The sequence below is a fragment of the Lepidochelys kempii genome, chromosome 6, assembly GCF_965140265.1.
Source record: "Lepidochelys kempii isolate rLepKem1 chromosome 6, rLepKem1.hap2, whole genome shotgun sequence".
NCBI lineage: Eukaryota > Metazoa > Chordata > Testudines > Cheloniidae > Lepidochelys > Lepidochelys kempii.
In genome coordinates this window covers 71572575-71832811 of record NC_133261.1, presented here as the reverse complement: position 1 = coordinate 71832811, position 260237 = coordinate 71572575, and the positions used below count along the sequence as shown (strand labels likewise).

The window sequence follows — 260237 nt, the reverse complement described above, 5'->3', positions numbered from 1 at the left end:
ATGAATTTTAAGGACAGAGAGTTTTAATACTTGTGCCTGGATTTATGTAAAAACGTTTAGAATTATGCAAATTTACAATCTTGCTTTTTAATGTTGTTGTCATAAGGTGTTTGCAGGTGGGAGACTGGAAACACTAGAGGAGAAAAGGTGTCTATAGCAACAGGAGTGTAACTGACTATTTGTAGAACTCCATTGCTTTTTGCAGGAGTGTTGTAGCTGTGTTGATCCTAGGATATTAGAGAAGGTAAGTGAGGTAATATCTTTTGTTTGACCGATTTCTGTTGATGAGAGAGTAACTAAATAAATAAAAATGGAAAAGCTGTTGTTACTTACAGAAAAGGAGTAACTGCCATTAGAGCTGAGGCTTATTCAGCTGTCATCTTTTTCCACTTCGTAGATGTATTGTGTGGGGGTGGGATTATAAATGCCAAAGGATTTAGATCAGGGATGCCCATACTGTGGCATCCTAATTTGCTCCTCATAGCTCCCCTGTCCCTCCAGGGTCTGAACCAAATTGATTGTTAAAATCCTGCAAACATTCTTTTCTTCATCTCGTAAAGGAGGATAAAAAGTAAAAGCAAATGTTGGATGTGTGTGTTTATCAATTACTAAAACATGTAAATCTATATGCAAGTTAGGACCAACATTGCAGATTTGGGATGCTTCCTGGCTTAAAACCTAGGTCATGATTAATTTAAAATGTCAAAAAGGGAGAAATTCAGTTGTACACCAAAAACACTTCACAGAGAACTTCCCTCTTTTCAGCTATTGAAGTCCTCCAACAGGCCATGCTGCTTCTAGGAATGGCAAAGTTAAGAACCCCTCCATTGTAGTTCTTTTAGGGTTTTTTTGGTGGTTGTTGTTTAAGTGAGTGTGGCCAGCACAGAAAATATCCTATAGTTACACAGTTCAACCCACCAGCTAGGCAGAGAGATCAGAGGCACAATTCTGATCCAGACCCAATGATCTGATGCCCTTCTACTCCCTGCTTCTGGAACTAATGTTATCTGATTCAGGCCATCATGGCTGTTGGCCTTTGCATGTTGAGCAGCTAATACTACATCTAGTGTACTTAGGAGCTGCTATATTTTATCCCTCATGTTAGGCATTCCTAACTACCTGTGTGGGTTCCCAGGAAAGGAAACCCCAGAGACTTTGAAGCTCCTCTGATGCTGCCCTATCGGAGTGCAGCTCTTCTGCTGGCAGAGCAGTGCTTTGCCTTTGCTAAGGGAACAGAGAGTGAAAGATGATCCTAGTTCACAGAACTATGTTGCTTCTAGTATGGACATTGCAGCAGAGGCTAGCCACATGAGTACAGACCGAGAGGGTTGGACTGTTGCTCGTGCCATGGTGTTCACACTGCTAGTTTTAGTGTGCTAGCTTGAGCTCAGCTCATGTATGTCCATATACCCAAGCTGGGAGGCATGCTCCCAGTTACAACCTGGGAAACTTAGGCCTGATTCTGCACTGCATTGAAGCCTTTCCAGTTGCACTAGCATAAAACTAAATGGACAATCAGGCTCTTCCCTTTAGTTTGTAGTTCCCAGTTTCTGCTGTTCTGGGGATGTGGGAGCAGATAAGAAAGCAGCTATATTTTGGGAGTGTGGGACATACAGATGGAGTTTGAAATAGTTATTTACGTTACTTGGTATTGGACTTCTAGGGCCAAAATCTGTACCCATTGACTTCAATGGGTTTTGGATTATGCCCTAGTTTATTTGAAATAAGGAGGCTGCATTTTAGTTTGTTCTAAGGCTTTAATCTCTAGAATAGACTGGTCAAAGCATGACTAACAAATAATCTGCAGAGAGCAATACTACGCTGTAAGAGAGATGGACAAGGTGACATAACAGGAATAAGTATTTCTCATCTCTGATTTATCTCAAATCTTCTGTACAAGTTCTGAGGTCTGCATAGTGTGACAGATACTGTAGGCATGAAATAGGAAAGTGTCCATAATATTTTTTGTCAGATAGGTGTAAAAAAAAAAATAAAATACTCAGTATTCAGTTATAAATTTTTTTCACAGACAAGACCACTTCCCCTCAGAGCTGCCAGAGTTGTATGCATCTCCCCCCCCCTCATTTTTTATGATCAGTTTTAATAATACAGTCAAAGATACTATATAGTGCATGCTCTATCAATAAATCATGCCCATGTATCTTCATATTGGTCTTATAATTTATAAGTACCAACTTACTTGTGTGCATCTGTTCAATTATTCTGGCTAACAAAATGTCCCTAGTCCAGTTCCAGGAGTCATAAGAGGTGAACTGCAATGCTTTACTTAGAATTAAAGACATTGTTTTAGACTTTATGGACTCCTTCCCCTCAGTCACAAACCTGGATAATCTTCATTCCTAGTTCTAGCCCACTAGAAGCCCCCAGTTTAACACCTTGTAGTAGAAGCTATTCATCTTCTGATCAAGGGATGGCCATGACAGTCTCTTCCTAAGAGCCATATGCTTCCCCTCCATTGCGTGGCATGGAAGAAAGCAGAATGACAAAGATCTCTTGGAAATGGGCTTGGAGGATTGTATGAAGGGGAAGGCAGTGGGGATATACAATATGTCCACCAATAGTCTGTCGCAGAGTTGCAACATGGTAAAAAGATGACAGGCTCCCTGAAAGGGTGCTGGCTAGGAGATACAGCCACAGTTAGGATGTTCTTCCTCCAAAAAGATGTAATGTATGCAGCACTAGTCAACCCTCTCCACTGTGGGGTCAATCCTGCAAGGGGCTAAGTGCCATCAGTTCCCATTGAAGTCAGTAAGAATGAAGGCACTCAAGACTGCAGAGGAGTGCTCAGCACTTCACAGGAAAAGTGATAGATGAACCCCTTGGGAAGGCTCATAGCCCAGTCCAGCAAAGCACACAAGTACGTGTGTAACTTAAAGAATGAGTAGTCCCCCATGAAGTCAAAAGGGACTACTCTGTAGGATTCATACAAGGTTCATGTGCTTGGCAACATTCAGGGCACACCCGGAGTGTTGTATAGGAGCTGTGCACACACAGCTCCTTTCAAGGGCATCAACCTTGGAATCTCACCCAGATGACATGAACCGTGGGAAGCCTCCTAGGACTGGGCTCAAGGCCCGAGAGCAAGGAATGCGGTAGATAGAAACTGGTAAATAATGTTAAACAAAGCCAGTGTATTCCTTTTATCTGTTGGAGAATGTAATGCGCAGGGGGAGAGAAAGAATAAAGGGGAAGGTGGAAAGCTGACAGGCAGAAGCCTGTTAGCAGACCAGCCGTTTGCTTGCTAAAAGCTCTGTGCTGTCTTGTCATTGAACCGCCACACTACTCATATGCTTAAAGTTATGCACATTGTCTCACCACACTGGTACCTCCTGCTGGCTGTTTCATGAATTAATTCTGGTCAGTAGGTATGTCCTCCAGTGGTAGTGGCTCTCCCATCCTCATCTCACTGCAGTTCCAGTCTCACTGCTTCTGGCTGTGTCACAATCCAGGTTCCTCCTTCCACAACAGTCTAGCTGCTCCTCACAGCAACTTGGCAGTCTATAGCCTGGCCACTTCTTCAGCAGCAAGTGGGGGAAGAGAACCCAAGCCCACCCACTATTCTGGGTCCCAGCCTAGGGTCCCTGTAAACAACAGCTTCCCACTGCCCCACCTTTCTTTTTCCACCAGTGTCAATTCCCTAGGCTACTTCCCCACAGCCCCAGCACCTTCGGCTCCTGCCTCTGGCTCCTTCACCCTTTTCCCAGGGCTTCAGGCCTGCAAGTCCTAGCAACCCTGTTCAGTCCAGTCCTCTCCTTTGGGCTTTCTGCAGCATAATCACTTGGTCTGGCCTGCAGCTACCTTTGATATAGGCCAGCTGGGCCCTGATTGGCTGCAGCCACTGCCCTAATTGGCTGTTTCCTTGTAGCCCTCAAGGGCCAGTGCAGGGCAGACGCCCCGTTACACGCATCCATATGAGCACAGCTGGAGTCAGTGACAGCTTTGTTGCAAGTAGGACAAACTGAGAGGCAAGCAAAGCCAGTGTGCATGTCCATATATACCCAGAGATCCACCTGCAGCGTTCTAGATGGCTTTTCTTTTAGATCTCTAGCCTTCATTTGGATTTGAACCCAGCCCTACTGTACTAATCCCAACAGGTACACCTCACTGAACAGACTGTTGTGGATTTATAGGCCCATGTAAGCCAGGGATGTTTTCAGTTAAACCTCTACTTACTCACTTTAAAAAAAATTCATGGCCAAAGTGAATTCATGTAAACATATGAATGGGGATGTGTGGATTTTTTTTAAAACAATATTTGCTCATATCTAGCAATACATCTGCCTAGCAGTATGTTGGCTTCTGAGAATTAGTGTGGGATTTCCTCTTAGTTGTTTGTTTTATTGGATTCCTGTATATAATGTTATCAGGCTATGAGGACAGACTCTGAAATAATACAAGTCTTCAAAAACTACAGATACTATTTCTGGCAAAGTAGATATAATTTACTCTTAACAAACTAAGGTGTCTTCATTGTCTCATCACCATTCCCATCACAATCCCAAAATAACTCCCAGTTAGGAAAGAGTTTTCCTCCAAATATCAGCCTACAGCTGACACTCCTGAGGGCTGACTCCCTTTCAAAAAGGAAGGTGTAGTCAAAGTGGATTTACTTCTCTTATACTGTACATCATAAGTCAAACACTTGATTTGGAGAGAACTGTAGGTGAAATTCTACATTTGTACAGATAGCAAACACATCCTCATCAATACACAGAATGACTAAAGGAAAAATCTGTGAACTGACAGTTGAGTCACTTTTTTTACTGGCAACACACCCCAAAATACCATAATGAAATAGATGCTTCTAAATTTCATCCTCTTCTGCACAGGAGGTTTTCCCTCATTGCTACTGCCGTTGGACCTGACTGCCAAAGTCTGAGTAATGTAACGGATGTATTTAAGTCTACTGTGGCAGATTTTAAAGAAATCCTGTCAAAGTGCCTAAGCCTGACATTTCACACAACTTAAAATAGTTTAATGCAGTGGGCTTGCTCCCTGTATCAAATTATTCTTGGGATCTCCTGAAGAACTTTTTATTTTGGAGGTACCCCAGGATTCTTCCCATTCTCCTTTTATTACTTTGTCTCCCACATCATAGCAATCCATTCTCCAGCTGATTAGGGTGATAGAGGTCTAAATGCTGCTCCCACCATAACCCATCATTGCTATTCAGAGTGTAAAACAGAGGGAGCGGCTTAAGAAGAGGTGAACACACACACATACAGTAAAATTGTATTGCCTTTGCAACACTCTTAGTGCAGAAAGCTCAGTAATGAATGTAGATCCCCTGTGTGACAGCTATATTGTATTGTGACTAGGATCAAGCCATCAGAAAGTATTTAATACTGTACAACTACACTAATGCTGTTAGATCTGGCAAGAGCCACTGACACTGCTGATCATGAAGGGCTGACTTAAGCGACCTCACAAAACTGACTGTGGAATCACACAAAATGGGCTTTGCTCAGTCATCTTTGAGAACTCAGAGGGTTGTGATGGGCAACTGTGTCTCCTCGTGTCTGCTCACCCATGTTGTCCCACAAGGCTCAAGCTGGTCTCCCCTCCTGTTTACATATATGTTAGTCCCCTTGGGGAAACCATGAGATGCTGTAGCCTCCTCCAGCAATACGCATGGTGATACGCATCTGTACTTCTTTTCTTCTTCATGTCAGCTGCACACAGTGCCATCACCCAGACCTCTAGGCCTAGAAGAGATAAGCAGTTGCATGAAAAAATAGCTGGCTAAAATGAAACCCAGGCAAGATGGAAGTGATGGTTGGAAGAGGGAGATTCCTTGAAATTGCCATTACCTTAAAGAGTGTCTACTCTCCTATCTGTTACACAGTCTTAGGATACTACTGTGTTCTTGGTTGCCTCTGGGATACCCAAACAGCAAGTGTAAATGCCCTTCTCCATCTTGCACTGGGTAGGAGGTGAAACCCTTTTTGGTAGATGCAAACCTAATCATGGTGATCTATATATTCATCACATCCAGACTGCACTATTGCCATGCACTATGCCTGGGGAGGAAAATGAAAGTCATAGGGAAGCTCCAGCTAGTCCAAAACACAGTAACTCATCTACCAGGCCACACAGGTTGATGGGAGCACATTTTTCCAGTGCTCTGCTTGCTACATTAGCCTCCTGTCCAATACCAGAGCCACTTCAAAGCTCAGTTCTTTATTTTCAAAGCCATCAGTGGGTTGGCGACGATTAGCTTAGTGACTCATCATGACAGCTGCATCCATCAGGAACTATGGAGCTGATAATGTCCAGAGGGAAACTCACAGGCACTGGGACCAGGTGTTCTTACCTACAGATGTACAATGCCCTTCCTCCAGAAATCAGATTGACACCAACTCTTGACACCTTCAGAGTGCAAGGTACGTCTCCTCCTTTTGCTATTAGCTTCACACAGCAATAACACTGGAGAATAGCTGATCAATGCTTCCCTCAAGTTAATCAGCAAAGATAACCCAGTACACAAACAAAATTAAAATTAGAAGGCTCTTTCCCCCATAGCAGTGTAACGAGAAGCAGCAGAGACCTTCTGACCACATGTTGCTCTCCATAATTCTGTTAAGAGACTTGATTGCTGTGTGTGTTAACGGTTAAATTAAGAGTACCTTTTAGTCTCATCTTATTACTAAGGAAGATTCTATTTTAAAACCAAAGTCTGTTTGGCAGTGGATACTCTGAGTGCTGGCATGTTGCCTTTGAGAGAAATAAAAGCAGCAGCAACTGCCCTGCTGTCTTCCCCCGGGGGGCCATCTTGGGAACACTCCAAGCTATCAGCTTGGCTACAGGATGGCATTGTCCAGATTGCTCTTTCTGGATCAGAAACCTTGGGCCCGGGTCACATCACTGGTGTAACTCTGCTGAGGTCTAAAGGTAGATTTGGCCTTTTGAGTTTAGTCTGGGATGATGTTTGGCCAAACAATACCTGGTATGAACCACAATCCCTCTCCAGGGATGCAAAACAGGATGAATATTCACCTTTAATTGGTGAAGTCCACTGTTTTTTAGTGTCTGGAGCCACTGGCAGTTTATCTATCCCTTTGGCTGCTCTTCTGGTGAGACTTTTGCCTCAGACTTTTTGACTGCTCTATTTGTTATTTAGTTGTGCTTTTGACTCTTCCCAGCTCCCTTGTCACAGTCCCTGAGTTAACTATACCTCTGACCCACACCCCCTCTTTGTCTCCATATGGGCCCCCAACTCTAGTCTCAGGCCTCCAGCCATCCCTTTTCTCAGGACAGAATCCCACAGTTCTCTCCCCACTAGACCAAGGCCTTACACTGCAGACTCCTGCAGTTCACTGTGATTGCCTCAGCAACTCTGATTGCAGTTGAGCACCTGCAGTCCTGTTTTCTCAGAGGCAATGACAAGGTTATCCAGTGACCAGCCAGCTTTCTGTTTATTCAGAACAAAACAATTTCAGCTAAAACACATCTTCAAAACAATAATCAGCTTATATGCATACCTAGCTTATCAGGTGGTCAGTCATCTTCCACATCGCATCCTGAAAGGTCCAAAATACTTCAGGTTCTTCTGCAGGCCCTGAGTCTGCTAGAGAATCTCATGCTTGCCAGCTTTTAGATGGAGTGAGAGCGACCCTCCCCTCAGGTCAGGGCTGTTTTTTATTCAGTTTCAAGTCTTTTGTCTGACAAGGCCTTTGAACAAGGTCAAATCAGTCTGTGTACAATTCCCCAAGAGAGTCAAAACTTTTTTTTTTAAAAAAAAAAAAGCTTATTACCTGCATTGTTTCAGTATGGGGAATTTGCATTAATTACCAGCCCCCCATTATCTTTCGTTCCAGCAAAAAACATTCTTTATCTTATCCATTTAGCCAGGAATACAATCAATAGCCAGCTCATAAAGATACATATAATATTTATACAATTAACACAACAGTCTTTGAATATTCCGTGATTCCATAGCATCATGTTTGTCACACTCCTATGTCCCTAAGTTTCAACTTGATTTCACTGCATGTGAGTCTAGTGCTCATGGAATGTGATGTGTTGGCATCTGTGGAGAACAAAGTCATCTTTGCAGAGAGCAGGTATCACATGGGCAGTGACTGTTTAAGATTCCTCATGCTGGCTCACCTATGCAACTCTATCCTGCCTGGAGCTGAGAGGATAGTTCACTTTCCATCTCTGTGTAGGTATGTTCTCCCTCCCCAGCCATGTGAGCAGCACACTTTGAAAGAGGGGAGAGGACCTATAGTCTGAAGGAATAGGAGCAGGGAGGGATTGGAAGCAGCAGGATTAGGAGTAGCCCTTCCCCTCTACTATGTGCCTCTGGAGATGACTCACAGCAGGGAGTATGTGAGGAGAGGCTGCTCTTAGTGAGAGCAGCGCAGAGCCAGTGTCAGAAGGGGCAATCAAGATTTCTGTGAGTGCAAGATGGAGGGAGCAAGAGAGGAAGAGGTCATGGCTGGTGGGGATCTTTTTAGCGATGTAGTGGGGGTGGGCATTCCAGAGAGAGCAAGAGAAGGGGAGGAAGGAAGTGGAAGAGTGTGGATGAGTTTTGGAAAGGATGGGCCAGAGGAGAGAAGATGAAGGAAGGACCAGAGTTGGAGTAGTTGTCACCAGAACCAAGGAAGAAGTGGCAGAAAAAAACAAGGTGAGAGAGAAATTTGTAGAGGTGGGAAGGGAGGCACAAGGATGGAAGGGAGAAAGGAGAAGGTAGAGTTGATATGAACCGCAAAGAGGGGAAGGTTGAAGAGGTGGGAGATGCAGTTGCCAGGAGATGAGAGAGGAGCATTCCATACCCCTCCAGAATGGACTGGGAAAATACAATTGTGTGCTTTAGTTCTACCTGGGCAGCCCCAGCGCAGCCACTCAGGGCCTCATGGGACCCACACAGAGAATATGTCCTGTCACACCTGCTATTAAATCCCAGGCCTCTCTACTGAGACTTCCAACAGGATTGATAAGGACACTTATCCACTGGAAACTGGACTGAGACTCTTCTCCCGCCCCTGGGCCAAGTGCATTTTACATAGTTCATTGAAAAGTCCTCATATGACAACAACCAACCCAATGATCATATTCCATTACCAATCCCTTCAACTATACAGCTCCTCAACATTCAGAATGGTTAATATTGGGGTCAGAAAATCCTCAGTAATGGATGCATCCTTTCACAGTGCCAGCCCATTAGAAAATAGGAAGTCCTTACAAACTAAGAGGGAATATTGCACTTGTCCTTTTTTGCTCCAAAGAGGCAAGAAAGTAAAAGCAATAGAGGATGCAATCCAAGTGCTGATAAATTATTGATACCCCCCTTCTGCTCTTTACTTACAAAAGGAATATCAAAGCTCATTTTGTAAATGGTCGAGACAGACTTTCTGTGAACATATCCACAATTTGATTAACAGAGATTGCATTAAGTTATGCAGGTGCCTAACTCACACTGATTTCAATAGGAGTCAGGTGCCAAAATGCCTTTGAGGGTTTGGGCATAAGTGTTAGCACTGTAGCAATTTTACAGTCTTTGCAAATAGTAAGACATGTTTTGGGTTATGCTCTGATAAAGAGACATAGGTTAAAGGCAGCTCCACTGTCATGCAAAGTAATTGCTTTAACGTGTAATTAAGACCAGGTCCTCATCCCTATACTAGGGCCCTGATCCAAAGCCTGCTGAAGTTAATGGAAAGACTCTCACTGACTTTAACAGGCTGCAGATCAGGCCCCACAGTTCCTATGACTGCTAATGCAACACTTGTAGGACAATGTGACGTAATCTACTTGTAATAATAGCACCTCTCATCCAGGATGATCCCAATATGCCTGTGTACATATGTCAAATTACAAACCACATATATAGGAATCACTCTGCCCCCTACTGAAATGCAGCTACCTCTGGGGCAGAATGTGGTAGCTGTTTAACAGTACACAAAAAGTTCTCACCAGTGTTCAGAGGAGGGAAAAAATTAAGAGTCATAATGTAATTACCCAAATTGGAACTGGATCAGGACAGAAGGTTTAACACCTCTCTTTTGATGAAGTTCTAGAGGATCTCTAATAATCATAAGTGCTCAGGACCTCTGTTTTCTGTGTCATCTGAAAGGCAGACAACAAACACCCATGCTCAAAGTGACTTAAGACAGTGATATAGCTCTGCAAATTTAGCCCCAATATTCACTCACTAAAATATAGAACAACATGCTGCCTGCTAAATTGTGAAATGGCCCCTGTGTAATCTTGGAGGAAGGGTCATCAAAACTTTAATTAACACGTGCTCTGTGTTCCCGCTCTGAGTGGTTGATTCTGACCTTACAGTAGCTACAGATATTGACTGCACCCACCTCTTATTGCTCTGCAGAATGGAGGTGTCACTGAGGATGCATTTTGTTTCTTGTTTTACTAGCCATATAAAGAGAAAGAGACTAGGCATCAAGCCCAGATAGAGGGGGCAAACGTTAGGGTAGGGCATGTGAGTTTTGTGTGTCTGCCTGTAAAGCGCTTATCATACTTTGGCACTATATACATAATTATGCATATTTAATGTGTGTTAGAATAGAGAGAAAGGCTTATAAAGGGAAAAAATATCCCCTTCAGGCAGATAGAGCAAGTGACACTGATCCGCTGATTTATGGAATTGCAGAATGAGCTTCTTTGCATGGATTTTGCTGTCCTCTCTAGAATTTAAGCTTTTGGGGTTTTTTTCTGTCCCTTCTGGTTGTGAAGACAACCTTCATAACAAGCGGATGCACTGAGTCTGCAGCTAGCGAGACTGAAGTGATAGCAAGTGAGATGTGACCACTTTCTGAAGCTTAATTATCAGGGACAGTAACAGCCATTCCTCCCCCCCCCAACCCCCCCACCCCACCGCGTTCTCAGTTCTCCTCATGTCTTTAGGCTTTTCCCATGCTTTGGTTCAACTGCAGCCAGAGCACTGACAGTACCTAGTGTACCAGGATGCCCACGTCTGTGCCTCAGACCAAGAACCCCAGCTGGGCTCAGGAGTAGAATCTCTACCTCTTCCGCACCTGATCCCTTCAGTTACCAGCCCTTGGGGTCAGCTGGCAGCAATAATCCTAGAAACCGCCAAGTTAATTTAAGCAAATCAAAGTTTATTCAACATACAAAACTATATGAAAGAATCTATGGAAATGAAAGCAAATCACTACATTTCATACCACTGTCCAAGGCTGCCCCAACCCTCATTGGGTAGGTTCTTGCTTAGTACAGGTGAATGAATATTCAATAAGTTGGGGGGAAATATATCTTACATTCAGAATTCAGCCAGGTCCTTGTTTTTCCTTCCAGTCTGACTCAGCTTTCAACTCAGAGGTAGCTCTCCCCTATGCCACTTGGCCCACCTGGGCTGATGCCTTTCAGTATGTCAGGGGTGTGTGCACTGCAGCTCTGATCCAAAGTCCATAGAACTCAAGAAAAGTCCTTCCCCTGACTTCCATGAGCTTTCATCAGACCTGAAACCAGGTGGACCTCCCCATCTTGGTGGGATAATACGCATGACTGGAATATTGGTATAGAAGGGTACAGCTTGCTCAGAAAGGACAGGCAAGGAAAAAAGGGAGGAGATGTTGCCTTATATATTAAAAATGTCTAGTTGGACTGGGCTGAGGTTGAGATGGAAATAGGAGACAGACTTGTTGCAAGGGTAAGGATAAAAGGGGTAAAAAACAAGGGTGATGTCATGGTAGGGGTCTACTACAGACCACCTAACCAGAAAGAAGAGGTGGATGAGGCTTTTTTTAAACAACTAACAAAATCATCCAAAGCACAGGACTTGGTGGTGATTGGAGACTTCAACTATCCAAACATCTGTTGGGAAAATAACTCAGCAGGGCACCGATTATCCAACAAGTTCTTGGAATGTATTGGAGACAATTTTTTATTTCAGAAGGTGGAGAAAGCTACTAGGGGGGAGGCTGTTCTAGATTTGATTTTGACAAATAGAGAGGAACTGGTTGAGAATTTGAAAGTGGAAGGCAACTTGGGTGAAAGTGATCATGAAATGGTAGAGTTCATAATTCTAGGGAATGGTAGGAGGGAAAACAGCACAATAAAGACAATGGTTTTCAAGAAGGCAGACTTTAGCAAACTCAGGGAGTTGGTAGGTAAAATCCCATGGGAAGCAAGTCTAAGGGGAAAAACAATTGAAGACAGTTGGCTGTTTTTCAAAGAGACATTATTAAGGGCACAAGAGCAAACTATCCCACTGCATAGAAAAGATAGGAAGTGTGGCAAGAGACCACCCTGGCTTAACCAGGAGATCTTCAATGATCTAAAACTCAAAAAAGAGTCCTACAAAAAGTGAAAACTTGGTCAAATTACAAAGGATGAATATAAACAAATAACACAAGTATATAGGGACAAAATTAGAAAGGCCAAGGCACAAAACGAGATCAAACTAGCTAGGGACATAAAGGGTAACAAGAAAACATTCTAAAATACATTAGAAGCAAGAGGAAGACCAAGGACAGAGTAGGCTGGTTACTCCATGATGGGGGAAAGACAATAACAGAAAATGTGGAAATAGCAGAGGTGCTTAATGACTTCTTTGTTTTGGTTTGCGTCAAGAAAGTTGGTGGCGATTGGATGTCCAACATAGTGAATGCCAGTGAAAATGAGGTAGGATCAGAGTCTAAAATATGGAAAGAACAAGTCAAAAATTACTTAGACAAATTAGATGTCTTCAGATCACCAGGGCCTGATGAAATGCATCCTAGAATACTCAAGGAGCTGACTGAGGAGATATCTGAGACATTAGAAATTATCTTTGAAAAGTCATGGAAGACATCCCAGAAGACTGGAAAAGGACAAATAAAGTGCCCATCTATAAAAAGGGAAATAAGGACATCCCGGGGAATTACAGACCAGTCAGCTTAACTTCTGTATCTGGAAAGATAATGGAGCAAATAATTAAGAAATCAATTTGCAAACATCTAGACGATAATGAGGTGATAAGTAACAGTCAGCATGGATTTGTCAAGAACAAATTGTGTCAAACCAACCTGATAGCTTTCTTTGATAGGGTAGCAAGCCTTGTGGATAGGGGAGAAGTGGTAGATGTGGTATATCTTGACTTTAGTAAGGCTTTTGATACTGTCTCACATGACCTTCTCATAAACAAACTAGGAAATTCAACTTATATGGAGCTACTATAAGGTGGGTGCATAACTGTTTGGAAAATCATTCCGAGAGTATTTATCAGTGGTTCACAGTCATGCTGGAAGGGCATAACGAGTGGGGTACCGCAGGAATCGGTTCTGGGTCTGGTTCTGTTCAATATCTTCATCAATGATTTAGATAATAGTATAGAGAGTACATTTATAAAGTTTGCGGATGATACCAAGCTGATACCAAGCTCAGAGGTTGCAAGTGCTTTGGAGGATAGGATTAAAATTCAAAATGATCTGGACGAACTGGAGAAATGGTCTGAAGTAAATGGGATGGACTTCAATAAGGACAAATGCAAAGTACTCCACTTTGGAAGGAACAATCAGTTGTACACATACAAAATGGGAAGTGACCGCCTAGGAAAGAGTACTGCAGAAAGGAATCTGGGGGTCATAGTGGATCAAAAGCTAAATATGAGACAACAGTGTAACGCTATTGCAAAAAAAGCAAACATCATTCTGGGATGTATTAGCAGGAGTATTGAAAGCAAGACTCGAGAAGTAATTCTTCCACTCTACTCCACGCTGATTAGGCCTCAGCTGGAGTATTGTGTCCAGTTCTGGGCACCACATTTCAGGAAAGATGTGGACAAATTGGAGAAAGTCCAGAGAAGAGCAGCAAAAATGATTAAAGGTCTAGAAAACATGACCTATGAGGGAAGATTGAAAAAAATTGGTTTGTTTAGTCTGGAGAAGAGAAAAGTGAGAGGGGACATAATAACACTTTTCAAGTACATAATAGGTTGTTACAAGGAGGGAGAAAAATTGTTGTTCTTAACCTCTGAGGATAGGACAAGAAGCAAGGACGGTTTAGGTTGGACATTAGGAAAAACTTCCTAACTGTCAGAGCGGTTAAGCACTGGAATAGATTGCCTAGGGAGGTTGTGGAATCTCCATCAGTGGGGATTTTTAGGAGCAGGTTGGACAAACACCTGTCAGGGATGGTCTAGATAATGCTTAGTCCTGCCTTGAGTGCAGGGGACTGGACTAGATGACCTCTCGAGGTCCCTTCCAGTTCTGTGATTCTATAATCTTGGAACAACCCTTCATAGCCAGGTCTCCAGAGTTAGCTGGAGCAGTTCTCTGCCTCACAGTTGCCCTTCTAGCAGCCTCATGTTAGATATGCAAGGAGTGTGCAGCTGGTACTTGACCCACATTGAAGGAACAAGTACCCTTAACCCACTTAGTTCATTCAGACCAACTCTTCTAGGAAATCCCAGCACTGCTCACTGCTTTTGATTGTGCAAGTGAACTCATGCACCAAGCATCCCTCTTTGCTCCAGAACCCTCCTGGCCCTGGACTACCACCCCATGGACCTGCCAGCTTCTTTAAACTGGGCTGGAGTTTATCAGAAAGGGGGCCAGCTTTAAAAAAGTAACATTATATGGCGGGACTGGGCGTGGCGGGAATACTAAAGCCAAAAGAGATGCTTTGTGTTTGCTCACTTGCCTGCTGGTGAGACTTTAAAAAGCATTTAAAAATATATATACACCTCCATGGCACAAAGGGAGAAAGGGATCCCAGGACAGGAGTCTCACAGGCGTGGAGCGTAATGAAACATGCAGCAAACATGGGGGATGCAGCATGACACCCCTGGTCAGATTGAGGGAAGTACGGAGTGAAGGCCCAGAGCCATGGACAGGGCAGCCTGTTTGCAGGAGGCTGCAGTTGTGTGGAGGGGGATAAGGGACCGGGGATCTGTTGGAAACGAATGCGAACAAAAGAGAGGCTAAGGAAGCAGTGAGGTGTGTGGTGGGGGAAGGGAGGAGGCAGAAGCGAGCCTAGGGGCCTCTCCTTGCAGACTCGCATGTCAGGTGACAGGAGGCATCGGTGATGGGCGCTGGAATAGGTGTGATGCAGCTGAATGAACGCGCTCGTGCCGCAGAACCATCAAGGCCACGGCAATGGGGAGAAGGCAGGGAGCAAACCCCGGGTTGGGCTGGTTTTTGCAGGGGGCGCAGGTTTGTGATCCCAGAGATATGCATGGGGATCGTTCAGTGGGGAGTGTTAATACCGCTTCAAACAGCAAATCCCTCGTGCACCGCCGCGAGCCCCGGGCCTCGGGGCAAGGAGGGAAGGACTGCCACAGACAGGCTGGAGCTGTGCTGTGCTCGGACCAAGGCGGCCCAGACGACTCTCTGGTCACTCGCGGCTGGCGGGCCCCGTGCACAGAAAGACGCTGGCAGGACCTGGGATTTCTGGGCGTGGGGAAGATCCCCGCGCCCTGGACTCCCGGCAAACGGGAGCTGGGGCTTGTTTACCCAGGTGGCGACACATGCAGAAGATTGTTTTTAAAACCCGGGGAGTCTGCCCAAGAGAGACACCCCGAGCCCGCCCGCTTGCCCGCCAGCGGCCCGAGGAGGAACGCGACGGGCCGGCTCAGGGAAGCCCAGGGTGGGCTTTGGAAAGGGCGCTCCGAAGTTGGCAGGGACTAGCGCCGCTGCAGACTCCGGGGCTGCCTGCACACGCTGAGGCGATGCACTGACAGGGAGCGCAGGCGGGGAGGCTGCACCCTCCGAAGGGAAAGGGGACCCCGGCTGCCTGCAAAGCAGCCTCCCCAGCTCCGAGAACGGCCTGTGTTGTCCTGGCTCAGGTGAACGATCCGCGGCTGCATTGGGTTGCCAGGCGGACGTCTCCCGCCGGTTGGTGGGAGAGGCACTTTCCCTAAATGCAGCTTCTGGCTTTGGCTGACAAAGTGACCATGCTTGCAACGCCACGGGACTGCGAGGGATTTACACTCCCTCCCTCCCCTCTTCATTCGGATTGTGGCGTGTGTGGGGAACGGCTCTGAATCGCGTAGATTCTGCAGGAGCAGGACCCTGCCTTGGCGATGGGGAGAAAGCTGCAGTCTCGGGGCTTTCTGACGGGTAAAGCCCGACTGTCCTGCTGGGAGGAGGCGCTTGGAAACCCTGCGGCCCCCGGGTTTATTTGAGGTGAGGGGGGCTGGGAGACAGGAATGGCAAAGAATGTCTTCGGAAACAGAACCAGCTGCTGAAACAACTTCGAGCAGCCCAGAGGGAAGAACAACGGCACCTGCAGATGTTCGAGAGGAGGTGAGCAACCCAGGGCGTATCTGTGCTGGGGGGGGGGGGTCACTGGTGTACCTGTGTGCAGTGTGTGGCTATATATGCGTGTGTCTGACAGCCCCAGCTGTGCGGAGGGAGACACACGCATGCATTGTCTACAAACCCAGGAGAAGAGTGATCGGTAATGGGTCTTGGTTCCTGAACTCGGCGGGAAAACCCGGACTGCGGGCAGGGCTCGATCACTTGCGGGGTTTGGTGTTTCTGCGTCCGAACTGGATTAAACAAATGAAACGGCGAGAGGAAATGGGGGGGGGGGATTTCAGTGCAAGAGAAACAGTCTCAGGGAGCGAATGTAAGGAGCTGTCGCTGCTGAAGTCTAGCCAGCTAGACGGGCGTTTGGGGACCTGTATGTGGTTTGTAATGCAAAGGAGAGAAAAAAATAAGTGATTGTAATGCAGCTGGGCTTCTTGCAACCTCTTTACTGAGGCAGTAACCAGTCAGCCGGTATCCATGATCCAGCCGGTGCAGGGCGATTTAATCCCACCCTACACAGTAGAGACTATCCCCCTCCATGCCCCTAGCAGGCTCCGGGAGCTCTCCACGGTGCTGGGGTTCTCCCCATGACAGCGTCGGATTTACCCTGCAGGGTGAGAGCTGAGTAAGGGGCTGTGCTTTCCCCACCACCCGCCCCAAAAGTCAAGGCAGAATCACCCAGTGCTCCTTTGCGGAGCCAAGCACCGGGTCCCAAGAAGGGATGGGAGTCTCGCCCCGCTTCTCCTGTAAGGGAGTCACAAGAAGGGCTCTGCGGCTGTCTGGCTATTACAGTTTCTTTCTTAACCATTGGCTGCTGCAGATTTATAGACTGTCCTGAACAAATCAGTGTTTCCAGACAGAATCATGGAACTGTCTCCAGACCTTTCAGTGCCTCTTGCTGTGATCTCTCTGAAACATGGATACCCCGCAGAACAAGCACTGGTTAACTTTAATGCCTGCTGACCCTAATCACGGACATTTGCATTTTTAATGGGCCTCTACACAATTACAATAAATGGCACCTTTAGGCAAGTACTAAAAATATGAGTGTGCTAAAAAATTCCTGAAGATCAAACAATATCAAAAGCCATACTCACACTACACTCTTACATGATTGTTGTTATAACATTACAGCGATGTAATATAATGTGCTGGGTATGTGGAATGCAAACCAGAAAGTTTCAAATGTAAACATTTAAGCCTTGTGTTTAAATATCTAACAATGTAGTACAGAACCAAATCCTGAAGTCCTTATTATGGCAAAACTAACTGAGTTCAATGGCAATTTTGCCTAAGTAAGGATTTCAGGATTTGGCCTCCAAAAACATACTCCCCCCCCCCACACACACACATTTTTCAACTTTCAAGCAAAAATCCAATTGGCTGAGGCCCTCAAGTGACTTAAAATAGCTTTGTACTATTGCCCTCCAAGACCATCACCTCTAATCAACTTGTGTTGTCTATTTGAAGGTTGACATAAAACATATTGACCCATAACCCTTTGGCTGAGACAGAATCACATGACTCAATGATTGTAAATATAAGCACCAGAGCATCATCCTATGTTAGAATACATTTAGAGCAAAGAGATATTTAAGCTTTTTGTCACACTTAGTGCAGGATTTGGTGTTCACTTTTCTGCTCTTTTGCAGTTTCATAGGCTTGTTATCCCCATTATGAGACATAAATCATTGGACAGAGAGGAAGTTTTAAAGTAGTATGAAGTTATCAACAAATTTAAATACTATCCCCTCCCCAAAGGAAATGAATACAAGAGGCATAAACTATCAACCAAGGAACATTTCCACTTTTATTCAGGATAGCTCCTGCTATTACTGCTGGGGCTCTGTCACTGATTCAGAGTGCCAAATGATCTTGTAAGTTTAAATAGGGCAGCCTCAGCAAACCCTATATTAAGTTCAAGTATATTTAGAGTAAACCACCTACAACAAAAAAAAAACATTTTTTAAAGACTATAAAACTGACTTTTCAGCTTAGGTTGAAAAAGTTACTACAGAAGAACAATAATGTCCTCAGTCAGTGACTTAAAGTATTTTACCCCAAAGTCAGTCACTTTTCAACTTGTGAGGCATAGTTCACAACTGTAAACTTCAACTAGTATCATTCTACAATTGCTGATATCACTGGAACTCTCCAATGTAATTACAGCCTAATAGGAGATCAATAATTGGGTAGAGCTGGGAAGGAATTCTTGATTTAGCCAGTCTGTGCTCCTGAACCACAGAGGGTTTTCACTGTATTAATCCCATCACAAAAATGTCTAGACTCTTACTGGACATTTCTGAAGATGAGAGTACTTGATCTCCACACTTATATCATGCTTAAATGATCCCCACTCTTAAATTTTTCCTCTGGTCCAATACAAACATTTCCATGCTTCATTTTACACTAACTCCTTGTCTCATTATTTTAGCCTTATGTAATGAGTCCTTTCCTCCCCATCTGCCTGCACACACAGTTTCTGTGTAATGTTCTTAGGTCCCTCACAGCCCCTTAAGTGTCTGGTATAACATGGGTGCTTATCTATTATTCACACAATTTGTGTGTTCCGGTTTCTTTATAAATCATGGAAGAAAATCTTAACAGTGACTAGAAAAGCTTTTAATTGAAAAGAGAAAACAAAACTGGTAAGTTCCCAAGCCAGTAATAGATGTTTGAAACAGCTGAGTCTAAACAAATACAATTTAAAACAGACCTTTTGAAGACCAATTTGTTTTCAGTTACCTACTATGACCCTAATCCTGCATTATTTAAGTCAGTGGATCTTCACCATTGACTTCAATGAGTGTAGAAACAAGCCCTTGGACTTAAGACCAATGTTCTATGATTTGCCCGCCCACTTCCTGGATCCCATTACGACTGACAATTAAAGCAAGACCTAGAGCTGGTGCTCTGCATTGTTTAGTAACGCCACCAGCTGTTGCACAAGAAACACAGACGCATTAACAAAGCTTTTGGTAGGGAAGGGAAGGAGAAATGATTTTCCAGGTATTTCAGAAGGTGTTTCCATATCTACATGGATTCTCCAGAAATATTTTCCCTCTTGTTTACCTTTTTTCTTGACTTCCTTTCCTGCTCTAACCCACCCTCCTCCATTGTTATGCTTTAACTGCTGGCTGGCCAAGTTTCCCAGACTGGAAATTACTGTGAGATCCAGACCCATACCCGGTGCAAATCAATGTATTTCCATTGATTTCAATGGGGTAATGCCAATTTACACCAGCTCAGGATTTGGCCTTAAATATCTTAATTTTAAAACCTTAATTGGAAGTTTTATTTTAGCCAATTAAACTTCATGAATAAAAAGTCATTTATAACCTTCCATAGCTAAATAATTGCCAAGGAATCAGCAACCAGGATACCAGCAGGTTACTGTCATTTTGAAATATTTCTCTCATCCATTCCTGTAGATTTAAATAGTGCTTATCCTTTGCTGCTTTTAACTTGTCCTTTGTATTAAAAAACTTTAATTGAGTGTGATACAATGTAATCAGTTAAGCTCTCCAGATGAAAGAGAAAACTACAAGAAGCCATGGGCAGACGTTACTGAAATCCGCAGACTCGAGGCTGTGTGACATGATCATAACATTACAGATAACAGACCTCTTAAGTCATCTCATCCATCTCCTGTTGCAAATGCAGGCACATGGAGAGCTTATTTCTTATAGCATCAAAGAGTGCAAATTATGGTCATGATGACACCATTTAGTATTGCAACTTTAAAAAATATTGCTTATTTGTGAGCTTCTGGCTCTCTCTAGAGCAGCCAGCATGTTGTGTGACTCTTTTCTCTCACACACACAAAAGGCCATACAATACAATGCATTTTCCATTTTGGGGTTTATTTTAATCACAGCTTCATGATTTTTCACCAGACCCCTCTCTCTGACATAAGTCTAGGCATCTCAAATGCACTTGTATTATTCATTTGCTCATTCTCTACCTGTCATATCATAGTCCCTTGTGTATCACTGTTTGCATGAAGTTCTGAATTCCTAATTAATGCCGTTCACTAAATTTTAGGTTGAATGCCCTAAATTTTCAGGCATGTTTAATGTTAATGTTAACAATCCCATTTCACAGCCTTGGAAATGCTAAGAACTGGATCAACTACCCTTGCCTTTCTTCATGACTTAGATTTAGGCCTAACATTCTCATGTTCTAAATTTTACCCTGTTCATGGACTGAATCATAATCAATGGAAGGTGACAAGAGGCCCAGGTAATTCATGGCATTTTCATCAAATCTTCATCTTCATCTGAGAAAGGTTTATGAGCCCTGTAAACAGGGAGTGCAGCCTCCCAACACTGTAGATCTCCAGAATATGCAGGGATGGGAACCCCCTTAGTCCCATAGAGGGACATTTCCTCCATGCTCCCCTCTTGTCCTCCTCCTTCTGAAGGAAGGAGCTGTGCTACATTCTCTTCTTTCTCTGCTCAATAGAAACAACGCTGAGGGAGGGGGGAAGACTCATGCTGCTCCCAGTCAGGTATCATGAGAGTCAGTCGGTGACAATCTTGCAGAGAGCAGTTGGTGTCTTTCTCATCCTTGCCCTCTCCAAAATTCCATGAAGCACCATCCCCACAGAGTTCTGGCAGAGGAGCTTTTGGGGACTCCCAGATCAAGAGCCGGGGGTGATGAAGCCAGAGAAGCACCATTTCCTCCTTGGCCCCTTCTGAATCCCATTGGCAAGAAGTACCAAAGCAACATCCAAGATACCAGCAGGGGCCTCACCAGAGCATGATACAGCAACAGCATCACCCTTTGTTTCATATTCTATCCCTTTGCTAATGTGTTCTAGTAACTGGTTCATTTTTTTTTATTCATATAAATACAGCTGCTATGTACTAGGCTGATGTTTCCACCTCTCCAATTCCCTTACCTGATTGCTTTGCCAGAAGACTGTCCCATTTTAGCACATAATCCTTAGACTGCTGCTTTGATCATATACTAATTCTACATTTTCTGACACTGAAGTGTATTTGCCTCCTGCTGGCCCAATCGCCTCATTCATCCAAATGCTTTTGAATCAGGACGGAAGAGGAAAGATCCCTTCCCCTCCCCACCTCTTCCCCAACAAACATAATGCAAGGAATAAACTTGCTTTATTGATATGGATAACTTCACTGTAAATGCAGTTCAAAGTGCCAACCATAGCAGCAATGCAGGAAAATGGAATACCCTTCTTTACAGTTATTGTAGTTCCAGGGAATAGTTGCACTGCATATCCTGTCAACGGCTAGTCCTAGCTTGCCATTGAGTCTTTTCACATCCTCACTCAGAGTTTCTGTTCTCTTCTTATGTCCTGTATTTTTATCCTGCTTTGTTTTCTAATCATGTGTCTATGGTCTGTGTTCTGGGGTTGGCTCTGTACTCTGTCTTCCGCACCAAAAACTTATGATAGTGAAAAAAATAACCAAGAAACTGCACTTTCCTGTGTTTGAGCTTCAAATGGCAGCTATAACTCCAGCAGCACATGCATTTTAACAGTAGTGTCCTTCCATAGGACTCTAACAGTGTGTGCTTCCTCCTAGCAGTGGGTTTTTAGTACCTATGAAATTCCATCAGTTTGGATTTCCTTTCAATAATGCTCTGCTATGGATATCACTGAGAAGAAAAAAACATGGGAAACCACCTGATGGAACTACATGATCAAAATTGCACTAGCCCCTGAAAACCTCATTAATGTAATAAACAATATTCATTACTTCATCCGTCTGGTTTATTTAGGACTACAGTTCTTTGAATTGACTCTCAACATTCTTCCAAGCATTAAAATATAAATAAGTACAAAATAAGGGCTGGTCTACGCTGAAAAGTTACATCGGCATAGCAACATCTCTCAGGAGTGTGAAAAATCCACACCCCAGAGTGGTATAGTGTAGCCAACCTAATCCCTGGTATAGACAGCACTAGGTTGATGGAAGAATTAGGTACCACACATCAGGAAGATGAATTACCTACAGTGATGGAGAACCCCTCCTGTCACTGTAGTAATTGTCTACACTGAGCATTACAGTGCTGCAGCTGTATAGCTGTTGCATTTTAATTGTAGACATAGCCTAAGACTCAAAGAAATATTTAAGGTAGGTCCTTAAATACATTTGGTCAAATCTTCAGCTGGGGTAAATGGAGTACCTACATTGACTTCAATGGAACTAGGCCAGTTTAAACCAGCTGCAGATCAGGCTCATGAATTTAAATGGAATAGGACTGAATCAAATTGATTGTAACCACTGTGTGACAATGAATAGGAATAACTGTTACTTACTGGATACTCAGAGGAGCAGTAAATTCTCTTACTGGGCCATATCCAACAATGCAGCATAATAGAATCATAGAATATCAGGGTTGGAAGGGACCTCAGGAGGTCATCTAGTCCAACCCCCTGCTCAAAGCAGAACCAATCCCCAATTAAATCATCCCAGCCAGGGCTTTGTCAAGCCTGACCTTAAAAACTTCTAAGGAAGGAGATTCTACCACCTCCCTAGGTAACGTATTCCAGTGTTTCACCACCCTCCTAGTGAAAAAGTTTTTCCTAGTATCCAACCTAAACCTCCCCCACTGCAACTTGAGATGATTACTTCTTGTCCTGTCCTCTTCTACCACTGAGAATAGTCTAGAACCATCCTCTCTGGAACCACCTCTCAGGTAGTTGAAAGCAGCTATCAAATCCCCCCTCATTCTTCTCTTCTGCAGACTAAACAATCCCAGTTCCCGCAGCCTCTCCTCATAAGTCATGTGTTCCAGACCCCTCATCATTTTTGTTGCCCTTCGCTGGACTCTCTCCAATTTATCCACATCCTTCTTGTAGTGTGGGGCCCAAAACTGGACACAGTACTCCAGATGAGGCCTCACCAATGTCGAATAGAGGGGGACGATCACGTCCCTCGATCTGCTCGCTATGCCCCTACTTATACATCTCAAAATGCCATTGGCCTTCTTGGCAACAAGGGCACACTGTTGACTCATATCCAGCTTCTCGTCCACTGTCACCCCTAGGTCCTTTTCCGCAGAACTGCTGCCTAGCCATTCGGTCCCTAGTCTGTAGCTGTGCATTGGGTTCTTCCGTCCTAAGTGCAGGACCCTGCACTTATCCTTATTGAACCTCATCAGATTTCTTTTGGCCCAATCCTCCAATTTGTCTAGGTCCCTCTGTATCCTATCCCTGCCCTCCAGCGTATCTACCACTCCTCCCAGTTTAGTATCATCCACAAATTTGCTGAGAGTGCAATCCACACCATCCTCCAGATCATCTATGAAGATATTGAACAAAACCGGCCCCAGGACTGATCCTTGGGGCGCTCCACTTGACACCGGCTGCCAACTAGACATGGATCACTACCCGTTGAGCCCGACAATCTAGCCAACTTTCTACCCACCTTATAGTGCATTCATCCAGCCCATACTTCTTTAACTTGCTGACAAGAATACTGTGGGAGACCGTGTCAAAAGCTTTGCTAAAGTCAAGAAACAATACATCCACTGCTTTCCCTTCATCCACAGAACCAGTAATCTCATCATAGAAGGCGATTAGATTTGTCAGGCATGACCTTCCCTTGGTGAATCCATGCTTACTGTTCCTGATCACTTTCCTCTCATGTAAGTGCTTCAGGATTGATTCTTTGAGGACCTGCTCCATGATTTTTCCGGGGACTGAGGTGAGGCTCTCTGGCCTGTAGTTCCCAGGATCCTCCTTCTTCCCTTTTTTAAAGATTGGCACTACATTAGCCTTTTTCCAGTCATCCGGGACTTCCCCCGTTCGCCATGAGTTTTCAAAGATAATGGCCAATGGCTCTGCAATCACAGCCGCCAATTCCTTTAGCACTCTCGGATGCAAATCGTCCGGCCCCATGGACTTGTGCACGTCCAGCATGCCCTGCTAACCTCTCTTCTCCCACCACTTCAGATGGAGAAAACTCTCCATGCCTGGAACCCCAAGAATGTTCCTTGTTTTTCTCTTTACTTTCCCCTGCTTCATCAGGGGCCTCATGCTATGGCTAACCTCTCTCTGGCAGAGAACAGTTGGACCAGTCTCCCTCTGATGCTCACAAAGGCTATTTCTCTAGCCAGTCGAAGCTTTTGCTAGAAAGTGGTGTAAAGTACATCTTTTTCCTGGGAGCAGAGTATGCTGCCTCTGCTGGGATCCCAGCCTTTGCTTACCTCAGTGCAAGGGACCCACGTTGGGTCCCCTGAATAAGAGTGTATCGATCATTTATTTATTTTAATCCTTCCAGCCTGTACAATTTGAGAATCGGTATCTGTGCCTGATATTGCTTTTCTTGCCATCTCCTTCTGCCTCTTTGCAAAAGATGGTAGCTAAGTTTTTTCATCTCATCAAGAGATGTTGCAAAAAATGGAGGCAAAAAGACTGAGAAGCTCTGAAGTAGCACCCAGTGAGTAGCACGAGTCTTTAGGTGAGTTTGTAGTACATTGTAGCACATTAACACTGACAAATGTTAGATGACAAACAGTAACCATTGAAAGGTTTGTTGAGTCATTATCACAACATGGTTGCAACGTCATAGCTAAGATTGTATTCATTTAAATAAGGAATTCAAGCACTTTGCTTTTGATGAACAAGCAAGTGCATCTGCCCCAAATTTTATGAACATAACCTCTGAGGAAAACTTGAAGTTTCTGAGGAGTTTCAAGAAAATCAGTTAATTAGTTTTCAAGTTGTAATAAATGAAAAATTGGTCCACAAAAGAGTATGCTGAGTCTTGTGGTCTTTTAGGCCCTTCTAGCTTAAAAATTACAACCTGTAGAAAGTAAATTTAAAAAATGTACATAGAGTTCAGTGAGGTCTCTGGGTTATGTAATTATTTTATTAATTTAAAAAGAAAAATGGGGATTTATATAAAAACTGTTGGTTTACATGGCCATGAGCTGAGTGAGCCCATAGTTTATGATGACCAGGACCTTCTATCAAGCACTAGCTGTTGGTTCATCTTGGACCAGGAGCTCTGTCACAGTGGTCATCCAATTCTGGAGTGGCACCACCAAGTTGTCTGGGCACTATGTAATTGAGCTACTTTCAATCTGAATATCCCTGGGAAATTAATACACACTGTTGTGCATCAGTCAAGGTTGTTCTGTACATAACATACCTAACATAAAACCACATAAGCATGGAAAAGAAAAGTGAAGGTACCTAATAGTAAACACCTTTTACTCCTCCTCCTCAACCCAGAGACACAACACCCCACCATTGGAACAATCACCATACACCACGGACAACACACATCACAACCTTCACTCCACCCCAGTAGGGATCCCAGCCCTCCATTCCCCAAACATGAGAGAGTGTGATGTTCCAGAAACGTGCAGAACGTAGTAAGGGGTGAGGGCTGGGAGAAGGCTGGTGATGAGTTTGGGGAAGGGAGTGCTGGAAGGCTGGCATCCCTGCCAGCAGAGTTAGGGTTGTGATGTGTTGTCTGTGGTATATGGTGGTGGTTCTGGTGGTGGATGGGTGTCTGGGAGAAGGAGTAGAGTGGATGTACTATTAGGCTCCTTAACTTTTTATTTCTTTGCTTTTGTGATTTTTGGATTAGGTATGTTATGTACAGAGTAACCTAACTCACACACAATGTTGTGGTTCTGGGTACTAATATAATACCTGCTGGCTCATTACAGGGCACTGTGTTAATTCCCAGTTCAACACCCAGCCCTCTGAGGGCTCCATAATCTCCAAAACACAGGAAAGGGAAGCGACATCTTTGTTCAGAGATGAGGGAGCAGAGGCTGCATGGGAGCTAGAGCAGTGGGCTGGAAGCAGAACATGGGAACTGGGACTGAAGAGCTGAGAACCAAGCTGGGAAGCAACCAGTTGTGGGCAAAGGGACTAGTGGTATCTACAGCTGGTGGCCAGCCAGGAGGAGCCTGCAGACTGGGGCAGCTATGTGGAGTGGCCTGAATGAAACCATAGGTGCTGAACAAGGGAACTGGACTCTGGCTGGAGGATGTGCAGGCCAGTGTGTGCTTGTCTCCAGGAAAGGGGAGGGCTGGAGTGATTATTCCTGGCATGAGAAGCCCCACTTTGACACGACTCGACTGCACCTAGGGGCTGCATTAGGACCTGTGGAGTACCATCTCTTTTGTGCTGTAACTTAAAGCAATGGTGCCTAGGTAATCTGCATCCTATTTCCAGCAGCTCTAGTAAAGAAATCCTCTGTTACCAAAGACATCAGTGTTTTCAGGGGTTAGAGCTGGAAAAGCCTAAGGCTTGGAGCACCTTCAGCACTTGCACTGACCATGTGGAACCTGCCACCAGCCACCTAGGAGCTGGTATACCCCCAACAAACTGGTGGAAGCAGTGGGATCCCACCAATAGCCCAAAATAGAGAAGAAACCCTTCCAATTGACAAGAGGTTGAATGGCTGGCTGTCACGGAGTCACCGGGCGATGCTTTGGAATTACTCCATACGAAGCCAGTCAGGACTCTGGGGGAGCTTCCTCTCTCTGAGCAGACTGTCTCCAGGGCAAGAAGCTTACACAGCTTCGACCTTCCTGGGTCTGACCTCGGAGCATTCAGCATCCTCTTCTCACACCGTGCACTTCCCACAGCGAGTCCTCACAGGCGGGGCTCCTGGGGAAGCCAGAGGGCCCTGCACCCCAGTTCCACAGTCAGACGTGGCTCTCAGCCAGCCAGTAAAACACAAGGTTTATTAGACGACAGGAACACGGTCTAAAACAGAGCTTGTAGGTACAGGAAACAGGACCCCTCAGTCAGGTCCATCTTGGGGGCCAGGGAGTTCAGAGCCCCATCTGGGCCTCCCTCCATTTCCCCAGCCAGCTCCAAACAGAAACTCTCCCACCCCTCCTCTGGCCTTTGTCTCTTTCCCGGGCCAGGAGGCCACCTGATCTCTTTGTTCTCCAACACCTTCAGTTGGCACCTTTGCAGAGGAGGGGCCCAGGCCATCAGTTGCCAGGAGACAGGGTGTCAGCCATTCTCAGTGCAGACACCATCACACTGGCCCTCTAGGGCTCTGCAACAATCACACACCCTTATCCCACCACCTAGATACTTAAGAAATGCCATGGGGAAACTGAGGCACACACACAGTATTCAGAGAAAACATTAAGAACATTCCTACTTCGTCACACTGGCCAGAAGTGCAAGTACCAGGTGCAAGAAACAAACCTCTGGAGGACTGTTCTTTGGATGGAAATGAGACAGCAGGGTAAGAGTAGGTGTGTCCGAGGAGGGGGAGAATGACACCCTACCTCCATGCTCAAGATATACAATAGAGTGGACCCTACTACCCTACTGGGATTTCAACACCAAAGAAAGATGGTTTATAACAGTCTGCTGGCCCCACCGTGAGGTCCTGTGGCTTTGGGGGTGTGGGTTGGAATCCCATAGCTACCACAAGTTTGTAATTGACCCATTGCTGGATATGACTGCTCCCAAGCTGCCTGGCCTTCTCTTCATAGCCAGCTCCCAGGCTGCTGCTTTGCGTTTTCAGGGTGTCCTTAATAAGGTGATTTTAAATCACTTCACAAACATGAATTCTCAATGTCCCTTTGAGGCAGGTGTGTGTTTTCTATTTTATGGATGGGTACACTCAGTCACAGCAAGATTAACTGAGGACAGAATGAGTCAGCAGCAACAAAACCCAAGACTCCTGGCTCCCGGCCCACTGGACGCACTGGATAAAATTAAACTGATATGTGAGTATGCCTCAGCTGAAGTCCTCTAAGTGCTATGCTTTCAGAATCTTTGGCAGAACTTGTCTGTGTGACCTTCCTTTGGGAGGCAATATTTACCTTCAATTCTCTTTTCTCCCAGAGAAGTGTTCACTGCACAGATTCTAGCTGGTATTAACAGGGGCACTGTTATAATTACCACACTGCCAGGGTCCTTGCTACATTTGACAAGGTGTGGATGCAAGGAAACATACTCCTTAAACCCAACCTTTCTGTGGCAGCATTGCTGATGCTGTAACAATGGCTGGACACTACTGTGAGGATCACCCACTGCTAGCACTGTGAGGAAGCTACCACAGCTGATGCCTGACCCTTGTAGACGCTTCAGTGATAGAAGTTCCTTTACAGTAGCTTTAGCTGCCACAAACAGGTTATTACTGTGAGGAAGCGGTTACATGGATTCACAAGGCAGGTGCGTGTGGAGTCTAACCAGAGAGTCATCACATAGGATAAAAATTGAAAACTTTCTAGTTAAAAAGTAGAAAGGAGGAAATAACTGCAGAGGTGTGAATAAAAACTATATGAAAACAGAACAATTATTCTTAAAGGGCCTGAGCCAAAGCTCACTGAAGGCAATGCACATACTAACATTGACTTCAGTGGGGTGTGGCTCAGTCCCACAGAATACTTCTTTTGAGGATTTCACAGAACTTTATATTCACAGATTAAGTCCTACAGGATCCCTATGACGTGGAAAGGGATTATGATGATGATCATTATTTATTTATTCTAAGTGTCTAGGTAAATTGAGGCACCAGAGGTCAAATGACTGGTCTAAGGATAGTGAATTGATGGTAAGGTCAGGCACAGAGCCTTGCAGTTGTATTTTCCACACCCCGTTAAACCCACTAGACAGTTTCACTTCCTTTGAAAGCTATAATGACGGTCTTGGACAGCTATGTAGGACACTGACAGGTGAAGAGACCATGCATCCCAGTTTTATTGGTACAGTCCTCATTTTTCATATAACATCCTGGTGTCTCAGGAATTTCTTTCAGGACATCTTACATTTCCTTTTTCTTTTCTTTTCTTTTCTTATTTCATCAATCAAACCTTTTTTAATGCAAAATCTTTGTTCAGGACACACTGCTATAGGAAGTAAAACTTGCTCTGTGCTTGCCAGAGATAACAAACAGTCCTGTGGAATGAGAGTTCAGTCTGCTGAGCAGAATTTGGACTGAAAACTTTAATGCGTGCAGTCACGATCAGCATCTACTCTGAGTAAACGAGTAGCTCTAACACTTGTTCAGCACTGGATGACGAAGTCATTCAGAACACAGAATTACTGGGAAGAGTCCTCCTCTGCTGGAAATATACACGTTGTGTTGCTGCTGAGTCAGAATGCAGCAGCAGCAGCACACGTTTTAAAAGGTGGCACTTCTCTGGGCATTAATGTTTTGTGACCATGTAAAATGTTGCCACAAAAGTAGGCCTTTTATAAAATTCTGAAAATCACGGTCACCTTATTGATCAGGATCCTTTGCTTAGAGAGCGACCTAATTTTTTGGCCCTCACCACTGTAGAATCTGAATGCCTTAAACTCATTAATGGATTTTGGACCAAATTTTTCTCTTCATGCCATTGGTGTTGAAGTAGGGGGCATTCCCACCCGACCTGTTCTTAGTATATTACAGACACTGGCTAAGATCCAAATTTACTTCTCTCCTGGGGTTTTCTTTCCTTCTAACTTGAAGAATAAACAAGCATTGCGCAAGAGTTTGCCCATGAACTTGACTGCTTTCAGGGTTGGAGGCTCCTTCTGTCCCTGCCTCTGGTTCCCTCCTCTTCAGAGGGAGGCTCAAATGTTTTTATAAACTAGGTTGAAGCCAATAGGACCCATCTGGGACGGTGGCCAGTGTGAGTCAGTAGAGCAGCTTTATGTGTTTATGCAAGGTCCTAGAGCTCGCCACTCAGACCAATCAGCAGAAGAGCTCTGCCTCTCTCTTCTGGGTACTATAACCTGCCATCCTGATACAGGCAATTACTAAGGAGAGAATTTGCCCCCCTCCATTTTGCCTTCTCTCTCTAAACAATCAGTCTGATAACTTGATTTAATGAGAGGAAAACAGAAGCTGCAGAGATTTAAAGCCAAAAGAGATTCAGGTGCACAAGAAGCAGATGGGAGTGATAAGGACTAAATCTTCTGCAGAAATAAATACCTCTAGGTTTGTGACACTACAAAGGCACGGATTGTGTGAAAATTCTTTTTTTTAGACCATAGGAAAGAACATTTCTGAGCAGCACTTGACACCACAGCTTTTAAAAGGAGAGTTATTGAACAAAAGATTTCACTTTGATTGGAATTCCATCCCAGAAGAGCAAACAGTGCATTTGTAACATATATCCAATAACAAACAGGTGCTGTGGGGAAATCCTCCTGGATGCTACATGACTCTTTCCATTAAATTATCCCCTTATATTTTCCTCTCTATACACTTTGGCAGCCATGCTTTTAGCACTTCCTGTTGGCCGAAGGCCATGACATATGGGTCCACATCTTGAAATTTAGGGGTGGTCAGCTTCCTAATTCAGGGATGTTGGCAGCTAGAATTTTGGTTCAGGACCTTCTCTCGTTATATGGATGTCAAATTAAACCTGATATAGGGGTTCAGCTGGAACTAGATTGAAAAAGGAGCATGTGCATTGATTTTGAATGGTTCCCAGTCAGTTAACTTTCTTCTCTAGACATCCCCACCTCCACAGCATTAGACAATGGTTATGCTAACTCCCAAACGGTCAGAAGAAAAGTGGGTTGTAATGCAATTCTCCCTGGCAGCTTCACAGGGAGTTTTCTGTCTCTCTTTTCCAATGCCCAGCTGAAGCAAGCTGAGAATATTTCTCTAAAGTGTGGGACACTTTGGAATACTGCAGCACCTTGCTGCATGTACAGTGCCACTGTGCTGGACAATAGCATTTTATTAACACCCTAGTCAACCAACAGGTAGCTTTGCACAACATTTCTCTTCTTAGGTGATCCATTTCCACAGCCCTCTCTAGATCAAGGTGAAAAGATTCACAGAATTATAGCAAAAATCCATCTCCACCCAGGCATGGCACCATCCTGATGTAGAGCGTAATGTTTGGTAATCCAGTGTTCTTTCCTCATTTCACTGCCCTCATTCTCTGGGCCACATTCATCCCAGGTGTACACCACTAAAGTCAGTAGAATTACACCTGGGATTAATTTGGCCCATCATATTTTTCTTTATTTGCTTGTTCCCTGTCTAGCTATGTTTCTTCTTCTCTGATTTCCTTCATCTGAGTTCTCAATCTTTTACTTATTTGCCCCTTATCCAGTATATAAAAATAAAGGCTCACCCATGTAAACAAATAACATTGAATCATTGCCCACGTGAGTAATCCTTAGCCTTGCTGAGTTACTGAGTTGTTTTATCATTGAATGGCGTCATAAAGGCACTGTAGAGTGATGTCCTGACTTTGCATTAGGCTCGGAAGGGAGGTGGCCACACAATCCATATTGCTGCTACGCCGTGATGTAAACATCACAGTGGAATGCAGAGACATCCCAGCATGACAGATTGTTACGAGGCTCTCTGACTCCATTTGCTACAATCCCTCCCCACCGCTCAAGTCTGCTAAGATGGAATTTGGAGGAAAGAGTTTCTTTTTTCTCTTTCTCTCAAAGCTCTTATCCAGCGAATTCCACAGGAACCATATGTGGTACCTGGAAGGGCCACATGCAACATTACAGCTACACATTGAGGATTACTGGATATATCATGCTTTAGTGGTGTAATCTTCATTGCCATCCAATTAATTCTTACCTGGGACCCATCTCTGTGCTATATTCCAGTCTTTTCCTGTGTAGGTTAGTTGCTCTCTCTCTCCCCTGTCTGTCTTCGCTATTTCCCCGCCTTTGTTCCATTTACATTCTACCCACGTCTGGGTTATCCTTTCTCCCTCCTCTCGCTGACTTCCCTCTCTCTCCTTTCTTCTCCAATTCCCTGTCATTTTTGCTATTTCCATTCAGGCCACGTCTGGGTTACCCTCTGTTTTTTCCCTCAATCTTTCATTTGAGACATGATAGCAGTTTGCTTCAGCAAAATTACAACTCTTGAGGTCAGCCATCAAGGGCAAGCATGGTTTTTAAAAGGAACAGAGGTCTATTTTAGAAATGCTTTTGCAATGATTTTTTTTATTAATTGTGAATTTTAATGCTTTTGAAAGTGGGGAACCAGCAGATCTGGTTTGGAGTCAGGTACAGCACAGTCAGCACTGGGCCCCAAACTATTCACAAAAGAAATGCAATGGATCATTGTATTTACCTGCAACACATTTTCTGCAAATAGATCCACTGCAAGAGTTTTCAAGATTTAAGATGTGGAAAATCTGAATGGGTAGTAACAAGGCATTTTTTAACTAGAGAGAGAAAAAGAAATAAACATAGGTCACCATTTCACGTTAGGGTAACATATTTAATGATCTATAACTCAAAAACAGTTTGTTCAGTTTCCTTTGAATTTTGCAGAAAATGTTTCCCCAGCCTTCAGAGTAAGTATGGTAATTTCAGGTCAAATTTATTTTGCCAGCCAGAGTTACAACTGGACTAAATATAAGGCTTATAACGGAAGCTGCTTGCAACTTTAGCTATCCTCTCTCTATCAGCTGCACTTAGCTAGAAAAAGATATACAGAGAGGGATTGCTTCATGCATTACCAAAATGCAATTGCTTCTGGAGTAGAACACTACTACTGTCTAACAGCATTCAGCAACATTAAATAACAGTTTGGAACAGAAAGTAAATAATAAATTGTTAATTAAACATAGGTTCCGTTTTTATGAATTGCTGGGGGTGCTCGACCCCCGCTCCTCCCCAGGCTCTGCCCCCACTCCACTCCTTCCCCCCAGCCCCACCTCTTCCCACCCTTGCCCTGCCTCTTCCTGCCCCTGCTCCACCTGGTTCAGTCCCCACCCCTGAGTACACCCCCCTTCGCTCCTCCCTGCCCCCCCCAACAGAGTCTCCTACTTGTTGCTAAATAGCTGATCCACAATGGGTGGGAGGCCCTGGGAGGGAGGAGCTGATCAGAGGGCCTGCTGGCAGGTGGGAGGCACTGGGGGGGGGGGAGGTGCTGATCCACAGGGCTGTTGGTGGGCACTTAGCACCCACTGTTTTTTTTCCATGGGTGCTCCAGCCCTGGAGCACCCACAGAGTCAGCACTATGCAATTAAAGTTACAAGGAGGATTTACGTAAAACTGTTACTATGCTGAAATGAATACTGTCATTACACCAAAGTGTTGGTGCTGAAACTGACATGGGCTCTTTAATGACTACATGGGGGCTCATGGTTTTGGTTTTACAACCTAGACGTTTAGTTTTATGAAGGCATAAACTTCTATAAGAATTGGTGCTAGGCCCAACACTGTTCAACATTCTCATCAATGTTATGGCAGTAAATGTAAAATCACTGCTGATAAAATTTGTGGATGTCACAAAGATTGGCAGAGTGGTAAATAATGAGGATAGGGCAGTCATGAAAAGTGATCTGGATTGCTTGGTTAGCTGGGCCCAAACACATAAGAGGTGTTTTAATGCAGCCAAATGCAATGTCATACATTTAGGAACAATGAGTGAAGGCCATATCTACAGAGTGGGGGACTGTATCCTGGAAATTGGTGATTCTGAAAAAGTCTAGTGTCCTCGTTTTAAGAATGATGTTGAGGTATTGGAGAGGGGGCAGAAGAGACCCACAAGAATTATTCAAGAGCTGGAGAAAATGCCTTACCGTGAGAGACTTAAAGACCTCCATCTGGGTAGCTTGTCAAAAAGAAGATGGAAAAGGCATTTGATTACCATGGATATGAACCTTCATTGAGACACAATACTAAAGGGCTCTTTAATCTAGAGGAAAAAGGTGTAACAAGAACCAATGGCTGGAAGATGAAGCCAGACACATTCCAGTTAGAAATTATGCACAATTATTAACAGTGAGAGTGATTAACTGTTGGAACAAATTACGAAGAAGAGGTGGATTTGCCATCACTTGATGTCTTTGAATCAAGGCTGGATGCCTTTTTGGAAGTTATGCTTTAGTCAAACACAATTGGGCTCAGTACAGAGGTAACTGGTTGAAATGTAATGGCCTGTGATATATAGGAGGTTAGTCTAGGTGATCTAATGATACCTTCTGGCCTTAAACTCTATGAATCTGCATTTAGTTTTAATGGAAGCTGAAGCTCCCTGGTCCAGAATATCCTTACAAAGCCAGGAATATTCATAAATATTTTAGATGCCTCAGAATATCCTTAAATATCCAAGAATAACTGAGACTATCCTTGATTGTTATTTACATGACAAAAATCCCAGCTCATTGTTAGCTGGGACCTGTCATGTGGTCATTTGGTCAACATTTTCACATGAGCCAGCATATTCAGTTGTCTGCTAATTTTGGATGACCAACTTGACACACAGTGGACCTTCTTTTCAGAGGTGATGCGTGGTCCTACCTCCAAAGTGAAGTCAATGGCAGCTGTGGATCCTCAGCACCTCTGAAAATCAGGCCCAGAATGTTTCTAGTTGGGCACCCAAAAAGTGAGGCTCTCATAGTCAGTGAAAGCTTTTGAAAATATTGTCCTACATTTTTACTTTTTTCGTCAGAAGTCAGTGATTCTGACCACTCAACTAGCATATGAAAATGAGTGCATGCTTTTGGGCTATCACTCAGCTCCATTAAAACTCTTTACCTCTCACAAGACTCTCAGGAAGCAGAGTTACAAAGACACTTCCTAACTGGAATAAATATTTTTCCTGAACCTCTAACTTCTATCTCATCTTTGGACTGTAATTTTTAAAGAGACAACAGCAATACTTTTGGAATCCATGGCCATGCTAGAGACATTTCTGCTGAAGACATTCAGAATGAGTGTAACAATGCACATCTTAACGGGCTCCTAACTACTTGCTCAAGGGCAGTAGATATCAGGAAAAGAATCCAGGCGCCCTGGTACCCAGTTCCTTGCTCTAGCCAACAGAGTACAATCCATCCCTGATAGGCAAGTGGAAAAATATGCCAGCTTGTCTATTCAGACTCTCCTCTTCCTTCACCCAGCATTGGTATCTAGGAGTAAAAGCCAAAGTCTGACCCCAAGCTTGTTACAACACAAAATATTGTTTAAAAGGGGGTGGGGCTGGGGGAGGTACTGAGTTACTGCTGAAGAAGCAAAAGGACTAACATGCTGTAGCTGCAGTTCAGCAAGGAACATGAAACACTGGGCGTGCCTGGGAAACCAAAACCATTCCATAGCTGCTCTTTATTTTGGGCACCTGCCACCCCACAGTGTCTTTGAAGGCAACTGCCCAGGAAGTCGGGCTTTGATACTTCATGATTTACAAATGAAACTGCACACAGGATTCTCTACGTGTGTCCTGAAGGGGAAAATTAACCTAATTGTAGACTCACACACCTGCCTCACCTCTGGTAATCTCTTCAAGTGCCAACCTAGAAACACCTGTTTGGTACATGTACCAGAAATTCCAGTTCTTAATCTGCAGGTTGTGACTTTCCAGACTATTTTCTAATGACCACAGGAACAAATTAAATAACATCTATCACATAAAGCAATGGTCCAAAGGCTTCACACCAACAGATAGTAAACAAGTCATGACAGCGTATGAAACTCATAGACTGTAGTTTAATATATAATGAATTTGTATGAAAGAGGGGTGTGTTTCTTCATTAGATTTTGAGAGTGGGCGATACTTTACTACTATTATTGTTGTTTTTATTCTTTATTATATCTGACATCTTTCATACAAACTGAGCCAAAATGCTCATATGCCAATAGAATTACAACATTACATAATTATAATGCCAAAGGAAGGGAGAAATGAAGGTGTATAGGCAAGGGGAAATATATTTGGGATTTGAGATAAAATGAACAGCGGAGGAGATAGAAAGATATAAGGCAGCTGCAGAGAGAATTGGTGCAGGGGCAAAAAGAAGAAATAAGACAGTGAACAAAGGGAGAGAAATAATGACAAGGTTTCCTGAGCAGTTCCATGGAGGGTTTTGAACCCAAAGACCATTTTGAACTGGATTCTGAAGTGAATGAGGAGTCAGGGGAGCGATATTTGAGAATGGGAGTGATATAGTTGCACTTCTTTGTGCCTGTGAGATTGCGGGGGCGGGGCAGCAGCATTCTGTACCTGCTGGTGTGTGGAGAGTGGACCCTAGAGAACAGAATTGTAGATAATCAAGGAAAGAGATGGAGGCATGATTGGGGATTACAGCTGAGCTGCAGTGGAGGCATTGGCATGTAAGGGCAATGGTACAGAGATGGTGACAGGCTGTAGGGATGGGCAAAATGAGTTTGCAAAACAGCATGAATATCTGCCATTTTTTGGTGATTCTGGTATTTCCAGTGTCACTGGGTACACATGAGGCTGTCAGGTATCACAGCCAGCTTTAAACAATCCTTGTCCACCCTTGCATTGTGCTCAGGCCCAGCCTGGGGATTTGGAGAGGTGTTGGGCCTACTGAGGAGGGCTGAGATTTGCAAAGCTGTGCAGGGGATTTAGCTACACATCTTCCATTATAATAGATGGCTGGAGCCCCTGCACTGTTTTGCAAATCTCCTCCAGAATTCACATGTAACTGGCTCATTTTACACAAAAAGTGCCTCTGTGTGCAGGTGAGTGTGGATCTGAAATTCCATCATGGCCTTCTGCTGTAGAAGAAAAGCCCAGCTGCTGCTTCAATCCAAGCCTAGAGACTGGTTTATAGAAGTTTACAGTCCCCTCGCAAAGAAGAGGGCTAGAAACTTACTTTAAAATATAGAAAAGATGTCTTAGAGTCTTCATGAGGTTCCCACCATAGTTCCCACATATCAGGGGAGTCTGGGGCTGTGGGCTTTGCTGGGCCCAAAAGTTGGGCTGTTCAGAAATGCACAGTAGAGTGATAATGGGATTAGGGTTTAAAAGTAGGTGCTAGAAGGAATTTCACAAGACTCAGGGTACATCTGCACTGCCATGTAAGTTAGTGGGACTCAAGTCAGCGGACTCTGGGTTTGAGAACTCAGGGCTTGAGCATATACAGTGATTGCCAAACAGGGCCGGCCCACAACATTTTGGCACCTGAGGCAGGGAGCTCAAATGACAGCCCCATGCCCCCTTGCTTGGGCCAAAACTTTGAAAGGTCTCAATTCTGCCTTCTTCTTTTTCTACTCCTCTCATGGTACTGCTCTGCTACCTACCCCAATAAAGGAGAACTAACAACTTAAAAGGCTTTGTTCAAAAATTTTAGGTAACACTTAACTTTCAAATGCCTGAACAGCAAATGTAACTTTTCTTGTCTGCATAGTAAACACTGGCATTTTTATCTGTTTGAATAATCAAAGTGGTGGTTTCTTGACTGAAAAGATTTGAACTGCCTCCCGAAGGTCCACAGTCTGGGCCAGCTCATGCTTTATTGAGATGGTTGCAAGGCCGACCAGCCTCTCCTGTGTCATTGTGGAGCATAGATGTGTTTTTATTAACTTCAGCTTGGAGAAGCTGCGTTCTCCACTGGCAACTGTTACAGGAAGTGTTAGAAGTATGCGCAGAGCAACAAAAGCATTTGGAAAGAGAGTGGTCATCTTATTTGTGCACATATATTCCAGTACGGCCTTTGGAGTTGATCTTGCTGAATTGTATCTTGAAAGGGCTTTCAGTTCATCACATAAGTCACTCGCATCAATATCGCGCATGTCATCATGTGTCAACACTGTCTCTAGGGCCCTGCATTGCTGGTGTAGGTCTTCTTCAGGTATAGTGAGGAGTTTTGGAATATCATACAACATCCCAAATACACCGCTGTGTTCCTTGAGCTGCAAGTTCTTCAACTGACTGTATTGCACAATCTAGCACCTGGTTAAAGAATTCAACTTTGAATTGTTGTTTGGGGTCTCTTATGGGATTATCCCATGCCTCGTAATCAAAATGTCTTCTTTTTTGGTGACTCTTGTATCCTCGAATGGGTGGGAAAATAGTTTCAGTGTGAAGTTCCTCTGCCAACTTCTGTGCACTCTTCAGAACATTTTGAAATCCCTCATCTGACCAGTAAGACTGTAGGTGTGACTTTGCTTTGTCCAGTTGTTCCATTTCTCCAGATATATCAAGGTCAACACCTTGGAGTTTCTTGCTTACAACATTTATTTCAAACAGTATGTCATACCACAACACAAAGCCACACAGAAATTTGAAGTTATGTACGTTTCTGGTGATTCCAATTCCCTCTGCCACTGTTCTCCCACGAACAGTTCCTGTCATAGCATTATCCTCCATAATGGCAACTATGGCATCATCCATCTTCCCAATTTGGTGTTTGATAGGCTTTTTCACCTCCACTCGACTTTCCCATCGTGTGGCACTCACTGGTTTCAGTGTCAGAGAGGATGTTCCCAGATGTTGCTTCAAAATCTGCCATTGATGAGTTGATGCAGAGAAAAATACATAGATGCTTTGAATTACATTAAAAAATTCAGCAGCCTCACTCGAAGCTGATGCTGCATCACTGACCACCAAGTTCAATGAATGAGAACTGCATGGGACCAAAAAAGCTCGAGGGTTTAACTCTTGGATCCGTGTCTGTACTCCTCTGTTCTTTCCTCTCATGTTGGCACCATTATCGTAGCCCTGCCCTCTCATGTCAGCTATCGCAATTCCCGTATCTTCCAGCTTTTTAAGAAGCACATTTGTCATACCAGCTCCTGTAGTATCATCAATGTCAATAAATTCTAGAAAATGCTCTCTGACAGTCACCATTGCAGGGACATTTTCACTAGGTTCTGTTGTTGTTACAAAACTCACCATTAAAGCCATTTGTTCCGTATGGCTGATGTCAGGTGTGCAGTCCAGAATAACAGAGTAATAACTTGCTGACTTCAGATCTGCCACAATCTTCTGTTTGACTTTTGTTGCCAGTAACTGTATGATCTCATTTTGAATTGTTTTTCCAAGGTAATGGTGTGTGTACATTTCTTGGGTGGTGACTCTTCTTACATGCTCCTGGAGTACAGCATCAAACTCAGCCATCAGCTCCACAATTTTAAGGAAGTTTCCATTATTTGGCACATACCGCTGATGTGAAGTGCCATGCAGTGCTAGGTTTTGGGTAGCAAGCATTCTCACAATGGCAATGAGTCTTTTCAGAACATTTTGCCAGTGAAGAGACTCTGATGCAATCTTCTCTTGATGCTAATCATCTCTGGTGGCCTTTAACCTTAGTCTCATCTCAAGCTCTTTCCACCTATGGAATGCTCTCTGGTGATTTGCTGCCTTCTCATGGCATGCCAGATTTCTAGCCAGATTTTTCCAGCCCTTTATTCTTGTAGCACCCATTGTGGCTGGAACATTAGACTGGAAGAGTTTGCAACAAAAACAGTATGCAGCATTCTGGGTATTTCAGTACATTAAAACTTCCCCAAGGCACAAAGTCTTTGCCCTTGGATTAGGTAAAACGCTGCCACCACCAAGTGATTTAAACAAAGAACAGGGAAAGGACCACTTGGAGTTCCTATTTCCCCAAAATATCCCCCCAAGCCTTTACACGTGCTTTCCTGGGGAGGTTTGAGAATAAACAAGATGAGCACAAACCCCTTCAATTTTTAAGACCCAAAAACCCAATCAGATTCTTAAAAATCAGAACTTTATTAGAAGAACAAAAAAAGATAAGAGAACAACTTCGTAAGATCAGAATGGAAGATAATCTTACAGGCAGTCAGATTCAAAACATAGAGAATCCCTCTAGGCAAAACCTAAAATTACAAAAAGACACAAAAACAGGAATACACATTTCCTCCAGCACAACAAATTTACAAGCCAAAATAAAGAAAACCTAATGCATTTTCTAGCTAGGTTAATTACTAACTTTACAGGAGTTGGAGGGCTTGCATCCTTGATCTGTTCCTGGCAAAGGTATCACACAGCCAGACAAAAGCCTTCCCCCCCCTCCAGATTTGAAAGTATCTTGTCCCCTCATTGGTCATTTTGGGTCAGGTGCCAGCTAAATTACCTTAGTTTCTTAACCCTTTACAGGTGAAAGGATTTTGCCTCTGGCCAGGAGAGATTTTATAGCACTGTATACAGAAAGGTGGTTACCCTTCCCTTTATATTTATGACACCTGCACTCTGACTAACTAGCTTCCTGTGCTTTCTTTCTTTTTCTGAATGCTGCCCCAGAGGAGTGTTTTCTTCTTTCATTCATGACTGCTGTTCTGTGCCAGCTATAGTGGCTCTCAACACTCAGTTGAAGGGGACACATAAGCAGGCTGGTAGCAGGGCCTGAGTGAGGGAAGATATCAGCTTCTTAAGGTCCTAACTGGCTCCTACTACTTCAGTTGACTGCCTGTTCTCCTCAAGTGGGTTCAGGGAAGCAGCGGGAAACAGGAAGCTCCCTGAGAAGCTGGTGTTAATCAGTCCAGGCTCCTGGGGGTGCTAGAGAGGTACATTAGAGGCTCCTCCTCCTCTCTCTTCCTGCAGCTCCTGCTGCTTTCTGTTATTCCCTCTCACCTTTTCTCCTGCCTGCCTGTTACGTCTCTTGTGCCCTCCTTCCTCCAGCACAGTGCTCCACCATCTCTGTGCACCTAGAGCAGAGAGAATACATATGCACCAGCAGCAGACACAATTTTCCACACTCTGGGTCCTAGTGGCACCCCTCCCGCCTAGTCTGGCACCTGCGGCGGCCGCCTCAGTTCACCTCATGGGAAGGCCAGCCCTGTTGCCAAATTTAGGTTAAGAATTTTTTAACCTGCGCCCAAACCTTAAGCTCTGGAATCCACATTGGAGTATGCAGACATGAATCCAACCAACTGTATCTCAGGCTTCCTAGCACCTTCCCAAAATGTGAGGCGCTGGCGGGCAGCTCGGCAGTGTTTTCTGACCCACCAAAGGTACCTGACAGAGATAATGACAGAGCAGGAGGAGGAGGAGGACACAGACATGGAAGACTTGAACTGGCTGATGCTGCTCATGACACTCGGTATAGCCACTGATATCCCCTCCATAGACCAGCACTTCTAAAGCAAGGCAACAAGAACAAACTGTTAGGGTCACATCATCATGGAGACCTGGGATGACCAGCAGTGGGTCCAGAACTTTCACACAAAGAAAACTGTATTTCTGGAGCTTTCTGAGCAGCTTGCCCTGACCCAACAGTGTAAAGATACATGCGTGAGGCTGGCCATGCCTGTCCACAAGCAGCTTGCTATAATCATCTGGAAGATGGCTACCCCATCCCGCTACAAGTCAGTGGCCAATCAGTTTGGTATTGGAAAGTCGACTATGGGTAAGTGGCAGTGGAGATTTCTGAGGCAATCGGGTGTGTGGTTTACCACAAGTTGGTAGGTATAAAAGATATTCCTGAGGTAATTGCTGGCTTTGAGAGAATGGGGTTTCCAAACTGTGCCAGGCACACTGATGGGACCCGTGTACCCATAGTTCGCCCTCATCATGGAGCACATGAGTACATAAACCACAAAGGGTACTACTCCATTGTTATGTGGGCCCTCATGGTCCACAGAGGTTGATTTGTCAATGTCAGTATTGGCTACACTGGAAAAGTTTATGATGTCAGGGTTTTTTGCTGATTGAGAGAGTCTATATTCATGGACAAGCTGGGACATTACTCCCACCACAACATTATTGTATATGAAGTTCCATCCCCACTGTTATTCTGGGAAATGCCATGTACCCACTTTTGCCTTGGCTGATGAAACCATACCCTGATCTCAGATGCCCTGGCAAAAGAAGGTTTAATTACATTCTTAGCAGGTGTAGAATGGTGGCTGAATGTGTATATGGCAGACTGAAATCCCGCTGGCGATATCTACAGACCCATTTGGACGCCAGTGTCGTCAATGCTGTCTGCATTTCTGTGGCTTGCTGCGCTCTTCACGATCGTTGTGAAGCCAGCGGTGAGCCATTTGCCCCTGAATGAACCTATGACTGCAAGGCCCCCTGAACTGGTACACTCAGCCAGAGAGTGCATCAAACACAGCTAGAGCTGGATGCACCCCGGCAACAAAAGTCAGGGACGCTTTGTGCTTCCACATTCCATGGGCCAGCTGAAGAGGGAGAATAGTACCTCTACGTGCTTGTTGGGGAGGGGGCATTGATTGCCCTGCATTGTACTTTTGAATGACATAACTGTTTATGTAATGGGGTGGTGTGGAGAAACCACTATGGATTGATGTAAATAGATGCTGTATGTATATAGCTGTAGTGAGACATGGGTTTTGCATACAACGTCCCACTTGTCCCTGCTCCTCTGTTTATCTTTATTATTTGAAATACGCATTATCTCATGTGTTGCAATGATGGCAATAAATATTCTTTATGAAAAAAAAAAACCTTTATTTTTACACAGTTAGTGGAAAAGTCCAATATTAAACCACTGCCTGGCAGGCTAGCTGCCATTAGCCCGCTATAACACCAGCAACACCAAAAGCTTTAAAAGTATCCAAGAGCATCAACTTGTGCAAACAGTGAAATGATGTACAAGACACCCTATACACACACTGTTGTGTTTCCCGCCCACCGTTCTCCTTTCACGTTTGCCATTCACTTGGTGCCGGGGCAGGGACGTGGAGGTGTCCATGGGGGAGGGGTTCAGCACTGAAGACTGCATGGGGCACATTTGTCCATCCCAGCCACTGATAGGGCCCAAATGCATGGCCTACCCAGCCATGGAATTGTCCAGGCTGTTCCTGAATGCAGGCCAGGGTACCACGGAGGGCACGCAAGCCCTTGGAGCCTTTACGTTTGCAGCCATTCGAGACAGCTGCTGCTCAAACAATTCTCTCTGTTGTGCTCCATTGTCCTCCCTTCACCGCCTTTCCTGTTCCAGGAACTGTGAAGCATATGCCTGCTCCTGCACCACTACCCTGTCCTCAAGCTGCGCAGCCAGAGTGAGCCTTCCCGCTTGCCTTTCAGCTTGTCTTTCCTCTTGGAATAGGATGAGACTCAGAAGGTTACTGTCTCAAATAGCTGAGTGCAGGAGCCCAGAAAAAATCATCTTGGAATTTCAAAGACAGAAAATGTTCCTTATTGAACTTCAGTGTATTGGCAGAGGGCTGCTTCACACCACTGACGCTCCATAGACACGGCTGGGCAAGCCCCCACACTCCGTCCTTGCTCTATAGCGGGAGTGCTGGGCGGGCAGGTGAAGGGGGGCAAGTCCCTGTGCCCTGACCCTGCTTCCTGGCAGGAGTGCCAGGCAGAGGGGCAGAGCAGGGAAGCTGCGGCCCCCTAACCCTACTCCGTGGCAGGAGCACCAAGGAGCGAGGGGACTGCAGGTGGAAGGGGTGGGGAGGGTCCCCCACTTGTCCTGGCCCAGGGCCCCACTAAACTGTAATCTGCCTCTGCTTCCCAGTAAAAACTCACTTTTACATGCTTGTTTTACTGTTTGTATTTCCTGGTCTCCATTTGAAATTCCACAGGGTCGGGGAGGGGGGATGCAAGGCACTGACGTGCAATCCACCATTAGCAGATATACGCTGCTTCCCAGGGTTTGCATTGGTTCATAGAGCCGAAATCCCTCTCGTTCCTATATTAATAAATCCACATATAGACTCAGAAACTTACCAGGCTTCAGGGCAGCTTCTCCTTCTTCCATTTCTGCTGCTGGATCCACGGTGGGCTGTTCCTCTGGGCCGGGGGGGCATCAAAAAGCTCCTCTAAGTATGGCCCCAGGATGTGCTCAGTTGCTTCTGCAGCAAAGCCTCCTCTGGGGCTCATTTCATCAGCAGAGTTACTTCATTTGCCTCATTTGGTGCCTGCTGCTGGCTCCAATCAATTCCCATGCTGGCTACAGGGACCAGCAGGGCATCATCCCAGCTGACCAGGTCATTGTGCACCGCTCATTGCCCAGTGCTCAGTGCAATCCCTACACAGGGTCAAACTCATCATAAAATAGGTACAATGCTGGTGAGTTGCCAGAGGCGCATTTGTGATGCCTGGTTTTCCGGTATTTGGTCTTAATCCACTTAATCCATTCCCTGCACTGATCACCGCTTTGGTAAATTTCCAGCGCCGCCAGCTTCTTTGCTGTTTGCTGGTATGCATGGTCACTTCTGATACTCTTACTAATAAAATTAATTGTTTGGTTAAACTCTCGTGGCCTCACACAATAGATTAACCAAAATTGATCTGTGCTCCGGTAACCACAATGCAGCATGCTTTGTAAAGGACTTCTTCTGGTCAGTATCCATGGCAAACACTGCAGGTTCTCCAAAGGTTTGTTTGCAGATTGGCTGTCAGAATAAAATGCTGAGCTGTTGTATTAGAACAAGGTGGGGTGCTTCCTTTTCCCTGGAGTCGACTGATGATTCTTGGGAGAGAGAGGACAAATGAAGTCTGCGCATAGTGTTGTGGATACTTTTGGTGGACTCCAAGAACCTGAGTCCAGGGCAGTTGCATCTACACTGCAAAATGATAGGGCTCGAACCCTGGGTCCTGCTTTGACTTGGGCTTAGACCCTCTACTCTCACAGGCTCCTAGGACCCTGGATCCAAGCCTGAGAGATTTGAGTGTCAATGGAAGAGGGCTTAAGGCTTGAACCTGAGTCAGAACCTGGGCTTACATTGCAACATAGACATACCCTCAGTAGCTGGATCTGGACTCAATCATATACCTACATGGCTCCTGCTGTTTTGCAGTTATTGTTCAGAGTTCTGGGTGCTGGTTGTAACCACTTTGTTCCTCTCCTCAGAGTTCCCTAAAGGAGATGAGGAAAAATGAGCCTGATTTACATTTGTAATAAGGTCCCTTTACACCACTATGGAAGCCTAATGGGGCCTTAAAGTGGATGTAAATTACATTTTTATCAATTTGGTCCCTTTACACTGCCAGTGGTTGTCATAATTTCCTCCTGGAAGCATTCTGATCTCAGTTACTCTAGATTTACACTGATGTAATTCCATTGAAATCACTGGAGTTACTCTGAGTTTACACCAGAGTGAGATGAGAATCTATGAAATTAGAATCTAGCCCCATGAGTCTAACTGTATGGGGCTCAGCCTCAAAGGAAACCACAAAGACCTCTAAAAATGACCTAAAATAGCTCTTCTGTGCCTAAAAATGAACGACTTTAAAGTCAAACCTCAGCCTTGCAAAGTTAAAAGCAAATGCTGCTGTCCCACCGGGAAAAGGGCAAACTCTACTTGCAAATGGCATAAAGCTCCCATTTCTAGCTCTGCAGGGTCATGAAGTATTGGACCTTAAACTCATCACTGGTCCAGAATTGAATCTTGCCTGTTGTGGGCCTCACACAATCAATATTAGGGGGAAACATCACATTTAGGGGGAGAAGGAGGCAATTTTTCTCTGATAGGCTGCTTTAAAACTGTTGGAAGCTGTGAAGAAGTTTGGAATGTTAGAGGTGGCCCCTTGGGAGATGGATTAGTTCCATTTTGCATCAGTGGGGGAAAAGCAGAGAGATGGTATATGTATCTTGGTGTGTTTCACTGTTTTTATTGCTACAACACTCTTACTACAAAGTGGGGCCAAAGGGCATCAGTAGCAAGAGGGAGGCCAGTACAGAGATATTCCTCAACCGTACACATCAGGTGTAAGGCTCTTGCTGAGTGTGCTCCTCCCAGCCCATACACTGGAGCCAGCCGGTGCTGGAACTCTCGCTGCTGCTGCTCTTTATAAAGAGACCGCTCAGTTGCTACAGTTTCTGGCTACTTGGCTTGATTTGTTTCTTATTACAGCCCAGCACAGCATGACATGCAACAGCTTCATTGCAACATCATCAGGGTGAGGATGCTAATCCTGTCCTCTCAGGGAACACAGGTGGGAGTGTACAAGAGTAAATTCTTTTATTTGTGATCTGTGTCCTGCCTTTTGAGCCCTCAAAGCAGGGGGATCTGCTGGATTTTAACTATTCACATATACACCATTAGCTACATAGCTTAAACCCTTTTTTTGGCTTCTTGCCAATATTGTTTTCAGCTTGTTACCATGCCACCTGGAACTGTGATTCTGTCAGAACTGAAAGTAAACATGGTATAATCTAGGCAGTTTCTGGATGGGAGACCTCCAAGACAATGCTACAGCACACATGGTGTTGATAATTTGGTAGGTGTCGCTCTTAAGAACATAAGAATGGCCATACTGGGTCAGACCAAAGGTCCATCCAGCCCAGTATCCTGTCTACCGACAGTGGCCAATGCCAGGTGCCCCAGAGGGAGTGAACCTAACAGGTAATGGTCAAGTGGTCTCTCTCCTGCCATCCATCTTCATCCTCTGATAAACAGAGGCTAGGGACACCATTCCTTGCCCATCCTGGTTAATAGCCATTAATGGACTTAACCTCCATGAATTTATCCAGTTCTCTTTTAAACCCTGTTATAATCTGAGCCTTCACAATCTCCTCAGGCAAGGAGTTCCACAGGTTGACTGTGTGCTGAGTGAAGAAGAATTCCTTTTATTTGTTTTAAACCTGCTGCCCATCAATTTCATTTGGTGGCCCCTAGTTCTTATATTATGGGAACATGTAAATAACTTTTCCTTATTCACTTTCTCCACACCATTCATGATTTTATATACCTCTATCATATCCCCCCTTAGTCTCCTCTTTTCCAAGCTGAAAAGTCCTAGCCTCTTTAATCTCTCCTCATATGGGACCTGTTCCAAACTCATTTTAGTTGCCCTTTTCTGAACCTTTCTAATACCAGTATATCTTTTTTGAGATGAGGGGACCACATCTGTACGCAGTATTCAAGATGTGGGCGTACCACGGATTTATATAAGGGCAATAAGATATTCTCCGTTTTATTCTCTATCCCTTTTTTAATGGCAGGTTTCAGAATAACAGCCGTGTTAATCTGTATTCGCAAAAAGAAGAGGAGTACTTGTGGCACTTTAGAGACTAACCAATTTATTTGAGCATAAGCTTTCGTGAGCTACAACTCACTTAGGGCCTAATAACATCAGCCACACTATCAGAGGCTCGTTCACCTGCACATCCACCAATGTGATATATGCCATCATGTGCCAGCAATGCCCCTCTGCCATGTACATTGGTCAAACTGGACAGTCTCTACGTAAAAGAATAAATGGACACAAATCAGATGTCAAGAATTATAACATTCATAAACCAGTCAGAGAACACTTCAATCTCTCTGGTCATGCGATTACAGACATGAAAGTTGCGATATTACAACAAAATAACTTCAAAACCAGACTCCAGCGAGAGACTGTTGAATTGGAATTCATTTGCAAATTGGATACAATTAACTTAGGCTTGGATAGAGACTGGGAGTGGCTAAGTCATTATGCAAGGTAACCTATTTCCCCTTGTTTTTTCTTACCTCCCCCCCCCCCGACGTTCTTGTTAAACCCTGGATTTGTGCTGGAAATGGCCCACCTTGATTATCATACACATTGTAAGGAGAGTGATCACTTTAGATAAGCTATTAGCAGGAGAGTGGGGTGGAGGGAGGTATTTTTTCATGCTTTGGGTGTATAAAAAGATCTTCTACACTTTCCACAGTATGCATCCGATGAAGTGAGCTGTAGCTCACGAAAGCTTATGCTCAAATAAATTGGTTAGTCTCTAAGGTGCCACAAGTACTCCCTTTTTTAATGATTTCTAACATCCCGTTTGATTTTTTGACTGCCACTGCACACTGTGTGGACGTCTTCAGAGAACTATCCACGATGACTCCAAGATCTTTCTCCTGATTAGTTGTAGCTAAATTAGCCCCCATCATATTGTACGTATAGTTGGGGTTATTTTTTTCCAGTGTGCATTACTCTACATTTATCCACATTAAATTTCATTTGCCATTTTGTTGCCCGATCACTTAGTTTTGTGAGATCTTTTTGAAGTTCTTCACAGTCTGCTTTGGTCTTAACTATCTTGAACAGTTTAGTATCATCTGCAAACTTTGCCACCTCACTGTTTACCCCTTTCTCCAGATCATTTATGATATTACCTGTGAGTCAGCTCCGGGCTGCTGGAGGCACAGGACCTGGTTCTGGTTTACATTCCTCTGGCTTCATGCTGCTCTGGCAGTCCTCTGCCAACTCTGGGGCATGGCCAGAATGAGTGGGTGGAAAACCACTAAAGAAGAGTGCTCCCAAGGCTTCTCAGCAACGGAGCGCGGATTCAGAAATTCAGCAGTTGCAGAATGCAAGGGCCAAGACAGCAGCCAAATTGTCTTCTCATTCATACACTGTGCAACCCTATCAATTTCAGTGGGATTGCACAGAATGTACATGAAGGCAGAGGTTGGACTATGTGTCCTTATGGGGTGTAACAGAGAGTAAGTGCCTTGTGTGGGCTATCGGATCTGGGGCCCAAGCACAGAGGAGTGAGCAGGTATTGTGCCTCTGCTTATCCTCACCCCTGAGCACATGGGCGAGGTGAGAATGGGTGAAGCATTGACTCTGCCCCTCAATACATGAGGATAGTACAAGGACACAATGAGACAATATTGGTCGGCATGATCGACACTGGCCTCAGCACACTGGCAGCCTAACCATTGTCATGTTTTTTGTAGGTATCGCAGCACAGTAAAGTTTCAAGGAAGAGTTTGAAGGAGGATAATGAGGTCGCTTTGCAGGTGGTTACAGAGAGCACCTCCCAGGCATGAGGGTCAACAGGGGAGGAAGCACAAAAGGTGCTTGTTTGAAATTTAACAAATGGCAGATAGAGGCTGGCTCTTGGGCTGGTCAGAGGCAGGAGATGACTTTTCCATACTGAATAAGAGATGATAGGTAGGGTGGGAACAGTGCTTAATATGTGCCAGGGCTGAGCACCGGCACCTCTAGGCTTGGCAATTCATAGCCCCGGTGCCTCTGGGCTTGGCAGTTCATAGCCCCGGTGTCTCTGGGCTTGCTGCATCAGTTGTGAATGTAAAAAAATTGCTTGAGCCCTGGCACCTCTTTCATTACAAATTAAACACTACGTGGGATGTTGTCATGAAGGGCCTGAAAGCGAAGACAAGCAGCTTACATTTGATACAAAAGAGAAGAGGGAGTCCATGAAGGGATACAAAGAGAGGGGTGACATGGTCAAAGAGACAGGATAGGAAATTATCTTTGCCTTCTGAATGGATATGAAGAGGGCACAATTGCCTTTGTCAGAGAAAAGGATGTGGCAGTAATTGGGATGCGAGATGATGAGAAGACTGGATGAGAGTTTTAGCTGTGTGTATGGATAGGAATGGCCATATCTTAGAGATGTTAAGCAGAAAGAATCTACAAACCTGGATATGAGGACCTAGACAGAAGTCTGAATCAAAGATGACATCTGGGTTATGGGCATGAGTGACAGGAAGAATGGTGGTGTGAAAGGAGGTAGCAGAGAGAATTTTGGAAGAAAGATCTGTTTTAGCCATATTGGGCCTGAGCTGACGGCTAGACATCCACAAGGAGATGTCAGAGAGACAGGCTGCAATTTTAGTTTGACCAGAAGGAGAGAGGTCTGGAGTAGATTTGCTGTTGGTACAGGCCAGCACCATGTTACTCCCATTGTGGAGCAAGGAGAGAAAAGGGAAGGTGTTGTGCCTTGGAGAGACATTTCTGAGGCATAATGCCTTATGGGGCTACTCCTGTGACTGCAGTTTACACAGACCACACCTTACTGAGGGCTCTGCCTACAGGCCCAAGCTAGCCCTAAGGCATTCAGTGGCTAAGACAAACACAATCTTGAAGGTAAGAGTCATGTATTATGTAAAATGATGCCACTGACATAAATTACTCTTTCTCTCGCTTCTCAGCAACGCCCTGTCAAGCAGTCCTTGAGTGCCTCCATGTGCAGAGAATCCCACTGGAAATGCCTCCTCCTTTCCGTCCTTATGTATGGCTGCCTGGGTGCTGTGGCCTGGTGTCAGCTAGCCCGAGTCACCAAGCTCAGCTTTGATAGCTCCTTCAAAGGCAAGTCTATGATCTACCATGATAGCCCGTGCTCTGATGGCTATGTCTACATCCCCCTAGCCTTCCTCACCATACTGTATGTGGCCTACCTGGTGGAATGTTGGCACTGCCATGCCAAAAGTGAACTCCAGTACAAGGCGGATGTGGACAGCATCTATGACCGTATCAACCGCATGCAGCAGGCCACTCCCTGTATTTGGTGGAAGGCCATCAGCTACCACTTTGTGCGACGCACCCGGCAGGTGACCCGGTACCGCAATGGTGATGCCTATACCACCACACAGGTCTACCATGAGCGGGTCAACACACATGTGGCTGAAGCTGAGTTCGACTACTCTCACTGTGGATTCAAGGACATTTCCAAGGAGCTGCTAGGCCTGGAATGCTACACAGCCACAAAACTGAAGTTCACCAAGTGCTTCAGCTTTGCCAACACAGAGTCAGAGAACGCCTACCTGACCCAGAGGACTCACTTTTTCACAGAAATTGAGGGGCTGGATGACTACATGGAGGTCAGGGAAGGCATGCAGCTCAAAAACATAGACTTCAAAGAGCTTATGATGGCCTATGGGGACCCAGAGCATCTCCCATGGTATGTGTCCCACTACACTTTCTGGGTGGCAGCTGTCTTGATGATCTCCTGGCCACTGCGGGTGCTCATAGAGTATCGGACTGCGTATGTGCACTACCGCATTGAGAAGCTCCTAGGCCTAGAGTACACAGTGCCCGGCATAGCAGAGGAGCCCCTTTATAGGTATTGCATGCCCCGGGATAACACTCAGGACAGCACTGAGCTGGAATGGCACATCTGTACCAACCGACAGCTGATCCCCAGCTACTCGGAGGCCATGCTCCTGGACCTGACAGACTCCCCTGTGTACAACGGCTACTCCATGCGTGGGTACAGTGAAATAGCTCATGGCTGTGAGCGCTGCAATCAGGCCTCCAGCACCTCCTCCATCTTCTCCCGCTACGCCTTCCACAGTGGCAGCGGAAACTCACACCTCTCCCTCAACACCAGCCGCTTCTCTTTGTGCCGGGTTCATGGTTCTCACAGGACAGGCCTCTGGAGGAGTTGCAGCAGCAGCATTGCAGACCGTGGCTGCCAGGATGAACAGTGTTGCTCTTACTCTAGCCAGCTCGCCATCAATGAAAACCCACCCACCTACCAGGATGCCCGCTTTTTCCCAGTGTTAATTGTGCACAGATCTGAAGGGCACGAGGGAAGGCGCTTCTACATCCGGCGCTCATCCTGCCTGGAGACATCTCTGTGATCAGGCCTTATGGCTCTAGGCTCCTCCCTCCCCAGGACAGCTCCACTGCACTAGTGCTGTTTGACAGAGATGGTATCAGCAGGGAAACCGTTAACTTCAAGACTGTGCCACCACACACTGGCTCCACAGGGCAAACTCTCCAATTCTAATTCCCCTCCCTGCCAATGCAAGAAAATATGTCCACTCCGACAAGCAGCTACTCATTTCTCTTCCTGCCACTTTCCATTACTTCCCCATCATTAGGTGCCCCTCTATTTTTTCCTCTTTCCTACCCTTCTTCCACTCATCAGTCACCCTTTTCTTTCTTCCCGTTTCTGTCTCCCCTCTCATTCCCATCTCCAGCCTCCCCTCACATTTCAGTCATTATACTTTGCACCACAACAGCAATTTCCACCTGAGGATCTCAAAGCGCTTTGCGAACATTGATGCATTTAGCCTCCCAACTCTCTTGTAAGGCAGGAAACTGAGGCCCAGGGAGGTTAAGCGATTCACCCAAGATCACACAGCAGGTCAGCGGCAGAGCCAGAAGCAGAATTCAAATCTGCAGATTCCCAGTCACCTGCTGTTACCACCAGACCAGGTTTATCTTTCCCTCCTCCTTCTCTCATTTACTCCCTCCCTCTTTCACTTCCTCCTGTTCTTCTCTGTTCATGCCTGTCTTCCTTTATGGCTGTCTCAGTTCTGCTCCCTAAGTTCTCATCATTCCTTCCCAGGGTTTTAAAGAGTGCTGGATCTTGCCTAATCAAAGTTTCTTCCTTGCTTTCCGGGTACAGCCAGTTAGTACTAGTAAAAAATGGTATCTACAAGGCACAAATTTAATGGATTAAAGTTTAACACATTTGTATAAACTAAGGGCCTGATACTGAAAGGTGCTGCACACCCAGAACTTTCACTGAAGGGTCAAGCCCCAAAATACTGAAGTTTACCAGTAAAAGGAAAGAACATGCTCCATCCCACCTTTCCTCCTACCCCATCACACTCCCGGGCCTTGTCAATAAACATTTCCTCCTGTTGCTAGCCCCAGTTCTACTCTTCACAGTTAGCAATGTTGGGGGCACTACTGTAGACTGAGTGCTGGTGGGCACCACCATTTTTAGCATTGTGACCCTGATTCCCAGTTACTCCATTCCCACACCTGGCACAGGAATGAGGTGGCCAAGGTGGCCTTTTGTCACCTTTGTCCTCCCCATATTCTGGGGCTGTTTGGGGGTTGCCACAGGCCGCAGTGTAAGTTAGAGCAACCTCAGAGCTGCTCTAACTTAAACTCTGTTTCCCATGCCTTCTATGGGCCCTGGGAAACAAAGAATAGCTGTAGCACTGTGTATTAAGCTACATCCCCTGCCCCATTCTCAGCCTCCCACTCCATGGCCCCAATATTAGGGGCTGGGAGCACAGCGCCTGTATCATAGAATCATAGAATATCAGGGTTTGAAAGGACTTCAGGAGGTCATCTAGTCCAACCCCCTGCTCAAAGCAGGACCAATCCCCAATTTTTGCCCCAGATTCCTAAATGGCCCCGTCGGCCCCCTAAAGGATTGAACTCACAACCCTGGGTTTAGCAGGCCAATGCTCAAACCACTGAGCTATCCCTCCCCCCTAGTTCTATGCTAGTTCTATGCTGGCCAGGAGGCCCTTTATATAGAGATATCCTTGGGGTGCTGTTTCTTCTCCCCATAAGGCCCCTTTATGCTGCCAGACCATGGTAGAGCTGCCTTAGTGTAATGCCAGATTGGCCCCTGTGTCATCTAATCCTGCTCAGAGCAGGTCTAAATGACACACTGGTTAAAACAGCGGCGGCAGCCCATGACACATCTACAACAGAGTGCTCTGCTACTGGTGGAGCTGAACTGCCGTTAGCAATAGTAGACAAGGCTCTAGGCTCTGTCAGTGGCACTCCGGCTTTCCCGTCTTGGGAGTCAGCATTTTTTAAACATTTCCTAGCTCCAAGATCTGAACAAATCAAAGGCGGCTGACCATTCTCAGGAACTGCTAAGGGACCATCTCAGAATGCAAACCTGCATGCAATGAGTGATTGTCTCACACTGAACAAGACCTAGAAATGGTGTTGGGTAGATCACGGACATTATGATTATCAGTGGCTTACAGTGGATATCAGAATGCACTACAGTATTTTTCAGAAACAATGTGTTTTAATACCACAGGGCAAATAAATAAAAAGCATTGTCCACTAAGAGATTGTTAACAAATGCTTACTCCCAGATCAGTTTCTTATATATCTACTTGTAATCTGAAATTTGAACTGCCTGTTTGGTATGTGTAGATCATATCTGTATCTATACATATACAGTGATTTCTTATGGCATTGACTGTTGCATCATGTAAAAATCCTTTCAGTTTAATTATTCTGTTTTTGTAATACTGCATTTATTTCAACACAAGAGAGATAGGGATTGCTTTCACATATACAACACAAAGTTAATCTGTAAATGATGGTGATTGCAATCAAAAGGTTGTCTCAGTCTACAGGAATTTATTTATTTCTATAAATGTTTTATGTAAGTGACTACCACTTTGAAAGCTAGGCACTAATTACAAAAGTTAGGAAACATGCGTGATGCTTTTAGTTTATTACCTTTAGAAAAAGTGCTTAGAGTTACTTGCTCCAGTGCTTAGAAGAGCCAGTTCTAGGTTTGGGGAGTTTTCAGAGATGTACTCACCTCAAAATCTCAATTGTGGTAAAATTCAAATCTAGGAAGAATTCAGACCTAGATTCACACTATAATGAGCCACCGAAACCTCAGATCTGAACAACGGTGCACCCCACCACCACTCAGAATAGGGGGAGATTTTAAATCCAGATCAAGAATCAGATCTGAGCCCTATAGCTTGAGCTCATCTCTAATTATTTTTTAGATGGAGCAGTTAGAATCATAGAATATCAGGGTTGGAAGGGACCTCAGGGGGTCATCTAGTCCAACCCCCTGCTCAAAGCAGGACCGATCCCCAATTAAATCATCCCAGCCAGGGCTTTGTCAAGCCTGACCTTAAAAACTTCTAAGGAAGGAGATTCCACCACCTCCCTAGGTAACGCATTCCAGTGTTTCACCACCCTCCTAGTGAAAAAGTTTTTCCTAATATCCAACCTAAATCTCCCCCACTGCAACTTGAGACCATTACTCCTTGTTCTATCCTCAGCTACCACTGAGAACAGTCTAGATCCATCCTCTTTGGAACCCCCTTTCAGGTAGTTGAAAGCAGCTATCAAATCCCCCCTCATTCTTCTCTTCCGTAGACTAAACATCCCCAGTTCCCTCAGCCTCTCCTCATAAGTCATGTGCTCCAGCCCCCTAATCATTTTTGTTGCCCTTCGCTGGACTCTTTCCAATTTTTCCACATCCTTCTTGTAGTGTGGGGCCCAAAACTGGACACAGTACTCCAGATGAGACTGTTTAAAATATGATTCCTTTTCTCCTTTACATACACACGCACAGAGTTAAATTGAGAGCATATGAAAGACTTAAGAACTGGAGGAGGCTGCAGCTTCCAGAAATACAGGAACTGGACACTTTTCAGCATTATTTCCTACTAGAGGAGGCAAGGCCGGCTCTAGGCACCAGCAAAACAAGGAGGTGCTTGGGGCGGCACATTTTTAGGGGCGGCATTCCGGCGCCGGCCATGCAGCCCCTAGAAATGTGCCCCAGCTCGCCTCCGCCTGCTCCTCTGAGCTCGCCACCGCCGCTTGGCTTCTCCCCCCTCCCTCCCAGGCTTGCCGCGCGGCAAGCGAGGAGAAGCCGAGCGGCGGTGCACTCGGGGGAGGCAGCGGTGGTGGAGCAGAGGTGAGCTGGGGCAGGGAGCGGTTCCTCTACCCCCCACCCCATTACTTCCTGCGCTCCCCCGCCCCACCCTCACTCACCTCCGCTCCGCCCGCTCCCCTGAATGCGCTGCCCCTCCCTCGCCTGAGAGGGAGGCGGGAGAAGTGGAGTGGCGGCATGTTCAGGGGAGCAGGCAGAGTGGAGGTGAGCTAGGGTGGGGGGTTGGGGGGGGAGCTGCAGGAAGCAATGGGGGGGGGGAATGCAGCACGCCCGGGGGAGGAGGCGGGGCCGGGGCGGAGTTGTGGGGGCACGAAAAAGAAGAGGGGCGGCCAAAATTTTTTTTTGCTTGGGGCGACAAAAATCCTAGAGCTGGCCCTGAGAGGAGGTGATGGAGAGGTAGAGGAGAGGGGGAAGGGAACACAAAAGGAGACAGAAAAGGGATGATAGAGACATACACACTGAGTGAAAGGAAGGGGCTCAGATGTGTCTAAAGAGCTCTCAGCCGGTTACAGTGCGAGTTCCCCCAACACAATTAAAATGTGATTCAGTCTTGGAGTGTAGCTGGAGCCTATGTCTCTGAACTCTGCGAAAACCCCAGTCACATCCAAGGCTCTAGCACAGTCAGTCTGGGGACGGGGTTAAAAGGATATTTAGGTGCAAGACTGAGACTGACCCGTGTTTCAACTATGTCAAGGGACAGCCATATGTTAAGTGGGTCCCTAGACATGGTTATTACTGTGCAAAGTTATTATATGATGTAAACAAGTTGTAACAAATCCATTATTATGATGGGCTGGGCAGAACGTGGGAAACAACTGTTGCCAAACCAATTAATTTAATCTTTTCAGGGAAGTGTTCACTAGATATATGTACTACCTCCATCAGAATATCCCCCATCTCCTTGGATATATCTTTGGCAGGGCTTGAAAAGCCCTAAAGATTCCCACCAAGTTTCCCTCCCCACCCCTTTGAACATGCCTTGGGGCATAATTGAGGAAGCTACACCTTAGCTTAGCAGGCCCACACAGCTGGGCTAGCTTCAGAGTCATTCATGCTATTTGACAAAACAAAAAGCCCAATGCAGCTCCCATTCTCATTCTGACCTGGGGCTGAACATGCTGGTTCAGCCATCCCCCAGCCAGCTCAGGAAGTATCTGAACAGTCATTCTGGATCTCCTTCGCCGCAGAGCAGAGCTACTCCTGCAACTTGAATGTCACTTCACTGTCACTCTTGCCAGCACTTCAATTTACTAATGCAGGATGACAGGCCTATCTTTTAACAACTATGAGAACAACTTGTGCCCTTTGAAGCTAAAGTCAGAGAATGGAAAGGACTGGACATTCACATCTGAGTGTGAACTAAGTCAGCTGTTTGGAGACCACCTCATTTAAAACATGGGGAATGTGTGTAAAACTGCAGGGGAATAGCAGCAGCAACGACAAAGATGGATGTAATCTAGTAGCCTTTGCAGAATTTGGGACACTAGAGTGAGGCCTTTATTTTTCAGCCATCGGAGAGAGGCTGCGATGGTAATGAAGACAAAGCTGTTTTCTCTTTTGATGGACAGTTCTTCTTTTGTAGGCTCATTTTTCAGCAACCCTCATAATTAGAGCTGGTTGAAAAACAGAGCAAAAAAAATCTGGCCAATATTTGAAAGAAAAAATTTCCTCTTGCCTTTAGAAATTTGTCAACACTTTGACCAGCTCTGTAGTTGCTCAAAAAAACAAAAAAACAAAAAAAGGGGGGGGGAATCATGAAAATTTCATCATTAAATTTTTCACCAACATTTTGAAATTTAAAAAAAATTCAACATGCTCGACTGGCACTTGACTCTCTGTAGGGCTGAGCTCTTTCTGCCTTTGCCAAAATGCATATAAAGCATCCAATGGGTCAGGTGAAACATAACACCACAATATCAAAATAGAGGAAGGAAGGAGATAGATTAATTATGAGTCGTTGTGGTGTGTCCTTTATAAATTGATGTGTAATGAACATTGTCATTGGTAGTCTAGGGCCAATAGTACAAGGGCACTGATACACAAAATCATTGATGCTGAAAAGCAAGGAATGTTTGTTCATGATCCTCTGAATCTTAAAAGCATTCAAAAGTCACAAGTTCTTTTTGATTTCTTCATGGTAATATAGCACTCTCCCGTAAGTTTTCCCACAGCAGTCTGCAGTCCAACAGGCAAAGTATCCAGGATTTCAGTCCAATTTTCACACAGTTCTTCGTCCTTATCAGTGAGGATATAACCAACTTCTGAGAAGATATGAGGCCAGATCCCCAACTGGTGTAAATCAGATGAATTCTATTGAATTCAATAGAACTAGGCTGAGTTATTCCAGCTGAGAGTCAGGCCTATGGCCCTTAACAAAAAGTTCATATCACACAGTCACGTTTGCAGATAAAGCTGCCTCTATAGGCTCGTTTTTCGGGACACTGGTAACTAGAGCTAGTTGAGAAACAGGAAAAAAAAATCTGGTGAATGTTTAGACAAATTTTTTCTATACTTGGTCAAAAACTTTTTAAATAATAACCATACAAGAGTAAATGCCTATTTCAGATCTCCCAGCATTTCTTAGGTGCATTCTCTATAGGTTCCTGGCCTTTACCTGAACTCATTGCCAAGATGAGGAGACAGGGCTGTGTGTAAAATAGCACATCAGATAAAAATCTTTATGTACAATTGTTTATATCTCATATAAATCTCTTGGGGGTCAGATCTCTTTTTCTGTGTGTCATTTTTCTATTATTCCATCTTGTTCTCTGTTCATCTGCAGTTTGTTTCAATTATCTTGGCCCTGAGCACACTTGTATGTGAAACATTGTCTAATAATTACAGCATGGGCCTGGGAATCAGGAAATATGGGTCAGTCCTCAGTTATGCCACTGACTCTCTGTGTGACTTTGATCAACTCACTTCATTTATCTATACCTGAATTTCCCATTTATCACTGCTTCAATTCCCCCTTCTCTAAATTGGGAATATTGATACCCACACCAGAGGGATATTGTGACATTTGTAAACCTCAACAGTTGAAATCCTTAGATGAAAGATGCTGTAAAAATGCAAAGAGTTCATATAACGCCCATTACTCTTCACACAAGGCTGCTAAACCTTGAGAACATAGTTACGTTCTATAAGCAATGGCCCACATAAATGTGTGCATCAATATACAGCATATATAGCTAGATCTGGATTTGGACATATGGATTTAAGGGAGAGATAGAGATTAGCTACAGTGATTATACTGGAAATGCTTTATGCTTTTAGCAATCATATACACTGAGCATCATAGCCCAAGAACTGACAAGAGCATCATAGTCCCCACAAAGGATCTGCCATGGATTCCTTACCCCGAGAGCACCATGGTTCCCTGCTAGCTGTTTGATATACCTGATTTGTCAGTGTCTCCTTCTTGCCTTTTCATTTCAGATTGTAGAAACAGAGGAGGGAGAGAAAACACATTTTCATTACAGTCATGCACCCCTACTTGGCATTGTTCCAACACCTTAGGGATTCCTAACAGAAATGCAAACAGATGAGGATTAGTATGAGTGCAGAAACCAGAGCCTGGGGCTTGGGAAACACTGGCATAAGTTATGGAACCCTGTTGTGCCTCAGTTTCCTCATCTGTCGAATGAGGATAGCAATACCTTCCTTCCTCACAGGGGACTTAATTCACAAATGCTTGCCGGGGGAGCCTGAGGTGGAAGGCACCATATAAGTGCCACACATCTTAACTATGATTACAAATTGAAAATTGCACTGTGCTATAATGATACTTATGGCGCCTTTCTGCTATGGTTCGCAGGGTGACTATGATGAAAGGACAGAGTCAGGGCAGGGGGGCTGGAACAATTTGTATAGTGGGGGTGCTGAGAGCCATTGAACCAAAGTGTAAACCCTGGATAGGATGGAAACCACTTCAAGCCACAGGGTGAGGCAGCACCCTCAGCATCCCTAGTTCCAGCACCTATGTGTCAGGCTATTTGTTATAACCTTCACAGGGTTCTTTTCCCCCTCACAAAAATAGCTCCATGGAAACTCGAAGCTAAAATCTGTTCCCTTTTCATAGGCTACATCGTCCCTTACATTTTGACAAGTGGAGGGGGCCCAAATCAAGCCGACTAGGTCTGGGGGACACAGAATATCTCCCACCTGCAGATGAGCTGCAGGGACTAGGGTTCACATACTGGGAGCAGGCTGGCCTTGGTATCATTTCCCCACCATAAGCCTTGTGGGGAAATACCTCTCTACCATAATGCCTCATCAGTCAGCATTACCTTCTGTGCCTCACTGCTGCAGGATCTCCCAGTGGGGAGGGTTGAGGGCTTTGCTATGAGTGCAGAAGCAGTGCAGAAGCACAAGGGCATGGTGCAGATAACCTAGGCCTCTTCAGTGCTTGGGAGATCGGGGCTTGGGTCTGAAATGCCCAGTTGTGCTTGCGTCAGCACAATCCATTCCCTTGCTCCCAGATAGTTCAAGTCAACTCAGAGGCACTTCTGCTGGAGGAAACTGAGGCCAAAACTTTCAGACAAAGTTACCTAGTAAAATTAGGTTTCAGAGTAGCAGCCTTGTTAGTCTGTATTCGCAAAAAGAAAAGGAGGACTTGTGGCTGAATGCATCCGTGAAGTGAGCTGTAGCTCATGAAAGCTCACGCTCAAATAAATTTGTTAGTCTCTAAGGTGCCACAAGTCCTCCTTTTCTTTCTAGTAAAATTGATCTCTTAAAGCCATAGTTAGACACCAATACAAGTGGCCTGATTTTCACATGCAGTGACCAAGCCCCCAGTGACTCTCACTGATTTCATTAAGAGGTATGAGTGCTCAGCATCTCTGAAAATCAGGCCACTTATTTAGGAGCCTGTATATGGGTTTAGGACCCTAATGAGCACCCACATTTGAATTTTTTTTGCTCTCAATCTCCTTCTCCTAAATGGATTTTTCCCTCCTGTGTAGTGGACAAGCTAACGGCAAAATGGTTTTCCTCCACCCCACAAGCATGCCCCCTTGTTTGTTGTAGGGTTGCTCACCAGACAGCTGGTCTGCTTGCATTTATTTAAAATAATAAATAGCACCAAAGCATTTCCTTGGGGGGTAAAGGCCATATAAAGAATTACCTGGACCTTGCAAATAAACTCTTGCCAGGAAGGTAGGTTACATTTTGACTGATGCAACCTCGAATATCCCTTTCCATCAGGAAATTCCTGGGGGGAGACACTGACTCTGCAGATCTGTTATTTTCCACTTTATTAAAAGTTCAGGAAGCTTGGATAATAAATAGATTATATAAATATTCATGAGGAGTGATGTCATAGGTAGGTGTGTGTGCGGGGGTGGGGGGTGCAAACCAGCTCTGTGACTGCCTGACAGCGCCATTTCCTGGAGGAAGAACGGGAATAAGAAGAGCCGAAGGAATTAGCAGCAGCAGCAGCAGAAGGTGGCCAGAGCGAGAGAAGCAGCCGCGGCTGCGGGGACTCCATGCAGCCCGAGGCCAGCAGAGGGAGACCGCCCTGCTTTGCATTCCCTCTCGTGTAGAGTGACCCGCTCTGGGAGGAGGGAGGAAAAAGCGATCGGGAGTTTGGGGGCTTCCTGAAACTTCCCCTACACACTCCTCCTCCCCGGGCTGGCGCGGGGCAGCAGCAGGGCCCGCTCCCGCTGAGCGAGCCCGGGGGAAGCGGCGTGAGAAGTTTGCACTGCAGCCTCCCCTGGGAGCTTCTTGGGAAAGGGCACCGCTTTGGGGAGGGGGGTTCCTGCCTCCTCCTCTCGGAGCAAGAAGCAGCCGCCAGCGTGGAGCTGGGGGGGATGCGGCTGCTGACGATGAAGATGCGGGAGAGATGGAGATGAAGCAGAGCATGGGGATCCCGGGGCTCCTGTTGCTGCTGCTGGGACTATGGGCTCTGGCGCTCCGGGACGCGGCTGCTGAAGCAGGTAAGGCTGCAGGGGCACAGGAGGGAGAATTGCCGCTCGCCCGGGCTGGAGGCTGAGCGCCGACCCTGGCAGGCTCTGTAAGGGGCTGATCTTCCGAGGGGTAACGGGGAAACGTTCGGCCCAGCGCTTCTCGGCTGCTGCCTTGTTATTGAACCTGGCGCCCAGCCAGCGGCTGTTGGCTTTTGCCCTGATCGTCAACGTCGTACCGAGCCGGAGCGCTGGGTCCGCCCCACCCCAGCGCACGGAAAGCTCCCGCTGACACGGCACGAGCTCCGCTCCCGGGGCTGGACTGCGCGCGGGAGAGGGGTCCCCCCCGGGGGGGAGGGCTCCCTTTCAAGACCGGCGCGCTGCACTTGACGGAGTCCTTCTAGTCTTGAGTGTATTGCTCAGATCCTCACCTACTGCCTAGGCAGCTGGAGCTGAGACAAGTGCCACGCCGCTGGAGAACACTATATTTTATGGGGGAGGAGAGGGAAGGTGACTGTTAGCATTTTGGAGGGCTGTGGGCTACCTGCGCGATCTATGATTGTGAGTTACTCTGCATGAACTGTTTGCAGCAAACTAATTTTTTTAAAAAAAAAACAAAAAACGTAGCTTCTGTTTTATTGTTGCCCAATTGCCCGTAAACAGGTCTTGATTTTGACAAACTTAGTTGCTGTTTTCAACGGCATGACCGTTTCTGTGAACAATTTTTAGCGTATACCTTCTGGAAATGGTTGGGATGCACTATTTGCTCTTTGCACCATGTGATTGGTCACCCAACTGGCATGGTAATACTTCTGTCCCCGATGGGATGCCTTGGCCATAAAGAGTGCTTAAAGTGAGGCTCCTCCATCCATATTTAGGCACCTAAAGAAGTGGCCTAATTTTCAAAAGTGATGCTTGACGCCTCTGACGATGAGACAGTGCATTTATGGATCAGGCCATCTGTGCCTAAATGTGGGTTGAGGAGCCACAGTAGGCACCTACATTTGAAAATGTTGCCCCCAAGTTTTCTATCTCCCACACATGATTTCCTTTGTAGCAGAGGTTGACTTCAGTGGGACCTGCTGATCGCTCAGCTCTTTTGAAATTCAGATTGCTTATTTATGTGCCTATATTTGGGGAGGGTCTAAGTATACATAATCCTGCCTCAGTGTGTTTGGAGGTGGACTAGATAACCTCTTGAGATCCCTTCCAACCCCACGTTTCTATGGATTAAGGAGCCTAACTTTAGGCATCCATATTTGAAAGTCTTGTCCATAAGCTTTAAAAACATAAAGACGTCCCCTTTCTGTTTGTGAATTATCCACCAATGTTTGCCTATGTGTGACTAATAACAAAAGCTTTCCAAAATGGTGAAGAGAGCACTTCTAGTGCAAATGCTCATGGGAATACTGATTCAACACTCATATTTATGAACCTTATGCTTGCTGTGAATATTCTTGTGAATAAAACCTGGATGGTGGCAAATAAAGAGAGTCCTGAATACCAGTTAATTGAGTCAGTGGGAATGTTTGCAAATGTATTGTTCCTGTATTTGCAGAGCTCAGATTGCTATATAGGAAGGCCAGGTGATAATCCATTTCTATATGGCTTTTGTTTGTTTGCCTTCTAGCCTACATTTTCCTAGTTTCACCTACAAGAAGACATACAAAGATTTGATTTTATAGCCTAATCCTTCCACAGACATGTTTCTTCACTGGGAATTTAGGTCTCAATTCTACATTTAGATCCACATGGGTGGAGCACTGTTGGTTTCAAGGGTTTGCCTTGTAGATTTTGATTGCTAGATTGGGGACCTCAGGTATCAAAGGAATGGAAGGTCTTTTTGCCTTAGTAGGTAGAGGTCTGCAGTAATCTGTTTCTTCCTTCACTCCAAAAACAACTTCAAAAAACTTCTGTCAGTAGTAATCAAAAGGTACAGAGATGATAAACTAACAAGTAAAATATACTGTGCACAGGGACAACTGGTGCACTCATTTGTTGCCCATTCTGTCTGATAGGCAGTACGAAGTTAATATGATTTCATTTCCTAATTAGTTATGAATCTTTACTTCTACAGTGTTCACATTTTGTGGGGGGAGGGGGGGAGAGGAATAGCTAGTTTTTATTTCCTGCACTTCGTAAAAATGTAATGAGGTAAAAACGGGGAGTGGGAGAGTAGGCGGAGGACTACTGGAAAGTAAACATTAATCTTAACTTCTCAAATGTACAAAAACCCCAGGCACCCAACCTGGGTGCACCGTTTCCTTCTCTTCAGAAAAAGGGGCTGCAGCTGAACTGCATCTTACGGGTGACAGAAATGTGTGTCTGTTAAAAATCCCCATGTTATTGTTTTCCCTTTCCTTGCAGCTCACCTCCACCTGTGGATTACACAGAAGTGCTGTTGAAAATAGCCAAATAGAATATAGTTAGCACTGTGCTTTAATTTCTTGCATAATCAGTTTGGCTGGGAACTGAAACTTTTAAAGGCCTTCCAGATATCTTGTTGTGTACATTGTGATTAACCCTTTTCGGCAAAGCAGACTGTAGCAAGCGAAGTCATTTGCTGTTTCAGTAAGACACCTATTATGAAAGAGTGTCTGCCAATTTGTGTGTGCATTTGGATACCTGGCTACATTAGATTTATATAAAACAGATGGATGTACTGTGAAATTTTAATGCTCTGTTTCAATATTATGCATGGTGAGAAGGAGGATGCTTTCTGGGACACACTGGGACATGTAATTTATGCCACTTTCACGTTAAGTAATCTGAGGTTAGATCATCCTCCCTCAGTTAGGTGATTAATTCCTTTGCCCAACCAAAGCATTGCTGTACCTAAAATTAAATGATCACTTTACTAGTTTCAGTGCTCTTAGTAAATTTGCTAAATTAACAGCTCTTCATGTTTATTTACAGTTGCTAAAACACAGCTGAAAATACACAAAATATTTTTCTGATATGACTGTGCCATGGAAGCATTTACTGCTGTTACCAGGGGGATGCCATGTAATGGCAAACGGGAAATGGGGTACCAGACTATTTCTGTATTCAAATGCAATTCATGCTGTGAAAAAGTTTGAGAACAGCCTGGCTACATGCTTAATTAAGGGCAATCTTGGCTTCACAGTGTTTTTCTGTCAGGGTGTGGTGGGCTGGAATGTCATCTGGTGATAGAACTGACTGCATGTGAGCAGAGCTAGGGTCATAATTCTGCACGGCTGGTCAAGGGCAACATAGTGATGGTCGGGTTAACCTTTCTCTGAAGGATCCAGTATAGGCCACTAACAGAGGTAGGATACCAGACTAGACTGAACCATTGGTCTGTTTTAGTCTGCCAGTCCCTGTGCTAATGGAAAGGAAAAGGCTACTTTCCCCAGCAGGACTGGATACTTTACCTTTGTCTTCCACCTTTCTGCTTTATCCAAGGTCTCCTTTTCTCCCCTCATTCCTCATATACATGCCCATCTTTAAAAAATACACTTATCTAGTTGGTTTCTGTGTTTTTACAAGATGACATATTCCACACATTCACTTCTCATTGAGGGGAGTGCTTCCCACCCACACGCAACTGTGCTTTGGGCCAAATGCTGATCACTTTTACACCAATGTCAGTCACAGCAACTCCTCTGATTTCAGTAGAGTTATGCTAGATTTACACTGATGTAACAGATCCAAATTAGGCCATTTGTCTGTTCTGGAGATACACAGTGGCTGGCTGAAGTATTCTCCCACCACATACTATGGAAAAATGTGTTCTGGAAACAGTTTTTTCCCTCTGATAGGAATCCTTTAAAGTATGCTTTACTTTCACTGGGTTTATAAATTGCATTGGAGCTTTTGTAATGCAGTGGAACAGTGTACACTGAGTAACCTGCTGTGACTGAGTCTAAAATCCCAGTTATTTACAAATGCGTACAGTGGAACAGAAGTGATGCCTTAGTAGTAGTATAGGAACATACCATAGCAGCTGAAAAGTGAGAGGGGGCTTGGGGGCGGCATGATACCATTCTGAGGGAACACACACATCACCACTGTCAAGCACTGCTGTGAAGAAGCCTACAGCATTCCTATCTAGCTGTAACTGGGTGCTGCTGTGTGGAAGCTCATCCTGCTGCTATCCAAATTGGCACTGGCTTTGAAGAAGCCCTGTATAGATTAAGCCTCTGCCATTTTCAAGTAATTTGGAATGTCAGTGTTTTCATCTTCTCATCATGAAACAAACATAATAACATTCTGGCGAGGCAGTTAGAAAACTGTGCAGTGTGTTCTTGTACTGTATGTCCTTACAGACCACCAACCTAGATTAATTTGCTGTACTCCAACCCCCTCTTCTTTTGGGGCTGGGGAGGAGGAGTATATTTTTTTTTTTAGGTATGAAATTGACAGGATCTCCAATCAAATTAAAGGTGTCCCAGGGTCAGCCGGTGAAACTAAATTGCAGCCTCGAGGGAATGGAGGACCCAGAGATGTTGTGGATCAAGGATGGAGCGGTGGTGCAGAGTGTAGACCAGGTGTACATTCCAGTAGATGAAGAACACTGGATCAGTTTCCTCAGGTACAACAGCTGTGGAGGAGATAGACTATTATGGAAGCTACTGGGCCAAATTCTGCTGTCAGTTACTTCAGTGGAACCCCACTGACCACCATGTGATTGTACCTTTATACCTTGCCTGGGCATGACTGAGAGTGGAACTTGATCCACTGTGTTTAAGTCACTAAGGACGGGTTGGATTGTAGCTGGGGGAATCTGACAAGGCTCCTAGATACTGTGGTGATGGGTGCTTTGGAAATGCCTGTGATAGATAGACAGGTGGCCAAGAGGTGAAAGGTATTGCTTATCCTATTAACAGTTCTTTACGACATCCAGTCCTCTGGAATCTATGCTGAAATTGTGAAGAGATATTTAGCCTTATTTCTGTCCACTCCCTTTAAAAAGAAATTTAACACTTTTCTCCCATTCTGTGTTGTATGCACACCTGAGTGATATCGTGGGTACAGAATGGCTCAAAGGATTATTAAATGGGAGCAAAGCCTCTCACTTTAAATCTCCAGTTCAAATCCAACCTCAGTCAGTTGTGTCTAAGGGTCATTGCCATCTGAAGTCTCTTCAGTGGTCACAGCCCAGTTACCAGTAAATAGTTCTTCACCACCACAGTTGGTAGCCTTGCTGCAAGTCTCGGCAGAGGACTGAATAGACCTGGAGACTGAATTACCCCATCAAATTCTTCCCGGGGGTCCCCCTAGGCCAAAACTAAGGATCATTGCCAGGGTGGTCAGGGGAAGCTTTTGCTGGTTCTGTCCATGCTGTATCTAGATAATCAATAGGGAGCTTTCAGTCCAACTCCTTTACCAGCACTGGAAAATGAACAAAACACAAAGCAGCATGGTAGGATGCTTTCACCTTGTTTGTTCTAATAAGCTCTGCAGTGCAGCTGGAAGCTTACATTCTGACCTGGATAAATAAGTTCTCTCTCTTACAATCATTAATTCTTTTCCTCTCCCTCTCTCTGACTAAAAGGGTTAGGTGTCCTAATTAAAATTAGACTCTTGGGACCACATTTCAAACCTGTTTGGAGAGGAGGATTTGTCACGCACACCATCCCTTAGTCATTCCAGCATATTTACTCCAGCATTTATATCAGGCCTGCTGTTGTCAGAGGTCCAAAAAGCTGCCTGTAGGGCCAGCCTTTTATACCTTTTCTTCAGCAGGAGGTGGCCTCTTGTGCGTCCCGGGGGTAGTAGTGGGTTAAGCAAGGGCCCACGCTCCATCTCAGACTCCTTTCTCCCTGCATAAAGGGAGCCTGGTACCAACAGCACGCTCTGAGAGAGAATGTACTTGGAACTGCCAGGCTCAGTCTAGGATCACCCATTCGCAAACACAGGCCTCCTTGCCTCCTTTGGATTAGCATATCTTGGGGTTTAATACCTGTCACTAATAGGGTTGCCAACTGTCTAATCACACAAACCCAAACACCCTTGCCCTGCCCCTACCCCTGCCCCAAGGCCCCGCCCCTTCTCTGAGGCCCTGTCCCACTCACTCCATCCCCCCTCTCTCCGTCGCTTGTTCTTCCCCACCCTCACTCACTCTCACCGGTCTGGGACAGGGGGGTGGGGTGCAGGAGGGGATGTGGGCTATGGGCTGGGGCTGAGGGGTTCCAAGTGTGGGAGGGGGCTCCAGGCTGAGCCTGGGGCAGGGGGTTGTGATGCGGGAGGGTGTGCGAGGTGCAGGCTCTAGGAGGGAGTTTGGGTGCAGGAGAGGCCTGGGGCAGGGGATTGGGGTGCAGGAGGGGGTGTGGGTTCTGGGAGGGAGATTGAGGAGGGGGCTCAGGGCTGGGTAGGGGGTTGAGGTGTGGGAGAGGTTATGGGGTGCAGGCTGGAAATTTGGGTGTTGGAGGGGGCTCAGGGCTGGGGCAGGGGGTTGGGGTGCAGGAGGGGGTGAGGGGTGCAGGCTCCAGGTGAGTGGGGCTTACCTCAGGCAGCTCCCAGTTGGCAGCACCGTGGGACTAAGGCAGATTCCCTACCTGCCCTGGTCCCACACCACTCCCAGAAGCAGCCGGCACGTCCCTGCGGCCTCTGGGGCAGGGGGCTCCACTTGCTGACCCTACCTGCAGGCATTTCCCCCGCAGCTCCCACTGGCCACAGTTGTCGGCCAATGGGAGCTGTGGAGTCAGCGCTTGGGGACGGACTTTTAGTGGCCTAATATCTCCCAGTTTGGCTTCAGTAGCCTCTGGGAGATAGAGCCCGATTCCGGGAGACTCACAGTGAAACCAGGAGGGTTGGCAACCCTAGACGAGTTCCTGGGATTTCATGGATTAATACAAAAGAGACCAGTAGATCACCTAGTCTGACTTCTTGCATAACACAGGCCATCACATTTCACTCAGTTGCCCCTATACTGAGTGAGCCCAATAGGCTAAAGCATTTCAGTTCTCAGGAGACTAAGCTGCTGTGTGCCACAAGCAGAGAACAGGAGAGACCAAGGTGCCACCAATGCCCTGTAATGGCAGGGGAGTGATTAGGTAGGATATGCCCAGATGATCCCAGCAAGTGAACCATGCATCGTGCTGCAGAGGACAGCAAAACAAAAACCCCAAAGTCCCAATTAATCTGATCTAGGGGAAAATTCCTTCCTGACCCAAACCTGGCAATCAGTCTGACCCTGAGCATCTGAGCAAGACCCCTCCAGCCAGGCATCTAGACACAGGATTCTCTGTACCACTTCACGGCAGTCTTCCATCCCGTTCAGTGTCCCATCTTCAGCTACGGTCAATCTCTGACGCTAAAAATCCCCAAACAGAATACATCTAGCCAGTTGTACATGGGGGGAGGGGAACTTTTCCGGACCCCTGCAGTGAACTGTCTGAAACTTCAAAGCATGAGACTTGATTATAGATGAACAGGCTGCAATAAACCTTCCTCTGATAGGAAAAATCTGTGTGCAGTAATCCACCCTGCAGCACTGCATCATATACCATCTCCATTATAGTCCCCGCCCCCAGATTAAGGACTTTTTTGTCTCCCCACACTCCCTCCTTCTCCTGGTCTGATCTCCATAGCCCTTTCTCACCCCTCATACTACTCCACTGACAATAGCTCCACAGCATCAGAGCTGAGTCTGGGTGCTGGATCTACATATGGCCATTTTCTTTTTCTGTTTCCTTCTTCCTCCTAAAGTGATCATTTCAACCACCCACTGTTTTATGACTTTCTCCTACAGTCACTGTATTTCAGAACATGCGGCTGGACGGGCAGGACAGCTGGTTTCATCTAAAGGTACAGCTCTGAAAATCAGGCTGTAGTGGGAGCATTTTCTTCCCTTCCCTCTTCCACCCTGCACATTCACCCCATCACCAAGACCAACTGTTGGCATAAAAAAAGGGAGCATCAGATCTGCTCGGGGTCCCTGCATGGCAGCAGATGCATGGCTGCAACATCACAAGGGTGCATTTTGCATTTGTATAATCAAAGGGCACTCTCACGTTCTCTGCGGTCTTTGATACCTGAGACCCTGAAGCCTCAACTCCTGGAGCAAATCCTGCCTTATAACTGAGGGCAGAATTTCCCCCTCGAGGTCTAAAACTCTGATACCACTTAGGCCACAGTTCTGCCTTCACTTGCATGGATCACCTCTCTTGGAAGTCAATGGGAGCTGCACCGCAGTGAGTCAAACCAGACTTGGGCTCTCAGGGTCAGATCCTCAGCTGGAGTAAATCAGCATGGCTTCACTGAAAACACTAGTCAAGGATCTAGGTGGTTTGTAGTATGAACAGATCAGTTAGCTAGAAGCGTTCCTCGGATAAGAACAATGCTGAGTAGGGGCAGAGTGAAGGAGTGTCAATTCTGACCCATCAGTCCTTGTGTGAGGGTTTGTGCAATCAATCCTGTCCCTAACGAAAGCACAGCATTTGCATTCTCAGCAGGTATGTGAATTGGAGCTGCTGGCTAGGGATGATTTAGTAGTTCAAGTAGACTCTTTGGAATCACAAGTTCAGAATCCAATCTAGTTAGCCCCTTAATTTACCTATCTTGAAAATATAAAGTGCCACGTTATTTCCTGTTTGTAGATATTTCAGATGAGGGCCTCTCTGCTCTGTGTGGCTATTAAAAATCCCCCAACACCTCTCACAGAAGTAGGACTTGACCCAAAGTATCTCTGTTCTCTATCCACTGTTGTGCCGCATGTTTTGTGCTGGTTAGCTACTGCCCTCCTCCCCAGAGGTGGCTACATAGCAGTGGTGGTGTGTGTATCTAGTTTTCCTAGTGCTTTAGGATTCTCTGGGATGAAAGTTGCTTCATACATGTAAAATATCAATATGTTTGTTCACTCTTTTCAGTTTGAAATCTGTTGAGCGGACAGATTCCGGGAAGTACTGGTGCCAGACTGAGAACAAAGGGAAGAAGGAAGAAACGCAACAAGTGTGGCTCATAGTGGAAGGTAAGGAGGAGGAGGGCTAGCTTCCCTGTAGGGCTTTCTCATGTTGGGATCACACTAGTAGAAGTGGTCAGAGGAGATTTCGCCAGGCTCTCCAGTCTTTGCACAGCTGGGGACAGTAGCAGGAACTGTAAAGTACCACAGCGAACTAATTAAGACACAGGAGTAGGAAGTGATAGTGGCGGCAGCTGCACTGGAAGAGTGTGTATTAGTTCACGGGTTCTCAGTTTTTAATTCTGCAGACCAGGAAATAAGTGAAGAATCGTCTCATGGACAAATGTCCCCTCCAACCTCCTAATCCCGCGTTGCTTGGGTCTTCAAATGGCTCATTCTGCAGGTCGCCAGGAAGAGCTCCACAGACCACTGCTTATTCACAGACCATAGTTTTAGTACCATTCTCTTAGTTTCATGAGAAGCACTTTCCTTTAGAATTTCCATGATCAGTGTTGCTTCGAATGGAAGTGTTTTGAACTATAGCAGAGTTTACTCAAGTTAAGTATATAATCTTTGATGCATTTTGCACAGCAGTCTGGCCTGGTAAATGTAAAGCTTTACACGTTTGTCCAATAGTTACCCAAGCCAGAGTGGATAGGTGGTGCCATATAGTCTGTAGCCATACCTCCTGAGGCTATGATCATATTAGGTCTCAAGCATTAAGGCTGCTTAGTATTTGAACAGGAGATCTGCAAGAACAACCAGTTTCCACCAAGAAGTTGTACTTTTGCTTTAGTAGGTGGTACTCGTGTCTCTAGGCCAGAGCTGAATGAGTGTCCCTGCATCGTCCTAGGGGGCATTGTGCTGCTGGGGGGTGCTGTGTTTTGGATGGCAATTTGAAGCCAGGGTCCTAGTCATTCATAGTCATTCAAGCTTTCATAGCAGTCTTCACAAGAATAGGGTGTTCATCCTGCTATCCCTCCTGACTCAACCTCCTGACTCAATTCCAGTGTTTTGTCAATGTAACATTTCTTCTACAGCTTCAACTGGAGAAAAAATGTTATAGATAAAAATATACCCAATTGTATAGTGTTGCTGCTTCACAAAGGCTACCATGTTTCACTCCAGAGGTGGTTGCAGTAGAGTGGTGAGTGTGTGTTCCCCATATATACAGTTTCGGTGAGGTTTGGCATCCTTCAGGAGAAAACGCTACACAAATATAGGTTATTAGAATTATCTAGCCCAGGTGAACTTGAATGACTTCATATGCATTGATTTATCTAAAATCTAAGACCAAATCGCATAGGCTATATTCAGGCAGAAATCTTATTGCCCGTAGTTGCCCTGAACTGTGACAATTTAATCTTTGGCTAATTCTTTTCTGGTTTATGGTTGAGTGCAGCTGTTGTTTCAACATTCTTATAGAACTGAATTTTTAATGTATGGCAAAGGAACCTAGGCTAGGCACCTTTTATATGTATAAAATATTTCAATGGATGCATCCAGATATGTTGGCCATAGGATCTCTGGGCCTCAGTTTCTCTATCTGTAAAATGGGGCTAACATTGTCATTAAAAGCCACCTCAGAAGTTTGTGTTGAGGCTTAATCATTTTGGGTGGGTGTGACATTCCAGGGTGCAATCCAGACCAGTGGAGGGCCTGTGTCAGCCTTGCCCTGCAACCAAGGGTGCCTCACAATGCTTTGCTGCTCTAGCTTCCAACCTGGGCTTCTCACAAACATCGTGCAGGTCACACCCTGCGTGTCTGTATATAGCCACAGCCCTGGTCCAGCAGCCTGTCAGCAAACACCAGCCACACTCTGGCTTTCAGCAGCCTTGGTTACTACTTGCAGGGTGATGCCAACACACTCTTCGTCCCAGATCGTCCCCCAGTGTGTTCTGCACTGTCCAGCCCACTCCTGGGCAGTCCAGATATTTTAGGTCCGTTGCCCTGTAAGGGGATTAACATACAACAATCTGCTGCCTTAAATGGAGTTACCCAAACAATCCACAACACTGGATTAGTTTAATTAAAGAATAAAACAAGTTTAGTTAATTATAAAGAGAGAGGTTTTAAGTGAATACAAGTAATGAGGCATTAAAGTCAGCCATGGCTGCAAGAAAAATAAAGATAAAATGCTTTCTAAATGTCACAAACTTGACTTGGTTCAAGGTGAAGCTTTTCCCCATGTTTTCGGTACGTTGCTGACCAAACTCTCAGGCCAGGATCTGCTCTCAAAGTCCAACAACTGCTTCTCTTGTCTTAGGTGAACAGACAGAGGTGGGTAGGGAGAAAGAATTTGGGGTGGTTTTGCACCTTATTTTTATAGCTCAATCATCCTTTGAAAACATTTTCCTGAGCGTGACCTCTACTTAAAGTTCTTCCCAGCTGAGAGCAAGGAGACATGGAACCTGAGGGAGGAAGGGGGCTTCATGCTGTTTCTTTTCACCGATGTATGCTGAAATGCAGATTTTCTTTGTCGTCTTCCCCTTCTCACTGTCTGAGGACTCTGTTTACAGCTTATATGCAAATTGAGGCAAAGGCACATCCCTTTGTTTAAGACAGGCCTGTCTGACCAGTTCTGCCAGAGCTACAGGAGTTTGAACATGTGCCTTTATCATCATACAGGGGAGATTTCTTAGCTTTGCACATAATATTGCTACATACATTTCACCATGAAATTATTTACCAGTGAGTAATTAGTTTTCAAACAATACCTCACAAGGCACATTTTGGCCAGAGAGATTATGGTGTGTAGGGTGTGAATTCAGTCACAAGGTGACTTTCAAAAACCTCTCAGGGAACAGGTGCTCAGGTCCTACTGACTTTCAGTGAGAGATGGAGGCCTTAATACCCTGAGCTGCTGTTGAAGATGTAACCCTGGCTGTTTGTGGAGGACTCTGAGTTCTCCAGGGGGTGGCTCGCTGCTCTATAAGCGCTAGGTATTAGTGTTAATGGAAGAAAGTGGGAATGTCCTGATGGAGGCAGAGGGAAACTCTCCTCCTCCTACACCTTTGTGTTTGCCTTTCTAGGTGTGCCCTACTTTACTGTGGAGCCGGAAGATTTGTCTGTATCCCCTAACGTCCCATTCCACATGGCCTGTGCTGCCATTGGCCCTCCTGAGCCAGTGACAATTGTCTGGTGGATGGGAGACTCCAGAGTGGGGCTTCCGGACATCTCCCCCTCCATCCTAAATGTGTCAGGTAAGTCTGCCTCCAAGATTAATGTCACGTAAGAAGGGCGGGGGGAAGAGGAGAAGAGAGCTCTTTTGCTGCCATGTGACAAGGCCTGCAGCGATACCAGAGACCCGTGTAATAGGAGACTGGGTCTTGGGCACACTGTGATGCTAAAAGCTGGAGATTAGGACAAACACATATCCAGTATATGGCACAGGTCCCAAAGGGGTAATTGTTCCCCAGGACATCTTCTATAGGAATACAAGGCACGGGTCCTGCAGCGCTTGGAGTGGTGTGGATGGCCACATGCTGCTGGAAAATGACATATTGGAGGCCTCTACTATAGCTTCATCTCTTGGGGGTGTGCTTGGTTTAATTAGATTAATCTGCTTGTAATATTTGTCTTATGAATCCAGCTGCCTCCAGCCAGTGCCCGCCCCGCTACAGCCCTGCTGGACATTTCATATCACCCTCTTCCCCCACAGCCATGCCAGACGTTGCTCTTCCCCCCACTCCCATGTAGCCATGCTGGACACTGGCCCACCCCTTCTCATGCCTGCAACCAAGCTGCATGCTCCCCTCTACTCCAGCCATGCTGGACACCTGCCCAATTAACCTTTGTCACCCAGTTGAATTGTTGGGAAAATGTGGAGTGAATTGATTGCTGCTGAAGATGGCAGGCTGACAGCCTTGGAGACCAGAGTCCTCTGTCGGCCCCAGAACATGTCCAGTGGGGACCACCATACAGCAGGCCTCCTCATTGGTGTGCATGAGCTCTGAGCTGGAGGGAAAAACTCTAGGGTGAAAGGGAGGTTTGGCCTCTCTGCTGAGATGGCCCATAAGGGGGTCCAACAGAGAAAAGAACATCTGTCACTAGGAATCAGAGTAACAGCCGTGTTAGTCTGTATTCGCAAAAAGAAAAGGAGTACTTGTGGCACCTTAGAGACTAACCAATTTATTTGAGCATAAGCTTTCATGAGCTACAGCTCACTTCATCGGATGCATACTGTGGAAAATACAGAAGATGTTTTTATACGCACAAACCATGAAAAAATGGGTGTTTATCACTACAAAAGGTTTTCTCTCTCCCCACCCCACTCTCCTGCTGCTAATAGCTTATGTAAAGTGATCGCTCTCCTCACAATGTGTATGATAATCAAGGTGGGCCATTTCCAGCACAAATCCAGGGTTTAACAAGAACGTCTGAGGAACGGGGCGGGGGGGAGATAGGAAAAAACAAGGGGAAATAGGTTACCTTGCATAATGACTTAGTCACTCCCAGTCTCTATTCAAGCCTAAATTAATTGTATCCAATTTAATCAAGGTGGGCCTTTTCCCACCTGGATTTGTGCTGGAAATGGCCCACCTTGATTATCATACACATTGTAAGGAGAGTGATCACTTTAGATAAGCTATTAGCAGCAGGAGAGTGGGGTCGGGGGAGAGAAAACCTTTTGTAGTGATAAACACCCATTTTTTCATGGTTTGTGTGTATAAAAACATCTTCTGTATTTTCCACAGTATGCATCCGATGAAGTGAGCTGTAGCTCACGAAAGCTTATGCTCAAATAAATTGGTTAGTCTCTAAGGTGCCACAAGTACTCCTTTTCTCTCTACATCCACTATCCCAATCTCATGGCACCTCACAGAGCTTTAATCTCGTAGGAAAAGCGACTTGGGGCCGCAGCAGAGGGCTGTCTAGCCCTCAGAACACCAAGGGTGGAGCCGACTCCAGCTGCATTCTTAGTGCATTCATTCATCACAGGTGGCCTCGTTCACCCCTCCTCCCCCCAGACACGCACACACCAAGAGGCCAGCTTTTCCTGGTTTAGGGCAGCTGAGTTAAGCTGGAACGAGGTTGTTAAGACTGGAGATCCCGCATCTTCTGTCCTTGTGGAGAGTCTCAGTGGAGGTAGCTAGCGTCTGCTCTCACCCTTGGGACACAGCTCCCCCTGCCAGGCAGAGCAGTGCTCCACTCCAAAGTACTGAGCAGGCTGGGAATTATTCAATATCTTTTTTTTTTTTTTAACCATGAGGAGGCTTAAAAAAATAATCCTCTTGACTTGAAACCCAACTCGCGGTTACTTACAAAATTTAACTCCCCAGAGTCCTCTGGCCTTTGCCTGTTGGCTCTTGCCTTTGAAACAGAAGCTGTGTATGCTGACACCAGTGGTCAGAGTTCCCAGGCATGTCAAAACAGCAGGTCTGTCAGGGCAGGAGGACATACTTTCTTCTGCCAATACAAGCATCAAATCACTAAGGAAAATAATAATAAAGCCATAACTAAAAAGCAAATGTCTTGAGATCAAAGTCAACAATCGGCCCCCGATTGAACAGGGAAAGGACTGTTGGACAGAGTGTGATGGGAGCTTGGTTCACAATCTTCTGGGCAGGGACTGTGTTTCCGTCTGTGTTGGGAAATTGCCTGCCATGTTTTGGGTGCTGCTGCTGCGATCCAAATAATAACAACAATAGTGCCTGCTTTGTTGCCAGCTGGAATGTCTTTCGCTGTGGTTTGGTGGGATCAGTGGAAGGTATTAAAATGTGTCATTCTTTCTATCACTCATTGTAGTCTCTCCTTTCCTGCTCCGCCTCCTTTGCCACCCCTCCTCCTTTTCAATACCTGTCAGTTTCAGTCCCTGTGAAGATGAGTCAAGCACAGCAAGGGCAGGCACCATGCAAGCTACTCCACACAGCTTTGAGATGGCATCTCCATCCTAACTTGCACACAGAGCTGCTGCAGTAGTCGTTGACCTCGCTTGAACAGAACCTGGAAAGCATACTAGGGCCATGTGTAGCAAGGGCAAGTGCTGGATGCACTTTTCCAGGCAGCTTTACCAATGCCTCTCAATCCTGATTAATCTGTAAGCATCAATCCTGGGCTTCCCCTGAGAAGCTTGCCAATAGTACTGCATTATATTTTGGCTTTGAGATGTGGACAAATAGTCACTGGAGACAAAGGGCCTAATCCTCCCTTGCCCTGCGACTGGTTTAGTCATTTACCCCAGTGCAAAGGGGTGTAAAATGACTCCATTCTGATTTAGTAGCATTTTACGTGCACTTTGTCTGCATTTTGCACTGGGGTTAATGGCTACCTACGGTGCAAGACAAGGGACAATTAGGCCCTAAACTGACAGTACAAAACTCTGTTTACTCATGGCCCAAACTGGATTCCTACCCTATCCTACCCTAGCCTGAAAGCTGATTATTATTTGGATTGTGATAGTGCCCCAGGGTCCTGATGAAGATCAGGGCCACATTGTTCCAGGCATGGTCCTTGCCCCAAAGAGCTCCCAACCAGTGAGTGCCACAAACAGTAGGAGGGACAGGGTGGGGAAGAAGGCCGAGGTTAACAATAATGAGATGGCAACCATGACGAGAGAGCTGCCAGCCTAGTGTTTTGATCTCCTTCTTCCCAAGGTCCCTCTCTCTCCTTTGTTGTGCTGCAAAGTGCTGATATGGGCTTGTCTACAGTGCCACATTCCTCTCCCTTTTATAATGAGCAATTGACACATTAATTACACTAAAATCCACCTGCTTTTGGTTGGCCCCCAGCTTTGCCCCCAGTTGCACGTACAGTCTGAGCTGGATGTCAGACGTAACCATGATTTAGTGGTTGAAGCTGGACTCTACAGCGGTTTGTGTTGCTTTCTTTGTCTTGCCTTGGCTGATATCCAGGTATTAACCAGAGCACGGTGTTCTCCTGCGAAGCCCACAACGTAAAGGGACTGTCTTCTTCTCGGACAGCCACTGTTCGGCTTAAAGGTGAGAGAGCCCCAGCGGAGAAGAATTGGGGGTGGGGGAGAAGGGGGGGAAGCTGTTGCTGAGTTGCCTGAAAACCAAGCTGAGAGGAGCTCTCAGCAGATGGAACAACACACTGTGCTGTAATGGCTGCTCGCTGCTTGATATGCAGGCCCGTTCCCCGGCAGTGAAATCGGCAATTGAACACAAACCACAACTGGAAACATGGTGTCAGAGAACAGATTTGCCTCGTAAAGTGGAGACTCAGGGCAGCAGAGCTGTTCGCACGAGGTGGGCTAGATGTAATCTAAAGTGTAAATGAGGATATAGTCCCTTTCCGGAGATAGAGGGGTCTCTTTGGAGCTGAAGATGCCTTTTCCTCTTGTGCCAATGCACTGGCCTTGCATTAGATGCTGAAAAGAGAGAGGCCAAAGTCAGAGATCACCAGGGACCATTAAAATCAACAGATTGACACTGATTTTATGGATTTCTGTGTTCTCTACCCTTTAAAATCTCATTTAAAATAAATAATTTCTAGCCCTTCTGTGAACATCTGTCATTCTGTGAGTCCCTGAGCCCTTGTCAAGTTTTCTTTTCAGACAGACTGAAACAATAGAGACCCAGGAGCGGCCAGCTTTACCCCTTCATCTTAGGTCCTATCTGCCCTTGAGTTTTTGGTTGTGTTTGAACATTTGTTAACTGCATGATTGTAAATTCTAGTATAGACAAGTCACAAACATTTGTTCCAGGCTGCAGCCTAGAGTTGAATGTGACTAAGAGCAACTGTTTGTGTCTATACTGCAATTTATGATCGTCTTAGTTAATGTGTTAAAATACCCCTTTAAATCCAACTATAGACCATACCCTTCGTGGGGTGTGTTTTTCTTTATGTTGACACTTGTATCTGCAAGATACAGCCCAAGAATGCAACACTTTGTTCTGTTGTGATTTATGACTGACTTAGAAAGCGTTTAGTGTTGTCAGCCTAAGGACTTGTCTACTTGGAGAAATTAACTGGAATAGCTAGTGCAGAATAGGTATTCCACAATAGCTCTTCTGGAACAACTCCCTCTTGGACACTCGGATTCCAGAATAATAGTGCCTTTTCCCTGTGTAGCTCACTCCGCAAAGCTATTGTGCTATAAATTCACCTCCTATTTTTCGTCAAAAACATTGACATACATCTTTAACAGTAAATTACCATGTAAATAATTAGGCTGGGTGAAGATTGGCACATATCCTTAATGGAGCTAGAGTTCTCATATATTTCATAATAATTATACTTTGTCACAACATAGCACCTCCTAGCCAAGGTTCTCAGAATGCTTCACAATCAGAAATCAATGAATAGAAGGTATTGTTCCCATTTTATAGATGGGGAAATTGAGGCACCAAGACATTAAATTGTTCACCAAATGTCATACAAATTGGTGAGAGACCCTGAAAAGAATCTACATTTTAAAATTTCCGGTCCTGTGCTTTAGCCATATGTGTCCTAGCTGGTATTCTTCACAAATATGCCTAAGAAAGTTGCAGTAAAGTGAAGTAAGTGGGGAGGCTTTAAAAAACCCAGTGTCTACAGATCTGATTCTGCTCCCATTGAGACACTGGCAAAACTCCAATGGCTTCAGTGGGAGGAAGAGCAGACTTGAAGGGTGCTCGTTTAGGCCATGATCCAGCAAACACAGATGTGCTTTACTCTGAAAATGTGAGTAGTCCCATTGGCTTCCATGGGGTTACTCAAATAAGTAAAGGAAAGCACATGTATAGGGGCAGGATTGGGGCCTTACAGTTTCACAGATGTAGAGGCTGGTGGGGACTCTGGCATCTGTCCCCAGTTTATTACTGACTCTTTTCATCTGTGTCTCCAGCGACAAACAGTTTTTATGGAACATTTACAAACAGTTTCCTCCTATTATTGTCATCATGTGTTTGCCGTAGAGCCCCCAATGTGCTAGGTACATTCTAAACAGAAAACTGTGGTTACGATAGCATTTACAGGCCCCACTCAAGTTCAAGGACCCATTGTTCTAGGCAATCTACAAACACACAGTAAGAAGCTACGTCTTCACTGCAGAATTAACTTCAGTTATCTACATTCCAAGTAATGCCCCTCTAGTTAGCTTAACTCACAAGAAAGCAGCCGAACTGCCAAGTAACACTCCAGCTGCTGTGTCCATACTGGTGCTACGTGCATTCGGGTATGGACTTCTTGCGACATAGCCCATGGTTCTTAGCACTGCAGTATACTGAGCCTCTCTATTAATTCTATCCCAGTAATTGCGGGAGAACTTGTTTGTCCTTTCTGGACGCACAGGGGAATTGTGGGAAGGCACTGGAGGACTAGCGCCACTCGAGTGGTGCTACCGACATCCACGCTACAGAGTGGTCATGTGAGCAGTTGATGACCACTAGAGTTTCAGTCTGTACCCCCTGAAATAACAACCAACTTGAGTTAAAAGCATCACCACGCTGGAGTTAAGGATTTGTGTGTGTGTGTGGACAGGACTCAAGTTAGGGGCAACACTTGATTTATAATTCAATTTCAGTTTGCAGCGAAGACGAGCCCAGAGACAGTTCTTGCCCCAAAGAGGTTACAACCTAAATAGCCAAGACACAGGGCTGGGAGATACTAAAAATTATCATCACCTTTATCACAGGGAAACCAAAACCCGAAGATGTGAGCGATTTATTCTGGCTCACATAGGAAACCTATAGAAAGGCTGAGAACTGAACGGAGATCTCCTGATTCCCCGTCCCGTGCCTTAACCACCAGAGAGTCCCTTCTTTCCAGGAGGCCCAGTCTCAGTCCTGGAACCTGTAGCTAGTTATAGAATGATGAAGGCCTGCTCACTCTTGGAATGAAGCAGACATTCAGCTCCAGTGTATGCCACCCTCTCTCACAGTCCTCAGTGTCAGAGGCATGTGGGAGAGGGCTGGGCAGGACTAGGGTGTTCTGCACTTCAGCTGCAGGTTGGCCTCTTGGGGACTGTTGCAGCCACGCATAAATGAGAGTAGACCTGAAGCTCCTTCAACTGATGGAAGTGGTAGAGTGGGACTCTGGCAGGGCCGAGAATGGGGCAGGTATAAAGGTGATTTAAAATCACCTTTCCTCCTCCTGTTGCCACTGGCCGCAGCCAGGGAGAAATGGGGATTTCTCTGGCTGATAGACTGAGACATGCCCCTGCCCTAAGGATTTTAAAGTCTTTGAAACAGGACACATGAAATCACCCCTAGTAGAGGGTGATATGGAGATGATTGTGTCGGAGAACAAGAGAGATGTAGATTTTAAGGAAGGATCTGTAGGTGGGAGAGGCACTTGCCAGGCATGAAGTTAGTGATTGGTTCAAGCGTAAGATGCAGCACGAATGGAGAGACAAAGCCAGTAGTGGGAGAAGAGGACAATGGGAATGCTAAAAGGCAAGGCTTGGGAAAGACAAATGGAATGAGAGGGAGATTAGGATTAAATGGGTGGAGAGAAAGTGCAGGGGACTGAAAGTGAGGACAAGGAACTTGCATTAATGCATTAAAAGACTGGAAGCCAATGAAAAGATTTAGGTGAATGGGCAGAGTGACATTGTAAGAACTAGGTAGTGAAGCTCCATTCATGCCTTGTTAGGGGAGGAAGGATACTCATGTTAAATTACTAGTCTGGGGAGCGTGGTTCTGTTCCCAGCTTTGCCACTAATTTGGAGTCTGACCTTGGGCAAATCATTTAACCTCTCCATGCCTCAGTTTCCCTATCATAAAAAAGGGTGCTTTGTGGGCTAGTAACCATAACCCTGGGACTACCAACTCAAGTTCCATTTGAAAATGTTTGAGAGAAAAGTCTGGAACAACCGCCATGTGTTTGCATATATCTTCAATAACCAAACAGTGAATAAGTTCCCTGTTAAGCAGGAATTAGAATAGCGTGAGCAATTCCATCTGGCAGCTCTCAGGGGCCATCTCCAAAGGCCTGACTTCAGTGGGCTCAAGATCAGGGGCAGTGGATGGCTAGGACTAGAGGGGGCTCAGCTGTCCCAAATCTATTATCTGAGCCATCGTGCACACCTGCCCAGACCGGCAGGCAAAGCCCCATGGCTGGTGGTGCCACAGCCAGGAAGAAAGCGGAGTGGGGCATCGCAGGGGGAGGGCATCATAGCGGGAGGGCCCCAGTTGTGCACAGATGGGTGCATCAAGTGACGCTGTGGTGGGCTCCTCTGGATCTGTGAGCAGTGAGAGCCAATGGGCCAGACCAGGGAGCTGGGCTCAGCCCCATGGGAAAGCAGCTGCTGCTGCAGGGTGAGTGTGGGGCAGGCTCAGCAACCCCAAAGAATATTTTCAACCACTGCCTGTGCTCAAGTCCCAAATCCCCAGACTGTACCCTCTGCCTATTTCCATGTGACCTTCGGTTCAGTTCTGTGTATACCTAAAGAGTTTCCTTGTTTTTTTCCGTAGCCATGCCTCTCCCCCCTTTCAATGTGACCGTAACCCGAGTCACCAGCAGCAATGCCAGCGTGATGTGGGTCCCAGGATTTGATGGCCGCTCTCCCCTTCATTCTTGCACTGTTCAGGTATGGCCCTCGGGACTCTTCCCTGGCCTACATGCACAATGGGATCCCTCTGATTGGTCCGGATCTTGGCACCGAAACAGATGGCCTGATTTTCAGAGGGTGCTGAGCTCCTGTCGCTCCAGCTGAAGACCGTGGAAATTGTGGGCGCTCAGCACCTCTGACAATCAGCCCACTTACATATGTGCCTAGCTTTAGGCATCCACGTTTGCAACATTTGGCCCTGGTGTTACTTGGAAGCTGAGCCACACGTTTGGTGCCAGAGTGCCAAGCGGAGAGAGATAATCAATCCTACAACAACCCAGGCCAGTCAAACCAGGCTCATTCCCTCCGCTTGTGCATCTCTCAGGTATGAATATTGGGCAGTGTTCACACAGCCCCCTTTGACTCCCCTCCCCGTCACAGCTCAATGTGAGCTTCCCTGGAATCCCTTTGTGATGCTGAGACACTTTCATTGGAAGGAGGGGATTAGAAGCACAGATGTAAACCTGGAGCACAAATGCAGCATATGCTAACCTGCTTTCTCTCCTGTCCCCTTTGGGGAGGAGCAAGGAAATAGGAGAGTCCATGCTCTGATGCTTATTCCCTTTCATAAATAAAATAAACCATCATTGCAGAGACATTTCTTTTTACCCCGCAGCAGAAATGATGCCTGGATGTAAGTAGCTTTCTGTGTCTCTGGTAGTATTTTGTTGTTGCTGCTGCTACTGTTGTTTGCAGCTCAAAATGAATTTCTTCCTATGCTTTAAGAAAAGGAGTACTTGTGGCACCTTAGAGACTAACCAATTTACTTGAGCATGAGCTTTCGTGAGCTACAGCTCACTTCATCAGATGATGAAGTGAGCTGTAGCTCACGAAAGCTCATGCTCAAGTAAATTGGTTAGTCTCTAAGGTGCCACAAGTACTCCTTTTCTTTTTGCGAATACAGACTAACACGGCTGTTCCTCTGAAACCTGTTCCTATGCTTTGCAAGGCTGAGTTAGCCCCAGTTGGTACAGTCCATTCTTCCTGGTATGCATGCTCATCAGCCTCGCCAATGCTAATCTTTCTGGGGTTTGAGCTCCTCCTCTCCGCTTTGAAGCGGGGAGAGAAGCAGAAAGGGAGCAGAATCAAAACAGCTCAGATTCCATCCACTCACCAGGCTTTAGCATTTCTTAAGCCTCCCAGCCCTTTCTGTGCCCCTGTTTGTATCTCCGATCCGGTGGGCAATAATATTCCCTTTACAGGAAATCGTTAGACCAAGGGAGCTGGGATTCCCGCAGTGCCGCAGTGGTTTTGGCACTGGCAATCTCATGTTTCATTTTCCCTCCCTCCTCACTCCGCAGCTCTGATTCTGTGAGAGCCGTTGACCCACATTTTCCATGTGAAAATGCATGCCTCTGGCTCCCCGTGAATGAATGATTGTCCTCCTGCTAGGAGGGTGCAGAAAGGGGGACGCATCGGCTCTGGTTCTTGGGCACCTTGGATACACTATGGGTCAGTGCACCCTTGGAGCTTCTCAGAGAAAAGGCTAAAATAGTGCCACTTTTCCTCACTTCAATGCAAGAGGTATTTCAGAGGGCGGGGGTGGGAAACGAATGCAGCCTCTCTGACTCTCCAGAAGCATAAGCAGAATGACAGAATTTAAACGTGAAAGTCTGATAGCTCCCACCCAGCTCCGGATGACATTGACTGGCAACAGGAACAACAAGTCAGCCTATTATGTACTGTACACAGCCTAAGCGTCAATATTATTAGCAAAATAAATTAATGGATCAAAATGGGGCAGGGGACTGTTACATTCGTAGTGGAGATAAAGTTAGCAAAGATGTTTCCCCTTTGTCAAGACTCCTGGGCTCGATCCCCAGCTTCGCTGCTGACTCATGGCACGTGCGTTTCAGTAAGATGTGCTGAGTTGGAGCTGCCCGGTGGAGTCCGACTATTCTCAGGCCATCAGGGAGTGCTAGGGTTGAACCTGTCTGCCTATAAAAGGGACACAGTGAGAGCAAATGGGACCCAAAATTCAGGTCTGGTAAAACTTCAGTTTTAGAGAAACTAAGCCCTGTAGAAATAATGCCAAGATTCTTTTTCTTTTTAATTCCCGTCGAAAGCTTTTTGGTTTTGAAAGAAAAATGCTTTTTCTGCAGCATTTGCAACCCAAAGGCTGTAGCATTGTGCTAATGCAAGAGACCCCGAAAGTGACATTGATTAGAAACTGACAATGAACAAGAGGGGAGCTGACTGGTCTGTTTTTCTTTGTCTAAGCTTAGAGAAATGCAAAAAGTCAACAAGCAGCGTCAGTAGCATAAAGTAAATTTTGATTTTAAAAATGCCTTTCACTTTTAATAATCCAATTGTGATTTGTAATGCAGGTGAGGAAACATTTTTAAATGTGGGGCCAGAGCATCAGGTACTTGCATTGAAGTCAATGGAGGGGATGGCCCATGATTTTTAATTTGACAGCATCCCTTTAAATATGGTATTATACTGCTCATTCAGCATTTGTTGGTACTTGGTCCTGAACTGGTTCAGAAATTAGCCATTTGCATGAAACAAATGCCCCATTGTACAGCATGGTCTTGTCGGTCACTCTGCTTATCCTAATATATCTGCTTGCTTTTCCTCGTGAAACAGGTTGCTGAGTTACCCGAAAATCACGAAGGCTCTACAGAAATTGTCCCCGTCCCTCCTTTTACCTGTGGTTTACCAGGATTAAAGCACTCCAGCAATTACAGTGTGCGGGTTCAGTGCACTAATGAGATGGGCACCTCCCCTTTCACAGACTGGGTTTATTTTCAGACCCTGGAGATAGGTAAGTAGATGTCAGACAGAGGCTGGAAAAGTTAAAAGAAGTGTTACTATATAACGAGTCTGTTCTGTTGGGGGGGGGGAAGCTTGGGACAAACCATTTATAAATTTCATTGAACTCCTCATGGAGTCAGAAAGACAAGGAACCTATAGGTCATCAGTTTGAGAATCCACTCTGAAGTCTCCTAAAGTTCTGCTCCAATTATTTGTCTTACTGTGTGTGATGCTATTGTCAAAAACTGATAGCAAACAGGATTTTTTTGGGAGGTGGTTCCATATTTATTCTCACCCACTAGTTTCCAGATCATATTTGCAAGTTTATAAGTCAAATGTGAAAGCTACAAACCCCACTTAGGATCTTAAAATAAAATCAGTAAACCGGGCCAAAGGTGTGTCTGGTGACTCATCAATGGTGTAACTTCATGGAGTCACACCAGGGATGAACTTGGCCCATTCATTCCGCTTCTTACATCATCCCCAGTAATAAAAATTCTGCAGTTGGAAGATGGCTGGCAACACTGATGGGCGAGACAGAATGGAAACTAACTCACCCCCTCTCCCCATAGCTGTATTAGCTGGGCAGGCCTAGCAGGCTTAACGGCTTTCTTGTGGAGCTCCCTTTGTGCTGGTGGACGATACGTTGAGAACCTGAAGCCAGGGTGCAGGCACAGGGCTAGTGTTTGCACGTCCCTGTGCCCGGGTGGATCTCTGAGAGCCATGTGGCCCTTGAGAGTAGGGGGGTGGTAGAGATCTGCAGGGGATGGGGGCTAACCCCGTGCTTCTTCTGTAGGAGTGAGGAGGTGGGGGCAAACCCCAGACTGCCCAAGGGAAGAATTGAAAGCAAATGTAGGGAAAGGAACCTTGCAGAGATTTTTATTTTTCTCCCCGTACTCTCTCCTTTGAGTTTTCCCCTGAGAGCGGGTGATCTGAGCCTTTTGGTGACTCTCGCGCCTTGGGGGACAGGAGTTCTTGTTCTGCAGTGCAATTGACTGGGTACGACCCTTTGTCTCCAGCTCCAGGCAGCACTCCACAAAACATCCACGTCATCCAGATAGACACTAGCCTGGTTCTGGAGTGGGAAGGAGTGGCTCCGGACACGCTGAAAGAAAATCTACTGGGATACAGGCTAGAGTGGAGTCAGGATAACGTCACGCAGGTAACATATCCAGAAATCAATCCTGGGGAGGTTGACGGTGACTCCTTCAGGACAGAGTTATGGAAAGTTCAAATTGAGTCTTCTAGACCACACTGCGTCTCCTATGCGCTGTTGACTTTGGACTGGATCCTCAGCTGGTGTAAATCAGCATTGCTCCCTTGGTTTCAGTGGAGCTACTCTGATTTACACCAGCTGAGAATTCTGCATTCTCCTGTTCATATCAATTAAATACCATCAGTAAATCTGTGAACATAGTCACTTGAAATTAGTGGGAGTTCTGGGTGTTCAAAATCTGCAACATCGGGGCGGGGTGTGTGTTTGTGTGTAAACCACACACAGTGGCTGCATTGCAAGGCAAGCAGTCCCTTGGATTGATCACTTATATGTAAGATTAACTGTGCTCAGCTATCACAGTGATTGATGGGTGCAGGGCGTTGGAGAATCAGGTCCTGAAGCATTTGAAAATGGAAAGTGGTGTATAAGTGCAAAGTGTTATTACAGTGTGCATATTTCCACATTTCCTTGGGCCCCCACTATGTCCACTTTGCACCCCAGAGCTTTTCTACCGGGACAGCTGGGGATTCGTATCACCCTCTACAAACCCCCCGTTTTCCCGCACCCCCAAACAGCATGTGTCAATGCATGGCTGAATGCACTGTGCACTAGTGATCCCCAGCGGCATAACTACCTCTAGATGGCCAGAGTAAGTTAGCGCAGACCTGAGCTCTGATGCGCATTAAGGCCCAAACCAGTTCCCAGCTGCTCCCTGCATCAGAGACGGGTGAAGGAAAACCACCCCCCTTGCCCTCTTAAGGTCCTGCACCAAGCAGTTTGGCCAGTGTGTTGGATCTGGGCCTTCTGTCTCCTGTGGCTTGTTTGTTTTTCAAATGCCAGTGATACAGTAGTATTAACAACTGCAAATTATGTGAAAGGGGGTTAAAATCCTTTATTTCATTCAGTGATTAAGGGAGTTTAAAAGGGCACTGCCAAGGGTCTGGCCCCTAAGTTTGAACATCAATACTTACTTTTCCCTGATACCTGCTTTTGACATTTATGTGATTCTTTATGGTGGTTTCCCACTTCCATACAAATGCTTTGCCAGTGACCCCGTAACGATGAGCAAGCCTGCAATAACAGACTGGGGGGGGGGGGGGAATTACACATGCACCAATTTCACACCAGTACAGGCCCACTGACTTTGGTGGAATTCCTCCTGAATTATATTGGTGGGAGAGGAAAATCAGGCCCATATTGGTAGCCAAAAAGTTTCAAGGCTCTATTGTAAGTGATGCACGTAAAAAGGATCTTAAAAATTATAGCAAATACCTTGGCCATGTTTTCTTCAGTGAAACTTGGCTACGAATGCTGGATGGTGATTGGAATTTGGCAACACGTTAAAACAAACAGAATTTATTTTTCTGATTAAACTGGCAGTGGCTTTGCAGCGTGTTACAGCAGCTTTATGTCTTTGAAGCAGGAGGAACTGTGTATTCGAAAAGGACAAAAGAATATATTTCTGTAGCTATTTTCAGCCAAAGACCTCAAAGCATTCATTAATTAAGCCTCACAATGATCTTATGAGCTAGAAAGATATTAGTGTTAGCCATTTTAGAGATGGGGAAGCTAAAACACAGAGGAGATGAAGCCTAAGGTAACACAGCCAGTCAGTGACAGAAACAGGAGGCAAATCCAGAAGTCCTGACTCCAGGCCTTGCTCTAGCCTCTGGACACAATGATCTATTTTAATAATAATAAAAAAAGCACAGTTTCCCCCGATTCCTTTGTTCTTGTCTGCTTTCAGGGGGAAATGACAGTACAAGAGACTAAAGCCAATCTTACGACATGGAATCCCCACAAAGACCTTATAATCAGAGTGTGCTTGCTGAACTCAGCTGGCTGTGGACCCTGGAGTGACACCTTATTGGTTGCAGCCCAGGAGGTCGTAGGTGAGTAGCAGGATGATTTTAGTTTATTTTTGCTATGGCAATGCTCTCTCATAAGTTGGGAAACAGTGATTGCTGCTGGTCCCACTGTATCTTGCTGGCCTGGTGCCTTTCAGTGCACACAACTGACCAAGCAGCATGGCTACATACGCAGTACATTTCATTGAACAAAACAGAATTTAAATAACCTTTAAAGTTCTGGCATGCGCAAAACAAGTCCCACGTGCTGCTGTCTTCTTTAGCTGATGCCGCAGTGGGTAGCGCATGGAAGAGGGAGGGAGATATAATTCAAGAGATAAAGGCCAGGGCCTGATTCTTTTCTTGCTTAGGCAGTGTCCACACACATTTGCCTTGATTTAGTGAAACCAGTGCAGTCCCCCATGTGGAGTCTCTTCTCTTGGTTTAGTTTAAAGCAAAATCATTCAGGTTTAATCCAAGTCCCCACACAGCTTTTTGCACTGGCATAACTAAATCAGTTTAAAATCACATCTTATATTAAACTGGAGCAACCATGCATGTAGACACATCCTTATACAGGAGTAAATCTGGGGTTATTTCACTGGAGTCAGTGGGTCAGGTCTACAGCTAGTATACATCAGCATGTCAATGGAATGGAGTGATGCCAATTTATACCAGCTGAGGACATGGCACTGTGGAGTTACAATGGTGCAAGTGAGAGGAGGCTCGGGCACAGTGAGCCTGACATAGGAATGATCGTGCTGGGTCAGACCAACAGTCCATCTCGCCCAGTCTCCTGTCGTCCAACAGTTTCCAATGCCAGGTGCGTCAAAGGGAATGAACAAAACAAGGCAATTTCGAGAGATCCATCCCCTGTTGCCCAGTTCCAGGTTCTGGCAGCCAGAGGTTTAGGGACATTCAGAGTATGAGGTCGTGTCTCTGACCATATTGGCTAATAATAATTGATGGACCTGTCCTCTCCATTTCCTTTCATCATGTGTGATCCTCTACTCCTAGGCAAAGGCCCTCAATCTGAATGCAGGGGAGAATCTAGCCCAGTGAGTGCAAAAGGGCTGCAAAACCCTGAAGCTGTGATATGGAAGCACTTTTCCCCTGTGTTGCACTTGGCATAAATGATTTTGGATGTGCAGGACAGTAGGCAATCAAGCCCTATCTCATCTTTGTGAATTTTTTTTTTACCGCGTTTGCTTTGAATGTGGTAGTTTTTACTGACCGTTAGCCCCCATATGCTGTTTCAGTGTCACTTTTTATAGTTCATTTCCTGCATTAAAAATCAACTCTTGGATGGGTCTCATTTAAAAATATATAATGAATTGTGTGGCTCTGGCGGTCATGAAAGTGACAGACTAATAACTTTGGGGCAAATCCTGAATTCCAGGAGAAATCCTACCTCTCCCATCCCTTGTTCCATACTGATTCGGATGACAGATGGACCTCCATACCCGATGATATTATTATTATTATTATTATTATTATTTTATTTGCAAATCAGAATTGGGGCCCCATTGATTTTCAATGAGATTTAGGCTCCTAAATGTCTTCACTTTTGAAAGTGGGACTTAGCCATCTAAATCACTTAGGCCTTGCAATGTGACTGAGCAAAGCCCCAAAAATACCTTTCAATATCTGGACCTTACAGTCTAAATAGACCAGACAGACAAAGGTCAGGAGGAAAGGATGTGGCATGTATACAGGTGATCGGGATTTCTATTCTATTTTATATAAGTTCTTAGATTGCGCTCCTGACCATAGCATCTGAGCTCCTTCTAGTCATGCATTAAGTAACATGACTAACATCTGTCATGAGTTGTTTGCCCTCTCATTCTCTCCACTGGGGGAGAAATGTGTTCAGTGGAGCATCTTATCTTGGTAGGATTTGGGGGAGGGAGTGTTTTGTTTTTTAAATATCCATGTTGCAATGTATTTATAATAGAGAAGACAAGGTCAAAGAAATGCAACTTGCACTTAGTTCTTGGGGGAGTTCATTCCACAGCCCTGAGGTGGCCCCCAAGAAAGTTCTGTCTCCTACATAGAGGAGCTTTACCCTTGTTATTGAGAGTTCTGTTGGGTCAGAGAAGTGAAATTGTCAACCACAGTCTTCATCCCAGAACTTCAGGTGGTCTTTCAGATATATGGGCCCAAACCATGGAGCTCCTTGAAAATAAGGATCAAGACCTTGAACTGGATTCGAAATTCTGTGGGAAGCCAGTATGGAGAATGGAGGACAAGTCTGATGTGCTTGCAGAAGCCTGTGTTGCTGAGGAGACGCGCTGCAACCTTCTGTGCTAGTTGGAGTTTCCTAAATGCTGAAGGCTTGTGCCCAAGTATATCAGATAGCTGTAGTTCAGCTGAGAGGTGATGAAGGTGTGAATAATTGAGGCCAGGTCATGGTTCACCAGGATGTCATAGAGTCTCCGAGCCAACTGGAGAACACAGAAAGTGTTATGCACAGATGCTGCTATGTGAGAGCTTAGCATCTGTGAGGAATCCAAGATGACTCCTAAACTACAGACTAAACTGGCCAATTTTGTGTAGCCTCCACTGTGGATGCAAACTTTTCAAAGCACTTTCCTCTTCTGACCAGCATCACCTGTTTCTTGCTCAGGTTCTGCTTCAACCAGCTGTTCTTCATCCATGAGCTGATCTCATCCAAGCACTGGTCCACTTTGGCAGTAGCAGTGTGGTTGTATGTGGTAAAGGATAGGTAGAGATGTGGTAAAGGATAGGTAGAGCTGTGTGTCATCTGCATATTGCTGCCATTTGAGTCTGTATCATCTGAACGGTTCACCTAATGGCTGCATGCAGATGGTGAAAAGAAGCAGAGAAGAGAATTGATCGTTGTGAGATTCCAAGGATTCCACAAGTGATGGAAGTGCAGTTTTCCATCACTACTCTTTGGATATCAGAGTAACAGCCGTGTTAGTCTGTGTTTGCAAAAAGAAAAGGAGTACTTGTGGCACCTTAGAGACACCTTAGACAAATAAACAACAAATAAATAAATAAATAGACAAATAAGTTGGTTAGTCTCTAAGGTGCCACAAGTACTCTTTTTACTCTTTAGGTATGTCCCTCCATTTTGTACATTACTTTGGATCCCTGCCAACTCTCTCATGCAAGACAGCACAATCTTATTGTTAAAATCATTGAATGCTGCAGAGGGATCCAGGAGAATGAGAATGGATATCTGCTTCTATCCACTGACAGGAGGAAATCATCCATTAGTGCCACTAAAGTGGTTTCAGTTCCATGTCTTCGCATGAATCCAGATTTTGCCAGGTCTGTGACATTAGCTCCAGATAGAGGAGCTTGTAGTTGGCTTTTGGACGAAGGATGAAAGCAGTGCTGCCAGGGATGATGGGTGGCACGTGTCCTGTTAGCACTGTGTTTATTTTTTCCATTTGGTTTACGGTTTGTTTTGTTTTGTTTTAATGACATACCCTGGTGTGAGCTGGGGAACGGGTAAGGGAGGGGTTAATAAGGGCCTGGGTGTGGGAAAAGGAAGGGCAATACGTAGGGCAGAGACTGTCACTGTGGTGGAGGGGGGAGATGAAGAAAACAGCCAATCAGAAGGGAAGAAAAATGTCCAGCATCAGGATGTGAGGCGGTGGGGAGAGCCTTTCTGAAGGTTCCAAAAGCTTCAGAATTGCTGTTGCTGCTCCCAGCTCCTGCTGGGGAGAGGAGGCTCTTTGCTCCCGAGGGGCTAACTTCACTTGGGGTTTCTTTCTCCCCCAGCCCATGTGACTAAGATTTGAGGGAGAAGCATGAGCCCTGGCGCCCTGGGTGAGAGGGGGGACCGGGGGAGGGGGGGAGTGGTGGGGAGAGCCCAGCTAGGTTTTACCAACCACTACCCTCTCTGTTGCTGCTAATGATGCGTTCGATGATTAAGCCAGCCACATAGCCCTCTAAAGCCCCATGCTTGCAGTGAGATCAGCAATGGCGGTCATCTGTGCCACGCAGCGTTCGTGACGGGATTGGCGCCTATGCCTTCAACAGAGGGCTTAGGTGGGACTGAAGGGCTGGCTCCCTGCACAGGGTGAGCGGTACCTTCAGCCAGGCAGCGTTCCCTGCGTGTCTTTCCCAGGGCAGCCACAATGAGAAAATCACCTTCAAGAACTGGAAAATGTGACTGGAAAATCACTGAAACTGGCAGGGGCCTCCGGGGCAAGTGTTGTGCTTGAAGCTGCGTTTAGCTCATTCTCGTTATCTGACTAGATTTCCAGGGGATGGTGTCCCTTTAAATCGGAATAAGATCACCGTGAAAATTTGTTTTTGTCTCAAAAATTGCTTTTTTAAAAAAAAAAAAAAAATCTCTGGACTGATGCTTGTTGTGGCCAAGAGTTGGCCCATGACCAAGGGCCCAAAAGCAGGGAAATAGGGTTATTTATAGAAATGCTGACAGGCCCTAAACTATAGAACTGCAGAACTGATGTCATTTTGTTCCAGGACTGTGCCTGAGAGAAAAGAAAAGTGGCTGACTTTCCAAAAATAGCTAGCTGGCACTGGATACACTTTGCGGGGGTGCTCTGTGTGCAAAATGCCAAGAGTGGGTCATTAACATCTCCCTGGGCTGTAGTAGGGGTGGCTAAGCTTATAAAAACTTTAAATCATGTCATACTGCAGAGTGCCAGTTGGAGCTCTGCTTTCTACCCATAGGAATTTCTTACTCAGATAGAAAAGGAGGACTTGGGGCACCTTAGAGACTAACCAATTTATTTGAGCATGAGCTTTCATGAGCTACAGCTCACTTCATTGGATGCATACTGTGGAAAGTGTAGAAGATCTTTTATACACACAAAGCATAAAAAAATACCTCCCCCCACCCCACTCTCCTGCTGGTAATAGCTTATCTAAAGTGATTACTCTCCTTACAATGTGTATGATAATCAAGTTGGGCCATTTCCAGCACAAATCCAGGTTTTCTCACCCCCTCCCCACCCCCCCGCCCCACACACAAACCCACTCTCCTGCTGGTAATAGCTTGTCTAAAGTGACCACTCTCCTTACAATGTGTATGATAATCACTGCATTTAGCCGTATGGAATGGAAATCTATCAACTGCATGAAAAAACTTGTACAGATACAGACAGACATCATCTTCCTTTCCAAATGCAAACAGATGGCCATCGTACCAAAAGGACTGAAGGTAAAAAATCCATTACAATCTACATACCACACAGACTATGCTGACAGCTTGTGCCACACGCTCTCAAAGAAACTGCGGAATCACCTGATCAACATCCTCTACAGCAAACAGGGAAAGATTAAGAATGAGCTCTCAAAAATGGATACTCTCATAAAAAACCAACCTTCCACACAAACTTCCTCGTGGCTGGACTTTACTAAAACTAGACAAGCCATTTACAACACACACTTTGCTTCTCTACAAAAGAAAAAGGACACTAAACTTTCTAAACTACTACATGCCACAAGGGGCCACAGCAATGGTTCCCTCAACCCACCCAGCAATATTGTTAACCTATCCAACTATACTCTCAGGACAGCTGCTTCTGCTGGGCTATCTCGGGGCCTCTCCTTCTGCCCCTCCACCCCCACGAACATGATACAGTTCTGTGGTGACCTAGAATCCTATTTTCGACGTCTCCAACTCAAGGAATATTTCCAACATACCTCTGAACAACATACTAATCCACAGAGACCTCCCTACCAACACTACAAAAAGAAGGATTCTAGGTGGACTCCTCCTGAAGGTCGAAACAGCAGACTGGACTTCTACATAGAGTGCTTCCGCCGACGTGCGCAGGCTGAAATTGTGGAAAAGCAGCATCACTTGCCCCATAACCTCAGCCGTGCGGAACACAATGCCATCCACAGCCTCAGAAACAACTCTGACATCATAATCAAAAAGGCTGACAAAGGAGGTGCTGTTGTTATCATGAATAGGTTGGAATATGAACAAGAGGCTGCTAGGCAGCTCTCCAACACCACTTTCTACAAGCCATTACCCTCTGATCTCACTGAGAGTTACCAAAAGAAACAAGCATTTGCTCAAGAAACTACCTGAAAAAACACAAGATCAAATCCGCACAGACACACCCCTGGAACCCCGACCTGGGATATTCTGTCTACTACCCAAGATCCATAAACCTGGAAATCCTGGACGCCCCATCATCTCAGGCATTGGCACCCTGACAGCAGGATTGTCTGGCTATGTAGACTCCCTCCTCAGGCCCTACGCTACCAGCACTCCCAGCTACCTTCGAGACACCACTGACTTTCTGAGGAAACTACAATCCATCGGTGATCTTCCTGGTAACACCATCCTGGCCACTATGGATGTAGAAGCCCTCTACACCAACATTCCACACAAAGATGGACTACAAGCCGTCAAGAACACTATCCCCGATAATGTCACGGCTAACCTGGTGGCTGAACTTTGTGACTTTGTCCTCACCCATAACTATTTTACATTTGGGGACAATGTATACCTTCAGATCAGCGGCACTGCTATGGGTACCCACATGGCCCCACAGTATGCCAACATTTTTATGGCTGACTTAGAACAACGCTTCCTCAGCTCTTGTCCCCTAATGCCCCTACTCTACTTGCACTATATTGATAACATCTTCATCATCTGGACCCATGGAAAAGAAGCCCTTGAGGAATTCCACCATGATTTCAACAATTTCCATCCCACATCAACCTCAGCCTGGTCCAGTCCACACAAGAGATCCACTTCCTGGACACTACAGTGCTAATAAATGATGGTCACATAATCACCACCCTATACCGGAAACCTACTGACCGCTATTCCTACCTACATGCCTCCAGCTTTCACCCTGACCACACTACACGATCCATCGTCTACAGCCAAGCTCTGCGATACAACCGCATTTGCTCCAACCCCTCAGACAGAGACAAACACCTACAAGATCTCTATCAAGCATTCTTACAACTACAATACCCACCTGCGGAAGTGAAGAAATAGATTGATAGAGCCAGAAGAGTTCCCAGAAGTCACCTACTACAGGACAGGCCTAACAAAGAAAATAACAGAACGCCACTAGCCATCACCTTCAGCCCCCAACTAAGACCCCTCCAACGCATTATTAAGGATCTACAACCTATCCTGAAGGATGACCCAACACTCTCACAAATCCTGGGAGACAGGCCAGTCCTTGCCTACAGACAGCCCCCCAACCTGAAGCAAATACTCACCAGCAACCACATACCACACAACAGAACCACTAACCCAGGAACCTATCCTTGCAACAAAGCCCGTTGCCAACTGTGCCCACATATCTATTCAGGGGACACCATCACAGGGCCTAATAACATCAGCCACACTATCAGAGGCTCGTTCACCTGCACATCCACCAATGTGATATATGCCATCATGTGCCAGCAATGCCCCTCTGCCATGTACATTGGTCAAACTGGACAGTCTCTATGTAAAAGAATAAATGGACACAAATCAGATGTCAAGAATTATAACATTCATAAATCAGTCGGAGAACACTTCAATCTCTCTGGTCACGCGATTACAGACATGAAAGTTGCAATTCTTCAACAAAAAAACTTCAAATCCCGACTCCAGCGAGAAACTGTTGAATTGGAATTAGTTCGGAAACTGGATACAATTAACTTAGGTTACCTTGCATAATGACTTAGCCACTCCCAGTCTCTATTCAAGCCTATTTCCTCTTGTTTTTTCCTAACCCCCCCCCCCCCAGACGTTCTTGTTAAACCCTGGATTTGTGTTGGAAATGGCCCACCTTGATTATCATACACATTGTAAGGAGAGTGGGCACTTTAGATAAGCTATTGCCAGCAGGAGAGTGGGGTGGGGGGAGGTATTTTTTCATGCTTTGTGTGTATAAAAGATCTTCTACACTTTCCACAGTATGCATCCGATGAAGTGAGCTGTAGCTCAAGAAAGCTTATGCTCAAATAAATTGGTTAGTCTCTAAGGTGCCACAAGTACTCCTTTTCTTTTTGCGAATACAGACTAACACGGCTGTTACTCTGAAACCTGCAATTACTCAGATAGAACCACCTGGCACAAATATTACAGGGACATGGGCAGAATGGTCTAATCGGTTTTCTATCTCTAATGTTTATGACCATGTACTCAGGGGGACCCTTAGTTCTTGGGGTGAAAGAACTGCAAAGCTAATAAAAAACAGTGCTCTCATAACACCAGAATGCTCCTCGGTGCTCATGTAAGCAAATATATGATTCTGCCTCATGCAGCACTGTCAATAAGATACCTTCCACAGACAGAGACATGGGGTGGAGTGTGAGGAGCAGACACAATCCGTGCCAGCCAATATTAGGGAGGAGGAATCAGGGCAGCCAGCTTCAGCAGTGTTACTGAGCATGCTCAGTCCGTGTGCACATGCTCAGTCCAAGCCAAGCAACAAATCTGGGGGGACATGACACCTCTGGTGAGGAGGCAACTCTTGCTGTCTTTACTCGGGCTGCAATGCTTCCCTCTAGTTTAACAGGAAGAAGGGATGTAACTGGGAACATCTGGAGTGGGATCCTATAGCTCTAGGACACGCGCTTCCCTTTCCTCCAACCTTATGGATAAATTGTGCAATTGACACTCCTTGGTTCAGGAGGGGTCAGAGCTAAGGGGATGGTCACTCTGCAGCACTGACCCCTTCTGTCGTGCACAGAGGTCAGACAGGGGTGGTACATGGTGATTCGCCATTCTAATATGTCTCTGCTGGTCCTAGAAGTTTCTTTAGAATTTAGATTCCCCCCCTCCAAAAAAAAAGGAAGTTTCTAGCCTTTCTGGTTTTGAAGGAGACTTTCTGCATGTGACCCAAAGTGATATCTTCAAACAGACTGAAACAATAGCTTTGAGAGAGGTGTGAACTGTCCTCCTTTGTCTCAATGTGGCGTTATCATTAGATTCCAGAATGGGCTAAAGGTGACTAAGAAGATGTGAGTGCTGATAAATGGACACCAAATCTCATTTACACCGGTGCAACTAAAGCTCTGATAGCTTTTACACAAGCATAGGGGTATTAGCCTCCATTTCCTGGATTTATTCCAGCTCAGGAGTTTACACTGTCTCCTTACATTTCCCCAACTTGTTACATTAATTATTCTTTGCTCCATAAAAAATTCCACACCAGGGTTATACAATTCAACTGATACAGAAGGCCCAGAAATGCCTTCATCAGACAAGGCTCCACCAGCTATAAGAATGCCGGACTCCCTTCCGCCGGCACCCATCAGAGCAGATAGGACCCATGGAGAGAGGTTCCTCCTGTTCTCAGCCCATTGGACTGCTACTTTTTCCAACCAGTGGTGACTGGAGTAGTCAGCAAGAATTCCATAGAATTCCAGAGACCCCTCACAGATCATTCCCCTCAGCCTCCCTCTCCCAGAACCTCATAAAGCAACAGTCAGATGATGGAGTTTATCAAGCCAGTGCCAAGGCTGGAGAGATGCCCAGAGACCTGTTCCACATTCTTCTCCCATCCCCAAATAGTTGGGAAGCATTAAGGTTACTCTGGATTTGAAGAACTGGAATAAATTAGTAAAAATATCACAATTCCAGTTGAGACAGCAATGGGTATTTAGAGACCATATATCAGCACTCATATCTTGTTGCTGAAGTCGCTCCATACATTTCCTGATCAGGCAGGTTCTAAGGTTCTCCTGTGCCTAGGGACATTTGCAATGTAGGGCCTATCCTTTGGCCTCACCCCTTCCCCAAGTATATTCACAAAGATATTTGCTCTGGAGGCAGCTCTCAATCAGAAAGGGGTTCATATCCATCCTTTTCTGGACAGCACACAGCAAAGAGCACTGTCAAAACAGAAGCTAGAACCAATGTTATGATTAGTTTCCTCCAAGAATGGACTCATGGTGGACTTTCAAAAAGTCATCTTACTGAGTTTCACTTACAAAGAACATCAGAGTCACAATTAATGCCAAGCTCCTCTACTGTCTTTCAGAAGGCCATCAAGCCTGTGAGGTATGCTTGGCATCATGTATAGATAACTTGGCCTGTACAAGACTACTCACTTCAGAGAGAAAACAGAATGAAACCAGTACACGAGCCCACCCTTGTTAAGTAACCTCTTGTCTTAAGAATCCACCCCAATACATACTGAATGAAATTATGATCTCATTTACAATAAGGTAATCTGGAACAACTCCATTTACTTAATTGCCACGGGTGTAACTAAGAATAGAGTCCACCCACATGATACAGGTCTGCTCCACCTTTGATAGAAGTTCATCTCAGTTAAGCAACCAGGTTTTAGATGATCAGTTGAGTAGTTGCTTAAGCCAAGTCTCAGTGTTGATAAGATTCCCCAAGGCACACAGAGTACAGCAAGATTGTTCTATTAACTTGTAGGGGAAAAATATCTTGGTGAGGTGGATTAATTCAGCTTTTGTTTGTCAAGCATAGATGGTCTCCTACTTTCTAACCAGTGTCTTATCTTCCACCTAGATGGCCAGAGACAACCGCCCTATGGGACATCCTGGGTCCCTGTGGCTTTGGGCATTCTCACTGCCCTGGTTACAGCTGTTGCCCTGGCACTCATTCTCCTTCGAAAAAGAAGAAAAGAAACTCGGTTTGGGTAAGATAGATTCTTTTCATGGTTATGGGTGCTGGAGACGGTGGTCTTCAGCTCCCTCTCCGCTGGGTTTTTCATTCACTGTTTTTTATAATGAAGACTTGTGGCAGATTGAACATTTCTGCTCCATGTTTGGAGCCATTGCATTGTCTGATAGATTTGGATGGAGATATCCCTATAGCAAGGAATGGCCTGTTCATTGTAATTTTGTGCTTCTTTTTGCCTCCTAGACATGTCTTTGGCACTGTGATCGGCAGGGGAGAGCCAGTGGTCCATTTCAGAGCAGCCAGGTCTTTCAACAGGGAAGGCCCAGAGCAGATTGAGGCAACATGTAGGTAAAATGGTCTGAGTGACTCTTTCCAACAAGTCCCATTCACATGTATATCTTGGTCTCGCTCACCTTTCCCTGAAACTCACTCTTTAGGATGAAAAACTGGGATTAACGCAAATGAGGTTCCAGACGTAGTGTGAGCAGGTGCTGAGCATGTTTCCCTATACAGTTCTCATAGCTATTTAAATGCTAAACCTTTGTCTAATCCAGCTCTGGGAAAAGGCTGTCAATAGGGATGGACTGTCTTGTGGACAAATGTCCACAAGAGTCTGGGTTGAGGCCACTGTGTTGTATTTGAAACAAAGTCTACAGAGGTGAAAGGCTAGTGTGTTAGCCTACTTAGTTACCTAGCTTCTAGCATTTGATTTTACACTAAGAGAACATCTTTTGGTCGCTATCATTCCATACAACAGTGCAAAGCTCAATGGGTCTGATTCGCCACTCCATTGCACCAGTGTTACACTGGTGTGACTCCATTGAATTCAATGTCAGTGGTGTAATGGAGATCAGTCAGTCCTAATAATAATAATAGAACAGTCTGTAGCATTAAAAATATGGTACAAACATGAACTAATTAATCAGTATGTGGCAAGGAAGAAATATTAGGCTGCTGTTTACAGATGAGGAGCTGAGTCACAGTTAAGTGGTTTGTGCAAGAGTGAGATCCAGGATTAGAAATTCCATTTTCCAGTTCTGTGTTCCACCCTCTAGACTAGATTCTGCAAAGGGGTGATTCCTTGGACTAGTGCTGCATTGCTGGACTGGGATGGTTGCAACACATTCCTTTGAGTCTGTTCCTCTGGGGTCAGAAATTGCTCTATTGCCCTAGTGCCCATCATGTATTGTGTATTATCTTATCCATCCTCATCAGGCATAGGGAGACTTGTACTGTGTGTAATAACAGCTAAGGGCCAGATCCTCAACCATTGTAAACTGGTGCAGCTCCACAGACTCAGTGGAGATATGCTGATTTACACCAGCTGAGGTCCCAAACACCCTCTGGGAAACTAATGCAAGTCTGTAGCTCACGAAAGCTTATGCTCAAATAAATTGGTTAGTCTCTAAGGTGCCACAAGTACTCCTTTTCTTTTTGCGAATACAGACTAACACGGCTCCTACTCTGAAACCTGTCATAATGCAAGTCTGGCTCCTCAGTGTTATTTACTGTACTCTTGTATCCCACTTGCTTTTGGGGTTACCAAGAGCAGTGTTCTCATAGGATTTCCATCACTGCCTCTTTGGCACTGAAAGAGCAATTTTCACATGCCTGAAAGTTATTGGCTTCTTCTCTTGCATGAAGCTCAAGGATGTGGGAGGAGCTCTCCCTTTTCCCAGGTCACCAACATATAATGTGGGAGTAGGACTGAAGGGCTGGATTATGGGAGCGTGCTGGAGGGCTGGACTCACTGGATGTTCTCATAGAACCTTTTGTCATGCATCCCTCTTTTGATCCCTCCTCCTTTCATTTTTCCAGTGGACAGCATAGGGATCAGTGATGAGCTGAAGACCAAACTCAAGGATGTTCTAATCCAGGAGCAGCAGTTCACTCTGGGAAGGATGCTAGGCAAGGGTGAGTCTGTACCAAAACTTGAACAAGACCTAATACACTCTGATTAATGCCCCATCTATTTCAACCATCACCAAGTCAGGGGAAGTGGTTACAACCCATTTGTCCCTTGATCCTGCTGAACATGGTTAAATGTTGTCGTTTTAGATGGGCACTAACCATCTCCTGGGTTAAAACAATTCAAGGCTTTGGCTTGATTATGGGGATGTGATTAGGCCACATCTGCACTACAGCTGTTAAGTGTTTTTTAATCAGGTCACGAGACTAAGTTTATAGCTATCGTACACATAAGGTTTTACACAGTACTCGTGGTCCACTGGTATGCAAACTTCCCGGGTGTTTTAAGCTAAGGCAGATTTGCTCAACTTTCAGCCATCCCTTCAACTTACAAATGTATACAATGCACCTAAATGGTATGGAAGGAGTTCTATAAAAATTGTATCCCAATAGGCTTTAGAAACTTAAATGAAATAAGGCAGCACAGAGACTATGAGGCACTTTACAAAAAAACAAAACAAAACCCAAGACCAAAAAAAATATATGGATCCAGATTGAAATGTTCTCTGTCTGGGGCGATTTGGGTTTAAAGCATTATAGGGGTAAGTCTGCAGCTGGATCTGAATTTGACCAGAATTTGAGAGTGTTCAGCTCTAGCATTTGAGTTCAGGTTAATCAGTAGAAAAACGTAAAGCATTTAATCAAAAGGCCAGCAATAATCCAAAGGGAAACTGAAGTCAGGCGGCATAGGCAATGTAAAAGGGAGTTGGTTTTCGTTTTGACATAAACAACAGGTTTCTAAGATTAGCTTTAATGCAATTCCCTTCAATCCTGCTCCAGTGAGACTGTTCTGCCCCCCCCCACCCACCCACCTCCCCAGCCTCCAAAAAATGTGCTTCTGAAAGTCAGTTTCATGGTAGGAGGATGATCTTCCTGCAGAAAAAAAGGGCTCAGATCTTGATGCTGCTAGGCAATAGAACTTGGGTGTGGAGGCAACATGTGCCTGCCCCTTGTGTCTGGATTTCATTGACAGGTACAGAGGATCATTCCACTGTTGACCCATCTGGCCAGATCCTCAGCTCACACTCTGGTGCTCCTGGGCTGCTTCCATGGTACAAATGAGCAGGAAAGTTGCCCTAACAAGGCACTTGGGCATTCCCTTAGTCTGAGAAAATTCCTAGATGGCATAGGCCTGGTGCCTCCAGTTCTGCACTATCTTCTCCAGGCCCCCAACCCCAATTCTCAGCACAGGGGTGTTGTGGGAGTAGGAGAAGGCATGGGTGCAGTGGGTGGAGTGCCTTGTGCTCTGATGATCCCTGGCTGTGTAACAGCCATTGGTTGCCCTTAGGGACAGCATAAAGGTGGCTTTCAACTGTCTTTTACCCCCCAACTTCTCCCACTTTGGGTCCTGTGACCTGATCTTTTGTGCATTGTGATTGTGGAATGACCACATATAGCACTGAGCATGGCACTGGAGAAAAGCTAGCAGAAAGAAGCTAACTTCTATCAGGTCCTTTCACTTGTGGCGTAGATGCCAGAACCACCTTGCTCCACTTTCTCACTCTTGCTCTAGTGCTGCTTACTTGGCAGCATTCTGATCTGAAACAATATACTTCAAACTAAGTGCATTCGTCTACAAGATAAGCGATTATGAAATCGTGTGGATTTAGCAGCTGGAACTTATCCCATCAGGCAAATCAAAGCTACACTGAAACTAATGCAAACTGATACATTATATTTGTTTTAAATCTGTGTTATGGTTTAAAACCACTTCAGGCCAAAACAACTTTAACATGGTATAGCCAGCCATGCTTTGTCTACACCGGGGCCTTGTTTTCACTGGAGAAATTTACTGGGGCAAACACCCCCTTAATTGATTGAGGAGTGTTTCCTGTCCACACACAAGTGCTTGAATAGATTGTCAGGCCAGCTATAGTCAGTGGATGTTAATCCCTGAATTTGCAGAGATAAGGCCCGATTGTGTCTTGGCTGATTGATGAATCCCACTGGCACCGTCATTTGGCTGTCATCTCTGACAGCTGTCACCTTGGAGAGCTTCCTCAGATGAAAACTTCCTTAGTTCTCCAGCTGAGAGACCCCAGCCAAGCCTGATTCAGCCATGCCCCTCGCAATATCCCCTTTCCAGACATACGCCTCAGCTGTGATCCATGGCCCTCCCTCCAGCTCTGCACGTCCTCAGTCAGCAAAGGATTGCCAGTTGAAACTGTCCCCTACCTAGCATACCTCCATCACGGTATTTCCTGTCCCTTGGTCATGCTGCCCCGGCCTCCCACGCACGCATATGCTCATGGGCTGCTGAATGGGGCTGCTGTAGGAGAAATGGAGCTGGTAACCATACTCCTTATAGCTCTTCAGCTCCCAGCTTCTGCCTCCGTGATCCCTGGAGTAAACGTGATGTGAATCATCTGCGCTAGCGTTGTCTCCTTACTGCCTGCTCTGGTTATTCCACAGGCGAATTTGGGTCGGTTAGAGAGGCGCTACTGAAGCTGGAGGATGGCTCTTTCCAGAAGGTTGCAGTAAAGATGTTGAAAGGTGGGTGAAAGCAGGGCTACTTGAAACACTTCCAATAAAATCACTTGGAAAGATTACATTTAGGCTTGGAAGGGTTCGATTTTGCTCAGTAAATGTCTATCAACATAGATTTCCCCGTACATGCTCCCGCTGAGCCACCTCGCTTGTTTGCTGATCCCTTTCCCCTTCATCTCTGTCCATTTCTTCTTTAAAAAAATATACACTCTTCAGGGCAGGGACGATGCCTCCTTATGGTTTATACAGCACCTAGCACATCCTGGGCACCACAAGAAGCAAATAGTAAATATTATTACTATTAAGTTCAGAGAATGCCACTCAATTCCTTGATTCTGCACCATACTAAGTCCTATGGCATGAACAATTCTGTCAAGTCTACTTGGCCCTACACAGGTAGCAATGAAGGGCCAAATCCATCCAAATATATCCTGAAGTAAATGGATGAAAGTCTCTGGGCCAAATTCAGTGGTGAAGTAAATAGTAACGTAAGTTATGTGTTGGGTGTAAGTGACAATATAGCAGAACGCCCATTGATTTGGCATTCAGTGGATGTACAAAACAAGCCTAACTTCCATGTTGACTGGGAAGTGGGGTTGTAGCTGGAAAAGCAACTACCAGATAAAGCAGATAAAATAAAGCAGGACATTTTCTCACATACACACACTCACACACTAACCTGCGCCACTCCATCCCTGTCACTCCTGGAGCCAAAGTCAGACGTGGTGTAAATGGGTGCAGCTGCCATTGGCTGAAACAGAAGTTATGCTTGCTTATTCTTGGAGCTGAGTTTGGTCCCCACTGAGCACAAGACTGTAAACTACACTCCCTTTTCATTTATTTAATACCAGATTAGTGCAAGTTACACTGTTTTGCCATTTACAAGCATTTTTCTGACCAGTTTGTAAACCTCTGGCTCTGAATCTGATTTCCCAGCAGGTCTTAAGAACTCCCACCAAATTCAGCAGTGACATAAAGGAAGGGAAAATGACATGCTGCACTGAACCCTTAGCTCACTTCACAATCTGGAATAACAGCAGAAAAATCTAGGAAGCTGCTCCAGATTTATACTGTTGTTATCAGATCAGAAACTGGTCAATGAGTAACTTTCATGCCCTTTAATGTCACTGCTGAATTTGGTCCAAGATCTCCAAGGCTGCTGGTGCCAAAGAAATCATCACTCCTGCAAAATAAAAGAAGCAATACTGCTAAGAGATATAAAAGCATTGATCTTTTGTGCCACCAAGGTCATGTATTAAATAGTCTCCCCCATTTTGGACTGGGATTCCAGACTATCTAGTTGGTTGGCAACATCTTTAATCTCTTCTGCCAGGCTATCACCTCCCCCCACACATTATAATTCAGTTCCTTTTAGCTAATTAATTCCCATGTCTTTAAGCCCCACTCATGATTTCTGTGACTTCCAATGAAAGCTGTTGCTGAGAAAAGAGCTGCTAATCGACAGGTTTTTGCTCTGCCAAGAATGAAGTCACCAGATGTCCCTGATGTATGCTTGAGGCTCTCTCCCTGTTCCAACTTCTGTTCTCCCCCTACGTCCCAGGAGAATGTGGCAGGCTAGGCTTTGTTGTGAAATGTTATCTAATTGTGCGTCTGAGACAATGTGTTATGCCTCACAAAGCAAGCTTCTGATAATCATGTCTCTTAATGCTCCTCTGAGTCACTGAGGAAAAATCTCGTGCTTCTGTCTTTCAGCGGATATCTTCACCTCAAGCGACATTGAAGAATTCTTGCGAGAGGCTGCCTGCATGAAGGAGTTTGACCACCCACATGTTACTAAATTGATCGGTGAGCCAGAAGCAGAGTTCTATAGCACAATGTAGTTCCTCCTGCCTTGTCGGATCCCAAACTGCTTCATAAACTATACACATAAATGTATACAGACTGTGCAACAGCACTGAGCTGCAGCCACCTTCTGGAGTGGTGGGCAGCCGTGTTCCACTGGCCCTCCCCATTGTGTGGGATGTGGGTGTTGCTCCTTTCCAGGCCTATCGGGAATTGAAGTGTGTGTAATTATAGATGTGTGTGCATGCACGCATATATTTTTAATGCAGCTGTAATTGATTTCTCTTAAACCATTTCTCCGTTCTTCCTTGGCTTTTGGAAATGCATTCGGCAACGTTAGCCACAGATGGCCTGGCTGAGAAATGGCTGGTGAAAGGGATATGTTGGATGGGTCAGTGGAAAAAATAGGGGAAAAAATAAACCTTTGTTATCCATCAGATTAGAAACTCCTAAACAGTGAGAAAGAAGACAGCAGGACATTTCCTGCCTTGCTCTAAGGCATTGTGGGGCAATGCAAGCAAAACTCCGAGTGCTCTGTGGTGCAGGTCACCACCCCCTTTGGAGGGATCCTAGGAACTATAGGGCCCAGGCCTGAAGGAGCTGAGTGCCTCCTGAGTTGTGTTGAGCACCTGCAATTCCCCCTGAGGTAGGTGTCTCTGCACCTCATAGGGTCAGGCCCTGAGAGGGAGGGTGGCACATGGAATTCAACCCTCCAGAAATGTGAGTGACCGTGTTGCCCCCAGACTGTTAAGAAGAGGGAGAGGCAAGTGGAACGCCCTGCTCAGGATGGATCTGTTTGCAAACTGCTCTTTGCTGTGTGCTCTCTCACCCCAGGAGTCAGTTTGCGGAGTCGCCCTAAGGGTCGGCTCCCAATTCCCATGGTCATCCTACCCTTTATGAAGCACGGAGACCTCCATGCTTTTCTGCTGATGTCCCGGATTGGAGAAAACCCCTTTGTAAGTCTTTCTCTTTGTACAGTTCCTCTCAGGGAGGGGGAGGGGGCGTGCTGGGAAGATCACATTCACACTGGTGCAGGTTTTTATCTCTCAAAGGTACTTGCAAGGGGCTAGAAGGTTTTGATCTCACTGGAGACTCCAGGCTCACAAGGTTCTGAAATGACTTTACTTTGTCGTGCTTGCATTGAGGACAAGCTGCCTCTCCACTGCCCCCAGTGCGGACCAGGGGGTAAATGCCTCAGTTTGGCCCTGAGTGACTGGAATGTTCAAGGGACCAATCTAGAACTGTGCTTTCTTGCAGAATTTGCCTCTTCAGACATTACTCAAGTTCATGATTGATATTGCCAGTGGGATGGAATACCTGAGCTCGAAAAACTTCATACACAGGGACCTTGCTACTCGGAACTGCATGTAAGTGGGCCAGGCGCTTTCATACCAAACAAAGGCTAGGGAGGGAAGGAGGCAAAGCCTTCATAAGAGAGAGATAAGAGAGAAAGGAGTGAGAAGCCCCATGAAGTCACAGGAGGGGGCGGTAGCCTGCCTTTTCCTGAAGGGTTAGCAGGATACAGTCCTTCCTTCCAAGAAAGTGGCAACAGATATGGGGAAGCTAAGACCTATTAGCTGTGTAGGGATTCATAGATTTGAAGGCCAGTGGGGACCGTTGTGATCATCTAGTCTGACCTCTTGCATAACACAGGCCAGAGAACTTCCCTAAAAGTGGAGCTTTTGGAAAAACATCCAATCTTGATTTACAAATGGAAACTCTACCAAACCCCTTGGTAAATTATTGCGATGATTAATCACTCTCACCGTTATTTCCCATCGGAGGAGTGGCATATCTTCACAGGTGACTCCTAGGGATCAGTTTGGGTGCTTCACTGAATCTTATCTCCAGCACTCCTGTCATTGGGTTCTGTGTGTATTTCGCAGGGTTGATGTTTGGTGCGGTGCATGTTATGTTTTTGCAGCATTGTGTCATTCTGATGAGACATCATCAGGTATTGTTGCAAGGTCACGATACAACATACAGAGCAGAGAGTGGATTTGCGCTGTGATAAGAGAAAGGAGCTTTTAGAACTGCCAAAAAACTGTGTCAGCTCTGAGGGCTTGATAATGAAGATGTTAAAACTAATCTAGGATTACCCAGGGTGCACATGGAACCCGCTGGTGACACGTGGACCTTGGCCCACCGCGTGGATTTTCTCTTGAAATAATTAAATTGTTGACAACTGTGCATGATGCAGCATTGTGGCTTCTCTCTCCCAACCACCTGCCTGGTGTGAGGAAAGAGAGGGCTTAGAGGGCTTAGTTTCTCATCCCTCCTCCTCCCCTGTCTACTTGGGATGGAGCAAGGGAAGGAACCAAACTCTTCTTTAATTAGTCAGACTGGTGTACATCTAAATAAAACCACTTCCAACCCACTAGGCACCTCTCTGCATCTCAAATAGCTTTGCAAATTTGGCCCAGGCAGCGGAAGTTTAAGTGCACCATTTTGCACAAACACTGTGGGTAGGGGAGGCGATTCTCTCTGGACCGCTTTCGGTGGAAGTCACTCTGCTCCTGCACTGCCAGGGTCGTAGTGACTCCCCTGTTAGTCCCTAGGAACTGTACTGAGACCTCCAACCTATTTCACATCCCCACCAAACGGGGATGACTTGGGGACACTACCAACCCTGGGCCCCATTTGATTTGGTGAGCTAAGGCTGAAAGGCTCTCTACCTTATTACCACTGCCCTGAGCTGGCCAGTCTTGGACATATTTCTAGCTACCTGAATGTAGCCCGTAGTTGCCTTCTTACTCTTTCACATTTTCCCTTAGGTTGGATGAGAATATGAACGTGTGTGTTGCAGACTTTGGGCTTTCTAAGAAAATCTACAGTGGAGACTATTACCGTCAGGGCTGCGCCTCCAAGCTGCCAGTGAAGTGGCTTGCTCTAGAAAGCCTTGCAGACAATCTTTACACAACACACAGTGATGTGGTAAGTTTTGCTCTAGTGTTTGGAGCCAGGTCCAACTCCCCTAGAAGCCAGTGGAGATTTTTCCGTTGACTTCACCAGACAGTGAATCAGGCCCTTGGCGACGGAAGAGGATCATGTGAATGGCTGATGCCTTGTGTGAAGGGATGGGCGCATCTCTGTCTCCTGGCTTGGATCATGATGTCAGAACTGGGGAATCTGGGAAATGTTTTGAAGCTGAAAAGAGCAGTTTGTGGTACAAATGTGACAGTGATGACTCCCTCTCACCTGGCCCTCTTCTTTTACCCCTCGCCATTTCTCATCCCTGGCCTCCTTCCCTCACCTCTCTGCCTCTCTTGTTCCCCCACCCCGTCCTTTCTATTCCTCCAGTTTCATCTTTCCTTTCTCACCCTTGTTCTTCTCCCTTTTTCTCTGCCATCGTTCTCACACGCACACACTGGAGTAGCTCTGGCAATGCTATTTCATCCAGCAGGGGGCTGTGTTGAGGATGACATCACACATACCTGCCATATTGTTATGTGGACTAAAAGGCCACTCACTCCTTAGATACTCCTCCTTATTACATTTCACTAAGGAAGTGAGCACAAGCACATACACCTGGAGCTCCTCTTCCTTTCCTCTAGGTCTGCCTTTTGGTTCCCTCCTCTCTCCCTTGCTGCCTTCTGATCTGGCTTCCCATTGGCTCCTTCCTTTGCCTGTGGGCCTGCACTGCCAATTACCAGTTGTTGATGCTGCCTCTGAGGAGGCAGCTGGTGATACCATACAGCAGTGGTTCTCAAACTGTGGGTCAGGACCCCAAAGTGGGTCGCGACCCCATTTTAATGGGGTCACCAGGGCTGGCATTAGACTTGCTGGGGCCCGGGACCAAAGCTAGAGGGCTTCAGCCCTGGGTGGTGGGGCTCAGGTTACAGGTCCCTTGCCTGGGCCTGAAGCCCTTTGGCTGTGGCCCCCTCTCTGAGTGGTGGTGCTTGAGCAGGCTCAGGTTTGGGTCCCCCCTCCTGGGGTTGTGTAGTAATTTTTGTTGTCAGAAGGGGGTCGCAGAGCAGTTAAGTGTGAGAACCCCTGCCATACGGCCTGGCTGCAATATTGCATGAGGTACTGTCCTCGACCTTGATACTGAGTGCGCCCAACAAGTGACTGATGACACAACTGCATGTATCGCTGATTATGAGAAACAGTCCTCTTTGCACACAGCAAATCCTGCTGCTTAGACTTCCCCTGGCATTTTCCAAAGATACATGTCAGAACATACTAAGTCAAAAGTGGCTCATTCCCTGCACTGCCCTAGGCATCGTGGCCAAACTGTGCACATCCTCTAGTAGTCCAAAATCTGGCACAGCGCAATAAGTTAATTAGCTCACAGCAACCAGTTGGAAAAAATAATGCCTGCTGCCCTGGCAAACAGGGAACCTGTGATTTTCCAGCTCTGTTTGCTGTTCTGTTTCAGTGGGCATTTGGTGTGACGATGTGGGAGATTGTGACCCGAGGACAAACCCCTTACGCAGGCATTGAAAATGCAGAAATCTACAACTACCTCATCAGGGGCAACAGGTTGAAGCAGCCCCCAGAGTGCCTGGAAGACATGTGAGTAACTTGTCCCTTGGTTTGTTTTGACCCCCATGGAGAATCCTCTCTTAATGGAGACAGAGAGAGACAGAGACAGCTGGCATGGCTTCTGTTCACCGTCTATTTCTTTTCAATATTTGAAGACACCTGCTAGAGACAGTCATTGGGGTTGCTACAAACTATAAAAACAAGGGGCCAGTTTCTCTGCTGGCGTCACACCACCGAAGTCAGGGTAGTTACACATACAGCTAACTATGCCTGAGACTTTGCCCCCCTTGCTAAACTATACCCGTGTTGAAACTCCTTGAAACTCACTGCTTCCCACCTCCTCCAGGCCAAAGCCTAAGCAAAGAGATGGACCTTGTGCCATGCCCTGAAGGTCAGAAGATTAATAATTTGGCAGAACTATGGGGGAAGCATATCTCAGAGCAGAGGACTCTCTATTGCATTTTTCCCTTCAAAGCTAGGCACTGTCATCGAAAGCATCTCTGCTGACCTCAACTGCAGTTGGCAGAATATATAGGCAGACTGAGGGGCCTCTCAGGTAGCCAGAACCTGAGCCATGTAAGGCTTTATAGATCAGTGTCCACATCTTACACTGCGGCTGGAAATGGCAAGGAAGCCAAGCCAGTGCTTGGAATATTGGTGTAATATATCCTCAGACCCTGCAGCTAATGCCACTAGGCAGCCACATTCTGCACCAGCTGTAGCTTCCAAATGATCATCTCCACACTGCATTGCTGGGTGATGAAGTGTTCCCTCTTTGTAAAATTACATGGAATGTGTGTATCCAGATCTTTCACTCTATAGATGCTGGCATAAGCCCCCCAGTGCTGGAACAGACTTCTGCCTAGATTGAGCTATCAAGCTGGAGTGAATCCCTTGAGGCTGAAGCAGTCTTTATAGTTCCTTAGCTCCACCCCTAATACATGCTGATCAATCAGTGCCCTCTACCTGACTCAAAAAGGAGTCTCAAAGCTGGTAGCAAATACTGCCATCTTTCTCAGCTCCAAGAGGATTACTCCAATGCATTTCCTAAGGTAAAAGCCTTTTCATTCTGGACAAAGGCATCTGAGAAAAGGAAATGAGAAGCCATCCATATTGAGCACTCCCAGCCATTGGATTCTACTTTCCCATTTTTCCTTGAGCATCTTAGTACAAATAATATATTCTCCATTTAACCCTTTCACTAGCCGCCCTATAAGGTCTCCATGTCCTCTGTGGCAGACCACTCCATCACACAGCCCAGCACAGGGGACGCATCTGAAAATGTTGGCTTTCCCTCTCTGTCTCGCTTTCCCCATCTGTAAAGTGGTGCTTATAGAATGATCTGGAGGAATCCCTATTTCACGGAGTTGCCTGTCCCCCATGTTGGCTGTTCCACATAAGGGAATGATCTGGGCTCTTGTTAGTAAGTCATTCATCTTAGTCTTCATGGCAGATCACTTTTTGACTGTTTCCTAGCATTTGTATACCTTTTTGTCAACCCATTGTTTGACTCTGGCAATGAAGCCAAAATATACAGTGAATGTGGCGCTGCAGAGTAGCGAGCAAGTCAGAGTAACCAGGCTTTGGTCAATTCTTTTGTACGGCGTGTTTGTGTAGTATGTGGGCCTGCTTCTGACTGGTGTAAATCAGGAGTAATGCCATGGGAGCCAACTGCTCCACTGCAAAATTAGTAACGGGCTCAATAAAGTGCTGTCTAGCTACAGTGAGAAGAGTAAAAAATGCCATCATGCAATTCTGTATTCTTTGTTTCTCAGTAAACCTCATATCAGATTGCTCAGCTTACAAGTTTACAGGTCTATTTGTTTTGGGGTGCTTTTCACTGCCAGAACTGTCAGATCTCGCTCTCCCGGAAGAATCAGCAACAATAAAGATTCTGGAATAGGAATTTAGTTGCCAGCTTGGTGGGTGATGCACAAAGAAGAATACAAGAGATCTGGCTTTTTTCTAGCTGAATGAGTTCTGCTGTGCTGGTGACACTAAGAACTTGTTTTGTTCCCAGGCTGAGCAGAGCTGAGTTACGTATAAAACACATAGGACCTGATTCTTCCCTCCTTACCTGAGTAAAACTCGCACTGAGGTCAGGGAGAGTTTGGCCTGATTGAGAACTGTGGGTTCTGATCCACATGAAGCAGATATGTGACACAGATCCCACTTTTCAGACTATACCGTCACCCTGGTCACCCCACCGGATCTAACCATTGGAGTATCTGGGGTAAGCTAAAGGTGCCTTCCCCAGTAAAATCCCCACAAGAAGGAGCAATACCACCGTTGCCTGCCCTCTGGAGGGTGAATCCTGCCTGGCATAAAAGGGCCAGCCTAGCTCTGGGAAGTTTGATGTATGCCTGTCTGCACTAATTTCTGTGAGTTTGGCCCTCGTTCTCTTGTGCTGCATTGTAAGAGGGAAGAGCTCCTTCCTGGCCATCTCCCTTTGTCAGTTTTGCAGTTGGTCCCATGCTTAATTTGTGCCAGGGCTGAGCCCTCAGCCCCTCTAGGCTTGGCAGTTCATAGCCCCGGCACCTCTGGGCTTGCTGTGACGGTTATGAAAGTACAAAAATTGTTTGAGCCCCAGCACCACTTTCATTACAAATTAAGTACTGAGTAGGTCTCACTGGAGAGCTCTGTCTCTGACCACTGCAGCAGATGTTTCCCAGGCATGTCTTGCGCTAAGTGAGAAGATGCTCTCTGGAGAGTAGGGAAGCATGTGTGTGCCATCTCTTCAGCATGTACCAGTTGTAGGAAGTTATTTGCCAGCCCTGAGGTGGATGGTCAGTGTTGGGATCTATTTGATCGCCTGGTCAGTTTGAGTAGGACCAGGTTTTTCTAAAAGTTCACAAACTCAGGATAGTAGGTCACGGTTTTCTTTAAATAAAGAGGAGCAACCATGTGATCCCCATCCTCCAACTCTGTTGGCTCCCAATCTGTTTCAGGACCCAGTTCAAAAGCCATGCTTGTATTTAAGAACCTCCATGGACTTTCTTTATCCCATTTAATGGATCTCATCTTCCCTCCTCACTTTCTCTGCTCTTCTAACATGACCTAGCACTCCTGGTGCAACATCTACAGTGCCTTCATGGAGGCGTGACTGGATGGAGGGGGACAGAGTGGGGATTGGGGGGTTGTCAGCCGGTGGAGCGTAAGAGGTTCTCCTGCTGAGCCACAGTCAGGAGCGGAGCTAATAGCTCCACTCCTGACTCTGACCTTCATCCACTCTGGCACTCCTATAACTTTGCCTGTAATGACTGAAGCTCAATTGCTACTTGACCTCAGAAAAAGCAGTCTACGTAGCATGACTGGTACCATGGCTGATAAATGACTGATAGAGTTGTGCGTGTGGAGGTGGAGTGTGTTACAGCCAATCTAGGGGGAACACACAGTAATCTTGGTAAATTTTTCCAGAGCAGACAAGGCCATTTTAAGTTCAGTTATTTGAGCAATGGAGACTTTGTCTGTTTCTTTACAGCCCTCTGAACCAGAATAATAGTGCCCATGGTACATGAGGATGGTGCCCTTTACCAGTCAAGTTGTCATTCTGTCATAGTAATAGTAATAGTATGGGTGGCGGGTGAACCCCGGGCTTGGGGAGACTAGACCCCAGCCCGGACCACACCTTCTTCCTGAGGCCCCACCCACCCTGCCGGAGCCCAGAGTCCCCCCACCTCCCAGTGCAGCAGCCAGCCGCACCCCTAGGCTGCCCGAGTGCCCCCAGTCCCAGAACGCCAGGTGGGTGAGCGGGCGGCGCAGCTCCTCCCTCCCCACCCCGCAAAGCCCCGGAACGCCAGGCGGGTGAGCAGGCGGCACGGCCCCCCGACCAAAGCCCCAGAACGCCGGGCGGGTGAGCGGGCAGCGCAGGCCCTCCACCAAAGCCCCAGAACGCTGGGTAGGTGAGCAGGCGGCTCGGCCTCCACCCCCCAAAGCCCCGGAACGCCGGGCGGGTGAGCAGGCAGCGCAGGCCCTCCACCAAAGCCCCAGAACGCCGGACGGGTGAGTGGGCGGCGCAGCCCCAGCCCTGGAGCACCGAGCAGGTGAGCGGGTGGCATGGCCTCCCTCCCCAACCCCGGAGTGCAGGCCGGCTCCCATTAGCTCCCCAGCCTGGGGTCCCATCTACGGGGGGGGGGAAGAGCCCCCCACAACACAGCCAAGGAAGCAGGAAGGGGCCTGGGGGTGAAGCGTTGGCAGTGCCATGCAAGGCGGTTTGGGGAGGCACAGCCTCCCTCTGCCTTTGATACCCGCTGCCCATGAATTGTGGATGGGTTCCATTATGCCCGAGGAACTGAGATAACAAAGTTTAGATAGAACCTTTTAGAACTCTGACCAGAAATTTTTGCTCCTAAAGATCTGGCTGCTGGTTTGTTTTTTTATTTTTCCTCCTCACGGTTTTATCGATCATTTGATTAGGATCTGGAACAATAAAAATCTCTGATCCACCGTTGAGAGTAAAATACACATACTATTGAACAAAGAGCAGGGGTCTGCGGCCCCCTGGGGGTTCGCGAGCCCTTTCAGGAGGACTGCGGGGCCCCACGGCTGAAACCCGGTGCCCTGAGCCCCGGTGCTGAAGCCCCCTCCCCCCGGGCAAAGCTGGGAGCAGCTCCTGAGTGAGTCAGGGGCTGGAGGTGGCACTCCCTCCATGGACCCCACTCTGTGGAGCTGGCTCAAGCCCTGCCAGCCCTTGTCCCCCAAAATAGAAGTAAAACTATGCCTATGCTCAAGGGTCCCCTGGCCTGGAGCCGTGAGTTCCCCAACCCCACCGGGCCCTGGAGTTTTTATAGCATGTCGAGGGGGGCCTCAGCAAGGAAAAGGTTGAGAACTCCTGCAAAGAGAATAAAAATCTATTACTACCCATTGCATTTATTCGGGGTTCTATTCATGCCAAGCAGCATCAGTGGACTGATGCTCTCCCAAATCAGCTTTGTCTGACTGGCCTTTTGATTTTGATCTTTTGTGTGTGCACCTCCTGAAAAACCTGCTTCTTGGCAACCGTCATTCCGACCAAAGTGAAAATACTCTGGAAAATGTGAGGAGACTAGGAATTTGATCCTATTGAACATACTGAAGGCAAATCCTCTCACCCTGTGCCAAGCCTGAGCAAACGGCTTTTGTGTCAGTGAGCTCTGGAGACGGATGTGTGCTTTTTATTTTTTTTGTATTGTAGCTATGTCAATTTACTGCCCAAAAAAGCATGTACCTGCTTCTAAAAGGCTCTAGTGGCACCCCTAGCTCAACCAAAAAATAAGCATTCAGAATTCAGATTTGACAAATGTCCTTGTTAATTCTACAACACACCAAAACTAGAACTCTCCCCTCCCCATCACCCTACTTTTTCCTGCTCAACCCACCCCGGACAAATCCTAGGAATATTCACTTAGGGCTGTGGGTGACTCCTCTGCAGATCTGGCTGCTTGACTTGCCTCTGTACACAGAGATTTTTGGGGTGGTAGAGCAGAATTACTCCCAGAACTTCCGCTGGGATCGGGTGGAATTGCATGCTCCCCCACCCTCCATTATGGCTTGTCGGCACAATTGACCCCTAAAGTGGTGGCTGTACCATGTCGCTGAGTGAAGAATTGGGTCCTGTTTTGTTAGTGGCTTTGCCACATGACTAATGGCCAGGGTTACTTTGCACACAGACCCTCTATATTTTTCAGCTTTCTTTACTCTGTTTGCATTGCAGCTATGATCTCATGTGCAGATGCTGGCATTCTGAGCCCAAGCTACGCCCTAGCTTTGGAATGCTGAAATTACAGCTGAAAATGATTCAGGGGAGAATGTCCATGCTCTCGTCCAGTCAGGATCCTTTATATGTCAACATTGGGGAGGCCAAAGAGACTTCTGGGAGCAACCCTGCCCTGTATGCTTCGTTTAGAAATCTGGACAGCGGAGAGAACATTGCTGGAGCAGCTGCTGCTGTCACTAGTGACTATCGCTACATCATGAGCCCCTTGTGCCTTGGAAATGATGTTGGAAGTGAAAGGCGTCCCAGTGCAGCTGAAGGGGAGGCCAGGAGCCTTCTGCAGGAGCTGGAGTCAGAAGGAGAGAGAAGTTGTTAGCCTGTAAGAAAGAGACGCTTCCGTTCTCTACGATGGGGTGTGTGCAGCTGTACGGCCATGTCGCACTGCTTTCTAAAGCCAGTTGGAGGATGTTTTTAAGCTGCATGGGTAGCTATAATTAGGGCTGCTTCTGTAGCTAGCACCATCTGTGTGGGCTGCTGTTGCGGGCAGCTCAGAAAGATCACAAATCATAATAACCCCTTGGACTTTTGCGGGGTAGGATTAAAGGTCGATCGCATCCAATGGGAGTGGGGTTCAAAGCTACAGCAACCAATGAGTGTTTGTTTGCTCGGCTAATTCTCATTGGCTGCCACCATAGAGTTGAATGCACATACTAGTCCATCAGTGCTTGCTATTTTGTGGATGCTTTTTCAATTCTGGCTGTGTGAGTTTTGGACCAGTAGATCTGGAAACACTGGCGAATATTTACGCTGTCGTTCAGGACATAGGGGAAGAAAAGCCCCCTTGTGTTCACTCAGCAGTACTGCCTAGACCTGTTGCCTACCTCAGTGGTTCTCAATCTGTGATCTACGGAGCTGCTTACACACAGTGATAAAACAGCCAGTGTTTTTCAAGCAATGACACTTGTTGCTAGAAGTAGACCAGCCCGGGGCACTCTTAGAACTTCCAGATGCTTTTGTTGAACAACTAAACTGAAACCAACAAAAATCCAACACCTTTCTCCACCCCGTGCACCTGTTTTGTGTCTTTTGTTTTCTTCTGTTTGATATGAATGCAGCCCTGATTAAATGTGCAGCTTTTGTAAAATGAGATGGCGGGGGCAACCATGCAAGAGGATAGAACCATACTTCACAGAGAACTAAATTGAGCACTGCAGTGGGGGCTCGCAGCAGTGCAGGGAACCCCTCCTCAGTAACACAAAGTGGAGAGGAAAGAAAAAGCACAGACACAAAATGAAGGTCGGTAACCATACATTGGCTTCAGCAGAAGCAGGATCCAGCATTTGCTTTGGAACAATTTTATTTTAATCTTCTTCCTTAACTGTCCTTTTCTTACCTTTTTCATGTAACCAGGCACTGTAGGTGCCACGGAAAAGATGTGGAATCGTTGGGAGCAAAGGGATCAACAAGCAGAAGGTGCTGGAACTATTTGGATAGTGGAGGTCTTGAGAGCCATTGAACCAAACTGTAAACCCTGTATAGGATGGAAACCACTTCAAGCCAGGGGCTGCTGCTGCACCCCCAGGACCCCTAGTTCCAGCACCTGTGTCAATAAGGGGATATCTATCTAAAAAAAGCAGTCCTCACTATGAAAAAATATGAGAACCAGGGGCCTTGCTGATTAGGAGGTCTTCAGGCATCTGCAAAAGATCAACCACATTGGAACATATTCTGCTTATCACTGCAGCCTTCCAGCGAGGGAGAGATTCATATTTCAGCTCTCTCCTCCACCCCGAAATCAGCATGTCAGATACATTATAACTGCAAACAGTCATGTGTCTTGTTTTTTTAAATAATTTAATATTTTAATGTAAATGGGCAAGTGTTTTGTATACCGGTTCCCAGCACTTGCAGAGACGTGCAGTACACCTTACCCCGGTTGTCTGAATGTTTACAAGACCAGGATCTAGCTCATTTGATTTCCTGTGCCCTGAAGAACTTTGCAGTATTGTGTGGCTTGGGCTTCCACATTGCACTCCCCTCACAGCGAATGCTGTAAAATTCAATGTTTATACTTTGAAATGAAGTGGTAAAGATGGGACCAAGCTGAAAAGTTCAAATCCAGATCTGGAATATGAATATCCAAACTTTGCTGACTATGATTTTCATTTTACCCATTGTAAAGAGAGGTGCTGACTGCAAAATTCACAGCCACATTCGAGTCTTAATTTAGAACAAAGTCTGGTGTAGTTGGAGCTGGGGTTTTGAAACTCAAAACAACAATGTCCTAAAGCTGCCTTCCAGAAGTCCCACACAATAGACTGCACCATCTTATAGACCAGGAAATGTAGGATTTTTCTTCTCAATTTAACTGGTATACAGAAAACACAGGTTATAAGTGAGCAAATAACACATGACAAAGGGTATTGTTTTACCCCAGTACCTGTGCAGGTACATACGTGTGTTTACTGTGAGAGGTGAAGGCCACGTTCCCTGCAGCCAGCTGGGAAGTGGAGATGTACCTATAGAATCTAACTTCTGGAAGCATCTCATTAGTTTTTATTCTTTTTTTAATAATAAAACGTGTACTGTGTCTGAGCCCCAGCCTTGTGTCCACTCCATCTCACAACTGGTGATGTTGGTCTTTAAGGGCCTTCTCATTCAAATGAGGCACTGATGAAATTGGTTGGCCTCATACATGATTCCTGCTCTGCCCGCCCCCCCCCCCTTCACATGAAAACACAGTGAGCCAAATCTTTCTGCCTGAGGAGCTGAGCTCAGGGCAGGGGGATGAAGGAAACTTCCAGCCTTCCTAGACTGCAGAAGCCCTCTGTGTCACTACTGCAGGCTTGAGACTGCCACTAGCCCTGCTGCTGTGTCCCAGTCTGTGATGGCAAGGGCTGGTGGAGTAGCGGATGTTCCAGCCCAGTCGCCTGAGCCTTCCAAATCCACTGGGAAGGAGCTCAGAGGGAGCCCCTCTGGGGGATGATCTATAAAGAATGTCAGTGACTGGGATGTGGGCGATTGTTCCTACTGGTCAGAGCAGGAGTCAGTATCCAGGAATCCGAGCCAAGGGTCAGAGGTCAGCTGCCAGAGCTGAGGGTCAGACCGGAAGTCAGAGCTTAGAAATCGGAGCCAAGGGGCAGACTGGGTTACCTAGAGTGAGGCATGGCAGGAGCAGGGCTAGTAACAAGCAGGTGCAGGAGCCATTGGCAAATGCTTTGAGTAGCCACTGAACTGCTGTTGCTGGGCTTACAATCCCACCGGCGGAATCTTCCAACCAATCAGCTAGTTAGGCAGCCTACTACTGGCCAGCTGTAGAGACTGGCTCTAACTCTGGCTATGGCTCTGCTGCAGGACCTGATTCCTGATGAGGAAGAGCCAGTGCCAAAAGAGGAAGGAGGGTAAAAAGAGTCACAAGTGCATTGATACCTTAAGACAAGCCTTGCCCCATGATCTGAAAATAGCAGCTGAGTGATTCAGAAGGACAGACTCAGGGAGGACCTTCCATATACAGAGTCCCTGATCAGAGAAGATTGTGCCCCAAATGGCTGCAGGGGATCTTTGGGACGGACAGCAGAGAGATCCCAGCCAATCTCAATTGCCTTGCGGGTTGCTCAAATATTTTGGTGTTAGATTGTTAGGGGCTTCATATACTTGGCTTGTTCCTGCTCCCATTAAAGTCAGTGGGAGCTTTGCCATTGATTTCCGTGGCAGGGAGATCCGGGCCACCCTCAGCAAGACTCTGAGTAATGTCTCAGCCTAATACTTCTGATTTTGCCATTTCAGCCATCGTTTTGGAAGGCTGACACTTCAAAACGGAACCAACTGTTCCCCCTCCTTGCATGCAGCCAGTAGAGTAGCGCAGACTCCCCCATAACAGTGTTTTTGCTTGGGCTGCAGCTTCACCCTAGCATTCCCTCTGGTGGCAGAGCAGAGCAGTCAGAAGGTTAGGCTGCCTGTTCTTACAGAAATGGGAGCTCCACAGGAATCCAGCCTGCAGATTTAAACCTGCTCACACTCCCTCCTACCCCCAAACGCCTCAGCAATGGGACCATGACTCTTCTCTCCCCTTCTAAGTTCTGCTCAGGCCACTCAGTGTCTGTGGCACTTACAATGCCTTTTGCAAAGTAAATTCTGCTGCCTAGGGGCAGGGAGCATACCCTGCTGCATGGTTCTCCCCTGTCTGTAGAGCTATAGCATACTGGCTATGAAGAGGAGAGAGGCAGCTATGTGGTGAGGATGCTGCTGCAGAAATTGTTCTCCTCTGTGTATGCCCCTGTCTCTTAGTGAAGGCCTCTGTATGTGGCACAGAGGGGAAGCATATGCCCCTTTAAGGAGGAAAGAGAAAATGTACTAGGGGGTGGTCAGATTTGGAACCTGTCTACCTGGACACTTTCCCCTTTGGAAAATAATTAAAACCCAGTTATTTAAAATGTTGATTTATTTCTAAATCTCAACAGAAATTTCTTAGCCCTGGGTCATCTCACGAAGGGGGGGAATAACCTCAGCCTGTCACTTACCATGCATGATCAGGGTGGTGTTTTTTTTTATGTCAGCACCTACAGTTTTGGGCAAGCTGGGATGATTCTTTCACCTTCTTCCTACAGTACCTTCTTGTAACACTTGGAGGAGAATAGGTCCCCTTTTTGAAACATTACTGTGCTATTGTGCCTAGTAAGGGCGCCTATGTTGTCTTGTAGCACAGCCATGGTCTCATGTGCAGCTTGTTTATACATAGGGGCCGATCCTGCAGTCATTGCAACCCCATTGACGTCCGTCCTATTGACTTGGATAGAACTGCACTAGTGTAACTAAGGTTAGAATTTGGACCATATGTTTGATGGGACAGAATAGACTGGTTTATTGATGTGGCTGGACACATCTGCAATGTGACAATAAACCACTAACCAACGCAAATGAACCATTCTCTCCACCACCACCGCCACCCCTTTTTTTCTTGGCATACACTTAGCCAAGTCTCGCAGGCCTTACTCCATAAAAGCTCCTACTGAAATCAGCCACGGTTTTGCCTGGTTCAAATCTTGAGATGGTCAAATAATGGAAAAAAAAGCATGTTTGCAAATCTATTCCTGAATAAATTACTTGAACTCCATTTGGCTGTTGTTCACACTATTCATTTTGTGTCAATTTTCAGCCAACTGCCAGCATTTGCCAATTGCCAGCATTTCAAGAATCCATAGCTGACGTTTGTTTATAAGCTTTTCTATGACATTCCTTGTCGGTATCTGAGACCTGCAGTCACGGATTGATCATTATTTGTTCGTCAACATTCATTATGCTCCTGTTAAAAAAAATCAGTTATCCAGTCAAAGATCAGAAAAGACAAGTGGCTCTGCTTCTCATTTACTTGTTCTCTCAGTGTAAAGGGACTTTAGCGTCGATGAGCATTAAGACCGTAATGACTGTAGGTTTTGAGCCTTACAGTGGTGAAATGTGAAAAATGGCTGTGATTCTGCTTTGGCCCAGTCTCCAATTCCATATAGCCTCCATCTTGAGAGACTATAAGCTGTTCCATTCCTAAATCTGTGTGGGCTGGGGAAAGAGGGTATTCTCCGCCCAGCCCACAGTCCCATTGACATTGCAGAGGGGCTATGTATTTAAACACCATTGCTGCTCCCCTGGGTCTAGCAGAGCTTCTCCGACTACTATTCTGAGAACTTTCCAAACACGGCTACAACTAGCATGTTTCCAACTGTAACATAAAAACCATGTCAACGTTTTGGGGGTTTGTTTTTGCAAGCTGCTGTTTTCTAACTGAGAAGCTACTACAAGAAATATTTGACCTTAGGAAATTTGTTGCACCTGCTAATTGAAGCGCTCACAGCTAGGATAGGGATTTAAAGGGGTTGGTCTAGTTTTTTAAAACCTTTTTAGGGACTGACTGTTGCCAATCTGCTATATGAATGAATGGGAATTAGGAGCAGGGAGGGGGTTGGTCTGTATGTGGAAAATCCTGCTGGAAATATACAACATGAGGCTAAGTAATGCTCAGAGCATTTCACCAAAGAAACAAAACTGACAGCTCTGAAAGCCTTGAGACAACTTGAAGGGCACTTAAGAAAACAACATTCTGTAACTGTAACATAACTAATACACTGGATTCAGCATGTTACTGCACACTTAGCTGACATGTAAGACATGGTTTCTGATTGCTACCTTGTTATTAACTGGACGGTAGACTGTGGTGTTTCTCTTGTGTTCAGACTATTATTACGTTTGTAACAGTGGTTTTGCCTTGTGGAGAGTGGTGGTTCATGGAGCACTTGCTGGTGGTTTGCAGAGAGCTGGTTGGTCACATGAGGGTGGTTCTCCTTGTCTCTAACTATTAAAAGAAGTTTAAAATAGTTTGGGCTAAATTCTGGGCTGGTGTAAATAGGCAGAGTTCCATTGACATCAGCTGAGGAGCTGGCCTATTAAATAAGTATTTTCCTAATACTATTTCTCCATGTAAGCAATTGCTGTCGTTTCCACAAGGATATTACATGAACATGAATGGGAGGGGAGGTAGTCTGTACATTTGTGTATGGGAGGGAGATGTACATGGAATTGCTTTATTAAGATCTAGCCTACACTGTGGAAACATTTGAGAACTTCTGATTTTAGAGAATTGAGATAAAAATATAGGGTTCAATATGCCTTTCCAAATATATTTCTTCACTGTGGATACATGTTTTTTATTCTTCTTCACATTCTAGTAAAATAAAGTGACAATGAGGAGCACATTTCACAACTGGACCCAATTCTACTAAGTTATACTAGTGTAACTCTAGAGTAAAACAACAGTGAAATTCACCAATTTCATCTGAGTTACTCTGGATCTACAGCAGTGCAAATGAAAGCAGAATTTGGCCAGCTATTTGCAATATGTCCAGAACAATAAAAAGCATTAATTAGGAGTTTAAATCCACCATTAATGCTCTGATTACTTACCAATTTGAGCTCTGAAGGTTCTGTAACAGCTCTTCTGTGATCATGGAGTGTATGCCTAAGGTGTAATATGTTACTGGGATTAAAAGTGCAAATTTGCATAAGGGGGACACAATAAATATATGAAGGATCTGAACTAAACTCCCTGAAAAACATTTTTTCCTCTGTGTCATTTAAATATCTTCAGATATAATGGGTCAGATGCTGGCTTCAGCTGTTCTCAGAAGGCCGCTGTATGGTTTTAAAGATATTGTGCCAAATTCTGATCTTAGTTATGCCAGTGCAGCTCCATTGAAGTTAATACATTGGGTTGCACAAGTGTACCTGAGAGAAGAATTTGATCCATTACCTGAAATATTTTCCAGCTTCAAATACATCTATTGATGAAGTCTATTTGGGACATCACTAAAGTTTCCTGGGACTGTTGCACTGCCAGTGGGCCACATTTTCTGTTGGCACAAGTGGACAAAGCCCCATTTCCACAAGCAGAGAATTTGGCTCAAAGTTTTCTCTTTTTTCTAACTAAATATACGTGGGCAAATATTCCTAGTCTGCTGAATTCTGCAATTTTGAAGTCAGTGAAGCTGCACTACTGTAATTGAGGAAAATAATTTGACCAACAGAGACTTCTTCTTGGGGCATATGCTACTTGCACCAGAGAATCATTATGTTACTGAAGCGTGACTTATATAACAGGATCTTTTACAGCCTGCTGATTCTCCTGTCACACTGCTGTAAATAAGGAGTAGCTCCACTGATGTCACAGACAATGCAATGGTGTAAAACCAACATACGTGAGAGGGGAAATCAAGCCCATAATCTACCATTCAAATAGCCTTCCCTGAAATCACATTCTGACTTCTCTTGTATGAAGATGACCTGTAAGGATCGAATCAGCCTTATGCTTTTTCACCTAATCAAACATCATTTAGTATCACTGAGGCCTGATTTTGATATCACATCAGTGTCAATCAGTAGTAATTCCATTCTGTCTCACGTGCGTGTATAGTGTCTGCAGAGCAACATTCTTTAGACGCAGTTGCAGGTCCATAAGCCATTTCAAGGCTGCCTCTGTGACACTGATAATATCCTCCATTTCACCTTTGAATCCATATTTGGGGCACTACGTTATGATGTGTTTGATGGTTTGGAAGTTCTCACCACAGTTGCATGCAGGGGAGTCTTTGATTTTCCACTTGTGCACAAAGTAGCCACAGGTTCCATGGTTTGTTTGGATGTGGTTCAGTGTGGTCCAAAGTCTACATGGCAGGTTGAAACTGGGAGGGTGGCTTGTTGGGCCTGTGATAATGTGCTTGCTTGGAATGGTGGATGAGGTTCTGATACTTTGCCATTCCCTGGCCAGATTCAGAGACATGAGGTGGTCGCATGGAGTCCATAGTGGTTTTCGTGATTTCAGGCATTGTTGGGGTATGTTGTCCATAACCTGCTGGATGGGAAGTTCCAGGTAGTCTTTGTTGGCCCCAGGGGCTACTACCCCTAAATGTATCTTTAATGGCTCCCAGTGGAGCAGATTACTGAAAAAGGTCCACAGTAATTAATTTGCATACACTGAGAAGGAATTACACAAGCGGTAAAGGGTTACATTAATGTCTAACATAGGAGTTATGTGCTTAAAGAACTATACATTAAGAGCTATACATTCCTCTTAGTGAGCCACTCTTTCACAAACATACACAAACAGGCCCTGTACCAGCCTCACACAGTTCCTGCTTGGCAAACAGAGAAGGTGGTTACCATATCTATGGATGACTTCTTCCCTCCAGGTCTGGTCTCCTTGGCACTCTGGCCTGTCTCGAATTCCCTCAAGGCCAGGCCTTGGCTGCCAGGAAACCCCTCTGGCTTACAGTCCTACTCGAGGCCACGGAACAGAGTTTTGGCTACTCTGTCTAGCAGCTTCTTCAAGCGTCAATTAAGGAATCCCCTCTCCCTTTTCTCTCTCTGACAGTAATTTACTTTGCTGTGGCTATAGCTTGACAGATAGCTGGAGACAGCAGAGGTGTTGATTTTAAAGTTCCCATGATGATTCGCATGGTCTGATTCAGCTGTATTGCAGCTTCTTGTCCACACTGGTGCACTGTACTCTGCAACTGAGAACACCAGGTCCACAGCCAATGTTCGTAGCACCAGGGCAGTTGATCCCTAGCTTGTTATCGCTAACTTTTGGACCCTGTTAATGCGAGTCTTCACTTTGGAGGCTGCTTTCTTGAGGTGGTCGTGAAAGGTGAGTGTGTGGTCAAGAATGACACCAAGATTATGACACAATGTCATAATGCACAGTTTCAACAGTTGGAGTGTTTTATGTGATTCTATTGTCAATTTGCTCTGATTTTCTTGGATTTGGTCTCAGCTGCCACTTTTGAAAATACTCCTCCATGATCTTAAGGTCAGATGTCAGGGTTGTGTCAAGTTCTTTAAAGCTATGGGTCTGAATTGCAAATGCCAAATCATCAGCATATGCAAACTTCTGCACTATCCTTTCAGGCATATCACTCATGTAAACACTGAACAGTGTACAAGTGACTACAGAGCCTTGTGGTAACCCATTATTCAAAGAGAGTGGCTTGCTGGTTTGACCTCTGAGGTATACACACATTGCTCTGCTGCTAAGCATGGTGCTCAGCATCCAGAGAATGCACAGGCAGGGGATCACTTTGGCCAGTTTTAGTAGCAATCCATCCATGCAGACTGTGATGTAAGCTGCTGGCAGATTGAAAGTGGTTTAATTCCAGTGAAGTAAATGGAATTACATCACCGTAAAACTGGTGTGAGTTCAAAATCAGACCTTGAATGGGATCCATGAAAGGACTTAAGGTTGCAATAGTGAGCGTCACAGTGCCTAGCTTTCATGTACCTAGGAAACCACAGGAGCAACACTGTGATCCACAAAGTCTGAGTTAGACACCTAGGTTCCTTATTCCATGAACAGGGAGAAGTAGGCACCTAAGAATAGGTTTCAGAGTAGCAGCCGTGTTAGTCTGTATCTGCATAAAGAACAGGAGGACTTGGGGCACCTTAGAGACTATCAAATTTATTTGAGCATAAGCTTTCCTGAGCTACAGCTCACTTCATCGGATGCATGCAGTGGAAAATACAGTGGGGAGATTTATATACACAGAGAACATGAAACACTGTTAGTCTCTAAGGTGCCACAAGTACTCCTTTTCTTTTTGCACCTAAGAATGTGATTCACAAAGCCAGCACATTAGGCAAAGAGCAGCCTAAGCTAGCCAGTGGGAGATACTGACCAGAGATCTGTGTGCTAAGCCTCACCCCTCTCTTAAAGGTAGCCTAAGCCTGGGCTGCACAGAGGCACCTAGCTCTGCTAGTGACCCATGACCGGGGGAAGGATGGGCGCTTGACTGCCGAAGCTGCATGCAGGCCCTGAAACAAAAGAGGCAGCAGCAGCACTCCTTTATAATGTGTAGCTTAGTGGCTAACTAGGCTACGAGTCATTCTAACTCTTTTTTTCTGGCTCAGGTAATATTTAAGTATTCCACTGTTTAATTAAAGTGGAACAACATCAATAGGTGAGATTGAGGGGGCTCTCACATCAGACTATTCCATAGCCTAGTGATGAGGACGCTCACCTTAGAGGTGGTAGGGCCCTGTTCAAATCCCTTCTCCCCCTCAGAAGGAGGGGAGACTTGAAGCACATCCTCAATGAGTACCTGATCCACTTGGCTAAAGGTTCTAAGGGGGCTCTCCCCTCCCACAGCTGGTTTGTGTGAACTTGCCTGAGGGGCCTGATTTGGTAGGCATACGCAGAGACTGCCTACTAGATTGGGCAGCCAAACACCTATCTTTCCCTGTTTGTGACTTGCTTAGGCAAGAGAGGTGTCCGGGAGCCCAGAGCAAGGCTGCGGTGTGCATGCATAGAGGAAAAAACTAAGGGTATGTCTATGCTACAGTGACACAGCTAGAGCACTGCAGCTCTGCCACTGTAGCACCATAGTGTAAATACTTCCTGCATTGATGGAAAGGTTTTTTCTGTTGAGGTAGATAATTCAATTCTCTGAGAGAAGCTAGGTTGATGGAAGAATCCTTCTGTCGACGTAGCTGGGTCTACACTGCATCTACAGTGTGGGTTCGTCAACCTAACTACATCCCTGGTCTACACCTAAAACTTAAGTCTATCTAGCTGCATTGCTCAGGGCTATGAAAAATTTCAAACCCTGTGAAATGTAGTTAGATTGACCTAACCCCCATTGTAGACACAGCTAGGTCAGTGGAAGAATTTGCCCGTCAACCCAGCTACCATCTCTCAGTGAGGCAGATTACCCGCAGCAATGGAAATATCCCGTCCATCAATTTAGGAGGTATCTACACTGAAGCAGCATAGCTGTGCCGCTGTAGCCATGGGTGCCAGGTTTGTATAATTTTTGGTGTTGCCCAGAACTGGTCCAAGCAGAGCCGTCCCGTCCCTATGGACGGGTCAGAAAATATAAGCCCAAACATTGGTGGAGCCAGGGCCATGTTCCCAATATTGGTGTAGCCTGGGCACCATGGGCCCATATAACTCGCCACCTCTGGCTGTAGCCCTTAGACGTCTACAGAATTTGGCAGCAGTCAAGCAGGAATTTTGTGGATCACAGTGGTGCCTAAAAAATGGGACTGAGAAGCCTAAATCCCTTCATGAAACCCACCCCTTATGCCTAGCATGTTGCTAGATTAATTTTTATTGACATCAGAAAATCTGCACATTGGAGTGTCCCCACTGACTCTGAGCTTTCATTTAAAAAAATACAGTGATGGTTTTTACTCAGTAAACCTCTTGTAAATGATCACAGCAACAAAGCATCACCAGACGTGTGACTTCACTATGAAAAAAGGTGTGTTCTTACCTTGTGGTCGCTAACATGTGGTAACTAACATGAGACATAATCTTGATGAAGACAATGCAGTTTGTGGCTTTCACATGAGTTAACAGGTAAAGGTAAATCCTTCGCTCCCCCCAGAGTCTTTACCTTAACCTGCTAATGTATGAAAGCTATAAAGTGCCTTGTCTTCACTGGTTTACATCCGGTGAGCTAACATGAGGTAAAAACACATCATTTTTATAGTGTAGATGCACCCATAGAGTAAACAGTATGATACCAGTTTTCTTCCTGAGATGGTTAAGGGAAGAGTCAATCCTGCTGGGATTTTGAACCCATGGTTACAGAGATCATAGGGGGTTCAAAACTGAGACTTAAACCTGCTCTGCCATAAACTCTGGCATAACTTTAAAATATTTCTCCACAAAGAATACATACTTACAGCTGCTGAAATTTAATTTTAAAACATTCTGGGCCAAATTCTGTCCTTGGTTAGGAACATAGGAAATGTCATACCAGATACTTCAGAGGAGGGTGCAAGAAACCTTGTAATGGACAATTATGGCATAATATGCCGAGAGGGGAAATTTCCTCCTCACTCCAGGCTGTCAGTAGTTGGCTTATGCCCTGAAGAAAAAGGGTTTATTTAAATGTTTATCCTCACTCATATAACAGAGAGCAGAATTTGGCCTCCGGTTTTCAAATCTTTCACATTTCATTATTTACATTCTTCAGAAGTATGCCTGTAAAAACATTTAAATTTGGGCCTTTTAAAAAATAGAAGATGTTAATTTAATGGTCCAACGATATAGAGGCAAAAGTCTTCACAATATTTGCCAGAGGTTGTTTTCTTTTGAACCTGCCTTCAGGCTTGTTTTTGTCCTTCCAAGCTTTCTATCCCTAAACTCCCAGTTAACAATTTCTGAGTAATCTGAACACCTTCCCGTGGGCTATGCTGTCCTCTGTTACGTGACTACAACCCTGTTACTTCGGTGAGGAAGCACCAGTATAAGTGAGGGAAAAAATGGCTTTCACTGGGCCTGATCCAGTGCCTATTAAAGTCAATGGAAAGATTTCCATTGACTTCAGTGGGCTTTCAACTCAGGCCCTTTAAGCTGTTCTGGTAGGAGGCTGTGCAAGATCAGATGGAGTGTTGATCATTGTGACTGATCAAATAACTTTCCCATACTAATCTAACTGTACTGTTTTGTCTATACGGATCGCCCACATCTTGGTTCAACATAGTAGAGTGCATGCTGTCCAAGCCAGTTTTACCATCTGAATGCTTTAATCTGTACAATAAGTTTGTTTGAGACTAGTAGTAATAATAACACTGTTAATATACTTAACTCTCTCTATATATTTATCCAGGTTAATTGTAAAGAAGATATAATAATCTGTTATTAGAGAGAAAACCCTGTTCTCCATATTCATGGAATGTTGAATCAGGGAGATTTCAATTTTCAGAGTAGCAGCCATGTTAGTCTGTATTCGCAAAAAGAAAAGGAGTACTTGTGGCACCTTAGTGACTAACCAATTTATTCGAGCATAAGCTTTCGTGAGCTACAGCTCACTTCATCGGATGCATAAAGTGGAAAATACAGTGAGGAGATTTATATACACACAGACCATGAAAAAATGGATGTTTATCATAGAGATTTCAATGGCATTAATTTGAATTCTGCTCTCAGTTACTCTATTGCCTTCTGTGGAGCTACAGGGTGTAACAGAGAGCAGAATTTGTCATTCTGTTTTGCATTAACCTTTTTGCATGCAAAGCCTAGAGAGACATCCACATGTAAACTATTAAAGGACTCATTTATAAGGTCACCACCAAAATAGACAAGGAAGAAAAAGCAGCAATTACCAAACACATTCTACAATTGTTACTTTTTATTCTTTGCAGCTTTTGCTGGTTCTTTGTCTTTCAGGATGCTTGTAGAGACGCAAGGTGGGTGAGGGAATATCTTTTATTGGACCATCTTCTATTGGTGAAAGAGACAAGTATTCAAGCTCCACAGAGCTCTTCTTCAGGTCTTTGAGGTGCTCAAAACTGTGTCTCTTTCACCCCAATGGAGGTTGGCCAAATAAAAGATATTACCTCACCCACCTTGTCTCCTTCCTATCTTGGGACCAACACGGCTACAGCAACACTACAAACAACAAAGGATGTTTTTAGAAATGTTAGTGACGATGATGTGATTCCTTTGTTCCCTTTCAGTACTGTCTATTCAGTGGTCTCTTTATTTACTAATTTAACCTAATTTAGTTTCATTTCTTATAGATGTATTGACTGGAACCATCAAAAATTATCTGGTGCATTTACACAACTTTAAAACAAAATACACGATATGCTGACTGTCAGCTCTAAGTCGACTCCCCAGAATACATTCACCGTCAGAAACTCCTCAAGCAAAAGCCTGAAGGCCTGATTCTCCACTGATACACACCTGGTGTAGACTATCTATCTGGTTTACTTACCTGGGCCCCGTTACCAATAACATCTGAGCCCCTCACAATCATTAATTTATCTCCACATCACCCCTGTAGGTGTATGATGCAAATTGCACCTCCTTGCACTTACAGTGGGAGCTGCACCAGAGTGGTGACTTGCCTGCTGGGAATTCTACCTGCAGATGGCAGATTTAAATTCCAGCCAGGGGATCTGAGATCCACCAACAAAGGACATCCGGAAGATGGGCTGAAACAGGCACAGATTTATCCCCACACCAGCCCAAGTGCCTCCCTTATTTTGAGGTTGTCAGGGGCCACTTTAGCCCCTGGCACAGGTTATGGAAGAACTGAGGGCAAATCCACTCTGTAAATGGGCCATTGCAGAAGCACAGAATTGCTGGGTTGTAAGAATGTGCTGGCCACTGTCCCTTCTGCCTGCCCTCCTGCACAATGCCTGCTGTGCAGGGGCTGCATAGGGGATAGTGAAAGCACAGAACTAGGACTCCGATAGAGGGTGCCATGTGCTAGGGATATTTCTGACAGAAGAGGGTTATGCCAGCCCTATGGCCCCTTGGTACCGGTGCAGCCAAGGTTGAATCTTGTCTTTAAACAACCCTATAATTTATACAGGGCTCCAGAGCTCTTATTATTTTAAAACATGACTATTATAGACTTAATAATATTTGCTGTAAAATAATTTTTCACAAATCTGAGAAATCAGCACACAGAAAAAAGCATTTACAGCAATTATTTCTAGCAACAAGCTAGCAGTTTTGGACTGCACGCAGAGGTCAGCTAGGAGCATGAAAATAATATACACTGATATGTATATAGGCAGCTTCTTTTTGCACTAAAATTAACAGATGCTAATATAAATACTTCTACGTTATTTTACTGATAGCTTCTTCAAACTAGCTCTCCAGTGTATCTGCTCATCGCCTTTGGAAGAAAAGCAAAGTGTGAGGGAAATGTTTACATTTTCGCCCGTTTTGCTGTCCTTAAACAATGAAATGCTGTCTCTGTGCGCCTTTGACAAAGAAAGAGCTCACTGTAAGGGTCAGAAATCTCAGGCTTTGCTGAAATTCTGGATTCTGCCTATAAATACAGTAGAAGTCTGTTCAACACACATCCTGGCTGCAAACAAAGACTGGCTCATCCAAATGTACCAGTCTGCATAAGGTGCTACAGGAAGCATGTGTCACCAGAGGAACGTTCAAAGAGCCATTCTCTTGGGTTGCCACCAAAATGCCAGCAAAGTAAGTTAACTGCCTCCAAGCTTCTATAAATGGGCTGCAAATGCTTTTTTGAAAAATTACATCTGCACCAACGAAGAGAGTGCTTAGAGGCAGAAACAGCCGTCACTGTAAAGAAGAGAAGCTGCTAGCCAGGCACTGTGAATGCCCCCAGTGGCAAACATGTGGTACTTACAAAAGCAAAGAGAGTTGGTGGTGGAAGAGGCAAAGAGCTGCATGCTGGAAGCCTGCACAATTATTCAAGGCAATTACGATCTAGGACTCAGAAGCCAGCGTTAAAATAAATAAATAAACAAATGAAAAAAAAATCCACATTCGGAGCCAGCCATTTTATTAGTCAGCATCTTTCACCCATTACAAGACACCACCACATATAATCCTAAACAAATATTCATGTGCTCTTCGTGCGTTCCTGAATGGTGGGAGGACGAAGTACAGATCAAAAAAATCCAGGGCAGTTGAGAAAGGAGAGATGCCTGTAGCCCAGACTTTCACAGCCACATTCTCTCGTCTCACCTACATGGCTACACCAATGTAATTCTACTAATTTCATTGGAGATGCACTAAGAGAACTGAGAGGTCACTTTGCCCTGTATCTCTTTGTTCAATAGACAAAGCTGTAGATTTGCCCTTCTGTTGGTGCACCCCAGTGTGGCTAGGAATGTGCTTGCCAGGGAACTGCTGGTGGTGGTGTGGAGAAGCCGAGGAAAGCCTGCGTATTGCTTTTTGGAGTGCGTCAGTCTCTGTAGAGCAAAATAATGGAATGGAAAAGGAATTTTTAAAAAGCGGCAACAGTGAGGCAGATTTAACTTAAAGGGCATTTATGTACTTTAAGAATCCTGTGTGAAAGCGGAATGGTTGGCTTGGAATTCCTCCAGCGTGTGAGGTATTGAAAGTGGCTACAATTTGCAGTATGTTACTGGATAGGCAATTTTTCATTGATCTCAGATTTAGCCAGTTCTCTCCATATAATCAAGGAATAATAATGATCTCCCTGCAGGGGTAACATGCCTGCAAGCAAAAGCAAACATGAATTTTTATAGAGCTGCGGTATTATTTGGGGAAGGAATGTTTCACCCACAAGTGTAAGATCCATCATTTATGTTAACTAAAGGGTAGTATGATGGGATCCCTGTGGTATATTATCCCTCTCTCTTGCTATTCAGACAGCAACAGAATAGTTGGCTGATGCCCCTTCTACTGGAAAAAGGACAGGAGATTGGAAGGTCCTGTGGCAGTTGGGGAATGTCAGCTGAACAGGGGGAAAACTGATGGGTGGGAGAAAGTGCTAAATACAACTGATAAAGGGGAAAAGACAAACCCTATGGAGATGTAAAGTGCCCCCTAGGGAATGGGATAACTGGCAAAAAATAGGGGGCACTGCTTGGAGATTTGTTTTATTGTTGCCTCAGGGAACAATCATGCTTAGTCAAATAATAAGGGTGGATTGTACCTGTTAGGGCAGGGGTGGGGAACCTTTTTTCTACCAGGGGCCACTGACCCACAGAAAAAGTCAGTTGCGGGCCACACCCAACCCTGTGGGGGAGTGGGCACAGAGGCTCGGGGCTTCCCCTAGGCTCCAGGGTGGGGCCAGAAATGAGGGGTGCAGGTGGGGGCTCTGGGCAGGGGCTTGGAGTGTGAGTGTGGGGTCTGGGAGGGAATTAGGGTGCAGGAGGGGGTTCTGACTTGGGGCTGGGTGTTTGGGGTGCAGGCTTTGGCTGGGCGGCACTTACCTCAGGCAGTTCCCAGTCGGGGTGCTAAGGCAGGCTCCCAGAAAGAAGCGCCCACCATGTCCAGCCCCCAGGTGGAGGGAACAGGGGGCTCTGCACGGTGCATGCTGGCTGCACCCGCAGGCATTGCCCCCGCAGCTCCCATTTGCTACAGTTCCCGGCTAATGGGAGCTTTGGAGCCAGCATTGGCGGCGGGGGCAGTGTGGAGCTTCCCTTATCACCCCTGTGCCTAGCAGCCGCAGGGACATACCAGTCATTTCCGGGAGCTGCGCAGAGCCAACCGGACTTTTAATGGCCTGGCAACCTGGCGCTTGCGGCTCCAGCCCTGCAGTGGGGGAGCACCGAGGCTCGGGGCTTCCAGCCTGTGGCATGGAGACCTGCTGCGGGCTGAATGAAATGATGCAGTGGGATGGATCTGGGCTGTAGGTTCCCCACCCCTGTGTTAGGGACTCCCACAGTGGGAGCCCTGCTGAGTCATGCCACCACAGAGGGAATTTCCAGAAGATTTGTGCTTCAAGTAGGCACAGTCCCTCCAGGAACAAGCTGGCACAAAGGGGCAGTGAACCCACTAATCCATTCCCTCTTGGTAGTACTACATGTGGTCCCCTCTGTGGGCAGTAGTTCTGTCTCCCCCACACCTCCTATAGGGTGGCCAGCACCACAGAGGACACTAGCTGGGGGCAATCCCTGTGCTTAGGAGAGTTCAGGAACTGCTGTTGTCCCTGACTCCTGTGCTAGGGTGGGGGGAGAGGGTAGCTTGTGAAGGGGGAAGGCTCCTTGCATCCTTTCCTCTCCTTGGGCAACCATGCTAGGCCATGTGAGTTAATTTCTACAAAAGCAGAAAGAGCTGGAGTTTATATTGGGAACCTCAAGTCAGGCAAAAGAGGGCCTGTGATGTCATAGGAATGAGAGACGTCTTTCTCATGCAACACTAGTGCCGGGGACCATCTCTACTAGCTGGTCAGGGACACCCATAGGATAAAAGAACATTGACAGCCTTGCAGACTCCCACAGGGAATGCTCTGGGGAACTATGGATTGTTGAGTCTATGAACAACACCACCCTGTGTGTGTAAGGTAGGAACCCCAAATAGTTGTTAGAGTGTTCTCACATTTGATTAATTATGTATTAATTCTTAATACAGTTTTGTCCTACTTTTCCCTTTACTGTGACGTGTGCACAGTTCTTTGTTCTAAAATGCAGAGAATGGGACAAGAGGTCTACTTTTTTGTCCCACTGTCCTATCAACCTTCCTGGTCCCTCACCAAAACCTCTTCCATGACAACCCTACTAGTCTCCTAGCACTTTTCTTTGAAAATCTGATCAGCCTACAGAGGGAAGGTAGGTTGTGAGGGACAGAGATAGGAATGGGCAGTGAAGGAGTTGGTGAGGACTGTGGGCTTTGGTACAGGCTTATTTTGAGCATCACCATGCCTTCAATTTATCTGAAGCTCAAAAGCTTGTCTCTCACACCAAGGGAAATATCTTTTATTGGTCCAATAAAAGATATGACCTCACTCACCTTGTCTCTCCAATATCTTGGGATCAACATGGCTCCAACAACACTGCAAACATCAATTTATCTAGAATTGAGGTTCCCAGGACTGAATGCAGTTTTCTAGGAACCTTTTCACCAGAGCAGTATAAAGACCTTCCCTTCTCTGAGATGGGATTCTTCTGCCTTTACAAACCAAAACCATGTTGTGTTCTTTTGCAGCCATATTGCACTGCAAGCTCATTTCGAATATGCTGTCCATGATTGACTTCAGATTTCTTTCAGCGTTGCGGCTTTCCAAGTGTCTCCTTCTCAATAAATATTTGTGACTTATTTTATTTCCCCTGTATGTCTTAGCTTGCATTTGTCCAATTCAAATAACCTTTTTAGGTCCCTTTGTATTACTTCTCTCTTCTTTCTGGTGTTCACAGCTTCTCCCAATTTAGTATCATCTGCAAATTTAATACATATGCTATTTCCTCCGTTCTTCTTGATAACTAAAGAATTTGTTAAATAAAATTGGATCTAACATCTGTCTCTTGTGGAATTGGGCCCCATTTACTTTACAGATGCAATTCTGTCAAGGAACTGGTTAAAACATGGTTGTCCCTTAACCTGGTTACAAACAAGTTTCAATTTACAATGTAGGTAAAATTAAAACCTCCAAAAATTTAGCCTTCAAAACTTTCTAACTAGGCTCAAGCCCACCAAGAAGCCTTCAAGACATCAGCCTGATGGAACTTTCTCCATCCCATGATTCCAACCGTATCCCATAATTTTTGCACTTAAAAAAAAAAATCCCACAAACTCGTGTGGCACTTTTCGGTGTCTGACAGAAGCATGGAGCCCAAAGAGCTCTGCACTATTCTCATGAACACTGCAAATACAGGATGCATGAATATTCTGTATTTTCACACCCACAGGAAGTGCCACAATAACCAGGGACACGAGAATGTCTTCAAAGACAGTTTGCTGAGGGACATAGCAGAAAAAAATGTCAAGGTTGCTGGTGGCATTGGAGCAGCTGCAGATGGTGGAGCACCGCTTCTAGGCCCGAGAAATGGGTAGCTGACTTGTCTCATGATCACATCATAATGCAGGTTTCGGATGACAAGCAGTGGTTGCAGAACTTTTGGATGCGAAAGGCCACATACCTGTATCTGTGTGCTTGTCTCAGCCCTCCAGCACAGGAACACCAGAATGAGAGCTACACTGACAGTGGAGAAACAAGCAGTGGTCACACTGTGGAAACTTGTAATGCTGGTCTACTACTAGTCAGTGGGAAATCCACAGTTGGGACTGTTACCGTGCAAGTGTGCAGGGCCATTGTCTCCAGCTACACAGGACTGTGACTCTCAGCTATGTGCAAGACATAGTGGATGGATCTGCAACAATGGGGTTTTCAAACTGAGGAGGAACAATAGACAGCACGCATATCCCTATTTGACACCAGCCCACCTTGCCACCACATACATCAACAGGGAGGGCTACTTTTCTACGGTTATGAAAGCACTGGAGGATCACTGGAGACGCATCACCGATATCAGTGTGGGCTGGTCAGGGAAGGTGCATGATGTTTACATCTTTAAGAACACAGACTTGTTCAGAAAGCTGTAAACAGGGACATTCTTTTCTGACTAGCAGATTGGTGATATTGAAATGGGAGAGCCCACCCCTTGCTCCTTTGGCTCATGACGCCATACAATGGCCACCTTGACAGCACGAAGGAAAGATTCAATTGCTGGTTTTGCTGGTGCAGAATGACAATTGAATGTGCTTTTGGTAGACTGAAGGGACGCTGCCAATGTTTACTCAAAAGATTAGATCTCAGTGAGAAAAATATCCCAATGGTTATAGCTAAGGGCCTACCAAATCCACAGCCATGAAAAATGCATCACTGACCATGAATTCTGGTCTCTTGTGTGCGTTTACCTTATACTATACAGATTTCACAGGGGAGACCAGCATTTCTCAGATTAGGGGTCCTGAGCCTAGAAGGAGTTGCAAGGAGGTCACAAGGTTACTTTAGGGGGGTCACGGTGTTGCCCCCTTTACTTCTGTGTTGCCTTCAGAGCTGGGCAGCTGGAGAGCAGCGGTTGTTGGCCAGGCGCCCAGCTGTGAAGGGAGCACCCTGCCAACAGCAGCACAGAAGTAAATGTGACAATACCATACCATGCCATCCTTACTTCTGCACTGCTGCCTGCAGAGCTAGGTGGACGGAAAGTGGTGGCTGCTGACTGAGGGCTCAGTTCTGCAGGAAACAACACAGAAGTAAGGGTGACAACACCATACCAGGCCATTCTTACTTCTGCGCTACTGATGATGGCAGCTCTGCCTTCACAGCTGGGCTCCCTGCCAGCAGCCACTGCTCTCCAGCTGCCCAGCTCTGAAGGCAGTGCCGCCGCCAGCAGCAGTGCAGAAGTAAGGGTAGCAGTACAGCAAACTTCCCCCTCCCCCCACAACTTCTTTTTGGGTAAGGATCCCTACCATTACAACAGGGTGAAATTTCAGATTTAAATAGCTGAAATTTACAATTTTTAAAATCCTCTGACTGTGAAACTGACCAAAATGGACCATGAATTTGGTAGGGCCCTAGTTATAGCTGCATGTTGTGGCCTGCATAATATCTGTGAGGCAAAGTGGGAAAAGCTGCCACCAAGGTGGACAGCAGAGATGGAGCAGTTCTCCACTGACTTTAAACAACCAGTCACAAGGGCCATTACAAGAGCTTAACATGGAGCTATGCAGTTGAGGGACACTTTGAAAGAGCACTTTAATAGTAAGCCACAGTAGGGTTCTGTGTTGGAGTATGCTCTGGGCCTGTAGCTTTGGGTGCTTCTCAGAACTGTTGCGTTTGCTGTCCATTTATAAATATAACTGGGAGTTTTCTGAAATTATGAACTAGGTGGTGCTTTGAATACCACTATGAATTCTGCAAAATTTGTTGTGAACGAATAAAGATAATTTGATCTTCCAAAAACAGAACTTTATTGAGTGGGAGAAAACAGTGTGCAAATAAACCCACAGGCAATGTTATACAAATTTTTAACATAAATTAACTTGGTGAAAATTTTAAACTTGAAAGGGAGGAAACATTCATGTCTATCTGAGTGCACAAATGTAGACCGTTGTGGCTATGCATACACCAACTGTGGTTCTCACAGGTCAGTGTATGTGAAGCAGTGGTTTTCCTTGCTGTTCCCCAAACATGTAGTAGCAGGGGTACTTATGTGCACTGTGTTGCCATCTGGTATGTTGACGGGTCTAGGAAGTAGCGACCACGGAGTTCTCCAAAGACTGCAAAGGGCAGAGAATTGTGGATTTTTGGACCCGTAGGTCAACAAAGGTCTGTAGCATTTGGGTTTGCTGCCTCAGAAGATCCGTTATGTCTGTGTGCATTTCCCTCTCCTTGTCTAGGTGGGACTCCTGACCTTTTTCCTGTCCTCTCTGTCCTTCTCCATACTGTCGCTCACATTGGCCCTTCAAGCCCTTTGTTCACAGTCCGATACAGCACTAGCTTGCAGGATTTTGCAGAACACGTGCTCTCCAGTTCTCTTCTTTCTCCTCCTCATTGTGGTCAGGCACATCCCTCAAGCCCTCCGTGTCAGAAGCTGCTGATAAAACCAGACAGATGTACCACTGGATTTACAGTTACAAGTGAAAGGTAAGTTTCAAAACTCTCTTCCCTTATTCCCATAAACGCTTTTACTTAGACACACTTAGTAACACTTCAGTTTTGGAGCGCCTCTACACAGCACTGCTCTCCAGCCCCCGTCATGGCGAGTATGGCCCACGAGGGGCAAGGCCGGAGAAGGATTTTCTGTTGCATGAAGCTATAAAATTTTGGTCCCTATTTCATGGGTATGAGCATAGGGCAACGGCACTGAATATTGGCACTATTTTCCACAGGTGGGGGTGATTTTAGCTGATCTCTCTCTCCTGTGGGTCACAAAAGTACAGAGAACACAGTTGCTACTGGCGTCCCAAAACCGTCCAGGCCCATATGCTGCTAGCCTGTTTACTGTAATGGTGCCAGCCGAACTCACTGCAGAGTGGGAAAGTGTCCTACTGCAGAGAAAGAAATAAGGAGCCATCTCTAGAAACCTACAGGAGAGGACTACAGAGATCCTACATGAAAATTTCATTGATATTTCTCTGGAATATAAAAGGGACATCCCCATGTACATAAACAAAGTGCTTCGCATGACTCCCTTCCCCACCTAATCCAACATGGGAATGAAAAACAGATGCTAACTCTACCTCTGTTTGTTGTATCTCTATCTCTTCTCATACAAATAGAACACTGAAAAGTTGATACCTCTGCCTTGTTAATTTGGGGATGGGCTGGGTGCCATCTTTAAATTTAACCATTGTTACTCAAAATACATGCACACACTTACTAGAGTTCAATTCCCTTTCATCAGGCTCATCCATGCTCAGGACAGGCTAGCCTGTAGTGGAGTTGCAAATCAGCCATGCCATGTGGCAGGGTCTGAGTCCCCACTCAGGTCTTCCCCCTCCCTCCCTCTCCTCACAGTTCTTGTCAGGGATCTCTGTCTCAGGCGCCTCCAAGGTATTCAGAGTTGTCCATGGGGTGCTGGTGGGGTCTCTGCCAAGCGTGACATGCAGTTAGCTGTAAAAGCAGCAGATCTACGGGGCAGCACCAGATCTACTGTTGGCCTTCCTGGCCTTGTGGTATCCCTGGTGAAGTTCTTTCGCTTTCATGCAACACTGCTGTTGATCCTTGTTGTACCCCTTTTCCTGCATTCCCTGTACAATCTGCTCATAGATATCCCTGTTTCTATGACTGATCTGTAGTTGTGCTTGCAGAGCCACTTATTCCCACAGACCCAGGAGATCCAATACTTCCTGTTTACGCCAGGCAGGAGTGCATCTAGTGTGTGGAATCTGCATGGACGGTTGCACACAAAAAGGAAGAACTGCTAGATTTACCCTAAGGTGGGCAATTGAGAAAACACATTTCAAAACCACATAGGGATATTTAACTTGTGGCTTCTGGTGGCCCTGGGCAGTGGAGTTTAAAATTGTTTCCAGATTGGTAAATATCACAGGGAATGGGGCATTGTGGGACAGCTGCTGGACGACTGTTAGGGTTGACATAGGTCATGCAGTGTCTACACTCACACTGCACCAACCTCAATAGGTTGACCATGGCTCTGTGCTGTTAAGGAGGTGGTTTTACTATGTCTTGTGATGGGGTTGCTGGCTGGAGACAAATTTGAGTGTAGATACATGCATGCAGAGTTCAACATAAGGCAACATATGTCAACATGTGTAGTGTAGATCAGGCTATGTCCCATTTCCAAATAGTCTTACTCCCACTGAAAGTCAAGTGCATAATCAAATGAAAGTTAAGTGCGCAAATCATGTGAAAATTCACTTATACGTAGCTATTAATATATTTATGCATTCACTAAGTAGTCTTATATTGAGTTTTCTCTTGCTTGTATGAGAACATATATTTGGTGCAACCTTCAGTTAAAGCCTGACATTTCTTAAAGTGTTTCTTTATACTAAAAAGTCTTTAATTTATTGGCTGTACGATAGTATTTTTTCTTCACCTCGTCCGTCCTTTGTCCTATATCCTTTACAACCAAACTATTTTTATAGCCAAAGAACTGAGGTATTTTATGAACAAACAATCCCCCCAACTTGTGACATTCCGTTTCTTACTGGATATGTAACTATTGGTGTCGGGGTGGCCAACCTGTGGCTCTGGAGCCACATGCGGCTCTTCAGAAGTTAATATGCAACTCCGTGGGTGAAGCTACAGGTGCCAACTTTCCAATGTGCCGGGGGGGCTCACTGCTCAACCCTTCACTCTGCCACACACCCTGCCCCCAACTCCACCACTTCCCACCCCCTCCCCTGAGCCTGCCATGCCCTCGCTCCTCCCCAAGCCTCCTGCTTGCCATGAAACAGCTGATCCGGAGGTGGGGGGGGAGATGCTGATCGGCAGGGCTGCCGGTGGGTGGGAGGCACTGGGAGCAGGGGGTGGAGCTGATGGGTGGGGGGGGGGGCGCTGATGTATTACTGTGGCTCTTTGGAAATGTACATGGGTAAATTCTGGCTCCTTCTCAGGCTGGCCACCCCTGATTGGTGCAAATGATGTACTCAGGTGCAATATATAAAGTGTTTAAAAAAGTTAAGAGATTCCTCAGAAATATTACACATCTGATAAATGTACGTAAGCTATAACATAAACCTGCCCTTCTCTTGCAAAGCCCCTGCTAGTCTGCTTTGTGGAGGTCTAGCCACTGCTAAGCATCACCAGCCTCATTCCTTACGCCCTTAAACTCTTTTTTTGCAATCGATAGTGGAGTCCCGGATGAGGCTGCAGGTCTTCTGGAATGTTCATCCCGCTGCTCTGTAAAGCAGCGCCTCCAATGCTGGTGCCACAGATCTACGCGGAGGTGCCATCCGGGCGGGGGAATGTGTCCGAGCCACCAGGAGGGTCCTCTGTCATCTCCGGCTTTGGCAGAGGCGTCCTGCCCGTTCCTGGGGCGCAGAGTCGGGGCTTTCAGGGGGAGCGGCGCTCGGGGAGACCCAGGGGCTGGCGCTCCAGAGACGGGCGGCGGGGGGGGGGGCTACCACGTCGGGAGGGATCCAGGCAGGGCAAGAGCTGAGAGGGGAATGACGGGAGGCTGTCAAGTACCTGGCACATGAAGACACCTGCTCAGCACGCCCGGCCCCTCGGCTCGCCCCGCGGCTTCGGCTGCTCCCTGCCAGCTCGTCTCACGCCGAGCCTAGTCTCGCCGCCCGCTCCTCACCCGGCGAGCGACTACCTAACGGGGCCAGGCCGTTATTTGGGGCCGGGAAGGAGAGAATCACGTGAGCCCTACAGGCAACCAATGAGGAACGAGTTCTGTTCGGCCCACGCGAGAACAGCGTGTTTCCCTCGCGCAGGGGAGGGGCAGGAAGGGCGTGGTCAAGAGAAGGAACGGAAACTACGTGAACTGGTCACACAGCCAATCAGGAGGGCGCTTGTGCGGCCGTCGCGAGGCTCTCCTGCTTTGCCTGTCCGCTGCGGCCTCTGTAGCCTCAGCACGCGCGCCAAACATCGCCTGTTTCCAGGCTGCTGCCTCGCGCCGGAAGGCTCAGCTCCCACGGTGTGGGGGCGGGCCCACCAGGCGAGGGGGGGGTGAGAGCACGTGACAGGGCCGACAGCCAATGAGCGAAGAGGCTGCGCGTGGCAGGCGAAGGCCTCAGGAGCTGCGAGCGGGGCTCGTGGGTTGCGGTGTGGCCCTGCGCCGCGTGGAGCTAGCGGCGGGAAGCAGGTAGGAGCTCGGAGCGCGCGACGGGATCCGCCCGGTATTTTCGCCCCCATTTTGAAGTTTTATTCGAGGAGGTGGCGTGAGGTAGGGGTGTCACGTGAGCTGGGTGGCCCAATCACACGGGGTCGCTCTCCCCTGCGCCTGCCAGCGGCGGCTCGGCCTCCCGTTCTCGGGGACGCTTTTGAGGCGAGAGCGAGGTGGGCTACTCCCTGGGCGGTGGGAGGGGGCGCGGTGAGGGAGCGGCGGTTCTCGCGCAGGCTGGGCCCCTCCTTAGCCCCCGGGAAACGGCCCCCGCGAGCACGCGAACAGCAGGCGCCGGGAGGGGCGTGAGAGCGATCACGTGACCGAGCCCTGCTGCTGCCGCCGAGGGGCGGAAGGGGGACGGGGACAGAGTCGAGAGACAGACAGTAGCTACGCCGCCGCCGGCTGCATCCGGGCACCGGCGCGGGGAGCGCGGCCTGACCTCGCCCCGCTCCGGGAGGCGGCTGCACAAGGAGCTGTCACCCCTTCAGTGACCCTAAGCGCGCGGGGGAGGCTGAGGGGGCTTTGCTGCGGCGAGGCTGGCCCCTCGCCAGGAGCCGCCCTGCTGCTGTCGATGTCCCCGTCGAGCAGATGGGACCCTGAGTTTACAGCCTTCTCGAGAAGCGCAGGGCGCCCTGCTCCGCACGGGCTGGGTGGCTGCGGGAGCGCGAAGCGCTGAGGCTCCTACCTCCACGGGGCTCGGGGCTGCGGATGAGAGGGGCGAGTCGAGGATCGAGGGAGCTTCGGGCTTCAGCTCACTCAGTCCCTGTGGTTTATCTCGGTCACAGTCTGAGCTGTACAGATCTCCCTGGGCCTCCTGTGCTGCTGGAGCCCTAACAGGTGAAACCACAGCAGAGTGTCAGTGTGCAAAGGCTCCATGGTCAACAGTGAACGCCCTCCTCAGAAGTCTGCTCTGAAGATCACAGCTCTGGCATGCCCCAACTGCAAACTGAAACCACACGCACGTGTGAGGAAGCGAGAACATCTCTAGTCTCAGGCATAACAGGGCCACAGATCTCCTTTTGTACGGTGTATGAGCATGTGGCATCCTGTATGTAGCTTGACTCTTCATTAAAATGGTGATTCTTGCTCTTTTCATCTGTGTTGCTGAAACACTTTTCTTCTGACATTTATTGTTGTGCTGTAACTACTCTTTCCATTCTTTTGTTGCATGGATTTTTGTTTTACCTTGCATATTCTATTTAGTACTTTGCAGCTCTGTGTGCCACACATTCTAGTATATTCTTTGCTCCTTTATTTTCATAGGTTAAGTTATGGCAGCATAAAGTGAAGAATATGTTGATATATTTCAAAAATCTCATTTCAGGTTGTGAGATTGCTTCCTTGGATGTACAGTCCCGATCAGAGATACTGCATGAATTTTGTCTCCCTTGGGCATTATGATATCCTTTCCTATTGGGGATTATTAGAAGCAATACTTACTAGCAGTGTTACCAGTATTGAGTGTATCGGCCTCTGCGGTTCATGTGAGCCCTACGATGCTTGGGGTGGGGAGGGAGAATAGCAAGGCGATCTAGGTTCTATAGCTCACAGTGAGGATCCCAAGTTGATGGAGCATTATTGGACCTATGCCGTGGGAAAAAATCCAACAGGATTTTTCTTTCAGCAGGTGATCAGTGATTGGAATTCAGTCTCGGGTATCGGCACATTCTACCTTATTAGGGTTCCTAGAGAAGGTGGATGGGACTAGATATTAAACCACTGTGCCTTTTTTTAAGACATGTTCTGGGTTAAATTGGTAGTCAGATTTGGGGTTGAAGAGTGGGGTGTGTTTTGTTTTTTTTTGGCTGTGTGACTTTGTTAGCAAGAATCTGGTCATGATGATGGGGGTCCTCTTCCATTTTCCAATAAATTGGAAAATTGGAGCCGGACAATCTGCTACATTCAGATTGTCTCTAAGGTGCCACAAGTACTCCTTTCCTTTTTGCGAATACAGACTAACATGGCTGTTACTCTGAAACCAGTCAGATGATGTATCCCAAACAATTATATTCCTGTGGATTTTTAAAAAAACTTCAGTCCTTTCCATTTTCTTTTATTTCTGTGAGTTGAGGAGGGGGTGGCAATGGGATGGGAGTAGGAAGGATGATGGAGGGTTGGGGTAAGAAGTAGTAAGAGGGATAATAGGAGGGAATAATCCGAAAAGGAACAGAGAAGAAAAAGAGGATGTAGAAAATCGGGGTAGATACATGAAACTGACCTAAATAAAGTTGTGTCCTCTAGAAAAGCATTTGTTCATCACAAGAACCGCTACCTCCAGAAAAGGGAAATGGGAGCGCTAGAGAAGTAGGGAAAGGATTGTTGACCTAATTTGAGTTAAGAATATGACAGAAGGTAGGAGAACATGTGCCTTATAAAAAAATTACTTTTTTTTTTTAATTGGAATACTGTCCCACTTTGACACGCTTTTATAGTATTAATACCTTTTTCCTTCTGTAACACTTTCCATCCAATGATCTCAAAATGCGTTGCAAACATTACACCTAACTATCTCAAGTTTAAGATGAGGAAACAGGCATGGAAATAAAGTAATTCACCTAAGGTTATATATAAGAAGTCTGTGACAGAGATGGAAATAGAATCCAGATCTCCTGTGGTGCACTAGTCAAAAGACCATCTTTCTCATTTTTCTCACCCCTTAAAAACTCAGGGCAACTCTTCCTCCAGCTAAAAAGTGATGGCCATAGGGCTTGTCTATACTGTTTATTTAGTGACAGGTTTCAGAGTAACAGCCGTGTTAGTCTGTATTCGCAAAAAGAAAAGGAGTACTTGTGGCACCTTAGAGACTAACCAATTTATTTGAGCATGAGCTCAAATAGTTGGCTCAAATTGATTGCTAGACATTAACAACCTGGAGAGAACATACTTAGTTCTGAATTCAAATGAGCCTTCTCCCTTGTCTCAGGTTTCAGAGTAGCAGCTGTGTTAGTCTGTATCTGCAAAAAGAACAGGAGTGCTTGTAGCACCTTAGAGACTAACACGTTTATTAGAGCATAAGCTTTCATTGGCTACAGCCCACTTCATCGGATGCATAGAATGGAACATATAGTAAGAAGATATATAGACATAAAGATAAATTGGAAGTTGCCATACAAACTGTGAGAGGCTAATTAGTTAAGATGAGCTATTCACAGGAGAAAAAAACTTTTGTAGTGATAATCAAGATGGCCCATTTAGACAGTTGACAATAAGGTGTGAGGATACTTAACTTTAGGGAAATAGATTCAATATGTGTAATGACCCAGCTACTCCCAGTCTCTATTCAAACCCAAGTTAATGGTATCTAGTTTGCATATTAATTCAAGCTCAGCAGTTTCTAGTCTGTTTTTGAAGCTTTTTCTGTTGCAAAATTGCCACCCTTAAATCTTTTACTGAGTGGCCAGAGAGGTTGAAGTGTTCTCCTACCGGTTTTTGAATGCTATGATTCCTGATGTCAGATTTGTGTCCATTTATTCTTTTGCGTAGAGACTGTCCGGTTTGGCCAGTGTACATGACAGAGGGGCATTGCTGGAACATGATGGCATATATCACATTGGTAGATGTGCAGGTGAATGAGCCCCTGATAGCGTGGCTAATGTAATTAGGTCCTATGATGGTGTCACTTGAATATATATGTGGACAGAGTTGGCATCGGGCTTTGTTGCAAGGATAGGTTCCTCGGTTAGTGTTTTTGTTGTGTGGTGCGTGGTTGCTGGAGAGTATTTGCTTCAGGTTCGGGGGCTGTCTGTAAGTGAGGACTGGTCTGTCTCCCAAGATCTGTGAGAGTGAGGGATCATTTTTCAGGATAGGTTGTAAATCTTTGATGATGCGCTGGAGAGGTTTTAGTTGGAGGCTGAAGGTGACAGCTAGTGGTGTTCTGTAGTTTCTTTGTTGGGCCTGTCCTGTAGTAGGTGACTTCTGGGTATTCTTCTGGCTCTGTCAATCAGTTTTTCACTTCAGCAGGTGGGTATTGTAGTTTTAAGAATGCTTGCTAGAGATCTTGTAGGTGTCTGAGGGATTGGAGCAAATGCGGTTGTATCTTAGAGCTTGGCTGTAGACAGTGGATCGTGTGGTGTGGTCAGGGTGAAAGCTGGAGGCATGGAGGTAGGAATAGCGGTCAGTAGGTTTCTGGTATAGGGTGGTGGTTATGTGACCATCGCTTATTAGCACAGTAGTGTCCAGGAAATGGACCGCTTGTGTGGACTGGTCCAGGCTGAGGTTGATGGTGGGATGTAAATTGTTGAAATCATGGTGGAATTCCTCAAGGGTTTCTTTTCCATGGGTCCAGATGATGATGTCATCAATGTAGCGCAAGTAGAGTAGGGGTGCTAGGGGATGAGAGCTATGGAAGCGTTGTTCTAAGTCAACCATAAAAATGCTGGCATACTGTGGGGCCATGCGGGTACCCATAGCAGTGCCGCTGACTTGAAGGTATATATTGTCCCCAAATGTAAAATAGTTGTGGGTGAAGACAAAGTCGCAAAGTTCAGCCACCAGGTTTGCCGTGACATTATCAGGGATACTGTTCCTGATGGCTTGTAGTCCATCTTTGTGTGGAATGTTGGTGTAGAGGGCTTCTACATTCATAGTGGCCAGGATGGTGTTTTCTGGAAGATCACCGATGGACTGTAGTTTCCTCAGGAAGTCAGTGGTGTCTCAAAGGTAGCTGGGAGTGCTGGTAGCGTAGGGCCTGAGGAGGGAGTCCACATAGCCAGACAATCCTGCTGTCAGGGTGCCAATGCCTGAGATGATGGGGTGTCCAGGATTCCCAGGTTTATGGATCTTGGGAAGCAGATAGAATACCCCTGGTCGGGGTTCTAGGCATGTGTCTACACAGATCTATTCCAGTGCTTTTTCAGGGAGTTTCTTGAGCAGAGGGTGTAGTTTCTTTTGGTAATCCTCAGTGGGATCAGAGGATAATGGCCTGTAGAATGTGGAGTCAGAGAGCTGCCTAGCAGCCTCTTGTTCATATTCCAACTTATTCCTGATGACGACAGCACTCCTTTGTCAGCCTTTTTGATTATGATGTCAGGAGAGTGAGTTTGTGTGTGTGGTTTTTGGAGGGGGGTCGGGGGATGAGAAAACCTGGATTTGTGCTGGAAATGGTCCACCTTGATTATCATACACATTTTAAAGAGTGGTGGTCACTTTGGATGGGCTATTACTAGCAGGAGAGTGAGTTTGTGTGGGGGGGGGGCGGAGGGTGAGAAAACCTGGATTTGTGCTGGAAATGGCCCAACTTGATGGTCACTTTAGATAAGCTATTACCAGCAGGAGAGTGGGGTGGGAGGAGGTATTGTTTCATGGTCTCTGTGTATATAATGTCTTCTGCAGTTTCCACAGTATGCATCCGATGAAGTGAGCTGTAGCTCAGGAAAGCTCATGCTCAAATAAATTGGTTAGTCTCTAAGGTGCCACAAGTACTCCTTTTCTTTTTGCGAATACAGACTAACACGGCTGTTACTCTGAAAGATGTCAGAGTTGTTCCTGAGGTTGCTGATGTCTGTGTCTTATCTCCTCACTTGTTTTTGTTGTTTCTCTTTCACTCCTGGCTTGTTCTTTCAGTTTCATTTATGCCTTTGGGTGAGTGCCCCCTGCAGATGGTACATTTTTGATAATGCTTGTAGTAAGAAAGTGTAACTGATGAGAACTGTCTGATTCTTGTCTGTTTCATTTGCCTTCTGCCACAGTTGCTATGACAGGAAGCACAAACATGACCTTCCCCTGCTTTATTCCTCTGTTCTATAACTTTCAGAATGAAGAGGGTAAGGAGTGGTTAAAAATATAGCAATCTTATGGTGACCCCCTGAATAGAGAGTGTACAAATGACTTTATGATAAAATTTGCTGAAAATAATATACAATGATATATCTTTTTAAATAGAATGCTCTTTTAGTTGTATTTTTTTATCTATATATGTAAAAATAATCACCAGTTTTGAGTGAAAACTAACTTCTTACCATTTTTTCCACTCTTTTGTGCACACTGGTTTGTTGTAAGCCCTAATCCTGCAATGCCCAGGTAGATACCTGAACAGTTCTTCAGCCAGTCATGCAGTGTGGATTGCCAACTAACACTCCAGTCCATGCTCTTCTCTTTGTGTTAACGGCTTAGTTTCTGTATAAAAAAAGATGGTTTATACTTTGGTGATTTCCTGCTCTAATTTCTATACAATAATCCCTTACTTATGCCAGTTTCTGATATGATTCACCATATAACGATGATAGGGCAAGATGTGCCCTAAGTTATGCCTCTACAACCCTGTCAAAGTCCATGTGGCTTTGTGAGCATAACCAAAGGATGAATTTAGATCAGTTTGTTTCAAATATAATATCTCCAAACATTAGTGAATAGAATGTGTTGTTCACTCCTTCAGATAACACAAGAACCATGGGTCACCCAATGAAATTAATAGGCAGCACATTTAAAACGAACAAAAATAAGTACTGCTTTACACAACGCATAGTCAACCTTTGGAACTCATTGTCAGGGGATGTTGTGAAGGCCAAAACTATAACAGTAAAAAAAAACACACACAAAAAACACACAAAAATAAAAACCTAGATGAGTTCATAGAGGATAGGTCCATCCAGCTATTAGCCAAGATGGTAAGGGATGCAACCCCATGCTCTGTGTCCTTAGCCTGTGTTTGTCAAAAGTTTCAATGGACGACCAGATGGATTACGCGATGATTGCCTATTGCATTCATTCCCTTTTAAACACCTGGCATTAGCCACTGTTGGAAGACAGGATACTGGGCTAGATGAACCATTGGTCTGACCCAGTATGTCATTCTTATGTTAATATATCTGGGTTCCAGAGGTGACAAACTTACTTGTAATGTGTTTGTTACAGGTTCTCCAAAGTGGCAAAAGATTAACTAATGTAGCTATTTGGGTTACATAATTTTTTTAGTGCTTATATAGGATGGAACACTCTTAGTTCTGGTCTGCATTAAAGAGATCAATATACTGTAATATACCTCAAATCCACTCTGAATTCACACAGGAGTGCTTCATTTGATTATCAGGAATGCAATAATTGATTGAAGTTACCTAACAACTTGAAGAGGTAAATCTTCAACTGACTGAGATTCAAGCGATTGCCATTGCGGAGGCATCGCACTGATACAATAAGTGCAGTCATTTGAATCTCCTTAGTTGAAGGTCTCTCTTCTGCTTCAGTGCCACCCAGGGGCGGTGAGTTATATACACTCGTGCCCGGACTCCAGCAATATTCAGAGGCCAGGGGCCTGGCTCCACTAATGTTTGGGGCCGGATCTCTCCCCTGGCCCTGTCTACTGCCCCCCGCACCTCCCCCAAATGTTCCCCTGCCCCCTGCTCAGGTCCCCCAGAGCCTGCAGCTCATGCTGACTCCGCTCTGTAGGCTCCCTGCATCAACTGCTGCTGCAGGGTCCTAGTGCCCCCCTCTCACTAATGGCAGGGCAGGCTGCCCTTACCCTGCCCTTCTGCCCTAGTCCTGAGCCTCTCCAACGCCCCAAACCCCTCAACCCCAGCCCCAGACAGAGCCCTCATCCCCCCCCATACCCTAATCCTCTGTCCCAACCCTGAGCCCCCTCCCACACTCCAAACCTCTCATCCTCAGCCCCACAGCCTGCATCCCTTCCCACACACCCCCTCCTAACCCCAAACTCCCTCCCAGAGCCTGCACCCCCACCCCACCCCAGAGCCTGCATCCAAATTCCCTCCTGCACCCCCACCACTTGCCCCAGCCCAGAGCCTACACCCAAACTCCGTCCCAGACCCTGCACCTCTCTTCCCCTCCTGCACCCCTACCCCAGCCTGAAGCCTGTACCCCAGACCCCCTCCCCCACCCAAACTCTGTCCCAGAGCCTTCACCCCTCATCCCCGCCTACACCCCTGCCCCAGCCCAGAGCCTAAACCCAGCACCCAAACTTCACCTCAGAGCCTGCACCTCTCCTGCACCCTAATCCCCGGCCCAGGTCCTGCACCCCAGACCTCCTCCCCCCACCCAAACTCCCTCCCAGGGCCTTAAGCAGGTGGGGGGGGGAGTTCTGGGCACCACCAAAATTCCTACAAACCTGCCACCCCTGGTGCCACCATGCCCCTTTCAGTAGTATTGTCAGAGTATCTCCCTCCTCAGAAATGACCTTGTAGCATATGTCCACTTGTGTCATACGGTTCTTCAGCTAGTACTGCAGTATGGCTTGCCAAGTAAGACTCCATTCCATGTTCTTCTCTTTGTGTTAAACGCTTCCTTTCTATATAAAGAAAGATGTTTTTTCCCCCAATTCTAACTTTTGAGGTCATGCTTTATAATAGGTCATGTACTACATTAAGTCTTGTTTTGTTAATACAAAATTATGTACTGTTTTGTTTTTAATTAAATTTCAATTACCACCCTAATGCAGCTTGACACAAGTCATGAGTACAAAGTTAATTATCTAGCAAATAAGCAATATATCCATCGCCATTTTTAATATACTAATGCACAATTAATAAGAATCTGAAAATATTAAAGCTATATAATTGTTTAAATAAATGTATGTAGTTATAGTATACCCTCTTAGGTAGCAAAAAGCTGTACCCAATCTAGTGTAAAGGCTCTATTTAGTTGTAAATCAACATGTTTAAATGGTTATATTAACCAATGAGAAGGCACCTTTCTTTAGCAGATAACTGAAGTACAAATGGGAAAGTTGATCAAAATCCATGATTTAGATCATGATGTAAATCAGGGGTCGCAAACACACGGCCCACTTTTTCTGCGGCCTACCAGCTCCCCATGGCACCCAGCGGCGTTTACCTAGAGTGGTTCCGGCCCGGCGTGTACTGGGGGCAGGGCAGGCTCCCTGCCTGCCTTGCCCCCGCATGGCTCCAGGAAGCGGCTGGGACCTGGGGGAGGAGGGGCACAGTGTTGCCCTAGCCACGCCTCCAGGTACCTCCCCCGAAGATCCTATTGGCCGTGGTTCGGGGAAGGGGTTGGAATGGGGGCAGGAAAGAGGTGGGGCAGGGGCGGGGCCCCATGGAAGGGGTGGAGTGGGGGTAGGGTGGGACAGTGATGCGGTCCTCGGGCCAATGCACTAGTCCTCATGTGGCCCTCATGGTCATTTGAGTTTGAGACCCCTGATGTAAATCAATCCACCCTGATTGAAAGGTGGTCTAATTTCACTGTAGCATCTCCAACAACTCTGTATTCATTTTAAAGTTTATTCTGTAAATTTCCAAAATAGTAGTATCCTGTAATCCAGGGATGGCCAACCTGAGCCCGAGAAGGAGCCAGAATTCACCAGTGAACATTGTCAAAGAATCACAGTATTATGTCAGCAGCCCCCCATCCACTACCCCCCGTCCAGCTCTCAGCACCTCCCACCCATCGCTGGTCAGCACCTCCCCCTCCCCATGCCTCCTGCCTGCTGCAATTAGCTGTTTCACAGTGGGCTCTGGTGGGGAGGAGGGAGTGCATGGCAGGCTTGGGGGAACGGATGGAGTGGTGGCAGGACCTTGGGCAGAGAAGGGAGTTGAGCAGTGAGCAGCACACTGGAAAGTTAGCATCTGTAGCTCCAGCCTCGGAGTCAGCACATATGCAAGGAGCCGCATATTAACCTTTGAACAGCTGCATGTGGCTCCGGAGCCACAGGTTGGCCACCCCTGCTGTAATCAGTTACAACAGATGGGTTGTCTTCTACAGTAAGGCCTTGTCTGTTTGCGGGAAATAGACCAGCATCACTATTCCGCTAAGGTATTCTGAAATACCTCTCCCATGTGGATTCTGTAATAAAGTCACTTAATTCTGATATAATTATTCTGCTTTGTAAGTGTGGAGTAATGATTCTGGAATAAAGTCACTTTTTATTTTGGAAAAATGTCCACATGGGGAGTTGTTCTGCTGTAGATATTCCTGAATAGCTATCCTAGTCAATTTCCCCATGTAGACAAGCCCTAACACTATACCAAGGGGAGGGTTCTTTCTCTTTCTCCATGGCCAGGAAGCACAATAGTGCCGAAAAACATTTCTTTGAAAGGAGGTGTCTAGTAGTGCTGGAAGCAAACTGAATCTGACTAGAATAGCATGACCCTGATACTTCCTCTAGGCTAGCAAACTTTGTAGCCATAATTCACCACTGGAATTAGCAATGATGGAAGCTTTAGTACAGAGAAAGGTTAGATGACGGTGGTAAAAACCCCTTAGACTTGTCTGGGGTAGTGCTCCCAATGTAGGTACCACCAGTGGAGTTACACCAACAAAGTCCTAAGACTAAAAAATTTGCCAGTGTAGATAAGGCCTTAGATTTATGCTGTGGCATATAGAATAAGAGCTGTATGGTACAACTTCTTAGGGGAGTAGACCTATTTAAAGAGGAAAGAAGTGGGAAAACTACAGGAGGATAGGAGCAGAGGTGAGACAAAGAGTGAAACAGACATATGAGATATGAGGATCAAAGGGCGTGTATTGATTTAAATCATTCATTTAAATCATGAATTTTGATCAACTTTTCCATTTGTACTTCAGTTATCTGCTAAAGAAAGGTGCCTTCTCATTGGTTAATATATCCATTTAAGTCATGTTGATTTACAACTAAGTAGAGCCTTTATACTAGATTGGGTACATCTTTTTGCTGCCTAGGAAGGTACACTATAACTAATTACATTTATTTAAGCAATTTTATAGCTTCAGAGAAAATAGAAGAATAAACACAGGGAAAAAAACAAAGAGGAAAATGAGTAAAAAAACAAAAGAATCAAAACCAAGAGGAGGCATACAAGACTCTTAACCCAGTGATAGGTTTTAAACTTACATATGGTTTAAATAAATGTCTTCTACATTAAGGCTACTGGAATACTTGCTTGACTTTCCAGTTTTTCATCCTACTTCCCCTTGATATTTGGAAAACAACCGCTGATGCATTTCACTGCTTACTAGATGAAAATGGTCTTCTGTGCAGAGAAGTTCTAGTAACTTCTAAGAATATTATTTGACGCCTTTCCAAAGACAGTGGCACCACACCCATGCTAAATAAATAACAGCAGCCTCTTGTGATTTGCATGATTCTTGTAATCTTAGAAACAAAAAAAGGGAAAAACCCAGCGTGTCTTTCTGGTGAAGATATGTTAATAATTTAGTATTGTAGAATAAGGAGCCTCCGTTTTAGTAGTAGAACCGGTATTTCACATTGACTTTTGCAATGACGTTAGGTATTTAAACAGTTTTTGTACAGTGGTGATAGATTTAATCTTTAGTCTGCTGTCTCCTAGCATTTTACTTTCAAGTCTTACTTCACCGTTCCTGCCTTTTTGATCTAAAAGGGCAAAGGAAAATATTTTATCTGCTCTGGAGAGAATAACTATCCAGGTTTTTAAATCTGATGCATATGTGTCTATTGTGCCTGAAAAAATGGATTGGTTTGTGCAGTTTCTTTGTGATGCTCTTGGAATCCAAACTATGAGAGATTATCCCAAATGCATATGAATAAGCTTCTGTTGCCTAGAAACAGTCATGGGAGGGCTGGCCTTCCCCAATGTTATATTCAGCTTGCCAACTCTCAGTATTGAAAATTGGATTTGAGTGGCAAAAAGAAAATAATGCTAACAGAACTGAAATAGATGCTTTGATAACATTACTTGTTATGATTGGTCATCTATTCAATGCAAATGTCTAGGTTGCTGGTGCTTTGGTAGCTTGACATTGAACTATCCGTTAGGTTCCCTCAACTTTCTTTTTTGGCACCCTATAATAAATAACCCTGTTTCTCTGAGGCTGTGAGCATAGTGTTTTTAAGGTTTCAGAGTAACAGCCGTGTTAGTCTGTATTCGCAAAAAGAAAAGGAGTACTTGTGGCACCTTTAGAGCCTAACCAATTTATTTGAGCATAAGCTTTCGTGAGCTACAGCTCACTTTGCTGTAACTCACGAAAGCTTATGCTCAAATAAATTGGTTAGTCTCTAAAGGTGCCACAAGTACTCCTTTTCTTTTAGTGTTTTTAAGGTTAAATGACCAGGTTGACACTTTTTTTTTTTTAGGGCTGTTCAAGTTTTGCAGATAAAATATATCAAGGTGTATTTTATTAACCCTAGTTTTTAAAGCTAAGAATTTTTTTTTCAGATATTAAACAGGTTTTCACCTATTAAAATTTTCCTTTGCTGGCTTTATACTCACAAGCACTTGGCTTGTTCTTGATCACAGAATTTGATGTTGGCTTCTTCTAGATGCCCAAGCACTTCCAGCCTTGAGGTGGCCTAGGAGAATTTTTAGATAATATAAAATATAGATAATTATAATATAGACTGGAATTTTAATGCCTACAGTGTGTGATGTGCAATTGTAGGTCATGCAAATACAGATTAAAATACAAAAGTAGACGACGTGAGATATTTGCCATCAGATTAATAGTTAATGGCTAATGATTTTTAATTTAAAACATGGTTTACAAGCTATTTGTTAGAAAAGAATGCTCTGGGGCATGCAGCAAGGGCTATGCTGGCCCCTCACCCCTTTTTGAATATGCTTTTTAAGAGAAGTGATCCCTGGAAGAAATACGTTGTTGGAGAGCCCTACAAAACAGCCTAACACAAATTTGTATTGACCTGTACAGGAGCAGTGTTTCAATACATACAGAAGAGAGGGAGGGATAGCTCAGTGGTTTGAGCATTGGCCTGCTAAACCCAGGGTTGTGAGTTCACTCCTTGAGGGGGCCATTTAGCGATCTGGGGCGAAAATTGGGGATTGGCCCTGCTTTGAGCAGGGGGTTGGACTAGATGACCACCTGAGGTCCCTTCCAACCCTGATATTCTATGATTCTGTGACCTTGCAGTGTATGATAGTTGTCTCTGTTGCATGTTTGCCTGACTTGACAGTAGTTCTGTGCCCAGTAAATGCTCCGGAGACAAGTGGGGCGCCCAGCGGGCTGAGCTCTGCAAGGGGGCCGGCCGGGGTTAGATTTAGACCCTGTGTAGGGGGAGGGGCAGCTCCGTCTGCAGAGGCGGCCCCTCGTTGTCGGGGCGCGCCCAGGGGATGGGGGCCGGCCTGCGGCCGCTCTCTAGTGCGGGGAACAGCGAGCTCCGGAGCCTCGAGTGGCGCGATGACTCCGGCGGCGGGGGGCACGGGAGCTGGCCGGGGCTTCGATGGCAGCGTCTCCCCGGGGGTGGCGCAGCGCGTGCAGGGGCCCTACGACGGCTTCTCTTCGAGAATCTTCCCCCTTCCTCGCCTGGGGGCGGGGTAGGCCCGGGCCCAATGTCTGGGGGGGGCCCGACCCTGGCACGTGACGGGTGGGCGGCCAGGCGGGGAGACGCGAGCCACCAGTGCGCCTGCGCGGAGTGCAGCGTCGTGACGTCATGCGGGTGCGCACGCACGTTCCCCCCAGCTGGTAGACACACGGTCCGTGTGAAGAGAAGGGGGGGAGCCCTCTCTCTCCGGCGCACGGTAACTGCGGTGAACGGGAGGGGGTGGGGGTGCCAGGACCGGGACTGCCGGGCCCCGCCTTCGAGGTGGTGCACGCAGGTTCTCATGCGCCTCCTGCTGGCCGTGCCAGCTGCGAAAATTAACACCAGGCGCAGCCACGAGGCTGCAGGGCCCGTGCGCAGGCATCTGCCCCAGACCCCCGTGACAGCGCGAAGCGCCGGCCGGCCCTGTGCTGTAGCGGGCACGTGGCGCGGCTCCTCGCACCGTGTCCTCTTCGGTGCAGGGCGGGAGGCGGGGGCTGCAATTGCGAAGCGCCTTCGAGTGTCTGGGGGTGGGCCAGGCCCTGCGCGCTAGCAGCGGGCCTGGCTCCAGCTGCCCGCTCGCGCCACTGCTGCGGCCTGAGCTGCAGCGCGATGCGCCTCCCATCCTGTGGCCTCCCCCTGCCCGGTGGGCAGGGCCTCCAGGCCCCGCTGATGACGGGGTCAATCGGCGGCGGCTGTAGAGGTCAGCGCGGGGTGTCTGCCGGGCCCCGCTTGTGCGCTGGCCTTCAGTGAGGCGGAGCTTGTGGATCTTCCCCGTCCCGAAAACCCGGGTTAGGGCCGCTGCGCCTTCGCTGCCCGCGGCGACTCCTGGTAGAAGCCGATGAGCGCGCGCCCGCCCGCCCGCCGGGAAACCCAGCCTCGCCGACCCGAGGCCTCCGGGCATTCAGTCTCCGCCCCAGAAAGCAGCGTCTGCTCAACCAGCTTCTGGCCGAGAAGCCACCTGCTCCCGCTGAGCTCCGTGCGGGGCCGGCACCTGTTGCGCCAGTCCTGCCAGCCGCGGGCTCGCAGAGCGAGGTGCTGCCGAGTGTGCCGGGCTGCAGCGCGGCGCCGTCCGACTCAGCCACCCTGCGGCAGCCAGGAACAAATGTTCCCGCTGACTTCAACAGCAGCGCTCTGCGCACATCTCTTGCTGTCATTGGGCTCATCTCTCTGGCTCTCATTGGCAGCTGGAGATAAATACTCTCAGCTCCTGCCATTACAGGGCCTGTGAGGTTCAGGTCGTTGCCAGTCTCCCACTGTCATTTGCTTTTGTGGACACTGGGAGAGATTTGTGATTGAGCATGTAGATAAAATGCACAGTATTATTATGAATGTGTTCTGTGAATGTGCATGTGAGAAGTGTCCTAAAACGGTGGCATGGATTGAACACGTGTACAAGGTCATATATAGGGAATTCTGGGTCTTAGCACCTGTTGTCTGTTTGTAGATTAGTAAACTATTTATTTGGCATGTGATTTTCAAATATGTGGCCTTAACACTTAGCACTTCTCTAGTATCTTCTGTATAAGAATCTTAATCCACTTTACAATGGTTCCTATCCTTTTTTGTGTGTTCATGGGAGTCAGCTTTCACAGATCTTATTGCAGAATCAGGGCAAAATTTTCACAACACAACTGCGCAAAACTTGAAAAGCAATTAGGTTTTGTATTATTCAATCCCCCAAAAGGATCTGGAAAATTTTTAATGCATGAAAACCCCCTACACTATCCATTCTTCATCTTCCTGTGCCTTCAAAAACCAAACATAAAACCACAAGAAGTTGAAACTTAAGTATCTGAAAACATACCCAGGATGAAAATGTATCCTCAAACTTAAATGTAACTTTGTTACTACTGCATTTATAAATAAAACAAATTCCTTTTATGAAAGGAGAATATGAACAATTTGGGGTTGACTGTCTTTTTTTCTGGCTCTGCTTCTTCACATGAGTGGCATGGGCATGCTGATTATCCATGAAAAGTCTGGGAACCTTGCAGTTTGGGAAATACACCATACATGAAATCTGCTGTTTTCATTTTAGTAGATTGTGTAGGAGAAATGGAAATTTATAGTCCAGTGGTTCAGCAATTTAGCTTTTGTGTATATAATTATCTAAATATGTGTGGGTGGAGAAGGGGAGATTGCTTGCTAAATCAGAAGCTGAGAATAGTTTTGAGTATTTTCTGATAAATATGAATAACACAAGTTGGAAGTAGTACACTTAGTTCTCTCTTTTTTTAGTTTGTTGGAACTTATTGTAGTTCGTTAATCCCTTTTTGAAACACAGGCACAGCCATCCCAATTAATGAGACATTTCCTATTATATTGCATATGACGAGTCTTGCTCCCCCTTGTACAAGTTCATCAGTCTTCAAAAACAGTGGAATTGATGCAATTTCATGCACCTACTCTGGATTGAGGTCTGCAGCTGGTTATTCTTGGAGGGAGACTGCGTCCCTGCATTTGTTGGAGCGGGGTTTGTTGAAGAGTCAGGACACACTGAGTTGCTCTGTATTATAAAGTTCCACTAGCAGAAACACCAGGAGTTGATCTGTTATATGGAAAGATATAACTTAATCACTTTTCTAACCTTTGCCACCCTTGAAATCAGATTACAAACAACAGTTATCAGTGTTATACCAGTTAAAGAAACTGCTCTTAAATATCTAATTTATATAAAGTATGTTTGGATTTGAGGAAAGTGTCTGGCAGAGACATCACTTTCCCCAAGTGAACTAGTGCTAGTGACCTCAACTCCACTCCCTTGTTCTGGTTCCTTCAGACCATGCATGTACATAATAGAATGAATTTTGAGTTAGTATTATATTTTACCACACTACATTTCTTACATATTTAATGTAAGTGTGAAAAACCCTGATATTTAGTGTGGACTATGAAAGCTGCAAATATGTGTTCTCTAGAATCTGAAAAGCAGATGGGCTGAACTAAAAGTATAGGAATGACACCATATCAAGATGAAGTTCAGTTTTTGTTCTGTAATAAAGTTTAAAAAACTCCATTGGCATCTACAAAGTGATGATAGGGTGGAAATGACCATAAAATTTGACAAGCTCGCTTGTGGATTTTCGATTTAAAAAAAAAAAATGTTTTTCAAAATGATAAGACATTTGAGTAGTGGGCGAGTAGAAAGGTAAAATCTTGAATATGCAGATAGGGTCTCTTGCATTCCCTATATATGTATAACTGTGGGAGTAATTACAGCAGGACAGTGGCTCCTTATTTTCGTTATTTGCATAACTATCTCATAATCTTACAGTGACACTATTCTAGGCAGAACTGATAGCACTGCCTTATAGTTGAGGTTGCCTGATGCTTGCCACCATAAGACCTCTGTTTTTAGTTGTTTATAACTTTGCCACTCTTTAATAGTTTTGGCTGAAAATTTCCATGCTGGTTGCCTGCTTTGGCTGAATTTTTGTGGAAGGTTTCAGCAGAAGTGGTTCTGCCATTTCCAAGAATGAGGTTAAGCAAAACCCCAACATTTTCCCCAGACTTTAAAAAAAAAAAAAATTTTTTGTTCAGAAGACACAGACCTAGCATGCACCTCTCTGCTTTGGAGCAGAGACTTGAGGTTTGGCCATGGACTTGCCTTTGTGGAGGGATGTGCCTCTTGCTGTTTTTGTGTAGAAAAATATCCAAATTTGGCAAAGTTATAACCCTCCCCAATCTCAGCTTGCATATACTTAGTAGCAACATGTTAGAGTTTGGCAGCTAAGTTCTCTGAAGATTCTGTTTACACTAGGTGTACTCCTGGCTGCTGTGGACTTCTGTGGCAATGGGCTCTAAGTGAGAGCAGGTAGACTCTCTCTTGTTCTCTCAGTATCCTTTTTGCTGGCACTGAGGCTTTCATCTTGACTTGAAAAGAAGAGGAGAGAGTGTCTGAACCAACAGGGCAGAGGGAGTAGATTGAGCTGGGACTTAGTGAAGAGGGGAGAATGAGATCGGACAAGGAGCTGAGGGGAGGGAGGCAAAAGGACAGAGCAAGAAGGGGTCAAGCATGGATGATCAGGGAAGAAGGATCTGTTACCATTAGGCCAAACTCGCCCTCAGAACCTAGAATGAAACCCAAGATTCTAGACATTCACCATTCCTCTATCGTCTTCAGATATCTGTGCAATGCACTGGCAAAGTGTCTCATCCCCCTTTAGTGGCTGTTCTACCCAGAGGATGTTAACCTACTGTTGTTATCTGTTCACCACCATTAGTAGCAGAGGTCTGTGTGGTGAATCTAAATGTTTCCAACTGGCTGCTAATCCATGTGTAGGAGTCAGTATGATTCCACATAACGATATTTCTGTTTGTTTTTTTTTCCTTAGTTTGCTTTTTTAAAAATCTTAGTTTTTTGTGTGTAATTTCTTATGTTAAAAGAACATTAATGTTGCAAGATCAAGCACTTGGAGATTAGGAAATGTCAGTTTTAAGGTTGCCTTTGTGACCTTAATTTGCCCCCTTTTTACATATGCATTATGGTACAATCTGTAGCTACATGAACACATAGTATCTGTTTTTATAGGATGCTACCTCATTCAGTGCACAAGATAGATGGTGCTCGCTTAATGAGTAGATACCCAATGTTTTGTTTTATTCTTATTGTCAGTAGGTGGCTCCATGCCTTATTTACTGCACGCTATTCGAATTCCACAATCTTGAGTTGTCATTAATTCTGACACACAACAATGCCTTATTGACTTTACACTTTTCCAACCCTGCTCTGAAGACCAATTTTTTTATTTTCTCATTGGCTTTTCTATGGCACTTATCACAGTAGTATATGATTTCACAAACATTAATGAATCTATTTTCAGAATGCTCTTGTGAGGTGAGGTATGGTATTATCCCCATGTTGCAGATAGAGAATTGAGGCACACAGAGAGTAAGATTTAAAGTGTCTACTAATTTTGGATGATCAATTCGAGATGATTAGTGCCTGATATTTGAGAATAGTTGGCACTAAAACCACTTTATATAGTCAAAACATTGGTCCCATTGACTTCAGTTGGAGCTGTGAGTGCTCAGCACTTCTGCAACTCAGACAGAACAGGGACTCACACTGAGCTCCTAGAAAAGGAGAAACATAGTTAATGACCATCCTTGAAAAGTCTGATTTAAATTACTTGTCCAGCATTACATAGGAACTCTCTGGTAGAGGCCGGCATAGAATCCCCTTTTTACCAAGAGACCATTCTTTTTCTTCCTGCAATTCCCTGCATCATTCACTACACATATTCCAATTTCTGCAAGAAACTGAGGCCAGGATCTTACAGACAACTGTCTCCTCCACTGCATAACCCTGATTCATCCTAGGCGTACAGTCCATCCTGTGCATTGCATGAGGCTTTGGGTCCTGTGGAAAAAATAGTGTGTGATCATGTAATTAACAACTGTACATATGCAAAAGGGGAGCAAATTAGTTTCCCACACAACACTAATTCTGGCATTTCATAACTTTAGGTGCTTGACTTTGCAACCTTCATGTCCTTTTAATGTAGTTTTTTGTGTGTAGTGACCCAGTTCCTTCAAGTAAAGGGAGGAGTATTTTTTGGTATATTGCGTTTGATTAGTGCTAATTGGGTCTGTTTGTTTGTTTCCAGGATGGTGAACGCAGGGGAAAGGCTGTTGGAACCGTTTCGAATTTGCAGTTAATTTAAAAGAATTTACAGAAGTGCCCATTATCATCATGGAGAAACAACAAATTGTGTTGGGTAACCGGGACAGTGGGACAGTGTCTGGTGCAGCACCTGCTTTTTTTGTCATCCTGAAACAGCAGCAGGGAAATGGTAAAGCTGATCAAGGAATTCTAGTAGCAAACCGGGATGCCTGTACTCTCACCAGTAGCGTGCCAACTCCAGTAAAATCCAAAGTAAAGACTTGCCTTCCAGCTGATTGTACCTCAGGTAGCATCACCGTCACCCTGGACAACAACAGTATGTGGAATGAGTTCTACCATCGCAGCACAGAGATGATTCTGACCAAACAGGGGAGGCGTATGTTCCCATACTGTCGGTACTGGATTACAGGCCTAGACTCCAATCTGAAATACATCCTAGTCATGGACATCTCTCCTGTGGACAATCACCGCTATAAATGGAATGGTCGTTGGTGGGAGCCCAGTGGGAAGGCAGAACCCCATGTTCTGGGGCGGGTGTTTATTCATCCAGAATCACCCTCCACTGGTCAGTACTGGATGCACCAGCCGGTATCCTTCTACAAACTCAAGCTTACCAACAATACTCTGGACCAAGAAGGTCATATCATATTGCACTCTATGCACCGCTATCTGCCACGGCTTCACCTGGTACCTGCAGACAAAGCCACAGAGGTTATCCAGCTGAATGGTCCTGATGTACACACCTTCACCTTCCCACAGACAGAGTTCTTTGCAGTGACAGCCTATCAGAACATCCAGATTACCCAGTTAAAGATAGATTACAACCCTTTTGCTAAAGGATTCAGAGATGATGGACTGAACAGTAGACCTCAGCGTGATCTGAAGCAAAATAGTAGCTCGGAGCATGAAGGAGGTAGTGTTTCCAGTTCTCCCAGCAATCGTGGCCGCCATACTGAAACCGATGGATTAGAGTCACAGCAGAGAGATCTAGATTCTTCATTTAGTGGTCAGAATCCATCAGACATTGATCTGGAGAAAGAATCCTTTAATGCAGAACGGGACTTCCTGGATTTCCTGGATGCAGACCTGCCTCTTAGTGATATGCCCAGGTTAAAACAAGAGGTATCTGAAAGGTAGGAGTACATTTCATTTTTTGGCTAGTGGGGGCTGGGTTGGGCTGGACTCCCAGTAAAATGTCAAATGGTGTGTTTTTTGGCAGTGGGGGGGAAGATGGATTTACAACCAAAGTTTGGTTGAACTGATGTTCCAGAACATTTTGGATTTACAGAAAGTCTTTTTTCTCATACGTGGGCATCCATTGATCTGGATATTTCATCTTCGTTCTGCTGGACTGCTGCAGTACTGTACTCTGACTCATTTACTGTGACTATTTGAGAGAGAAGCTGGGGGATCAGTGTTCTCCGCAACAAAGAGATTTAGAGGATGAAAATTTCATCTCATAAACTGCCGGGAACTTCAAATAGATCAGATTTTTAGTAATCAGAGCCTACTCATCTTCCTTTGAGGCACCTGTGTGCTGAATCTACTCTTCTTCCAACTCCCATAAAGCGTATGTATTCATGTGGTCTTACCTAGCGTACCACTCTCTGACGTCTTCCACTGGCTTCTCTTAGCACTGTAGCAGAGCAGTTTAGCCCATACTCTCAGATGATCTGTACCAAGTGGACCTCTGTGTTCCTAACAGTTTCCATTATGTGTGCATGTGTTAGTGCAGCCTAGTCAAGTCCTGCATCTTACCGCACTTTTCACTGGTTTCCCTAAGTAAAGCAGCAGAACGGTCTACACATTCTCTCAATCTGCTTGTGCCAGCATATTATTGACATAGCTGGCACCTACAGAATGAGGTATATCTGATTTTCTCTCCTCTCAGATTCCTTGGCATATGTGCCAGAGCCTAGGCTGCCACCTTACTGGGCTTGCTGCTAGTTCTCTGCCAATCAGTGCAGCAGAGAGTAGCCAATAGCTCATATCACTAGTTTACCAGTGAACAATCAAAATAATAGTGAAAGGTCACTGTTAAGGAAAAAATTGTCCCACATGTGGCATAACTGTAAACCCATTGCAGTAGAGACTACTACATACAGTGCCTTTTAGAACCAAGAATGGTTCCCAAACATCAGTGCTCCTTCCCTAATTTCAGCTTTTGCTTCTGCAGAAGATGTTCCTCAGTTCCTTCAAGGTAGTCCTTGATCTGGGCAGCAATGAATAATTGTAGAAGTGGTAGTTTTCTCACCCCATAAGGCCGCCGGAACCCTGCAGCAGTAATACCTCACGAGAATATTGGAATCACGTGGGGACCAAGGGAATTATTACTATATTTATTTTGCAACTTTTTCCAGTTTTGAGGCAGGACAAATAAGAGTTTCTCCTAAATTTCTCATGTATTCGTAAACAGAAGGCAGAAGTCTCCTGAGGAGAACCTCTAGGTCAAGAGACCTGTATCCAAACTAATTCTTTAGAGTAAGAGGATTCTAATTTTTAAGAGCACCTATGACCAAAATGGAAAGGAGTTGGTCAATTGTGTTTCTTATTGCAGTGTTTTTGCTGCTTTATTTTCAATATCACCTTTCAGAAATTCAGATTAAAAAAAAATAATCAAACTAAGATTGTGAAAAATTTTCTCAAAAGTGATCCTTCCTCTTTAGCCCAGGCCACCATAAGTCCCAAAAGATTTTGATTAGAACATGGAGGAGGTGTCTTTGGAAAAATGTTATAAGTTTATAAGAAACCCCAATCTTGCAGCTGGACGCATTCAGACACAAGTGGTTTTATTGAGTTCTCTCTCTTTTGGGGCTGTAGGAGTGTCCTGCATAATTGTAGGCAAAACTACTTTATCTGGTCTAAATGGCCTCTCGCGCTCTCTCTCTCTCTCTCCAAGAAATTTAAGTTCCCTAAAGCCAGCAAGATCTTTCTCATGGTTCTGTCATTGACAGAAATCAGTTAGCAAGTGATGTGGAGATATTCTCAAGGGATTTGTTCAGACTGAAAAATTTGCTTCTTCAATCCAGCTGTTTCTTTGGGGATAAAAAAAAAAAACCCTTGTATCAAATGTACAGATGAACAACAAGCAATTCTTCCAGGTATTTTGTTATTTTGGAATCAGGAAATTTTTTTTTTTTTTTTCAGCTCTGTGGGACAGAGAGCAACACAGGTACTTCTTCAATGACAGATAATGTAGATTTGCTGACTTAGGACATCTTAAGTCTTAAGAGAAAATTAAACACTTTCCTTTCTTCTTCAGAACAGTTGTCACCTCAGACCAAAAACATACTAAAAATTCATACAAAAGGGGATACTGTACTAGGATATACAGTGTTTTCCTCTTCTTTTTTCTATCTTCTGTGCTAGTACATTTCTATTAAAAACTAAAGACACTATATATGTATAGCTATATAATAGTTTTGTAGCCATAGTCCTAGTGCTACTCTCAGAACGTTGTCCGGCATTTTCTTTAGTTTTTTAGTATCTGCCTTCTACACAGGAATGATAATCTTCATTCACTCTCTCACTTATGGAATATTTCCAGTTCTCAATTTTTTTTTCCATAACTCATTCAAGAAATGGCTGCACTCTATCTTTTTTATGTTCTGTAGGTATCAAGAATCTTGCATTCCCTTTTCCATTAAATCTGTTCATCATTCTCATGACCTGCAGTTAAGGGGAAACACTGTCTATCAATTACGGTCCATCATTTTTCATAGTTTACTGTTGGCTGTGCAGAAATGGCACGTGTTATGGCTGATCAGGACTTTGTGTGTGTGTAATATATATATTCCAAGATGTTGCATTTCTTAAAAGACATAATTTTAACTCATAAACTAATTAATGGATATCCTTGTAAATTTTCAAAAAATTCCTTCAGTACTTAAAAATGTGAGTGATTTCGGAAGGAAAGGGTGTGTGTGTTTTTTTTTTTTAAATACATTAACAGATATTTGCTTTTAAGTGTGAAATGTAATTCAGTCTTAACTATGGTGCCATGATGGACATCTCCATAATTTCTGTATTGACTAGAGCAAAGGTGGGCAAACTATGGCCTGCGGGCCACATCCGGCCCGGCCCTTGAGCTCCCGGCCGGGGAGGTAGCCCTTTGCCCTTTCCTTGCTGGGCCCCTCCCCCGCAGTCATGCCGCTTCATGGGCAGCCCTCTGGGCAGCAGGGCAGCACAGCAGCATGTCTGGCTCTGGCCGGGCAGTGCGGCTTCCAGACATGCTGCTCTGAGCGACATGGTAAGGAGGAGGTCGGGGGGGGATAAGGGTCCTGGAGAGCAGTCGGGACAGGGAGCAGGGGGTGGTTGGATGAGGCGGAGGTTCTGGGGGGCGGTCAGGGGATGGGGAACGGCGGGGGGGAGGCGGATAAGTGTGGGAGTCCTGGAGAGCCTGTTGGGGGTGGGGGTTTGGGGCAGGTTGGATAGGTGGTGGGGTCCCAGGGGGGCGGTTAGGGTCAGGGGGTCTCAGGAGGGGGCAGTCAGGGGACAAGGAGCAGAGAGGAGGTTGGATGGGTCGGGAGTTCTGAGGGGGGCAGTCAGGGAGCAGGAAGTGGGAGGGGTCGGATAGAGGGTAGGGACTAGGCTGTTTGTGGAAGCACAGCCTTCCCTACCCGGCCCTCCATACAGTTTGCAATCCTGATGTGGCCCTTGGGACAAAAGGTTTGCCAACCCCTGGACTAGAGTATACAAGGAGTATCATATTTTGCTAAATCTAGCGGGGTCTTAATTTCACAACTAAAGGAAGTACACTGTAAGGAAGGATCTATTTTACAACATTGTAACTAGCTATTAATTCCACTTTTTTTTTTTGCAACTTCTTGTTTCTCAGGCCTTGTCTACATGAGAAAGTTGTACTAACTTAATTAAATCTGCTTAGAAACTGATTCAGTTAAATCAGTGCAGCCCCCCTTATGGATATTCTTATTTCGTTTTAAGAATGCCTTACTGCGATTTAAATTAATTAAAATTAAATTAATTCCATAGCAACATAAGCTAAATTGATATAAGGTACACTTAAATTGATATAGTGTACCACAGGGTGTTACCACTAATTTACTTAAATCAAAAGCTTTTTGATTTAAAATCAGTTTCAAAAGCTTTTTCTTTCTTGCCACTTCCCTATTCAGGGTCGGTGACTTTATAGCTTTCTTCCAAAACTCATGATCATATGCCAGGCTGTTGTGCAGATTGGTCTCTTGGAGGTCCGTTGATATCCAGCCCACATACCGAGTCCTTGGTCTACCTCTTGGTTGTCCTCTGTCCACAGTCATTCCAAAAGCCATCCTACTAATACATCTCTCAGGTCTCTGCTGCATATGACTATTCTAAGGTAGCCTAGTCTCCATCAACTGGTTTTCAGTTGGAGCACCCGCATTAGGCTCCTTACAACCACATTTTCTTTTCTTTTTTTTTTCTTTTTTTTTCCTTTTTTTTTTTTTTTTTTAAATAAACGGCTTGACCATCTCAACATCTTTTGTTTTGAGGTGGAGAGCATACTGATTTCCTTTCTTGTGGCTGGCCTAGTATCTGTTTTTTATGTTAAGATGGGTTGAAATCAGTTTACAAAGCGATTTAGTATAGATAAGGCTTTGGTTTTCGAATCCTTCTCTCACTGGTGGTACATTGTAAAATGTTTGAAGTCTATTCAGATACCATCAGTATCCTTTTAACTTTCATTGCTGTGTGATATACAAAAAAATTGCAAGAAGAAAATATTTGCAGACATTTTTGTTTCTGAGAAGAATCGGAATCCTATTTTAGAAGGTTACCATAATGAACCATCCTTATGGAGAATTTTGATCATGTTTTTGAAGTTCATTTATTGCTGCATTTCATGTTTGCACAAGAATTCTCGCATTCTTCCAAGGCATTGGGAGTCTCAAATATGTGTCCCATACATTTCTTTATGAAAATGGTCTCCAAACTATGGGGCATGCCCCCCTCGGGGGGGAACGGAGGAATATTTGCGTAGGGGCCATGTTGCGGCCCAGGCCAGTCCCCAGAAGGGGTGGGGAGGGAACGCCACCCAACCTCCTCTCTGCCCACAGCTCTGGCCTCACCCCCAGTTGCAGCGTCTGGCCCTGGTGCTCCGTTCCCGGCCCTGCTGTTTCCCGGCCCAGCTCTGGTAGGGAGGGGAGGGATAGGTCAGTGATTTGAGCACTGGCCTGCTAAACCCAGGGTTGTGAGTTCAATCCTTGAGGGGGTCATTTAGGGATCTGGGGCGAAAATTGGGGATTGGTCCTGCTTTGAGCAGGGGGTTGGACTAGATGACCTTCTGAGGTCCCTTCCAACCCTGATATTCTATGATTCTATGATGGGGGCAAGGGGGGGGTGAGCGATCCTGAAAAGTTTGGGGACCACTGCTTTATGATTTGATATTGTATCAATATGATGGTAATTTAAATTATTATAATGAGTAAAAAATTTAGTTATATCAAGTGTGTTTTAGGAAGAAGAAGATTTTACTCAATTAAAAGTGGTGTATATTCAGATCTCCATGAATGAAGTGTTCAAGACTTGAAAAATTTACAAAACAGCACCTAACTAAAGTACTAAGCCTATGAGCCCAGATGCCACCACACCTCCCCTTCCCCCAAAAAACCCTCCCCCCCAGAATCATGGCCATGAATTTTAAAGAAATAAAGCAATAATATAGAGGTATTTTACCATACGTAACTGTATTGCCAATCAACTTTTCATCTAATAAGCTTAAAAATGTAATTTACTCTGTGTCCTGCACTTTTGATGTACCTTCTCTTTACTTTGTGGCTTTACTGCCCTCTGCCATTCCTGTTTTGGATTATATTGTGTCTCTTTTTGCATTGTCCAGAAAGTATGTTTTTGCTTCTCTCTCCTTCCATCCCCTGAAATCCTTTCCTCTGTTTCTCTGAATTGTGGGTTTTTTTAAATATTTTTTTACTTTAGATTTTTCTGACTTTCCTTGTCCACAAATATCTCTCTCCCTTTTTAAAAATGTAATCCTTCCATTTTATTCCTTTCTCTTCTTCTCTAAAAAGACAGAGGTTTATCTAATTCAGTTTTTGTAACTCATAAATTTTATGGGCAGCAACTACTCCTAAATATCTTAAGGAACAGTTAACCATAATTTTCCTTTGCAATGGTTTTACCATCCCAATTAAAGTTTAGCATTGTGCTCTTTCCCACATTAGTATGGGAAACCTGAAAATCTACTAGACCAGAGGTTCTCAAACTTGGTCTGCGAGCTCCATTCAGGTGGTCTGCGGATAGTTCCTTCTAAGGTACACGCCTGGGCAGCCACACATAAGAGAATAAAGGGTCACCCACCTAATTAGTGGAGCCATGTAGGCGTGGCTCCATTAATTAGGTGCCTGAACCCTGGAGGAGATGCACATGTCAGGTGAGGTGATGGCCTTGGGAGGGACTAGGGGGTAGGTGGGAGGGGGCAGTGGGGTGAGAAGAGTGGGTAGGGGGAATATGTGCAGGGCAACAGCAGCCAGAGAGAGACCAACTTTCTCCATCTCCAGGGCGGTGGCTGCGGGGGAGAGAACCCTGTCCTTCCCAGCCCATCTCGGTGGCTGCCGTGGCGGGGGAGAGAGTACTGATATTAAAATATGAATTGTGTGCTTTTATTTGTAGGGAAAAAAAAACGCTTTTTTTGATTAGCACTTTTATCCAAAGCGCTTTACAATCGTTAGTAATGGTACAAATAACATTTGGAAAGATCATTAAGTGGTCCAGCCATGAAAAACATATCACGGAGTGTGAAATTTGGTCTTTTGTGTTCTTTTACTCTATACTATACAGAGCTCATAGGAGAGACCAGTGTTTCTCAAATTGGGGGTCCTGACCCAAAAGGGGGGTCACAGAGTTATTTTACGGGGGTTGCGGTATTGCCACCGTTACTCTGCTCTGCCTTCAGAGCTGGGTGGCTGGAGAGCGGTGGCTGTTGGCCAGGCCCCCACCTCTGAAGGCAGCGCCCCGCTAGCAATAGCACAGAAGTAGGGAAGCAATACCATACCATGCCACCCTTTACTTCTGAGCTGGTGCTGGCAGTGGCTCTGCCATCAGAGCTGGGCTCCCAGCCCGCAGCCGCCGCTCTCCAGCTGCCCAGCTCTGAAGGCAGCGCCACCGCCAGCAGCGGTGCAGAAGTAAGGGTCGCAGCACTGCAAACCCCCCCACACTAACCTTGTAAACCCCCCCCCCCACACACACACACAAACAACTCCTTTTTGGGTCAGGACCCCTACAATTACAACACCATGACATTTCAGATTTAAATAGCTGAAATCTTGAAATTTATTATTTTTAAAATCCTATGGCCATGAAATTTACCAAAATGGACCATGAATTTGGTAGGGCCCTACCTATAGGCTTGCTTCTGAAATTTCAACTATCATTCTCTGAGCTGTATTGTGTGGGGGGTGGAATTATATTTTTCAGGTGCGTTTCTTCTCCATGGCTGGCTGCCAGATTTTGATAATGTTAGCAAAACTGATGGGAAGCAACCAATACCTCCCAGAACTATTTATAAGAATGAAATTGCATCTACAGTTGGAGTTCTCTAATGTCTGGCCAAGTTCTGTTTTCACTGATATCCATTTCAATTCAGACTAAGTCAGTTGAGTTCAGTGGAGTTACTCTGAATTTACGCTGGAGTAATTGAGAGCAGAATCTGGCTCAGTGGCTTCCAAATGGATGGGGTGATTTCATATGGGACGGGTTAGAATACCAGTTACTTTTAAATATGATTCTCGTATAAGAGCAGAAGAGAGAGTCCTGCTACCTAAAATAAGAAATTACTATATTCTCTGGAGTCTGTATGATGAAAAAACATATGAGATGGCATAATGATGTTTCTTGAATGCTAACTAGTATGCTAAAAATGAAAGCTTGTCCTAACTAGCAGCAGTTGCCCTAAAGTCACTGTCAAGCTCAGCTGACCTAAGTGTTGTTCCTTATAGGGAGCAACGTCCTGCTAAAGTAGTATCTTCCTACTGTGATAACCATTTATTGTGCAGTACTGAGGAATCTGTTTTAGGGAAGGAAAATATAATTGATATGACAGGATATTTTTTGAATTTTGTGTCTTTCATCTGTGTGGTAAAGTTCTTGTTTACTTTCTCCAGTCCCATCGCTAGCAGTTATGAAAGCAGCTCCCGGGTAGCATCCCCATTGGACCCAAATGGACACTTCAATGTAGTCATTAAAGAGGAGCCGGTAGATGACTATGATTATGGGTCAAGTGTGTGCATTGAAGGGATAACTGTGAAGCAGGAAGACACAGATGAGGAAACAGATGAATATTCCAATAGTGATAATGATCCCATACTAGAGAAACAGCTGAGAAAACACAGTGAGATGGACAGAAAAGATGCAGGAGTCAGGTCCACCAAACGAATGCTGGCCAACCCTTCAGGTGTTGCCAAAGCCAAAATGTTAAAATTGGATAGTGGGAAGATGCCTGTAGTCTATTTAGAGCCCTGTGCAGTCACCAAGAGCACGGTAAAGATTTCTGAGCTGCCACAGACCATGCTCTCCTCTTGTAAGAAGGATAAATCCCCAGTGAGTGCAATATTGGACTCCTTGCCTATTTGTTTTGAAAATCATAAGGACTCTTGCTTACACACAGTCATGGAAACTGAGGAAGTAGCTGTGAAAAAACAGTACTCTGGAAACAAAGTGCCACAAAAATACTGTTCCATCAAAGAGGCACCATGGACCATATCTAAATCATCTAGTTTCAAGCTTGGGAGCTCTACAGGTGGCCTTTTTTCAGCCAGAGACGTTGCTGGAAGAAAAAAAGCAGGTGTACTAAGGAATCCCATGTCCCAGAAGGGTACTGGTACTAATCAAAATCCTATGTCATCCGGCCCAAGTAGAAGGGGAAGGCCACGAAAGCTAAAGATCTCCAAGGCTGGACGACCCCCTAAAAACATAGGGAAGAATGCAGTGACAAGCAAGAATGCCTCCTTGGGATCAGGAAGTATCCTTCCAGATGTTAAGCCAGATCTTGAGGATGTGGATGGAGTCCTCTTTGTGTCCTTTGCATCCAAGGTAAATCACTCTTCCTTCAGTGTCCTCAATAAAACTTAATATGCTCAAAAGGAGCAGTGGCTTAACTTAGCTTCTCAGTGGTCATAAGCTGAAAATAATAATTTTCTCCTTTGGGATCCCTGAAAACGTTATTTAAAAAATTTGTAGTTGTAGCACTGTCTGCGTTTTCTACCTTCATAGCAATCTTGATTATCACTGGCTCAGCGAGAATGAGTGATTAGAATCTGGAGTTTGGTGCATAGTAATGCAAAGCACTATAATTAGGCCACTCTAATAGCCTGTTTTAATGATATGGCTGTCTAGCTTGTGTCGAGATGAGCATTTGATTTTAAAGCATTTTACATTTATTTGAGGCTCTTTTTGCATGTAGGAAGCTCTCGACATTCACACTGTTGATAGAGTTGGAGGAGAAGAATCACAGAATCTGCAGACTTCCTTGCTAGCTACAAGTGATCCAGGTAACACTCAATAACCTTTAATAATAGTTTAAAAAAAAGGGGGGGGGGAGGATGGAATTTGGGTGGTTTGGCCTTGATAAAAGAAGGTGTAAGGATACAGTGGGAGATAAGTATTTAAATGAACAGTGTATCAGAATTTTGCATAGCATGTGCAGTCTCATTGCATACACAATAATATCTTTCATTCTCTGAGCAGGTTGTCGAGCAAGAATATGCTTGCTGGAAAAAGAACTCTTGGAAGATCTGAAGTCCTTGCGGCATAAGCAAGTGATACATCCTAGTCTCCAGGAAGGTATATATGTAAAGCTCTCTGGGGCAGGAATTGTTTCCTACTGTGTTTTAATACTGTGCTTACCACAGTGGGGACCTGAGTTTGGGTGGTTCTTCAAGTATCTTTCACTGTGGATCCCACTGTAGGTGCTCATGTGAATGGAATCAGAGACTTTTGAACAGAAGTGTGTGATGTGGCCACTGATGCTTCCTCTTGCGCCTGTGTGAGGGCATAAATGGCAGAGCTGCAGCAACCCTCCTTCAGTTTCCCTTTACTGTCTGTGGTAGTGAGATTCATTTATTCCAAAACCAGAAGGGAGCAGACAGTGATGGAGCACTTCAGCCAGAGAACGGTATTCAATTCCCTCAATGACCATATACTGACACCCTATAGAAAAACATATAGGTACCAGCCCCAGCAGAGACCGAGGACATTATCTTACTCCTTGAGTTAACGATCAGAGTAATGACAAAGAAAGAGGACAAGGTGCTCCAGGGGATGCCCATTTCCCACCTCTTTGGCTAACCTACTTCCTTCTCAGAGGCTGCAGATTTGACAGAAGCGTCAAGAGTTGCACTGCATTCATTCTGGAGCCTCTCTCCACCTTCAGCAACTGCCTGGCCCCTTTCCACTGGGACAACTGACAAATGGGCATTAGACATTGTATCCTAAGGCTCTTCTGTACTTTCCCACTCCATACCCTTTCCCTTCTCACAAAAGCCTGTTACAAACAAACAAGGAGGTAATATCTTCTATTGGACCATCTTCTATTGGTGAGAGGTCACCCGAAGAGCTCAGTGTAAGCTCAAAAGCTTTTCTCAGTCAACAACAGAAGTGGGTCCAGTAAAAGATATTAGCTCACCCACCTTCTCTCTCTAATACCCTGGGACTGAAACAGCTACAACACTGCATGTTACAAAGACAAGCAGACTTGTTACTTCATTTAGGTAGGTGGGGTAGTACAAGGGAAGAGGCTTCTACTCCTGTCACTTCCTTATCCTGAAGCGGGTCTTCATCCTATCCTAGATATGAGGAGATTGAACAAATACATGCGTCATCTCAGATTCAGGGTAACGCTTGCCTCTGTCATCCCACATCTTCAGGCCCATGACTGGTTTCTAACTCTTAACTTTTACGTACAGGATACGTACTTCCATATAATCATCCACCCAGCTGACAATAAATAGTTCAGATTCATGGTGGGCCAAATCATTACAAGTAGAAAGTACTGCCATTCAAACTCTCCATGGCACCAAGAATCTTCATGAGGTGTCCAAAGGTAGTAGCAGCACATCTTAGAAGGAAAGACATTCATGTATACCTTTACCTGGATGATCAGTTGTGGGAAGGCAGATCCCAGCAGGACATGGTGGCAAGCCTGAAATATGTTCTCTCAGCCAGGTCTCATAGTGAACTACAAAAAATCATCTTATCCCATCACCGAATGAGTTCATAAGAGCACTGATCAACTTGGGTTAGCAAGAGCATACCTTCCAAAGGACAGGTTCCTGTCGATGCAGTTGCTATTACTTAGGTTAGAATTATTCCTGATTGCAATGAATCATAGAATATCAGGGTTGGAAGGGACCTCAGGAGGTCATCTAGTCCAACCCCCTGCTCAAAGCAGGACCCATCCCCAATTGAATCATCCCAGCCAGGGCTTTGTCAAGCCTGACCTTAAAAACTTCTAAGGAAGGAGATTCCACCACCTCCCTAGGTAACACATTCCAGTGTTTCACCACCCTCCTAGTGAAAAAGTTTTTCCTAATATCCAACCTAAATCTCCCCCACTGCAACTTGAGACCATTACTCCTTGTCCTGTCATCCGCTACCACTGAGAATAGTCTAGATCCATCCTCTTTGGAATCCCCTTTCAGGTAGTTGAAAGCAGCTATCAAATCTCCCCTCATTCTTCTCTTCTGTAGACTAAACAATCCCAGTTCCCTCAGCCTCTCCTCGTAAGTCGTGTGTTCCAGTCCCCTAATCATTTTTGTTGCCCTCCACTGGACTCTTTTTCCAATTTTTCCACATCCTTCTTGTAGTGTGGGGCCCAAAACTGGACACAGTACTCCAGATGAGGCCTCACCAATGTCAAATAGAGGGGAACGATCACGTCCCTCCGTCTGCTGGCAATGCCCCTACTTATACATCCCAAAATTCCATTGGTCTTCTTGGCTACAAGGGCACACTGTTGACTCTCATCCAGCTTCTCATCCACTGTAACCCCTAGGTCCTTTTCCGCAGAACTGCTGCCTAGGCATTCGGTCCCTAGTCTGTAGCAGTGCATTGGATTCTTCCATCCTAAGTGCAGGACTCTGCACTTGTTGGACCTCATCAGATTTCTTTTGGCCCAATCCTCCAATTTGTCTAGGTCCCTCTGTGTCCCATCCCTACCCTCCAGCGTATCTACTACTCCTCCCAGTTTAGTGTCGTCTGCAAACTTGCTGAGAGTGCAATCCACACCATCCTCCAGATCATTTATGAAGATATTGAACAAAAGCGGCCCCAGGACCGACCCTTGGGGCACTCCGCTTGATACTGGCTGCCAACTAGACATGGAGCCATTGATCACTACCCGTTGAGCCCGACAATCTAACCAATTTTCTACCCACCTTATAGTCCATTCATCCAGCCCATACTTCTTTAACTTGCTGACAAGAATACTGTGGGAGACAGTGTTAAAAGCTTTGCTAAAGTCAAGGAACAACACGTCCCTTGCTTTCCCTTCATCCACAGAACCAGTTCTCTCGTCATAGAAGGCAATTAGATTAGTCAGGCATGACTTGCCCTTGGTGAATCCATGCTGACTGTTCCTGATCACTTTCCTCTCCTCTAAAGTGCTTCAGAATTGATTCCTTGAGGACCTGCTCCATGATTTTTCCAGGGACTGAGGTGAGGCTGACTGGTCTGTAGTTCCTAGGTTCCTCCTCCTTCCCTTTTTTAAAGATGGGCACTACATTAGCCTTTTTCCAGTCGTCCAGGACTTCCCCAGATCGCCATGAGTTTTCAAAGATAATGGCCAGTGGCTCTGCAATCACATCCACCAACTCCTTTAGCACTCTCGGATGCAACGCATCCAGCCCCATGGACTTGTGCATGTCCAGCTTTTCTAAACAGTCCCGAACCACTTCTTTCTCCACAGAGGGCTGGTCACCTCCTCCCCATTCTGTGCTGCCCAGTGCAGTAGTCTGGGAGCTGACCTTGTTTGTGAAGACAGAGGCAAAAAAAGCATTGAGTACATTAGCTTTTTCCACATCCTCTGTCACTTGGTTGCCTCCATCATTCAGTAAGGGGTCCACACTTTCCTTGACTTTCTTCTTGTTGCCAACATACCTGAAGAAACCCTTCTTGTTACTCTTAACATCTCTTGCTAGCTGCAACTCCAGGTGTGATTTGACCTTCCTGAGTTCACTCCTGCATGCCCGAGCAATATTTTTATACTCATCCTGGTCATTTGTCCAATCTTCCACTTCTTGTAAGCTTCTTTTTTGTGTTTTAAGATCAGCAAGGATTTCACTGTTAAGCCAAGCTGGTCGCCTGCCATATTTACTATTCTTTCTATACATTGGGATGGTTTGCCCTGTAACGTCCATAAGGATTCTTTAAAATACAGCCAGCTCTCCTGGACTCCTTTCCCCCTCATGTTATTCTCCCAGTGGATCTTGCCCATCAGTTCCCTGAGGGAGTCAAAGTCTGCTATGGTATGGGTCTGCTGGCCCTATGTAGCAAGCATGTATGTGTTGCTGCTTGCCAGACTTCACCTGTAGTCCCTTCAGCTCTGTCTCTGGTGAATCTATTTCTCAACAATACCCCAGATGAACAAGAAGGTTGTAGTTTCACCATGTCATCTCGGAACTGAGATAGTGGAAGGAACCCAAAAAAGTGCATGGAAGGGTACTGTTCTTTGCTCCCTGACAATGACTTTAACCACAGATGCATCAGGGACAGGTTGGAGAGTCCACCTGGGCTGTCCACAAATACAAGGGACCTGATCCCTAAAGTCATGGGGCACTACATCAGTGTCCTGGAGCTTAGAGCCATCAGGCTAGCCTGCATGGCCTTCCTATCTCTCCTTCAAAATTACACAGTGCGGACCTTGGTAGATTACATGTACGTGATGCACTGTGTAAACAACCAAGGGAGTGCACACTTGGCCTCCCCTCTGTCTGAAAACTATTAAGTTCTGGTCGCTCCAACATATGATAAACCATTCATTCTTCACCTCTTGGGTGTCATCAACAACCTGGCAGATAATCTGTTTACCACACATGAGTGATTACTGCGGAGGTCCTTCAGAGAGCTGATATTCCTTTGTTGGGGGACCTCTATGATAGGCTTGTTTGCCACCAACATCAAGTGCCAGATGATTTGTTCCAGACCGGGCACAAGCCTGGGGTTGCCTCTGCATGCTTTCTTTCTGCAGTGATCCCAAGGACTTCTGTATCCCAGGGTAACAGCCAAAATCAAACAAGACAAAACTGTCTTTGTGTTACCCTAGTAGCTGAGATGGTTTTGGTTGACAGACCTCTTACAAATATCCATTCTGCTGCCTATCCAGCTCCCAGATTGGCCAGATCTGATTTCCCAGCACCATTGCCAGATAGTCCATTCAGACGCAAAGTCATTGTGCCTGCAGTGTGGTAGTTGCTTGGTTGAGTATTGCAGACAGAGACGCTCCCTACAGGTATAGGAAATCCTGATACAGAGCAGGAAGAGACTGCCCAGGAAGACTTACTCATCTCAATTGAAGAGACTCTCTATATGGGCAGTCCAGTATGGCCTGGACCTGGTCCAGACCTCAGTATTGATGATCTTTGACTATCGCACTTAAACGTTCAGTTCTATTAAGATCCACCTTGCAGCATTTTCAGCTTGCCATTTACCTGAACTGTTTTGCTTGGTCTTTTCTCACTGAACATTATCAAAATTTTTCAGAAGGCTATTACGTACCTACCAACCAGTCTTAGAACCTACTCCTGCCTGGGACTTCAACATCATCCTCCTTAGATTTATGAAGCCTCCCTTTGAACCTCCTTCAGAATGCTCCCTATATTTCCTCACTCCAAAGACAGGCTTCATAGTGGCTATCACTGTGGCTAGAGGAGTGAGTTAGTGCCAAGCACTTATGGCTGAACCTCTGTATACAACATTGCATAGGGATATTGTGGTGCTAAAACTTCATCCAAAATTCATCCTCACGGTGGTCTTAGAATTTAATCTAAACCAGTCTTCTTCCCAAAGCCACACTCCACACTGGGAGAAGAGAAGTTGCATATGCTAGATGTGTCCAGGTCCTTGCTTTATTACATTCAGGACCAGACTGTTCAGACGGTCTCCCAGTGTATTTCTGGCACTAGCCAGGCATTCTAAAGGTCAGGCCACCTCTTCACATAGAATAAAAAATGGATAACACAATGCAACTCACTGTGTTACCAGGTGGCTGATGTACTTCTCCTAGCCAACATTAAGGCTCCCTCCACCAGATCGCAAGCAACATCTTTCTCCTGCTTCAGTAATGTGCTGATATCAGAAATCTGCAAAACAGCACTGTGGACCACTGACCTTGTCAAGCGTTTTACTTTGGGCTTAGCAGTCAAGTCTGGTGCCAAGCTTGGGAGAGCAGTTCTTCAGTTACTATATTAATGGATGCAGCTGAAACGCCTTCTTCCCACCATCCTGAAAGGATATTGCTTGCTGGTCACCTATAGTGGGATCCACTCACACGTACTCCAAAAGAAAGGTTACTTCCCCTACTGCAACTGTGGTTCTTTGAGATGTTGTAGTCAGTGTGGATCCCATGACGCATCCTTCATCCCTGCTTTTTGGAATCCTCAGCTGTCACTGGCTTCGAGTTGCGAGGGAACTCAGGAAAGGTGGTGGCCACTGCCTTTTATGTCTTCACACAGGCATGCAACAAGGCACAGGCACACACGTGGCCCTAAAGGACACTGCTACTCAAAGGACTCAGGTAGTGTGCATGTGGTACACGTGCAACTACAGTGGGATTCACACTTGATTACAACATCTCAAAGAACCACAGTTACTGTACAGTAACTGTTCTTTCTCTGGGTATTACCTCAATCCCACCAATAAAAATAATCTTCAGAATTCATGCAGATTATCAGTTTCATGGTTGTGAGGAAATGAATGTTACACATGAAATAAAGAAAAGATCTTGCTTGGGATTCATTAATTTGGAGGCTTCAAGAGAACTCTGTTCTGTTTGTTGTTGTTAAATTCATCTCTTGTCATTTTTAATCTTGACATGAATTGATGTATTCTGGGATGAGATAGGGACTTTCCCCAAGCTTGTTCAGTCTGGGGCTTCTCAGAAAAAAAAATTCCACAGCACAATATGTACACATTTAAATTTAAATGATCATGCACATACGAAAGGTCACTTTAATTACCTAGATCCTAAATTGTTCAGCTATACATCTCCAGATGAACCATTTTATTGATCGACTTGTTCACTTAGTATCCCCCTTCTGCTGCTGCTTAAAGTGAGGGAAAGTGACTATTATGATTGGTATACCTTTATTTTATCCCAACCATTGCAAGTTTTCTTAGAGGAAAAGCACGTGGGGACTTGGAAGGGGATAAGAGTCTAGAAATTCCTTTGTACCTACTAGCTTGCTCTGTTGAATTATTCTATGCAATTGTTACTTCTTTCACTTCGTTTTTCTATTCAATTACTAAGAAAATTTATTTTTATATAGTGCTTCTCATACTAATGAAGAAAAGGAGGACTTGTGGCACCTTAGAGACTAACCAATTTATTTGAGCATGAGCTTTCGTGAGCTACAGCTCACTTCATCAGCTCACGAAAGCTCATGCTCAAATAAATTGGTTAGTCTCTAAGGTGCCACAAGTCCTCCTTTTCTTTTTGCGAATACAGACTAACACGGCTGTTCCTCTGAAACCTCTCATACTAATGGTATTCCATAATACTTTGCAAAAGAATGAGAATTCTATCAGTATCTTACTGATTGTGCAGTGACTGAATATGTAAACACAATAGCCATAATCATAATTAATTCTATTTTATAGCACTTTTCTTCCAAAAAACACATTAGTGTTTGTATGTAAATTGATATAAATATTCAGGAATCACTTCACCCATTACAACTGTTCAGTGGTGGACAACAACAGTAGGTAACAGTTTTAAGATAAGAAGTAAGGAATATTATATCCGGTTAAAACTTAAGCAATATCTTACACCCAGCTTGTGGATATTAGCACCTGTTTTGAGATAAGGAATGTTGCCCAGGAGAACAGAGGTTGACCCTTTCTTCTTTTTCAAAAAGTGCAATAGGATCTTTACATTCTTCCCTGGACAGAGAGAGATGAAAGTGGTTTTTCCTTTTTATCTCATCCCAAGCACATCTTAATAGGGTGGTATGATCTCAGATACTGTAGTATCTAAACTGCATAGGAGTTGAAGTCTGGTGGGAAACTGGAACCCCTGGCCATTCTTTTTTCTATTTTCAAGTCTGTTAAAACACAGAATGAATGCAAACTCTTTTAAAGTAACTTTTTATTACTTGTATAAGCTGAGAAATGTATCATCTTAAAAGATTTGCTGCTTCTTTTTGCTAATAGTTTGCGGGCTGTGTGATTTTCACTGGTACTTGCTTCTTGCAGTGGGACTAAAGTTGAACTCTGTGGACCCAACAATGAGCATTGACCTGAAATATTTGGGTGTGCAGCTCCCGCTCTCCTACTCAAAAAACTACTCTTTGTGGAACTACCCAAGAATCAATCCTGGCTGTTTGGGTAGGTAAACCATGCTTTCAAAATACATTATCTATTCTTTCAGCATTATTGTTGAGGGCTTGAGGGGTTGGGATTAGTTGTGTATGTGGAATAGGAGTTTTAAATAAAGTTGAATGCCAGTGATGAGAAAGTATCGCATAGGAATTTTTTGTTTTTAATGAGGAATCTTTATACGAAAGCCATATATCATAAACTTGCTGTTTAAATTACTATGAACTTCTTGGCCAAGTGGTCTACCATGTGACAGTCAGGCTCTGATTTTCAGTAATGGCATTGTCATGCAGCTGTACACCTGCTTAGTGCAGGCACGCATGTATGTGTATAAAATTGGGTTTTCCCTAATGGACACACATAGATTGCCTGTCTAGCCATGAGCTCAAAGAAAATTTCCAGTTTGCATGTACGCATGGAGTCATTTGTGTGTATGGTATTGGTGATATTTCATATAGACCGGACTCCTGAAATTGAGGCCCCAAATGTCGATTCTAAGCCTTTTTTTCTGTTACTTTGCTTGAGGGTGCTGTAGTCACAGTCAGTTAGACTTCCATGTTGTTAGGGGGCTGAGTTAGAAGTGGTATTGTTCCACATGTAGAGGATCATTATTCATTCATGTGTAATGTTTTTGCACCTGGTTGATAAGGTGAGGCTGGCTTGTTTTCTTTCCAGATGCTGGGTTTCCCTTTGTTTCCAGGACAGGGAAAACGAATGATTTTACCAAGATCAAGGGCTGGCGAGGGAAGTTTCACAGTGCTTCTAGAAATGAAGGTAAGAGGTAGAAAAGAGTGTTTCCATGTGATACATGTGGCCCTTTTTCTGTCCTAGGAGCAGATCCTTTCAGTTTACTTAATGCTTTATTTTAATTTTTAGTGAAATTTTTGGAGCAGAAATGGTCATGAGTAAAGAATCCCCTGGTTACTGTGATTTCACTGATACAGATTCAAAGATCTGAATGGGGTTTTGTGGAATCAGAGAGATTTTATTTTCCCATTGTGATTTATTCTACTTTGAAATAGGATAAAAGTGTGATTTTTATTTTGTACAAATGACTGCTGAGAAAAGGCAAAAGCTAACTGAAATAGGGTTGTAATTACTGATCCATTTTGGACTCTATATAAACAACCCTTGTTTAGAGAGGTGTGGGAACTCTTATCTTCAGTGTTGCTTTAGACTGTTCTTTGGGGAAGAATCTGCAATTTCTTGGGTATATATGTTTAAAATTATAATGGGAGAAGATACTTCATAGGTTGAGGAAACCCAACCTTTGCCTAATGGGAGGCTGCTTTTGGCGACTTGCCAGGAGCCAGAAGGCTACACTGAATTTAAATAAACTGTAGTTAGATTGCAACCACTGTAATAGTTTTTTAATGCAAAGGTGTACCTTGGAGAGACTACATATCCTAGTTTGTAGTGCTTCAAATAGGTCTTCATAGTTACCCATTCAGAGCGAGATGGAACACTGCACCCTGAGACTTGTAACTGCCATGAGCCACCCATCATATCAAAAATTCCAGTGGCTGCTAGGTGCATTGTTGAACTGAGTGGCCATATTTGGCATGCATGCGTGCTGTGCTATGATCACCCATTTTATACCCAGATGTTGTATAAAAGCTTTGGAAAGTTAAAGAAATTACTGTTCTCTGTTGACTCTACCTATTAGGAGAACTGACAATGTACTTTCTCTGGAGTTATTTCCTGTGTATTTGGATTCCATATTTATTCAGGTAGTGGTTCAGAAGGGTCTTTGAAGAATCGCTCCGCTTTCTGCAGTGACAAGCTGGATGAATACCTGGAAAATGAAGGGAAGCTGATGGAAACAAGCATGGGATTTTCTTCTAGCACTTCCACTTCTCCTGTGGTTTATCAGCTGCCAACCAAGAGCACTAGCTATGTACGAACACTAGACAGTGTTCTGAAGAAGCAATCCACCAGCACTCCATCCACCTCTTATACTTTTAAGCCTCTCGCTGTGTCTTCTGCCTCTAGGAAGATGAAAACTCAGAATAAACAGACAGCTTCAAAGAGCCGAGTAAAACCATCCTACAAACCCATACTTCCTTCACCTGTTGTATTAAAGCAGAAACACAGCTTTTCAGTCCCAGGGGAGAAGGTTACTAAGTCTCTGCCAAGTAGCAACATGGCTAATCAGGTGGATAATTTTATGGTGCCAGCTCTAGAAGAAAACATGTTGCCAAAGCAGATCAGTCTGCGTCAGGCACACCAGCAGCAACAGGCTACTCGCCCACCAGGTTTGTCTAAATCTCAGGTGAAGTTGATGGACTTGGAGGACTGTGCATTGTGGGATGGGAAACCACGGACCTACATCACAGAAGAACGAGCAGACATATCCCTGGCAACTCTGCTCACTGCTCAGGTAAGCTACTGTAATTACCTCCCTTCTCTTCCCTATCAAACCTACTACTTCTGCACTCCAGTGCTTCGTAGCTAGGGTTTAACAAAGAGATAATGATGCTAATAAAAATATACAGGGTGCGGGGTCACCTTTTCTTACCGGTTAGATGTATTGCTCTGTAGAAAAAGTCAAGAAAATGTTTTCTTAATTTGTCTATCTGTACCAGCAATTTAGACAGTTGGAGATAGTACAGTTGAGCTTCTGACTAAATTCACTCACTTGTACTGTAAAGAAGGAAGGGGTTTGCCATTTCAGAAGAACAGTTAACCAGGAAAAGTGTATAGTTGTATTGGCAGTCCCCACCCTTGTCCACATTGAATCAACTTCTTGTCTTGGACTCATGTTTCTATTGTAGCAACAGCTATTATTTGAGTTAAAAATTGTTGATACAATATAATTTTCTTAATCAGAACTCCCCAGTGGAGATGCTTTTGTCCACTTCAAGAAGAATTTCTAACCCAGAGAAGCCATCTTTTTTTGTTTAATAGTATTTCTGCTATTCTGGGAGCTACATTGCCAATAGTGGTGTTTGGATTTGCCAGTGTCATTGGCAAGAGGCACTGCCCACCTGGGACAGAGTGAAAGCCTACTGTCTGCCCAGTAGAAGTGGCAGTTGCAAGACCCCTAACATGGGAAAAGATGCATATATCAGAAAGAAAAGAGGAATAGAAAATACTAGATAAGTGCAAGAATTAATGTTGCTCTAGGAATCATAACCTTTGTACATCCTGGAATTGTAAGTGTACAAAATGTTATATTAACATAGAATTTTGATATGTATCTTAATATATTCGGTTAATTTTGTTAACTATGTACCATAAAACATACAGGTACGTACATGGTAACTTGGCATTTCCTGTTTTTTTTTTTTTTTTTAACTTTGCACAGAATTGACGTTGCTTTAATGTATTTAATTGAAAATAAGTCCTGCTTATATCAATTCCTAGGTGTATCATTGATAGGGCCCTACCAAGTTCACGACCATGAAAAATGCTTCATGGACTGTGAAATCTGGTATCCTCCCATGAAATCTGGTCTTTTGTATGCTTTTACCCTATACTATACAGATTTCATGGGGGGAGACCAGTGTTTCTCAAATTGGGAGTCATGACCCAAAAGGGAGTTGCAGGGGGGTCACAAGGTTATTTTAGAAGTGTCACAGTATTGCCACTCTTTCTTCTGCGCTGCTGCCTTCAGAGCTGAGCGGCTGGAGAGTGGTGGCTGCTGACTGAGGGCCCCGCTCTGCAGGCAGCAGTTCAGAAGTAAGGGTGGCAATACCATACCAGGCCATCCTTATTTCTGCGCTGCTGCTGGCAGCGGCTCTGTTTTCAGAGCTGGGATCCCGGCAGCAGCGACCGCTCTCCAGCTGCCCAGCTCTAAAGGCAGCACCACCGCCAGCAGTAGCGCAGAAGTAAGCGTAGCAGCACCACAACTCCCCCTACAATAACCTTGCGACCCTCCAACACCACAGCTCCTTTTTGGGATCAGGACCCCTACAATTACAACACTGTGAAATCTTAGATTTAAATAGCTGACATCATGAAATTTATGATTTTTAAAATCCTGTGACTGTGAAATTGACCAAAATGGACCGTGGATTTGGTAGGGCCCTACTCATTAAGTATGAATCTCAGCTCTTCTGCTTCTTGGATTACCCACTGTAGAACATCAGGTGACATGACCGCACAGCAACTTTTAGTGCAACTGTTCTCTATCCTGTCATTCAGTGTAATTTGCAGTTTCTTCTGCCCAGGGCAAGTCCTCAGCTTCCTTATAGTTGGTCTTCTGCTGACTGCAGCTTGCTCAGAGGCAGAACCAGACCTGTCAATCAGGGTGGGGTGGGCATGACCATCCCCTTGAAGACACCACTCTGTGTCCTGTCATTCAGTTTAAATTGCAAATCCTGTACCTGATGTTAATTGTGTGGTGGCATTGATTGTGTATGCAGATCTTGTATGCATGCATGTTTTTTATCTCAGTAGAATTTCAAATGTATACGTATGTATTTTTTTTAACTTTAGGCTTCTCTTAAAAATAAACCTATCCACAAAATAATCAGAAGGCGAGCACCACCGTGCAACAATGATTTCTGCCGTCTGGGTTGTGTCTGTGCTAGCCTAGCACTGGAAAAGCGTCAGCCTACCCATTGTCGCAGGCCTGACTGTATGTTTGGCTGCACTTGCTTGAAAAGAAGGGTGTTAGTAGTAAAGGGAGGATCCAAACACAAGAAAATCCTGAAGAAAGCTGTGCGTGGAAGCCTTGTATTCTATGGGCCACAAGGGGAAGAGCAGCAGGAAGAGGAGGAGTTGGAAGAAGAGGGTGATTGGGAAGAAGATGAGCTGAAACAGAAAGATAGGAGGAGGAGAAAGAAGGTGGAATACAGTGAGTATTACTAGGGGCAGAGTGATCACTCAAAACAATTTCAAAGCCATATGCTTTTTCATGAGATTTTTATGTTGAATTTATAGCAAACACCTTGCTGAATCAAGAAAGTAGGGTGAGTTCTAAGAGATTTCTGTACATGCAACTTCCACCTACTTTGCCAGAAACTAACTAGAAGCAAATCTTGTTTCCTACTTTATTGATATTTTAGAAATCTGCCTTTCATTTAGCTGCATGGTTGACATTTTTGGAACTTTTTATGGGTTTATGACTTGTAACATAGCCAGGTATCATTCAGGGTACTTGTAAAAAGTCTGTCACTTGATTATCATCCTAAATCAGTTCAGAGGCCCAGGATGTGAGTCACAACACATTGATCATTATGTAATTTGGGACTTCAGTATTATTCACTCCTTTGTTTGCTTTGCCCAATATTTCATTAATCCCTCTCACAACAACTGAACATCTAGGGCCATATCTTCAGCTGATGTTAGTTGTCTTAGCTTCACTAACTTCAGTGAAGCTATACTGACTTCTGTACCAGCTGAGGGGCTGTCCCCTAATGTGTATTGGGGAAATAAGATGGCAGCTGTCAGTAATGTATTAAACACCAAAGAGAGGTTGAAATTGATGTGGACTGTACTTTGTTCGTACTCTTAAATATTGATGGCATTGTCTCATCATGTTCCAGTCAATTTGATTTATGGAATGAATAAGATTCTCATGCTACAGAGAAACATCACAAAGTCTTGGGTGTCTTGATTTTATTACACAATACGGAAGAAGATTGCACAATGCGTAGAACTACTTTCTTTATTTTTGTTTAATATTTAAATAGTGACAGCATTCTCTACTACTGTTGACATTTGGTAAATGAAGATGAAGTTTAATGTAATTTTTACCTTGGTTCCTTTCCCTTTCCCCTTGGTGTGGGCAAGGACCAGCCACTCTTGCCTAGAGCTTGAGCCCAGAAAGAGAACCAGTGCTATTTCCTGGGAATGTGAGTGGTTAACTAATAGGAGGCAGTGCTTAGACTTAGATGGATATTTCTGTAATTACTGTAGCATTAGATGAGACATCTTCACTGCAAAAATATGCTGTTTTAAAAAACGTTTTTTCCTCTTTCATTTTTCAGCTATCTGTGATACAGAGCCAGAGCAGCCTATTAGGAACTGCCCATTGTGGATAAAAGTAGAAGGAGAGATAGATCCAGAACCAATTTACATCCCAACACCATCTGTCATTGAACCAGTGAAACCTTTGGTGCTGCCTACCCCAGAGCTCTTGCCTTCCAGTAAGAACAAATCTTCCAATGGAGTCAAACCAGGGAGAGTGTATACTCCCAAACCCAACCCAGTGGTAAGCAAGGAAAGGAAGATGCTCTATTTTCAAAGGAAGAGGGCAAAACCTCCTTGTGTGTTAAAAAAACAAACCAGCCTTCACTAAAAATCTGTACAAATCAGTATCTGAAGTAGGTTGATATGAGATTTAAGTCCGTAATTGGATACTTTTGTAAATAGAATTTTGGTGAGGTGGGGTTGATTTTTTTTCTTCTTCCCAATTTTAAAATCCGTTTGTCTTTTATAAACACATTATTGCATGAGTACAAGTATGGACAAAAGGGGTTGTGAATTTCTAGCAATAATGCATGCTATTTTGCAAAATATAGAACATTCCATTTCCTTAAATACTTGAGCTATTCAATGTAGCTTATATAATTAATGAATGATGTGCAAGACAAATGAGGAAATATATTTTAAAACTAATGGATTTTTTGTTTTAGACCGTGAAGACATTTTGATTTCCAGTGTCAAAGCATTGAAAAGTCTGCTTTGTGTTTTAGCCCATGAAAATGTGAAAAGTAAAACCTTCCACAGGGATACTGATAGAGAAGTATGTAGAGATGTGACCAGAATTCAGCAGGTTTCCTCAAAGCAGAATCTCTCTCTTTATCATCTGCCAGGTTAAGCAGAATAGTTGTCTTTGCACCTAGATTTTTTACTTAAAATAAAACCTAATTCAGAAGTAAAACCTAGATGGAGGTCTGGTACTAGGAAGGAAACTGCCCCTTTGAAAGCAGGAGCACTCCTTGCTATTTTTTCTGTTTATTGAAGCACTGCTGGAGGTAAGGGACACTAGAATGTGGAGCTGTTTCACAGCTTGGATATGTATCTCAAATGAAGTGGTTCTGTTTGAGTTGCAGATTCGGGATGAGGACAAGGATCCTGTTTACTTGTACTTTGAGAGGATGATGACTTGTGCCCGGGTCCGAGCGTATGAATGCAAAAGGGAGGAAAAAAAGCAGCAGAAGGACCCATACATCTGTAATTCAAATAATTGTACCAGAAAGGTGAGATGTCACCTTTTGACCACAAACTCCTCTATTGACTATTTCATGCGTTAAGATGTTGGACAATATTTTCATAAGCACCCAAGTCATTTTTGAAGATGGGACTTAAGCTCCTAAATCATTTAAATGTTTTTGAAAAATTTATCCACAGATTCAGTGTGAAATTTGTCTTATCTGGAATCCTCCTGCAGCCAGATGTAGGATTATGTGTAGTGCTTTAAATGTCCATTCATTCATAGAGCCATCCTGAGGTTGGAACTGTATTTTTGGAAATGCTAGCGTATATGTTTCTTTACTCTGTTAAGCTCTGGACATTAGAGTGGTGAACTAGTCTATTTTAAAACATGTTTTAATGTTGAAGAAAATGTCATGTCATGTTTAAAATAAAATTTTTCTCTTTCTTCACCTTCCCCGCCCCAACTTATTCTTTCTCCTTCTCCCAGGAGCATGATCCTGAGCACCAGACCTTTAAAAAAGAACTTTGTGAGATGGAGAAAGACACTGATAAATCAGGAGGTAAGATTTGAGTTTTGAGCTTAACTTAACTGCCTGCTACCTGTAAGTTTCTGGTAAAAATATTGTAGATATTGATGAAACCAAGGGCAGCCATGCAGGGAGAGTCCAAGAAGGTGATATGCCTAGAACTTTCATAAGGCAATCTGAGACCCATTTAACCGGGTATGGTACCTTTAAATGGTATACCAAAGTACTCTATTTGTAATTTTCAACACTTCAGGTCTTGTGTTATTACAGTTATTAATAAAATTCTTATGTTCTTGATTCAGTCACCTGATTTGTCAGGAAGTGTATATGAGTACAGTGGGAAGCAAAACAGGTTAAATGTCTAGACCAAGTGCTGCTCTAAAATTTAAAATGACAGTTATTACGATGGCTTGGTTAGTGGTACAAGGCTTTGTTGCACAGTAGACTTGTGTTCGCAAGTGGCCATAAGATGCTTGGGGTTTTTTATTAATACACACTCGTTCCAGAAGGCTCAGATACCCACGTTACACTGTCAGGCTTGTGGAGTCCTTCGTAGAATATTCCAGCTAGAGTTATATGGGGCAAGGGAGTGCCTTCACCATTATGCTTGGCACTGTTTTGCAGCAACCTCCATTAGTTTGAATTGAAAGGTTAAGATAAACTGACTTTTCTCAGTGCATAATATAAAACTGAATTTGAAACTTCCAGTCCGTAAAGAAGTAGATTAAATAAGTGTCTGGAATAATATCTTGCATTTATACGTTATCTTTCAACTCAGAGTGTCCCATAGGGTGCTACGAGCTTTAAAAATGTTATACAGACTAAAGAGAACACATCATCCACCACTGAATAAGCTGCCTTTGAGGTGAAATGTGGCAACTATTTACAGTGCATAGCAACACTCTACAGTTAAGGATGGGAAGTGGAAAAAATACATCCATTTGAAAATGCCGGTGAATTTAGGTAGGCAGAAATTAATTACCAGATTTAAACTTGGCCAGGACATAGGGCTCGACATCCTTACTATTTTCAAAAAGTGCCATTGAATCGCTAATGACAACAAAAGGTCAAGCCTCTGTCTTTTGTAGGAGACCTAAAATAGCACTGTGCTTGCTCCCTAATGCCATTATGGGACATTGGTTCTTTTCTGACTCCCAGGGAAAGTGCCGCCTACTGAATCACCAACACCACTCTCTGCTGCATGTTAGTGTTCCTTGGAGTTCTTGCCTCTCTGTGCTGAACTGACCCAGCCTTGTTTAGCTTGTGAGATGTGATGGGATTGCAATACAAGGTGGTATGGCTGCATGGAATGAACCATAAGGAGGATGGAATTGTTAGTTCTCCATTGAGATTTTATCGGTTTTTGTATCACTGAAGTGGGGAGTGGTACTCTGAGCTATTATTTGACTTCTGTTTCCCTGCTGCTAATACAAGGGTGGAGGTGGGGAGAATAAAACTATATTGAATGTCCAGGTATTAAAATTCCATAGTATTGCAGAAACCTATTTCAATTCTTTCTCAGAGGAAAGCTGGTGGTCTTCCCGTAGTGAGGGGGAATCCTCCTCCACCTCCTATGTTCGTCACACTACTCCAGGTGGGCCAACCAAACTTATCGAGATTATCTCTGACTGCAACTGGGAGGAGGATCGCAATAAGATCTTAAGCATCCTATCACAACACATCAACAGTAACATGCCACAGTCCCTCAAAGTGGGTAGCTTCATTATTGAGTTGGCTTCAGAGCACAAGTCCCGGGATGAGAAGAATCCTCCCGTCTATTCCTCCAGAGTGAAAATCTCAATGCCTTCCTGCCAGGACAAGGGTGAGAAGCCTGAGATGCCTGTCTTGGAGACTCCTGCTAGTGCAGTGTCATCATGCAAAATATCAGAAAACATAAAGTTCTTGCGGGCAGATACCTTGGACAAACTACAGGAGAAGTTGCAGGGGGGAAAAGGCTTGCCTTTTTATACAGGGCTTTCTCCTGCAGGAAAGCTGGTCGCCTACAAACGCAAAGCTAATTTGAGCCCCTCAGGCTTGATTCAGGTGGGTCCTTCTGCCTTTACTGTGGAGATTAGATTCCATTTCCTCCAGTGTTCCTGAACTCCTTCATGGTACAAGAATTTACTGACTGCCTGGCCCTTTGTCTGTCAAATAGACTTTCATGCTATCTGGGAGATGTTGCGGTTAAGTCTGCAGTCAGTTACACAGGCTTGTCGCTTTCAGGAGTCAGTCAGTCCTAACATTCTGTATGCAGATTAGAAGTCTGAAGCCTAGTCATTTAGATTGTCCTGTTACTTGTTTTGTGGGTTGGGTAGCCAAGGTGCAAAAACTTTATCAGGGTCTTTCTGATACTGTATTTGGAAAACTTACAACAGATGCAGTTGGCTCTGTCTTTAATCAATGAGTGCCCAGGGCCACAGAAGAAATATACTTAGAGAGAGATGCACGCTGGGGAAGATATTTAAAAGGAGACTGAACAAACTTAATTGCTTTGTGCAATAACTTATCATCCTTATCTGTCTGCTTATCCCTTTCAGACAAGGTTTTTTATCTTGAAGTGATGTCATAGTCCTGAATCTGAAATCAGTTGGTTTCTTGGAAATTATTGGTATCACACATTCAGTATTATGAATTAACTGTAGGATCAAGTAGGAGGGGATAAACTGTGAAGTCAGGTGAAGCCTCTTGTTAAATATAGATATCTTTGATAGAGAAAGTAGTGAGAACATGTTGGGGAAAAGCATATGAATGAAAAAAGAGCAAACTGTGTTTGCATGAAGTTATACAAATACAGTGCCAGCATAAGGAGAAGCCGAACAAATATATACATATTTAACTTGACTGAATAATTCATCAGCAAAAACAGTCTTAGACCAAGATTTTCAAGAGTGACTAGTGATCTAGGGTACCTCCATTTTTGGGACACCTTAAGTAGACCTGATTTTCAGAAGGTGAATGTTCATCTCTCTGAAAATCAGTCCCCTTTAATGTGTCTCAAGTTGGGCATCAAAAATAACCAGTCTGTTTTTTAAAATATTGACTTTAGTCAGTAGAGCCTCTTCTAGATTTATTTTGAAAGCTTAGAGGGTGCTGTTGACATGATGAAAATTAAAATAGTTTAATATAGCCAGAAAATAAACAATAAAGCTCTACAGCTTAGAGTTTCACAGTGCAGTGACCACAGGTGTGTAGTCCATTCTTCTTGAAGATGTTCTACTCCATCTGTCTCCCAAACAACCACTCTTGTAGACCTTCCTTTTAACTCCTGTGCAACGGGAGGGAGAAGCTGAGCTGGAGCTAACCCCTTATTCAAATGGGACCAAGTGGCGTCCTGCATCCTATCAGAATAACAAATAATAGCAAGAGTAATAATGAAAAATATTGCCAAAGTAAATTCTTTTGCAGTCTCGTTTCAAAGACTTGTCCCAATGTGCATGGCACTCTAAGTATTCTTTCTTCTGCGTCTCCGGACAGCCACCAAAGGCAATTAGTTTAGTTAAAGAGTGATACATTCAAAGCTTCATCCTCACCAAGTATGAATATCCATCTTTAGTCAAGACTGAGACATAAGCCGAAGTGCAAAAAAGATATGTGCCAGCTTCATTCTACTTCATTTCAGTATCTTTAGACTCTATGGTTCTTTGAATATCTTTCCTCCTAGAGTCTGAATGGCATCTAAAATCTATGGGTTATGTAGAGATGTAAAATAATTTCTTGGAGTTATCCTGAGCAGAAAGCAGATTAATAATGCCCATTCTGAATTGCAATGTTACTCTGAAAAGCACTTCTGGAAATCCCATGGAATGAAACACCTTGTCCAAAGGTGGTAAGTTAGCAAGTTTTTTTTTTTTTCCTTCACAGAATTTCCCTTTTCCACTTCTTTCAGGTTAATGGTAAAAGTTATCCTCAGGCCAAACTCCTTTTGGGACTGATGGGGGCATTACATCCAGCCAATCGGCTAGCTGCTTATATCACAGGCAGGCTGCGACCCACAGTACTTGATCTCTCAACCCTCAGTACTGTGATCTCCAAGGTAGCATCCAATGCTAAGGCAGCTGCTTCCGGGACACCATCAGTCCAGGTGCCCACCACATCAACTCCCCAAACTACATCCTCCATCAGCACTACTTCAGCCCCCACTGTGACGACTCTGAAAGCTCATGTCCCAGCACAGAGACAGATAGGTAGGTTGGAACTTAATTACTGTATTTTAAATTGCCTGAAGCATAAAATAGAGAATGAGTGTACAGCATTGCTGTTGATTTCTGTCCAAGAGCACACACTGCCTTTGGCTCTTACAGTTGCCTACCTAAACTGCCTCTGCAATAAATAACTTCTTTACCTAAAACACTAAATTTTGTCTTAGGTTAGAATTATGTTTGCAAAGGTTGAAAATGTGCTGTGGTAGTATTGATTAAATAAAAAGTCAGGACAAAGGAGGTTGAGTGGAAAAGCACAAATTAAGTGTTTAAAGTTGGCTTTTTGTTCTGACTGGATGTTTCTGATTTGAACCTTCTTATCTTTGTCATCGGCCTTTATTGGTGAGACTTTCTTAAACCCCAGGGTTAAAAGAATTAGGATGAGTCTAGTCTGTTGTTCTTCACTTGTATTTTTATTTTTCTAATGGTGGTATTTCACTTGAACTTCAGGTGTCATGTCAGTGTAAGGTATGAAAACAGCAAAGACACATGAAGAGATGTAATGAAAAGCAAGATGGTCAAATCTGGATTAAGAGAACAACATGTGAGCAGCCATATCACACTGGTCTCTAATTTCATTAGGTTTCACAAGCTAAGCAGGGTTGGTCCTAGTCAGTTCTTGGATGGGAGACCTTCCAAAGTGTAAATGAAAGGTTCTTCTAGTAGTGTCCCTACGGATGCTCCACTATGTGTGTGCTTGCCTCCTTGCACTGCTGATGGGAGAATTTCGGTAGTAGTGTCTGTTAGGCCCGCACATGTGCAGTCTTTCCTCACGTCCCACTACGAGGCTAGCCAGCGTGTGTGGGCTAACCTGCCCTCAGTTCCTTCTCAATTGCCCCTGGCTAGAGATGGAGCCATTAGCAGTCTGTTTGTGACCATTAGCTTCTTTAACATTTCTATAGTTAGCCTCCCCAGTCTTAGCTGTAGTTTTTTTTCTCTTTCTGAACAAAAAAGACTGTATTTTCCCCCTTTTTTTGTTGGGGACCCTTCCCCCAACAGGGTGTGCCCGGTTCACTGGGCTTCAGGAAGTGCCTCTCCTGCAAAGAAGCTGTCCCTGTAGCAGACAAGCACTCCCTGGTGCATACACTGCCTCAGGGAAGGCCACATCCCACAGAAGTGTGGTGTCCACCAGCAACTCAGACCCATGTCTTGAATGGTCAGGAAGCTGAGACAAAAGATCATCTTCATGGAGGCAGCCCTTAAACTCCCTCCCCACTCCCCCAGACCTGCAGCACGAGTCACCTGGCAGATGTGAGTCTTCCCCACAGCCCTCAACATCCAAGGACTGTGGGTCGAAGAAATCAGTTGCAAACCCCTCTTGTAATTCATCGAAAAAGAGACTGGGAAGTGAGCCCCAAGAGGGATGTTAGGTATTATCAATATTGTCTGCACTAAGATAATCCCAGCCTGGTACCCACAGCTCACGAAGATCTGGAATGGCAGGTACCATTAACATGCTTAAGGCACTGGCACAGGGTCAACAGTATCGACAAACAATGGTAGGAGCCAGCACTCCAGTAAGAAGATGCTGCCAGTACATGCTGTACCATTGGTGCTGTCATCAATGCCCCATCCAGCACCAGCGTGGTTGGTACAGGCAAGATCTCAGATGCCCTCAGTACCACCAGTGGCACCAGGTTGGTCAGAATCACTGGAATTCCCGCACTCGAGAGACCTCCAGTATCTGATGTACCAGAGGCTCCTTTTCTTGGCACTGGGATCTTGGCACCAGTTCTTCTCTGCTACCCTGCCACCCACTTCCACTCTCTACTGTGGACTCAGACAGCGAGCCAGAGAAGGCCATTTCCCCTTGTTCCTCTTGTGCTCCCTATGGTGCCCACTATCAAGAGGTCTCCTGAGCACACCTCAGATGGCCCCACCACCACCACCTTGGTACACTAACCATAGGCACTACCACTGGGCTCTATTCCATCTCCCCAGTGGCGGTACTGGGATCCTTGGGTTGCATATCATCCCCACACTTCTCAGGTTTCCAGCTTTACCCGTGAACCCCCGAGATATTCCCCCTCGGCCATGGCATCCAGAACTTCGAAACCTCTGGAGGAGATTGTGGAGGAACAGGAGGGCGGCACTGAGGAAGAGGTGACTCCGAAGACCAACATATCTTCCTCCCCACCCAGATGAAGCCATCGTGCCTCCACCACTGTCCTTAGCTGATGACTTCCGGCTTTTCCAGGACTTGGCAGAAAAAATTACAGATACTTTGCAGATACCCTTGGAAGTCAAGGACACCCATTACAAACTAGTTGACACAGTACACTCATCCTCTAAAATAGCCCACCCCATTAATGAGGCTCTCCTGGACCCCGCAAGAAACTTATGGCAGACCCAGCATTGGTGATGCCTACTTGTACGTGGGCTGATAAAAAAAAAATATTATGTCCTGGTTAGGGAGACGGAATTCCTCTTCTCCCACCAACTCCATCATCGTGGATGCTGTAAATTCTTGGGGCCGTCAACACCAAATGAGGTCCATTCCCTACGACAAGGATTGGAAACGCTTGGACTTCTTTGCCAGTAAAGCCTATTCCTTGGCCACCCTATAGTTCCAAATCGCTTATTATCAAGCTATCTTTGTCAACTATTCGAAACGTAGCAACTTTATTGATCAGCTTCCCGAGTCACAGCATGACCAATTGGATGCTATCATCCAGAAGGGACAACTAGTAGCCAAAACAGTGCTACAGTCTGCCCTTGATGCAGCTGATACAGTGGCCTGGTCCATCTCCACAGCAGTGGTTATGCAACATGCGTCATGGTCACACCTTTTGGACTTCCCTAAAGAGGTGAAGTTGACTGTTGAAGACCTTCCCTTTGAAGGCACCAAGCGCTTTGTGGTGAAGATGGACATCTCTCTTCATATCCTTAAAGATTCTACGGCCACTCTCTGATTTGTTAGGGATCTACATGCCTGGACAAAAGAGAGAATTCAGTCCACAGCCCCAGCGCAAACCACGCAACTCCCAGTACACAAGTCAGTGCTATTACAGACGCAGAAGAAGAAATCTAGGTTCCCCAGGCGTAAACCATCTGGCCCGCAGCCTTCCACGTCACAGCCATTCACCTCCAAACACCAATTTTGATGTGTTGGTCAAGGCATCAACGGGCCACTCCCACCCACCCCTCACCCCCAAACAGCTGACCAACATTTCCTACCCATTTGGCTCGTCTTGCAATGTTCTGCAGCACCTGGGAACGTATAACATTGGATCAATGGGTCCTGGAAATTGTTCGCAATGGGTATTCCATCTACTTTATCTCCCTCCCTATTCTGCAGCACCCTACCCTGTGGACCTTTTCAGGGACCCTTCTCATGAGAGTTAACTACAACAAGATAGATTTGTCTCCTCCAGTTAGGAGACATAGAACCAGTACCTCGGCATCTACGAGGCAAAGGTTTTTACTCTCGCTATTTTCTAATACCCAAGAGGAAGGGACGTTGGAGACCCATACTAGACCTCAGAGCACTCAACAAGTTTATCAAAGCTCAAAAATTCAAGATGGTCACTCAAGCTATGATTATTCCAGCCTTGGAACAGGGAGACTAGTTTTTGGCCCTCGACCTTCAGGACACCTACTTCCATATCACAGTCCTTCCGTCCCACAGACTGTTCCTCAGATTTACCCTGGGACAAAACCACTAACAGTACAGAGTACTCCTCATTTGGGCTATTATCAGCTAAAGAGTATTTTCCGAGGTCCTCTCAGTAGTGGCCATGCACCTGTGCTCCCAAGGGATCATGATTTGCCCTTACCTAGACAATTGTCTCCTCAGAGCACAGTCCTTCCAAGAGGCTCACCATGTCACCCAATCCACAATGGACTTGTTCACGGAACTGGGCCTACAGATCAATGGCCAGAAGTCAACCTCACTCCAGTGCAACGCCTGGAATTCATAGGCACCGACCTCAACTTGTTACAGGCCAGAGCCCTCCTGCCTCAACACAGATTCCTCTTTTTGGCCACACTTAGAGAGACCATTCAAAACAACCCACAAATTTCAGCAAGACACTGCCTACAACTTTTGGGGCATATGGCAGTGGGCACAGTGGTAATACCACATGCCAGGCTTCATATGTGATGTCTCCAGATGTGGTTTGACTCGATTTACAGACCAAATGGAGACCAACTAGACAAACCCCTGTCACTACCCACCAGGATCAAAAACTCCTTGGACTGTTACTTACCTGCAAAAATGTTTGCCAAGAGATCCCCTTTTCACAAACCTCACCCCATCCCCTGTCATTGTTTCTCACCACCAGTGCATCCCTCATAGGATGAGGCGCGCATCTAAACGACCTCACAATACAAGACAAGTGGTCATCCATGAAAATATCCCTTCACATCAACCTCCTTGAGCTCAGGGTGGTTAGGAATGCCTGCGCCCATTTCCTCCCGCTGATTAAGGTATTGCACACAAGAGTCCTAATAGACAACATAGCGTTCATGTACTACATAAACCGACGGGGAAGCTAGAGCACCCTCCCTGTGGGCAGAAGCAGTAAGAGTATGGAATTGGTGTATCTCCCACAATGTTACATTATCAGAGGCTTACCTTCAAGGTGCACACAACTCGATGGCGGACAGTCTCAGTTGCATGTTCCCACACAACCGCAAATGGGAGATAAACCCAGCAGTACTCCACAACCTATTCAGGCGGTGGGGAACACCAACCACAGACCTGTTTGCCATTCACCTGAACAAGAAAATGTGCACGTTACAGCTTTAGAGTAGGGATAGGGCAACACTACCTGAGCAATGCTCTTCTTCCCTGGGACAGGGAACTTCTCTATGCCTTTCCTCTGTTTCCCCTGCTGTCAAAAGTCCTATTAAAAATAAAAAGAGAAGGAGCACATGTCCTACTGATCACTCCCACTTGGCCAAGATCGACTTGGTGCCCTTACCTGTCACAACTCGTGACTGCCCACTGATCTCTCTCCATGCCACTCCTAACCTCCTCTCGCAGAACGAAGGACGCACTCTACATCCCAACCTGGGATTCTTCGCCTCAGGGCGTGGCTCCTTCATGGTTCCAGTGCATAGAGAGCTCCTGCTCGAAGGAGGTACAAGAGGCATTGCTACACAGTAGAAAGTCCTTGACATGCCGTACTTACCTGCAAAAATGGTCCAGGTTCCGGATTTGGTATACTTCCCAAAAAATCTCCCCAACATCTGCAGCTCTTCCAAAGATCCGAGACTATGTACTGACTCCAAAAAATATCGGGACTATCTCTCAGTTCTCTTCGGGTCCACCTAGTGGCTATAGCAGCCTTCCACTGACAAGTAGAGGGATACTCAGTGCTATCACACCCAACCACTAACCGATTGCTCTGGGGTATAGCAAACCTTTTCTCATAACCCTGACATCCCAACCCTACATGGGACCTAACCCTGGTGTTGAAAGGCCTAACTAGACCTCCTTTGGAACCCGTAGCCACCTGTTCACTTACATACCTCTCAATGAAAATGGCCTTCCTGATAGCAATCCTCTCGGCTAGGAGAAGAGGGGAAATAGTGGCTCTGATGGCACATTTCCCCCTATACAGTATTCTTTTGGAACAAGGTTAAGCTCAGGCCAAATATAAAATTCATCCCTAAGGTAACCTTCCAGCACCACATGAACCAGTTGATTCACCTTCCAATTTTTTACCCCAAGCCTCACTGTGACAACAGGAAGGCTATATTGCATACACTAAATGTCAGGAGAGCCCTAGCATTTTACCAGGCTAGGACAATTATCTGGTTTGCAACATGACTTCTCCGGGTAGTATCCACGCACACTCCATGAGGTCAATCTCCTCATCCGTTGCCTTCTTCAAGAATGTCCCTATCTCAGAAATTTGTAAAGTGGTGAGATGAGCGTCAGTCCATGCCTTCACAGAGCACTGTGATTGCTGGAGACTCCACCTCCGACGCCATCTTCGGCTCCACAGTACTGCCATTTTTTAACTGACCCAACTCCAAAGCCACAGCCCTCCATTAGGGATATTGCTCAGGAGTCACCTACAGTGGAGCGCCTGTAGGGACATTACTGGAAAAAGAAGTTACTCACCTTGTGCAGTAATGATGGTTTTTCGAGATGTGTCCCCCTGTGGGTGCTCCACAACCCACCCTCCTCTCCTCTACTTCATAGTTCTTGTCTATGACTTTGCGGTAGAGAAGGAACTGAGGAGGGTTAGCCTGCCTGTGCTGGTTAGCCTCATGGCAGGGCACAAGGATAGGCGATGCATGTGTGGGCCAAATGGACACTGCTACTGAAGTTTTCCGATCAGCAGCACAGGGACGCAAGCACACCTTCAGTGGAGCACCCATAGCAACACACATCTCGAAGAACGGTCATTACTGCACAATGTGAGTAACTACTTCGTCTGAAAGACATGTGTGGCACTCTTTTATCTGAGTCAGTACTGAAATGGAACTTCAGCATGGCGTGATGGGATACTGTGCTATAGGAAGTGCTGTCTTGGGTAAGATGTGAAATCCAGGGGCCCAACAACTTGGTCATTAACAATTCCAAGAAGCTCTGGGCAACAGAAGGGGGTGTTAATTTGTGTTTTGGCAAAATTCTGATTTGTGGTTAATTGTGTTCTTCCTACCTAAATACCCCCTGCAGTGTAAACTGGATGTGCTGTTTTCTCCTTTCTGTAGTAAACTTTTGCATTGTATTTCTATGCAATTTTGAAGAGGTGGCTGCATTTCAGTGGTGGGTGAAGTAATTTTTGCATATCTAATGTATAAAAACTGTTTTGGAATCCTTCTGGACTGAAGATGCTACATACATGAAAGAGGATGATATTTTTTATTAAGAGTTAGGCTTGCCTTGTGGTAATCCTCTGTGCTGTCACACTAGATAACCAGATTCTATTCCCCAGCTGATAAGGGTCTGGGGTGCTATGGAGACAGCATTCTGAACCCTGGAGAGCAAGGGATGGAGGGGAGGGAGCTTCTCAGTAGTGACTCCCTCTGCTTGCTTGAACATTGTGTCAAAGGGGAGTCCCATCCACTCCTCAGCTGGAAGGGTGATGATTTCAACGTGAAGGGCATGGCAAACCCTACCCCAACTTAAAAATAAGTGGCTGGCGTAACAAGTGGATGCAGTGTTAAGGGGATGGAGACCAAGAAGCAGTGAAAGGAGGAAGACCTCACAGAGAAGCTTTTATGGGAAGAGTTTAAGAATTAGAGAATCCCTTATGAGCCAATTATTTCCTGTTCCTTTTTTCATGTACTGAAATTGTAATTCTCTATTTGTAGTGTCACAATAAAGATCGTAATGTCATAGAGCCTGATTCTTTTGCATGGCTAGGAAGAAATGCAGCAGAAAGTTGTAAATCTTGAATAAAACATAATTTTTTAATAATGTAAAGCCTGTTCATGACTATAATAAAGTGAATGGCCATGTATATGAACTGAAACATTTCAAAACAAGGTGCTCTTTAACAACATTGGGGCCTTAATTTTTGCTAAATTGACTACTGCAGCACCTCATGCAGGGCAAAGAGGGAACCTGTTGAGATTTTGACCTGCAAGTTTTTATTTGCAGCTGCTCGACCCTCACCTGGTGGTGTGTTCACACAGTTTGTGATGAGTAAAGTTGGAGCTCTGCAGCAGAAGATTCCTGGAGTTAGCACACCCCAACCCCTGACAGGGCCACAGAAGTTCAATGTCAGGCCTACACCAGTAATGGTCGTCACTCCAGTGGTTCCCTCAAGGTCATCTCCAGTTTACTGCACTGTCTCTTCTCCCATCACTGCAGCTACCACCACCTCTCCAGTTACTTTAGAAAGTGTTACCACTGCGGCATCATCTATTGTGACCACTACCGGCCATACAAGAGCGAATGAATCTACCCACTCTCCTCCTGGCATTGCCATTACTGGTGCTCCTGGAACACCTGAAACCAGCGCCTGTACTACTGTCTCACCGACTACCCCTGCAGCCGCTGTGAACATAGCAAAAGCAACTGGAATGACTACACCAGTAGCTACTATATCATTCCCTAAATCTGTAGTAACTACGCCAACCATTAATCATCCTGTTCTTACCACCACCTCATCCCCAGTTGTGGTGACAACAACTGCAGTCACATCCATGGTGACCACTCCAACCTCGTCTGTTGGTTCTGTTCCTATTATACTTTCTGGAATTAATACAAGTCCTTCACTGAATCCAAGACCAGGTAAGGTTCAGGCACTACTGGCTAATTTGTTGCTGGAAACACTGGTTGCATCAGAATTGGAGTAAGTCTGCAACTGTACAGTTCCATCAGAGAGAAAATAGTGGGATGAGGCTGCTCAGTGGAATGGGGTATGGAGCCTTCACCTCTAAAGTTTCTGCTTTGAATTCAGGTCAGGCTGTTAGTAAACAGAAACTGTAGCCATGTGATTGTTCACTGTGTAATATGAAATGAGTTGATGGTTTCAGACTATTTCCTAGCTGATAAATGTCTTATCACAAAACCATCACTACCACAAAGGCTAAGAACTAGGCACGAAAGCAGATAATTACCCTCTCAGTCCATGAATCTTTCACATGGTTGAGGAAATTATTAACAGAGTAGAGTGGAGAAGATTGTACTGCCCTGGTCCATGCTATATGTGTTTTGTGGATAAATGGAGGATGTTGAAACTACCTCTTATAAAATAGTTTTTAAAGGGATATTGTTAGTTGAAAAATGACACTTCTATCTGAAAACATCTTACCTACTTTTGTGACAAGTAAAGCCAAATAATTTATGTGATTATTTCTGTCAAGGAGTATTGTGAATCATATTATGAATTCTATTTTTGTACTAACTTTTCAGAAGATGGTTCTTCTCAGACTACAACTGCAAGCCCCCAAGGGCTGTCTTCTGGAACAGAGAAGCGTGTAGGACCTCGATTACTGCTGATTCCAGTGCATCAAGGTTCTCCTGCTTTACGACCCCTCCATAATATGCAGCTTGCTCAGGGGCATAGGATGATCCTGCAGCCTCTCAGGAGCCCTGGTGGGGTAAACCTATTTAGACATCCCAACGGACAGATCATCCAACTTGTTCCACTGCATCAGCTCCGAGCTGCTGGCACCCAATCCAACATTCAGCCAGTAATGTTCCGCAATCCAGGTACAAAGTCTTTGCCATTCTTTCCTGAATCTTCAGCGTATTGTTTGCGGTAAATCTTGTAGCAGATGAGCTTTCCTTCATCACGTGCCCCTTTTTCCACTGAAAGTCAAAGTAATTGCATAGAACTAGTACAGGGCACTAGGATTATTTGTGTTTTGAGATTTCACCACCACACTGCCAAGAAAAAAATACCCATAATGTGTCTTGCTTGTGTAGGTTGGGAGAGTGAAGTCTAATCATTCAGATATGATGTGATGTTGGATGAAATATCACTTGTCTTCAACTGAAAAAATGTTGTCAGTACTTCCTTTACACAAAATTTAGGAATTTTGTGCGCTAGGTAAAGACTTTTTTATGTCTAGCAAAGGGTCAATGTATTATCTCAGCACTATTTTAAAGAAATTGGATTGATCACTTCAGTGAGTATAAATCTGACCATTTGCCACTAGCCAAAATTGTTTTGACAAATAATGGCTTTTTAGATTAAATGAAAAATTTTGTGAAAAATTAATTTTCATCAAATTTCAGGACTGTTCATTTTGTTTTGGTGAGGAAAATTACACTATTTTACATTTTAAAGAAGAGAAAGAGGGACAAGTAAAAAAAAAAAAAAGTGAGTGTTCCTTCCCATCACCATCAAAATGAAATGAAATATTTTAAATTTGAATTGTTTTGAAATTTTCTGACAAAATTTGTAAAGGAGAGAGAGTTCATTTATTTTGAATTGTTTTTATGAAAACTTTTTTCTCACTGGATCTAATGACCACCTTTTCAACACATTGATGAAACTTGTGCATTAACTGACAAAATGTGGAAGAGAGTGTCCTTTGTGGAAATCTTATGGTAGCATGCCTCTTATGCAGCACTAGTTGTTATATTGTAATTCTGTGGTTTAGTACTTAATTATATTATAATCCTTGGAAGAAGATCTTTCTGCTTTAATTTATATAACCTCAAATACTAGAATCAGGAGGAGTGATTCTAGGAAATAGTGATTAGTGTTTCATCTCTCTCATAGGTTCTGTTGTAGGAATCCGGTTGCCTGGGCCTTCTAAGCCTCCTGAGACACCTGTATCACCTACGTCCTCCATTTCTGTTCCTTCGGTTTCCCCTGTCAAAAACCCAACAGTACAAACGGTTGGATCCAAGTCTGTACCTACAGCTAATTTGGTCACTCAAGCATCATCCATCCTTCCATCGGTACCCAGTTTTGTGTCACAAGCAGGCACCCTGACTCTGCGGATCTCTCCTCCAGGAGCAAGCAGTGCTGCAGGTCAGACAGGCTCTGAATCTAAAATAACGTGTAGCTCAGGTGGTCAACCAACTAATGCTGCCAGTCTCATACCCCTTCAGTCTGGCAGTTTTGCCTTGCTTCAGCTCCCAGGACAGAAGTCTGTCCCAAACTCTATTCTTCATCATGTTGCATCCCTCCAGATAAAGAAAGATTCCCAGAATGTAAGCCAAAAGGATGAGTCTAGTCCTACTAAGCAGCAAGAGCCTGAGAAGTCTTCACATTCAGAAGATGTAGAAGTCATGGAGTCAGAGGTCACAGTGTCAGATAGCAAACAAGAGGAAAATGAGTTGCCAGCAAATCAGTCAAATAGTACTGATGAGTCTGCAGCTGATGTGATCATATCTGACAGAAACTCCACTGTCTCAGAGATGGCTGAGAAGGATCCGGAGATGCTGGAGGATTACTCAGATGACGTTCCCACCTTCCAGCATGATGTTTCTGCAGATGTGATATCATCAGACCACTCATACATCAGTGAGAAGCCAATCAGTGAGAAAAACAAAGTGATCACTGAAAAGAAAGGGGACTCTGTACATTCTGAAGAAGTATTGGAGGAAGTTTCAGATAACTCAGAGACTATTTCAGAATTAATAGGTCAAGCAGTAGTTGCTCCTGCAAATACTGTATATCCAGAGAGTCCCAGGGAGCAGGAGGAGATTGCAATGTTAAAGAGCCATGTGGAGGAGTACACGAGCACTGTACAAGCAGAGAGTCCAGATACTGAACAGGAGGGAAATGCAGAGCCACAGAAAAAGGGGGAAGAGAAGGGGAATGCTGCACAGTCACAGAGTCCACAGGAAAAGCAAGAGATTTATGCACAGCTGGAAAGCAAAGACAAGCAGCAGGAAGGGACTCAACCACTTCAGAACCAAAAAGAGCTCCAGGACAGCAGTGCTCAGCCAGAGGTCAAAAAGAAGGAATGTGAGGACTCTATAGAGACTGAGAACATAATGGAGGAACGGGAAAATAAATCGGAGATCATTTATACAAAGGAACATGATAATAATTCAGGGGAGATGCCTGTGGAAAGTACAGATGAGTGTAAAAGAAACCTAGATGTCCAGGAAAAACTTAACTCTCCTAACCAAGAACAAGGCACCACTGGTTTTCAGAAAGCAAGTGAAAATGCTAAGGGTAACTCAATTCATGTCAATAGTTCTTGGAACACAATATCTAGTAAGACAACTGATTTAGACAACAAAAGTAACACTGAGAGAGAGAACAAAATTGAGAAATCTGTTAAAGGTTATATCCTGACCCCAGAACAGAGATCACAAGAACCCAAACACCACAAAAAGGGTTATACTCCTACTGTTGATATTACCATTGATGATGTGGAAGAGGAGGAGGAAGATGATGATGAAAAAACTGATGATTCTGCTGATGAGATGCTGGATGGAGCTTCTGATTTCCAGAGTGAAGAGGAAGTGGATGTGGAAAAATTGGTGAGTATCTATCTCTTCTTAAAACTAAAAATCCTCCGATTTTTGAAAGATAACTTAAAAAATCAACAAACTAATCGTGTGTCCAGACACAGTAGGCGCCTAGAAGGCTCACTGGTAGTTAATGCACTGGTCTTCTGTTACTTCAGAAGACCTGGATACGGGTCTCAAGTGAATATATTTTTGGTTTCATTCTAGTTATACAAACTCCAGACACAACTTGGCACTATTAGTGACATTTCTTCTGTTTGAGAAATTCACAAGACTGGAAATAGAGTTGTCTGTTTCACAGATAAGGATTGAAATGAATTGGCAGAGCTCTAGTATGAATATTGCTCATTGGTAGGACCCTACCAAATTCACAGTCCATTTTGATCAATTTCATGGCAAGAGGATTTTAAAATTGGTCAATTTAGCATTTTCATATGTTTACATCTGAAATGTCAGTGTTGTAACTGAGGGGGTCCTGACCCAAAAGGAGGTCATGGGGGGTCACAAAGCTTATGTAGGGGGGGTCATGGGATTGCCACCGTCTTTCTGTGCTGCATTGAGCCGGGCTCTGAAGGCAGCAGCCACGGCACTTCCTGCAGCCAGGGGAGATTCCCAGAGGTGGAGGTGGGTCTGATCTCCCCTGTGCTGCTGGGAGCCTTCAGAGCTGGCAGCAGCCACGGAGCTTCCTGCAGCTGCGGGTAAGTACCCGAAGGTGGGTCTGATCTCCCCCCTCCCCCTCACCTTCCCCCCCCCCGAGAGTGGCCTTGCAGAGGAAGAGGAAGTCCTGTCCCTCCCTAGCCCAGCAGACTAGCAGCTGGAGCCTGGTGAATGGTGGGCACCCGCAGCCCTGCTCCCACTCTCCAATAGCTAGATTTCAGTGGTGTCCCTAGGGGAGGTCTTACTCCTCCTCTTCATCACCGGGACATATGTTCTCACCATCTTAGCAGATATACTCTCCTCTATTATCTGTGATCAATGTCTTTTAGAGGTCTGCCAGCCCTCCCTACACAATCTGACCACCATTCTTACAGCAACAGCATTGGACTAGTCAATATCATGTTAGCCAGCTAGCTTGCTAAGGCATGTCACTGTGGCCATATGTTGGGCTTACTGGGTCTGTAATCTCATGCTGCTAGGAGCAGATCTCCCATTTAAGAAAGAGATCACTTTCCCCATCAGCTTCTCTGGTCAGATCACCTATGCTAGACAGGGAGGACCACCAGGAAGAACCAGACATGGTGGCTGAGCCACACCAGCATTCTACTTCACCACCAAAGGAACTCTCATTGTTGGCTGATGAAGCTGTGTCCTTGGCACCAATACTGGCACCGGGTGACTACTAGTCATCCTGGAAGCTCCTTATGAGAACAGCAGAAACTCTAATAATATCTGAGAAATGTCATAAGTTGATCAATATTTTGATAATTGTTGGTCTGTCTGGAATCACTTTTCCCATAAATCAGGGACTGCTTGGACTCAGTTAAAGCCTCCTGGCAGACATCAGCCACTATACCACCTATGGTAAAATGAGTAGAAAAATGGTACCCTTGAACTAGCTTTGAGTTCTTTGCTCAACCCAAGACTGGGCTCCTTGGTTGTGTTGGTAGTACAGGAAAAATCTAAATTGAACAAGAGTAACTCTAAAGACAGGAAACCCAAAAGACTCAACCTATTTGGAAGGAAATCTTATTCCTGTGTTTCCCTACAACTGTGAGAGGCAAATTACCAGGTCCTACTGGCCAAGTATGACTCTTTAACCTGGGACAGGGTGACATCTTTTTAATTGAAGCTCGCACATGACAACAGGGAGGAGCTCAGAGAAATAGTTAAGGGTGGTAAGTTCATGCTCAAGATGATCTTACAGACGGCAGTGGTTGCCTCTGACACTGCAGCCAGATCCATGGCCCACAGCAGTAAACATACACAGAGTATTGTCTCCAAGCATTGGTCATACAGAGGGAGTTGATCAAGGACCTGCACTTCTTAATTGAGGAAGTGAAGTGACAGCACTGTGCTCCTTAAAAGAATCTGAAGCCACCCCATGCTCCCTAAAGTTTTACAAGCCTGGCTTGTACCACAAGCTGTATCATCCTTAATCCCAGTCAAGACAAGAGACATCATCCTACCATTCCAGGCAGCCTGAGTATCACATCAAGCTACAGCAGGGGTCGCCAGCCTTCCTCTTGGACAGCAATACATACAAATCTCTCCCGTGACAAGTCGACAAATTTTACAGGGCTGTCACAAGCCACATAAAATCCAATCCAAAGAGCATGACCTTCGAAAGCTGCTTCACCCTGTTCCACTTGGTTCCGTCTGCCATAACATTGGACAGATGAATGAGATTATCTGGAGATAATCACCCAGGGCTACCCCATCCAGTTCCACTCTTTACCCCAGTGGTTCTCAAACTTTTGTACTGGTGACCCCTTTTGCATAGAAAGCCTCTGAGTGCGATCCCTCCTTATAAATTAAAAACACTTTTTATATATTTAACACCATTATAAATGCTGGAGGCGAAGCGGGGTTTGGGGTGGAGGCTGACAGCTCGTGACCCTCCATGTAAGAACCTTATGACCCACTGAGGGGTCCCGACCCCCAGTTTGAGAACCCCCTGCTTTACCCCCTACCCACTTCCCCTCTCCATCCCCCTTCAGGGACCCTTCTGACAAGATCATCTTGCAAAACTAACTTTATTGCTTCATCTAGTAACCGTAGAAGAGTTGCCATCAGACATCAGGGGAAGGTGCTTCTATTCCCAGTATTTCCATATTCCAAAGAAACAAAAGGGTCTCCATCCTATCTGAAGAAGTTTCAACAAATACACACTCCATCTCAGTTTTAGATTACTAACATTTTGCCCCCATCATTCAATTTCTCTAAGTTTGTGGCTCTTACTTAAAGGAAGCATGCTTTTGTATAGCTATTCATCCAGCCCTGAGGAGGTACCTAAGATTCATGATGGGTCCCACTCATTACCACTACAGGGTTCTATGCTTCGGTCTCTCCCTGGTACTGAAGGTGTTTACAAAATGCCTGACACTAATGGCAGCAGATTTAAGGAGAAAAGGAATCTACGTCTATCTGTACATGGATGACTGGCTAATGAGATGCAGGTCCCCGCAGCAGAGTGCATCCTCTCCCTGTTCTCCCAACAAGGATTTCTAGTGAATTACAAGAAATCGTTTAACATCATTGCAGAAGATAGAGTTCCTAGGACTCCTGATCGGCGAGAGCCTACCTGCCAGAGGACAGGTTCTGGTCCCTTCAGTTGATAGTAGAGGACCTAAACTCAAGCGCAACAACTGTGTGCGCATATCTGGGACTACGCATATGTTGGTATGCACACACTTGATGCTGCTTGCTAGATTTCACCTATGGCTCTATCTTTTCACATCCCACAGGATCCCGGTTACTCAAGGGTTTTCTGTATACTTACCTACCTCTCGGAGATCTGACCCCTACTTGGGATCAGCATCATCCTCTTGAAATTCATGGAGCTTCTGACTGTTCGATACATCACTTTAGATGGTTACGATGATTTTCCTGGTAGCTGTCTCCTCAGCACAGAATATCAGTGAGCTCCAAGACCTTATGGCCAGACCTCCTCATGCATATTTTCATAGGAATAAGGTAGTCCTGAGACCACACCCTGAGTTGGACCTCGTGCATATTTTCATAGGCATAAGGTAGTCCTGAGACCACACCCTGAGTTTGACCTTAAAATGGTCTCACAGTTATGCCTAAATCCAATCAATCAAACTCACCCATGGCATTCTTGAAACAACACTCAGTGCTGAGAGAGAAGAAGCTATCTAGTGTGGACATTTCCAGAGTCTTGCACTGTTATTGTTTGACTGATAAAATAGGAGCTGATGCTCCTCCTTCCCACTAACTGGAGTGGATACTGCCTGTCAGTCATTTAGAGGGAGACACCCACCCAAACATATTGGAGAAAGAAAGAGCAGTTACTTACCCTACAGTAACTAGTTCTTTGAGATGGTGTCCACAATCCACCCATCATCCTTGCTTTTTGGAGTCCTCTGCTAACATGCATCTTAAATTGTGAAGGAACTGAAGGAGGGTCAGATGCCCTGTGCTTTGTGCCATCGCATGGGAGCACAGTGAGGCAGAAGGTACATGTACAGCCCCAGACACTACTATACAAAATACTCCACTCTTGTGCGCATGAGGTACTAATGTCTCTCAGTAGAATCCATACTAATGACAGCATCTCAAAGAAGCACAGTTACAATAGCTGTTCTTTTTGCTGTTGGCATGGATGGGCTGCCAGGAGCAGGGGGATCCACATTATTAGAGTGTGCTTAGTAAAAGGTTTGAAGTGTTTGGGAGAGTTGGGGGGAGTATTAATGCTTCCCTAACTTCCTCATCACCTTTCCTTGCAGTTCTGAGCTTCTCTTCTGGTCCTTGCACTCCCTTTCCCCCCACATATCCTGCCTTTCAAGTTCCTAGGCCTCTTGGGGGGCGGGGATCCCCTGGGGAGGATGGCATTAGGAGTGTCTTCAACAAGCTCTTTTAAGCCCTTGACAAGCCTCACCAAAGGATTGATATGCTTATCCAGATGGAACCCTTCTCTTGTGCAACTCCTAATGCTCACAGGTAATAAACTCTCCTCCTGAAGTCTTTAGGAGGTGTGCATTAATGAGGCCTCCTTTCTGCCGAGGTCAGGAAAAAGGGAGGGAAGGCCTCCCATGCCCAAGCTTCCTTTGCTGCCTAGTTCTCTGGTACAACTATTATTTTTCTTTTAAGGAAAGTTTCATACAAAATGTATTGAAGGGAAGTTAAGGTTGCAGGCATATCCACATGGGTGGTTTGCAGGAATATTACCTTTCAAGAATGTTGTTAAACCTCAGATACTGGAAATCTATGAAATGCAGAGTTAAAGTTGCACTTCATGAATAAGGTACCCAAACTACCTTAACTGTACTCCTATAGCAACATCTTGGAAAAAAATCATATAAACATACTACCTTATCTGTCTGTAATGAAGACCTTTCATTTTTATCAGAGGCCACAAAAACTAGAATCCCAGTTTAATTGCATAGTTTTTGGATCAGGGTGTATTTGATTTAAATTACTAGTCAGGAAAACTCTAATCATGGATTTCTACATAAAAGTGCATTCCAGTTGCTTGTTATAACCGTAATACATATTCTTCACAGCTCAGTGATAGATGTAGGTTTCATTTTTAGAAGGTACACACAATACATTTTTAAGTGATTATTTTGAAAACTTTTCAGATTAGTTTTACAGCTATATCAGAAAATTAATGATTTATTGGTTATTTCATTTACCAAGGGTAATTGAAGCAATTCACCTCCCAAAGACTTCATAAATATCTATCTCCAATTCAACAGGTTAATCATTAATATTTGGAGGATTTTCTTGTCATGCTGTATTAGGAGGAGAACATCACCAGACAGATATCTAAATTGCTTTATTTAACTAAAACAATGTTATGTATTCTGGATTTTTTTCTTCAACAGCAAACATATAATATTTTAACAAAACAAGCATATGAATTTTTGAATTTAAACGTTCAAGTTTTTTAAAAATCAGTTTTGGTTTTGTTAAAATTGTTTTTAACTAAAATAGTTAAATTTAATTTTTTATTTTATTTTTTTTTAATATTTCATCGACCATGTCAGCCAGGTCAACATGAGAAGCTTAAAATATTGGCTTCTGCAGCTAACAGTCATCGTCACCTTCATTTTCCAGTTTGTTCATAATCTGGAAAAGAAAGTACAAGCTTTCCTACTTTTTCAGGTTCCAAACGATTTCTCAATTTGGAATGAATTAGTCCAAAGAGAGAATATATTTCTACACCGACAGAAGAAGCTACTGCTGTTAAAAGTGAGATTATCACTTCAAAAGTCTCTGACAAGTGCTTAAGTGACTTCCACCACTTCACTGGTGTGACTTTCTTTAAAACATCATCATCAAACATATATTTCTTGAATGGTTCACCCTTAGCTCTGAAGTTTATTATACTTGGCATTATGGAGGGATGATTGCTGGATGTCCATGTCCTAGCCAACTCCTCTTCTTCAGCAGTTAAGGTTTGACCCGGTACCGAGTATTGAGAATATTTTTAAGAAAATAAGCTGGAGATAGTGCTTGTCCCATTCTTTTTTTTAACGCTTGTAATTTAACTCTGTCATTGCATATTTCTCTTTTTAAGATCTCTCTCAGTTCCTTCCAAATTTCAACAGCATTAGCACTAAAACAGCAATTTCCCTGCATTGTGTTCAAGGCTACAGAAATAGGCTTCAGGGTACTCAGCATGTGTTCAACATTTCTCTTAAGCCCAGTGTTGAGAACTTTGGGTGTGACAGTGGCATCTATTTTTTTCACAATTTTGTTCACAAACTGTCATCAGATTAGGCCAGTTCTTGATCTAGTGCTCAACACAGTCCACTACTGAGTTCCATCACACGTCTTGTGGGAGAGTTAGCTTGTTTCCTCCCACTTTTTTCAGAGCAGCTGCTGCAAAGTGGTTGTTACGGAAGTATTTTGCAATTTCAACAACATTAGCCTTAATTTCTGGAACACTTAAGTCTTTGGCTAGGAGGTGCATCAAATGAGCACTGCAACCATATGTTATTAGCTTGGGACTCTCTTTTAAATAATTTCTTCTCATCTTGGATACATTTTCAGCATTGTCTGTGACCAAGCTACATACTAGACATTTGAATTTTTTTCACAGTTATAGCTTTTACTGCTACTTCTTGTGAGTATTCTGCTGTGTGTGCATTTCCTGATGTATCAGTTGTTTCTCTAAGGAAGACATTCCCGTCTTCTGTTGTCACACAAGCACATACAACAGGATTATTGTGGACATTGCACCACCCATCAAGACTCAGGTTAACAATTTCACCCTCCAGACCAGGGGTCGGCAACCTGCTGCACATGCCAAAGGTGACATGCGAGCTGATTTTTAGTGGCACTCTGCTGCCAGCCGGGGTTCCGGCCACCAGCCCCACTCAGCCCGCTGCCGGCCTGGATGGACGGAACCCAGGGCTGACATCGGGCTGAACCCGGCCGACAGCCGGGACTCCGGCTGGCAGGGGCTGGCGGACAGAATCCCAGACTGGCAGCGGGCTAAGCGGCTCAGTCCGCTGTCGGTCTGGTTTCCGTCTGCTGCCCTCGCTGCTGGTCTGGGGTTCCGTCCACTGGCCCCTGCCAGCCAGGGTCCCCGCCACCGGCCCCGCTCAGCCTGCTGCCAGTCTGGGGTTCCGGCTGTCGGCCCCTGGCACACGAAGCCTTAAATTACAGTAAATAAATGAAGACTTGGCACACCACTTCTCAAAGGTTGCTGACCCCTGCTCTAGACCTTTTGCACACTGTTCAATTTTTCTTTCATACACTTTATCCAGCAATTTGCATGCGACATCTGCTCTGTTGGGTGGACTGTATCCTGGTCTTAATGACTAAACCATGTTCTCAATCATACGGAAAGGAGAGTTTGTTGCATAAACAAACGGGGCAATTTTTTCATCAATTACCTCTTTTTGTAATCTTCTGGTTCTTATCACAAACTTATCTATGTTTCTGGATGGAGATTTTTTTTCTTTTCTTTTTTGCTACAGGTGATATACTGTGGCTATGTGACAGAAACACTATCACTGGCAGATAACTCTGAAAATATAGAAAATAATGGTGATCTTGAAGGTGGATAGTCTTCAGAATCCTGTATGTTGAGGATGGATTCTCCTAAACAAAATAAGTCAATGTAATTATTTAATTATTATTACTATACTGTTCATTTAGTGTTACTCATTGCTTTCATTGACGCTCAGTACTACTTTAAAGGTGAAATTGTAAAAGGAAGATCTGCCTATTTCCTCTATTTATTTTTTATCACAACTGTATCTAAAATGATAGTACCATAGAGTAACAACTATATTTTTTGCTCAAACATGAGAATTCAAGAATAGTCCAGAGGGAAGATAGGCAGTCCTTAAGAAAGAAGTATGAAATAAAAAAGTTTACCAACCTGAAGATCCTGAATGTTCAGACATGTTCCTTTCATCATCTTCAACGCAGCTTCCTCCTGAGAAGGAACGCTTCTCATGATGTTTTATTCGGGCAACCAAGCCTTGTTTGAGAACTGCAAAACTAAGCATCTCTGATGGTATCTTCTAGACTGAGCACTGAGTCCCATTGGGTAGATAGAAAGATTAACCTAAATAATCTATACAGAAGCCCCTGGAATCCCATAAAATTGGGTCCCTAATCCATGAACTATTGGCACTCATTTTCAACTTTTCTTAAACATTACATGACTATATTGTCTCATACTATAGAATTAGAATTTACAATCCCTATTCCATGATGAGATATCTTTGAGCTATAATGTATCTTAATTAAAACTATATTCAGATAGGTTTTTTTTCCTCAAAAAGCTTTTTATCAAAAAAATCCAATTTAAATTAAAAAAAAAATTGGATTTATTTGATTTTTATCCACCCTGGTTGGACTGCTTTATGGCTAGGGCCCTACCAAATTCACCGGCCCATTTTGGTCAATTTCGTGGTCATAGGATTTTAAAAATTGTAAATTTCATGATTTCAGCTCTTTAAATCTGAAATGTTGTGGTGTTGTAATTGTAGGGATCCTGACCAAAAATGAGTTGGGGGGGTGAGGGGGTTTGCAAGGTTATTGTAGGGGGCTTGTGGTACTGGTACCCATACTTTTGTGCTGATGCTGCTGGCAGTGGCATTGCCTTCAGAGCTGGGCAGCTGGAGAGTGGCAGCTGCTGGCCAGGAGCCCAGCTGTGAAGGCAGAGCCACCACCAGCAGCAGCGCAGAAGTAAGGATGGCATGGTATGGTATTGCTACCCTTACTTCTGTGCTGCTGCCTGCAGAGCTGGGCCCTCAGTCAGCAGCCGCCACAATCCAGCTACCCAGCATTGAAGACAGCAGTGCAGAAGTAAGGATGGCATGGTATGGTTTTGCCACCTTTACTTCTGCGCTGCTGCTGGCAGGGCACTGCCTTCAGAGCTGAGCACCCGGCCAACAGCTACTGTTCTCCACCAGGTCAGCTCTGAAGGCAGCGCAGAAGTAAGGGTGGCAATACCACGACTCCCTTAAAATAATTTTGTGGCCTCCCTGCAACTCCCATGTGGGTCAGGACCCCCAATTTGAGAAACTCTGGTCTCCCCCATGAAATCTGTGCTTTTATCCTATACAGATTTCATGGGGGAAAGACCAGATTGCACAGTCTGTGACAAGTTTTTCATGGCCACGAATTTGGTAAGGCCCTGTTTATGGCCATGCACACGCACGTTACAAATTCTTGATTATACAAATAGCATACTGAAAGCATTCATTTCCCACTATTCAGTAAAAGCCCAATCCTGCCAGATGCTGAGTATCCCGCTCCTCATGGAAAGATGCTTAGGACTTCATAGAATAGGGCCATATTATTTCATATAGCATCCAGTCATCAACACAGAACTAGTGTGTTTCCATATATAAACTTCATATGCTCAGAACAAGCTGTCAAAACATGTACATGAAAAGAGCAAAAGTTATGTCGTTATATATAATCACACATGGTAGGGGAGAATCAGTGTATGAAACCAATGATAGAACCAGTGTGTTACATAGTGCATGTTTTTGCAGAGACAGATATTGCTAAGATGGTAATGAAGGGTAGAATTAAAGTAGTTTAATTCTTTTTAACTTTATTGAAAAGTAGCATGCAGTCAGCCAACTGATATGTGTCTGCACTCTTCACTCACCTTCATGTTTTATTGGTGGTGGGTTTTTTGTGAGATAGGAGGCTCCAATGTTTTGGATACTTGCTATAACTTTCAGTGTGTCTGTGGGGGGAGAAAAGCAGAACATAATCAGGGTGTTCTGTTCGTTACTCTGTTCCAACTTGAAAAACTTCAGTCTATGGCTACACTTTCTTTTTGTTCTTAGTTCTTAGACTGAGTGTATTTGTCTTTTAAAATTCTAAAGTGAGAGGCCACAGCAGATAAAACTGGGCTGTTTCTCTCTCTCTCTCTTTCCTTCTCCATACTCTCTCAAGTGCTCTCCCTCAACAATCTAACCCATCTCTCTACTCTTTTTTTTTTTTACTGTCTCCCTCACAAATGAGAGAGCTCTCTTGTACTCCTTCCCTATCTCCACCATCAGAAACCTCAGCAGTCAGTGACTGTCAGGGTGCTCCTGTTCTGTTTCTCCTAGTGTGGAGCAGCTTTTGGGCTTCATGCCAGGGAATCTCTGTTCAGCCTCTTCTCCATGTGACTCAGGTAGGAGGATGTAGCAGCAAAATAAGGAGGGCAGAAAATGGGATGAGGGATGGAGGTTCCCCTGGTGATGGTGCTGTTGTATGCTGTGACTAACTAAACCCAAGAATTCCTATCTGACTGTACTTCCGATTAGCCACAGAGACTTGTTCTTCTCTGATATAGCACCCCAGACACTCTTTTTTTTTTTTTCTCACCCCCCTCCCCTCCCCTTCGGGGAAGCTGGTCAGTCCTGGAGGTATAAAACACATCAGAACTGGCCAGCGTTCAGCCTGTTAAACCTGTTTTGTATTCGTTTCCCATCTTAATTTCATGATTCTTTACTGTAACCATTAATCTCTGCCAAGGTGCATTAATCAGATGATTTTTGAAAAACAGTTCAGTACATAAGGTGAACTTTCATTATCTGTCACCGCATTAATATCTGTTAAGACTATCATTAGATTGGATTCAGATGTCTTGAACCATTCTGGCTATCCTTAATCAAACTGCAAGTTGAGATTTTCTTGCACCACATTCTGTAAGATAGTAACCCTGCTACAAAGGTTACGTTTCTTGTTCTGGTTTTCTGGATCCTCGCATCCCTTTTTGAAGACATTTCCTTGCAGCATAACAGTTGTGCCTAAATACATCCTTGCTGCTTCCTTTGGAGAACCCCCCTCTCTCCTTGGCATCTAGAATCACAGTGATGTTCGTTCTGTAGAAATTGGGAAAGCTGTAGAAAATGGTCAGTTTGGATTCACCAGACACGTCAGGAGAAGGGATGAGGGAGTAGAGTGCCATCTATAGCATTAATTGCAGCTCCATTATGGGAAATAAGTTTTTTTTTTCTTCCCTGACTTGTTTATACCTAGATTATTTTGGACCTTTTGTTTCATGTGCAAAAAATATCCGTTCACTACCAGTGTGTCTTTTAATAACTGTATATGTTAAACAGGGTTAGTTTTCTTTTTTTCTTTTCTGCAGCCCAGGGTCTCCCACAGTTCTGTTCCAGATGGGCTGTACCTCCTCTCTGAAGATACCATAGGTGGTTCAGCATTGTTGGTAAGCTATGGTACTTAGCAATATCTTCTTGTGAAGCCCATCAGAAATTCTTTATCTGGCACGTGGACCAAGTTGGTGGTTCAGTATCTCTTAACCCCATTTTTTTAACTTTAATTTTTATTCATTTTTCTCACAGTAGTGAGTTCATTTCAATTTAAATCACCTCTCCCTAGTTGGGGAATCACTGGAGCATTGAGGCTCTAGCTTTCTGGGTCCTCCCAGTTGAGTACTTCTACAAAGGTCTCTCTGCAGGCCCCACCACAACATCAGAGAAACCCTGCAAGTATTGAGCCAAGTCTAAGGGGTGATTACAGCTTTTCAAGGGTGTCAGAGGCTGCTACCAGCCAGCCCTTGCTCTGCCAGGGCACAGGGCTTTGACACTGTGACTCATCTGGAGATTAGCTCTCGACCAGTTAGGCGTCTCCTCCTTCAGTTTCTCGCCCCATTGTCTCGCACTCTGTCTCTTTGGAGTCAGGTTATTCCCTCTTCATGGCTTGAGGTGCTCCTTCTTCACAGCATGGCCCTCTCACCAGGCCAGTGTAGTTTTCTCTGTCCAGGATATTAAAGTCCCACTGGATTAATTGGCTCAGGCAGCCTTCTGTGCCACTTCCCCAGAGGTTGATGGGGAACCCGGGTCTGTGGGTTCCAGCCTAGGGGGACCCTATCTATAGTAACCATAGTCTACCCAATGTCAGACCATGTTACTGTTTCCCTGGACTCCTTCCTGCTTTCTTCCCTATTATCTGGCCTCCCTCTGGGTTACCACTGTTCCCTGCAGCTCCTTCACCCTGGTTCTTGCCAGTCTGTATTCCCAGGCAGGGTCCAGGGTTTACTCCACCCTAGAACTCCTCCTTGTCTCTTGCCACCTCCCCTCCTCTCTACGGAGTGACTGCAGAGTTCCTTCCTACAGCCCCTGTTGCTCTGTTTCCTGGTACTAAGTCAGCTTGCCCCTGCCCAGCTGGGCTGCTTCATCCATTAGGCCTTATCAGCCCTGACTGTCCTCCAGGTGCAGCCTTTCATGGGATTAATTGGCCCTTTTTAACCTACTTAGGCCTTTTATGAGTTGGACACCCCATCACAATCTTGTTAGGTTCATTACATGTTTAGGACCCCAAAATTGCTGCAGGTAAGACATTAAAATAGTTTGCTTGTTGGCATACTAGGCATTGAGGACATAATCCCAGGGAGAATCCAGGCTCCCTCTACAAGGTTCCTAATGGCATTGTGAGTAGAAAGCAGCTGAGAAAATGTGCAGAGCACCATCTTGGTCTTAATAGAATACATTTATCAAACTCTACAAAGTATGTTTCTGGTCTTCTGTAGGAGGGCATCCATTGGTAGGAGGGTGTTGCATATTGTGATCTCCCGTTCAGACACATTTTTGTACTGGAGGGGAGATACGGGGGTTCTGTTTCTTCTGGTTGTTGTTTTTTTCCCTTCTTTCCTCCCTACTCCGTAGTTTAACTGCTTGGTGCTTCCCATGTGTCTCACAATTGTGGGAGAAGCTGGGCTGCAGAAGGGGGGAAAAATTGTTAATACCTTCCTTTCTACCCTCAATGTCTCCTACAGTTCTATCCTCCTTGGTCAGTAATGTCCCATTGGGAGTTTCTTATTCAACTTTGAGACAACACTTGTGGTGGGACTGCATGAGGGGGCATGTCCAAGTACCATAGCCTAGAAATAGTGCTGAACAGCCTCCGGTGTTTGCAGAAAGGAGGCAAAACCCATGCATCACAGAACTGTGGGAGATGCTGCTAGTAGAAGGGAAATTATCAGCTAAGAAATTTTTTTTTTCCTTTTATAAATTGAATCACATTTTAAATCCATATAATCTGAGGTTTCACTGACATAAATTCTATGATTGACAATTGGAAGTACTGCACTGCAAGCATCAAGGGGTAGTGTAATTAATAAATGATGGTGTGGTTGCTTTGTGCTGCAGCATCTCAAGTTTGCTGATTAATGCGTAGTTTAGCTTCATCCATGGCCAATTGCCAATATCTTGAGATTTAATACAACATTTTAATTTTCTTTCCTTCCTATCAGTAGCAAGAATTTCTTAAAGCAGATTTATAGCTCTGCATATTCTGAGTAATAAGTGAATAATAATTAGCAAGTTATGATGGTGAAGTAAAAAGTGAGAACTAGTTATTACAGACCTCACTTTTCTGTTGTAATAAGTGCGCATTACCTCTTTTATTCCATCTGTGGACTGCTATTTTTTGTGATTAAATGTCTGCATTGGTTTCAGGTAAGTATACAATTCACAGAAGAGACGAAGCAGCTCATCATAAAGAAGGAAAGGAGAGACAGAAGGAAAGAGACAGAAGAGAAGAGCAGGAAGAGAGAGCGAGATAGGGGTGGTTCAGTGTATTTGAGTGAAATAAAGTTTAGAATGGAGACATGATTATAGTTTATCCCATTAAGAGAAAGAGTGTTATAGTGTATAAGTAGACTATTGGTCATAAATACAAAAAATAAAGACTTTTTTTTTTGCAAATTGTTTGTTTTTATATGTCACTAATTCCATGGCTGCCACATCAAACTTCACTATTCCAGCCCCTTTAGCCATTGGGCCAAAGATTTTCATCTCTGCAGCTGGTGGTCTTGGGGTTTTTTTTTAAGGTCACTGAGGAAATTTGGAGATGACTATATTCTTGGGAGTATTTTTTAAAATTGCATCATCCATGAGAATTGTGCTTATTAAAAACAGCTATAGGAAAATATTTTAAAGTGAACCTAATTGATTTTTCAGTGGGACTTAAGCAATTTAGACACTTAGGTGCTTTGAGAACTTTTACCTATAACATGAACACAGTCTCTTCTTGGAGAGTGAAGGGTGACTCTGCTATGCATTTACTTCCACAATCCTTCAGTAGTGAGCTTCTCTGTGCCTGACAGCACCAGCAGACTTCTGTGTCCTTTAATTTTCATCCTAGCACATTTTAAAAGGACACTGGCAATTTGAATTTTTTAAATAGACAAATTTCAAAAAATTCAAATTTTCTGACAAAGCACCTTTCAAATAGTATGTCGTTTTAAAAAAAATTATTATGTCTCTTTCTTTTCAGTGTTGATATCTTTTTTGGGGGGTCCTATGGTACATCCAAGAGCAACTGTACCAGACATAGTTGGAGCCTACCCATGTTCCTACCCTCCTTCTTTTCTTAATGTGCCTGCCTGCTAACTATTTGGTTTCATTTTTACTGCCTCTTTCACTGGTTAAACATCCTCTTGCCTGGCATGGAGAAGACCACGGGCACAAGCTGTTTCTGCAGTAGTGTACAAGATTGGTGATAACATGCTAGTGGCATGAGAAAGAAGAGCAGTGGATCATCAATGAGTAAAACTGGCTATGCATTAACTGCTGTTAAATTCACAAAGTAAACAGACGAACACAGTCTCCCTAATCTCTGCCAGTTACAGTAATCTTGGTATTTCCAACAATCTTCAAATTGATGGTGTCATTTTAACTGGAATCAGATTAGTGTTAGTCAGTGGCAGAAGTCCAGAGAGTTGCTTTTAGTGTTAAGGATAATGCTTTTAGTGTTAAGGATAATGTAATCATAGCCCATTTGAAAATGCAAGCTGGAGGACTCTGCCTCTTAAAGGCTTTGTGTAATTCACAATAAAAGTGTCAATGGCAGAAGTAGGTATTCCTGATAGCTCCAATCCAATGTGAAGAGTTAGTAGTGCGGGGGAAATCACCAAATGGGACCCTTATGGTTAAGGGTCTGTCATAAATCACCTGCTTAATATATCTGTTTATTGGCAGATGCAGCTGGTGACTTAGATTGCAATATAACATTAGGAAACAATCTTGAGTTTGGAGTGAAACAAAATGTCTGGCCTGAGCTAAGATGTGGAATTCATGCTTGCTTTTTAAAAAATTAACTATTTCAGAATGACTGTGAGTACAGTGAGAATGATGAGCCTGTGGACATTGAGACCGTGGAGGAGCTTTCAGAGAAGATTAACATTGCCCGTCTGAAGGCTACAGCTTCCAGTATCGGATCTTCAAAACAGAAGTAAGCATCTTTTGTACCAGCCAAGAGAACTAAAGTTCTGTTTTACCAATGAATTGGCATGAAAATGAACTGGTTAAATGAGAGCTTTTAAGAAATTGTAAGACAAAGTGAGGCCCCAATCCTACAGTCAGATCCCGCAGTGCAGTGGGACTCCGCATTGACTGACTCAGGGGTCCATTCAGATCTGATTGAAGAATTGAGGCCTCTCTCTATTTGTTTTTCATTTTAATCAATACGGCCATTAGGGAGATCTGTCTTATGAACACTTTATCTTAACAGGGCCAGTGGTCTGTCTAATTAGTTACTGAAAATAAGCAGAAAAGTCTGAGATTTTTAGTTTGTTTTTTTCAGCCCCCTTTCTGCTGATCCTCTGGCTTCACTAGTAGATATGCTGCAGTAGCTGAGGAATTGCCAGATAGTTTCAGGCTGTGGCATTTTGTTGTCTTAGGCTCCATTCCTACAGAAAGAACAGAGCAGGGCATTGTTGACTTTGTTGGGAGACCAGAACCTTAGTGAACAAACGGTTTTTTATCTGCTTTTAAAATCCACCTTGGTTTGTTCATTATTTGTTGCTGCTGTTACTTTTAAATACAAAGCACAGTCCAAAAAAAGCTCATTTACGGTGTATAAAGGTGGCCTCGGATGTTTTCCTTTATTTCTTTTGGTTTGCTACATTAGGAATATCAGATCCTGAATTCCCTCTGTTTGCTGAAGGATTTTGGTAAGATCTTTGAAGAACCTGATTGGTGGTATCGCACATCTCAAAACATTTCCTTTCCTCCTTAGAGAGATACGGCTTATGTTTCAGCCTCAGACGGTGATGTGACCATTCTCTAAACATTGTCAAAATCTTTTAGTAAAAATGGGGAAATGAAGATATGGTATTACTAAATGTGAATATTTCTAATGTTTAAAAAAAATCTTAAGATTTAGGGTCTCTATTTTTATGACATAAGATAGTAGTAATAAACCAGAAATACTGTTTTTGCTCTATAGTCCGTGCATTACTGAGATTGCTACTGGCAGACATCAGCAGATTTTATTATCTTTGTTGACACATAGAGAAGCATAAGTTTGCCATTTTGCCCTACAAGGTAATTTTACAGTTTTGAAACAGATTTGTCTAAAGATGGAGCCCACTCTCTTTTAGCAGCACTGGCAGCAGTATACCACCTCCACCTAGTTGCAAGGAAAATTCATTTCAAGGGAGAAACAGGGATTATTCTAAGGCTGTTGGGAATGTAGTTAATGAGAATAGAGTAATGTTGGGGAAAACTTGCATCTCTTCCAGGCACCGTATTCATAATCCTTCGGATGAGAAGGTGGCAGACAAGTCTACAAAGGTATATATTTACTCTTCTTTTTCCTCTTAGTATCACATTTCCATTTTAAAGATAAACTTTCATACATAAACAACATTTGTTGAGTTTCCCTATCTTCTGTATATATTTATGGTTAAATACTGGGAAGGAGCCTAATTCCAAAGCCCATTAATATTAAAAGAGAGACTGCCATTGACATCAATGGCCTTTGGATCAGGGCTTAAATTTGAACAGTAAGAAATAATTGCCTTCACTGCCATTGTGTCTTATTAACTCTTAAGATGTCTTACATTTTCTGTTTCTGGCATGTGTAATTTGCAATGAAAATGCATATTATGTATCAAATTGAGAATTATGTTTTTTGTGACTAGGAAGGGAGTATAGGACTTATAAACACGACTGCTGCTTGTCAAAAGGAAACTGGATTGCTGAAAATGATAGCTTAGTTTAAATGGCCTACACTTTGTGAGATCACTTTAATTTTGCCAAAGATCTTTTGGTCCAAAGACCATTGAACTCAAAAAGAGTCTTTCCGTAGACTCAAAATGACCTCAGAAATTTAGACTAACTTCCTATTGCTTGAAGAGGCCTGTAAGGAGTACAGTACTGCTTCACAGGGTAAAGTAATAGAACACATACTGCACCTGTCAGAGTAACAATAAAATAACAGACCTACCAGCCTAGAGTGGAGAGATTAGTAATTCATGCCTGAGCATGATGGATATCTGCCTTTGTGGCAGCTGACTTAATCAGAGACTGCTTTGTGATACATTTTTAATTTAGTTTTAATCACAGAATGAAGTAATTAGTATCTTAAATTTAATTTGCTTATTAACTTCCCCCCACAGTCTTATCTGAGGTGCCTTCTTGTCCCCATCCCTCCATATTCACTCACCTAAATATGAAAGAAATTGGCTTAACTGCAAGGAAAATTAATATGTTTTGTTCGATTTGATGGTTTTCAAGGTTTACTGGTTTTTTGAAAGGTTAGACAAAGGTTAGGTTTTGGGGAGAGGAGGTTACAAGTGTTTTTTTATATAATATTAAAGTCAAGCCTTGTATTGCACAGTGTCTGTCTTATGTGAAGATATATAATGTATCCATACATGAAAAGCTGTTATCTTCCGAATGCCTTTGAGTGGAAAGGTTGTTGGACCTTCACCTTCACTGGTGACTCTGGTATTCTGGCCCCCTTTCATTATATTCCACACATCCTGTAGTGTTTTATGCTTTCAAGAATATTCAGATTTCATTAAGACCTTGTAGCTAAACAGCAGAGTTTTATCCAGTAGTGATGTGACTTGCGTAGAAATGTGTCTTAATGACTCTGTAAATCAGGCTTGCATTTTTTCTCCTTGTTTCTTTTCCAACAGAAACCCCAATTCTGGAACAGAAAGCAGAAGAATGAGGCAGAGGCCTTTGCTCATTACCGCCAAACACACACAGCAAATGAACGCCGACGTCGCAATGAAATGAGGGATCTTTTTGAAAAGCTGAAAAGAGCTCTGGGACTGCATAGCCTTCCCAAGGTCTCCAAGTGCTACATCCTCAAACAGGTAGGCATTTTACAGCCCAAGCTCATATGGAGAAAAATACCTTTAAAGTGGGGAAAACTGACATCAGGTCTTTTAGAAACAATGTAGTGATATGAAAAATATTTTAGTGGTGAGTGTAGAAATACTGTTCACCTGAATGTAGTCATTTCACAATGGGGAGAAATGGATTCATTCAAGAGCAAAATTTTAGGTTGTGAATTTAACTCTGGAAAGTAACTGCTAGTGTGCCTTGGCAATTTTAAATTGTACAACCAGACAGTTTTGAGATATAATGAAAACAAATCTCCCTAATGTAAGAAGAGAGAGCCCTTCGTGAAATATTTTATTTCAGCATAGCATTTAGATGCAAAACTGTAAACGAAAGGAAACAAACAGCACATAATGAAGAGCCATAAATAATTACGCTCACCTGTACATTACATTCCTAGGGCTGTGTCGGTGGCTTTTGTTATACAGGTTAGACTAGATGTGAAACTAGATGTGCATAAAGATGAAGAGGAAGAAACCGACATTCATCCTATTTCAACTGCATTCAGAGAAACATTACAACGCGGTGACTGAACTTTTTAGACATAGATTTATGGAAGATAGATCCTGTCAAACTAACTTGATTTTTTTTTTTTTATGAGATTATAAGTTTGGTTGATAAAGGTAAGACTGTTGTTGTAGTATACGTGCACTTCTGTAAAGCATTTGATTTGGTACTACATGACATTTTGATTTAAAAAAAATGAGAAAGATGTAAGATTAACGTGGCACACATTAAATGAATTAAAAGTTGGCTAACTGATAGGAATCAAAATGTAATCATAAGTAGGGATGCATCATCAAATGGCTGTGTTTCTAAGAGGGTTGTGCAGGGGTGGGTTCTTAGCCCCGTGTGGTTTAACATTTTTGTTAATGATCTGGAGGAAAACATAAAATCATCACTGATGAGGATTGCAGGTAAGGCAAAAATTGGGGAGTGGTAAATAATGAAAAGGACAGGTCACTGATACGGAGTGAGCTGGATCGCTTGGCAAACTGGGTGCAAGCAAACAATATGCAGTATGATACTGCTAAATGTAAATGCATACATCTAGTAACAAAGCATGTAGGCCAGATTTACAGGATGGGGAACTCTATCCTGGGAAGCAGTGACTGGAAAAGATTTGGAAGTCATGGTGGATAATCTGCTGAACATTAGCTCCCAGTGTGATGCTATGGCCAAAAGAGCTAATGTAATCCTTGGATGCATAAACGGGAAATCTGAAATAGGGTAGCAGGGTTATTTTACTTCTGTGTTTGGAACCGGTGAAAGTGCTGCTGGAATAGTGTGTCCAGTTCTGGTGTCCAATTTCTCAACATCCTTCTTGAACTGTGGACAGGGTTCAGAGAGGAGCCATGAAAATGATTAAAGGACTAGAAAAATGTGCTTTCTAATGATAGACTGAAGAAAGCGCAATCTATTTAATTTATAGGAGAAAAGGTTAAGTGGTGACTTGATTACACTGTAAAGTACCTGCATGATACAAATATTTAATATTGAGTTCTTCAGTCTAGCAGAGAAAAGATGGAGAAACCATCATGATCCAATGACTGGAAGGTGAAGCAAGACAAATTCAGACTGGAAATATAGTATACATTTTTAACAGCGAGAGTAATTAACCACTGGAACAATTTACCAAGGATCATGATGGTTTCTCCATCACTGACCATTTTTAAATCAAGAGAAGGTGTTTTTCTGAAATACATGATCTAGGAATTATTTTGGGGCAGTTCGGTGGCTTTTGTTATACAGGTTAGACTAGATGTGAAACTAGATGTGCGTAAAGATGAAGTGGAAGAAACCAACATTCATCCTATTTGAATTGCATTCAGAGAAACATTACAACACAGTGACTGAACTTTTTTTCTGTCTCCTGATTTCTTAAAATAATGATGGGAAATGTCTGTAGGGAGACTTTCAAAATGCCTTTTTGACTGGGAAAGGAGAACTACTTATTCTGCATTAGCTTGGTCTCTAAACTGGTATTCTGACATGCTTCTAGGCCTACGAAGAAATCCAGGGGTTGACTGATCAGGCAGATAAACTGATTGGGCAGAAGAACTTACTGACTCGCAAACAAGACATTCTGATCCGTAAAGTATCCACACTTTCAGGTGAGGTGGTTTAAGGGGACATAGTGGTTGGAATAGTGAAAAAAAGGACTTGAGGAAGTGGGGTGGCCATTAGTGGTTATACACAGAGGTGGTAGAATGTGCAGATACGAGATTTAGGGTCAGCTCCTCAAAGGTACATAGGTGCCTAACTCCCATTAAATACCTTTGAGAATCTGCCCATAGATTCTAAGGAAGAAGACGACTGATTTGGGATTGGGGTGTATTTCTGATAATATAAGGTACAGTGTCATAAATACAGAAAAGGAAGTATTTATTTCTTCAAGCAGCAAGGGCCAAAGATTCTACAGTGGATCTTCAGCTCATCTGCAGCTTTGAGGACAGAACTCAAAGACCTGACAGATTGACAGAAAGACCTGTCAATCACTGGCTCAGGGAAACAACCTTCCTGCTGAAGAGCCTGCTACTTTTGTTTCACCTCCTCGGGTAAAGGAAGTGTGGACATACCTTCCTGCTGCAGAGCTTTAGGATCTTAGTATCCAGTGCACTGGGATATCCAGAGAGAAGAATGTTTCACTTCCTCTAGAAATAGAGTTTTGTCCAAAGAGCCTTTCTCCTATATCCTCAACTGCAACACAGGGCTTCAACTTTAGACATCAGTCTGCTGCTAATTCCTTTCATGACATCCTTTCAACCTTCCAAAGGCTCTGTCCGTATACTATCAACTGTCTACTGGTTTTTATGATAACAGCTGGGATATGGAATTAGCACGGTCCGGAGAATACAAGTATTGCATATTCCATGCTGATAAATTGGTTCTCAGGATGATCCTGATATTCATCTAGGCGGTGTAAAGTCAACTTCATATTTCATAAGTTATGGGTGATAGGACTAAAGTCCTTCTGTCCCAAACCATTGTGCCTCATGGAAAAGCTGTGGCGTATGGGATGTCCACCTAGCACACAAAATTTATCTAGACAAACGTAAAACATTAAAGCAATCAAGCTCAGTATTTGCAGTCTATCTGTTGGGTGTAAGCAGGGAAGAGAGAGTGTTCGTTTTTCAGAACCTTACATGTCTAGGTGGATCAGGTGGCATATACTTGAGCCATATGAGGGAAAGAATTTGTCTTTTAGTGAACTCTGGTCACACTCCGTAAATGCAGTATATGCCTCTGGATGGAGACATACTGTTCTTAAGAAGAAATCTGCAAGACAGCCTCCTGGTCCTTTATAATATGCCTCAGAGCTGGCAGGTAAGCCTCCCTTGCTGCTGTAGTTGGAAGGATGGTATTGACTATATAGTACCTCTGTGATTTGGGAAACAGCCTGTGTACAGTTTTATATATAGTGTAGTTGTGGCTGTGTCGGTCTGCTCTGTGTGGCTCAAAAACTTGTGTTTCTCACCAACAGAAGTTGTCCAATAAAAGATATTACCTCACCCACTTCGTCTTTCTGGGTATAGTTATATCAGTTTTGATCATGTATTAAGCTAAATTTCTAGGTAAATTCTCACCGTACCTACACACTGTTGATAAAATCCCATTGTACAGTCTGTGGATCTTACTGATCTGAGTAATATTAAAAATTATATGAGCTTACGCTAAAATTTTCCTTTCTTTGAATAGTAAGATCAACAGATCTGAACAACTTTGGGTAAGATGAAGAATCCCCATTCATAGCTAAGAAAATAATGTTCTCATGCCCAGCTGTCAGTGTATTCATAGTTACGGACAACACAGTTTTCATTGTAGCTGTGAAAGTTCTCAGCTGGCAACCTGTCCGTCAGGGAGGGACATATATCCCTGGGCCATTGGTTGTTAGGTCTGAGTTCTGTCTATCAAAGCTGCAGACAGGCTGAAGACCAATTTTAAGATCTAATGTTTCTCCTTGAAGAAAGGAAATTTTGGGTAAATGCTGATTCATTTTCCTGTTTCTGTGGTGTGCTCTAGACCGGGGTGGGCAAACTTTTTAGCCTGAGGACCACATCGGCATTGCGAAACTGTATGGAGGGCCGGGTAGGGAAGGCTGTGCCTCCTGAAACAGCCTAGCCCTGCCCCCTGTCTGCCCCTCCTACTTCCTGTCCCCCTCAGAACTCCCGACCCATCCAACCCCTGCTGCTCCCCGTCCCTTGACCGCCCCCTCCTGAGATCCCCACCCCGAACTGCCCCCCAAGAGTCCACCCCCATCCAATCCCCCCGTCCCCTGACTGCACTGACCCCTGTCTACACCTCCGCCCCCAAACAGGCCCCCTGGGACTCCCATGCCTATCCAACCCCCCTTGTTCCCTGACACCCCCCCCCTCCAAAACCTCTGCCTCATCCAACCGCCCCTGCTTCCTGACTGCCTCAACCCCTATTGATACCCCTGCCCCCCGGGACCCCACCCCCTATCCAACCCCCCCTGTCCCCTGACTGCTCCAACCCCTATCAACCCCCCACCTCTCCCGACAGCGCCCCAGGGACCCTTATGCCTATCCAACTGCTCCCTGTCCCCTGATTGCCCCGGGACCCCCTGCCCCTATCAACCCCCCACCTCTCCCGACAGCGCCCCAGGGACTCCTATGCCTATCCAACTGCTCCCTGTCCCCTGATTGCCCCAGGACCCCCTGCCCCTTATCCAGCCCCCACTCTCCCTGCCCCCTTACCATGCTGCTCAGAGCAGCAGGAGCTTGCAGCCACACCGCCCGCCCAGAGCCAGCCATGCTGCTGCGCTGCCCGAGAGGAGCAGCGGGCCAGAACACTGGCAGTGCGGTGTGCTGAGGCTGTGGGGGAGGGGGAACAGCAGGGGAGGGGCTGGGGGCTAGCCTCCACAGCCGGGAGCTCAGGGGCTGGGCAGGACAGTCCCGCGGGCTGGATGTGGCCCACAGGCTGTAGTTTGCCCACCTCTGCTCTAGACTGTTCTTTGGAGATTGAAGGGGGTTTACTGCACCCTCCCCCCACCACCACCACCAAAATATTTGCATTGGGGCTAACCTGCTGGGTCTGCATGGTTCCATTCCAACTCTTAGTCCTGCAAGCGAATAGAATCTGAGGACATGTTGACTCTCTGTCTCTGTTAACCTTTCTACAGGTAAGACAGAAGAGGTGGTCCTGAAGAAGCTAGAATATATTTATGCCAAACAGAAAGCAGTAGAAGCACAAAAGAAGAGGAAACAAGTTGAGCCAGAGGAACTTGTGTCCACCAAGCCCAGCAGACAGCAAGAAGAATCCTCCACTTCCTCCAAAGAGTTGGAACAAATGATTGTGACAAACAGGCGGGGGAAGCCATTGATACTCGCCAGGAAAGGAGGCCAGGCTGCCGGTAGGCTGGGAAAGATATATTTTTCCCTTTGCAACTAGATCAAACATATATCATTGGATCTCTTGGGTGGGAAATAGCAGCCTGCTTTGTGTAGCCATCTTGCTATAAATTTATTAATTTAATACAAAGTAAAGGTGAAGTATTAAAACAAGAATGTTTGTGTATGTTATGTATATTGTACGTTCTAAGGTACAGTCTAAGAGAGTCTGGCAGTTTACAAAAATCACATTAACTACTTCTGTGATTGGTTATGTGGGGTCTGAGGTCTGCACATGGGGGAATTAAGATAATCTGAGTTTGCCAATTACTAGCCGATTGTAGCCAAGAAAATTGTCCAAATGGAGCAAAGTGGGCTGAGGACACCAACATTGATACTCACCCAAAAGAGAACTGCTGTTCACTAGTAAGTTTATATTGGTTAAAGGCCTTTTGGCATGCAGTGTCAGAAATATCACTTACAGTTTATGATTTATATTTGTGTTTTTATACAGTCGAGACTACATCCTCTCCTATTACATTAACTACTGCCAGCCTAGTGATGACTCCACAAGGGCAAGTGCTTACACTGAAGAGCCCCCTGATGCCAGGACAGGTAGCCACTGTTCCTTCTACACTCCTGCAAGCTGAGCTAAAGCCTCAAGTTGCCAGCAACACAGTGACAACACAGCCAGGTAAGGTCACATGATAGCAGGTTTTGGAAGGTAAGAACTGGTATTGAATCTGTATCTCTGTTCATTTATGCACTTCAGTTTATAAAAATAACATTTTTTCCTGTAAGAAGGCGTGTGCCTCACCAATAGTGTCCTTTTATATCATTCTTTCTGTATTCTCACAACTTCACAGAGTGTGGTGGATTCTTACGGAAATATACGTGTTTCATAAAACAGAGCTACAGTAACTCCTCACTTAACGTTGTAGTTATGTTCCTGAAAAATGCGACTTTAAGTGAAACGATGTTAAACAAATCCAGTTTCCCCATAAGAATGAATGTAAATGGGGGGGGGGTTAGGTTCCAGGGAAATTGTTTTTTGCCATACAGTACATACATACTATAGTTGGGCGGTGCCCCTGCCTTACCCCACACAGGAACAGCCCACTGGCACTGGAGACAATGAGGCAGGCAAGGAGGCTGAAGGTGCTGTAAGCTAGGAGAAGCATGTTGTGCAGCAGCAGTGGCAGCTTCCCCTACTCTGCAAGCATCAGGGGTGGGGGGGCTCAACCCTCGGCCTGCCCGCTCCACCCCTTGCCCCAAGCCCCCACCCTTAACCTGCCTCTTCTTCGCCACCCTTCACTCTGCACATTGCGTCCTCGCTCCTCCCTCCTCTGCCTCCTGCCCATGGCAATCAGCTGGCTTGTGGCATTCAGGAGGGAGTGGGGAGAAGCGAGGACATGGCGCGTAGGCTCCCCCTCCCTCCCCTGCCTCCTGAACACCGCAAGCCAGCTGATTGCCACGGGCAGGAGGCAGGGGAGGGAGAGGGAGACTGCGCAGCACATCCTCACTCCTCCGTGCTCCCTCCTGCTTGCGGCAGTCAGCTGACTTGCGGCGTTCAGGGGGCAGGAGGGAGCGGGGAGGAGCGAGGACTCCGTGCGCAGCTTCCCTCCCCTGCCTCCTGCCCGTAGCAATCAGTTGGTTTGTGGCGTTCAAGAGGCAGCGGAGGGAGGAGGAGCCTGCGCACCGAGTCCTTGCTCCTGCTCCTTCCCCTTCCCTCCTGAATGCCACAAACCAGCTGATTGCTGCGGGCTGGAGGAGGGGGAAGGCGCTGATCCGCGGCATCTGCCAGCAGGCGGGAGGTGCTGTGGGGGAGCGTAGGGGAGCTGCCAGCTGTGGACAAAGCAGACCGCCAAACTACATTATAACAAAACATTGCACAACTTTAAATGGAGCATGTTCTGTAATTGAGCAGGGACATAAGATCAAAACAACGTTAGGCGGGGAGTTACTGTACTTGATTATACAACCAAAATCTTAACCAAGTCAATTGAGCTGTTTATGGTTTTATCATCAGGTAAATAGAATCTGTTGTTGAATGTTAGTATTTCCAAATGAAAGAGAGAGGAAAAATATCTGAAATGTTGTGTAGAAGGGAGAGTATCGGGCTGATTTGTATTAGAAATAGAACAATCAGATAACCATTTCATAGACTGCTTTCAGATGGTAGTATAGTATCAGATACGGCATGGAGCTGTAGTGCTGTATTTCCTGTTTTTGAGGCGGTATCTAAAAAAGAATTGCTCTTCTTCCCAAATAAGGTATTGCATCCGTGATGATTCAGCTACCAGGCTCAACAGTTCCTGTCCAAGTGAAAGGCATCCTCACTAACTCAGCCATTCCCATTACATTGTCAACCATTGCCAGTAACCCAGTGCCCCCCGCTGTAGGAACAGCTGCAGAACCTGCTTCAGGTAAGTTCTTCAATCACAAATCCTTATGTTTGGGGGTATGGAAAGCTCTCTTTGCAAATATTTAGGTTCAGCTTTTCTTCAGGATAGTAAATAACATTGCATCTCACCTTCACGGTTTTGTAGCTCTCAGTAAAATTATGTGCAGGGGGCAGGGGCATTTATTTGACCTCCTATTCAGCAGCACTTAAGGTTTGAGCCATCTTGGAAGTCTCATGTCTGACACTATTAAAGCTGAACCATTTGACAGAAGTATTGTGCATGGGGTCTAGGCAGAGATAGTGGATGTTTATATTAGAGCTTCCTGTCATCCAGTGCATAGAACTCCAAGAGACAACCACTCGCCATCTTACTGGAGATACCCATATAATAGGGCATATGTAGCAAAGGAGGAAAGGAAAAGGTCAGTTTCAGATGTAGGGCTGGGGAAAATCTGACTGCCGTGTTTCGGAACTGTTTTGGAATCCAAAGCAGATGCTACCAGTGTAGCAGTGTACAGCAGATTATTGTGCAAATACAGTAATATTTCTTGATGGCAGTGAGCATTACATGGCTTTCACCAACCCACTTTAGAAAATTCCTCTTCACTGAAGAAGCTCTGGAAAAGGAGAGGCTGGTAAACTTAGCTTAGTGAATGATGGCAGTAATTCCACTATTAATTAGAATGAACTAATCATTATTCTAAAAATTAATGTAGAAGTGGCACTCTACATAGGCCTGCTCTGTAGTAGTTATATCTACTGACTTCAGGGCAAATGAATAAACATATTGCTTTTACTTCTGCTTCTGGAGAGCAAGCACAGCTAAGAGAGACTGTGTGAGGATTTTCTGTCTTGTGTATCACCAGAAGAATTGTTTGCTATATTCCAATCAGTTTTGCTTGTGTCAGTCCACTGAAAACAGGAGGAATTGCACACGTGGCACTGAGGGACATAGCCTGAAAATACAGGGTTACACAAGTGTAATTGAGGGCTGAATTTTGTCTGCAGAATTCTTACTACTGGTAGGTTTCAGAGTAGCAGCCGTGTTCGTCTGTGTCCGCAAAAAGAAAAGGAATACTTGTGGCACCTTAGAGACTAACAAATATATTTGAGCATAAGCTTTCATGAGCTACAGCTCACTTCATTGGATGCATGCAGTGGAAAATACAGTAGAGGAATTTTATATACACAGAGAACAGGAAACAATGGGTGTTACCATACACACTGTAACGAGAGTGATCAGGTAAGGTGAGCTATTACCAGCAGGAGAGGGGCGGGGAGAGGGAGAACAACCTTTCGTAGTGATAATCAAGGTGGGCCGTTTCCAGCAGTTAACGAGAACGTGTGAGGAACAGTGCCGGGGGGGAATAAACATGGGGAAATAGTTTTACTTTGTGTAATGACACATCCACTCCCAGTCTTTATTCAGGCCTAGGTTAATGGTGTCCAGTTTACAAATTAATTCCAATTCAGCAGTCTCTCGTTGGAGTCTGTTTTTGAAGGTTTTTTTTTGTTGAAGAATTGCAACTTTTAAGTCTGTAATCGAGTGATCAGAGAGATTGAAGTGTTCTCTGACTGTTTTTTAAATTTTATAATTCTTGACGTCTGATTTGTGTCCATTTATTCTTTTACATAGAGACTGTCCAGTTTGGCCAATGTACATGGTAGAGGGGCATTGCTGGCACATGATGACATATGTCACATTGGTAGATGTGCAGGTGAACGAGCCTCTGATAGTGTGGCTGACGTGATTAGGCCTTATGATGGTGTCCCCTGAATATTTATGTGGACACAGTTGGCAACGGGCTTTGTTGCAAGGATAGGTTCCTGGGTTAGTGGTTTTGTTGTGTGGTATGTGGTTGCTGGTGAGTATTTGCTTCAGGTTGGGGGGCTGTCTGTAAGCAAGGACTGGCCTGTCTCCCAAGATCTGTGAGAATGATGGGTTGTCCTTCAGGATAGGTTGTAGATCCTTGATGATGTGCTGGAGAGGTTTTATTTGGGAGCTGAAGGTGATGGCTAGTGGCGTTCTATTATTTTCTTTGTTGGGCCTGTCCTGTAGTAGGTAACTTCTGGATACTCTTCTGGCTCTGTCAATCTGTTTCTTCACTTCAGCAGGTGGGTACTGTAGTTGTAAGAACGCTTGCTAGAGATCTTGTAGGTGTTTGTTTGTCTCTGTCTGAGGGGTTGGAGCAAATGCGGTTGTATCTTAGAGCTTGGCTGTAGACAATGGATCGTGTGGTGTGGTCTGGATGAAAGCTGGGGGCATGTCGGTAAGTATAACGGTCAGTAGGTTTCCGGTATAGGGTGGTGTTTATGTGACCATCGCTTCTTAGCACAGTAGTGTCCAGGAAGTGGATCTCTTGTGGGGACTGGTCCAGGTTGAGGTTGATGATGGGATGGAAATTGTTGAAATCATGGTGGAATTCCTCAAGGGCTTCTTTTCCATCGGTCCAGATGATGAAGATGTCATCAATGTAGCGCAAGTAGAGTAAGGGCATTAGGGGATGAGAGCTGAGGAAGCGTTGTTTTAAGTCATCCATAAAAATGTTGGCATACTGTGGGGCCATGCGGGTACCCATAGCAGTGCCACTGATCTGAAGGTATACATTCTCCCCAAATGTGAAATAGTTACGGGTGAGGACAAAGTTCAGCCACCAGGTTTGCCATGACGTTATCGGGGATACTGTTCCTGACTGCTTGTAGTCCATCTTTGTGTGGAATGTTGGTGTAGAGGGCTTCTATATTCATAGTGGCTAAGATGGTGTTTTCCGGAAGATCACCGAAGGATTGTAGTTTCTCCAGGAAGTCAGTGGTGTCTCGAAGATAGCTGGGAGTGCTGGTAGCGTAGGGCCTGAGGAGGGAGTCTACATAGCCAGACAATCCTGCTGTCAGGGTGCCAATGCCTGAGATGTCAACTGATGGAAATGGCCCACCTTGATTATCACTACAAAAGGTGGTGGTGTTTTTTTCTCTCCTGCTGGTAATAGCTCACCTTACCTGATCACTCTCGTTACAGTGTGTATGGTAACATCCGTTGTTTCATGTTCTCTGTGTATATAAAATCCCCCTACTGTATTTTCCACTGCATGCATCCGATGAAGTGAGCTGTAGCTCATGAAAGCTTATGCTCAAATACATTTGTTAGTCTCTAAGGTGCCACAAGTCCTCCTTTTCTTTTTACTATTGGTAGTCAACTGACAGATGGGAAAAGATCCTAAGATGAGTTTGCAAGGGTTGGCCTTAGGGGGAAAAACCTCTATCAAACATGCTCAACTGAAAAACAAAAATTCTGCTAGACAATAGACATCATGGGATTTTATATTATTTATACGACTCACTCTTCAGAGTGGATTGAATGTTAAGTTTGTAGGGGAAAAAAAGAAGGTACAAACCGCTCAAGACACTCTATTTCAGCAGATGCTTTAAACTCTTTGTAAGGGTGGTTTTGTTGGGGGGGCAGATTGTCTCCAGCTTCAGTCACCAGTGATCCTGATGAGTTTTGCTTTGTTTGGTATTGCAGAGAGTGAAGACTCATTCATGATGCCAAAGATTGTTAATGTGACATCACTGGCTGCTGAAGGGGGTGTGAATTTAAACCTGAATAGAAACAAGAATTCTCATGTAACTCCAGGTGCTGGTGCCAAGACATCTGAGCCGTCCCTGAAAGCAGGACCTCATGAAAGTAGGCGGAATGAGGACATCCTTTCAGAAGAAAAAAACAAGGCATCTCCTGGAGACAGCTGTGGAGATGGAAGAAGTGCCACAGGGCCCACACAAATTTTCCTTGAAAATAAAGACAACAGCTTTCCACAGATTCGGAATGTACCCAGTGTGAAGGACTCCTCAGAGTCCTTTGCTAAAAAATCTTGCATTGGAGAGTTTCTTGGAAGCCAGGGGAGGAGGAAAGAGACTGATCAGGGAGGGGAAAGGTTGAAGCCAAAGGATTCTCCATTCCGCAAGCTGAAGGTTAAAGATCTCAAAGACTCCAGGATAGAAATGGAACTGAGGAAGGTAGCCTCTGCAATAGAGGAAGCAGAACTAGACCCAAGTGAGTTACTGGGCAGCATTGAGGAGAGTGATGACACTGATGAAACCCTCACTTCACTTCTCAATGAAATTGCCTTTCTCAATCAGCAGCTGAATGATGACACTTCTGGCATGTCAGAGCTGCCCAGTACCCTGAGCTCAGACTTTTCTCCAGAAGACTCTGAAACTCGGAGGGGAACTGCCAGTGAACTGACCACTGCAGCTGGAGCCTCCTTCCAGTTTGGTCACTTGGGTAGCAGTTTCAAGGGCCTTTCTGAAGTTCGAGAGAGTAGTGGCTCCATAAGTCCCCTCCTGCTTCACCTGGAAGATGACGACCTTACTGATGGTGAGAGGAACTCTGCAGAGCCTTCATCTCAAGCAGATATTTTGAAGATAGTGATAGGCTCTGAAATGAAGGACCCACTTGCCAACCTTTCAGTAACTGGTGGTGGAAGTGGTAAAACCTTAGATCCCCTGGCAGAGATCAATGTGTCTCCTCCAATCCTGCAGATGAAAACTAATCTAGAAGCTGGTAACACTGACACACTGTGGAGGCCTATGCCCAAACTAGCACCACTTGGGTTAAAAGTTGCAAATCTTCCTTTAGACTCAGAAGGGCAGAGTACCAAGGTGATGCCAGTATTGGCACCTGTAGTTGCAAAACTGGCACCCGTTGGTTTAAAAACTAAATTACCTGCAACTGACCTGGAAGGACAGGACAGTAAAATAATGCCCACATTAGCATCTGTGGTTGCAAAATTGAACAGTATTGGGACCTTGCCTTCAAATTCTGCAGGCAAATAAATACTTGGATTTTTTAGAGACCGAAAGGAAAACCTGGAGCAATTTGGACTATGAAAGGAATTGGTATCTTGAGTTTTAACATCTTCCCTTGTCTCCAGACACTTGTTCCTATATCCCTGTAAAGAAAATATGGTATCAGTGCACTCTTCTGACTGAGGGCAGGCCCCAAGCTGAGAAATCAATGCTATGAAACTTTAATTGTGCTAACATAAATTTTACCTCACTATTGTGTTCTGGATGTTCATCCCCCAGAAAGAAAGATGATGATGTATTACCATTGCTGGGCATATGGTATCCTTCCAACAGTGGGTCCTTCACAAAGAGTTTAGGAAACTAGAGGTCTGATGGACCTGGGCCACTGAGAGATTCATACCCTAACAGAGATGCAGTTGTTTCTGGATGAGGAGAAATCAGGAGTACTAGCGTTTGTACCAGCCAAATTAAGTATCTATGCAGAAGCAGGGGTGTTCACAGCTGCAGTTTGTGCACAGCCCACAAAATGTAATGAGCTTGTGTAAATGAGATTGGAGCAAGCTTTTTCAGACTGGTTGCCTTGGGTGGAGGAATGGGAGATCAGGGATAGATTTCCCAGAATGCTAATGTCAAAAATTTCCGTTCTTCAGTGAGTGAGAATTATCTTCCTGCTCAGACTCTCTCTGGTAGTTTCTGACCACATCATTTCCGTATGAAATCTTAAACTCCCATTTTAAGGTGAAGAAGGAAATTTTCATAGTGATGATTGCAACACCCCAGTGTTGTTTTTTTAGTTAGCTAATTTTAAAAAGAGAAAACCCTGCCATGTTCTTCCTTGAGCGTGCTGGGAATGAGACCGCATCCAGAACGAACAGATTCAGACAGGAGAAATCCATCTGAGTACCAGATTGCTAACTCCTTAAAAGCATCGCTGAGGTAGTTTGAGTGTCATTTGTCTCCATTCTTCTCTCCTTCCTTCCCTATTTCCTCCCTTCCTCATGGTTCTTGAAGACATATACATCTCGAAGACATTTACAGGAAGTGACCCTTTCAGAATTATTAGGACATGAAAGTGTGTGTGCGTGCGTGCATATGCACGCGTCCTTCCAAACTATCCATTTCTTTATGAATTCAGGAAAGGTACTCAGAGGTTCTCATTGCATTTACGCAAGATGTGTATAGCAAAAAAACAAAAAATGCTTATTACCAGGGAAATCAGGCAGTATTTGAATCACAAGATGTATTTTTTATTCTCTTCTGCCACCACTTATTCAATAAACTGTAGTTACTCTTCAATGTTAAGCTGTTGGAAGTGAAGGGCCTGCAGACTGTAAAGATATTTATATTTTTGTACACAATTTTTGTTTTCTTAGCTTCCTTGAAGAATGAAATTTTCAGCCGAGAAGAGACTATTTGTTAATGTGTATAAATGATTTTTTCCTATCTAGTTTGTAAATAATAGGAATTATGGTGGACTTCAGGGGCTTCTTAGGTGCTCCTCAAAAGTGAAAATCACTGCTGTGAAAATTGTGTAGAATCTGGAAAACAGCGCATTTTGCCTTTCTTGCATAATTGTATTTAGGAATGTAATCCCTGCTCTTAATGCCTCAGCAGCAGAAATTGGGATTCCACGTGCCCCCAGTGATCCACCCCACCCCCTCCACCCCGCCGTGATGCACGATTGCGGGAGCTTCCATCTCTCCCAGCGCCAAGGCTGTGCCTGTGTCTGACAGTCACATGCACGTGCTGTAAGTGATGATCTTCCACTCTTCAGAAGCAGCGTCAAACTCTACATTTGCAAAAGTATGCCCTATACAGTAAGCTGCAGCTTCTGGACCTGTGTCTAGAATGGCTGTGTCACTGGGTATGTATATCTTGTGTTGTTTCCTTTTCTTTGTTACAATTTCCTATTGGGCTTCAGAGCAAAGAAAGGGTTCTTAAGATGGGCATACATAAAGTTGCTCCAGACACTGTGTAATGGAGGTGTCTTCACCTTGGGATTCTACAAGGCATTTTTGAAAACAGTTGGAGAGGTGTGTGTCACTTCTACTGCCTTTGCATATTTTACAGTTTAACCTCAGTTTGTATCATAAATGCTAATCTCCTTCCTGCACTAAAGGGTTGAAGAAGAGGGTGTGGGTTAGTATGAGAGCCATGCAAAGCCTTACGGATATCATTCAATGCCTTATAAAGGGGAACTAGCCTTTAAATACATGTTTACATCTACTCCTTAGAGATTAAAGGCTAGATCCGAACCTCATTTACACCAGTATAAATCTGGAGTAACTATATTGATCTCAGTTGAGTTACACCAGATTTACACTGATGTACCTGAGAGGTTGGCCCTGGGTATTTTAAATTGGCTGAGGTTGCTTGTCATTATGCCCAAGACAGTTTGATTTGCCATTAAATTCAACTCCTTGCTGTGTGAAACAGCCATCAGCATTGCACTGACAGTGCCACACACACAAAAAAGCCACTAAATTTCCTCTCTGGCCCCTATCGCTTCTTGATCCAAAATGGCTGCTGTTCACTTTAGTGTTAAAATTAAGTGTGCATTAATCCATGTCTGTACATTAAGAAAAATATGCCTTTCACATTTCATAGGACACAGATAGCATTAAAGTCACTCAAACACTCTTTTAAAATAACCCTTCTGCCTTGAGGGGCAAGATGATAGAAAATGCCTAGATATATATTTACTGTTTGGCAGTGGGCAGTCAGGAATGCCTGCTGTAACAAAAGCATATTGTTGAGATAAAAGCTGACCTGCCTGATGCCAGAAAACTATCAGTAAGTTAGCTGAGAACAGACCCCAAGGTCAAAAGAACCAATAGGCACACAGCCAAGAAAGATGTTGGCAGGTTCTGCCAAGCAACAAAGCCCCTTTGAAAAGCTCATTAGCCTTTGCTTTTCCTAACCCTCACATCCCATCTTTGCATTTCACTATCATTTTGAATGTCGAATCCCCTCCCACCCACAGCCCCCAAATCAACTGGTTGGGAACAAACCTTTTGGAAATTATGCACACTATTTTTAAGAGACAATAATGCAAGAATGTGTTACTTTGGTAGCGAGTGGGTTTTGGAATCAGGAGAACAATAGAAACCCCTGCAAAGAGCACATTCTCACTAGACCAAGTATCCTGGAAATTTTGTTTGGTTTTTTAGACATGTCTGTAAATAGACAAATGTTTTTAAGAATATAATGCAATGTCAGATTTAGCTTTTTTCCTTTTATATATTAAAAATATATCTTTCCCTCTTTTCAGCTTTTGAAAAATTGATATTTTTGTAGAAATCTAACAGTACGGGACTGTTCAATGACTGTATGTGAGAGAGAGGAAATGTAAAACTAAAATAAACCAATCAAGTTCAACCAGGGACTGGCTTTGGAAGCTTTTATTATTGGGAGGGAGAATGGGATGAATAATAAAGTATTAATTGCCTTGGTGGTGGTGTGTGGAATTGCACAACCAAGCAAAGCTAGAAATATTTAGTCTTTAAATATAGTTCACACTCTGTATTTATTTTATGTGTACTGCGTTAACACCTAAGAGCGCCAGTCATGGATCAGGTGCTGTACAAACACAGAACAAAAAGATAGTCCTTCTCCCAAAGGGCTTAATTTTCATCTCTCTGCTTCTCCAATAAATCAGAAACAAATATCAACTTCTCATATAAAAGAGGGGATTGTTTTTGTTAATGGAAAGTCTTAAAGATTTGATCAGACAGTTTCCAAGGAGGCTTTGCTTCTCTACTGTTGTGTTTTACTGCAGTGGTACAGATATTGATGTATACATTTGAGCATTTTTTCGAACTGCATAAAAAAAATTAAAAACAAATGGTTTGGGGTGAGAGATTGAGAGATTAGAGCAAGAATATAAGCAGGGGGGACAGTGATGCTCTTTTTTTTAGAGTCTGTTTTCAATTGTTTTGACTGTTTTGTCTTGCTGGCGTGGACAGATGCATTAATGGCTGGCTTGTCCATTGCAGCAGCAAACCATTGGAAATAATAGTCTGTCCTCAGCCAGGAATACCTAAATTTTATGGGATTTAAGTGCAGCAAAAGCAGCTTTTCAGAAGCCCAAAGACTACTACATTTATATATGCAAGTTAAAAACACACACTACTTATTAAACACAAGAAAATGAATAAACTAGAAAGATGTATCTTATTTTTCTCCTCTTTCTGTCCTATCAATTTCTACTATTATTTGCTCCTTGTTATCTCAGTGCTCTTTTCTGTCTCATCTGTTGTTCTCTTGCTTTCCTTTTCTCTCCTGTTCTTCCGCTCCTTTCTCACCTCAGCCTCAAGGTCAAGCGTTCTTTTCCTTGCCATTTACCTGCACTCTTGCAGTGTGCTGGAGTCTGTCTGCTGGTTCATTTTGTCTGTCCATAGCCCTGTAGCTTTCCATATTTACTTCCAGCCCCGAGCATCCTGCAGATCAGGGCATTTTGAGTCACAATGTCCCACGCTTGTATGGACTTCAGAAACATCATGTATAAATGAGGCTGCATTTGGCTCTGCTAACTTTGTCATTCTAATGGGCTATACTGCAGTGTCCTTTAGGGCTCAGAGAGGAACCCTTCTGGAGCAACAGCACCCGTCTTAAACGAGCCCTGTAGAGAAAACTCCAGATTTTTGCTTTCCGGTTCGTGCAGAACCAGTATGGATTGAAGGTTGTGTTTAAGGGATCTTTGGCAGGTGACTCTTGTTAAACTAGTTAAACTAAGGCTATCTACCCTGCTGCTATCTTTTTGGGTGGGAGTGAAGAAGTCCAGAGAGCAGCTCCCAAGCCCTATCTAACAAGCTTCATGTTTTTATCCCTGGTCTCATCTGAGCTACTGTAATGGAAGCAGGGAAACTGGTGTTTCTTCCTCAGGGTCAATTCATGATGAGAGCTCTCAGCCCGGAAGGATTTTTCCCTTGAGACCCAAAGAGCCTATAAAACCCCATCACAGACTCTAGCCAGAAATACTAATTTAATATTAGGTACAACAGCTCATATCCTTGCCAAAGGTTGACACAATTACTGGAAGAGATTTGAATATCACCAGTCATTTTAATAAGGCTGTGACCATGTAAATGGAAAAACTATGGAGTGAAAAGAAAAGAAAACCCAGTTTGACTGTAGAGTAGGATGAAAATAAATTATTCAGCAATCCACTAGAATTCATTATTTGTTACCCAGAAGTTACTTTCACAATTTTCACACATTTCAAACCCTTAGCTGGAGGAAGTAAATTTCGGGGCCTAAAAAGTCCCATGGAGCTACTGTCCCAAAGCATGGGAAGATCAGTCTTCATGCTCTATATTATTGTTTACTAGAACCGGTTGCAAAAATGTTTTTCCTTGCAAAGAAAAATTCTTTGAATTGTTTGGGTTTTCTTAGGAAAAAGAAATATTTTTAAATGGCTGTTCTTTTTTTCCTTGCAAAACTTTCTGCTGTGTTGACAAAGCTCTTTTCTGTCAAAAAGCATTGTGATGGCAGACTTTCCACGCTGTTCACTTCTGTGCCAATGCTCAGGGCTTGACCTTTTTTCAGTTGCTGGATTGGCAGTAGGCAGCACTCCTGTGATGAGCTGTTCTACTCAGGATATGGCCTCAAACGCTTCCTTCTGTAGTCTTCCCTTTAGTTAAAGCAAAGCAATAGTGCTGTGAAAATATAATCCTCGTTCCTCTCCCCAACACATCGACTGACGAATCTCCCATGGACCAAGAGCAGTTCCCCATTAGGACTTGGGACGTCTGTCCTGTGACTCTTGCTTAGAACCAGTGATGATTCTCCCAAAATCTTAACAGCGGGTTCCCTCCTCACCCCACGAGGGGGTTGTTGCCTACCCCCGGGACTCCTGCCCCATCCACCCCTGTCCCCTGACTGCCCCCAGAACCGGGTAGGAGGGTCTCGTGGGCTAATGTAGTGGGTACTCACCCCAACCCAAGAGCCAGAGGCACCTGGTGAGGTGGGGAGTCCCGGCGGTGCTTACCTGGGGCGGCTCCCAGGAAGCATCCAGCAGGTCCCTCTGGCTCCTAGGGGCAGGGGAGTGTAGCTGGGGGGGGGGGGGAGCAGGGGGAGCAGTCGCTCCCCCACTGATCACATCAAAAGTGGTGCCTTAGGCGCCGACTCCCTGGGTGCTCGAGGGCTGGAGCACCCACGGGGAAAATTTGGTAGGTGCAGAGCACCCACCGGCAGCTCCCCACCTGGCCCCAGCTCACCTCACCTCCGCTCTGCCTCCTCCGCTGAATGCGCTGCCCTGCTCTGCTTCTCCATGCCTCCCCCTCCCTCCCCACCCCGGCTTCCCACGAATCAGCTGTTCGGCTGGAAGCCTGGGAGGGCTGAGAAGCAGGCTGCGGCTTCACACTCAGGCCGAGGGTGGCAGAGGTGATCTGGGGCAGGGAGCGGTTCCCTGGGGCCCCGCCCCCCTGGGTTACCTCCTCATGCACCCCCCCCCCCGCCCCGCCCCAGCTCACCTCCACCTCCCTGGGGCTGAGCAGGAAGCCGCGGCCCGCTTCTCAGCCTGCCCCAGCTTCCCGCACGAACAGCAGATTTGTGGGACGCCTGGGGGGGGCGGAGCAGCAGGGTGGAGCAGCACGTTCAGGGGAGGAGGCAGAGTGGAGGTTAGCTGGGGCGGGGAGCTGCCTGTTTGGTGCTCTGTACCCACCACATTTTCCCCTTGGGTGCTCCAGGGCTGGAGCACCCATGGAGTCAGTGCCTAAGGCGTCACTTTTGGCCAGTTAAATTTAGAAGCCCTTTTAGAACCGGTTATGCCTCCCGGAACAACCGGTTCTAAAAGGGCTTTTAAATTTAACAACCGGTTCTAGCTCACCACTGCTTAGAACCCTTTTTCAAAAGAATCCAGTTCTGTGCAGAAGAGGAGATATCGTTCAGAAAACTCCCCAGGGCTAACTGAAGTGAAGTTTAACATGTTTTCCCTGTGAGGAGCAAGGCTCAATGGTCATTGCTGATCCCAAGGAACTGCTGGGAATGGCAAACTCAGTGCTGTGGATCCTGGCATGTTTGCACGGGATGCCGACGGCTCTGATCTGGACTCTGGTTGACAGCACAGCTTGCTCATGAGCCCAGTCTTCTCTGTATCCTCCATGTAGCAGAATGCTCTAAGCAGTATTAATTTCTGGTGGATTTCCAGGACAAATCTGCCAGCTTGGTGGGGATAAGGTCTAATAACACTTCACGCTTCTGTAGCGCTTTTTGTTGTATGCCAACACTTATCCTAGGGTGCCTGCTCCTCTGGTCCATCTCCCAAGACCACATGGAGTCCTGTCAAGGGGTTTGTGCACAGGGCTTTTGCTTGCTCAGGAACGTGGGGTGAGGAGAATCCCTGCGGCACTTCTACACTTACTGGCCACATCTGACTGGTACTCATCTCACTTAATCCAAGGAGTAGATGCCATTACCCCCAAGGCATTAGGTCAATTAAAAACTGCAACAGCTCTTGGAGCGCCTATGGCACTCACAGCTAATGATCTAACTCAAATTCCCACTGCACTGTTGTAGCATTTCTTTATTTCCTTTGCTTAGCATTGCTGATGCCTTGCTAATTCTGCATTCAGCTGGTTCAGCTTTCTCCTGTCTAATCAATCTGCTCCTCCTGCCACTTTCCTTCAGCAATGCCATGATCCATTTTTCCCCACATCACACTGACAAGCAGCTATCCTATCATGAACTTTAGTTTGTGGCGTGGCTAGGTCAACAGCAAGTGGCACGGATTTTCGCTCATTACAACGAAAACACAGTAACACTGTCACAATGAAAAGAAGCTTAGCTTGGGATAGAGGCGCCTAATCCTTTAGGAGGCAGGAAGCCTGGGTTGTAGTCCCAGCTCTGCCACTGGCCTGCTGGGAGACCTTGGGTGAGTAATTTTACATCTCTGTGCCTCAGTTACCACATCTGTAAAATGGAGCCATTGATACTCTTGAGTTCTATAAATGAAAAGCACTATGTAAGAGTTAGATACTACGGTATTATTAAACATTGACTAATTAAATCCTATATTAGCAGCTTGCTTTCCATCTGGGATGTATGTGTTCTGCATAAAATGGAGCAGAAAGCAGCTGCCCTCGTCTTTGAACCAGAGGTGCAGTCCAAACAGATGACTGGTTCCAATATGCATCCATCTCTCTTCATGGGAGCGGAAGGATGCCCCTGATTTGAGATGATACATCATCACATGCTGGAAGTTTAGTCTCTGCAAGAGAAATCTCTATGGAAGTTGAGGGTGGCTGTGAACTGCCTAGTAAAACTCCATGGCCAGCACTCTGACAACTGGACGTTAGGAGACTACTTGCAGTATCTTCACTATGGATGGAGAAAAAGACAGATGTTATTAAGTCTGTAAAGGGAAGGAGGAAGGGACATGGCAACATTTTTTAAAGTATTTTTTTATCAGAATAGTGGCATCGAGAACTTTCTCTTTGGAATATTCTGAGAACAAGCTACTGGCTTCCAATGAGTCAGCATAGTCCCTCCACCGTTGAGCCTCTTTTAGGTGCTCCCTATTAAACACAGCAGTCCTTGAGTCCTGCTCTGGGGCTTGGCTGACACAGCGCACACACTGGGTTCCACCGCACCTGCTCGCACAGACAGGCTGATGGCCAGTCACCACCCAGCGGGGTGAACGGGAATCTCTGTGAACCAACGAAAGACCCAGTTCAGCTAGAGTCTGGGCTGCAGGCTTTGTTACATTCTCCCATTTAAATTACTGCTGAGCTGGAGCTGCGGAGTCCAAGGTGAAATTTCCTGACAGCCCAGGGGTTTGAATCCTGGGTTTTGCTTTGGCCCATTACAAATGACGGGCCAGGAATAAAGGTCAGATCCTGAGTCTGATCCAAACTCTCCTGAAGTTTGAGGGGGCTAGGACCAGCGTCAGTTTCATCTCTCGATTCATTGGGAGCCTTGCTACACCGTGATTTAATCAAAAGTGCTCAGCTCCCATTTGGGCACATAAAAAATGGAGTCACCAGAATTTCTAAAGAGCTCAGCAGCTAAGTGCTGTGCACCTTTGGAAATTGTGTCACTTCAGATAGGAGCCTACAGGGTCTCGGGGCATTCTGTGGGGAGAAACGGAGCCCCCACAGCTTAGCAGTGCACTGTGGCCTAATAGCCAGACTCAAAGGCTGCAGCATGGTGATGAGCGTGGCATGACAAGCTAGCTAGCTAGAAAAGGGAGGGGACAGGAATTGCGGTGGGATTTTGGGAAGATGGGGAAAGGGGTGGGATTAAATCAGGGCTGGGGAAAGGGAGGACTGAGAGTTCACAGGGTGTGAAACCTGTTGGGAAACAAAGATCAGGGAGCTGATTCCACACAAGAGGAGTTCCCATCTAGTCTGTAACCTTACCCAATATGTCCCAGAAGCCTGAGTGCTGCTCTTACTGGGGCTGAGGAAAGCAAATCTTTCTGGGTTGCATGAGCAGCACTGCAGGTGGCCAGCTGGCAGATGAACTGTAAGTGGGCTCAAGAAGAAAGCTGAACGTATTTCCGTGGTGCAGCATGTTGTGGGAACTAACCATAGCTGAACAGTAGGGAAAAGATGTTTTAAAATGTGTTTGTTTTGCACTGAGCAGGGTAAACTGAGCCTGGAGCAACATTTGCAACCAGACACGTATGTTTGGCACAGCTTATTATGCTCACTGGCTGACATTTCACAAGACTAGGCTTTGTGGCGGGGATTTAAAGCATTAAAAGGGCATGTATTTCTCAATGTCTACCACAAGAGGGCACCATTAGCAAACTGAAGTTCAAGGGCCTAGGGTTCCTGATTTGGGGTTGGAACGTAATGGATTAACCATATGGCAGTACGGGGTTTGTAAAGAGAGACAAGAATTATACCATTTTTTGTGGCTATCAAAATTTGCTAAAACCTCACTCCAATGGCTCCTTTTCCTACCCCATTCATGTATGGAGCAGCCACTGTGAATTGACCTGTGAGGCCCCTACCCTCGAATCCTTCAGCCCCTCTCCAGGGATCCCTATTAGGGGTCAGTGATGGCTTGAGGGGCAGATGAGGCTAGCTGGCATTTTATACATGTTGTTTATAGTAAAATGTAGAAGAAATGACAGAAGTACACGTGTACTTAACGATAACATACCTAACGATCACACCCCTCTCCTCCAATCCATAGCGCATCGCTTGTCTCTAGGTCATAAGCTTTCTTGGGCAAGGAGCATGCCCTTGTATGCGTTTGTCCAGTGCCTGGCACAAAGGGGCCTCAGTCCTGAAAGAGGCCCCGGCCATTGCTATAATATCAATATTAAACAGCAATAATGGATAATATATGGTATCCACCAGATCCTTCACACTCTCTAGGAGTGCAGAGCTGCAGAGAAGGCCAGCTGTGGATTTGATGGCAAACCATTTTAAACACCCACTTAAATATTTATTTTAAGAAAGTAAAACCATAATTTGTAAAAAAAAAACTACACAAAACTGACAACCTTAACAGGGGAGTTCTGTATTAACTATCACTGTAAAAAGCTAGGTCAGAATTAGACCATGTCTACACTACAAAACTATGTCAACCTAACTTATACTGGCATCCCGCCATTGCAGTTATTACATCGCTTGGGTGTGTGCACACTTGGCTCCTATTCCAAATGACCTAGTAAAGGCTCCTTATTTATTTGTCCATCTTGTTGCTAATGGTTCCTGTTGCACCTATGTACATTCTTCCCAGTTCCCAGCAATGGGAGGAGTCATTTTAGCCTTTCCACAGCAGGGCTCATAGCTGTGCTAGAAATGATTGTCAAACACAATGAAAGCCTTGGGCCCTGACTACACTGAGATTTAAAACGTCATTGGCACTTTTCTAGGAACGTGGTTCATGCTAGCACGAGGCCATACGCTGAGAAATGCTGAGCATCTCCCATGATTTGTTTCCCTGGCTATGTAGATGTAAGCAAGATTTGAATGAGCTTTTCCTTGACAACTAGTGATGAGCTGCGGGGGGAGCGGGGAAGCTTCAGGACCAGACTGTATTTACATGAACATACCCACTCTGCCTAGGTATGAGCAGACAGAGATGTGTTGCCAAAGTGACCAATTTTGGCTAGTGGTGGGTTACAAATCACTTTTTGAGTGGGAGTGGGGTGGGGTCATGAAATGTTATCCTTATTGTATGGGTAAAGAGCAGCAGAACTGTGCTTAGCCTGCCTGAATGAGGGGGTCCCCCTCAACTGAACTGAACTGGCGAAGCAGGGGACTCAGACCCTTGTGAAAGGTAAGAGGGGGTGGGGACAGGTGTTCCTGCCTGGAGGCGTGGGCTCTGCCTAAGGCTATTTCTACACTTGAGACCTGACAGTGGCACAGGTACCGGTCCAGCGGTGCTACCCTTAAGATCTCTCGTGTAGCTGCTTTATGCTCTCCCGCTGGCATAATTAAACCAGCCCCAACAAATGGCGGTAGCTATGTCAGCAGGAAAAGCTCTCCTGCTGACATCGTGCTGTGCACACTACCACTTATGCCGGAGAAATTTATGATGCGCCGAGGGGCAAAATATTCACACCCCTGAGCGACATACGTTTTGCCAACATAAATGGTAGTGTAGACATGGCCTAAGAGTCCTTGGCATTGCTTAACCTGCCCCTCGCCACTGTTCAAAGAGAGAGCTAATTAAGGCTCCATTAGGAATCTTTTTGCTTTGTTAAGTGATCTCTAGAGCTGAAATCATCTGCTGTGGGACAGGGTTTCTGCCCAGCCTGCTTCAGCAGTGAGGTTCCCCCACTAAGAGCTGAAAATCACTGAGAGCTGGGTGGAACCTCAAGAGACCAACCCACTGAGGTCACAGTAGAGAGGCAGGTGGCAGCAGAAGGTGATGGTGTGCATTGGTGATGGCCGACGAAGCGGAGAGGCGAGCCGTCAGCAGGGAGGTTGGTGTCAGAACAAGTGCCTGGACAGCAGAGCGAGCAAGGTGCCTTTCCCCCCACCCCACAAGCATGGGAGGTGAACTCACACAGATGCACCTCTGAACTCTGGGACTTCACTGACCAAGGACAACTTCTGTGAGTGGGGTGTGGTGGAGGGAAGAGGGAGGGGCACGTTAAAGGAAATTTTGCTGCTTGGACTCAAGAACTTGAGGCAAAAGACACTTCCCAACGTACTCTGGGGTGGGTATTTTGCCCATAGTTTTATGCTCATGAATCCTGCTTGTGGTGTTTTCCCGAATTAACGCCAGGTTATTTCCTTCCTTCTATTAAAAGTTTCTTTTCTGCACTCAGACTCTGCACTTGTGAGAGAGGAAGCATTGCCTCTTAGAGGTGCCCAGTGGGTGGTATGTAATTTTCCCAGATTACTGGGTGGGGGCCCGAGCCAGTTCTGAATTGAATTGTTAAGATTGACCCCTGGATATTGAACCCAGTCCTTGTTGCTGCCAACTCCACCTGGCAGAAGGGTTGCATACACAAGACCTAACCCTGGCCTAAAATCATGTTTTGGAGCTAGACTACAGCATGATTCTGTATACCATTGAATGGCTCCATGATATAGGGGAATATGTCTGCACTGAAGTGTGAACTCCATTTTGTTTTGAGTCTTTCATTTTGTGTGCCAACTGCCGGTTTGTATTCTGTGCTGTAAAACCAGCCTGGCCCTGCCAAGACTGTTTATTCCAGACATGGCCCTATCCAGAAGGGGAGTGGGACACCTGGGAGAAGATTTGCAATGAAAGAGCCATTGACCCTGATTGTCTCTCAACTACCTACCTGTGCACAAGAAGAATGAGCTCTGTGCACAGAAGTCTGGCTGAGGGAAGGGGCGGGAATTCTCTGCCTTGGCACATGGCCAATGGGGCTGGAGACTATATTTAAGGGAGAATGCTCTCTCTGAAGGGAAGCCATCCACTGCCATATGCCAGGATAGCGGGTAGGAGAGAGACAAGGCAGGAGAAACTCTGCCTAGCCTGAAATGCTGACCAGATCTCAGACTCATGGAAGGACTGAACTCAGATTCGGCGAAGGGGGGTTGCCTCTTAGGACTGTTATTTTGCAAAGAGCTGTAGCTCTGGTCATTTCAAGAGTAAAGTGACCATGGTTAAGGAACTCCCTGGATAAGCATGTGCTCCTTGCTTGCCTGCCTTCTTGTCCCTGACGGGGTTAGGCAAGAAGCACTGCCCACAGTGAGGTGGACTTCTGAGGGATTGTGTATAAGCAACAAGGGGCTCGGGAGGATTGAGGCACTGAATCTGGGGATTAAGGTAGGTGGGCTGGAGCACCTCATGTCCCACGGCAGACAGGAGATCTGTACTTGGGCGTGTGCCTTAGGGTAGGTCTACATCTGAGCTGGGGGGGGGGGTGATTGCAGTTTGCATAGGCATGCCCATGCTAGCTCTGCTGGAGCTAGTACCTAAAAATAGCAATGTGGCTGCAGTGGCATGGGTAGTAGCTTGGGTTAGTTGCCTGAATATGTACTCATGGGGTTGGGCAGGATTGTACTTAGGGTGGCAGCTAGTCCAAGCAGCTGCCAGGGCCATTGCAGACACACTGCTATTTTGCTAGTGTGGGCATGTCTATGTGAGCTGGGAATCACTCCCCCCCAGCTCAAATGTAGATGTACCCTTAGGGTATGTCTACACAGCACAGAAAAATCTGCGTCTGGACTCGGGCTCGCGGGGCTTGGGCTGTTTCATTGCTGTGTAGACTTCCAGGCTCGGGCTGCAGCCCGAGCTCTGGGACCCTCCCACCTCACATGGTCCTAGAGCTGGGAGTCCACACAGCAATGAAACAGCCCCACAACCCCGAGCCCTCTGAGCCCACGTCGGCTAGCACGGGCCGGCCATGGGTGTCTAGTTGCTGTGTAGATGTACCCTTAGAGGGCCAGATCTTGGCACAGTGACCTGGCTCTGCCTAGACCCAGTTGGCTTAGGATCAAGAGGGATCTAGTGGTTGGTTCCACTTACATCTGGTACTGTCTAGAGATGGGCACTGGCCAGGTTGAGACAGGCCCATCTAATCTTGAATAGGCCAGTGCTGGCACAGTTCAGGGACACAGTTCAAACACAGGCTCATATATGTTTACAAAATGATTTAACTGTTTGCAGGGGGAGGGGACCTGCATTCCAACTGGTTTCCCTGATGCAGAGTGTTGTAATGTAGACGGGATCTAACATTGTTATAATCTGAGTTAAGAAATAGGCTTTTGCTTGCAGGTGTGGAGGACTGGGGTAGCCTATAGCAAGGGTTGTGCAATAATAATAATAATAATAATTAATAATGTATAATACCTAGCTTTTATACAATGCTTCTCGTCAATAGATCTCAAAGCACTTTACAAAGAAGAGCAGTATGCCCGTATTAAGGAAATCAAAACAACAACAAAAAACCTCCCTCTTCCCACTGGGTGGTGAGACCATGCTTAAAAGCTGCTGCCCAACTTGACTGTAACTAGCATAATTCAAATTTTATGGGGGAAAAGGAGTAAGGATCTCTGCTGTACCCAGGCCCTCTAGATTTTGTATATCCCAGTGCTGAGATACGTGTCAATCAGTTCGAACCAACCACTGTTTGCCTTAGTCTACACTAGGGAAGTTTAGAAAATAATTCCCACCAGACCAGCTGAGCCAGTGGGAGCACCAGTGGGAATTGTTTAATCCAATTCCTTAGTGTAGACAAGGCCTCATTGTCTGATTCTCACAGGGAAAACGTCCAGCTTCACAAACTTTGCTGACTAAGGGGGACAATAATTACACTGAAAACTCCTGTACAACGGGTACATTCATGAGCAAAAGAGAAGTTGATTTGCATGCAGCTGGGCCAGGCGGACGGTCAGCAGCAGCAGCAACCAGCGGCCGAAAGCAATAACCTTGGAGCAAGCTGTATCGCTCGCTGAGGGTACAGTCTGGGCTCAGCACCTTGGCTGTGGAGCACACAGTGCAGGCTGAAAGGTGTGTGTGTACAGCTCCTTTTCACACACCTCCCAGCCTGGAGCTGCTGGGCGCACAGCTGGTCCCAAGGCATGAGACAGTAGCAGAAAAGTGGCTCAGACAGCAGGGCTAAGCCTAACGGGGTCACTCATTGCCACCTGAACAATGAGAGACGCACACATCGCACCAGCAATCTGTTCAGGCTCCACGGCTCTCACACCTAGGAATTCACTAACTGGAGCATTTGCCATGGCAGCCGCCTGCATTACCACAACACCATTGGCTGGAGGCATGCCAGGGTCTGTCTACACTGTGGCTGGGACTTGTGCTTAGCAGGGCTCTAGCCACAGCTCTGAAAATAGCTACGTAGATAGGGCTTCGACGTCGTGCCTTGGGCTGGAACTTGGGCTCTCAAGCTCACCACCACCCCCAGGCTTCGGAGCCCGAGCCCCATCCCCAACATCTACACTGCTAGTTTTAGAGTGCTATGGTGAGTCTGTGCACTGGGCAGGGAGGCTCGCTGTCGGGTGCAGTGTAGTCACACTGTCCAGAGCGGCTCAAGAATGGGGTACCAAGCTCAGGGCAGGTTGCTACAGAGCAGGGCGCAAACCCCAGACTGGCTGTGAGTTCTATACTTAGATTTCACCAACCAAGTATCAAGTGTGAACTCCTCAAGCACTGTAACAGCCTTGGCATGGGGTCACAGACACTCCCCTTGGGCGTTCCGGTCTATCTTGCCACCCAAGCAAGCCTGCCTTTGTGATAGATGGTCCCTTACACCAAAAATCACAACATTCAGGTTATGCCCAGTCCCAAAGGATCAGCCATGTACCCCCAGCCAGTTGTACCCTAGATCTCTCACCAAAGACAACGCCTGTAGCCAAGCCTGTAATAAACTAACCAGAGATTTATTAACCAGGAAAAAGAAATGAGTTATTTACAAGGTTAAAGCAGGTAAATGTACACACACAAATAAGCTACATCTTAGGTTTGAAAAAGTAATAGAAGCTGCTGTAATGGGCAAATGCTGTAAATCCTTTAGGGCTAACCCAAGTGAACCAGCTCGGGGATCCCTGAGTATGCTTAGAAATATTGCCCTCTTTGAATTCCAAGCAGCACAGTGACACAGTGCCTTCTGGTCAGGGGTTTTTATTCCCTTCCCCCAGAGTTCAAACTGGGATGGGATGAGGGCTTGTCCCTGTTTACTGGGCGTGGGGGGAGCAATCAACAAGGTCTTTTGTCCACTGATGTTCCACAATGGTTCATCTGGTGTCTATGGGCCTGCTTTTGTTGGGCAGGAGATGACACCTCGTGTAGTAAACTAGTGTTTCAGACTTGGTAATGCTTCTCTCCTGACTGGGGGGATTTCCAGTCTCATAGCAAGCCCTTTCATAGTTACAAAGCAAACACTTAAATATTACCTTATAACACAGGCTACAGATATTATAAATCAAATTAATGCAGGCAGCAACTCACAAGCATTTCCTAAAGTCCAAACGCTCAACACATTCTTACAAAACCTAATATCTATTTTCACAGCTCTAACACACAGGTGAGCCAGTCTGGTTTCCAGCTGTGCAGTTGTCAGTGTTCATTGAGACCTAGGGGCCTTGGTATGAACTGGCACCTGGCCTGCCAGCCTCACAAGCATGACTCCAGGGTCCTGCCCTCAAGCCCCCAAGTACTTCTCAGTTAGTATGAGGGGGGATTGGCTGCAAGAGATGCTATAGCTCTCAAAGAATCACGAGCACCAACAGAATCCAGCTCCCTCCCTTTATGCTTCTGACTCTGGCATATGGCAGCAGCAGCCTATACAGTACAGAGTTGGGTGAAATATTCATGGGGAAGAGATGCACTGTTAGAAATTGCCTGGTTTTGAACTGAGGCCGGCAGCAGTTTTGTGACATTTTTCACAGTATTTGAGCTAAATGTTGGCAATGTTTTTGTCATAAGTTTTCACTTATTAAAACAAGGGCGCAAACATCTGAGTTACGTGTTTTAACTTAGAGTTGGGTTGGTTGATTGTGATTGGTCACAGAGTATTGGTCCTCATCCTCTGACTGGCTGACCATAGCTCATGTAGTTACGAATGTTAATGAAAGCCATTTTGACTGTGTTTCCTTGAGGATGTAATTCCTCTTCTTTTGCAAGATACCAGGGAAAATTGTGATGAAAAAAAATGAAAACAGCAGTGGTAATTAACTGATAATCTACTTTTCCCGTCAAATCTAAAACTGAGTTCAAATATATGAGTCCACTAAAGCTCACTGGTTTTGTGAGCATTCCTGTCAACCTGCTCCCTAGTATATTGGCAGTAAGCAGAGACAACGGAAGCAAACGGAGTGTTTGATTTGAGCAATTATTCCTAGATGTTAGCCAAGCTCTGATACCTGCTCTGTGAGCTCCTTCTTAGGCCACTGTGACCGACCGGCCAGCCTTCCTTATGTCATGTCGATCCTTCGGGTAATAGTTTGGGTGCCACGCTGCTGGCTTTATTTATTTGCTGTGCCCCTTGTTTTTATTTTTCATCACTTCCATTTGTGTGTATCCTTGTCCCAAGGGCAGCCAGCCTTCCACTTCGATTCCTTTCCTCGCTTCTGAAATGTTAGTGTAGGCTGTTCTGCCTTGCAGAATTCTGTCTTATCAGTCTAGTTTTTATGCTCAACACCATGGTGCCTGAGGAATTGCTCCCCATGAGCAGAGGATCTGGCTGCAGTGTCCTGTCTGCCCTTCCTTTGATCAGTCCTCCTGTTGGATGACTACCTGGCTGTGTTTTCTTGAATTTGGCCTTTATTTGCTGCCTACCTTGGCCCCAATTCAGGAAAGTGTCCCCAGTCCTAACAGCACATTAGCAAAGGCAACAAGCATATGCCTGAAGTTAAGCATGTGTTTGAGTGCTGTAGGGATAGACATATGGAAAGTGCTGTCCTGGATCTGACCCTGGGTTTTGTCACCAGACTCACAAAGGGCACTGTCCTGGGATGTGTCTCTGTCTTTGTCTGGAAGGGCACCCACCTACTCTGACAGGACCATACGGTGTTTCATGTTTGTCTTCTCCTGCTTGGATCAGATTTAGTATAGTGTGTCCTACTGGCAACTGTTCTCCAAGATCTGTCCTGTTCTCTCCTGCCGTGGCTAAGCAAAGGTGATGTTTCATGCTGGCAGTGAGTTTTGCAAGACAGTGTTAGAGAAGGTTCTCTGCATTTTGTGCATTTTCAAGGAGGAACAAACAAGGAGGAAAAGGATGAATTGGTGAAAAGATGAGGGTGGGATTTCCCCAGGGGCCTGCAGTAATTAGGTGCTCAGCCCCCACAGAAAGGCAATAGGAGCTGAGCACCTGCCTCCCTTTAAATTCTTTGAAAATCTCAGCCCCACTGCAAAATAACAATGCTCTTATTGTGACTATCTCCAAGCCTGGCTCAGGTCCCGGTCTCCTCTGGGACAGATTCATGCTTTGCATCCCTGGAACAACTCCTCTTTCTTATGGCTCACTGAGGAGCTGGGACTTTCCTGGAAGCAGCGGGACTAGTGCTGTCAGCACTGTTACAGTACGCGCTTGTCCCAGATGGTACTGCGGGTATGTCTACATGGCAGTTAAACACCCACAGCTGGCCTGGGCTCCTGGGGCTCAGGCTGCGGGACTGGAAAATTGCAGTGTAGACGTTCAGGCTCGGGCTGGAGCCCAAGCTCTGGGACCCCACAAGGTGGGTGGATCCCAGGTTCCAGCCTGAACGTCTACACCACACTTTTACAGCCCTGGAGCCAGGGTCCTGCGAGCCTGAGTCACCTGACATGGGCCAGCCGTGGGTGTTTAACTGCAGTGTAGACACACTGTGACAGTCTGACTGTGACGCCTGGCTAGAAAGGGTTAAACATCCTGCAAAATAAATAACCCTCAAAAGACATGTGGGGAGATCATGTTCGTGTTTTTGTTTATTTACATATGTATGAGTAGAGTCGACAATGTAATCAACAGTCCCTGTCTATGCTGTATTCTGATAATTCAGAGGTCAAAAGAACATCCTATCATTTAAATTAATTGTAAACACAGGATATCTCGGTATTCATCTCTCTTTGAAACGTATAACAAATAATCTGTGAATGGTGGAGGAACAAGCAAATTGCCTTATGTTAATTCTATAGCTGAGTACCAGTGATGGACCTCCTTCAAAGTCATACTAATTACCTTTTGAACTCCAATTTGTCAAAAGACATGAAATTGTATAAAAGATCCTTGGGTCCTGATTCTGTCATCTCAGATCTGCTTAAGCTTTCATCAAGGGAAGTCTGAGTCACCAGACTGAGGTCCCAGTTATGCTGGTATGCCCCGAATATGATATTTGGACACTGGACTATAACATATGAACTAAAGGAACTCTTTGCAACTACAGAGCTCACCATCTCTGCTATGAATTTGAACCTCAGTGGATTGAACTCATGTTGGTATGTATATTGATCTTTTAACCATACTCTTTCTTTTGTTTTTTAATAAATTTTAGTTTAGTTAATAAGAGTTGGCTGTAGCATGTATTTGGGTAAGATCTGAAACATTCATTAACCTGGGAGGTAATGTGTCCGGTCCTTTGGGATTGGTAGAACCCTTTTTTTTTTTTATATGATGAAATAAGATTTTCAGAAATCATCATGTTTGACTTAGGTACCTGGGTGGAGGCCTGAGGCTCGATCACTGTAAGGGAACTGTGTTGTTTGGATTTCTGAGTAAGTAGAAAAGTAATAAAGAAGCTGTTTTATGCTGGCTTGGTAAATCTAAGTATTGGAATATCTACCAGCTTTCGGGGGATTGTCTGTCCCATGTTTTGCAGTTCACTCAAATTGAGTGACCAGAGCTGGCCTCCACTGGGACCCCAGTCACACTGACACTGGCGATTAGTGTGCAGGGAAACAAACAGTTCCAGTGCTGTCCAGCCCCTGAACGTTATGGGAACCCATTTGTTCTGTATGGCTTGTCCCCAGTAGGGACAAATGCAATGGGGGCTTGTGACAGGGCTCTGCTTCTGGAGCACACACATGTCTCAGTGCACCTGTTCCAAGTCTGGCCCTTTAAAGACAGTGGCTTAGCCCCACCTGTGCCTCCTTTAGTTACCACTGAAGTCCTGGGAGTGAGACTCAGACGTCTTACGAGGCTACGGATTATAAAGTGCCTGCAGGCTCAGGCAGGTTGCATGAGTTAGGGGGAGTACAAGCCTGTGGGGAGCTGGCAGCAGCTACGCAGGGTGGATGGGGAAGAGCAGGTGTACAGGATGAAAGCCTCAAATGGGACCCTGTAAGAGCCCCATGCCAGGGTTTGTGACCCATCAGGAGGCTGGGTGGAAGACCTCTTATATTTAGAACTTGATTTCACTAAACCAGGTTCTGAAAACACCACATGAAGTTTGATTACAGGGGGAAGAAGGGGAAACTGAGGCAGTGGTGGGGTCCAAAGCCAGCGCAGGTAAGCCCTGCTATAGTGTGATATAGGAAACATCACAAATATAACTTGCATGCTTTCAACCATTTGATTTTCAGATGTTTGTGTTCGATCCTTATTGCTGGAGAGTGAGATTATGATGGCATTTGCGGTAATGTAGCAAATCAGCACCCAGCTAACTTTAGCTCCTGTGGCTATTGCAATCCCAGTTAATATATTGTGAAAACTGATCTGAACAAATGTGCTTCAACTCGTGCAATGTAAACCTCTGGTGACACCACTGTCATGAGCTGTGCCTTGCTTTTGCTTGCCAGCAGTAGGGTTTGTGCAATACTCATTAAAGGCATGTTCCAAATGGAGGCAGGGCTGTCGATGGCAATTTAGGTAAGTGAAGCGATAGACAGTCCTTTTATTTTTCTGGCACTAGCTCATAGCAACTAAAAGCATTTGGGTGGCCGCAAGCCGCATAACTTTATGGCCTGAGTAATGAGCTCCTAGATTGTCAGCCTCACAGGGCAGGGATGGAGTCTCACTCTGTGCTGTGTAACATCGGAGCACGCTGCTGGTGCTAAACAACTAAAGAGGAAGAAAATCCAGAACTCCAGCAGCCAGCTCATTGTGTAGTTTGGGTTTATAGCAGTTACGCATGTGCCATTGTTCTCCTTAATTACTGTTCCCTAGACCTGGAAAGCACACGATGAAGGGAAATGGAGTAAACATGTTTATTAAGGTCAATTACAAAACTATGGGCTAAGTAGGTACTAGAAACATGCATGACTAGACTGTGCTCATAGGAAAACAATGTACACTATGGCCAACATCCTCCCAGCATGGGCTGGCAAACAAGGGATGGGGGAAATGAGCACACACAAGAAAGCATGTGTCCTGTGGGCCATTGTCCTCATTAAAGCAGGCAGCAAACACTGCAGAATCTCTGTCTAAAGCAGGAGTCCCTTGGAGCCCAGCGTGCCCAGACCTGGCAAGGGGAAATTGACATGGCAATGTCTTAAAAGTTCCAGCTTCTGCTACTGCAGGCCCAGCCGCCCCATTCACTGCAAGAAAATATGCATTTGCCAGGATACTTAATTGTATAGATGGGTGCAATGCACCTGCTGGCAGTATGGAGAATTGGCAGAACAGCAGCAATAGGGTTCAAACCATATGTCTAGTGTACTCACCTGAGCGCAGCTGGCTGCGCTCTGTTCTGACATGGGACGGAGTGGGAGTCCTGTTCTGACCACAACCAACACCGAGAGCAAAGGCGCATGGCTCAGTGGCTAGCAAGAATGTGGTGGAAGGTCAAGAAGGCACAGATGCTGATCAAAGGGCTGGGCCATTTGTGTGATTCCCTCACACTGCATGATGGACGGAAATAGCACCATACCCAGGTTCCTGCGTGCTGGGTGATTAACAGGCATTATGTGTCACACAACCAGTCCACTTTACATACCTCAGCATCAGTCAGAGATCTGCACATCCCCTTCCTTTCAGCTACCATGTGCTCAGGACAGCCTGTGTGTTTTGAAGCTACCTCTGCCAGCGTGAGGAGCTTTATGGTGCAGCATGCACAGAAGTGGGTGAAACACGTCGCACTGGGCGTTCCTATCATCGCCACACCTACGGTTCAGCTGCCCGCCCCCCAAAGGACAAGTGAGGCTGAGGTCGTGGGCTGGCTTTCTGCACGGGGGAGTTTCACCTTGGAGCACAGCTGCAGGACACCCAGGTTTGCACCTGGTAACAGCCCCTGGAAGAAAGCAGAACCCCACTTTCCACACGGGATATCTTCACTGGGGCAAAAATTGCATTGCTTTCCTGTTTTTCCTGGGATGCACCACTGTGGACAAATGGGACAATGAGTTGGTTTGCAGTTGGTGCAACCCAGGAAAAAGGAGGGAAAATAAATGTTTTTAAATACCACTGGTAAGTGGTCCTTATGTGCACCTACGAGAAGTTGTCCCCAACACCTCTCGCTCAGGGAACAGCCTCTGGCTCTTGTACCACACTGGGCAATTTCCTTTCCTTTCCCCGAAGTGCCTGATAAAGGATAGCTCAGCTACAGACCTCCAGCTTGGTGCTGGTATTCAGGAAGCTTTCCTTCTCCCTTACTCAGATGCCATCTCCATGAGTTCAATTAAACAGTCCCCAGAGGCAGTTTTCAGCTTGGGACTCCCCCAGTCGAGCCGGAGACCTTCCCACCCCAGACCTAGCCTTTCTGTGTGTTTTCCAGCCCTGGCCTCCTACAAGGAGTCAGTGACCACCTCACCTTAAGCATCACTATTTTGGTCAGCGTCCAATATCTAAGGTCCCAAATAACCACACTATGAAAACCAATGAACTTAAGTACAGTTGTTACTCCACTGGGGCCCAACCAGGTTATAAAATGAGTGTGTGTGGATAGGACCAGATTGTGTTAGGATAAGGGTTAAAGAAAACTCTGGGTGTTTGGCCAGGTGTAGAGAGTTAGGGCCTGTCTAAACAGTCAAATGTGCTATGGCGAAGGACTGATGTGCCCATGAGCATGCCCTGACTGAGTTCTATCTGTCTCTGTATTTATAATTCTCTCATCACATTAGTGTCTAGATAGATAAGACCAGTTGTGTTATATGTGTGTCCCGATCTCTTGTCATTGAAGATGACAGTGTAGATGGGCCCTCGGTCTAAGCACATTTTTCATGGTCCACTCAGATGCAAAGTGTCATAAATCAGCCAGCGATAACCAAGCCAGCATTCTCCCAGCTAGCAGGCAGGTGCTGGAGGCAATTGCAGTGTTCTAGTCTGCGAGCGTGCAGTGGTCACACACACAGAACCCTGGGGGCTAAAAAGGCCCTTTTCTGAACCGAACGTTGAGATTTTCAGGTAATCCACCGATGTCAGGAGCAAACCCCCAACTATTGCCGGAGTGCCGTCAAATCACGGAGCTGGCAGTGCTCCGGGTGCACCAAGCACCCTCTGTCCCTGCTGGGAAGGGAATTAGGGAGCGTGTCAGGGCTGAGCAAGGGGCTCAGCAGTAGGCTTTGCAGGCAAAACAATGGCATGCTTTCCTGTAGGTGAGGGCAGTGTCAGCTTGTATGGTCTACTTGAAAATCTTGGCCCCCTAAATAAATCAAAATTCCACTGCCTCTAATAGTTACTGTCATTTGTATTACTCTAGCACCCAGTGACCTCAATCAAGATTGGTGACCCATTGTGCTCTGGACAAAAATATTATAAAAGAACCTGGAGAGTGCACAGTCCTGGAGAGTGCACAGTCCAAATAAAGACAAGATGTAGCACATGGGCATAGCACACAATGGGAGGTGTTAGAAGAAGAGGAGGCTAAAAATCATAGGCTCATGTGGTTATACAAGCTACACATGTTTATAATTTACAGGCTATTGTATGAGATAATTAATCAGTCTCCAACAGGCCAGCTGCTTGATCACTGTCATTAGGCAGTTTCCTGTAAGCACCATGGCAGAAAGGCATCAGAAGGAGCAATTTGATTGAGTGGTGGGTTTGCCAATTGATCCCGGGTGTTCCAAAAGTATAGGCCCATTTCACTTAATATCAAGACAGTTATGCACAGTTTATTGGATGGCAGGATTCTGACATCAGAAGTAATGCTCAGACCCTTGACTTCACTTCTATTTGTTAAAACGGGTGCAACAGTTCTACATTGGTCTTAAACTTTCATACTCTCATTTCACAGTTTTTATGTCAGAGCCAGGAAATCCAGCCCTTTGTAGGATACGCTAGTTGTGAAATACACCTTTCACTTCAGTTCCTAAAAGACCAACAAAAGGTTGGTGATTCTGCTTGTTTCCCTGCTGCAGTAAGTAAGATCCAGGAGTAAGGCTGGTATCCCAGCTGTTTGATCTGCCATTATATTACCAAAACCCCCAAGGAGGGGTGGGGGTGGTAAATCCCTTAAAAAATTTAATTTCAAAATTTCAGAAAAATTCTTGTACTGATGATGGATTGGTGAAACCGAGTGAAATTTCACATTGGCTGTTTGTTTACATTTGGGAAAGTTCTGCGTTTTGTTTCAAAATATTTGCAAAGTGAATATCAGAAATTCCAGCACCCCCCACTCAACCAGTCTCTTTTCAATGGGCTTAAAATTCCACTGCTGTTTGGAGATGCAATTCACCTTTAAAAAAAAACCATTTTACAAACACATGCCGGGGGGCCAATCACAAATTGCATTTTGCATGTGCTCAGTGTTCAAATAAAAGAAGCAAATAGGCTTAATTGCATTTGAACAAATTCTCCCAAACGAATATCTCAGCTGACGCCCATTTTGAAGGCATCAGTCATTCTAGTCCCAAACTTGCATATGTTCCACACAAATTGGGCAACCCCCTCTTTTATTGTTGGAGATTATTTACATCAGAAATAAAGACTCGTGGAATTGAGGTCCTAGAAGAACATTATAGTTGTATATGCAATAGCAGGCTCCAATCCTGCAAAGAGTCATGCAGATCTTTAATTTTATACTCCCATTTAAATCAGTGGGAGTTAGGTTACTAAATTCCTTTGAGGGTCTGGGCCACTGTAAGTAGTCCCATTCACTGCAATAGAACTGCAATATTCACAGGGGATAAAGTTAAGCAGATGCATAAATCTTTGCAGGACTGGGGCTTTAATTGTTTGCAGCAGCTCTGATCTCTATTATTAATTTTTTCCTATCCTGTGCAGTCAAGCACTGTTACTCATACATACCACGGTTATTTACACTAAGGTGAGGAGTTCCACAGCATTTTAAGTTTCCTGCACAAGTCCTAGTGTGTGTTCCTCATTCTGGATTTTTGTCACATGTTGTGGGCCATGTTTGGGCCTTTGCAAGTTGAAAGATATGTTCCCTACCTCCCACTGTGGTACTGTACTTTATATGATTAAAAAAATTCTGCCCTATTGCAGTTACAAAGTTTCATGCCATGGTAGTCTTGTTTCGTCTTACAAAATAATGACAATCTATCACAGTTTTGGGGGGAGGGAATGAAAACAGTAGATCTGTAGATGTCTCCCCCCCCCCCCCCCCCGATTTCAAAGGCAGAGCTCAGATCCAGGGCTCATCTGGCAGTGGTTCACAATCCCCAGTGCACACACGCCTGTACCAGTAGGTCAGGCTGTTATACAAGGTGTGCCACCAAAGTAGATGGAAGTAGGGCTGGTTGAAAACTTCCAACTGAATGTGTTTTCCTGGGGAAAATTGCTTTTGTTTTACAATCCCCCCTCCCCCGCCCCCACACACAAAGTGGCTGCTTTCTGTGGAAAATGTAGATATTTTTTGTCAAACTGACCACCCCAAAACCAAAATATTTCATCCAAACCCTAAAATATTTAGATTTAGATATGCTACTGCAGTGCGGCCAGGGCTGTCCTTAGGCATACACAGCATATAAATGAATCTTTCATTAAATAAATAGAGTCTAGCTCTTCTGCTTGTGTAGAAAACATTCTGAATGATATAGGAGTGTGTTTCTTAGTCTGTAGAGACTGAAGCTGCAGCTCTATGATATATGAAGTTCATGGGCTATTCACACTGAAACCTAATGATGGTTAAAAATGTTGACATTTTAACTCTTTTATTTTGTGGTTTTGTTCTCTTCAAGTTTATACCACACTCATCAAGTTCTTATACCATCACTCATCAGTTGCTTAGATCTGAATAACTTCCACTAGGGCATTAAGCAACATGGCTACACATCTGTCACCCACTGTTTGTTCTCTCATCCACTTCCTGGGGGGAGAGGAATGTGCAGTGGAGTGTGTTGTTTTGGTAGGTTTTAGGGGGGTTTTTTTGGTTTAAAATATACCAATTGCTGTGTTTATATTAGAAAAGACAGATCAAGGAAATGTGCCCTGGAGTGGAAGATGGGGTGGCTTTTGATGGTGATGGCCCCCAAGAAAGTTCTGTCTCCTGCACAGTAGAGCTTTACCCTTGGGGTTGAGCATTCCATTGTGTCAGAAAGGTGTGTTGTTGACCACAGTCTTCATCCCAGAGCTTTAGGGGATCTTTTAGCTGTCATAAGCCCAGGCCATGGAATGGTTTGAAGTTAAGGACTGAGACCTTGAACTCAATTCAATATTCTATAGGAAGCCAGTGTAGAGAGCGGAGGACAGGTTTGATGTGTTCAAAACAGAAGACAAATATGGTCATTATAGCCGAAACTTCCAGCTAATTTGCTTATCCAATGTGGTTGGATATCATAGAAATTAGAGATTGAAAAGATATATTAGGTTATTTCACTGGGGTCAATGCAGGACTTTTACCTAAAGTAGGGACAGAGTTTTGACCAGTCCAGCTTTAAGACCCTGATCCTGCAAACACTTTTGTACATGTGTAACTTTACAAGTGTGAGTAATCCCAGTGACTTCACCAAATTTTCACTATTTTTTTTTCAGTGAGGAGCTATAATTCCCATTAACACCCAGGGTTGGACAGGAGCCACCAAAGATGGAACAAAGCAGTCATCAAGCAAGAGAAAAGGAGGGCAGCCATCAAAGGAGATGGGGAGGGAGAAGGGTGTGGAGGAACAGCTCCCAAGAGATAGGATGGGGGTACGGCAGAGGGAGGGGGAGAGCCATGGTAAGCAGGGCATTAGTAGAGTTTCACCACTTTTACCCCTGCTTTCATCACAGGTAATGTAGGTTCCTATCCCCTCCCTTAGGCCTCTGTTGTGGCTTTTAGCTACAGCCCTGAATCGGGAGCAGTGTGGAGTTTCACAAGCTCTTCTGAGCTCCCAGGCACACAGAAGGAGTGAATCCACTGCTACACCCTAGGTATCACATGCTGCAAAGAGCTGCAGCAGACACATTAAAGAGCCACGTGCGGCTCCTGAGCCTCAGTCTGAGTATCACTGCCCTAGATACACCCGCTTTCATTGCCATTCTTCCTGGCCAGTGCTGGTGGGAGGGACTATGGCTCTCCTGCCTCCCCACCCACTTTGAGGGGATTAGTGCCCCTAGTGTCACCAGCAGGCAGCAGTCCGTGTGTTTAGGAGAATGCAGGGACTGGAACTTTGGCTGTGCTCCCTTGTGTACCTGCAGAGCATGGGTGGTGGGTGGAGGCCCCCTTTGGGGAGGCTAGTCCCCGGCTCCGCCCCTTCTGCCTGCAGCCCAGGCTGTACAGGTACCATACAATCAAAGAATCATAGAATATCAGGGTTGGAAGGGACCTCAGGATGTCATCTAGTCCAACCCCCTGCTCAAAGCCTGACCAATCCCCAACTAAATCATCCCAGCCAGGGCTTTGTCAAGCCTGACCTTAAAAATATCTAAGGAAGGAGATTCCACCACCTCCCTAGGTAACGCATTCCAGTGTTTCACCACCCTCCTAGTGAAAAAGTTTTTCCTAATATCCAACCTAAACCTCCCCCACTGCAACTTGAGACCATTACTCCTTATTCTGTCATCAGCGCCCACTGAGAACAGTCTAGAGCCATCCTCTTTGGAACCCCCTTTCAGGTAGTTGAAAGCAGCTATCAAATCCCCCCTTATTCTTCTCTTCCGCAGACTAAACAATCCCAGTTCCCTCAGCCTCTCCTCATAAGTCATGTGTTCCAGTCCCCTAATCATTTTTGTTGCCCTTCGCTGGACGTTTTCCAATTTTTCCACATCCTTCTTGTAGTGTGGGGCCCAAAACTGGACACAGTACTCCAGATGAGGCCTCACCAATGTCGAATAGAGGGGAATGATCACGTCCCTCAATCTGCTGGCAATGCCCCTACATATACATCCCAAAATGCCATTGGCCTTCTTGGCAACAAGGGCACACTGTTGACTCTTACCCAGCTTCTCGTCCACTGTAACCCCTAGGTCCTTTTCTGCAGAACTGCTGCTGAGCCATTCGGTCCCTAGTCTGTAGTGGTGCATGGGATTCTTCTGTCCTAAGTGCAGGACTCTGCACTTGTCCTTGTTGAACCTCGTCAGATTTCTGTTGGCCCAATCCTCCAATTTGTCTAGGTCCCTCTGTATCCTATCCCTACCCTCCAGCGTATCTACCTCTCCTCCCAGTTTAGTGTCATCTGCAAACTTGCTGAGGGTGCAATCCACACCATCCTCCAGATCATTTATGAAGATATTGAACAAAA

General features: G+C 45.1%; 3 protein-coding genes and 1 long non-coding RNA gene across 21 annotated transcripts; 3 read left to right on the top strand and 1 right to left on the bottom strand.

Annotated features, from left to right (window-relative positions):
* Nucleotides 1-16145: 16145 nt before the first annotated feature.
* Nucleotides 16146-51765, top strand: LOC140913868 (transmembrane protein 151B-like). Its single transcript, XM_073350679.1, has 2 exons — nt 16146-16232; nt 49693-51765. The coding sequence occupies exons 1-2, from the start codon at nt 16146-16148 to the stop codon at nt 51121-51123; spliced, it is 1518 nt and encodes a 505-aa protein (XP_073206780.1). The 3' UTR covers nt 51124-51765.
* An 8492-nt stretch (nt 51766-60257) lies between these two features.
* On the top strand, nt 60258-116579 carry TYRO3 (TYRO3 protein tyrosine kinase). 2 transcript variants are annotated; one of them, XR_012159454.1, is made up of 20 exons: nt 60258-60832; nt 65171-65354; nt 69634-69734; nt 72698-72868; nt 76520-76606; nt 81023-81138; nt 83749-83926; nt 84936-85078; nt 86880-87024; nt 97436-97565; nt 97793-97893; nt 99368-99463; nt 101930-102010; nt 103718-103810; nt 104642-104763; nt 105065-105174; nt 106582-106741; nt 108186-108322; nt 113985-115280; nt 115395-116579. XR_012159454.1 is itself a non-coding variant. In XM_073348698.1 (19 exons), exons 1-19 carry the CDS (start codon nt 60739-60741, stop codon nt 114358-114360), a joined length of 2625 nt encoding a protein of 874 aa, XP_073204799.1. In that variant the 5' UTR covers nt 60258-60738; the 3' UTR covers nt 114361-116579. The 2 variants fall into 2 exon arrangements, 1 of the variants encoding a protein (XP_073204799.1); XM_073348698.1 differs by having other exon boundaries at nt 113985-116579.
* Nucleotides 116580-135663: 19084 nt separating this feature from the next.
* Nucleotides 135664-139918, bottom strand: LOC140913043 (uncharacterized). 2 transcript variants are annotated; one of them, XR_012159451.1, is made up of 2 exons: nt 139376-139918; nt 135664-136313 (listed from the first exon to the last, which is right to left on the bottom strand). It is a non-coding gene; the product is annotated as an uncharacterized lncRNA (long non-coding RNA). The 2 variants fall into 2 exon arrangements; XR_012159452.1 differs by having other exon boundaries at nt 135664-136310.
* On the top strand, nt 139697-235243 carry MGA (MAX dimerization protein MGA). 16 transcript variants are annotated; one of them, XR_012159449.1, is made up of 28 exons: nt 140228-141645; nt 158808-159957; nt 167941-168868; nt 169239-169326; nt 169523-169618; nt 177242-177373; nt 178040-178138; nt 179095-179744; nt 181805-182165; nt 183301-183524; nt 184369-184515; nt 184959-185031; nt 186521-187041; nt 188885-189182; nt 196759-197394; nt 198019-198318; nt 199337-201057; nt 212291-212368; nt 216272-216396; nt 217688-217739; nt 219092-219274; nt 221305-221416; nt 224446-224676; nt 225168-225347; nt 226927-227079; nt 230578-231429; nt 233472-233724; nt 235132-235243. XR_012159449.1 is itself a non-coding variant. In XM_073348691.1 (27 exons), exons 2-27 carry the CDS (start codon nt 158894-158896, stop codon nt 233588-233590), a joined length of 9423 nt encoding a protein of 3140 aa, XP_073204792.1. In that variant the 5' UTR covers nt 140228-141645; nt 158808-158893; the 3' UTR covers nt 233591-235243. The 16 variants fall into 16 exon arrangements, 14 of the variants coding, with proteins under 14 accessions (XP_073204787.1, XP_073204789.1, XP_073204795.1 ...); XM_073348691.1 differs by having other exon boundaries at nt 233472-235243; XM_073348686.1 differs by lacking the exons at nt 140228-141645; nt 233472-233724; nt 235132-235243 and adding an exon at nt 139697-139997 and having other exon boundaries at nt 230578-233162.
* Nucleotides 235244-260237: the final 24994 nt, after the last annotated feature.

Bases quoted from the DNA above. Each gene is read 5' to 3' on its own strand.
- MGA (XM_073348686.1), top strand. From the start codon at position 158,894: ATGGAGAAACAACAAATTGTGTTGGGTAACCGGGACAGTGGGACAGTG. The intron at 169,327-169,522 runs GTAACACTCAAT...TTCTCTGAGCAG, and splicing joins GCTAGCTACAAGTGATCCAG to GTTGTCGAGCAAGAATATGC. The intron at 225,348-226,926 runs GTAAGGTCACAT...TTCCCAAATAAG, and splicing joins CACAGTGACAACACAGCCAG to GTATTGCATCCGTGATGATT.
- LOC140913868 (XM_073350679.1), top strand. From the start codon at position 16,146: ATGTCTTCGGAAACAGAACCAGCTGCTGAAACAACTTCGAGCAGCCCA. The intron at 16,233-49,692 runs GTGAGCAACCCA...CTCGCTTCTCAG, and splicing joins CTGCAGATGTTCGAGAGGAG to CAACGCCCTGTCAAGCAGTC.
- TYRO3 (XM_073348698.1), top strand. From the start codon at position 60,739: ATGGAGATGAAGCAGAGCATGGGGATCCCGGGGCTCCTGTTGCTGCTG. The intron at 99,464-101,929 runs GTGAGTCTGTAC...GTTATTCCACAG, and splicing joins GGGAAGGATGCTAGGCAAGG to GCGAATTTGGGTCGGTTAGA. The intron at 104,764-105,064 runs GTAAGTCTTTCT...GCTTTCTTGCAG, and splicing joins GGATTGGAGAAAACCCCTTT to AATTTGCCTCTTCAGACATT.